The sequence below is a fragment of the Salvelinus sp. IW2-2015 genome, unplaced genomic scaffold (assembly GCF_002910315.2).
Source record: "Salvelinus sp. IW2-2015 unplaced genomic scaffold, ASM291031v2 Un_scaffold16326, whole genome shotgun sequence".
Lineage (NCBI taxonomy): Eukaryota > Metazoa > Chordata > Actinopteri > Salmoniformes > Salmonidae > Salvelinus > Salvelinus sp. IW2-2015.
The window spans coordinates 84,375-334,944 of NW_019957535.1; the positions used below are offsets into that span (position 1 = coordinate 84,375).

At 43.5% G+C, this 250,570-nt stretch overlaps 4 protein-coding genes across 9 annotated transcripts in view; 2 read left to right on the forward strand and 2 right to left on the reverse strand.

Annotated features, from left to right (window-relative positions):
• asap3 (ArfGAP with SH3 domain, ankyrin repeat and PH domain 3) overlaps positions 1-40,155 on the forward strand; it is a 53,428-nt gene extending 13,273 nt beyond the window's left edge. Inside the window, exons 3-26 of one of the 3 annotated variants that reach the window (XM_024146218.2) lie at positions 5,088-5,233; positions 10,325-10,399; positions 11,230-11,279; positions 13,666-13,789; positions 15,098-15,183; positions 15,650-15,725; positions 18,255-18,341; positions 18,581-18,690; positions 19,460-19,529; positions 20,038-20,125; positions 21,440-21,488; positions 22,370-22,536; positions 22,940-23,073; positions 23,343-23,434; positions 23,539-23,725; positions 24,517-24,602; positions 25,387-25,502; positions 33,277-33,344; positions 34,162-34,269; positions 34,990-35,200; positions 35,480-35,765; positions 36,314-36,530; positions 37,394-37,521; positions 37,862-40,155. In XM_024146218.2, the coding sequence (XP_024001986.1) occupies positions 5,088-5,233; positions 10,325-10,399; positions 11,230-11,279; positions 13,666-13,789; positions 15,098-15,183; positions 15,650-15,725; positions 18,255-18,341; positions 18,581-18,690; positions 19,460-19,529; positions 20,038-20,125; positions 21,440-21,488; positions 22,370-22,536; positions 22,940-23,073; positions 23,343-23,434; positions 23,539-23,725; positions 24,517-24,602; positions 25,387-25,502; positions 33,277-33,344; positions 34,162-34,269; positions 34,990-35,200; positions 35,480-35,765; positions 36,314-36,530; positions 37,394-37,521; positions 37,862-37,910 (2,810 nt within the window). In that variant the 3' untranslated portion in view covers positions 37,911-40,155. Of the gene's footprint in view, positions 1-5,087; positions 5,234-10,324; positions 10,400-11,229; positions 11,280-13,665; positions 13,790-15,097; positions 15,184-15,649; positions 15,726-18,254; positions 18,342-18,580; positions 18,691-19,459; positions 19,530-20,037; positions 20,126-21,439; positions 21,489-22,369; positions 22,537-22,939; positions 23,074-23,342; positions 23,435-23,538; positions 23,726-24,516; positions 24,603-25,386; positions 25,503-33,276; positions 33,345-34,161; positions 34,270-34,989; positions 35,201-35,479; positions 35,766-36,313; positions 36,531-37,393; positions 37,526-37,861 lie in introns of all 3 variants that reach the window. The other 2 variants (XM_024146217.2, XM_024146216.2) reach the window with 2 other exon arrangements.
• Positions 40,156-50,366: 10,211 nt separating this feature from the next.
• LOC112080444 (TMF1 regulated nuclear protein 1) lies at positions 50,367-57,935 on the reverse strand. The gene has a single exon (XM_070442585.1). It carries the CDS (start codon positions 57,583-57,585, stop codon positions 57,040-57,042), a length of 546 nt encoding a protein of 181 aa, XP_070298686.1. The 5' UTR covers positions 57,586-57,935; the 3' UTR covers positions 50,367-57,039.
• A 9,877-nt stretch (positions 57,936-67,812) lies between these two features.
• On the reverse strand, positions 67,813-187,992 carry rps6ka1 (ribosomal protein S6 kinase a, polypeptide 1). 3 transcript variants are annotated; one of them, XM_024146220.2, is made up of 22 exons: positions 187,573-187,992; positions 176,839-176,886; positions 102,954-103,070; positions 99,764-99,845; positions 95,120-95,200; positions 94,810-94,889; positions 94,214-94,320; positions 93,199-93,236; positions 92,474-92,616; positions 88,137-88,207; positions 87,142-87,230; positions 86,895-86,959; positions 86,009-86,111; positions 85,645-85,775; positions 76,928-77,053; positions 76,435-76,524; positions 76,143-76,301; positions 75,623-75,784; positions 74,092-74,168; positions 73,819-73,936; positions 73,068-73,205; positions 67,813-68,584 (listed from the first exon to the last, which is right to left on the reverse strand). In XM_024146220.2, the coding sequence occupies exons 1-22, from the start codon at positions 187,633-187,635 to the stop codon at positions 68,462-68,464; spliced, it is 2,211 nt and encodes a 736-aa protein (XP_024001988.1). In that variant the 5' UTR covers positions 187,636-187,992; the 3' UTR covers positions 67,813-68,461. The 3 variants fall into 3 exon arrangements, with proteins under 3 accessions (XP_024001988.1, XP_024001989.1, XP_024001987.1); XM_024146221.2 differs by lacking the exons at positions 176,839-176,886; positions 187,573-187,992 and adding exons at positions 108,934-108,987; positions 110,480-110,588; XM_024146219.2 differs by lacking the exons at positions 176,839-176,886; positions 187,573-187,992 and adding an exon at positions 107,264-107,557.
• Positions 187,993-229,065: 41,073 nt separating this feature from the next.
• cnksr1 (connector enhancer of kinase suppressor of Ras 1) overlaps positions 229,066-250,570 on the forward strand; it is a 79,207-nt gene continuing 57,702 nt past the window's right edge. For both annotated transcript variants that reach the window (XM_024146222.2, XM_024146223.2), the window contains exons 1-4: positions 229,066-229,326; positions 237,953-238,110; positions 243,039-243,241; positions 244,185-244,269. In XM_024146222.2, coding sequence (XP_024001990.1) covers positions 229,275-229,326; positions 237,953-238,110; positions 243,039-243,241; positions 244,185-244,269 — 498 coding nt within the window. In that variant the 5' untranslated portion in view covers positions 229,066-229,274. The remainder of the gene's footprint in view (positions 229,327-237,952; positions 238,111-243,038; positions 243,242-244,184; positions 244,270-250,570) is intronic.

A 250,570-nucleotide genomic window follows, 5' to 3' on the forward strand; every position in this document is an offset into this window, starting at 1 on the left:
ATGCCGTTCTGTACCATCACTCATTCATATATCTTTATGTACATATTCTTTATCCCTTTACACTTGTGTATAAGGTAGTAGTTGTGGAATTGTTAGGTTAGATTACTTGTTGGTTATTACTGCATTGTCGGAACTAGAAGCACAAGCATTTCGCTACACTCGCATTAACATCTGCTAACCATGTGTATGTGACAAATAAAATTTGATTTGATTCAAATACCATTCCAGTGTTTAATTGCTATATTGTAATTACTTTGCCACCATGGCCTATGTATTGCCGTATCTCCCTTTTCCTACCTCATTTGCACACACTGTATATAGTCAATAATACAGTGGAAAAAGTCTGTTTGTTTATTCCATGTGTAACTCTGTATGTGTCGACTGCTTTGCTTTATCTTTAACCAGCCTACCTGGTTAAATAAAGGTGAAATAAATAAACTGTATGTAAAGACACACGATTTAAATTGAGAATAGTCTGATGGGTGAGAATATTGTCACTTGTGATTGATGCTCAGTGTGTGCAGTCTAAGGCAAGAAACAGCGACAGCCACTATTTAAGAGGATCCCAGCTTTTTCGTGCTGCGATATTTATTGCTGAATTCTTCAAATTAGGCACAGATATTCMCTTTACAACCCGTGTAGCCTACCTGGCAAATTAAAACGTAACCCCACATAACCTTCATTCGCTATTCAAGTGGAGACTACTGATTAGTTTTTTTTTTAAATAACAATAATTCCACACATTAATAGGCTATATGTAAAGACGATATTCAATTTCGAATAGTTTGACAGGTGAGAATCTTGTGCTTGTCAAAATGTGAAGTGTGCAGCCTTCAGCAAGGAACAGAGCAGATCGCAATTCCTTTCATGCTACTTTTTTCAAATCATTAGTCGCATCATGCAGCCTAGAATGTTTTAGAAATCAAAACATATAGCCTAACATTTGTATCACAACTAAAGTTGCATAAATACATGTAAWTGAAGCATATAGGAGGACCTTTTTCTTTGTTAACCGCTCAATACCACTCAAAGTTTGGCAACGTGTCTCTGCTAAGGCCGCCTGAGGCCCTGCCTTTTTTACTGACGCTGCTGGGAAATGACAGACAACACAGCTCTTAGCTCCATCTGTAGATGCCTACGGGACAACTTTATTTGTATTTCTTTTAAGTCTTTTTAATACATTTTTATCGTGTTAATAACACTTTTTCCCCCTAGCTAGCTATTTGTGTAGGTAATTTAAAAGAATTGGGAAAAATATATTGTTTCTATTTTATTCAGCTATGTTCAATTATCCTTCTTACTATAAAGTAATGCCACGGGAATTACAAGATAATCTAGCGTAGCCCACAGCCATAGGCTCTGATCTGGCTAGGCCATATAAGGTCTACTTATACTATTCCGTTCTTCTGAAATAGGCTACATATCCTTCATATCATGTGTTTTCTTGTTGTTGACCTGCCTAAAATATATATAATGGATTTACTGTGGTGGTGTAGGTTTATTAGACTTTATTAAATTGTGTGGAAGCTTGGCGCTCTTAATTAAATCCATAGTGAAAGTTCTCGGACCGAAGTGAGATCAGGAGACTAGATTTTTGTGGAAGGAAGCAGTGTGAAGAACACTACAGAAATTGGAGCACAGCGATAGCAGACAGCCTCTTGTGAGCTAGGAGTATAAACGCACTTCAGAGGATAACCTTGAGTCATTCCATCTCAAAGTGCAATAAAGAGGATTTCGACACACACTATCTCAGATTGTTCTGACATAGTTTGATTAGAAACAGAAAATATTAGCATTCCTGAAACAATTTGTTGAAATAATATTTGATATCTGAGAAATGTATCTGAAATTTGATCTCTCTGATTGCACCCAAATTGGAAAAATWGTATTTATAGGATTCATAACTTCAATAAAATCGTACTTCTGATTTGGACCATAGTTGTTCCTAACAATTAGTAAGACATGAGGAATCCAATAAAATGATTAATAGCCACACACCCCATGCCAAGTTTTGCCAACCATATGCCGCTGTTCCTGCTACTGCCACCTCACCCTTTAATCTATTTTGCTGGTCTTTTGCTCCTGAAGAAAATAATTTGTATGGTCATCCTTACAATTCAAGCCAGTCCTCCATTTTTAAATAAATTCAGTTTGTCCTTCTCTTAGGCTTAAGGCCTCTGCAGATTGTATGTCGTATTCAGTCTTTTTTTATGATTGTCACGCTGTTAACAAATTTAAAAATCTTTATCAACCTGGCCAGATTGTAGTATTTACTTCAGTTCTGTAGTGACATTCTGCGTTTGGCTTAAGAGGCTACGTCAACTGACACAGGCTACGTCAACTGACACAGGCTACGTCAACTGACACAGGCTACGTCAACTGCAGCGGTGTATTCGATCTGTGCATGTGCCAGCACAGATGCTTGTGTGAGTGAAGTGAGCTCGGAAAAACTTTTTTTCACATCTTTTTTATATGCCTGAATTTAGAATTAAATAGGTTTCCCCAAAATAACATGGTGGCTTAGGTAGAACGTTTAATTGATTGCCGATTTTTGTACGTTTATCATAATCCCATCAGCCTGATTTCCGATGTATGTAGCCTAAACACGATTTAAGGAAATTGTTCTTCTTACACAGCATGTACATGTTTAAATCTAACCTATTGTATTAATCTGGCTAGTCACAATAATCATAATTGTGTGCATTACTCCGTGCCAGCTGCGTTACTATTGGTCAGTTACCGGGTCGACTCGTAACACCAGCCACGCTATACGATAAAGGCAAAGAAAATCTGACACTGACAACTTTGTCAGAGCCTATGACCACACGTAGCAGCAGACCTAGACCCTGTCACATTGAAAGAGCCAAGACGTCTGACAATCATTTACGACCTAAGATTTTTCCTACGACGTGGAAATGTTGTCTTGGGCAGTAAAATCGTGGCATATGACGGCTAATATCATACAGTCTGCAAAGGCCTTTAATTCGTGTCCAGGAAATGGCCCCTCTGTGATTTATATTCCCTTAAAGGGTATGGATTAGTTAGACCAGGGTTTCTTAAACCTTTTGACGGTGTAGAGAAATGTACATTTCCTGCAATTCTACATATTTTGCCGTGTGACCCGAAGGAAATGCGCAACATTTTTCAAGAAAAAGCCACAATTTTACTCATTTTGCCATGAGGGGGGGGGATTTTTCTCCAGTTTTAGTTTGACTAGTAGAGAAATGTACATTTCCTGCAATTCTACACATTTTGTCATGATTTATGCCATGTTAATATATCCGAGTGAGAGCGACTAATCAATCAATGGGGGCACCCTGGAGGTCAGGGCCCCTGGGCATGTGCCCTGTATGCCTGGTTGGAATTCTGGCCTTGATAGCTGACTAGACCAACTTAACCATTTATAAAAATAATAATAATTCTGACATGGCTAATTGAATGACTGTCAGTGAGTGAGTGGGGGAAGGACCCAAACACACACAGAGCAGTGTTTTGCAATGTTTTTGGGTTGGGTTTAATGGTAAATTTCATTCTACGAATAGAGATGTTTTAGAATAATTGTATTGAAAATCATACGACTGGATTGCAATGGTTCATAATTGTATTTTATTAGGATTGTTACATTTTTAGTCACTGGCCCATTTCTCCATCAAAGTTTTGGGCTTGTAGAAAAATCTTTAAATGACAATTGCACCATACGGATAGCCCTCTCGAAGAACTGCTGGACTTTGTTGGACTATTTTAAGGTGATTTGGGTTGAAGCATTAGGTTGCTAAGAGAAGGAATTGCTTTTATGGAGGACTGGCTTGACCACAATTTACTTTCATCATGAGCAAAAGCAATTGGTTTTCTACCCAAAGTTGCAAAGAAAATATTGTGATCCATTTTAATAAACGGAGACCAGCAAAATTGATAAAATGTATTTATGGTAAATAATGCAATGTCTAATTTCTCTGAACGGGGGGAAAAAACATCCAGATTCACAGTTAATGCATTAGGGTTGAAGAAGCAATACTCCAAGCTGCAGCTCCATACAACTTGTCAAAAATAGAGAACCGATACTGCATACTGGTTGTTGGGGTGGGATTGCTGTAGAGTGTTGACAATTTTACTGGAATCCTCATGTCTTACTCAATCTTTGGAAGAAATTTGGTCCAATTTGGATTTTAGGTACTATATTTGTTAAATTTGTGAATCCTATAAAATGAACGGGGTCAATTTGGGTGCAATCAATTAGCTGAATTTCTCAGCTCTAATTACATTTAAACAAAATAAAGTTTCAGGGCCTCCCGAGTGGCGCAGCGGTGCTAGCTGCGTTACCAAAGATCCTGGTGCGATACCGGGCTGTGTCGTGACCGGGAGACCCATGAGGCAACGCACAACTGGCCCAGCGTTGTCTGGATTTTATTATTCATTTTACATTTATTTAACTTTTTCTTTAACTAGGCGAGTCAGTTAAGAACAAAGGGTATTTATTTACAATGACGGCCTACACCGGCCAAACCCTAACCCGGTTGACGCTGGGCCAATTGTGCGCCGTCCTATGGGACTCCCAATTATGGCCGGTTGTGATGCAGCCTGGAATCGAACCAGGGTCTGTAGTGACACCTCTAGCCCTGAGCAGCAGTGCCTTAGACCGCTGCGCCACTCGGGAAGGGTTTGACCGGCCGGGATGTCCTTATCCCATCGCACGCTAGCAACTTTGGCGGGCTGGGCGCATGCACTCTGACACGGCCGGCAGGTTTACGGTGTTTCATCTGACACATTGGTGCGGCTGGCTTCCGGGTTAAGCGTGCATTGTGTCAAGAAGCAGTGCTGCTTGGCAGGGTTGTGTTTCGGAGGAAGCACGGCTCTTGACCTTCGCCTCTCCCGAGTCCGTACGGGAGTTACAGCGATGGGACAAGACTGTAATTACCAATTTGGCTATGATGAAAAAGGGGTAAAAAAACAACAAAAAACGAATAAATCAGTTCCAGGAATGCTAATCGTGTCAGTTTCTAACTACCGAAAAGATTTCCGAACAATCTGAGATGGTGGGTGTCATGGCTGATGGAAACAACAATTTAAGTGTGTGTTTGTGGTTCTAGGTCACGCAGAGAACAAGGAGCAGTACATCGACGTGCTGGAGAACCTGGGGAACAGTCACCTGACCCAGGACAACAACGAGGTGTCCACTGGGTTCCTGAACCTGGCTGTCTTCACCAGGGAGGTCACCGCACTCTTCAAGAACCTGGTGAGAGTAGTGGAGAGACTTAGGAGGGATAGGGTGTAAGTTTGAGGGAAGACTTTTGGGAGGTGGAGGAGAGAAGAAATAGGTGCAAGACGTCAAGAGTTTTGAGTGGTAATAGAGGGGAGACATTTTTAGGGGATAAGAGGATTGGGCTAAGAGTCTGGGAGAGGTAAGGCACTTTGGAAACAGGGATGAGAGAAACTTTGGGGGAAGGGGTAGGAAATGAGTGGGGTGAATAGGGTAGGGAGAGGTGCGGGAATAACCTTTTTGTATCTGGGGGAGGGGCAATGGCTGCAGAGTTTGGAGTGATAGGTGTTGATGTAGTGATGGTGTTGAGAGGGGGAAGAGGAGTGTATAGTTAAGAAGAAACAGTTATTTTGAGAATAGACAGATTAGATTTTTTTATTGGATGTGGGTGGTGACAGAACAGATGTGTTCAAGTTAGGCCGTATTCATTAGTTGGCCACTGTTGCAAAACTATTATTCCAAACGGAAAACATGTTTCAACGAAAACAGTTTCTATTGGACAAATTCGGGTATGTACCTCACCGTTTCTTCCGTTTGGTTCCTAGTGAGTACACCCCTGGGTGACGTCTTAAGAGAGGTGCTAGAGGTGACAATAGGCTGTTGCTAACACCGATGCCGATTCAGTCAGATCATAAACATTTGAAGTTGAGCGCCAATGACCTAAGGTAGATGTACAAATATACACTGAGTGTACAAAACATTAGGAACACCTTCCTAATATTGAGTTGCACCCCCCGTTTGCCCTCAGAACAGCCTCAATTCGTCAGGGCATGGACTCTACAAGGTGTCAAATCACATTTTCAGTGGTGACATACACATATTTAGCAGATGTTATTGCGGGGTGTAGCGAAATGGTTGTGTTCCGAGCTCCAACAGTGGAGTAGTATCTAACAATACACTCATCTAAAAGTAATATTACTAAATATTAGGACGAACAATGTCGGAGTGGTATTGACTAAAGTATAGTAGAATACAGTATATAGATATGAGATCAGTAAAGCAGTAGGTAAACATTAATAATCGAACACTTGTCACTTTAATAAAGTGGCCAGTGATTCCGTAAACGTTTGGAGTTGAGCGCCATCAATGATCTAAGGTAGATGTACAAATATGCACTGAGTGTACAAAAGCGTTCCACACGGATGCTGGCCCATGTTGACTCCTTTGTGTGGTGGACTGTTCTTGATACACACAAACTGACTGTTGAGCGTGAAAAGCCCATCAAGCCACCAGCGTTGTAGTTCTTGACACAGCCAAACCGGTGCACCTGGTACCCTTTTCAAAGGCACTTAAATATTTTGTCTTGCCCATTCACCGTCTGAATGGCAATTCATACACAATCAATGTCTCAAGGCTTAAAAATCCTCCTTTAACCTGTTTCCTCCCCTTCATCTACACTGATTTTGAAGTGGATTTAACAGGTGACATCAATAAGGGATCTTAGCTCTCACCTGGATTCACCTGGTCAGTGTGTCATGGAAAGAACAGGTGTTTTGTACACTCAGTGTAGAATAGTCCTAATCCGTCTGGTTATGTGAACTCATTCTATTTCTGATGTAAATCTTCTCCATCACACACATATAGTACTTCATGTCTGCAGCTCTACACATGAATAGTGCTGAGTGGTCCTACCGCCATCCCTAAGCTGTGACTTAACCAAGCCATGAGCTCATTAATCGTGTGCCTGCGCTCGTGCGTGGTCGGAGGGGTTATTTCTGAATGAGTTGCAGTGTGGTTACAGCTGGAGGGTCAAAGGGCCCCTGTTTAGGGAGAGGGGTGAGGAAAGACCCCGTTCATGTCGCAGCAGTATGTGTGTGCATATGCTTGAAGTAGTGAGTCGTGTGTGTGTGTGCATGCATTGTGTTGGGGGGGATACAACAGCTGCAGGAGAGCACCTCGCCCCTCCGAGAACTGGAACCCCCCCTACTGATAGTCGATTTATAATTCATCCCAGACCTCCGTGTGTTGCGAGTGGACAAGGCAACTCCTCCTTTCTCCCCTCCAGCTGTCAAAGTCCCCCTCAGGACCTTGAGGAAGTGCTTGAGGAAACTGAGGAAACTAATCCAAAACACTACCACTGCTTGTTTTAGGGGCTTTTACAGTAAACTGTGTGTGTGGGGGCTGTGTGTGTGTGGGGGGGGGGGGCTGTGTGTCTTGAGTGCGTGCTCTGAAGAGGGTTGTTTCACTGTTACACAGAACACAGGGCCGCCTTTCCATTTCTTCAATTCTCGGAAGGAAATCAAAACAAAGACAGCTTTTAAAAAGTTCAAGTTTGCATCAATCTCTCAAGGTGAACCCAAGTGTGAACTCCGAAGGGGGAAATGGTTGTCTTTTTATTTACCTACAGAGCTGCTTCAGTACAGGAGATGTTTTCGCACTGAACTAGGGTTGCAAAATTCTAGTAACCTTCCCAAAAGTCCCAGATTTTGCTAAAAGATTGGTTGGCGGTTTCCAGATTTCCTTCTTCCAACCGGGATTTCTACAAAACCTGTGCATTTTGGGAAGGTTCCTGGGATTTTGCCACCCTACACTGAGCAGTCAGTTAATCAGTACATCTACAAAAATGGGTCTGTTTTGATTATCCATTTGAGTGTCACTTCATCAGCATGTGAGGTACATCAAACTGTGAATGTGTTACACTGACCCAAAATTTAACCACAACAATTTCAAAGAGTTAATCATATTTTTTTTTATCCCGTGTTTTACAAGGTAAGTTGACTGAGAACATTCTCATTTACAGCAACGACCTGGGGAATAGTTCCAGGGGAGGATGAATGAGCCAATTGTAAGCTGGGGATGATTAGGTGACCATATGAAGGCCAGAATGGGAATTTAGCCCCGGACATCGGGGTTAACACCCTTACTCTTACGATACATAGAGTTGATCAGGCTGTTGATTGCGGAATGTTGTACCACTCCTCTTCAATGACTGTGCAAACTTGCTGGATATTGGCGGGAACTGCAACCCGCTGTCAATCCAGAGCATCCCAAACATGCTCTCCCAAACAAACTCTTTGGGTGACATGTCTGGTGATTATGCAGGCAATGGAAGAAATGGGACATTTTCCAGGAATTCGGTACAGATCATTGCGACATGGGGCTGTGCATTATCATGCTGAAACATGAGGTGATGGCAGTGGATGAATGGCACGACAATGGGCCTCAGGATCTCGTCACAGTATTTCTGTGTATTCAAATTGAGATTTGATCAAATACAATTGTGTTCATTTTCCTMAGTTTATGCCTGCCCATACCATAACCCCGTCACCATGGGGCACACATTGACATCAGCAAACCGCTTGCCCACACAACGTCATAAACACTGTCTGCTAGTTGAAACCGGTATTGATCCGTGAAGTGCACACTTCAGCGTGCCAGTGGCATAGAAGTTGAGCATTTGCCTACTGAAGTCAGTTACGACGCCGAACTGCAGTCACGTCAAGACCTTGGTGAGGACAACGAGCACGCAGATAAGCTTCCCTGAGACTGTTTGTGACAGAAATTCAATGGTTGTGCAAACCCACAGTTTCATCAGCTGTCTGGGTGGCTGATCTCAGACGATCCAGCAGGTGAAGAAGCCGGATGTGGTCCTGGGCKGGGGGGSGGGGGGGGGTTACATGTTTAAGGCCAGTTGGACGAACTGCCAAATTCGACGGAGGCAGCTTATGGTAGAGAAATTAACATTAAATTCTCTGGCAACAGCTCTGGTGGACATTCCTGCAGTCTGCATGCCAATTGCACGATCCCTCAACTTGAGACATCTGTGGCATTGTGTGACACAACGGCACATTTTAGTGGCCTTTTGTCACTAGCACATGGTGCACCTGTATAATGATCACGCTGTTTAATCAGCTTCTTGATACGCCACACGTGGTGGATGGATTATCTTGGCAAGGGAAAAATGCTCACGAACATGGCCGTAAATACATTTGTGCACAACATTGGAGAGAAATAAGCTTTCGAACATTTGGAACAACAGATCTTTTATTTCAGCTCATGAAACATGGGACCGACACTTTACATGTTGCCTTTCTATTTGGTTCAATGTAGTTTTGCAAGAGGAGCGTAAATGGACACAGACCTCTATAAATTCATAAACTGTTTTGAGGTCTTCCTATTAAACAATGGTTGCTTGTTTTCCGCCAGAGTAGGATAGAAAACAGCATTTGAATCGCTCTATTTTCAGGATACTATGGTGCAGTTGCCTTTGTCTTTAATATGCATCGTTTTTATTTTATTTTATCGTGTGTTGGTCATTGTTGCGTGTCCTGCCCTTGTAAGTCATTGATGCATGCTGTGATAAAACAATTTCCCAAATTGGGATTAATAAAGTAATACTCTCTACTCCTATAGAGGTACTGTATTATGATGCCAGAAGTGGACGGGGTAGAAAATTGTGTGAGAGAACAAGAATAAACCTAAATAGACCGTGGCGCTAATCATTCAGCAGGTCACCACCCTGCTTTGGTCCCGAGCCAAGTCTGCACCATGATAAGAGTGAGGGAGGGGATTGCAGGGCGCCATGTTGGTGGTGTTTATATTATGTTTCACCCCTTTAAAGAGCAGAGCGTTCATGTGTATGGTGTACATTTTAGGACATGTCCTTGTTCCTGGGTTAGGGTTCAGGTGGTAGTGTATCATGTATCGGCCTGTAAGAGCAGAGGTGGATGAGGACTGGACTGACAGACTTTTTACGACAACTTCTATCTGTATGGCGTATATCTTTTAGGACATTCATGTGTTGTGGGTGTCCTAAAATGTGCACCGTTCATCTGTAGTCCAATTCGATGCGCGACGGGAAGGATCTCGGCATAAGTAACCAGAATACAGTATGCAATGCACTTATTCCATCTGTATCTCATTTGATTTGGTCGTGTACAAATTCTGGTACGTTGTGGTGCACCCGGAGCCGTCCCATCCCGCAAGCCGTCCCCTGAAATGTGACTCAATAAAAAAACGAACAACATATGACCCAAAGGAACCGATACAGGTTTTTGTTATTTCATCATTGTAAATCAAAAATGGGGGGTTTGTGTAGCTATGTGACTCGTTGTTTCTGTCTTCCAGGTCCAGAACCTGAACAACATCATCTCCTTCCCCCTGGAGAACGTCCTGAAGAGTGAGCTCAGAGACAGCAGACTGGTGAGTAACTAGGGTTGTAAGATTCCAGTAACTTTCCCAATATTGCCTGGTTGTCCAGAAAGCCCGGTTGGTAGGGTTCCCGAGTATCCTTCATATCCCCTCCTTATTCCAGGAATCTTCCAACTGGGAATTTTGGGGAAAGTTCCTGGAATTTTGCAACCCTACGATTTAGCTCTACTGTAGTGTACAAAACTGTAAGTCTTCTGTGTAACCTACTGTGCACTAACTCTCCCTGCCTCCCACAGTCTGTGTCTGTAAAGTCAGCTAGAGATGCACCTCGTCTAAGAGTAAACCACAACCCTGTAAAACATCAGCTCTGTGTACTTACTACTGTCTAGTGCCATTTTATGACCAACACTCATATTGTGTTGGGTGTCGCAAATTAGTGAAAGCTTTTTAAACTGTTGCATCCCATCGGATGAGCGATTCTTCATTCAATATGTCAGTCTGTTTGTATCTGTACCATTAAAAAAAACATACGTAAATATGGTCGGGAGTTTTTCCTGACCATATGACTCCACCAGGAGAAACTGGGCCACTGTTTTAAATAGGCTTAGACTATTACTAATAGGACCTGGAGTTTTACCTGGTCAGGTCACATGGTCAGGAAAACCCCTGGCCCTACATAATGAGTCATTCACCGGCAGTAGATCTTATTGTAAAACCCCTTTGTTGAAGCGTTATACAAGGGGAGTGACTGGGGCCTCCTGTGCAGTGTCCTGTGAATGTCCACAGTTTAGATGATATACAGTAGACTAGATATACAGTAGACTTGATTTGTCTGGAGCGGATGCCAAGCTGGTCATCACCATCTTTTTCATATTCTTTAGGAGCTGAAGAAACAGTTGGAGAAGAGCTGGAAGGACTATGACATCAAAGTGTAAGTTGATAGTGATTATAAGGATTTTAGTCCTATTCTTTGTGTGGTCCATCTCTCAGAAGGATATATACAGTACCAGTCAGAAGTTTGGACACACCTACTCATTCAAGGGTTTTCCTTTATTTGTATTATTGTAGAATAGTAGTGAAGACATCAAAACTATGAAATAAAACATGGAATCATGTAGTAACCAAAAAGTGTTAACAAATCAACATATATTTTTAGATTCTTCAAAGTAGCCACCCATTGCTTGATGCCAGCTTTGCACAATCTTGGTATTCTCTCAACCAGCTTCATGAGGAATGCTTTCCGAACAGTCTTGAAGGAGTTCCCACATATGCTGAGCACTTGTTGTTAATTTATTTTAACCCTTTTTTCTCCCCAATTTCGTGGTATACAATTGGTAGTAGTTACAGTCTTGTCTCATCGCTGCAACTCCCGCACGGACTCAGGAGAGATGAAGGTCGAGAGCCATGCGTCCTCCGAAACCCAACCTAGCCGCACTGCTTCTTGACACAATGCACATCCAACCCGGAAGCCAGCCGCACCAATGTGTCGGAGGAAACACCGTACACCTGGCGACCGTGTCAGCGTGCACTGCGCCCGGCCCGACGCAGGAGTCGCTAGTGCGCGATGAGACAAGAATATCCCTGCCGTCCAAACCCTCCCTAACCCGGACGACGCTGGGCCAATTGTGCGCCGCCCAATGGACCTCCCGGTCGCGGCCGGCTGCGACAGAGCCTGGGCTCGAACCCAGAATCTCTGGTGGCACAGCTAGCACTGCGATGCAGTGCCTTAGACCACTGCGCCACCCGGTGCGCACTTGTTGGCTGCTTTTCCTTCACTCCGCGGTCCAACTCATCCCAAACCATCTCAATTGGGTTGAGGTCGGGTGATTGTGGAGGCCAGGTCATCTGATGCAGCACTCCATCACTCTTCTTCTTGGTCAAATAGCCCTTACACAGCCTGGAGGTCTGTTTTGGGTCCTTGTCCTGTTGAAAAACAAATGATAGTCCTAAGCAAAAACCAGATGGGATGGTGTATCGCTGCGGAATGCTGTGGTAGCCATGCTGGTTAAGTGTGCCTTGAATTCTAAATAAATCAGTGTCACCAGCAAAGCACCCCCACACAGTAACACCACCTATATTTTTCACAGTGGGAACCACACATGCGGAGACCATCCGTTCACCTACTCTGCGTCTCACAAAGACATGGCGGTTGTAACCAAAAATCTCTAATTTGCACTCATCAGACCAAAGGACAGATTTCCACCAGTCTAATGTCCATTGCTCGTGTTTCTTGGCCCAAGCAAGCCATGAAGGCCTGATTCACGCATTCTCTGAACTGTTGATGTTGAGATGTGTCTGTTGTTTGGGCTGCAATTTCTGAGGATGGTAACTCTCATGAACTTATCCTCTGCAGCAGAGGTAACTCTGGGTCTTCCTTTCCTGTGGCGGTCCTCATGAGAGCCAGTTTCATCATAGCGCTTGATGGTTTTTGCCACTTCACTTGAAGAAACTTTTTTAAAGTTCTTGAAATTCTGTATTGACTGACCTTCATATCCTAAAGTAATGATGGACTGTTTCTCTTTGCTCGTTTGAGCTGTTCTTGCCATAATTCGGACTTGGTCTTTTACCAAATAATCTTCTGTATACCCACCCCTACCTTGTCACAACACAACTGAAACGCATGCTCAAACGCATTAAGAAGGAAAGAAATTCCACAAATTTACTTTGAACAAGGCACACCTGTTAATTGAAATACATTCCAGGTGACTACCTCATGAAGCTGGTTGAGAGAATGCCAAGAGTGTGCAAAGCTGTCAAGGCAAAGGGTGGCTACTTTGAAGAATATAAAATATATTTTGATTTGTTTAAGTTTTTTGGTTTCTACATGATTCCATGTGTTATTTCATAGTTGATGTCTTCACTATTATTCTACAATGTAGAAAATAGTAAAAATAAAGAAAAACCCTGGAATGAGTAGGTGTATCCAAACTTGTGTGAGTGGTATTTATCCAATAATGCTGAGGCATGGCACTTTCCAATCTAAATTTGAGCTCAGACATTACACTATTGGTCTAAATTGCATGTTGGCTAATATAAGCTCAAAATATATGAAGGTGGCTTCACCTCCACAAAAAAGGGAGTGTGTTACAGGAATAGGATGTGTAACAGGGCAAAGATTAGGAGAGGAAATACCTGCTGACTGTATCATGTAAATCCACCCAGATCTCTTTCTCTCACAAACATGCACACACTTTCTCATGCGCTGTCCCCGGTCTCCTCAGCAGCTGTTTTGTCTGCCCTGCTACATTTTCTACCGCTATTTGTTTTCATTAAGGGTATCCATACATTTCTCTCAAACTCTTATCTCTCTCTCTCAGTGGGAAACTGGAGAAGGAGAGGAGGGAGAAGAGTCGGCAGCTGGGCCTGATCAAGACTGAGGGATACAACGTGACGGAGGACATGGCGCGAGAGAGGAGGACCTTCCAGCTGCAGATGTGTGAGGTGGGGGCATGGAGCTGAGACTAGACAGGAAACGCGCGCGCATACAYACACACACACGGGATGGGCACGGCTAATCAGATATCCGAACGGACCTTAGTACTCGATTACTTGAGTGTGTGGTGTGCATTTTTTTGTAGGCCGATTTTTGACAATTTAAAAAGCTTTACTATACATTTTATCCTTGTGATGTTGTTACCTACAAGGATATACCATGGCTTTTGAAATACTTAATTCAATAAATATGCTATTTTGTCCACTTCAAATAGCAATTACAGGCGCGCACCTAACGGACTTTCACAATACCTGACACAGACCAATGCAAAACACTCACCAGAAAACCTTTTTGTATTTGTATCAGAATCAGTTTTATCATGGTGAAAATGACTTATTTTGAGTTGATTAGGATCCTAGATCTGTGCATAAGGACAACTTCTCCCCTGAACAGCACAGCTTGGATCAAGGTGGGGGTGGCAGACTATGTAAAATGTGGAGCACAGATTGGAATCGGTACCATTGGACTCCTAAGCTCAGTCAAGGTTGTAGCTCACAGTTACACTTTACGAGCGTAGGGGAATTTGTTCTTTAGTTGCACTCTCTCTGTGAGGTCAGCTGCTGAGATGGATGGAGGAGAAGAAGAGGGGAATTATTCCCCTTCCTCCAAGGCTCTCGCCTGGGTCCTATTCATCAGGGCACGCAACAGAAAAAATATTTCTTATAGGATAAATCAAGGTTGTACGTCGCTGTTTCTGTCTTAAAAATAAATAAATCCTCTCTCGTTTGTTGCCTAATGAAGCCGCAGACAGATGGCTTTAAACAAGTCTTTATGGAGCAGAGACGAAGCAGACTGCAGTCATTCCTTCCACAAGCAGCAGCGAGTTCCTACAGCTGGCTCCAAATGCTTTTTCCTACCTTTAATTTATTTTTTWATTTTTTAAAATCTTTTTTATAAAGCAACAGAGTTCAAACAGTTAAAATGGATCAGGGAGAAAACACACCCTGAAATGGTTCTGTTATTTCATGTTTGGGCTAAGTCCTGAAAACCATACCGTCTTCAACAGAGGAAAGACTTGTTTATATTAAGGTCCAGCATTTTTGCTGACCATGACGTGACCACGAATACCTGGACTTTTTCCTAGTCAGGTCAGGAAAAACTCCAGGCCCTATTCAAATATACACTAAACCAGGATTAAAGAGTGACTGATTTGAATCAGTAAAATGATGCACAACTTAATTGTGGTCTATAACCACTGACTGAAACCTAAGCTCTGTAACCATGGTTACTAACGCTACATCCTCTGGTTTGTCCAGTACTTGCTAAAGATCCAGGAACTGAAGGTGCGCCAGGGTCCAGACCTGCTCCAGAGTCTCATCAAGTACTTCCAGGCCCAGCTCAAGTAAGTTCTCCTTCTATGCTGCATTCATGCCCTTTTTCATGCCAAACCAAGTTGAGCTGGACTGCATTGGCCCGGTTATAGTCTATTATATAGTTAGTGGAACTGTGCTTGAGAGGATAATGTGTAAAAGAAAATATCAGAGCCAGTTTGGCATGGAAGTATCAAAGGGACTTATGGTAAAGCATATGGCTTTCATATGCAACCTACTGTTGAGTTTCCCAGCTACTACACAGAGTAGCACCACAAAGGGTTTACGCCAGGAATGTTACTTTGGCTTCTGGTGTAAAATGTTGTGGCTGTTCAGTTTTGTCTTCCTGTTACTAGCTATTGCCACGGTACTTAACTATTTGTTGCATATGTAGTGTTTGTTCGACTTGGTATGCTAGGAGCTCTTAAAACCTGTGTGCCTGCGTGCGTGTTTGGGGGTCATGTACCTGAGTGTTAAGGCGTTGTTGTCTCGTCTCAGTTTCTTCCAGGACGGCTTAAAAGCTGCCGAGAACCTTAGTCCTTTTGTGGAGAAGCTGGCTTCGTCTGTCCACACGGTAATAAGTATTTTATGTGTTTTGTCTACTTGTCTGTTTGTCAGTCAGTTTCGCCTTCCCGTACGAGAGGATTTAAGTGGAATGTTACTACCTTTTGTCTACTTCAGTCAGTCTCTCAGTCCACAAGAGAGGATTTAACTGGAATGTCCACAAGCCTATCGAGGGCCAGTCGTAAAAAAATAACTGCTGGCACATTTCCCAGTATGTTGACTAGTAAATCTATTTCTATGCATTTCCCTCACCTTTGTTTTGAATGTGCTATCTTATCTAGAATGCAAGTCAGTCACCACAGATTTTCTGTCTGGGTCAAAGGTCAGATTCTATTCTAACTGCTGACCTGCTTTCTGAAACTATGATACGAACCATGTCTTCTCTACCACGTGACTACCTTAGACATGTAATCTAGATGACATTTCTATGGCGACTACCATTTATACTACAGCTTGTACAGGTGGTTGTTTTGGCAGTTACGCTGTCTGAAGGTTGAAATATTTCAAACTTAGTCATAGCCATGGAACTGTATCAATCTGAAACGGTGAGACCCTTGTCTGTTTCGAATGGGGTTAGTGGAAGGTTAGGTTTTAGGGCTAATCTCCGTGTGTGTCTAGCAGGCTGTCTGATGCTCACGCAAGCACGTACATAAACAACCCCCCCCCCCCCCCCACAGATTTCCAACTGCCTACGGAAGCCCAGACACAATAACAGAACACATCGCTAGCAGGCAACTAAATCTCATAGACAGACAACAGTTGCGTAAGCTACAGTCAAATTCCTCTAACAACCAACCCTCTTAACCCTCGACCTCCTCTCTCTCCTCCCAGACTTTCCCAACCCACAGGCTGCTATTTGATGCAATTCCCAATTTCAATGGAAGCACACTCCCCTTCCACTATAACCACCCAGACAGGTTTCCAAATCCTTTACCCCCTCCCCCAACAACCAAACTAGGTTACCTGACAGTAATGTGGAAATGATAGCTGAATATGTACGGTGGAGAGCCTGGTAGGCCTAATGACCTAGATTTGCTTATCTAAGCTAAGGTTAACTCTCTCGCATGTGTGTTGGCTGTCTCTTTCTCCCTCTCGGTCTCCCTCTCTCTGCCATAGGGTTGCAAAGCTACCGGTAATTTACCAAAGTTACCGGAATCCTCATTCATTTTGGTAATTAACAGTAAATCTATGGCAGTCTATCATAACTTTGGTAATTTATACTTGAATAACTTTTTAAAAATGTATTCATATAGTATTACTTTATCTGTGTTCTTATTTCTATGTCTAGTAGATAGACCATATGGTTCAAGAGAAAATGGCCTAATTAATGAAAAAATTATCTATTCAACAATTACATAATTTTCAATTAAAGATGCACTATGCAGAAATCGCGCTGCCATTTCCTGGTTGCTAAAATTATAATAGTTTGCCTAATTTCAGTTTGACAAAACAAGCAAATATATTGTAGAGAATCATTGTACCATCAAACCGCTGTGAAATCTATTTTCCATAACCAAAAATATTGTATTTTCAGCTGGTGTACAAAACCGAAAGTTAAACTTAAGAACGGGAATCATAGAAATGGCGCTTCTTAGACTTGCTTTCAATGATAATGACAGATCTATAACACATTTCTAAGTGAATTTGGTCAGGTCGCCCAAAAAGTTACATATTGCAGCTCTGCAACTCTTCCAACTTTTGGCTTTTTTCACAACTGCCACCATTGACCATTGACAACTAATACATTTTGACATAGTAAAATAAATCGGTGTGTAAATATAAAGGATATTTCTTGCTGAAACACTCATATTAAACACACATTGTATTCACTAAGTTGGTTTATATTTAGGATGTTTTAAAGCTGTTATTCTATTTTAATTTTTTTTTAAATGATCTTATTTAATTGTCATATATTTTACACGTGATAATCTCTGGCCCTCTGTGAGTTTATTACAGACACCTGTGATAATCTGAAGTACTCAAAAGGGCCACTAGATGTTTTGTCTAGTGGCCCATCAGGCACAGTATTAGTAACGGACACTTGACTTTAATGAGTATCGGTGATTCTTGTTCTGAAAGGGGCCAAGCTCAGGCTCGCTATTTCTCATGTTCAAGGAAGTATTATGAAAATATACTGGTTTGGCCTTTTTCATGATTCATTAATGCGACAGGCAGATAGGGGTGATACTAGGCTAGCCTGGTGGTTTGTGCGGTGTAGGAGTTGGCAAGGCGGCACAAACGGATCTGGGATCAGACTAAGATGGGGCCCCAGAAACCAAAGAGTGTTCTATTGTTCTAGCACCGTTACACTTTATTTTGCAACGTTATGCAAAACTTGGTTTTATAGCTGTCCACACCCATTGCTTGAGGCCATGTCAACAAAACATCCCATCCCACAGCCACTATTTTCTGGGAAAAAGTTGGTTTTGTGTCCAAAGCTGCAATCAACGCCAGAAATCAATGTGTTTTGTATTCGATACAGTAGATTGTATTTAGCTAACACTCTGATCTGTCCTTTGTATGCGTCTGTGTGCTGTAGGTACGACAGGACCAGGATGAGGAAGTGAGACAGCTCTCTCAGCTACGAGACTCCCTTAGGCTGCTGCTACAGGTGGAGGGGAAAGAAGTATGGTTTACACCCCTACAGAACTCAAACACCTCTACACATTCTGTGCTGGGCCATGTTCATTAGGCACCAAACGGAAGAAAATGGACTGAAACAGAGAGGGACTACCTCTGCTTGTTCAATAGGAATGTGCTACCTATTTGTTGTTCCAGTGTCATTCAATAAACAGTAGTCTATCTTGCTTTTAATATTGTTCTAAAACAATTTTCTGGGACTAAGTCACTACTGTTTTGTGATAGGAATACCTGAACAGAAAGAACTCGGGCAACGGATACAGCATACACCAACCGCAAGGCAACAAGAAGTACGGCACAGAGAAGTCAGGCTTCCTACAGAAGAGGAGTGACGGGTGAGTCTGTGTGGAAAAGGTCAAGTCACTGATAAATATACTGACAATGTATATACACTGACAACGAGGCTCCAAGTCCACGTACCATGTCTTAAAGAAATGATGGACTGTCGTTTCTTTTTTGCTTATTTGAGCTGTTCTTGCCATATTATGGACTTGGTCTTTTACCAAATAGGGCTGTCTTCTGATTGGCATTAAGAAGGAAAGAAATTCCACAAATTAACTTTTAAGCACACCTGTTAATTGAAATGCATTCCAGGTGACTACCTCATGAAGCTGGTTGAGAGGATGCCAAGCTGTCATTTAATAAGGGGTATGTAGCCGTGTGGAGCGTGACATTGAGATGGAGAGGCTGGGAATCACCGTGCCATGTCAGCCTCAGCTGGTCTCCATTATTCTGGGGTTTGGATCTAGGCTGAGAGGCCTGGCCGGATGAGTGGATCCAGCTCCTCGAGCTAAGCCATGTCGTGCAGAGAGAGAAAGGGGGGGGAGCGATAGAGGAGGGAGAGCAAGGAAGTCTGGAAGTCCAAAAGCAGGCCTATGTCTCTATTCTTGCCCCTCTCTCCCCTGTTCTCTCCTTGTTCTCAGAGCGTTAGATTAGTGTAATAACATTGGGGGGGGGGGGGGATGAATCAGTTGGGAAACTTGTATTCCAACAGATGAGTGAGCTTGATGGTAGATATACAGTAAGTTATGCCTGACTAAGACTGTGGTCTGTGTCTCTCGCTCTCTCCCTCCTCCTCGCTCTCCTTCTCTGCATCTCCTACAGGATTCGGAAGGTGTGGCAGAAGAGGAAGTGCGGAGTCAAGTACGGCTGTCTGACCATCTCCCACAGCACGGTGAGACTCGACAATGGCTACGTCTCAAATGGCACCATATTCCCTATATAATGCACTACTTTTGACCAGGGCACCATATAGGGTACCATTTGGGACGCAACCAACATCTCTCACCGTCTCATTTCCTGTACCCCATAAACCATACAGTAAAGCTCACTGCCAAAAGTAATCCTCCAACTACTGTATACCTGACCACCTGTAACTTTTTAAATCATGTAACAGATTTCTGATGCCCTCGAAATATACCCCTCAATAGCTTTTCAGTCTGGTATCAAGTAGGACTCTTCTCTGGACTTTTTCACGTCCCCTTTCTTGTGGATTTCTCAAGGAATTCTATCTCGATGGCATTTTTATGTAGAGGGCCAAGCTGAGTTAAGCCAAGCTGTACTGGGCTGCCCTGCATGTACCATAGGTGTTGGAACCATGCTGGAAAATACCATATCTGAGCCGGTACGGTTCTGGTCGACCCTAGAGTGAGAAATTGACCCCAGTGTCGTTGGTTCCACAGATAAACCGACCACCGGCTAAGCTCAACCTTCTGACCTGTCAGGTGCGCCCCAACCCCGAGGAGAGAAGGACCTTTGACCTGGTCACACGTAGGTTCACCCCTCCCTGACCTCTCACCCCTGACCCCTCACCTCTGTCCACATACCTATGGGCTGAGCTGTACACGTGTAAAAAAAACTTTTGTTGCTGAAGTTGCTAAACAAAAAATGTAATTCCATGCAACTGGATGGACCTTAACCCAATGTTTATAGTTATAAGTTATCACCAGTTATGTTTTATACCCTTGGAACGAATTGCAGTAATGCCTAATGGGATTAATTTGTAATGTTGCAGTTTGTGCGTGTGCATATGTACCTGTGTGTGTGTGTTTGCATATAGGTGTGCGTTTCTTTGTCGAAACCCGTGTGTATTAGAGGTCGACCGATTTATTGGAAGGGACGATTTAATTAGGGCCGATTTTCAAGTTTTCATAAGAATCGGTAATCGGCATTTTGGACACCGATTATGGCCGATTACATTGCACTCCACGAGGAGACTGCGTGGCAGGCTGACTACCTGTTTATGCGACTTCAGCAAGGAGCCACGGTAAGGTGCTAGCTAGCATTAAACTTATCTTATAAAAAAACAATCGATCTTAACATAATCACTAGTTAACTACACATGGTTGATATTACTAGTTTATCTAGCTTGTCCTGCGTTGCATATAATCAATGCGGTGCCTGTTAATTTATCATTGAATCACAGCCTACTTCGCCAAAACAGGTGATTTAACAAGCGCATTCGCGAAAAAAGCCCTGTCGTTGCACTAATGTGTACCTAACCATAAACATCAATGCCTTTCTTAAAATCAATACACAAGTATATATTTTTAAACCTGTATATTTAGTTAATATTGCCTGCTGACATATAGTTTTTTTTAAATAGGGAAATTGTGTCACTTGGGCCCAATTTGGACATTTTCACTTAGGGGTGTACTCACTTTTGTTGCCAGAGGTTTAGACATTAATGGCTGTGTGTTGAGTTATTTTGAGGGGACAGCAAATTTACACTGTTATACAAGCTGTACACTCACTACTTTACATTGTAGCAAAGTGTCATTTCTTCAGTGTTGTCACATGAAAAGATATACTCAAATATATATACAAAAATGTGAGGGGTGTACTCACTTTTGTGAGCATCGGCTTTTTTTGGCCCTCCAATAATCGGTATCGGCGTTGGAAAGCAGGTGCAGCGAGGCGGGTCTCCCTCCACGGTTTCTCTCTCTCTCTCTGTGGATCAGGTTTTCCCCCTGTAATATATCCCTTGGTATGTAGCCTCCTGCACTCTCTCTAGCTCTAGCTCTCCTTTCATCTCTCCTCTCCCTCTACGTTCACACCCATCTTTCCTCTGTCTCTCCTCTCCAGGCAATCGGACCTACCATTTCCAAGCCGAGGACGAGCAGGAATGCATGATGTAAGCACAGCACTGGAGTCCCTCATATTCTAGACGAGCATTGTTCCATGATTGAGCCATTCAAACAAAAAAAAAAGAGTGAGAGATGGATAGATATATATTATTTCTTTTAGAGAGACAGATACAACGTAGAAGGATACAGTTACATTAGAGGGACATTGAGAGAAACGGATACAATGTTTCTTTCAGAAAGAGAAAAATGAGTTAAATTGAGAGGGGGAAAGAAACGGATAGTGAAGTTACAGAAAGCAGATGACAGAAACCTTCAGAAAGAGAGAGTGTAATTTGAGACACACAGAATCCAAGTGAGAGGGAGGGGCAATGTATCGAGAGAATAGGGCTGTCAGAGAGCGATAAAAAGAGAAGGATAAAGAAAGAGCGAGCCCAGCTGGTTTGGGGTGGGGACCTCTGGAGCCCGAAGAGCCAGTAGGGGGGTTTCTCTCCACTCCTCTGTGTGGGCTTCAGATTCTGCCTTTCATCTGGAGGGAGGTTTGGCTGAAACGAAAGCAAGAAAAAGGAGGGGGGGGAGATGAGAAAGAAGAGCCCCGAATGGGGTTTACTGCTGTGTAAACGTGCCAAGCTTATAGCTGTGGTACAGTATAATTCTATACTTGTGTTAGACACGCAGCTGATGTGGGCAGGTGGGTGCTTTTGAAGTGCATTTGGTTACATTAAAGTACTTCCATTAAATAAACATTTCAAATGTAGATGTAGTTCCATAAAAACAAAAAGATGTATCCAAAAATAACAACTTGTATGACAATACATATTGTATAAATCTACATTGCATTGTTTAACCCCTTCCGTCTGTCTCCCTCTGTCTGCACGTGTCTCTGTGCATCTGTGTGTGTGTCTGTCTTCCTCTCTCCCTCCCCCTACAGTTGGGTGTCAGTGCTGCAGAACAGTAAGGAGGAAGCCCTGAACACAGCGTTGGGCGGCGACCAGCTGCAGTTTCAGGACTCCGGGCTGCAAGAGCTGGCCAGGGCCGTCATCACCGAACTCAGACGCATGCCCGGCAACGAGGCCTGCGCCGACTGTGGAGCCCACGGTGAGACTGGAGGAGAAGAAAGGCCAGGGTACAGGCCATGGCCAGAGAGAGACTTAAAAAGAGGGTATAGTGCCAGAGGTTTTGGGTCCAATTAGAGACTATACCAAGGGCCAAGAGTTATTTTCTGGTCAGGCCTCATGATCAGGAAAAACTCCTGGACCTAAATAGTATACAGTCCACTGTATATTATCTTCTCCTACTTTTAATACAGAGACACATTTGTGCACGCTAATGCCTATGCCGTCCCTGACAAAAATGTGAAGCTTTACTAAATGTTTTACTAAATGTGGGCGGCCATTTTAAACACAGTTTTGCTCGTAGCATCAGAGTTTCTGTGTGCATTGAGTAACAGCATGACAATCCCAGTATTTGAATGCACTGACTCCATTCCTCGTGTTCACAGATCCTACCTGGCTCTCCACTAACCTGGGCATCCTGACGTGCATAGAGTGTTCTGGGATCCACAGGGAGTTGGGAGTCCATTACTCCAGGATCCAGTCCCTCACACTGGACATGCTAAGCACCTCAGAACTACTGGTAACACACACACAAACACACACACACACACACACACACACACACACATGAGTTCTAGACTTCAACGAGAGCTTCTGTCGTGGAGGTAGTTCTGTGACCTCTAGAGATCATCTAAGCTCAGCCGGCTAACACAGTCTTAAGTTGTGACGACAACCCAGGTTCGCTAGCTGGTCAGTTGTACTTCTGAACCCGCCATGCGTATAAATGACACGTATGCATACCTCTAACTCCTCCCTTCTCGGTCTGTCTGCTTCTGTCTCTGTCCACAGCTGGCGGTCAGTATAGGCAACACACGGTTCAATGACATCATGGAGGCCAGTCTTCCCAATGATTCCATCAAACCTCTACCCCAGAGTGACATGTGAGTTCGTTATAAGGCCTTGTGCTGCAGTCATGTTCTCATTGGAGAGTGTGCCAGTTTCTGAATACCTATGGCTCTGTGTGTGTGTCCCATGGTGAAACTAGGAATGCCAGGAAGGAGTACATTGTGGCTAAGTATGCCGAGCGGCGCTACGTGCTGCGCAGGGACAGGGAGGAGGGTGAGCCGTGGCGTGTGTATGATGCCGTGAGGAGCCGGGACCTCACCGCCCTGCTGCAGTTATACGCCCATGGAGAGGACCTGGCCAAACCGCTAGCACAGCCTGAAGGACAGGTACTGTTATAGGAGACGTAGGAGGATAGGAAGTTGGACAGACAGGTAGACACACAGAGTATAAACATAAACACCGCATATAACATGTAGGATCAAGTACGAAGTTCTGAAGATGACTTCCCAGTGGATGCTTTGAAGTGTGTGCCCTGGCGGGCATCATTAGGATGCTGTTTCTAATGTAAAGAGCTGTGAAATAACTCAAAAGGCAGCTGGTCTTCCTCCTATATGATTTAAACAACTAGCTTACGCTGGAAGGCTCCATTTAACAACATTCCTCTATGGGCTTGATTCACCCAGTTGACTCTTACGGTGTTCTATGGCTGGCTGGTTTTCTCAGAAGACTGCTGTGGAGGCAATGTCCCAAAATAGACTCCAATTATTCTACACGTAATAGCATTAATGTCCCTATGTTTTTGTGGTAAATGCCTCTGTTTCTGTATGAAGTATCTGAGTGGGTGGTTAGTCTACCACTCCCTTTTCTCTCTGTAATCAATCTATCGCTCTCCGATCTTTCACCCCTTCATCTTGTCATCTCCTCTCTTCTCTTGTTACAATGTTACGTTCCCTATCCTGTCTTTTATCAAATTTGCCCATCTGCTGTTTTCCACTCAGGAAAGGTGTGCAATAGCACTGACATCCACACATTTTGCGTGTGTGTGTTGGCAGGGTCTAATTTATTATTTCTGCTTTTTGGTTCAGAGTGCTGAGCGGAGCACCACACCCTGTCTTACGCTCATTGTCACACATACACACAGTGGGTGGACAGTGCCTAATGAGTTTGTCTCGTCTAGGATCTGAGAGAGACGGCTCTTCACTTGGCTGTCAGGCTGGAGGACAGGAGTTCTCTATCCCTGGTGGACTTCCTCATTCAGAACAGGTGAGCGAGTCCCCCAGGGCTCTCAATACATATGGAACTGACGTCAGTGTGCTAGCGTAGCAGTCTCTGTTTCCTCCCCCTCAGGGGAACCTGTCCGTACCACGGCTCGAACCCGGGGCCCTCTGCCTTGCTAGCACGCGCGATTGCCCACTTGACAACGTAGAAACCAATTGAGCTATAGAAAAGGATCCCAATTCGATAGCGCCATTGGTGGAGTAAACCACTTACGGCACGTTTTCATCTCAGTTATACATAGTAGCACGAGGGCTGTATCGGAAAACGTTACCTGCCGTCACATCTGCGCTTCGTCCGTTTTCTCCTCTCAAAGTGCATTGGTTTGGAGGAGAGGATCCAAGGTCACTCCTTCAGACCTTCAACAGCTTTTAAAAGGAGTTTGGAGAACAAGGAAGGGGGAAGCAAGTATTTGACGGCAAATAACATGCTCAGAAACAACCCAGGGGTGTATTCAGTAAGGTGAAATGTTTAGAACGTTGCAGATAGAAATTCAGATATAGAGCAGATCTGGTCACATTTCTACCTGAATATTCTGTAACATTGCACCCTCCTGAACAGAACTTGGTTGGAGGATTCTGGATTTCCTGCTTATTCCCGCCTGATTACTGAGATTTACAACCAGGATTTCTAGAAAACCTGGGAATTATTGGAAAATTTTGCGACCCCTAGTCACCAGCACTCTGACCATTAGTAGTGTTTTACCTACACCAGCCACCAAAGCCATAGGCCTACAAGCATGTCATTGACTCCAACTATCCCCGCATAACAGTGGCTGTCTAGAGAAGAGGACTCGAGAGGGGAACACTGCTCTACACTACAGCGCCCAGCACCACAGAACAGAGTGCCTCAAACTGCTGCTCAAAGGAAAGGCTGTTCTCCACACAGGTACCTGGTACACACACACTCTATCAGTTCCTTCAGAAAGTATTCATACCCCTTGACTTATTCCACATTTCGTTGTGTTATAGCCTAAATTCAAAATGTATTAAATGTTCTCACTCCTCTACACACAATACCCCATAATGACAGTGAAAACATGTTTTATTGAAAATGAAATACATAAATCTCTCATTTACATAACTATTCACATCCCTGAGTCAATACGTTGTAGGCACCTTTGGCAGTGATTACAGTCTTTCTGGGTAAGTCTCTAAGAGCTTTCCACACCTGTATTGTGCAACATTTGCCCATTTGTTAAGTTCAAAATTCTTCAAATTGGTTGTTGATCATTGCAAGACAACCATTTTCAAGTCTTTCCATAGATTTTCAAGCAGATTTAAGTCAAAACTGTAACTCTGCCCCTCAGGAAGATTCAATGTCTTCTTGTTAAGCAACTCCAGTGTAGATTTGGCCTTGTGTTTTAGGTTATTGTCCTGCTGAAAGGTGAATTAATCTCCCAGTGTCTGGTGGAAAGCAGACTGAACCAGGTTTTCCTCAAGGATTTTGCCATACTGTAGATATTTTTTATCCTGAACTCCCTAGTCCTTAATGATTACAAGCATGCCCATAACATGATGCAGCCACCAATATGCTTGAAAACATGGAGAGTGGTACTCAGTAATGTGTTGTATTGGATTTGCCCCAAACACAACACTTTGTATTCAGGTCAAAAAGTGAATTGCTTTGCCATATTTTTTACAGTATTACTTTAGTGTCTTGTTGCAAACAGGATCCAGGATTTATAATACTTTTATTCTGTACATGCTTCCTTTTCACCCTGTCAATTAGGTTAGTAGGTTAGCCATTAAACTCTGTAACTGTTTTAAAGTCACCATTGGCCTCATGGTGAAATCCCTCAGTGGTTTCCTTCCTTTCCAGCAACTGAGTTAGGAAGGACGCCTGTATCTTTGTAGTGACTGGGTGTATTGATACATCCTAAGTGTTGTTAATAACTTCACCAGGTTCAAAGGGATATTCAATGTCTGTTTTTAGAATTTTTACCCATCTACCAATAGGTGCTCTTCTTTGTTAGGCATTGGAAAACCTCCCTGGTCTTTGTTGAATCTGTGTTTGAAGTTCACTGCTCGACTGAGGGACCTTACAGATAATAGTATGTGTGGGGTACAGAGAAGGTAGTCATTAAAAAATCAAGTCCCTGCAACTTGCAAATATATATATATTACACACACACACACACACACACACACACACACACACACACACACACACACACACACACACACACACACACACACACACACACACACAGTGTAAGTCAGATGTTTACATACACTTAGGTTGGAGCCATTAACCTGTTTTTCAACCACTCCACAAATTTCTTGTTAACAAACTATAGTTTTGGCAAGTCGGTTAGGACATCTACTTTGTGCATGACACAAGTAATTTTTCCAACAATTGTTTACAGACAGATTATTACACTTATAATTCACTGTATCACAATTCCAGTGGGTCAGAAGTTTACATACACTACGTTGACTGTGCCTTTAAACAGCTTGGAAAATTCCATAATATGATTTCATGGCTTTAGAAGCTTCTGATTTACTCAAATGTCGTCAATTAGCCTATTGGAGGTGTACCTTCAAACTCCGTGCCTCTTTGCTTGACATCATGGGAAAATCAAAAGAAATCAGCCAAGACCTCAGCAAAAAAACTTGTAGACCTCCACAAGTCTGGTTCATCCTTGGGAGCAATTTCCAAACACCTGAAGGTACCACATTCATCTGTACAAACAATAGTACGCAAGTATAAACACCATGGGACCACGCAGCCTTCATACCGCTCAGGAAGGAGACGCGTTCTGTCTCCTAGAGATGCATGTACTTTGGTGCGAAAAGTGCAAATCAATCCCAGAACAACAGCAAAGGACCTTGTGAAGATGCTGGAGGAAACGGGTACAAAAGTATCTAATATCCACAGTAAAATGAGTCCTATAGCGACATAACCTGAAAGGCCGCTCAGCAAGGAAGAAGCCACTGCTCCAAAACCGCCATAAAAAAGCCAGACTACGGTTTGCAACTGCACATGGGGACAAAGATCATACTTTTTGGAGAAATGTCCTGTGGTCTGATGAAACAAAAATAGAATTGTTTGGCCATAATGACCATTGTTATGTTTGGAGGAAAAAGGGGGAGGCTTGCAAGCCGAAGAACACCATCCCAACCGTGAAGCACGGGGATGGCAGCATCATGTTTTGGGGGTGCTTTGCTGCAGGTGGGACTGGTGCACTTCACAAAATAGATGGCATCATGAGGAAGGAAAATGATGTGGATATATTGAAGCAACATCTCAAGACATCAGTCAGGAAGTTAAAGCTTGGTCGCAAATGGGTCTTCCAAATGAACAATGACCCTAAGCATACTTTCAAAGTTGTGGCAAAATGCCTTAAGGACAACAAAGTCAAGGTATTGGAGTGGCCATCACAAAGGCCTGACCTCAATCCTATAGAAGATTTTGTGGGCAGAACTGAAAAGGTGTGTGCAAGCAAGGAGGCTTACAAACCTGACTCGGTTACACCAGCTTTGTCAGGAGGAATGGGCCAAAATTCACCCAACTTAGTGGGAAGCTTGTGGAAGGGTACCTGACACGTTTGACCCAAGTAAAACGATTTAAAGGCAATGCTACCAAATACTAATTGAGTGTATGTAAACTTCTGACTCACTTGGAATGTGATGAAAGATATAAAAGCTGAAATAAATCATTCTCTCTGCTATTATTCTGACATTTCACATTCTTAAAATAAAGTGGTGATTCTAACTGACCTAAGACGGGGAATTTTTACTAGGATTAAGTGTCAGGAATTGTGAAAAACTGAGTTGAAATGTATTTGGCTAAGGTGTATGTAAACTTCCGACTTCAACTGTATGTATTTGTCACTGGCCTACACGCAATACCCCATTAATGTCAAAGTGGATTTACATTTTTTTTTATGTTTACAAATTAATGATAAATGAAAAGCTAAAATGTCTCGCCTCAATAAATATGCAACCCATTTGTTATTGCAAACCTAAATAAGTTCAGGAGTAAGAATTTGCTTAAGTCATATAACACTGTGTGAAATTGTTGCATTTCAAATCAAATCAATCTACACACGCTACCACATAATGACGAAGCGGAAACGTTTTTTTAGAAATGTTTGTTTGCAAATGTATTAAGTAAAACACATCTTATTTACATAAGTATTCAGCAGACCATTTGCTATGAGACTCAAAATGGAGCTCCTGTTTCCGTTGATCATCATTGATGTTTCTCCAACTTGATTGGAGTCCACCTGTGGTAAATTCAATTGATTTGGACATCATTTGGAAAGGCACACACCTGTGTATATACACTGCTCAAAAAAATAAAGGAACACTTAAACAACACAATGTAACTCCAAGTCAATCACACTTCTGTGAAATCAAACTGTCCACTTAGGAAGCAACACTGATTGACAATAAATTGCACATGCTGTTGTGCAAATGGAATAGACAACAGGTGGAAATTATAGGCAATTAGCAAGACACCCCCAATAAAGGAGTGGTTCTGCAGGTTGGGGACTACAGACCACTTCTCAGTTCCTATGCTTCCTGGCTGATGTTTTGGTCACTTTTGAATGCTGGCGGTGCTTTCACTCTAGTGGTAGCATGAGACGGAGTCTACAACCCACACAAGTTGCTCAGGTAGTGCAGCTCATCCAGGATGGCACATCAATGCGAGCTGTGGCAAGAAGGTTTGCTGTGTCTGTCAGCGTAGTCTCCAGAGCATGGAGGCGCTACCAGGAGACAGGCCAATACATCAGGAGACGTGGAGGAGGCCGTAGGAGGGCAACAACCCAGCAGCAGGACCGCTACCTCCGCCTTGTGCAAGGAGGAGCACTGCCAGAGCCCTGCAAAATGACCTCCAGCAGGCACAAATGTGCATGTGTCTGCTAAACGGTCAGAAACAGACTCCATGAGGTGGTGATGAGGGTCCGACGTCCACAGGTGGGGGTTGTGCTTACAGCCAACACCGTGCAGGACGTTTGGCATTTGCCAGAGAACACCAAGATTGGAAATTCGCCACTGGCGCCCGTGCTCTTCACAGATGAAAGCAGGTTCACACTGAGCACATGTGACAGAGTCTGGAGACGCTGTGGAGAACGTTCTGCTGCCTGCAACATCCTCCAGCATGACCGGTTTGGCGGTGGGTCAGTCATGGTGTGGGTGGCATTTCTTTGGGGGGGCCGCACAGCCTCCATGTGCTCGCCAGAGGTAGCCTGACTGCCATTAGGTACTGAGATGAGATCCTCAGACCCCTTGTGAGACCATATGCTGTGCGGTGGCCCTGGGTTCCTCCTAATGCAAGACAATGCTAGACCTCATGTGGCTGGAGTGTGTCAGCAGTTCCTGCAAGAGGAAGGCATTGATGCTATGGACTGGCCTGCCCGTTCCCCAGACCTGAATCCAATTGAGCACATCTGGGACATCATGTCTCGCTCCATCCACCAAAGCCACGTTGCACCACAGACTGTCCAGGAGTTGGCGGATGCTTTAGTCAAGGTCTGGAGGAGATCCCTCAGGAGACCATCCGCCACCTCATCAGGAGCATGCCCAGGCGTTGTAGGGAGGTCATACAGGCACGTGGAGGCCACACACACTACTGAGCCTCATTTTGACTGTTTTAAGGACATTACATCAAAGTTGGATCAGCCTGTAGTGTGGTTTTCCACTTTAATTTTGAGTGTGACTCCAAATCCAGACCTCCATGGGTTGATAAATTTGATTTCCATTGATCATTTTTGTTGTGATTTTGTTGTCAACTATGTAAAGAAAAAAGTATTTAATAAGAATATTTCATTCATTCAGATCTAGGATGTGTTATTTTAGTGTTCCCTTTATTTTTTTGAGCAGTGTATAAAGTCCCTCACTTGACAGTGCAGGGACCTTTTTTATCTTATTTTTTTACTACTTTCTAAATTGTAGAATAATAGGGAAGACAACAAAACTATGAAATATCACATATGGAATCATGTAGTAACCAAAAAATTACTGAACAAATTTAAATGTATTTGAGATTCTTCTTGTCCTTGAGGACAACTTTGCACACTCCTGACATTCTCTCAACCAGCTTCACCTGAAACATTTTTCCAACAGTCTTGAAGGAGTTCCCACATGCTGAGTACTTGTTGGCTGCTTTTCCTTCACTCTGCAGTCCAACTCATCCCAAAAACCACTCAATTGGGTAGAGGTTGGGTGATTGTGGAGGCCAGGTCATCTGATGTAGCACTCCGATGCAGCACTCCATCACTCCTTCTTGGTCAAATAGCCCTTACACAGCTTGGAGGTGTGTTGGGTCATTGTCATGTTGAAAAACAAATTATAGTCCCACTAAGTGCAAACCAGATGGGATGTCGTATCGCTGCAGAATGCTTTGGTAGCCATGCTGGTTAAGTGTCCCTTGAATTCTAAATGAATCACTGACAGTGTCACCTGCAAAGCACCATCACACCTTCTCTATGTTTCACGGTGGGAACCACACATGCGGAGATCACCAGTTCACCTACTCTGCATCTCACAAAGACACGGCGGTTGGAACCAAAAATCAAAAATTTAGACTCATCAGACCAAAGGACAGATTCCCACCAGTCTAATGTCCATTGCTCGTGTTTCTTGGCCCAAGAAAGTCTCTTCTTCTTATTGGTGTCCCTTAGTAGTGGTTTCTTTGCAGTAATTTGACCATGAAGGCCTGATTCACGCAGTCTCCTCTGAACAATTGATGTGCCTGCTCCTCAGAGTTCAAGTAACAGTCTGAGGGGCAGTTAATTGACGATTTCTGAGGCTGGTAACTAATGAACTTATCCTCTGCAGCAGAGGTAAGAGTCTGGGTCTTCCTTTCCTGTGGCGGTCCTCATGAGAGCCAATTTCTCATCACAGTGCTTGATGTTTCTTTTTAGAAGATTTTACTGACTTTCATATGAGGAAATCAGTCAATTGAAATAAATAAATTAAGCCTCTTGAGTGATGCAGCGGTCTAAGGCATTGCAATCCAATGCTAGCTCCGTCACTACAGATCCTGGTTCGATACTGGGCTGTGTCTCAGTCGGCCGCGACCGGGAGACCCATGAGGCGGTGCACAATTGGCCCAGCGTCATACGGGTTAGGGGAGGGTTTGGCCGGCCGGGATGTCCTCGTCCCATTGCGCTCTAGCGACTCCTGTGGCTCATGCATGCTGACATGTTCTCCAGGTGTACTGTTTCCTCTGACACATTGGTACGGCTGGCTTCTGGGTTAAGCAATCATAGTGTCAAGAAGCAGTGCGGCTTGGCGGGGTTGTGTTTCGCAGGGCACAAGCTCTCGACCTTCACTTCTCCCGAGTCCGTACGGGAGTTGCAACGAGACTGTTACTACCAATTGGGGACACAAAATATCATAATTAGGCCCTATTCTATGGATTTCACATGATTAGGAATACAGATAGTGTGAATCAGAAAACCAGTCAGTTTCTGGTGTAACCATTTGCCTCATGCAGCGTGACACATCTCTTTTGCAAAGTTGATCAGGCTGATGATTGTGGCCTGTGGAATGTTGTCCCTCTCTTCAATGGCTGTGCAAAGTTTCTGGACATTTGTGGGAACTGCAACACGCTGTCGTACACGTTGATCCAGAGCATCCCAAACATGCTCAATGGGTGACATGTCTGGTGACTACGCAGGCATTTAAAGAACTGGGACATTTTCAGCTATTGGGAATTGCGTACAGATCCTTGCGACATGGGGCTGTGCATTATCATGCTAAAACGTGGTGATGCTGGCTGATGATTGTCATGACAATGGGCCTCAGGATCTCGTCACGGGATCTCTATGCATTCAAATTGCGATCGATAAAATGCAATTGTGTTTGTTGTCCGTAGCGTATGCCTGCCCATACCATAACCAAACCCCGCCACCATAGGGCATGCATTAACATCAGAAAACCGCTTGCCCACACAACGCCATACACGCCGGTACAGTTGAAACAGATTAATCTGTGAAGAGCACCATTCTCCAGCGTGCCAGTGGCCATCTAAGGTGAGCAGACCCTGGTGAGGACAACGAGCACGCAGATGAACTTCCCTGAGAGGGTTTCTTACAGTTTGTACTGAAATTCTTCAGTTGTGCAATCCCACAGTTTCATCAGCTGTCCAGGTAGCTGGTCTCAGACATTCCCGCTTGTGAATAAGCTGGCTGTGGAGGTCCTAGGGCTGGCGTGGTTACACATGGTTTGCGGTTGTGAGGCCGGTTAGAGAATTTGCCAGTATGTCCAAAACGACGGATGCAGCTTATGGTAGATAAATAAACATTACATTCTCTGGCAACCGCTCTGGTGGACATTCCTGCAGTCAGCATACCAATTGCACGATCCCTCAACTTGAGACATCTGTGGCATTTTGTTGTGACTGAACTGCACATTTTAATGGCCTTTTGTCCCCAGCACAAGGTGCACCTCTGTAATTATCATGCTGTTTAATCAGCTTCTTGGAATGCCACACCTGTCAGGTGGATGGATTATCTTGGCAAAGGAGAAATGCTCACTAACAGGGAGGTAGACAAATTTGTGCACCAAATTTGAGAGAAATAAGCTTTGTGCGTCTGGAACGTTTTTGGGATCTTTTTATTTCAGCTTGCTGTTTATATTTGTGTGTGTGTGTGTGTGAGAGACGAAACAAACTGTGGTATATCTGCTCTCTCTCTCTCGTTATCCAGTGAACTCATCAGGAGAGACAGCCCTGGACATCGCCAGGAGACTGCAGCACTCCCAGTGTGTAGAACTGGTAAGACATGACTGACACTAGCTGTGACTGAAGTGGCACCCTATTCCACATAGGACTCAGGTCAAAAGTCGTGTACTATGGGCCCTGGTCAAAATTAGTGCACTACATCGGGAAATGGGTCTAATTTGGGACACATTCACTGACCCTTAGTTTACAGTCAACTCCCAGTGCTAATACAGGCTCCCTGCTAAACCTGCTCAGACCCTGTTCAATTTCCTGCCTTCCTTCCTATCATTACGGAACAATAAACAACATGCTCGGTCTCAGATTATTTGTCACAAGTAGCTCGTCGCTTAATCCTCATAGTAAAGTCCATGATGAACGAAATGGACAGTGTGTGTCTGTTTTCAGTTCCTGTCCTCTTATCCTTGGGTGTGTAACCGGGCAACTGTATCTAATATTTCCTGTTGAAAAAGGGATCAGCCAAGTTACCTGATACTTAAGTTGCTGTTTCAGTCAAGGTTGGGGTCAATTTTTTCTTCTTCAGTCAATTCAGCCAAGTTACAATTCCAAATACACATTTTCCAAAGTGAAAAGAGTTGGAGTTGGAATTTATTGAACTTGACCCTCTTTTGTGACAGATTTAAGTAGATGGCCAGCACACGTGAGATTGGTTCTGGGTTCCGAGACTACAGTTTCAGTGGTTTTAACAGTTGCCCCAAAGCTTGAATATGTTAATTCAATTTCTGGATGATATTCAAGTATTTCATGCATTTAATCACTACTGATGGGAGCATACCATGACTTGTATGTTTGTACTCTGAGTGAAATATGGATTTGTAGCTGGATGATTGACGTGTGTCTGTGTGTATTTTAGCTGGAGCTGGCCCAGAGTGGGAAGTTCAACAGTCAAATCCATGTGGAGTACATGTGGGAGACACAGAGCCAGGACCTGTACGACAGTGAAGATGAACTGGATGAGAGGGTACACACACACACACATGCGAACACACACCCAGCAAACACGACCTGGGCGAGCGGGTAAGCACACACATTGTACCACGAAACACTACAACCAATACACTGGGGTAGGAAACCCTGCGGCACTTCATGTTTTTTTTTTTCTTTCTGGAAGACCAGGTGTGTTGAATTTTAGGCAATTACTGAACTGATTTATGAGCTCAGTTGGTCAGGTGTAGTGCGTAGTTGGAGCAAATCCTGCAGCATTCCAGGAACAGTGTTGCCTACCCCCGCACTAGGGTTTAGCATTTCCCTCTGAGTCACTCTGCTCCTATCGCTCACTATTACGCTTGACTTAGTCATGGGGAGATGCAAGAGCAGGTGAGTGAGAGCCAGATGCCCTGTTGCGTTACTTTAGAAATACATCCTTCATTCATAGTTTCCCTGAAGTAATTATTCATCTAAAGTGGTTGGATTGGTGGAAGTAACGCGGTGGTCACTTTGCTTTCACCTATCCAATCACTTGTAGATCTGTCCTTACCTCGAGGAAACAATGACGGAAGGTTGTGTCTTTGACGTATTCGAACCGGGCCAGATACTTTGCCATAAAGGAAGCCTCAGGTAGGCGAGGTGAAGTTTTCACCATATTGCTCACACCTTTCAGATCCAAGTGTCTAGGGGTAAGGGCTGGGCACTAGGCTTTTATGGTCATTAAACAATGAATGTCTCCCCCTCTTCCCCCAAGGTGAGCCTCTTACCCAGGAACCTGCGCTCGTCTCTGCCCTATAACGTGGGCGTGGGCGCCTCGCCCTCCCGCTGGAGCTTCGCCAACGCCCCTGTGGCGTGTAAGACCTACGAAAATGTGGACTTCTTGTACCGTAACCCCCCCGCCAACAGTGCCCCATCTGGCGTCCTTAAGCCCCCACCGCCGCTGCCCGCTAAAGCCATCATGAGAGGTGAGTCTCTGAAACACACACACCTTATCTGTTTCCATTTGATCTCCAAACACTGAAATGAGGGCTCGATTGCAATTTCTCTTTCCATGATTCCTCGCATCTACTTCTCAACTGTATTTGAGGAGCTTCCTTCGTATCTTCCTCACCTTTTGAAAAGGAGGCAAGGATGCGAGGAATCAAGGAAGAACTTATTGAGAAAGAGACTGCCATACAAAACAAAGTCGGTTCCTGTGCCTCTCTTGCTCACCTGCTACCGTCTCCCCCTCTCCCCACCTCCAGGCCGCTCGGACCCCCAGATATCCGTGTCCACCCAGGACGGGGGCCGCAAATCCCCCCGGCGCTGCTGCTCTAACCCTGCCCCCCAGTCCAGCCCCCCGTCCCCCATGTTGGAGGGTCAGGCCCAGGGGGGGCGGCCACCAAGATCACCCCACGGCCAGGGGGGTCAGGTGAGGGGACAGAGACCGACCGCAGCATGGGAGGGTCAGGCTAATAGTGGCTCCTGGTCTGGGGCCTTAGACAGCAGCACCAAGTCCAGCTCCCCTCAGAACCACATAGGACCCGTCAGGTAATAAATAGCAAGACGTTTTTTACTTTAAAAGCCCTTTTCCTGATAGAAGCATCAAACATTTTGTTTTGTCACAACACCCATTTAAGAAAGATAATTCCCATCCTAAGAACTGTTTTGGGGAATACAGCTTTTGTTTTGCTGTGCGCTTTTGGACAGCACGCCACAGGGCACAGTTACTTTATCTAACAGCGCCCTCTATTGGCACCTAGTGAGTTTCCTCAGAGGTAGTCAGTAAACAATTCAAATCCAGCCTACTCTCTAACAGTAATGTCCCCAACGAACCCCTGCTTTCTCAATGTCAAATGCTAAGGAATGTGATTGATGATAAAAATAACATAGCATTTTGCGTAACATGCATACATGTACAGCACACTTGACATTTCATGTATTCAATGTGTCCTATCCCAGTGAGCACAAGACGTTGAAAAGCAGTCAACCAAAAATACTTATTTTCAACCAACGTATTTTGCTCATAGGGATGAATCTGTGTGTAGGGGAAGTCCTTATGAGTGTTTTACCAACATGTCCCCTCTTCCGCCACCTAGCTCAGAGAAGACGACATCGTACAGGAGGACCAATAGTGGAGGACATGGGAAGTCTTCTACAGCCGGGACCTCTCCCAGCTGTGTGGCACTTGGCAGTCAGGAGGAGCTCTACTGCAGCTTCGTGACTAACGACTCCGCCCCCGGCTCCACCCCTTCAGCCACACCCACCACCTCGCCCATCACTGTGCCCGCCCCGCGCCCTCGCAGAAATGCCATGGTACATATAATAGGCTACCGCTAGCATGCACGCAGAGACATAAAAAAAAAATTGTTCATGAGTTCACCTGGATATATAGAAAAACTGCTTAATTTCCAGAATCACTTAAACATTACTGTCTAATCTGTGTATATCTCATATGGTTTGTATAAGTATGTGTTCTAACATCGTATAACTGCTGTACAATGTTTTTGTATGAGAAAATAGTAATCAATCAAATTGATTGATTGATTTATAAAGCTTTTTACATCAGCAGATGTCATAAAGTGCTTATACAGTGATGCGCGGGTTGACTCATAACCCGCAGTCACCGCTGTTATATCTGCGGTGCGGGCGGGTTTATGGTCACTAAATATTGTGTGGATGAAGGGCGGGTGGGTGGTGAGCGGGTTGGATAAAGAGAGAACCCCAAAATGTATAAATCTTGTCAAGTTCAGATCTATAGGCTACGTAAAGGTTTTTCTTGTATTTCTTAGGCCATTAGGGCCTAAATGTACGCGCTCCAAATAAATGTTGAAGAAAACGTCACTGTTCAATAAATCTTCAAGAGATAAAAAGGGAACTGTACAGTGCATTTTCTATATTTATGGGTTAAGGTTGGGTGCGGGCCTCAGATTTTATCACATATTATCAGGCTGTTGAGGACGGCTTATTAGCAATTGCGAGTTGGTGCGAGTAAACAAACAGCTGACCCGCGCATCACTATAACACAATGTGAAAATATGAGCAATAGAATATAACCGAAAAAGACTAACATGGATATCATTGGCTGCTTATACTCCACATGCAGCAAGTAGGCATTTTGGTACATACTTGTATGCCTGTATAAGATTGTGTCTGTAAAGTGCGTCTGTGTGTGTGAGGTATCTAAGAGCCGGCCGACACAGAAGAAGGTAAAGGCGCTGGTGGACTGCAGAGCTGTCAGCTCGGACCAGCTGGCCTTCTTCAAGGATGAGGTCATCGTAGTCACAGCCACCGAGGACCCCCACTGGTGGGTGAGTAGAAATAAACCTCTTATTTACCGTTATGCGTTTGTTTTATATTTTCATTCATTTTTTAACGAGAGGTTTAACACAAAGTTCAGCTGGTTAATTGTCTTCCAACCTAGCTCTTTTTTTTCTTTTTTTTAACCTAGTCTCATTGAGATAAATCTCTTGCTATATCTTATCACGGAAGAAAACTGTTTTTTTCTTTGTATCACGTTCAGCATAAAGACAAAAAATACCTAGGCATAGAGAGAGGCCTTACATTAATTTCCCTGTATCTTCAATATATCCCTCCGTGTTCTCCATCTATCTGGGCATTGATCTTGATTGTTTCTACGCCTACAGGTTGGCCACATCGAGGGCTATCCATCCAGAAGTGGGACATTCCCAGTGAACTATGTCCATAAACTAGAGGACTGACTAGCCATGGAATAACCCTACGCCCTTACGCCCTACGCACTACCCTAACGCTTACTGCGCCACTTACCTGGGAAACCAAAAGGCTCTAACGATATTCTCAACTTTGATGTGTTGTGATCCAAGGGCTATATAATCTGCATACACTCAATTGTATATACAGACGGTGCACTTAAGGAAGTCACTATAAAATGAAAGAGTGTAATCTAGGCTTTAACTGATCAAAGCACAGGGAGGAATGCCACCCTAAAAGAAAAGCGGGATGAGAAAAGCCTCCCTCCACCTTCGACCGCTCCAGTTGTAAAACATACAAGTATTAAATGGTATTTACCACAACTCACGGCTCGGGGAAAATGATAACTACAGTCCCAGCCACATAACTGTTGGAGCTAGAATTGCTGCGTGTGTTTGTGTGTGCGTCGGCCTATGCGTGTGAGCGTAACTGTTGGATTACTTGTCAATGGCATACATACTGTACTATACTGGAGTCTGGAGAAGAGAGAACATGTACTCTATAAGAGAGGATGAATAGCCTACGTTGTCCACTGCCTTCCTGGAAACTAAAGAGACTAGGAGATTCATGCCATGTCATTCACAGTTGTCGGGACTCTGAGCCAGATGCAATGAATACCTGCTCAGTGACCGGTGGCGTTGATGTCTGGGGCTGGAACGACCTGGAACTGAAAGCCAGACAAAGTGCCTTTGTGGCTGCCAGCCTGTCTCCCTGGGCCTCCGGGGCTCTCAGGCTGACGCTCTAAAATGGAACCCCAGCCCCTAAGCTGGTTTTGGGCCAGACTCCAGCACTGACTGGAGGTCTGGCTGGAGCGTGTGATTCAGTTTCCTCCAGTCTCCAGATGCAGAGGAGTCTCTACACAGTATGCATGGTTTGGCAGGGGACAGGAAGAGACTGTCACTGCAGTGAAATACACAGAGCTGGATATTCAGTAGGCACCAAATGGACTGAAACAGGAGAAGACTAAATGAACTGATCGAATAAGAAATGTTCGTATGCGTTGCAAAATGTTGTCTGTTACTTACTCTAATGCACCAGGAATCTGGCAGAATGCTGTCAATACAATTTCATAAGCGCTTTTAATGCCACTAATAGGGAACAAAAGCTCAGTATGAGATCTGACTGTTAAACCAGTTGTACAAGACACTTATCTGTCCACAAGTGAAACTATGCCTGCTATGGGGATGATGGGCTCTCGTAGGACAGACCACAATACAACCCTTATAGAGACGGGGATCTGTAGCTTTTTGGCTGTGCAGGTGATTCTACGCCTGTTTGCATTCCTGTAGTTCAACAGGGGGTTATTGAAGGTTTGCTTAGCGTTCTATAGATCGAGTCACTGCCAATAAATATACAAGCAGAGAACTGCGTGATCGCTTGAATGTGCATGGATCCAGGGACGGACTGTAAAATGAGGGCAAACCATTGAGTGCACGTTGCACTCTGTTGTACAAATGTAAAAAACCACATCTGTTGCATGTTGTTGGAAACATTTTATATACAACATTTATATCACCCAGTGTTGTAAAATTGCTGAGTATCAGATTCGATGCATTATCTTTACATACTGTATCAAACTTTCTCATCTTCCCGCTACTCACGCGCTCTCATGTAAATGATGCTTGTTAGTTGTGAACATCAATTCGATTCTATAAACTCTTATCTGTGCCAGTGGAGCAACGAGGCATGGGGTTTGGACTAGGTGGTAGCCCAAAGGGCCCAGTCAGTCTACAGTGCACTCTACTGACTCTACCCAACTGAGACAGAGGAATGAGAGGTGTGTTGGAGCCCCCCCGGGCCCTATATACACTTTAATTTGGACCGTGAGCTTGAATAGGGCTGCGTCTTCTGTCATTTTTCTTTTATAGGTACTATCGGATCAGGGGTTGTGAGGGCGAGGAAGCAAGGGAAGAAAGCGATTTGACATTACTGGACTAATGGAATGTATGGCGAGCTAAGTGAAGGCACTTGTTGTTCTTCCATGCCTTCGTATCGTTGACCATCTATAGATCCCGAATCGATCTCGACGGTTGAGACATTATCACATGGTTTCTGTGAAGTTCTATCTTACATTATCAATATAATGGAATATTTCTGTCATTTCATTATTAGCAACTATTTGTAATATAGTATGTTTTGCACTCTTTGTCCTTTCCACGCGTGATTTTTAAGCTCCACTAGCAATCATTAAAGAAGACTGTTAACATCTGATAGTTTTATGCTGTGTTCCATATTTGTATTATGGAGAGTTTGGTCACTTTCAGAATGGATTTACATTATATACAGTGGGGCAAAAAAGGATTTAGTCAGCCACCAATTGTGCAAGTTCTCCCACTTAAAAAGATGAGAGAGGCCTGTAATTTTCATCATAGGTACACTTCAACTATGACAGACAAAATGAGGGGGAAAAATCCAGAAAATCACATTGTAGGATTTTTAATGAATTTATTTGCAAATTATGGTGGAAAATAAGTATTTGGTCAATAACAAAAGTTTATCTCAATACTTTGTTATATACCCTTTGTTGGCAATGACAGAGGTCAAACATTTTCTGTAAGTCTTCACAAGGTTTTCACACACTGTTGCTGGTATTTTGGCCCTGAAGTTACAGGTCTGTGAGAGCCAGAAATCTTGCTTGTTTGTAGGTGACCAAATACTTATTTTCCACCATAATTTGCAAATAAATTCATAAAAAATCCTACAATGTGATTTTCTGGATTTTTTTTCTTCATTTTGTCTGTCATAGTTKAAGTGTACCTATGATGAAAATTACAGGCCTCTCATCTTTTTAAGTGGGAGAACTTGCACAATTGGTGGCTGACTAAATACTTTTTTGCCCCACTACAACTACATGTATTGATGCATGAAACTTTTGTCATAAATAACACATGAGAGGGAATTATGTAAAATATTCATGCCTTCAGTATCCAAAAATAGTGTAGAGCAGAATGCCTGAGATGGATTGCATGTGATAGATACTGGAACTAAAAATAGTTCAATTGTTTTTCTGATTTGCTTAGAAATCTCATCCTCATGACGCACACTCTTATAAATCGAAATACTGACGGTATAAGACTGTAGTTTTATGGAAAACATCCAATAGACAAATATTTGCTCTGACGTTAGATGAGAGTAACAAGCTAAATAGCTTGCATGTATTCATAAAGCTCTCACTAAAACATGTTGACCATTACAATCACTAAAAAGGTATTTAAAACGGAACACTCAATTAAATTTGTATAACATTCCTCAACCTACCCCTAACAAAAACACAAATATCCTCCACCCCTACTTTACCTTCCAACCACTCTGTCATCCACTCAAACATCAGCCAAAACCCCTAGGATTAATACAGTACAGCTCCGGTCACCTAGTACAGGGATTACCATTATACACAGCCTGTGTAGGGATACAACCTTTTGAGTGCTCTAACTGCGTGTGCACAGGTTCGTATGTGCACACACACACACACACACACACAACACACACCACACACACACCACACACACACACACCACACACACACACACACACAGGCATAATGGGACCAGAGAGCATGGGATGGACTGGTCCTCAGAGTGGAAAGTAGAACTGTTTGGATCATTATCCCGGGGCGGGCGTCAGTGAGGCGGCTGGTTGCAAGATGGTCGCCTCGCTTCAGGTCCTTAGAAAACTATGCAGTTATTTGTTTTTTTATGTACTATTTCTTACATTGTTAGCCCAGAAAATCTCTAGTGTTATTACATACAGCCGGGAAGAACTATTGGATATAAAAGCGACGCCAACTTACCATCATTATGACCAGGAATACGCCTTTCCCGAAGCGGATCCTTTGTTCGAACCTCCACCCTGGACATGCGATCTTATCCCAGAGGCCGTCCCAAAACAACGCGGTCGCCGCAGGAGAGGCTGACGGAGCGGCCTACTGGTCAGACTCAGAAGGCGAGCACACCATCCACCGCTTCTGAGTATATTACTCGCCAATGTCCAATCCCTAGATAACAAGGTGGACGAAATTAGGGCACGAGTTGCCTTCCAGAGAGTCATCAGAGATGGTAACATTCTCTGTTTCACGGAAACATGGCTCACTCGGGATATGTTGTCAGTTGATACAGCCACCTGGTTTCTTCATGCATCGTGCAGACAGAAACAAACATCTCTCTGGTAAGAAGAAGGGTGGGGCTGTATGCCTTGTGATTAAACCATGAATCGTTAATCATAACAACATACAGGAACTCAAGTATTTTTGTTCACCCGACCTAGAATTCCTTATAATCAAATGCCGACCGCATTATCTTCCAAGAGAATTCACTTAGATTATAGTCACAGCCGTGTATATTCCCCCCCAAGCAGATCCCTCGTCGGCTCTGAAAGAACTTCACTGGACTTAATGTAAACTGGAAACCATACATCCTGAGGCTGCATTTATTGTAGCTGGGGATTTTAACAAAGCTAACCTAAGAACCATAGTTCTAAATTCTATCAGCATATCAAATGCGACGAGCTGGTAGCTTTCTGGATAGTTGCTACTCGAACTTCCGGCAATGCATACAAAGCCTGCCCTGCCTTTTGGCATATCTGACCATGACTCCATTTTTTGTTGCTCCCAGCCTATAGACAGAAACTAAAACAAGAAACACCGTGCTCAGGTCAATACAACGCTGGTCCGACCAATCGGATTCCACGCTTCAAGATTGCTTCGATCACGTGGACTGGGATATGCTCCGGAGGGCCTCAGACAACAACATTGATGTATACGCTGACTGTGAGCGAGTTTATTAGCAAGTGCATCGGCGATGTCGTACCCTCTGTGGCCATTAAAACATTCCCTAACCAGAAACCGTTGATTGATGGAAGCATTCACGTGAAACTGAAAGCGTGAACCACCGCTTTTAATCATGGCAAGGCGACCGGAAACGCAACTGAATACAAAGAGTGCAGCTATTCCCTCCAAGGCAATCGAACAAGCTAAGCGTCAGTGTAGAGTCGCAATTCAACGGCTCAGACACGAGACGTATGCGGCAGGGTCTACAGTCAATCACGGATTACAAAAAGAAAACCAGCCCTGTCGCAGACACACCGTCTTGCGCCCAGACAAATTAAACAACTTCTTTGCTCGCTTTGAGGACAAAACAGTGCCACTGACACGGCCTGCTACCAAAGCCTGTGGGCTCTCCTTCTCCGTGGCCAACATGCGTTAAACGTGTTAACCATCACAATGCTGCTGGCCCAGACGGCATCCCTAGCCGCATCCTCAGCGCATGCGCAGACCAGCTGGCTGGTGTGTTTAGGGACATATTCAACCAATCTCTATCCCAGTCTGTTGTCCCCACATGCTTCAAGCTGGCCACCATTGTTCCTGTCCCCACATGCTTCAAGATGGCCACCATTGTTCCTGTCCCCACATGCTTCAAGATGGCCACCATTGTTCCTGTCCCCACATGCTTCAAGATGGCCCCCATTGTTCCTGTTCCCAAGAAAGCTAACGTAACTGACCTGAAAGACTATCGCCCCGAAGCACTCACTTCTGTCATCATGAAGTGCTTTGAGACTAGTCAAGGACCATATCACCTCCACCCTACCTGATACCCTAGACCCACTCCAATTTGTTTACCGCCCCCATAGGTCCACTGACGATGCAATCGCCATCACACTGTTCCTAGGCCGTCATTGTAAATACGAATTTGTTCTTAACTAACTTGCCTCGTTAAATAAAATAAAAATCAACACTGGGGCCCCACAAGGGTGCGTTCTCAGCCCTCTCCTGTACTCCCTGTTCACCCATGACTGCGTGGCCATGCACGCTTCCAACTCTATCATCAAGTTTGCAGACGACACTACAGTGGTAGGCCTGGTTACCAACAACGACGAGACAGCATACAGGGAGGAGGTGAGGGCCCTCGGAGTGTGGTGTCAGGAAAATAACCTCTCACTCAACGTCAACAAAACAAAGGAGATGATTGTGGACTTCAGGAAACAGCAGAAGGAGCTCCCCCCTATCCACATCGATGGGACAGTAGTGGAGAAAGGGGAAAATTTTACACGTACACATCACGGACAAACTGAAAGGGTCCACCCACACACATAGCATAGTGAAGAAGGCGCAACAGCGCCTCTTCAACCTCAGGAGGCTGAAGAAATGTGGCTTGTCATCTAAAACACTCACAACCTTTTTACAGATGCACAATCGAGAGCATCCTGTTGGGTTGTATCACCGCCTCGTACGGCAATTGCACCACCCTCAACCGCAAGGCTCTCCAGAGGGTAGTGCAGTCTGCACAACGCATCACCGGTGGCAAACTACCTGCCCTCCAGGACACCTACAGCACCCGATGTCACAGGAAGGCAAAAAAGATCAAGGACAACAACCACCGAGCCACTGCCTGTTCACCCCGCTATCATCCAGAAGGCGAGGTCAGTAACAGGTGCATCAAAGCTGGGAGCCCGAGAGGCTGAAAAACAGCTTCTATCTCAAGGCCATCATACTATTAAACAGCCATCCCTAATATAGAGTGGCTGCTGCCAACATACTCAAATCTCTGGCCACTTAAATAAACAGACTTAATAAAGGTATCACTAGTCATTTTAAATAAAGCCACTTTGTTTACATATCCTACATTACTCATCTCATGTGTATATACTGTATTCTACACCATCTACTGCATCTTGCCTATTCCTGATCACTCAATCGCTCATTCATATATTTATATGTACATATTCTCAATCATCCCTTTACATTTGTTGTGTATAAGGTAGTTGTTGTGAATTTGTTAGATTTAACTGCATAGTCAGAACTAGCTTTTCGCTACACTCGCATTAACATCTGCTAACCATGTGTATGTGACCAATAAAATGTGATTTGTCTAAGGGGCTCTATTCAATCAGATCCGCTTCAGCCGACGTCCACATAGCGGTTATTTTGGCGGCGTCGGAGCTGGAACTGTGTAAGAGCTTTCAAATCCACAAGCGGCTCCCGGAAAGTATACCTAAAGGTCTGAATCTAGGCCCAAGTGACGGGTATTAGACCATTACTGGCTCAGGCGACAGACAGGAAAAGAGGGTCAGGATTGTGTTGAGTCAAGAATTAGGCCAGGGCCCATATTGTGCTGATCCCTGTCCATGTACTCTTATTAATTATGCTCTAGAAGGCTAAACTGATCCTGGACCAGTGATAAGTGTGTGTGTGTGTACGTTTAACTGGGTGAACCACACACAGGACCCACGACGGCAACAGACGTTAGCCACATGGCTTAGCCTTGGATGTGCTGTACAGTGTTATTAGATACAGTATTTCAGGTTAGCGTCTTAACTGTCATGCTGTATGTAATACTGTACATTCATAAATGGCATCCTGTATCATAAATCATCCTATCATATAGGACATTAAAAATGATGTCATATATACAGTACCAGCTCATAATAAAATCCAGCACAGGCTCTGTATTACTCAGATCAGTATTAGAATAGGTAAGTCTAGTTTTTCATTAAAATATATGTATAAATATATACTGGTGTCATGGATAAATTTCCAAACTGGCCCAATTCCATCATGCCCACCAAATCATCAACCTCATCCCTAGTTGGCATATACCTCTCTAGCTGGTGAGTGTTCTGGCACAAAATGGCTCCCGTGCATCACCCAGGTGGGTGGTGTACGAGTTGAGTTCCCCTCTACTATGTAAAGGCTTTGAGTACCTTTAGTTGGTAGAAACGCACTTTGGGTGCTTTTCCGATTCCATCTTAGGAATGTATGCTTTTCCTACACGCTTCTCAGTATTTGGTATTCAGACTTAACTTATTCAGTAGCCAACATGCTCTGCAGGTCTGGCTACCTTGCGCGCTCTGAATACATTTCATTAAACTGCTGAAAACCCTCCCACTTGCTGGCCAATATTTTCCCTTGGAGTATTCATTCAATTAACAACTAACTTTCAGCAAGCTGAAAGGGCACTCAACATTGACACAAATTAACGATAAGTGGCAGAAATAAATTGAAGATTGTGGAAGCTGTTTTTCTGTTAGACTTCAATGCCACTTTAGACATTATCGATCATAATCCGCTGCTTAAAAAACATGTTATTGCTTTACATCCTTTGCCATGTCGTGGATCGAGTGTTACACAGAGGGTGTTCTTTAATGGATACCTATCTAAAGTAAACCAGGTAGAGTTAGGCATACTTCAAAGTATTTTTCAATTTTTATCTTCCACTAGACTTGAGTAAAGTCAGTCTTATTTTTTATTTTTTATTACCCCATTTTCATGGTATCCAATTGGGAGTTAGTCTTGTCTCATCGGTGCAACTCCCGTACGGACTCGGGAGAGGCGAAGGTCGAGAGCCGTACAACGGTGTCAGCGTGCACTGCCTGCCACAGGAGTCACTTGTGTGCGATGGGACAAGGACATCCCTGCCGGCCAAACCTGGACAACACTGGACCAATTGTGAGCTGCCTCATGGGCCTGGACTCAAACCCACAAACTCTAGTGGCACAGCTCCTTAGACCACTATGCCACTCGGGAGGCCAAAGCCAGTGTGTCTTTGTACACTGATGACTCAACATTATACACAGCAGCTACCACTGCCAATTTTATTTTACCTTTATTTAACTAGGCAAGACAGTTAAGAACAAATTCTTATTTACAATGACAGCCTAGGAACAGTGGGTTAACTGCCTTGTTCAGGGGCAGAACGACAGATTTTTACCCTGTCGGCGCAGTGATTTGATCTAGCAACCTTTCGGTTACTGGCCCAAAGCTTTAACTACTAGGCTACCTGCCGCCCTGGGAGCCACTTGTGGATTTTAAAGCTCTTACACAGTTCCAGCTCCGCCGCCGCCAAAACAACCGCTATGTGAATGTCGGCTGAAGCGGATCTGATTTGAATAGAGCCCCTTAGACAAATCAAATCAAAAGTTATTGGCCACATACACATGGTTAGCAGATGTTAATGCGAGTGTAGCGATACTTAAACATATGCAGTCAGTTTTAGAATGGGTGGCTACTAATAAGCTAGTTTTAAATATATAAAAAATGTAATTCGCTAAACCTCATGTCAATCCTGTAGGGCCCGATTCTGACCCGAGTTAGGCGCAAGTAAATAGAATGGAATTACTTTTTTATGTACTTTTCTCTCTATGCGTATTCTGACCATGATCTTAAGCATGAGAATAGCATGCTATTCATTAGGTTGGAAATAGATTAAGGTGTGGTGGAGTTGTCTACAGATGCACAGTGTTCTGACTTAATTCCCTAATAATTCCACAACCTTTACATGTGAGGAAACCATGAACAAGGTCTAGTGAACCTACCGGTTTCAAGTGGAAAAAGCATCTACTTTTATTTTTTCCGATAGAAATAACACCATTCTCGATGCATTGTAATTTACAACTTGATAAATGCTAGGTAAATGAGTAATCTGTTTGGAGAAGGGGATTGTAAATATAAATGACACTTGTTTTAGACCTTATAATCACTGGAGACAAATGTGAAACCATTCATGAAAGATTAGTGGAATCTGTGTGGGTAGCTGGACAGGTAGGAAGACTGACAGTGAAGGGGGTCAGAGGTCAGAGGACAAAGGAATGGATGAGACTGAGGCAGGAGTTACTTTAACCATAAAGTGGTATATTTACTGGGTAGTCTGTACTGCATAACGAAGGAAACTGAATAACATGTATCCAATCAAATTCATAATCACAAAGATCAAATCATAACAATCATTCATTATTAACATAATTAGGTAATTCAGTTCAATAAGAAGTCAATAGGAATCATCCTTGAGTCATTTAGGCTCGTAACTATTCATCATAATAATGAGAAGAATAATACAAATCAGTGGTCGGTTATTCAATCTATAACCCCCATTAGTTTGATATCAGAATCGATCAGTTCAGCAAACAATGACGTTTCATATTTCACCCTTTCAAGTTTGTCTTCATATGTACATGTAATTGTATTACATATTAACCATATATCGATGGCATAATTGACCTGTGATGATCTGTAGGGCCGTGATCATTGACCATTTACGTTACATAATAGGTTTGAAACGTGCGCTCCAAGACACGGTCCGCGGTAATAACTATAAACAATAACTGATGGCCCGCTCTCCCGATCGCAACAGATAGTTCAGATGAAAGGTAACAGATTCGGTGGATTCATGGACGCCCAGAACGTCTCGATTAGACGGAGTTAATGAAGAGAAAGCAGCGATTTCCTACTTTTAATGAGTTGAGATCTGTCGGACATTTCCACCTGACCTAATTAAAGCGCCCCTGGTCCAGCTGAGCAAGTGGCCATGAATTAAAGGATTCTTCCACCAACTCCATGGGCCTTTTCTACAATTCACATGAAAGCAAACGGAAGCATATCAACTTTCCCACAGTAAAGCTTAAGAAACGCTGTGCCGTTATGTCAGATTTGAAACTGTACGGCCTTTTAACTTGCAAGGATGGGCACTCTCGCATGTCTTAATTATAGGCTACCCTGTCTTCCTCTCTCCTATTTCAATCACGTTAAATATTATCCACTATCAGTATCGACTGTCAGTCGACCTAACAACCACACGTTTTCAACTGCCTATTTACTGTTAGTTCCCTTCATTTGGTATAGCCTACATTATCTTTCCATTTAATTATATTGTTTTGTTAACCTTAATTTGCTTCCTCTGTAAACGCTGTCACTGCCGTGTGGTTTTGCTGAGGATCATTAACATTTTATAATATAAAAATATATATATACATTGTAGGCTAATTAAATCGTTATGGAGCGGTGAGCAGACCAAGCTGTAAATTTGAACCGACGCATGGCGCAACACTTGGAACTGTGATGACACGGCCATGGTTAGTGTAGGCAATAGATGAGGGTATAGCCTACTATTGTACACTACACAAACCACCGTTTTTCTTTATTTTGTGCGTAAAGGCTCTCCAAACCTGTTTTTATTTTTTTTATGATTCATAAATACTTTACTAAACCTAAATAATCTACAAAATCCAAGTATTTTTTTGTCTAGCAATTGGTGCTGAAACGGAGACGAATATACATATATTTAGATGGCTTTCTTTCATTGATCCCTGATATTCTGAACCTGTTCTCTCGAGTCGGTCAACAAAATTCGAACTAAAAGGTACACCGTATTTAAAGGGAACGCTTAAGATACATGTATTGAAAACCCTATTGAATGAAAACTCCATGAGAATCTGTTGGCCAGCAAGTGGGAGGGTTTTCAGCAGTTGAATGAAATGTATTTAGAGCGTGCAAGGTAGCCACGCCTGCAGAGCACTTTACATGACTGAATACGTTAATTCTGAATTCCAAATACTGAGAAGTGTGTAGGAAATCTGGTGTAGGAAAGGCATAAATTCCTAAATTGGGATCGGCCTGTAATTAATAATGTGGCAATTGAGCAAGTTGAGACTAATCTGCTTATTGTAAACCAAAATAGACAAAACCTATTGATGCAACGGTAGCTAAGATGGGGAGAGGTCTTTCCATGATAACGTGCTGCTCTGCTTTCTTGACATCACAATCAACCAAACAAGTCCTACAGGCCCTAGTTGTATCACACCTGGTTTATTGCCCAGTTATATAGTCAAGTGCTACAAAGGAGGACATGGGTATATTACAGTTAGCTCAGAACAGAGCAGCACGGCTGGCCCTTAAATGTACACGGAAGTCTAATATCAATAACATACATGTCAATCTCTACTGGCTCAAAGTAGAAGAGAGACTGACTGCATCACTACTTGTCTTTTTGAGAAGGTGTTGATGTGTCGAAAGCACAGAACACGCAGCTCAGACACCCATACATACCCCACAAGACGTGCCACCAGGGGTCTCTTCACAGTCCGCAAGTCCAGAACAGACTCTGGGAAACAGAAAACTATATACATGACTACATGGAACTCTTCCTCATCAATAACTCAAGCGAGCAGTAAAATCAGATTTAAAACATCAATAAAACCCCTCACGGCACAACGGGAACTGTGAAGAGACACGCTTAAGCACGCACACTCTAACACACGCAGTCTACACACACACATTGTAATATTGTAAATGTTTTTGTATTTTTTTTATATATTAGAGTAATAATGTCTTGTATGATTTATTGCAGGGGTATTCAACTCTTACCCTACGAGGTCTGGAGCCTGCTGATTTTCTGTTCTACCTGATACTTAATTGCTCCCACGTGGTGGGGGGTGGGGGCAGTGGAACTGGCTTCGAGGTCCAGAGTTGAGGGACGTATTGTTTTATTTACGATGTAGGCTGTTGTGATGCAATTGTTTTATTCCTCTTTGAAACCCAGAAAGAGTCTTGGCACTAGCCAATGGGAATCCTAATAAATACTAAATCACTATAATTCTACACCATTTATTAGTGTCTGACTGTCATTGGTGGGCAATGAGGGCCCAACACAGTGATGACATTTAATGTCAAAGTTTATTGTACAGTACATCACAGGCTCTCTGTACATTCAGACCAGTTAGAGAAGGTACGGATCACTCATTCAGCTCATAACCAATACAAATATTCTTCAGCATGAACAGTACAGGCAAAGTGAGGCGTACCAAAGAACTAAAAGCCTTCACTTTAGGACAGATTAAGAACCAGAACACAAGATATCAGACAATCTATTGAATACACAAGTGAAAGATCTTACATCCAATTGGTCAATGTGGTCACTCAACTCCCATAATACCAGTCACGTTCATCACCGTGACACCTACTCAAGTTCAATATGGCGTACATCTTATATCACGTCACGTTTGCTTATTACACCTCACATTCTGCTGATGGTCCCAGCGGTGTTCTGGCATATGGTGGTGTCTCATGTTATCAATTACCCTTCCTCTCTGCTAGTTGCAGTGTCTCATTACATCAAGAACCGTTACAATTACGCTGAGCAGGCTTCACTGCTCTGCTGCGCCGATGTGACTTGCATGACCACCCACTCTCTTTCCCAGTCATGACAGGACAACTGCGTCACTTCTCCAGAGAGAATGAGAGAGAGAAATGCGCCCTGGCGTTCGACACATTCCCAACATAATGTAAAATCTGACTTAAACTTGATCATTTCTATAACCGTTACTGTGGCTATTCCCAGCAGAAGAGGACATGTGGAATGTGTGCATGGGTAAGCAATAAGCATTCTCACACTGTCTCCAGGAAAAAGTACCATATTCTACCACATTTCAGACTCGGCCTCAATTGATATTTTTTCTCTTCAAACCAGCTGTATGCAAGTCCCATTCTCTCCGTCAGAACAGAGTACATACAAAACATCCTGAACAATGTCAAAATGTTAGCTCTGCGCTAGGGAATTCATGTCAAATTTGATGTAAATACAAGCAATTTTTCACATGAGCAAAATTCATGAATCCCGTTACGTAATGCAAAACCCTTATACAAAGCAACGAGCACGTTGCATTATTTCAAATCAACGCAAGGAGAGAACACATTTTATCAGTAGAGCTTCAAATATACCTAAACTTATTTTCAAGGTCAACATGGTAATTTAATAGTAAAGGATATCGATCTATATAATTGTAATTAAACAGATTAAACCCTGTTAGGGAAAAAAAATACATTTTGAAAAAAAAAGAATACATTTCGCTTATTTTAACAGAACAAAACACTTTAACATCACAAATGAATTATTAAACACAGTAGAGAAGTACATTCATATAAAGAATTCTACATTGTTGGAAGCTTGTTTTGGACCTGTGGTTGATTCAGTACTCTGTCCATAAAAGCCTGATATTGTATAATTATCTTAAACAAGTTAGGACAATTTTGGTTGGCTTAGAAGGTCCAGGGTTGGAACTCAGGCCGTGCCATTAATCCACTGAGCTAAAGCTTAGACATTTGCTCGGAAGCTTGCACAAGTCTTCAGGTCTCCAAGTCTTTTGTCATTAAGTTGTTTGTCCCTGCAACTCACTTGTGAAGCAAGACGAGGTTGCAACAAGAGACGAGGGAAGAACATTTTGATAATCCTGAAGGAAGATTGTTTTGAAAAAGTTTAGTGAGAAGACAGACAGAGAAGGCTATTTTCAACCACAGGCATTAAACAGGTGAAGGGAACAATATTTAGTGAGAAAAGTATTTTAACATTACATTCATTCTGCAAGTGGGCCCAGAGCTCTTTGGGAAACGTTGTTTTTCATAGCAAAAAAAAGGTGCTATGCCAAAGAGAGGGCATTAGGTTTAAAGTGATCCAAGCTGAAGACTGATCTGCTTGAGGTTGTCATCGATAGAACAATGGTCATGAATTCATCATCACACTATTATATACACACATACATTGCATAAGGCATTTATGAAGAACCATTTTTAGGGTTCCAGTATATTCAGTATAATGTAATAGCCTAATATGTACATAAAACACAATATATGCAACCTACTATAATAGGTATTTTGCTCGTCTCTGTTTGGTATGATAGATACATAAGCAGGCAGGCAGTAACTGACCCTAATATATCAAGATGTACGCCTATGCTATGGACTATGATTCACGAACTAAGCAAATATGTCCTATGCGTAGGTCGACCATAAAAAGTAGAGAATGCATATAGACTGCTCCATCGGTTCATTGTCTGTTGTAATTCAACACCCTTGCTTAAAAAAAGCTAAATAGCCCTTGTAATCAACAGACTAATAAATATTCGTAAATAAAGCGATAAATACTTTCCAATCACCATCACCTGTGCACTTTGCCTCAACCTGGACTCAGGGGTAGACGTAACATAGCAAATGTAAATCCAGATATGAATACATACCATACGAAATGTAACATATCATACTAATTGGAATGTCCCGGATGTCCATCATCCATTTTGTATGATGTTACGAATTACAATTTTTGTGGTATGTTACGAATTGCAATTCGTACAATATTATTAGGAATTTGCTAAACTCATATTTTACGAATTCCAATTTGTTGTGGCTAATGTTAGCTATTTTAGGGGTTAGGCTTAGGGTTAGGATTTAGGTCAAAGGATTGGGGTTAGGGAAAGGGTTAGCTAACATGCTACGTAGTTGCAAAGTAGCAAAAAAAAGTAGTAAGTAGTTGCAAAGTTGCTAATTAGCTAAAATGCTAAAGTTGCCCGTGATGAGATTCAACCACACAATCTTTGGGTTGCTAGACGTTCGTGTTATACGCCCACCCATTCAGTCACATATATCACCAACGCTGTGAGGAGGACAGAAAGGACCAATATGCTAAGCAAGTATCCTATGTGCATCACATGTCAACTCAACCTATATAACCTGAAAGTGAGGTATTGTGTCCTGTAAACTACAATGGCGAGGTGTACATGTGATCATATTTCGTGCACTAGGTCGACTCATCTGAAGACATGATAGAAAATGTACCTATGCGAGATGTCCCTAACACTCCATTTGTGTTCTTTTAGGTTACATTATGAATGGAAGAACGGTCGTACAATATAAGAATTGAGAGACATATAGTTTCATACGTCTTACCCAGTTGTGCATTAGCATACGAGTTGGATGACGTAACTTATTACACATCTTTTTCTGAGACCAGATTGCTTTTTGGGTCACCATAACAAGAAAGGAGAATTACTGGGAGAACTAACGTTGGTGGATCATTTATGTAAAAGGTTAGGGGAACTAAATCGACAAAGGCTAGGTGAATTGACATACCAGGTTAGGTGAATTGGGTTAAGTTTAGATTGAGCTAAAATGCTACAGTTGTCACCGACCAGACTCGAACACGCAACCTTTGGATTCTTAGACGGTCGCGGATTACGCCTACCCATCCTCCCTGACCAACCTCCTTTCTTTGTTTCTGTATAAAGTAACTAAACCATTAGTAGGTACAATACACTATATATACAAAAGTATGTGGACACCCCTTGAAGTTAGTGGATTTGGCTATTTCAGTCACACCCGTTGCTGACAGGTGTATAAAATCGAGCACACAGCCATGCAATCTCCATAGACAAACATTGGCAGTAGAATGGCCCGTACTTAAGCTCGTCGTCATAGGATGTCGCCTTTCCAACAAGTCAGTTCATCAAATTTCTGCCCTGCTAGAGCTGCCCCAGTCAGCTGTGCTGTTATTGTGATGTGGTAGGCCATATGCTTACAGAACGGGACCACTGTTGCGTGTAAAAATTGGCTGTCACTCACTACCGAGTTCAAAACTGTCTCTGGAAGCAAGTCAGCACAATAACTGTTCGTCAGGAGCTTCATGAAATGAGTTTCCATGGCCGAGCAGCCCGCACACAATTCTAAGATCACCATGCGCAATGCCAAGCATCGGCTGGAGTGGTGTAAAGCTCGACGCCATTGGACTCTGGAGCAGTGGAAACGCGTTCTCTGGATTGAGGAATCACGCTTTACCATCTGGCAGTCTGACAGACAAATCTGGGTTTGACGGAATCAAGGAGAATGCTACCTGCCCTAATGCATAGTGCCAACTGTAAAGTTTGGTGGAGGGGGAATAAAGGCCTGGGGTTGTTTTTCTAGGTTCGGACTAGGCCCCTTAGTTCCAGTGAAGGGAAATCTTAACGCTACAGCATACAAAGAATAGATGATTCTGTGCTTCCAACTTTGTGGAAACAGTTTGTGGAAGCATGACAATGCCTGTTTCAGCATGACAATGCCCCCGTGCACAAAGCGAGGCCCATACAGAAATGGTTTGTCGAGAGCGGTGTGGAAGAACTTGACTGGCCTGCACAGAACCCTGACCTCAACCCCCTTGAGCGCCTTTGGGATGAATTGGAACGCCGACTGCGAGCCTGGCCTAATCGCCCAACATCAGTGGCCAACCTCACTAATGCTCTTGTGGCTGAATGGAAGCAAGTCCCCCCAGCAATGTTCAACATCTAGTGGAATGTTCAACATCTAGTGGAAAGCCTTCTCAGAAGAGTGGAGGCTGTTATAGCAGCAAACGTAGGACCAACTCCATATTAATGCCCATGATTTTGGAATGAGATGTTTGACGAGCAGGTGTCCACATACTTTTGGTCATATAGTGTACGTCTTGGAGGTGCTCAGAAATACATACAGTATGTTTCGTCTGGCACTGAGACCAGGCTGCTCAAGCAATCCCAAGCTATTCTAACATTAAACAGCAACCTGGAAGCAGCAGAAATCCTAATACCACCAAAACAAAACATTGATTTAAAACGTCAACAATTTATGCTCCAACAAGAGCAAGAGTTTGTTGCCAAATGTCTTAACAATTTAAACTAGCCTATCGAATTGTACCAGAAACACTTCCCTTCTTGCCTACTAAGAACCTTGATGGAGCTTTTGAACAGAATGATAACGGGAAACAATTACCGTGCTGTGAAGAAGCCAATTACCTTGAAGTGTTTTCTCTGCCCACCTATGACAGGTTAGTTCTTATGAAATATGGTTAGCTAAAAAGGGTCCTCACCATTTCCTGTTTCCAGCCAACATGTCATACATCAAATGACTGAGCATTGAAACAGTATCAGCTACAACTTTACCTTACCCCAACATCAGTACTCCTTGAATTTGATGTAATATTTGCTCTGTAGCATCAGTTTCAACAATACCTGGAGAGCAGAAGATGTCGTAGATACTGCACACACACTTCCAATTTATGTAGCACAGAGATTGTCTGTCTGCCATAACCTACGATTGCCATAAATAGATCCCCCTAGTGAATTGGCTGTGCTTTCGACGCACACACACTGCCGCTAAAGCAAAGGGGTGGGGAAATGGTTACCTAAGACGAATGGAACGAGGAGAGGAAGGAGAAGAAATAGGACAAATAATCATGCGAGTGTGTTCTGTTCTAGGCCTATCTCTGTAGAACCAGGTCACCTACATGGAACACAGATAAAGTGCCGTGCACGAGAAACATCTTTCAAAAAGATTACTACATGTACCTTCAAAGACACTGTCACACAAACCCATCCTTGAACCATCCTCAGTTTTTTCCCTATGAAAAGGGGCATTAATTGCAATGGGTACCAATGCGATTACGTCAATAACGTTAAATTGCTATATTTGCTAATTTGTCTCCTCTCTGGCTGCCTCTTTGAACCCTCCATCTTTCACAGAACTGACTCGGCCATCCTTTTGCCATGACAACAACACAGAGAGCTAGAAACATTAGACGTCAGCACAAACATCCACCCCCTGGCTCAGCTAGTCTGTAACCTTGGTGTATATAACCTACCTTTGCTTGTCTCTCTGGCCATGGCATGGCTATTGCAACCCTAAAACATTCCGTCAACCTCTAAAGCATTGAGAGCCCAGCTCTATTGTTATCAAAATAACATAGTTTTGCATCAGCGCCATTGTCCATCGCTCAGGTCCGACTGAAATAAATGCAGCAGAAAAGCAAGTTGTTCTTGATTCCTCGGTCTCCGAGGACACAATGTTTGTCGAATACATTCTGGAAGGTTTTAAGGAGAGAGAGAGCTAGAAGAGGCCACAGGTGGAAGCATCTGAGAAGGAACTACTTTCTCTCTCGCCCCGAGAGAGCCGACGATTACTCTACTGGGGACTTGGCTTTCAAATCTCAGAAGATTACTGGGCTGAGAGATATAGTGAGTTTGCTGGGGAATGCCAAGGCACATTTCCCTTCTTGAGCATGGCCCTCTACCACCCACGCTCGATCCTCAACTGCCCTTCGCTCCCCTTTTCTCAATTCAGTAGGTTGGAAAGGGAGATTGTTCAACGCTCTCCCCCATCCCATAAGCCCCGCTTTGTCTCTCTTTGCATATCATAAGAGGCACAGAGAAAATGAATTGTTTCCATGTTACCTCACAGTCCAATGCCTGCTCCCTCTCGTAGCCTCTTCAGAGACTTGCACCTTGAATCTTTTCCCTTCTTCCAACACATAAAGCACAGAAAATAAGAATCTACCAACCACATCAAGCAATGCCATCTTTGCATTTGTACAATAACCTTTTGGGTTCACAGATGTACCATGTGAGTCCAATGGCTGCCAAACTAACTCAGATGTTTAGAAGGCGGTTTTTAGTCCATAGAGGGCCAGCCTCCAGGAACAAACAAGAGCTCAAGCGGGGATTGTACATCAATAAGGGGTAATGGTCTGAAGAGGTGGTGGTCTGTAGTTGATGGGGGTCATTTGAGCTTGACGGGCCAGGGCAGGCACGTGCGGAGTCCTAGCATGGATGAGAAAACGATCGTGGGCCGGTGCTTCTTGAAGCGCAGGCCCTTCTTGAGCCGCTGGCTGTTCTCAGCCGTGTACATCTCCCCCTGCTGGGCAGCGCAGGCGATGCGGGTAACCACCTCGCCATGCTCCACTGCCTCCTGCTCCGAGCGCACGAAGACCTCCCGGAGCTCCTCCAGGCGCCGCTCCATCTCCTGGATGACACGCTGGCGCTCCTCCATCTCCAGCAGGCGCCGGCGGGCTGCCTCAAACTCCATGCTGGAGCTGGGGGTCACCATCTTGGAGGAGGGGGCCGTGGTGGCTGTTGAGGGGGGCTCCGAGCCGTACAAGGCCATCGTCACCCGCCGGAAGTCGCCCATGGAGATGGAGCGTCGTGTGGCGGGCGATGGAAGAGGGAGGGCCAGCGTGCCGAGGGGGGAAGGGGACATGGCTGAGAAAGGGAGGGAAGGGACGGCGAGAGGGGGTGCTGAGGCCTCAGGGTGAAGGTGAGAATCCATGTCGTCCGTGGTAGGCGCTTGTCTGAGGTTTTTCTTCACGGCTGGGTGCGTGCGGCAGTCTATGCTGCTGTTGTTGATTCTAGTATTCTGTGGGAGCACAGTGAGTGGCGTGCTGCCTCAGAGCATCTTCATTCATTAATAAGAGATCGGAGCTCAGTAAAGCGTTTCATGGGGAGGAGTCCACTCGCCCCTCATTGGTTGCTTGCTTCATGTTGAATGCCGATTGGCTGCTTGCCCCTCTGCTGGCTCTGCCCCCTCGATGTCCTTTGTGTTGCTATCTCCGGTGCTCTTAGCCTACTTCAACAGGAAAAGGAAGAGAGGGATAAAGGAAGAGAGGGATAACGATTCTATCCTAGCTCCTCTCCTGTCTGTGGTTGGCTTAGTGTGTGTGTTGTATGAGTCGGTCTCTCCTCTCCTCTCTGCCCTCCCTCCCTCCATCCTCCTCTATCCCGCTCGGCTCGTTGCCCATAGCAACACAGTCTCAGCATCAGATGGCAAGTGGAGGAGGGTGGGGTGTCGTTCACATTTGAGTTTCTCTCTCCCTCACCTTCCCGAACTGATTTATCGCTCTTTCCCACTATTCCTCCTCCCCCGTCCTATCATTCACCGCCTGTCGCTGAATTATTATTATTATTTTTTTTTTTTTTTTTAACTAGCTCTTCCAAGATGACAAACTTCACTCAGTGCGTCTCAGACCCTTATCCAATGATAATTTGTCCCCCCCCCTCCACACACACACACCTGAAATGATCAGACACCCCTGTACCATCGGTTTGGTCCATTCCCCTGCTAGCTAGCTGATCGAGCCAGCTGCTCTAACCCAAGGTTGAACTATTTTCTCTCTCTCTCATTTATATATGTTTGGACACACCTACTCATTCCAGTGTTTTTCTTTATTTTTATATTTTCTAGATTGTATAATAATAATAGTGAAGACATCAAAACTATGAAATAACACATATGGAATCATGTAGTAACCTAAAAAGTGTTATACAAATATATTTTTTATTTGAGATTCTTCTAAGTAGCCAACCCTTTGCCTTGACAACTTTGCACACTCTTGGCATTCTTTCAACCAGCTTCATGAGGTAGTCACCTGGAATGCATCTCAATTAACAGGTGTGCCTTGTTCAAAGTTAATTTGTGGAATTTCTTTCCTTCTTAATGCGTTTGAGCCAATCAGTTGTGTTGTGACAAGGTAGGGGTGGTATAGAGAACACAGCTCTATTTGGTAAGAAACTTGCTTGGGCCAAGAAACACAAGCAATGGACATTCTTGGTCTGATGAGTACACATTTGAGATTTTGGTTCCAACCGCCATGTCTTTGTGAGACGCAGAGTAGGTGAATGGATGATCTCCGCATGCGTGTTTCCTAATGTGAAGCATGGAGGAGGAGGTGTGATGGTGTGGTGGTGCTTTGCTGGTGACACTGATTTATTTAGAATTCAAGGTACGCTTAACCACCACAGCATTCTGCAGCAATACGCCATCCCATCTGTTTTGCGCTTAGTGGGACTATAATTTGTTTTTCAACAGGACAATGACCCAACACACCTCCAGGCTGTGTAAGGGCTATTTGACCAAGATGAAGAGTGATGTATCAGATTACCTGGCTTCCACAAACTTTTGACTGGTACTATACGTATATATGAGAGAGTGCAAGAGATTGGTGGGGTTTTCCAGTGTGCATGCTGCAGGGTTGGGGTCAATTCCAATTTCCCTTACCCCAACCCTGGCGTGCTGTAGCTAGTTTAGTGTTTGGGATGCTGCCACTGTTTGGTCGCACAACATAGTTCCAAGAAGGGTTCCTCATATAACCCACGGACAGGTTGCCAAGAGTTCAAAAGCACGCATACACAGACACACTGCTACCAACAACTGTGTCCATCCGTGACTTGTGAGCCAAGTAAGCCAGAGGGATACGTAATGCAAACCCTGTCCTGTTATGAAAGACTGGCGCACGCTCTCACACACACGCAAAACAAGGCTCTTGATATGATAATTCAGGATGCATTACAGTATTACAGGGTTTCTCTCCCATCTCAGATATCATCTCTCCCCCTCCCTACCTTCGCCCCACTAAAACACAGAAAGCCTGTCCTCAATCCCTTATGAAACTACCCATCCCTCCATATACCCTTTCCTCCCTCCATCATTCCCTCCCTGTGCGTACACAGACCCTCTGTCCCAGATTAGTTTAATCTCCTCTGCCTATGTTGTGTTTGTGCTAGGGGGAGGGAGTGATTTGTCAGTTGCTGGATAAAGGGAATTGACCCTTGCACAGAATTTTGGGCAACCAATCGCAGTGTTCCAATGGATAGCAACTGTCGTCGAGTCCAACATCTCGGACAAGCTCACGTTTGAAACACATGAAAGCCATTATGAAAACAGAGTTTATCCCCATTTTTTAAATGGCTCAATAATTTAAACAGTGCACCAAGAGAACTTGCTACTGCGATTCCTGAAATGCTGAGTCTTGGATTATTTTTCAAATCCCAAATTATAATTTGAGAGAACACTAGTTAGCTCTTAAAGTGGTTAGTAACTTTGGCTGCATGGTGACAGCGCAATCAGAGCCATCCAGTGGCTACAACCTTCATTTCACCAGGTTCAAATTAAGCAATTGTAATGACAGTCCACCACAACATACCCGAGAGTCTCCTGATTAGTAAGGGGTAGTGTGTGTTTAATTTCATTGAGTATTAAAAACACAGTTTGAGATCATTGTGAGGGGATTTCACCAGTGGTTAGAATGGGGGAATTGGGCTTCCCGTGAAAATGTTGTCCAAGCTTGCAACAGTACCCAAGGGTGGCGGGGCTTAGCGAAAGGTCAATTACATCATCATGAGGTCTGACTGGGGATTGGGGGGGAGAGAGCCACGGGTAAGGTAGGAACAGGGGACTCATTTGCAGGGTGCAACCAAAAATAAGTCTTCTGCTCATAGGCATAGCATAGTTTCAGAGAGAATATGGTCTACTTTTACTTTAGTGGGCTGGGCTGTAGAGGAGCTGTAAACTGAGATACCCACTGAAAGAGAATAGTCAATCTTCAGTTTTTTTGTGCTCGTGTGCGCAGTACCACAGCTCTAACAAAATCTTTCCAGAGGCACAATCAGAATTGAGCTCACATCAGCCATAATGAGAACTACCCTTACAATAAAAAGATTGCAGTTTTAAATGTGCAGTAACTGCAGTCGATTGTGGTATTTTGGACGCAGTATTTGCAGCATACTGCAGTTATACTGCCTTCAGTTATACTACAGTGAACTGCAGTTATACTGCACTCTGACTGCAATCTTTTTTCATAAGGGTAAAAACCAACTGCATAAAACACCCATTACATCAGGTTGTTCAGTCGATGTTCACACTATTATCAAATTATCAAATCCCAGTGAACACAACATGTTGAAAATACATATTTTCAACCAAAAAGACAGTCTTGCGCTCATAGGTTCAACTCCACTGTTTTGGAGTGAGAGGTGTTAACACGCTCTGCCTCTTTCTTATCAGAGCATCTCCAAGGTCTGCCACCCACGCAGAGACAGAGGAAGAGTCAGAGGCAGCCTTCACTCTGCGTTTTCACGACTATCAGACACATTGCCGCTCCTGCTTCTATCTAGTGCTACCTCTAAATCAAACAGACTTGTGTCCAGTAGGCACAAACGAAAGAAAATGTTAAGAAATGGAGTGAAACAGGGAAGTACTATCTATACTGGCCCAATAAGAAATGCTTGTTTCTATTTCTGTTTAAAACGTGTCGCTACGGTTTGCCCTAATGAACAGACCTGCCCGCCATTACAACCGCAGATGAAATGAGGCAATGCAGCATCTTCCAGCGTTTGTCCCAAATGGCACCATATTCCCTATATAGTGCACTACTTTTGACTAGATGCTTTCAGATGGAGGAGACCAGGGTAATGTAATGAAAGCCAGATGGAAAGATGCGTGTACAGTGCTGTAATTAATACCGGGAACCTAGAAAAGTCTGTGTTAGTATGGGTGCGGTTGGACAGGGTTAATTTACTGCAGTGTGAATTGCCTGTACACGGACATCAAGGTAAGAGCACAGAGCCCCCTGGTATGTGAGTGAGAGAGAGAAAGACGAACAGAGGAAGAGAGAGTGTTTGTTTATTTGCTTATTTACTGGTTTTGCAGAAGCAGTAGCCACACAAAACACAAACAAGTAACATAACACTGATAGACTAATGGACAAGGACAATCACACACACTTAAAATACAATGATATACAAACAGTACAACAAAAATTGTGTGCGTGTCCCCTCACAGTCCCCACCATTCAATGAGTTGTATAATCATTTTCTTAAAAAAGGTCATTTTTCTGTTTGCTTGAGGATTTGGAGATGGAAGGGAGTTCCATACGATCATGGCTCTGTATAAAATTGTGCGTTGCCGTGAATTTGAGAGAGTTGGAGACAGAGGCCTCTGGTGGCATGTCTTATGGGGTATATACAGTGGGGCAAAAAAGTATTTAGTCAGCCACCAATTGTGCAAGTTCTCCCACTTAAAAAGATGAGAGGCCTGTAATTTTCATCATAGGTACACTTCAACTATGACAGACAAAATGAGAAAAAAAAAATCCAGAAAATCACATTGTAGGATTTCTAATGAATTTATTTGCAAATTATGGTGGAAAAYAAGTATTTGGTCACCTACAAACAAGCAAGATTTCTGGCTCTCACAGACCTGTAAGAGGCTTCTTTAAGAGGCTCCTCTGTCCTCCACTCGTTACCTGTGTATTAATGGCACCTGTTTGAACTTGTTATCAGTATAAAAGACACCTGTCCACAACCTCAAACAGTCACACTCCAAACTCCACTATGGCCAAGACCAAAGAGCTGTCAAAGGACACCAGAAACAAAATTGTAGACCTGCACCAGGCTGGGAAGACTGAATCTGCAATAGGTAAGCAGCTTGGTTTGAAGAAATCAACTGTGGGAGCAATTATTGGAAATGGAAGACATACAAGACCACTGATAATCTCCCTCGATCTGGGGCTCCACGCAAGATCTCACCCCGTGGGGTCAAAATGATCACAAGAACGGTGAGCAAAAATCCCAGAACCACACGGGGGGACCTAGTGAATGACCTGCAGAGCTGGGACCAAAGTAACAAAGCCTACCATCAGTAACACACTACGGGACTCAAATAAGGGACTCAAATCCTGCAGTGCCAGACGTGTCCCCCTGCTTAAGCCAGTACATGTCCAGGCCCGTCTGAAGTTTGCTAGAGAGCATTTGGATGATCCAGAAGAAGATTGGGAGAATGTCATATGGTCAGATGAAACCAAAATATAACTTTTTGGTAAAGACTCAAATCGTCGTGTTTGGAGGACAAAGAATGCTGAGTTGCATCCAAAGAACACCATACCTACTGTGAAGCATGGGGGTGGAAACATCATGCTTTGGGGCTGTTTTTTCTGCAAAGGTAACAGGACTACTGATCCGTGTAAAGGAAAGAATGAATGGGGCCATGTATCGTGAGATTTTGAGTGAAAACCTCCTTCCATCAACAAGGTCATTGAAGATGAAACGTGGCTGGGTCTTTGAGCATGACAATGATCCCAAACACACCGCCCGGCAACGAAGGAGTGGCTTCGTAAGAAGCATTTCAAGGTCCTGGAGTGGCCTAGCCAGTCTCCAGATCTCAACCCCATAGAACATCTTTGGAGGGAGTTGAAAGTCCGTGTTGCCCAGCAACAGCCCCAAAACATCACTGCTCTAGAGGAGATCTGCATGGAGGAATGGGCCAAAATACCAGCAACAGTGTGTGAAAACCTTGTGAAGACTTACAGAAATATTTGACCTCTGTATCTGCCAACAAAGGGTATATAACAAAGTATTGAGAAACTTTTGTTATTGACCAAATATTTGTTTTCCAACCATAATTTGCAAATAAATTCATTAAAAATCCTACAATGTGATTTTCTGGATTTTTTTCCCTCATTTTGTCTGTCATAGTTGAAGTGTACCTATGATGAAAATTACAGGCCTCTCTCATCTTTTTAAGTGGGAGAACTTGCAYAATTGGTGGCTGACTAAATACTTTTTTGCCCCACTGTATGGGTGTCTGAGCTGAATGTTATTTAATTATGCAGATAATCTGGAATTTATCATCACAGTAATATTTCTCATAACTCGAAGAGAAGCAGTTAATGTCTCGTCAACTCTTAACCAGGAAAGACTGGCATGCATGTTTGTTAGTTACGTTCATTTAAGGGCAAGGTGTGCTGCTCTGTTTTAAGCCGGCTGCAGCTTAATTACCAGACAGTAATCAAAATGGGACAAGACCAGAGCCTGAACTAGTACAGTTAATTTGTGTCAAAAATCAGACATTCCCCCTCCCCGTCTTCACAACTTTGCCAATGTGACTTGACCATCGATTCCTCAATGGTCACATCCTTTATGTCCAACTCCAGCTGAGGTTTAAGTCTTAGAGAATGTTTAGAACCAAATACAATGCTTTTAGTTTTAGATGTATTTAAGACAAGTTTATTATTAAATCACCCATTCTGATACTAACTCATAAAAAATGTCAGTGAGCTCACTTGCTTCGGGTGCTGACATGTAGAGTTTGGAATCATCCACATACATAGTCATTCTAGCTTTGTGTAAGACCAGACGCAAATCATTTGTAAAATAGAGAAGAGTAACGGCCCAAGGCAACTGCCCTGAGGGACACCGCACTGTAGATAGCGCCTTCGGAAAGTATTCAGACCTTCACTTTTTCCACATTTTGTTAGTTTACACAGCCTTATTCTAAAATTGATTAAAATGTTGTTTTTCCTCAATCTACACACGATACAATTTTTTTGTGCAAATTTATAAAATATTAGATTTACATAAGTATTCAGACCCTTTACTCTGTACTTTGTTGAAGCAACTTTGTCAACAATTACAGCCTCGAGTCTTCTTAGGTATGACGCTACAATCTTGGCACACCTGTATTTGGAGATTTTCTCCCTTTCTTCTCTGCAGATCCTCTCAAGCTCTGTCACGTTGCTGCACAGCTATTTTCAGGTCTCTCCAGACGTTCGATCGGGTTCAAGTCCGTGCTCTGGCTGGGCCACTCAAGGACATTCAGAGACTTGTCCCGAAGCCACTCCTGCGTTGTCTTAGCTGTGTGCTTAGGGTTGTTGTCCTGTTGGAAGATGAACCTTCGCCCCAGTCTGAGGTCCTCAGTGCTCTGGAGCCGGTTTCCATCAAGGATCTCTCTGTACTTTGCTACATTCATCTTTGCATCGATCCTGACTAGTCTCCCAGTCCCTGCCGCTGAAAAACACCCCCACAGCATGATGTTGCCACCACCATGCTTCACCGTAAGGATGGTGCCAGGTTCCCTCCAGACGTGACGCTTGGCATTCAGGCCAAAGAGTTCAATCTCGGTTTCATCAGACCAGAGAATCTTGTTTCTCATGATCTGGGTCTTTAGGGTGCCTTTTGGCAAACTCCAAGCGGGCTGTCGTGCCTTTTACTGAGGAGTGGCTTCTGTTTGGCCACTCTACCATAAAGGCCTGATTGGTGGAGTGCTGCAGAGATGGGAGAACATTTCAGAAGGACAACCATCTCCACAGAGGAACTCTAGAGCTCTGTCAGTGATTATCGGGTTAATGGTCACCTCCCTGACCAAGGCCCTTCTTCCCCGATTGTTCAGTTTGGCCGGGAGGCCAACTCTAGGAAGAGTCTTGGTGGTTCCAAACTTCTTCCATTTAAGAATGATGGAGAACACTGTATTCTTGGGGACCTTCAATGCTGCAGAAATGTTTTGGTACCCTTTCCCAGATCTGTGCCTCGACACAATCCTGTCTCGGAGCTCTACGGACAATTATTTCGACCTCATGGCTTGGTTTTTGCTCTGACATGCACTGTCAACTGTGGGACCTTATATAGACAGGTGTGTGCCTTTCCAAATCATGTCCAATCAATTGAGTTTACCACAGGTGGACTCCAATCAAGTTTTAGAAACATTAAGGATGATCAATGGAAATAGGATGCACCTGAGCTCAATGTCGAGTCTCATAGCAAACAGTCTGAATACTTAGAAATACCTTAATTACATGTTTTTTTAAAAACCTTTGTCATTATAGGGTATTGTGTGTAGATTGCTGAGGCAGTAACGTAACGAAATGTGGAAAAAGTCGAGGGGTCTGAATACTTTCCGAATGCACCGTATATGTTAGAGTAGCTTCCATTGAACACTCTCTGGGTTTTATAGGATAAATAATTCTCCAACCATGTGATATAAAGCCATATAGCAAGTTCGTTGTTTCCAATAACAATTCATGTTCAACAATACAGCTCCAACTATCATATTATCCATTTATATGAACCAATCATGAGTCCGTGAAGTACAATACGAGTACCCTTCTCTATACGCATGCTAAAAGTCAGTTAACTCCTCTGAAAAATAGCATTGTGTTTAGAATGAATTAGCTTTTCTATTTGATGTTGAACAGAATATTGCAGGGTTTGTATGCCATTGTGAAGGAGGTAGGAATTAGGCAAGTATGTGGCGGTACTGTATGCAAGTAAGAGTTTGCGTATTTTAATGAGCGGAGGGTAGTCTGTTTTCAGGGAGCGTGTGGTCAAGTACACAAATGTGTTATAGAAGAGGAAAGTGTTACTATGTTAAAAGCTGCCTAAGAGTGCATGTGTGTGCCTGCAGCAGAGGTCCATCACACATCGAGCTAGTCAGCGCATTGGAGGACGTTTGGGAAGTACATGAAAGTGTACCCCCTACATGTGCTGCAGACAGGCAGTGAGATAGTGTTTTTCTGCTTGCGTAACACACTGTTCCCTAGGTGTTTTAAAGGAACACTCACATCCATCACTACAGCACAGGGTCTAAGGACACACTACACTTAAAAGGTGGTCCATAAAGTGTATGAAAATAAAGACACTGACAGACTAATATAGGAACATGTTCAATTCCTGAATTGAGTGCAACCCTGTTATTTGTATTATATAATTATTAATGTACGCATACATGCAGACAATAAGAGACAAAGCAGTCTGATCAGCGCAGATACTTTTTTTAATAGAAAGGAATCTCATTTTAACCCCCTATAGGCCCGAATCCCCCACTGCTGAAATGGCAGAAATACCCCCTGTACCCCATCCTGACCCACCAACCTCCTTTGGACAGATATGCTTCAGATATCTAAGGGTCAAGGGTCAAGCCTAAAGAAGCTTACAGGATCTAAAGTATGCTGTAGGTCAAGTTACCTTACAAGCTACTTAAACTTAGCCACAAATGTGTACTATTCCAATACAGCAAATAATACAATGATCATTTTGTCCAGAAGCTATTATGATTATTTACTTGATGGAAGTCCAGGACTTTTCACACTGCCAAGCCAAACCAAGCTGTACTGAGCTGGCCTGGTTAAAATAGAGCCGGCGCAGCTTGGTTCAGGTTGGCACAATAGTGTTTAAAGACCATTACCCTTGTAGTAGAGTCAAACTGAACAGGAGACCAAAAAATAACCTGTGGCCATTCACTTATAAGGCCTGATTAAAACCAGCAGACAGGCAATTTCAAATCAGAAAAGCCCAAACAATATTGTTTGAGTAGAAGATGAAAACCAATGCTTTACAGTGACTTTAAGAGAGTGCATTTGAGTGCTCAGTACAATCGCTTCGACAATCAATCTCACCATACTTAACATTGAAACAGAGGAGGATTGTGGGAAAGAGTCCATCGTGGACGCTCCAACAGCGTGCGCTCGACATACCTTTTACAAAATGTAATCACCACTTTCTTTGGACCGAACAACAAAACATAACAGGCAACAACAAAAGTGAACACAAGACAGACAAGCATTCAAAATATGCATATCCAAGAAGAAAACACAATGGGGTGAAAAACGGAATATAGATTTCAACATGCCAACTTGTTTAGGGCATTACAGATACTCTTATTCATTTTACTTTTTTTTTTACAATAAAAATATTTGGACATATCTCCAATCTTATTATTTTTTTCTTCTCAGAATCGGCAAGGTCACCAAGAAAAGTGTAGATAAGAGAAGGACAAAGCGACATGACGCCACACTGGACCATACCATGCAAACAACTTCCTGCAACTTTCCCTAGGACTGGACTCACTGTAAGTCATGCAAATGGACAGTGAGACACTCAGCTTGGAAAAAAACATTAGCGGCGACTACATTACCCAGAATTGCTACTTCTGGTATAGTCTCATTTATGGCAAAATATTTTTTAATTTTAATGGTCATTACAAAATAGGAGAATGATAGCAATGAACTGATCTCATTTTGTGCCATAGTCCCTTCAAGCTTTCCCAATGGAAAAACAAGAAACAAATCAATTTGGCAGTAGCCTACTACTACGTAAAGCTAATCAACTGGAGCGAGAACGACACACCAAACAGACATACAGAAAGACGGACGTGCAGAGAGCTGAGCGGCAGCCAATCACAGTGATGCTGAGGGGAGAGCCAATCAAAACGACAGCAGAACAGAAACACTACCAAAACATCAACAGCGGTCATCCACGTCCTCTGTGGTAGCAGGTTGTCTCGCAAACTCAAGACTCGCACACAACTCTTATCCAAAATATACTGCGAACACATTTGTCAAAACCTGCCGCTACCCCACTGCCTCCTTATCCCCAGTCATGTCCTGTCACTAGTCCAGGTGTGATTGACAGCCAGTGACCACACCTATCGAGGAGGAAACTGAGACGACTGATATCACAGGCAGGGGGAGGTGACTACAGCAGAGTACAGTCAGTGGTCCTTAGCTGGTTAAACTGAGGTTGTCTCTTCAGTCCCGTGACTTACTGCTGTACTGACTGACTGGGGGTGTTCTAGCTAGAGTCTGGGGGTCTACATGGTTCTACAGAGAGGTGGAGGGGAGCTTCTTGACACGTCGCTGGGCCAGGAACGAAGACTCGATGGGCTTCAGCTCCGGCGTGGGCTGGGAGCTCTTCAAGGCCAAGTAGGTGGCCGCCATCGCCCCCTGTCAGAAGAGAAGAGGTAGTGCAATGTCAAGATATCAGTTTGGAGGACAAACAGTTCCAGTTGCATTCACACACAGGATCTGGCACCTCTTTAACTTCTTATGGCTGAAGGGGCAGTATTGACTAGCTTGGATGAAAGGTGCACAGAGGTGCCCAGAGTAAACGGCCTGCTCCTATGTCATAGTTGCTAATATATGCATATTATTATTAGTATTGGATAGAACACACTCTGAAGTTTCTAAAACTGTTTGAATTATGTCTGTGAGTATAACAGAACTCATATGGCCGGCAAAAATCTGAGAAGTTCCACTTCCTGTTTGGATATTTTCTGGGGGTGCCAGATTTTCAACCAAGAGCTCATTGAAAATACAGAGAGATATGGATGGGTTTTCACTTCCTACGGGTTCCACTAGATGTCAACAGTCAATAGAACTTCGTCTGATGACTAATGTGAAGGGGGGCCGAAGGAGACATGAATGAGTAATCACTTCCATGAGGTGCCCACGCATTGAACTGGCGCGTTCACGTGAGAGTGAGCTCCGTTCCATCGGTCAATTGAAGTCGATGTAATTCTCCGGTTGGAACGTTATTCAAGATGTATGTTAACAACATTCTAAAGATTGATTCAGTACATCGTTTGACATGTTTCTACTGACTGTAACGGAACTTTTGGACATTGTCACGTTATAGTGGACGCGCTTTGAGACTTTGGTTAGGGCGTTTGGTAAACAATTCGAAAGTAGCTAATTGGACATAAATAACGGACATTATCTAACAAATCAAGCATTTATTGTGGACCTGGGATTCCTAGGACTGCATTCTGATGAAGTTCATCAAAGGTAAGGAAACATTTATCATGTATTTTCTGGTTTCTGTTGAGTCCAACATGGCGGCTAATTTGGCTATTGTTCTGAGCTCCGTCTCAGAATATTGCATGGTTTATTTTTCTGTAAAGTTTTTTGGAAATCTGACACAGCGGTTGCATTAAGGAGAGGTGTATCTATAATTCCATGTGTATAACTTGTATTATCATCTACATTTATGAAACGATGTGGCTATGCAAAATCACTTGATGTTTTTGTAACTAGTGAATCTAACGCGCCAATGTAAACTCAGATTTTTTGATATAAATATGAACTTTATCAAACAAAACATGCATGTATTGTGTAACATGAAGTCCTATGAGTGTCATCTGATGAAGATAATCAAAGGTTAGTGATTCATTTTATCTCTATTTCTGCTTTTTGTGACTGCTATATTTCGCTTGAAAAATGGCTGTGCTTATTGTGGTTTTGTGGTGACCTAACATATTTGTTTGTAGTGCTTTCGCTGAAAAGCCTATTTGAAATCGGACACTTTGGTGGGATTAACAACAAGATTACCTTTAAAATGATATAAGACACATGAATGTCTGAGGAATTTTAATTATGAGATTTCTGTTTTTTGAATTTGGCGCCCTGCACTGTCACTGGCTGCTGTCATATCGATCCCGGTGACGGGATTGCAGCCATAAGAAGGTCCAGTTGCATTCACACACAGGATCTGGCACCTCTTTAAGACAGTTGCATTCCGGAACCTATTTGACCGGATCCGGTACATCTTGTGGCATGAAAGATAATTTAGGTGCACTATGCAGAAATCGCTCTGCCATTTCCTGGCTTCTAAAATTCTAGTACAGCGTAGAGAATCATTTTGCCATCTAAACCGATGTGAAATGTATTTTTAGCTGTTTGAAGCTGGTGTTCAAAACTGAAAATAAAGACACAAAAAACGAAATGTAATATTGGGAAGCATAGAAATAGCCCACATAGAATATGTCTCGCTTTAAATGAGAATGACAAATCTACAACTCACATTTCTGTGTGAATTTGGTCAGGTCTCCCAAAAAGTTACATATTGCAGCTTTAACTTGAAAGAGAAGGCAATTTGAATAAAAGCAATCAGAGTGTATTAAGATGCCTCCTCGTTAATTATCCTGCCCAAATGTCATGTGAAAACATATTTCCAGCCCGCGCCTGATATTCTGAGAAATGATTACGGTTGGGCCAGGCCAGGGATTAGGTTTGTGCAACATTGAAGTCTAGAGACCAATGCGTGGCCGTTGGTTTGGTGAGAGAGAAACGAGCTTGTATATCTCATTGAACTAGAATGAAATTACATTTCTATGATCCCTCCCTCTGCTCTGATAGACATTGCTAGAAATAAATAGCTGTGGATTGTATAATGTAGCCCAATCACAAGGCATAGCCTACAGTTGGTAACACGCTGCAAATAGGCTATCAATCAACTGATTGTTGAGTTGTGGCCGTCTGAACAGCTGCCAAAACAGGCCTTTCGCAATATTTTGAATACAATTGTGGGAAAAGCATGGGTTGGAAAGCAAATGGCTCCTGCTGAAAATTAGACGTGTATGTTTGTAGGCTCCCAACATATTTTATAAATTCCCAAATACAGTTGAAGTCGGAAGTTTACATACACCTTAGCCAAATACATTTAAACTCAGTTTTTAACAATTCCTGACATTTAAATCCCTGTAAAAATTCCCTGTCTTAGGTCAGTTAGGATCACTACTATTTTAAGAATGTGAAATGTCAGAATAATAGCAGAGAGAATGATTTATTTCATCACATTCCCAGTGGGTCAGAAATTTACATACAGTCAATTAGTATTTGGTAACATTGCCTTTAAATAGTTTTACTTGGATCAAACGTTTCGGGTAGCCTTCCACAAGCTTCCCACAATAAGTTGGGTGAATTTTGGCCCAGTCCTCCTGACAGAGCTGGTGTAACAGTCAGGTTTGTAGGCCTCCTTGATCGCACATGCTTTTTCAGTTCTGCCCACACATTTTCTATAGGATTGAAGGCAGGGCTTTGTATGATCTTTGTCCCCATGTGCAGTTGCAAACCGTAGTCTGACTTTTTTTTATGCCGGTTTTGGAGCAGTGGCTTCTTCCTTGCTGAGCGGCCTTTCAGGTTATGTCGATATAGGACTCGTTTTACTGTGGATATAGATACTTTTGTACCTGTTTCCTCCAGCATCTTCACAAGGTTCTTTACTGTTGTTCTGGGATTGATTTGCACTTTTTGCACCAACGTAAGTTCATCTCTAGGAGACAGAACGCGTCTCCATTCTGAGCGGTATGACGGCTGAGTGGTCCCATTGTGTTTATACTTGCGTACTATTGTTTGTACAGATGAACGTGGTACCTTCAGGCGTTTGGAAATTGCTCCCAAGGATGAAACAGACTTGGAGTTTTTTTTCTGAGGTCTTGGCTGATTTCTTTTGATTTTCCCATGATGTCAAGCAAAGAGGCACTGAGTTTGAAGGTAGCCTTGAAATACATCCACAGGCACAATTGACTCAAATGATGTCAATTAGCCAATCAGAAGCTTCTAAAGCCATGACATCGTTTTCTGGAATTTTCCAAGCTGTTTAAAGGCACAGTCAACTTAATAAACTTCTGACCCACAGGAATTGTGATACAGTGAGTTATAAGTGAAATAATCTGTCTGTAAACTATTGTTGGAAAAATGACTTGTGTCATGCACAAAGTAGATGTCCTAACCGACTTGCCAAAACTATAGTTTGTGAACAAGAAATTTGTGGAGTGGTTGAAAAACGGGTCAATGACTCCAACCTAAGTGTATGTAAACTTCCGACTTCAACTGTAGGCCTATTGAGCGAACAGCATCACTGGTGAGTGACACTTGAACTTGATTAGGACTATAATTTCCTCCTCATATTGTACAATATTTTGTCTCCGCTATTTGTTGCATTCAAGACAAGGCTGTTTTGTATTTCTCCGTCAGTGTCAAAGTAGCCTGTCATTTCGATCATTTGTGTGGTATTAAAAAATATTTCACTAAAGTCTCCAGTTAAGTAAAATGACATGAAATGTTTTTATAAAAGGCTACAATATATTTTTGACCCATGTGTGCAAATTCTGTAAGTGCCTCTATTCTACTCAATGTCACCACGCAAATGCCATGACATGCATGCAATGCTGTATCATAAAGGTAATTTTTTTCTTCTCGTGTTCCGGTACCTCAGAGCTCCCCAGGTCACGACCCCCTCGTGCCCACTTTTTGTTCCGTCACCTCCCGATTTCCAAATAAAGCGCTGCAGGCACTACAAAGTTATACACATGGAATTATACAAAGTAACGGACTAAACCGCTGCCTCCGGATCACATATACCGCTGCAGCATGCGTCCGAATCCGGCCCACGACCACTTCAGCACACTCTCTATCCATCTTTCCCATTGTCTCTCCTCTATCCAATAAAGCATAAAATATACCTTTAAAATAAAAAGTTTGGTCACATTGCTTTATTCCGGAATATACTTTTCGGGACTGTAATGGCATTGTCAGCTGTGTCCAATAGAAATAGAAATTCACCATGTGAACAAGAACGGAGTTGACTCCCAACCCTGGATTTCCCAGTGGGCACAGCATAGTGTACATTATAGTATCAATCCAGTACCTTGACCAGCTTGGCGTCCTGGTGCTGCAGCTGGCTGTTGGGCAGCTTGTCCCTCTGGACGATCCAGGGGTGCTTGAGGACCTGCATGGCCGTCAGCCGCTGGTGGGGGTCCACGTGGAGCATCTTAGACACCAGGTCCTATAGAGAAAGAACACACAGCAGGAAGGAAGAAATTAATAGTTTGATGTTTTTGTTGTACTTTTACCCGTTTTTCTCCACAATTTCGTGATCCAATTGGTAGTTAGTCTTGTCCCATCGCTGCAAATCCCCTACGGACTCGGGAAGGTCGTGAGCCATGCGTCCTCCGAAACACGACCCTGCCAAGCCGCACTGCTTCTTGAAACACTGCTCGCTATTCCGGAAGCCAGCCACACCAATGTGTCGGAGAAAACACCATCCAGCTTGCGACCAAAGTCAGCTAGCAGGCGCCCGGCACGCCACTACCGCTAGAGCGCGATGGGACAAGGAAATCGCGGAAGGCCAAACGCTCGCCTAACCAGGACGACGCTGGGCCAATTGTGCACCGCCTTATGGGTCTCCCGGTCACGGCCAGCTATGACACAGTCTGGGATCAAATCTGGGTCAGTAGTGACGCCTCAAGCACTGCAATGCAGCACTGCGCCACTCGAGAGGCCGGTTTGATGGGTTTGTGTCATATTATATACTGTACACCTCTATCCTTGAAATCCAAACTAAACCACTATTGTTTCACTTCAAGTCTCCCAGCAAGTCCCAGTCAGTCCTACTGTACCTTGGCTGCGTCCGACACGGCGTCCCAGTTGCCTCCGGTCAGGGTGAAGTGACCGCTTCCTATCCTGCTCAGGATCTCATCTGGAGTGTCCTCGGGCCCATTGGCAAACGGAGTGAAGCTGAAGAGGGAGGGAGGGAGCACATGGGACAAGTCAAATGAGAGAGTGTATGCACGCGAGTGACACGATTACATTTTGTTGGATGTAGATGCCCTGCGGAGTGGAATATAGTGCACAGATGTATGAGTGGTACGTAGTGTGTGTGTGTTCCTCACCCAGCCAGCATGGTGTACAGCAAGACACCCAGACTCCAAACATCACAGCCCTCGTCATAGCCCTGACGCTTCAACACCTGGAACACACAGATAGAGCAATACGTCGCAATGTTGGCTATCGTGCATCACCGGGGTAAAGCTATGCGCCCAAAAGCTATACGCTCTAGAATTTGACAAGGACGCTACACTGAGCATACAAAACATTAAGAACACCTGCTCTTTCCAGGTGGATCCAGGTGAAAGCTATGATCCCTTATTGATGTCAATTGTTAAATCCACTTCAATCAGTGTAGATGAAGGGGAGGAGACAGGTTAAAGGAGGATGTTTAAGCCTAGAGACAATTGAGGCATGGATTGTGTATGTGTGCCATTCAGAGGGGCTGTCCCGTTCTGTGAGTTTGTGTGGCCTACCACTTCGCAACTGAGCCATTGCTGCTCCTAGACATTTCCACTTCACAGTAACAGCACTTACAGTTGACCGGGGCAGCTCTAGCACGGGAGAAATTTGACGAACTGACTTGTTGGAAAGGTGGCATCCTATGACGGTCCCACATTGAAAGTCACTGAGCTCTTCAGTAAGGCCATTCTACTGCCAATGTTTGTCTATGGAAATTGCATGGCTGTGTGATACATTTTTATACACCTGTCAGCAACAGGTATGGCTGAAATAGCCAAATTCACTAATTTGGCCACATACTTTTGTATATATAGTGTATATTTTGATTTCTATGGTTTGTATCATTCACAACTAAAGTTGCCAAGCAACTCTAAATCTAGCGTCGGCTATAGGACCCGTTTCAAATTATTACTCTTACGCTCAACATAGCCACTTCATATGTGCATTCTCACTCCGAAATGGGAAAAATATCCTTTCTATTTTATTCAGCTAAGTTCAATTATATTCTTCTTAATAGAAAATCATATAATATAAAATAATGGCATATCTTGTCTGCTAAAATAACAAGCCTTACAGCCTGATAACATACAGTTGGCCGACTCCTAAGCTCTTCGAATAAAATACATTTTCTTAATAATGTTTCTTTAGACCTGCCTAAAATAAATAATGGATTTATTGTAGGTTCAATTGATTTATTATACTTTTAAAAAATGTAGATGCACCAGCGGCTTGTATGCGTGGAGACCTGGAGACGTTAAAGGTGTTTATGTTCATTAACGGTAAATTACCGTAACCCGGCAGATGTTTGCATGACAATAACCGGCTGACAAAATATCATGACCGCCACAGCCAGGCGCACTGGTTTGTGTCAAGAACTACAACACTGCTGGGTTTTTCACACAACAGTTTCCTGTGTATATCAAGAATGGTCCACCACCCAAAGGACATCCAGCCAAATCGACAACTGTGGGAAGCATTGGAGTTAACAAGGCCAGCATCCATGCCCCGACGAATTGAGGCTGTTCTGAGGGCAAAAGGGGGGTGCAACTCAATATTAGGAAGGTGTTCCTAATGTGTGGTATACAGGTATTAATCATAATCGTCATCACACACACACACAGTCCCGGGCCTTACCTCCGGGGCTACGAAGTTAGCGGTATAGCAGGGGGTCATGAGCAGGCCGTTGTCAGCTCTCAGCTGCTTGGCGAAACCAAAGTCACAGATCCTGATTGACTCGGGGTTCCCCAACTCATCTACATACAGGATGTTACTGGGCTTCAGGTCCCTGTGGACCACCTGGAGAGAAGGGAGGTGGAGAAATGAGGAACGGAGGGGGAGGAGAGGTAGAGGTGAAGCGGGAGAAGGAGAGAGGGGATTGAAAGACAACTTAGTAAGGGTCAAATGTTAACACAAAAATACATCTTCAACTGTTACTTCAACATTTGACTTCCAATGGACTTTTTGGAGATACGATATTGGTTGTACATTATTTGCCTCGAGTGATAATACTGTGACATAAATATTTGTTTAAAGTAAGAATATTACAACATAGGAAAAAGGATAAAGGAATATCTAGAAACTCTTGTTAAGACAAAGTTCATTCAAGCCCATATTCAGCAGTATGTTACAGTATGTGTGTAGAGCGTTGTCTCACCCCCTGTGCGTGGAGGTATTCGACAGTCTTGGTGATGGTGTGGAGCACGGAGCTGGCCTCGCGCTCTGAGAAGAACTTCTGTTTGAGGATCCGGTCCAGCAGCTCCCCGCCTCGCATCAGCTCTGTCACCAGATACACCTGCTTCCCATTGTCATACACCTGACGGATGGAAGGAACACATGAAGGATGATTCAGTCTGTGCTGGTGTGTGTGCGTGTACTCACTTCCTTCCGTGTGATGGTGTGTGTGTGTGTGTGTGTGTGTGTGTGTGTGTGTGTCAGTGTACACTCACATCCTTCAGGGTGATGATGTTGGGGTGCTGGCCGTATCGCAGCAGGATCTCGATCTCCTCTGAGGGGTCCGTCATGGTCTTGTCAATCACCTGGTAGTGCACAATAATACAACAGGCGCCTTTATAAAACACCCCATTATGAAACCATCGTGATTGAGACGGTGCGAGACAAGAGATATGAAAGGATTAGAACAGCACTCTTCAAAAAGACAGATCTGAATAACTTACTCAACATAAACTGTTCAAAATGCATCTTTTAGAGAGTTATGTCCAATTACTGTATTCACAATGATTCAGCACCCCACAAGATGGACGAATAAAACGTGTGGGACTGGGGAGAGTGATTTGCTTGATATTTCAGGATATACACCCAGAGAGAGGGAGGCTACAGCGTATGTTTTGGTACCTTGGCGGGTTACTCTGTGTCGGTGGCTTTGGGGACGCGGGTCTTGCAGACAGAGAAGTGTGTGTGTGTGTGTGCGCGTGTTCTGACCTTGGCGGCGTACTCGGTGTTGGTGGCTTTGTGGACGCAGCGCTTGCAGACAGAGAAGGAGCCCATGCCGATGTCTTCCTTCAGCACGTAGCCATCGCTGAACAACAGGTTCTTCCCATGGAGTTGCTGCAGCAAACAGAAAACATAGGGAAATGAGTGCTACTGTATCGGTTACAGCATCTCACACACACAGTTTATTTTTTTATATATTCTTTTATTTCACCTTTATTTAAACAGGTAGGCTAGTTGAGAACAAGTTCTCATTTACAACTGCGACCTGGCCAAGATAAAGCAAAGCAGTGCGACACAAACAACAGAGTTACACATGGAATAAACATACAGTCAATAATACAATAGAAAAAGTCTATATACAGTGTTGCAAATGAGATAGGATAAGGGATGTAAGGCAATAAATAGGCCATATTGGCAAATTAATTACAATATAGCAATTAAACACTGGAGTGATAGATGCACACTCAACTTCTGCACAAGTAGAGATACTGAGGTGCAAAGGAGCAAAATAAATCAAATAAATAACAGTATGGGGATGAGGTAGTTGGATGGGCTATTTACAGATGAGCTATGTACAGGTGCAGTGATCTGTGAGCTGCTCTGACAGCTGGTGCTTAAAGCTAGTGAGGGAGAATAGAGTCTCCAGCTTCAGTGATTTTTGCAGTTCGTTACAGTCATTGGCAGCAGAGAACTGGAAGGAAAGGCGGCCAAAGTAGGAATTGGCTTTGGGGGTGACCAGTGAAATATACCTGCTGGAGCGCGTACTACGGGTGGGTGCTGCTGGTGACCAGTGAGCTGAGATAAGGCGTGGCTTTACCTAGCAAAGACGTATAGATGACCTGGAGTCAGTGGGTTTGGCGACGAATATGAAGTGAGGGCCAGCCAACGAGAGCATACAGGTCGCAGTGGTGGGTGGTATATGGGGCTTTGGTGACAAAACGGATGGCACTGTGATAGACTGCATCCAATTTGCTGAGTAGAGTGTTGGGAGGCTATTTTGTAAATGACATCGCCGAAGTCAAGGATCGATAGGACAGTCAGTTTTACGAGGGTATGTTTGGCAGCATGAGTGAAGGATGCTTTGTTGCGAAATAGGAAGCTGATTCTAGATTTAGTTTTGGATTGGAGATGCTTAATGTGAGTCTGGAAGAAGAGTTTACAGTCTAACCAGACACCTAGGTATTTGTAGTTGTCCACATATTCTAAGTCAGAACCGTCCAGAGTAGTGATGCTGGACGGGCGGGCAGGTGCAGGCAGCGATCGGTTGAAGAGCATGCATTTAGTTTTACTTGCATTTAAGAGCAGTTGGCCACGGAAGAAGAGTTGTATGGCATTGAAGCTCGTCTGGAGGTTAGTTAACACAGTGTGCAAAGATGGGCCAGAAGTATACAGAATGGTGTCGTCTGCGTAGAGGTGGATCAGAAAATCACCAGCAGCAAGAGCGACATCATTGATAAATACAGAGAAAAGAGGCGGCCCTCCGATTGAACCCTGTGGCACCCCCATAGAGACTGCCAGAGGTATGGACAACAGGCCCTCCGATTTGATACACTGAACACTATCTGAGAAGTGGTTGGTGAACCAGGCGAGGCTGTCATTTGAGAAACCAAGGCTGTTGAGTTTGCCGATAAGAATGTGGTGATTGACAGAGTCGAAAGCCTTGGCCAGGTCGATGAATACAGCTGCACAGTATTGTCTCTTATCGATGGCGGTTATGATATTGTTTAGGACCTTGAGCGTGGCTGAGGTGCACCCATGACCAGCTCGGAAACCAGATTGAATGGCGGAGAAGGTACGGTGGGATTCGAAATGGTCGGTGATCTGTTCGTTAACTTGACTTTCGAAGACCTTAGAAAGGCAGGGTAGGATAGATATAGGTCTGTAGCAGTTTGGGTCTAGAATGTCTCCCCCTTTGAAGAGAGGGATGACCGCGGCACCTTTCCAATCTTTGGGGATCTCAGACGATACGAAAGAGGGTGAACAGGCTAGTAATAGGGGTTGTAACAATTTTGGCGTACAATTTTAGAAAGAGACGGTCCAGATTGTCTAGCCCTGTTGATTTGTAGGGGTCCAGATTTTGCTGGTCTTTCAGAACATCAGCTATCTGGATTTGGTTGAAGGAGAAACGGGGAGGCTTGGGCAAGTTGCTGGGGGGGGGGGGGGGGGCGCAGGGCTGTTGACGGGGGTAGAGGTAGACAGGTGGAAAGCATGGCCAGCCGTAGAAAAATGCTTATTGAAATTCTCAATTATCGCGGATTTATTGGTGGTGACAGTATTTCCTAGCCTCATTGCAGTGTGCAGCTGGGAGGGGGTGCTCTTGTTCTCCATGGACTTTACAGCGTCCCAGAACTTTTTGGAGTTTGTGCTACATGATGCAAATTTCTCTTTGAAAAACCTAGCCTTTGCTTTCCTAACTGCCTGTGTATATTGGTTCCTAACTTCCCTGAAAAGTTGCATATCACGGGGGCTATTCGATGCTAATGCAGTACGCCACAGCATGTTTTGTGCTGGTCAAGAGCAGTCAGCTCTGGAGTGAACCAAGGGCTATATCTGTTCCTGGTTCTAAATTTTGAGAATGGGGCATGCTTATTTAAGATGGTGAGGAAAGCACTTTTAAAGAATAACCAGGCATCCTCTACTGACGGAATGAGGTCAATATTGTTCCAGGATACCCGGGCCAGGTCGATTAGAAAGGCCTGCTCGCTGAAGTGTTTTAGGGAGCGTTTGACAGTGATGGGGGTGGTCGTTTGACCGCAGACCGATTACGGACACAGGCAATGAGGCAGTGATCGCTGAGATCCTGGATGAAGACAGCAGAGGAGTATTTGGAGGGCAAGTTGGTTAGGATGATATCTATGAGGGTGCCCGTGTTTACAGCTTTGGGGTGGTACCTGGTAGGTTCATTGATAATTTGTGTGAGATTGAGGGCATCAAGCTTAGATTGTAGGATGGCCGGGGTGTTAAGCATGTTCCAGTTTAGGTCGCCTAGCAGCACGAGCTCTGAAGATAGATGGGGGGCAATCAGTTCACATATGGTGTCCAGGGCACAGCTGGGGGCAGAAGGTGGTCTATAGCAAGCGGCAACGGTGAGAGACTTCTTTCTGGAAAGGTGGATTTTTAAAAGTAGAAGCTCAAATTGTTTGGGCACAGACCTGAATAATAAGACAGAACTCTGCAGGCTGTCTCTGCAGTAGATTGCAACTCCGCCCCCTTTGCCAGTTCTATCTTGTCGGAAAATGTTATAGTTAGGGATGGACATTTTTGGAGGTCTTCCTAAGCCAGGATTCAGACACGGCTAGGACATCCGGGTTGGCAGAGTGTGCTAAAGCAGTGAATAAAACAAACTTAGGGAGGAGGCTTCTAATGTTAACATGCATGAAACCAAGGCTTTTACGGTTACAGAAGTCCACTAATGAGAGCGCCTGGGGAATGGGAGTGGAGCTAGGCACTGCAGGGCCTGGATTAACCTCTACATCACCAGAGGAACAGAGGAGGAGTAGGATAAGGGTACGACTAAAGGCTATAAGAACTGGTCGTCTAGTACGTTCGGAACAGAGAGTAAAAGGAGCAGGTTTCTGGGCACGGCAGAATAGATTCAAGGCATAATGTACAGACAAAGGTATGGTAGGATGTGAATAGAGTTGAGGTAAACCTAGGTATTGAGTGACGATGAGAGAGATATTGTCTCTAGAAACATTTAACCCAGGTGCAGTCACCAGGTGCAGTGTGGGAGATGGAACTAAAGGGTTAACAAAGGCGTATTGAGCAGGGCTAGAGGCTCTACAGTGAAATAAGGCAATAATTACTAACCAAAACAGCAATGGACAAGGCATATTGACATTAGGGAGAGGCATGCATATCAGAGTGATCATAGGGGTCCAGTGAGTGGCTCGGCGGGCCAGAGACACGGCGATTCAGGCAGCTAGCGGGCTGGGGCTAGCAAGCTAGCAGAAAGGCCTTAGAGGGACGTCGCGACAGAAGAAGTCAGTTATAGCTCCCTCGTGCTGTTACGTCGGCAGACCAGTCGTCGTGGATCATCAGGGCTCCGTGTGGTAAAAGGGTCCAGGCCAATTGGCAAAATAGGTATAGTGGGCTAAGAAATTGTCCGATGGGCCTCTTAAGCTAACAGACAGATATGCTCTAGACAGCTAGCGTGCCACGGCTAGCAGATGGGCATTCAGGGGACGTCGCGACAGAGGAGCCAGTTGGAAAAAAAAACTCGGGCGAATTACGTCAGTAGTCCAGTCATGATGGGTAGGCGGGGGTCCAGGCCAATTGGCAAAATAGGTATTGTAGCCCAAGGAGTGGCTGATGGACCTCTTCGGCTAGCCGGGAGATAGGCCTAGCAAATGCTAGCTCCAGGCTAGTTGGTTCTTGCGTCGGGACAGAGGCGTTAGCCAGGAGTGGCCACGCGGATAGCAGCTAGCTAGCTGCGATGATCCAGGTGAAAAGGTTCAGAGCTTGCGGTAGGAATCCGGAGAAAAATATGTCCGATTTGCTCTGGTTTGAGTCGCGCTGTGCAGACTGGCTCGAGTTGTCCGGGCTAAAAGGTAGCTGATGACCGCTAGCAGTGGCTAGGTGACTATTAGCTAGTAGCTACTTAGCTGGCTAGCTTCTGTTGGGGGTTTTGGTTCAAAAGTGAAGAAAATAGCAGATCCATACCACATTCGGTGAGGCGGATTGCAGGAGAGTATGTTGAGGTTAAGAAAAAATATATAAAAAGATATACACGATTTATACACGGGACATGACAAGACGAGGATAAAAGACGTCTGACTGCTACGCCATCATGGCGTAGCAAGGCTACAACTGCTTTACAAACACAACAATCAATGTGTTTATTATTTTTTTAATATTCGTCCAGACACCCACACCCCATTCCATTAAGGACCTCAGTCAACCGAGCTACGGACTGTTCACTCGGCTAGCGTCTGGCAGACAGAGACAACGCAGGTGCGTCAGTGCCAAGACCGAGAGAAAAAAAACCCCAGCTTCTATTACCAGGCATCAGACGGTTGAACAGCCATCTACCAGGTGATGAACTCACAACTCACACACACATAGACACACATAGCCAACGCTGCTGTCCCACGTCATAGAGACATTGAACCACTGGACACTTCCCATTTCAGTATTTTACTGTAAACTGCATTCCAGACATAACTCATTTTAATATTTCTTCTTTGTATTTAGTTATACTGTTTCAGTGGCGTGTATTCATAGATGCCAAGGGAAGCCAGGCTTGCCCCAAAAATGGACAAATAAATAAAATGTATCTCTCGTCTATCCGTTTCATAATTTTCCTTCAGTTTGTATATCAAAAAGCATCAGAACGAGCGAAACAGCACCCCTCTATCTCAGTATGTGTAGCCCATCTATCTAATGCTGTCTGGTCAAAACGAGTATGATATTGTTGCCGCCCGCAGCATTGAATGCCATCAAGCATATGGCCTCCCTTGATAATTCTTTTTATAAAATAGTAGCCAATCAGCGTTGAGCTAAACTGAGTGAGCGCAACTGTGAATGGTCCTGGCGCACAAGATATGGATGAAAATACCCTCAAGTTAAAGCTGACAGTCTGCACTTTAACTTCATAGTCATTGTATCATTTCAAATCCAAACTGCTGGAGTACAGAGCCAAAAAAACAAAAAAATGTGTCGCTGTCCCAATACTTTGGAGCTCACTATTTATCTTATGTTGATTGGACTAAATCATTTTTGGTATCTTTTAGTTGACTAAGCATTGATGATGATGAAATCTTAAAGTTGAAATGGTGCTGGTTGGAATAGTGGCAGCAGCTCCTGTTTTCTTTGCGACTTGCGGTAAAACTCTCCGTGGTTCTACATCAATAGTTGTTTAGCAGTCCGAAAACGTTGAAAACTTTAACTTGCTTGACCATGCTGTAGGTCATGTAACTGTTTGTTACATGCAATATGCTTTGTGGACTACACTGGATAGAGGTTGCTCTCCGGTTTTGTGATGAAACAAAGGTGTGGTTGTATTTATTACTACCACTGTTTCTTCTTGTCTCGGCCTTTAGGCCTATATATCACGGTGGCAAGGTATATGACTGAACAGATTGCAGTGCAAACAACGCAATTATCACAACACATGGTTTGTAATATGGCAATTTTTTCCTGGCTTGGCTTCCCCAGTGATTTTACCCACGCACCACTACTGTTTATACACACCGCATATTTATACACACACAAATATACACTTGACATAGCTCAATGTAATATCTACTGCTGTACATATCATTCTTAGTATATCTTGTCTAAATTCTTCCAGTGTATATGCGTATAGATTGCATTTTGATTACTGTTACAGTGCTATTTAGGTGAATTGGATTCATCCTGAACACATTTGAATACCTACTCATTCCAGGGTTTTTATTTATTTTTTACATTGTAGAATAGTAGTGAAGGAGTATACCACCTCAGTCATCGGCTTGATCAATAAGTGCATCGACTTCGTCGTCCCCAAAGTGACCGTACGGACTTCGGATTTCCCAACCAGAAGCCATGGATTACAGGCAACTTCCACACTGAGCTAAAGGCTAGAGCATGCCGCTTTCAAGGGGCGGGACATTAATCCGGTTGAATATAAGAAATCCCGCTATGCCCTCCGACGAACCATCAAACAGGCAAAGTGTCAATACAGGACTAAGAATGAATCCTACTACACCGGCTCTGACAGTGGCAGGGCTTGAAAACTATTAGACTACAAAGGGAAACCCACCCGCGAGCTGCCCAGTGACACGAGCCTACCAGACGAGCTAAATGCTTTTTACGCTCGCTTATAGGCAAGCAACACCGAAGCATGCATGAGAGCACCAGCGGTTCCGGACGACTGTGTGATCACGCTCTCTGTAGCCAATGTGAGCAAGACCTTTAAACAGGTTAACAAGCCGCAGAGCCAGACAGATTACCAGGACGTGTACTCAAAGCATGCACAGACCAACTGGCAAGTGTTTTCACTGACTTTGTCAATCTCTCTATGGCCGAGTCTAATACCAACATGTTTCAAACAGACCACTATAATCCCTGTACCCAAGAAAGCAAAGGTAAACTGCCTGAATGATTACCGCCCCGTAGCACTCACGTCAGTAGCCATGAAGTGCTTTGAAAGGCTGGTCATGGCTCACATCAACACCATCATGCCAAAATCCCTAGACCCACTCCAATTCGCATTCCACTCCAACAGATCCACAGATGACGCAATCTCTATTGCACTCCACACGGCCCTTTCCCACCTGGACAAAAGGAACACTATTCATTGACTACAACTCAGCGTTCAACACCATAATGCCCACAAAGCTCATCACTAAGCTAAAGACCCTTGGACTAAACACCTCCCTCTGCAACTGGATCCTGGACTTCCTTACTTGCCGCCCCCAGTTGATAAGGGTAGGTAACAACACATCTGCCACGCTGATACTTAACACTGAGGCCCCTCAGGGGTGTGTGCTCAGTCCCCTCCTGTACTTCCCGTTCACCCATGACTGCGTGGCCAAGCACAACTCCAACACCAAAATTAAGTTTGCTGCGACTCAACAACGATGAGACAGCCTAGAGGGAGGAGGTCAGAGACCTGGCAACCCCCCTCTCTCAATGTGAGCAAGACAAAGGAGCTGATCGTGGACTACACGAAAAGGAGTGCCGAACAAACCCCCATTAACATCAACTTGTGTCCACATCAACAAACTATCATAGCCCGAACACAACAAGACAGTCGTGAAGAGGGCGCGACACCTTTTCCCCCTCAGGAGACTGAAAAGATTTGGCATTGGTCCCCAGATCCTCAAAAAGATATACAGCTGCAACATCGAGAGCATCCTGACCGGTTGCATCACTGCCTGGTATGGCAACTGCTCTGCATCTGACCGCAAGGCGCTACAGAGGGTAGGGCGTACGGCCCAGTACATCACCGGGGACAAACTTCCTGCCATCCAGGCGGTGTCAGAGCAAGGCCCCAAAAATTGTCAAAGACTCCAGCCACACAAGTCATAGACTGTTCTCTCTGCTACCGCACAGCAAGCCGTACCGGAGTGCCTAGTCTAGGTCCAAGAGGCTTCTAAACAGCTCCCTACCCCCAAGCCATAAGACTGCTGAACAACTAAACTAATCTAATGGCCACCCAGACTATTTATATTGACCCCCCCCACCACCACCTTACACTGCTACTACTTGCTGTTTATTATCTATGCATAGTCACTTTACAAATTACCTCAACTGACCTGTACCCCAACATATTGACTCGGTACCGGTACCCCCTGTATATAGTCTCGTTATTGTTACTTTTTGATTGATTAGATTTTTAAAAACTTTTGTTTATTTAGTGAATATTTTATTAACTCTTTTTTTAAACTGTTTTGTTGGTTAAGGGCTTGTAAGTAAGCATTTCACGGGTAAGATCTACACCTGTTGTACTCGGCGCATGTGACAAATAAAACTTGATTTGAAAAGCTTGCCCAACGGAAAAACTCTGTTGACATAGCTTTTTAGTCCAGTGTAAGGCTCTATCTGAACCAGGTAACTGGCCCCAAAACCTGGCTGTGTGTGGGAGAGCTCTCTGGATTCTTTCTTGTATTTGGTTTGAAACAAATGGTCCCTTGTGGAAATATATGTAACCTTCTATTATTCTTATAGGAGATATGGGAGGGGCTTGAGTGGCTTTGTCCCATCTGTGACTGACAGCTGACCTGAACCACTGGGTGTGGTGCAGGCTTGGCAGGCTCCAATGATCCCTCCTCTTCCAGCATGGCCGGGGCGACAAAGCTGAAGCCCCGGAAGAGCTGGTGAGCTCCGGCACTGGGTGGAACGCCTGGGGAGTCTGGGGAGAGGTCAGAGAGAGAGCACAAGGTCATATACACAGGCGCACACATACACACTTCACGATAGACTGCCTTGCTCCAAGGCGATGTAAGCAACATACAAACAGCAACCATTTTAGGATTGCTACAGCTTTCATATTTCATTATCATTGATATGATAGAGTGTGGTCTGATTCAGTCAGACCTGTTGTCATGCTAGGACAAGTTACTCTTGTCAACTTTAACCTCTTACCTTTGGGTGTGCGGGAGGTGAACTCTGAGTCAAAGTAGAAGGTGTCGTCCGGTCGGGCCACCGCCGGTTTGAACGGGGGAYGGATTTCTCGCCGGAACAGTTTCTGAAAGGGTTAAAATAGTTTCTGAAGGGGTTAAAACCAAGGGTGAAAGTCCTGTAGACTTAAATTTCTAACTGGTACGAGACCTTTGTGTGCACAAGCTATTTTATGGGCCTAATAGGATAAATGTCCCTTTTAACTGTAAAAATTTACAGCATTACCTAATGTGGTATAAACCCAACCAGTCATGATGCTTTTCATCTGATTGTCAAACAAATCACAACAAAAAGTAGGCTCCCTGTGCATGTTCCTCCACTCTAAACTAATCCCAGCATTCAAACAGTGCACTGTGCACCTGCCATGTACAGAATAGAAAGAGACATCGGTTACAAAACACCAAAACGTGTAATGACATTCGGCAATTGTCATAATAGGCTTATTCTTGTGGCCTGATTGATGCGTCTTGCTGCTCGTGCACGTCTTGGTGAGTCATCTCTGCCTTTGCAAAATTCATTCAGTGTTCACGTCGAACCACCCGTTTCAACTCCATTTGCTAATTTCTCATTGAACTGACAGGCGGTAATAATAAATGGTGTAATAGCCTACAGGTTTCTTGCCACTTTTGTGGAAATTATTGTGATTGACTCATGTTTTATCGGTACAGCGTACCCCCACTATTTATTTTGCCGGTACTCCGTAGCTGACCGGTTTACTTTCACCCCTGGCTAAAGCAATGGTGACTTGGGAACTACTGAAGAACATGGCTTCTTTTAAAATGCTCATTGAATGATAATCTGATTCCCTGATAGAAATGTAGTACAAGGTGTCAGAAGAGGTGCCACTCACATTCCAGTCTATGGTGGAGAAGAAAGCGTGGCGTTTGATCTCCTCTGCACCGTCCGCCCCCGACCCTGTCAAACCAATCACACCGTTTGTATGGATTACTGCATACAACCTATGCAAAAGCTCTATGCTTAACATAAAATAGGCCTTATTATACCAAAGTAATTACTTTACTAGTGGAACAACCATTGTAATTAGCTTGTCATTAGCTAGTGGGTAAGTACATACTGTATAGTTACGGACTACTCACCCAGTCTGTTGGTGGGGTTCCTCTTGAACAGAGCTCTGAGGAGACTTTGGGCCTCTGAACTCAGGAACTGGGGCATTCCCAATCTTGCCCTGCAGGGGGAGACATTGTTATATCCAAAAGGCTAATAAATAGTAGCCTGGTTTATCCAGATTCAACGCTGCGGGAACGTTCACCATTGTTTTCCTGAACGCAGCTTTCAGTCTGGTTCAACCAGGCTAAATAAATATACTGAACAAAAATATAAAATGCAGTCTGCAACAATTTCACATTTCAATCTCTGGCAAGAGCTCTGGTGGAAATTCCTGCAGTCAGCATGCCAATTGCACACTCCATCAAAACTTGAGACATCTGTGGCATTGTGTTGTTTGACAAAACTGCACGTTTTAGTGGCCTTGTATTGTCCCCAGCAGAAGGGGCACCTGTGTAATGATCATGCTGTTTAATCAGCTTCTTGAAATGCCACACCCGTCAGGTGGATGGATTATCCTGGCAAAGGAGAAACGCTCAGTAACATGGATGTAAACAAAGTCGTGCAAACATTTTGAGAGAAATACACTTCGTGTGTACGTAACATTTCTGGGATTTTTTATTTCAGCTCACACAACCAACACTTTACATATTGCGTTTATATTTTTGTTTAGTGTAGTAGAGCTCTGGGCCCATATCCACAACGTCTCAGAGTAGGAGTGCTGACCTAGGCTGGATTTGTATTTTAGATCATAATGAATAAGATTATATGGACAGATTCTAGATCAGCACTCCGACTCAGACGCTTAGTGGATACGGGCCCTGATAATTAAGGAATAGGGAAAGGGGGATACCTAGTCAGTTGTACAACAATGCACTCAACTGAAATGTGTCTTCCTCATTTAACTCAACCCCTCTGAATCAAAGAGGTAAGGGGGGGCTGCCTTAATCGACATCCACGTCATCGGCGTCTGGGGAAGAGTGGGTTAACTGCATACAGACACTAGCCTGTGATTGTGTCTACTTACTTGAGGATCAGGTTCATGGTCTCTTTGCGGTCCTTTCCTTGGAACGGTAGCGATCCAGTCAGCATCTCAAACTGTGAAACAAATACAACCACCATATTTTTAAAACCACCATGCCTTCGACATTCAATTCTATTCTAGGGCTCTGACGCAAACACACACATCATATTCATGTTTGTTTGATTGTCTGCATTACAAGGGTTGTGTTCAAATGGAAGAAAACAGACAAACAGGAACTACCTGAACAGCTAATGATCATTTTCATTTGCAAAGTGTTTTACTATGTTGTGGACTAATGAATATGACCCAAGAGACTACGTCGTGTGGTGCCAGGACAACCTCTCCCTCAACATGATCAAGACAAAGGTGATGATTGTGGACTACAGGAAAAGGAGGACCGAGCACGCCCCCATTCTCATCGACAGGGCTGTAGTGGAGGAGATTGAGAGCTTCAAGTTTCCTTGGTGTCCACATCAACAACAAACGAACATGGTCCAAGCACAACAAGACAGTCGTGAAGAGGGCACAACAAAAACTATTCCCCCTCAGGAGAGTGAAAAGATTTGACATGGGTCCTCAGATCCTCAAAAAGGTTCTACAGCTGCACCATCGAGAGTATCCTGACTGGTTGCATCACTGCCTGGTATGGCAACTGCTCGGCCTCCGACCGCAAGGCCTTACAGAGGGTAGTGCGAACGGCCCAGTACATCACTGGGGCCAAGCTTCCTGCCATCCAGGACCTCTATACCAGGCGGTGTCAGAGGAAGGCCCTAAAAATAGTCAAAGACTCCAGCCACCCTAGTCATAGTTCTCTCTGCTACCGCACGGCAAGCGGTACCGGAGCGCCAAGTCTAGGTCCAAGAGCCTTCTAAACAGCTTCTACCACCAAGCCATAATACTATCCAGGTCTGTGCACAAACAATTCAAGCTTCTATTTTTAAAAATCCATCTTTCCAGAAACAAGTCTGTCACCGTTGCCGCTTATTATAGACCCCCTTCAGCCCCCAGCAGTGCCCTGGACACCATACGTGAATTGATCCCCCCCCCCATCTATCTTCAGAGTTCGTACTGTTAGGTGACCTAAACCGGGACATGCTTAACACCCCGGCCGTCCTACAATCTAAGCTAGATGCCCTCAATCTCACACAAATTATCAAGGAAACTACCAGGTACAACCCTAAATCCGTAACCAACGGCACACTCTTAGATATCATCCTGACCAACTTGCCCTCCAAATACACCTCTGCTGTCTTCAACCAGGATCTCAGCGATCACTGCCTCATTGCCTGCGCGCGTAATGGGTCTGCGGTCAAACCTTCACCCCTCATCACTGTCAAACGCTCTCTAAAACACTTCAGCGAGCAGGCCTTTCTAATCAACCTGGCCCGGGTATCCTGGAAGGATATTGACCTCATCTCGTCAGTAGAGGATGCCTGGTTGCTCTTTAAAAAGTGCTTTCCTGACCATCTTAAAAGTAGAACTAAGAACAGATATAGCCCTTGGTTCACTCCAGACTTGACTGCCCTTGACCAGCACAAAAACATCCTGCGGCGTTTTGCATTTGCATCGAATAGCTCCCGCAATATGCAACTTTTCAGGGAAGTCAGGAACCAATACACTCAGTCAGTTAGGAAAGCAAAGGCTAACTTTTTCAAACAGAAATTTGCATCCTGTAGCACTAATTCCAAAAAGTTTTGGGACACCGTAAAGTCCATGGAGAATAAGAGCACCTATCCTAAGGATAGGAAACAGTCACCACCGATAAATCTACGATAATCGATAATTTAAATAAGCATTTCTCTACGGCTGGCCATGCTTTCCTCCTGGCTACACCTACTCCGGCCAACATCTCAGCACCCCCTGCAGCAACTTTCCCAAGCCGCCCACGCTTCTCCACCCAAATTCAGACAGATGATGTTCTGCAAGAGCTGCAAAATCTAGATCCCTACAAATCAGCTGGATTAGACAATCTGGACCCTCTCTAAAATTATCCGCCAAAATTGTTGCAACCCCTATTACTAGCCTATTCTCTTTCGTATCGTCTGAGATCCCCAAAGATTGGAAAGCTGCCGCAGTCATCCCCCTCTTCAAAGGGGGAGACACTCTAGACCTAAACTGTTATAGATCTATATCCATCCTGCCCTGCCTTTCTAAAATCTTCGAAAGCCAAGTTAACAAACAGATCACAGACCATTTCGAATCCCACCATACCTTCTCCACCATGCAATCTGGTTTCAGAGCTGGTCATAGGTGCATAGCAGCCACGCTCAAGGTCCTAAACAATATCATAACCGCCATCGAAAAAAGACAGTACTGTGCAGCCATCTTCATCGACCTGGCCAAGGCTTTCGACTGTCACAACCCATTCTTATCGACAGACTCAACAGCCGTGGCTTCTCAAATGACTGCCTCGCCTGGTTCACCAACTACTTCTCAGATAGAGTTCAGTATGTCAAATCGGAGGGCCTGTTGTCTGGACCTCTGGCAGTCTCTATGGGGGTGCCACAGGGTTCAATCCTCGGGCCGCCTCTTTTCTCTGTATTTATCAATGATGTCGCTCATGCTGCTGGTGATTCTCTGATCCACCTCTACGCAGACGACACCATTCTGTATATATCTGGCCCATATTTGGACACTGTGCTAACAAACCTCCAGACGAGCTTCAATGCCATACAACTCTCCTTCCGTGGCCTCCAACTGCTCTTAAATGCAAGTAAAACTAAATGCATGCTCTTCAACCGATCGCTGCCCACACCTGCCCGCCCGTCCAGCATCACTACCCTGGACGGTTCCTGACTTAGAATATGTGGACAACTACAAATACCTAGGTGTCTGGTTAGACTGTAAACTCTTCTTCCAGACTCACATTAAGCATCTCCAATCCAAAACTAAATCTAGAATCGGCTTCCTACTTCGCAACAAAGCCTCCTTCACTCATGCTGCCAAACATACCCTCGTAAAACTGATTATGTTACCGATCCTTGACTTCGGCGATGTCATTCACAAAATAGCCTCCCAACACTCTACTCAGCAAATTGGATGCAGTCTATCACAGTGACATCGATTTTGTCACCAAAGCCCCATATACTACCCACCACTGCAACCTCTATGCTCTCGTTGGCTGGCCTTCACTACATATTCGTCGCCAAACCCACTGGCTCCAGGTCATCTATAAGTCTTTGCTAAGTAAAGCCAGCCTTATCTCAGCTCACTGGTCACCATAGCAACACCCACCCGTAGCACGCACTCCAGCAGGTATATTTCACTGGTCACCCCCAAAGCCAACACCTCCTTTGGCTGCCTTTCCTTCCAGTTCTCTGCTGCCAATGACTGGAACGAATAGCAAAAATCACTGAAGCTGGAGTCTTACTCAAATGATGTCAATTAGCCTATCAGAAGCTTCTAAAGCCATGACATCATTTTGTGGAATTTTCCAAGCTGTTTAAAGGCCCAGTCAACTTACTGTATGTAAACTTCTGACCCACTGGAATTGTGATACAGTGAATTATACGTGAAATAATCTGTCTGTAAACAATTGTTGGAAAGACTACTTGTGTCATGCACAAAGTAGATGTCCTAACCGACTTGCCAAACCAAAGTTATTTAACAAGAAATTTGTGGAGTGGTTGAAAATCGAGTTAATGACTCCAACCTAAGTGTATGTAAACTTCCGACTTCAACTGGAGGCTTATTGAAGATCAGTGATACAATCAAGAGCAGTGTGCGGTTTCCTTTTTCCCCTCATCTTGTCCAACTGTTACCATGCATCTGCAAAAGGATTGCTCAGATGTGCGAGTGCCTTTTGAATTTTCTATTGTGTTATTGACTGTACGTTTGTTTATTCCATGTGTAACTCTGTGTTGTTGTTTTTGTCGCACTGCTTCGCTTTATCTTGGCCAGGTCGCAGTTATAAATGAGAACTTGTTCGCAACTGGCCTACCTGGTTAAATAAAGGTGAAATAAAAATAACTCCTGAACATCTAATCAAATGCCTACCCAGACTATTTGCATCCCCCCCTCTTTTACGCCGCTGCTACTCTCTGTTATATCTATGCATCTTCACTTTAATAACTCTACCAACATATACAACTTACCTCGACTAACCGGTCGATACTGGTACATTGACTCTGTACCGGTATCCCCTGTATATAGTCTCGCTATTGTTATTTTACTGCTGCTCTTTAACAACTTGATACTTTTATTTCTTATTCGTATTTCTAAAACTGCATTGTTGGCTAGGGGCTTGTAAGTAAGCATTTCACTGTACGGTCTACACCTGTTGTATATGTACGTGCATGTGACTAATAACATTTGATTTGAAATGAGATACGATGACTCACCATCAGTACCCCAAACGACCACCAGTCTGCACTGTGGATGTGGCCCTGCCTGTTCACCACCTCTGGTGCCATGTACTCCACCGTACCGCAGAAGGAGTAGGCTTTCTTCTCATGGTCAACGGCCTCTTTACACAGGCCAAAATCTGGGGTGTAAACACCACAAGTCAGTCACTATTCAACTACCGGTACTATTATAAACACACATCATGAATACACAGTGGACAGGCAGGCATACAGGTGTAGGAGTTGTTCCTGACCATATGACCTGACCTATAACTAGTCTATAGCCTACAACTAGGGCCCAGGGTGCGTATATAGTGGGGGATTATATCGGGCCACTATCAGGGGAAACTTTCTGTAACACTTCCTGATGCCTCCATGACTCGTGCGGGTATTCAAAGGCCTCATAATTCATATTCGTTAATACATCGCACCGTGACATATATTCAAGGTCACCGTTGATGCTTGTGTACGTGTGTGAACTCCCAAAAGGTAAACAGCCGACAGAGGAGGGAGCGATTATAGGGTTGATAAGATGCAGGAGAAACATAATTAACCTCTAGGTAATGATATATAGGCTCACACACGGAGAAGTTATCTACACGGGGACAGATAAGGCTTTGGCGACTCACTGACTAATGGGGGAAGGTCAACAGGAGGAGGGAAGTGTGTGGGGGGAGGGAAGTGCGTGTGTGTGTGTGTGTGTGTGTGTGTGGGGGGGGTACCTGTGAGTTTGATATGGCCTTCTTCATCCAGTAGAATGCTAGAAAATATAATGAGAAGAGGTGTTAGTGGGAGGTGTGTAGGACTATCATATTGGGATAAAGAGGTAGACAAACATTTTTTTGTCACAACCACAGACTGGTACAAATAACCTGGCATTAAGAGTCTAGAATACCGAGAGAGTTCAAAAAACACTCTGTAGACAAAACAAAAAGCATTTAGTAGCACATCTTCACAATTTTTAAAAATGTAATGGCAAAAGGGCTGGCCAAAGCAACATGTCCCCTCTCAGTGTATCAGAATTGTATATGCCACAAGAGATAAAACGTGTGTAATCTGTCTGTGCATACTAGCTTTCTCATCCTCATCCTCTCATATGTCATGTTAAGATCCCATTGCTCAAGACCAGATGTGATGATCACTCTTGTTGCGCATTCAGTCCTCTCAGTTCTGATGGGGGTTCATTCATGTTATCACTATGGGGCTAAATTACACTGCAGTGACATTTCCTGGTTTCTATATAATGGATATAGCGACGTCCATAAGAGACAACAGAGAAGCACTCTGCATCGCAATTTCCCTCTCATTATAGAAAAGAACACCAAAACCCAGACATTTGTGGGTCGGGGCTACAATAGCATAGCATATAAGGGGCGTAATCTTTAGTCCAAACAGTTGCAATCGGTTGTGTTTTGCTATGAAAACAAGAGTTTCTATTGGACAAATTGAATTAGTTCTATTTGCTTCCGTTTGGTTCCTAGTGAATACACCCCAGGTCTCAGGAAGTCGTCCTCTCCAGCTCAGTTGGTAGAGCATGGCACTTTCATCACAATGATACTGGGTCCACCCACATGTAAAATATATGCTCAGTTTGCACACATATGGTTAAGTCGCTTTGGATAAAAATCGTCTGCTAAATGGCATTTATTATTATAATAGGAAGGCAATGCTAGGATGTGTGATGCTGCTACGCTAAGCTAGCCAGGACTAGCTGCCCTTCGCTGAGGCTCCACCTACTTCTCAGGTTTGAGGTCTCTGTAGATGATGCCCAGGCCATGCAGGTGGTCCAGGCCCAGGGCCAACTCTGCTAGGTAGAACTTCACATCCTCCTCTGTGAACATCACCTGGAAACGATACAAGACACAGACAGAGCGAGCGACAGAGGAGAGAGAGACAGAGGAGAGGGAGCGACAGAGGAGAGGGAGCGAGAGAGACAGGAGAGAGAGCGAGAGAGACAGAGGAGAGAGAGAGCGACAGCGAGAGAGACAGAGGAGAGAGAGAGCGACAGAGGAGAGAGAAGCGAGAGAGACAGGAGAGAGAGAGAGACAGAGGAGAGAGAGAGAGACAGAGGAGAGAGAGAGCGACAGAGGAGAGAGAGCGAAGAGAGACGAGAGGAGAGGAGAGCGAGAGAGACAGAGGAGAGAGAGCGAGAAGAGACAGAGGAGAGAGAGCGAGAGAGACAGAGGAGAGAGAGCGAGAGAGACAGAGGAGAGAGAGCGAGAGAGACAGAGGAGAGAGAGCGAGAGAGAAAAAAAACGTATGAGTCCAGACAGGATTATGATTAGAGAGAACGAGACATAAAATGTCCATCAGGAACAAGACTAAGAACACACCTCTTTCGACAGCCTGGTGAAGAGATCGCCTCCTCTCAGAAAGTCCAGGATCAGATAGAGCTTTCCCTCCGTCTGAAATGCTGGATGCACACACACACAAACATGTGGTTAGGAGTAGTGCTAAAAATCCATTTGTCTGACAAACCTAGAACAACCAAAGTTGTTGCCCTTCAATGAAACAATGACTGCCCTTGATGAGCGCTGACACCGAGCGAAGTTAATAGCTGTAGGGTGTCATGGCGTTATCACCAGACCTGCTTTTCTTTCTCATATACTTTACGTTTTGAACCTAGCTCTGGTTGTTACTCACCATAGTGGAGTTTGACCACAAAGGGGTGGTTGACATCTGCCAGGATGTCTCTCTCCATCTTGGTCCTCACCCGGTCTCTCACTGTGGGAGGTGAGGGGCACACCGTGTCAGCACTGTCATGAGGTTAGCTCAAAACCTTACTATAGCCTTGGCTCAGTAACAGATGGGTTTGGAACCGGGGGCCTAAGGCTGAGACATGACCTGAATCAACGCCAACAGGCCACCATTGGTATTTTAATGGGATATATTCAATACAAAACACCAAATAATCAATGCTTGTCTGAAGGCCATAAAATGGTTCAATCAATTCATCTAACAAACAGAAATAATGAAAATATCCTTTGTCGAGTGCCATGTGAAACCAAAGTTTGACCAATTTTCACCACGCAATTACATTGGAACGCTAATCTATGAAACTGTCAGGGTGTTGACGTCTAGTGTGGAGTAGATCCCACAGCAGCAGACCACAGCACACAACAGCTACACACCAACTGAAAAATGGTTGATTTCTTCTCACTCTCAAAGCCTTGAAACAAGATCAAAACAAACAGTGGGGGGAGGGGGGGGGGGGCGCAAAGTGTAAAGCAAACGGACACGTGGAGTAGCAAGTGCAAAACGACCCGTCTGCAAATGAAAGAGGTGAGAACGAGCCCTCGCTAAGAACACAACCACTCGTGTTTGCGCCAGAGCAGGGTCCGTTTGATGTGGGAGGCCTCTGAGTTCACAACATGTTTTCAATCCCGTGAATGTGTAGCCTCAGTGTCGTTTCCCGTGATAGGAGAAAAACAAATAAAATGTTAAGTCACGTGCGTCAAATACAACAGGTGAAATGTTTACATACAGAGCCCTTAACCAACAACGCAGTTGAGAAAAATAAGTGTAAAGAAAGTATTTACTAAAATAAACTGAAGGGAAAAAAGGAAGAAAAAATAAAAACAAAATAAAAACTGTCATCAAGGCAAAGGGTGGCTACTTTGAAGAATCTAAAATATTAAATACATTTTGATTTGTCAAACACTTCTGGTTACTACATGATTCTGTGTGTGTTATTTCAAAGTTTTGATGTCTTCACTATTAATCTACAATGTAGGAAATAGTAAAAATATAGAAAACCCTGGAATGAGTAGGTGTGTCCAAACTTTTGACTGGTACGGTACATGTCAAATGCTTACTTACATGCCCTTAACCAACAAGGCAGTTAAGAAAAAGAAAAAAAAAATAATAATAAAAGTAACAAATAATTCAAGAGCAGCACTAAAATTACAATAGCGAGGCTATATACAGGGGGTACCGGTACAGTCAATGTGCAGACCTTAAAAATAATTAAAAAAGGTTGACCCAATTTTTTTACTTTAATCGTCATTCTGTCCCTCGCCCAGCAACTCCACTTCCACTTGTCTCCAATTCCACATCCCAACCCTCAGCTTCCCTCTGCCCTTATAGACTTGGTATTTTACCAAATTGGGCTAAAGTATGACCGGTTAGTCGAGATAATTGAGGTAATGTGTACATGTAGAGTTATTACAGTGACTATGCATAGATAACAGAGTAGCAGCAGCGTAAAAGAGGGGGGGTGGGGTGGGTAATGCAAATAGTCTGGGTAGCCATTTGATTAGCTGTTCAGGAGTCTTATGGCTTGGCGGTAGATGATGTTTAGAAGGCTCTTGGACCTAGACTTGGCGCTCCGGTACCGCTTGCCGTGCGGAAGCAGAGAGAACAGTCTATGACTAGGGTGGCTGGAGTCTCACAATTTTTAGGGCCTTCCTCTGACACCGCCTGGTATAGAGGTCCTGGATGGCAGGAAGCTTGGCCCCATTGATGTACTTGGCCGCACGCACTACCTTCAGTAGTGCCTTACGGTCCGAGGCCGAGCAGTTGCCATAGCAGGCAGTGATGCAACCAGTCAGGATGCTCTCGATGATGGTGCAGCTGTAGAACCTTTTGAGAATCTGAGGACCCATGCCAAATCTTTTCACTCTCCTGAGGGGGAATAGGTTTTGTTGTGCCCTCTTCACAACTGTCTAGGTGTGCTTGGACCATGTTCATTTGTTGATGATGTGGACACCAAGGAACTTGGTCTCAAACTCCTCCACTACAGCCCTGTGGATGAGAATGGGGGCGTGCTCGGCCCTCCTTTTCCTGTAGTCCACAATCATCTCCTTTGTCTTGATCACGTTGAGGGAGAGGTTGTTGTCCAGGTCTCTGACCTCCCTATAGGCTGTCTCATCGCTGTCGGTGATCAGGCCTACCACTGTTGTGTCATCTGCAAACTTAATGATGGCGTTGGAGCAGTGGTGTAAAGTACTTAAGTAAAAATACTTTAAAGTACTACTTAAGTAGTTTTTTGGTGTATCTGTACTTTAATATTTTTTACTACCTTAACTTCACTACATTCCTAAAGAAAATGTACTTTTTACTCCAGACATTTTCCCCTGACACCCAAAAGTACTAGTTACAATTTGAATGCTTAGCAGTAAAGGAAAAAGGTCAAATTCACACACATATCAAGAGAACATCCCGGGTCATCCCTACTGCCTCTGATCTGGTGGACTCACTAAACATAAATGCTTATTTTGTAAATGATGTCTGAGTGTTGGAGTGTGCCCATGGCTGTCAAAAAAAGTAATAAAAAAGGAAATTGTTCCATCTAAGTCTAACTAAGGTATCTTTACTTGTACTCAAGTATGAAATTGGAGTACTTTTTCCACCTCTGTGTTGGAGTCGTGCAGTCATGAGTGAACAGGGAGTACATGAGGGGACTGAGCACACATCCCTGAGGGGCCCCTGTGTTGAGGATCAGCGTGGCAGATGTGTTGTTACCTACCCTTACCAACTGGGGGCAGCCCGTCAGGAAGTCCAGGATCCAGTTGCAGAGGGAGCCGTTTTAATCCCAGGGTCCTTAGCTTAGTGATGAGCTTTGAGGGCACTATGGTGTTGAACGCTGAGCTGTGTTCAATGAAAATCATTCTCACATAGGTGTTCCTGGGAAAGGGCAGTGTGGAGTGCAATAGAGATTGCATTATCTGTGGATCTGTTGGGGCGGTATGCAAATTGGAGTGGGTCTAGGGTTTCTGGGATAATGGTGTTGATGTGAGCCATGACCAGCCTTTCAATGCACTTCATGGCTATAGATATGACTGCACGGGTCGGTAGTCATTTAGGCAGGTTTTCTTGGTGTTCTTGGGCACAGGGACTATGGTGGTATTACAGAGTTGAGCGAATCACTGCTACTTCCTGCTTTAGTTTTTGCTTGTAAGCAGGAATCAGGAGGATAGAGTTATTGTCAGATTTGCCAAATGGATGGCGAGGGAGAGCTTTGTACACGTCTCTGTGGGTGTATTAAAGGTGGTCTAGAGTTTTTTCCCCCCTCTGGTTGCACATGTAACATGCAGGTAGAAATGAGGTAAAATGGATTTCAGTTTCCCTGCATTAAAGTCCCCGGCCACTAGGAGTGTCGCCTCTGAATGAGCATTTTTCTTGTTTGCTAATGGCCTTATACAGCTCGTTGAGTGCAGTCTTAGTGCCAGTATCGGTTTGTGGTGGTAAATAGACAGCTCCGAAAACTTTCTTGTTAAATCCCACTTCTGACATCTACTTTGGGGCGGCAGGAAGCCTAGTGGTTAGAGCATTGTGCCAGTAACCGAAAGGTTGCGGAATCGAATCCCTGAGCTGACGAGGTAAAAATCTGTCGTTCTGCCCACTGTTTCCCGGTAGGCCGTCATTGTAAATAAGAATTTGTTCTTAACTGACTTGCCTATAAATAAAGGTTAAATTATTATTTAAAAAATTTATTTATTATTTTTTTTTTTTTTAAATAGAGAGTCATGAGGTTATCATGAGATACTCTACCTCAGGCGAGACTTACTTAATATTTGATTTCGTGCACCAGCTGTTATTTACAAATAGACACAGACCGCCACCCATTGTCTTACCGGAGGCAGCTGTTCTATCTTGCCGATGTAGGGAAAAACCCCACCAGCTTATCCATGTCGTCGTTCAGCCACGACTTGATGAAACACAAGATATTACAGTTATTAATGTCCTGTTGGTAGGACAGTCTTGAACGGAGCTCATCCAGTTTATTATCCAATCACGTTGGCTAATAGGACGGATGGTAGAGACGGATTAACCACTTGCCGTCGGTTCCTTACAAGGCACCCCGACCTACGTCCCCTATATCTCTGTCTTCTTCATGCGAATGACAGGGATTTGGGCCTTATCCGGTGTGTGAAGTAAATCCTTTGCGTCCGACTCGTTAAAGAAATAATCTTCGTCCAGTACGAGGTAAATAAATCGCTGTTCTGAAATCCAGAAGCTCCTTTCGGTCATAAGAGACGGTGGCAGAAACATTACGTACAAAATAAGTTACAAATAACGCAAAAAAACCACACAATAGCACAATTGGTTAGGAGCCCATAAAACATCAGCCATCTCCTCCGACGCCATTCTAACCAGAAGTCCTCACAAGGATAGTAAAATAAAAAGAACATTCGAACAGGTGGGAACATTTTACCGGTCCCCACAAGGAAAATAGCAATTTTAGGGTTAGGTTTAGGGGTTTGGGGTTAAGGGTTAGCTTTAGGGGTTAGGGAAAACAGGATTTTTAATGGGAATCAAGGATAGTAAAAACAAACGTGTGTGTACCTTTGAGGGTGGCCTTTCTCAGGACCTTCATGGCGTACAGCTCGTTGTTGTCGGGAGGCGTTACCTTCCGCACCAAGAAAACCTGCAGGCAACACAAGACAACATCCAACTCTCAATCCCATAGATAATGAAGAACTAGAAGGGACATTCCAACTCAAGTCTATGCTCTGTGACGGAGGGACCGGCAGCCATATTGAATGTATACATAGGTATTTCTATTTCTATGGTCAATCCAGTGCATTAGGCTACAAACCTATGGGACTGACAAGGGGAATGTTCATTGGTAGAACTACTTCTCAATAAACAAAATACTTTGGTCTTTGATTTTCCATGGGGATTTTCTTGAACTGCAAATGACATGCAAATACCATAAAATGATAGACAATGTTCCATAAACTGCTAGGTAAACATCTATTATACTGTGCTAGTTAGTGAACAATATGGAAGTTAAACCTATCTATACATTTATTACATTCACAATCCATTTTGAAACGACCAGACATCAAGAGCAATGAGCTCAACCAGAAATTATGTTTTGCTATTTCTGATCTTGCAGTCTGATGGGAGATTGGGAGATTAAATGGAACGAATACGAGTTAACATGGAGTTGGTTTGTCTATATACAGTACCAGTCAAAAGTTGACACACCTACTCATTCAAGGGTTTTTCTTTATTTTGACTATTTTCTACATTGTAGAATAATAGTGAAGACGTCAAAACTAAGAAATAACACATATGGAATCATGTAGTAACCAAAATAAGTGTTAAACAAATCAAAATATATTTGAGATTTGAGATTCTTCAAAAAGTTGCCATCCTTTGCCTTGACAGCTTTGCACACTCTTGGCATTCTCTCAACCAGCTTCATGAGGTAGACACATGCGATACATTTCAATTAACAGGTGTGCCTTGTTAAAAGTTAATTTGTGGAATTTCTATTCCTTTTTAATGCGTTTGAGCCAATCAGGCCCTATTATGGTAAGAACAGCTCAAATAAGCAAAGAGAAACGACAGTCCATCGTTACTTTAAGACATGAAGGTCAGTCAATGAGGGAAATTTCAAGAACTTTGAAAGTTTCTTCAAGTGCAGTCGCAAAAACCATCAAGCGCTATGATGAAACTGGTTCCCATGAGGACCGTCACAGGAAAGGAAGACCCAGAGGTACCTCTGCTGCAGAGGATAAGTTGATTAGAGTTACCAGACGCAGAAATTTCAGCCCAAATAAATGCTTCACAGAGTTCAAGTAACAGACACATCTCAACATCAACTGTTCAGAGGAGACTGCGTGAATCAGGCCTCCATGGTCGAATGGCCGCAAAAAAACACTACTAAAGGACACCAATAAGAAGAAGAGACTTGCTTGGGCCAAGAAACATGAGTAATGGACATTAGACTGGTGTAAATCTGTCCTTTGGTCTGATAAGTCCAAATTTGAGATTTTTGGTTCCAACCGCCATGTCTTTGTATGACACAGAGTTGGTGAACGGATGATCGTCTCATGTGTGGTTCCCACCGTGAAGCATGGAGGAGGTGGTGTGATGGTGCTTTGCTGGTGACACTGTCTGTGATTTATTTATAATTCAAGGCACACTTAACCAGCATGGCTACCACAGCATTCTGCAGCGATACGCCATCCCATCTGGTTTGCGCTTAATGGGACTATCATTTGTTTTTCAACAGGACAATGAACCAACACACCTCCAGGCTGTGTAAGGGCTATTTGACCAAGAAGGAGAGTGATGGAGTGCTGCATCAGATGACCTGGCCTCCACAATCACCCAACCTCAACCCAATTTATTTATTTTACCTTTATTTAACTAGGCAAGTCAGTTTAGAACAAATTCTTATTTTCAATGACGGCCTAGGAACAATGGGTTAACTGCCTTGTTCAGGGGCAAAACGACAAATTATTTACCTTGTCAGCTAGGGGGATTCGACCTTCTAGTTACAAGTCCAACGCTCTAACCACTAGGCTCCCTGCCGCCCCAATTGAGATGGTTTGGGATGAGTTGGACTGCAAAGTGAAGGAAAAAAAGCCAACAAGTGCTCAGCTTATGTGGGAACTCCTTCAAGACTGTTGGAAAAGCATTCCAGGTGAAGTTGGTTGAGAGACTGCCAAGAGTGTGCAAAGCTGTCATCAAGGCCAAGGGTGGGTACTTTGAAGAATATAAAATACATTTTGATTTGTTTAACCCCTTTTTGGTTACTACATAATTCCATGTGTTATTTCATAGTTTTGATATCTTCACTATTATTCTATAATGTAGAAAATAGTAAAAATAAAGATAAACCCTTGAATGAGTAGGTGTGTCCAAACTTTTGACTGGTCCTGTACATACTAACTGAACTAATTACAATGAACATTGAATGGATTTGTCAATAATGTGTTTCACGTGGTCTAAATAAAGTTAATCTAGACCACCTCCTGTGCCACAATGCTAGAGGAGTGGGTGAAGCAGTGAGCTGAATGACAGGTGTGTGTGTCTGTGTCTAACAGTGTTGCTTCCGTCCCTCTTCTTACCCCAACCTGGGCTCAAACCAAAGACCCTCTGAACACATCGTCTGTCACACAAGAAGCATCGTTACCCATCGCGTCACAAAAACTCCGCAAGGGAAACAACCATTTTAAGGTCTCCGAGCGATTGACGTCACCGATTGAACCCCACTAGCACGCACCGCTAACTAGCTTGTCATTTTTCACATCGGTTACATGTTTGTGTGCGTCTCAGGCTAATCCAGGTGTGGATTACTAACATAGTGGCACCAGAGCACGCCTGAACAATCTCAAACCATACAAATGTAAATGGATTCTTGCATCCTACAGGCTTTAAAACCCTCTTAATTATGGTGCATACGCTTTTTTTGATCTGTCCACAAACACAATAAGAAGCAATACTTTGGGGAGATTGAACACTGCATTTTGGAAACTGTTTCCTAGGAAACCGGGTTTTTTTGCACGCTTATTTAGAGGCAAATTATTATGTATTTTGACTGTAGTGCTAAGCTTTCAACGGTCAAGTGCTGTCATCAGCAACATGAGTTGTTCCGTTCAAAACACGAGACATGAGATGACCGTTCAAAACAAAAGGTATACTTGTGTATATTGCAATGTGAACCACGTCTCAGATCTGTCATGAGGGGGGTATTTGATAGAAGGCCATGTGCTACCTTAGAGGGGTGACGTCTTACCTTGCCGAAGGAGCCCTGGCCCAGCACTTTGAGCAGCTCAAACTGGCGAGCGTCGGCCTTCTCCGAACCTTCCTTGACCACGTGGGTGATGTTAATCTCCTTGATGATGTCATCCTCCTAGAGAGAGAGAGACAGAGGGGGAGAACGTCCATTATCCATGATACTCGCAGCATAGTGGGCGGAGGGAACCTTTCCGAGCTCGATTATAATCTACACAATGCGAAAACATTTCAACCCGTCTGCTCATCAGACTGATCTTAACCATGATACAATACGCGTGTTTTCAAGTGACTGTGTATTTTGAGGTTGAATACACCGATTTGAACTTCGGCTGCCTGTCCTTTAGTACAAAGCGGTCTCTCTTGGATCTCTCCAAATGGACCAGTGAGGAAACTAGCAGACGTTTTAGCACATAAAGATGAAGAGTATTTCAGAATGGAAAAGAAGGAGGCCACTAGAAAGTTGCCGGGAGGTCACGCTTTTCTCACACAAGGGTGTGTCCTGATTAAAGTGTGTGTACATTCGAAGCGACGATGCAGAGAAGCCAACCGAAAAGAGGAAGAGGGTTGAAAACAATAGGTGTAGCCAAGAGAGCATAGAAAGCGAGAGAGCTTAGTTGAGAGAAAGGAAATGGCTTGGTGCAACAGTGCTATCCAATGCTAGTGTGTTTCCTTCGAAGGATACAGAGCAGTAACACACGCAGGGTTCATCCTAAGACGAGTTCAACGTTCTCAACTGCTGAAGAAAACATCTGGGCACAGACTGATGGAGAGGGGAAACAAGAGAGTAGACAGAAAACCCTGTGAAAATTAACCACGGGAAGTTCACAACCCCGATGTATGTGTTTGTGTTATGAGTCTCCCTGGAAACAAACTGATAGCACTGTCAATGACATTGAGAATGGTAACCATAGCCACAGCTTGAAATAGTTATATTTTTACACCAGCGTTGTAGCAAAGAGGCTGCTTTTGAGCTGAGGCCTACTTCACCTTACCCAAAACATCTTAAATAGCTGTATCGTACCGCAATTACAACGGAACATTCACACAATAGGCTCGGGCGATATATCGTTCATACTGTCCACTGGAGTATTAAAAATATCAACGGGGGCGTTGTGCTACGCCACTGCTTATAACTATAACAAATCGAAGATATGTCGAACTAATTAGATCCAGCATTTGGTTGGCTAACTTACTAGCTAAGTGGATAGAAGTCAAGATCAAGTGTCTTGGTTACAGCAGAGACTTTTTTTTCTTCATTGTGTGCACTTCCGCTAATACCATATACCCCCAGTATGGTACAGAAACGGTATGAGAATCTGGATACCACCCAACCCGAGTACACACAGACCAACTTTTGTTTTGTTGAACTGCATCTGCAGTCTGTGTCCTTGAGCAAATACATTGCCTTCATACAGTACTTTTTACCCACGTTTGCTTAGAGTTAGACATTAGTCAAGAAAATTAACCAACCCCAGGCCCGTTATGGGACCGTATGCAGAATTAAAGCATGGCAGGGTAGTAACCATGTGAAGTGAACAAAACAAGACCACCTTGAGTGGACAGAAGTCCTACTACTGAGGGTGGAACTCTAACACTAGACACTAACACTCAGTGGTGTAAAGTACTTAAGTAAAAACACTTGACAGTACTTAAGTCGTTTTTTGGGGTATCTGTACTTTACGATTTATATGTTTGACTACTTTTACTTCACTACATTCCTAAATACAATTCTGTACTTTTTACTCCATACATTTTCCCTGACACCCAAAAGTACTCGTTACATTTTGAATGCTTAGCAGGAAAGGAAAATTGTCTAATTCACACACTCGTCAGGAAAACATCCCTGGTCATCCCCACTGCCTCTGATCTGGCAGACTCACTAAACACATGCTTTGTAAATTCTGTCTGTGTTGGAGCATGCCTCTGGCTATCCATACATTAAAAAAAAAAAAAATGGTGCCACCTGGTTTGCTTTATATAAGGAATTTGAAGAGATGTATACTTTGATACTTAAGTATATATTTTAGCAATTACATTTACTTTTGATACTTAAGTATATTTAAAACCAAATACTTTGACTTTTACTCAAGTAGTATTTTACTGGGTGACTCACTTTTACTTGAGTCATTTTCTGTTGAGGTAAAGATACCTGAACTATGACAATTGGTTAAATATTTCCACCACTGCTAACACTTGACCAAACACTTCTACCACACTGCTAAACCACTTAAACTGACAACACCTATTTTTTCATGTAACCTTTATTTAACGAGGCAAGTCATTTAAGAACAAATACTTATTTACAATGATGGCTTACACCCCCTGCCAAACCCTCCCCTAACCCGGACGACGCTGGGCCAATTGTGCGCCGCCAAATAGGACTCCCGATCACGGCCGGTTGTGAGACAGCCTGGGAACGAACCAGGGTCTATAGTGACACCTCTAGCACTGCAATAGACTGCTGTGCCACTCGGGAGGCCTAACTTGTGTCAAGTTAATCTCTTTAAAGTAAAAACCCTCACAAACCCACTGTATATAACGTCTCATAACGCTAGCATGGTTTATTGCAATAAATATAAAATAATGTACCTTAGTAACAAATCAAGACAAAGAACCATACGTTAATATTGTTCCATTTTCCTACTATCAATATTTATCTTTGTTTAGGTTGCAAATAACCAAACATGCTGTGAAGCAGTTAGCATGGCGAACACCTGTGAAGGTAACAATGATAAACACCCGCAATTAACATTTAAGTGAGATTTTCACTGGGCAGTTACTTTAAAGCTAATTTCCTGCAATTCTACACATTTCGTCATAAACTCAGCAAAGAAAAGAAACGTCCCTTTTTCAGGACCCGGTTTTTCAAAGAATTCGTAATAATCCAAATAACTTCACCAAAAGAAAGATGCCCAGGGTCCCTGCTCATCTGCGTGAATGTGCCTTAGGCATGCTGCAAGGAAGCATGAGGACTGCAGATGTGGCCAGGGCAATAAATGGCAATGTCCGTACTGTGAGACGCCTAAGACAGCCAGACAGGGAGATAAAACGGACAGCTGATCGTCCTCGCAGTGGCAGACCACGTGTAACACCTGTACAGGATCGGTACATCCGAACATCACACCTGCGGGACAGGTACAGGATGGCAACAACAACTCCCCGAGTTACACCAAGAACGCACAATCCCTCCCATCAGTGCTCAGACTGTCCGCAATAGGCTGAGAGAGGCTGGACTGAGGGCTTGTAGGCCTGTTGTAAGGCAGGTCCTCACCAGACATCACCGGCAACAATGTCGCCTATGGGCACAAACCCACCGTCGCTGGACCAGACAGGACTGGCAAGAACACCAGTACTCTGGAGCGGGATTGATTTGGAGGTGGAGGGTCCGTTATGGTCTGGGGCGGTGTGTCTCAGCATCATCAGACTGAGCTTGTTGTCATTGCAGGCATTTTCAACACTGTGCGTTACAGGGAAGACATCCTCCTCCCTCATGTGGTACCCTTCCTGCAGGCTCATCCTGACATGACCACCAGACATACTGCTCGTTCTGTGCGTGATTTCCTGCAAGACAGGAATGTCAGCGTTCTGCCATGGCCAGCGAAGAGCCCGGATCTCAATCCCATTGAGCACGTCTGGGACCTGTTGGATCGGAGGGTGAGGGCTAGGGCCATTCCCCCCAGAAATGTCCGGGAACTTGCAGGTGCCTTGGTGGAAGAGTGGGGTAACATCTCACAGCAAGAACTGGCAAATCTGGTACAGTCCATGAGGAGGAGATGCACTGCAGTACTTAATGCAGCTGGTGGCCACACCAGATACTGACTGTTACTTTTGATTTTGACCCCCCCCACCCTTTGTTCAGGGTCACATTATTCAATTTATGTTAGTCACATGTTTGTGGAACTTGTTCAGTTTATGTCTCAGTTGTTGAATCTTGTTATGTTCATACAAATATTTACACATGTTAAGTTTACTGAAAATAAACGCAGTTGACAGTGAGAAGACATTTATTTTTTATACTGAGTAGCTCCATTAACCTTTCTACATACTTTATATTGTTTGTCATTCACCATCCCAAAAATTATTTTGTAAAAAAAAGCAGCACCCCGCCACTGCTAAATTAATATAGGAGAAACACTGACAACACATCCTGACTAACACACACCTTTTGCACATTTCCTGTGCCATAGTCCACACACAATCATATGACAATAAGCGAAGATCTAATTCTGTATGGTGCAAAGCCTTCATCTTAAGTCGAAAATTCACTTAATTGCATGACCATTCTCCCCAGTGTGAAGACCACATTACCTTCCACTGGGTCCTGTTGAGACTGTCTGCATGGAAGGCGTCTGTCTCATAGCCTGTCTCTTTCTCTGTAGAGGTGCCATGGCCAATCTGTGTCTGTGGTGCGCTGATGCTGGCCAAAGCCTTGTTATGGTGCTTCCTGAAGAGGTAGAGGGTCAGCAAGCGGCTCACTTTAAACTTCCTCCTGTCCTTTTCCATCTCAACATCGCCTTGCCAGCCTAGACCCCATCCCAGTCCCAACCTCCCTACCTCTGGACAGAGTCCCCACTCTCATACCAGACTGGTAGACTGCATGGTAAGATGGGGTGAAAGTTGTACTCTCTGTATGTAAGCAAACTGTTAGTTCTGTGTGTCCTGTCCTCTGAAAGCACAGAGCTCTGACTACTGCTGAACACAGAGAGAGAGAGAGCGAGAGAGGCAGGAAGGAACAAAGAGTCTGCACTGAGACCTGTATGCAGAAACCACACAACTAGTGTGTGAATGAGAGAGAGAGAGAGAGAGAGAGACAGTTCATCCTCAGCCCTCCTCGCTGAAGTTGATGTCACAGATGATAAATCTCCTCCTTCCTGCTGGAACTGACAGGTCAGCGGCCCCTCCCGTCCCATCATGCGCCGCTCTGCCCCCGTTTCCCTTTGGCTATGGTCACAGAGCGGGTAGAGTGACGAGGTGTCGCCTCCCTAACTGCCAACACCATGACCCAGACAGCAAGAGAGACAGGGGGAAAAAAGTGAGAGAGCGGAGACCGGGACACTTTTACAGCCTGATGACAAGCATCTCTTACAGCCTCTTTCCTGCCATCCTCGTCTTTACCCCTGTCTTTGTGTGAGAAGAGGGCCTTGCACATCCCTACAAAACACACTGTCACTGTGTGTCTATATGAGTCAATACACACTTCCTCTTAGCTTCACAGAACACTTTCACTCAAAGTCTCCATCTACTTGCTAAGTCACTTTCTTTTGCAGGCTCCTAAGACTGCATATTAGATACTATAACCCGATCAAGACATCTTGTATAGTGTTTCACTGCTACTGTAATGCAGATCAACTGTCTTCATAACAGTAATAAATCAGCTCGCGAGGAGATAAAGACAACTCATTTTGGGCAGGTTTCCCCACACACAGAGCCTAGTCCTGGACTAAGAGACACTTTAAAAGGAGAGTCAATAAAGCTTGAGGTATCTGCCTTTTTACTGAAGTTGCTGGGAAATGACCGACGACACAGCTCTTAGCTCCCTCTGTAGATGCCTACGGGACAACTGATTTGTATTGCTTTGAAATCTTTTTAGTTAATTTTTTTATTTTTTATCTTAACACTTTGTTCTAGCTAGCCATTTGTGTTGGTAGCTATCAAGTACACACAGCTATGCGACGATAGCCTTAGAAAATCCACAGGGATTTTAAACTGATGTTGAAGAGTGCATTTCTAGAGCCAAGATGCGAGCAAGGTGCCAATTCTTCTAAAGAAATACATTCTCTTCTCAGACAGCCACACCGAGGCGGATGGACTACCGAGCGAAATGCAATAGCTCTCCAGTCATTTGAGACAGACAGTAATTTAGTCGCGGAAAATGCTAGCATTGTTGACAGTATTGATTTAGCCCAGCAAAGCAATAGAGGAATAGAGTGTACTGACTTGGCAGTGAGCTAAAGCCAATGAATGAGGAATAATCTTACCTTGGCATTGAAATTGGCAAAGTCCTTCTCTACCCAGGTAATATGGGACCGGTCCTGATTGGAAGGTGTCACAGGGAAAAGGATTTCAGGTTTGTATGTCACAGAGTGTTGCATCGGGTCAGATATCCGTGGTTCCGCACAGTTGACCCGCAAAGAAATCGGCTGGCGAGTGGAACGGTTCGTTACTATGTTAATTCAGGCTTTCGTTCATTTAGACCAAAGGCAGGCCATATCAATTTTAAACCGGTGGCTGGTAAACGTTTGAGTAGAGCCTACTAAATAAAGATTTTTTTTTGCAGCCTATATGCGACTCTTGGAATAGTTTAATTGAAAAGTTTCAAGTAAACTATTTGATTATCTAAACAATACTGAGTGTAAAGGTCTTGTTTTATTTGGTCGGCTATAGTCTTTCAATGTGCCGCATCTCATTGTGTTAATAAGATAGCCATATCACCCTTAATTCACGGAATAGTTTCCTTCTATCCAAACGTTGAAAAGACATGCAGACAAATTAACAGGGAGGAGAATAATAGCCTACTCCTCTGGAGTCATAAAAAACATGAAATAAATTGATGTTATTTGTCGTGTTACGGATCGGCTCTCGAAACAGTTCTATGCGGGTGGGTCGGGTTGGGCTCGGAATTGACGTGACCCATATAGGACTCGTCACATGCAGCGTTTACAGCAAAGGTTGGTTGTCGAGGCGATGGAAGGAGAAAAACAAGATATGTTTTTGTATGATGTTACCACATGACATTGGGTTAGCCACCAATAAAGGCATTATTTTAGGCTAGGAGTTGTGGGCTCTATAAATAAGTGACACACACATGGACACAGTGGAGGGGCAGTGAGTGTGCGTCCTGTCCACCCACTTTCTCCGTTAACACACACAAAATACATACATACACACAAAGCCAACAGCGAATATATACAATTGTTTCACAGTCTCTTGCTCTTCCCGAGAAGGCTACAACCCATTTCCTAAGCCAAGTTGTAAATTAGTTCATTTCACCTGACAGAACACTCAATAGGCTTTTGCACACTGTGCTGACTAGAAGTAATTTAAGTTCTTTGTAGAGAGATGGAACAAGTAAAATTCCCCAGAGACAAGGCAAATCTGCTCAAAGTGGTGCTGGGTACCTCACCCCCAAAAAACAAGATATCAAACCAGTGACTCTAGAATGGTATAACTACTAAAACATTTAGCGACAACGATAGCATTTATAGTTCCTCAGTCATCATGTTCATGTATTTTAGAAAGTCTCAGACACAAGTGATGAATAACAAAATGTCAACTTATTTGAAGTCAGAGGTTCTAGGAGAGTCTATTTTGACTGTACTCTGGCCTTTGCCTTTCCACTGTGACAGTCAGGAAGAATACGTCGTTCGGTCAAGGTCAGAGGCTACTGCCAGATGCGTTTCCTACGCCTACCTCTCAGGTCACTGAAACCCCCTTTTTAGCTCCTAAAATACACCACACACACACAGCCAAGCAATACACACAGCCAAGCAATACACACACACACACACACGGTGTGATACTTGCCAGGGGCACACGAAAACCCTGTTTGGTGCGAAATATGTGCCTCCACATCTTGTCAACCGGAGTTTCCCATGTCACACGGTCTAGGACTTCGACACGTACTGTGAGACACGTACTGTGAGACACTCAGAATGGGGCAATAAGCTAATCTTACACACACACACATGTAAAATGGGGAAATGCAAAGAGCATGTCACCCCGGTAGAAGACTGATTTATTGCAGATAATCTGAGGAGGAAACAAAGTGACTTCCTAAGGAAGCCACAGCAAACTAAACTCAGTCATGACCAGAAAGAGACAAACACATACCATGTAATAAGCACGCATGCACACACACACACGTATAAAAGTACCCACAAACCACTTATCAAATAGCACTGCAGAGCACTGCAGACACTTCTTTCTACATCGTGTTGGACCATGACGGCCTCGACTTGAGAAAGCCATGGTGAAAAAGAGGAAGGGATGGATTCTTTAGAGTCACTGTTGCTGTGCTGTGTTGCTAAGCAGCAGGCAGGGACAACAGACATGTACTAACTGATTGAGGACCTTTACCACATAATTGTATCTTAGAACTCAGTGCCATTTATTGGCACTCTATGATCTTTACTCAGAGTTTTTGTCTGTTCCCTGTACAAAATAATTGAGATAATAAAGTCAGCCCCACAGTGCAGCCAGGGCGGAAACACTGAATATCTGCAGGAGAAGCAAGATATCACCCACTTTTTTTGTAAGCGAAAAGTGCTGAGCGAATAGCGCTTTAAAAAAAAAGAAAAAGTGGTATCCAATTGGTAGTTACAGTCTTGTCCCATTGCTGCAACTCCCATACAGACTCGGGAGAGGCGAAGGTCGAGAGCCATGTGTCCTCAGAAACACAACCCAGCCGAGCCGCACTGCTTCTTGACACAATGCCCGCTTAACCCGGAAGCCAGCTGCACCAATGTGTCGGAGGAAACACCGTACACCTAGCGACCGTGTCAGCGTGCACTGCTAGAGCGAGATGGGTCAAAAACATCCATGCCGGCCAAACCCTCCCCTAACCCGGACGACGCTGGGCCAATTGTGCGCCACCCCACGATTTGTGCTTTTTAAGGTCAGTCCGGTTAGATTATAAAAAAAGGATATCACAGTTTTCGATTTCGATTATTTTCTTGACATTAAATGCACTATGCAATATGTGGGTTGAATGCTGTAACACTGAATAAAACAATTAATACAAGTACTGCTTATCACTTACTAACAATCATTTATTCACATTACTTGAATAAAAATGTTATTTTACTCGATGGCTTTATTATTTCATTCCAAACCAACATCTCATCTCTATAGAGCTGCTGCCTATGCTGTCTGACAAAATCACTATTTTAATAGCTCTTTCAAGTAAATAAGGCATACCAACTATCAATCAGATCAACTGCTTTCTATCCCTTTCGATCATGTGTGCTTTCTTCTCGTTACGCCAATTTATGCTTGATCGGGAAATGCTGACCAAAGGCTCTGTAGGGAGAGTGTGATGCCGTGAGCCTCGCATTTTTTTTTTTAACAATGCGGAGGGCTCCGTATAGCTCCGCATTGACATGATTGGTCGACGTAAGTGGGGGGACGGTACACCCTGTATAAACACAAACTCAGTTGCAGTACTTTGACGAAAGGCTATCAGAACAATTCACAAATAAAACATCTTTATGATGTGTAGGGATTTCAAAAGACACGAAAATGAGTTTGACCTCCTGGAAAGAGATCGGGGCGGTAACGGGGATAGATGCGGTAGAGAGGTCAATGGAATGCAGACCGTGGGGGATAGAAGGACGCTAGATGATTGGCACACATTCAACAAATCTGATCTAACAAAGTGGATATTTGTCAAATCTGTCATGATTGATGTATTGTAAAATCTGATATTGACTGAAAACCAGTCAGCATCTGGTGACCGCCATGCGAAGTTGCTGGATATCGGCGAGAGCTGGAAAAACGCTGTCGAACACGTCGATCCAGTGCATCCCAAACATGCTCAATGGGTGACATGTCTGGTGAGTATGCAGGCCATGGAAGAACTGGGACATTTTCAGCTTCCAGGAATTGTGTAGAGATCCTTGCGACATGGGGCCGTGCATTATCATGCGGAAACATGAGGTGATGGCGGCGGATGAATGGCACAACAATGGGCCTCGGGATCTCGTCACGGTATCTCTATGCATTCAAGTTGCCATCAATAACATGCAATTGTGTTCATTATCCGTAGCTTATGCCTGCCTGCCCATACCATAACCCCACCATGTGGCACTCTTGATCACAACGTTGATATCAGAAAACCGCTCGCCCACATGTGGTCTGTCATCTGCCCAGTACAGTTGAAACCAAGATTCATGCGAAGGTTCGGAGGTTCGGGGCTGCCGTGGTTACACGTGGTCTGCGGTTGAGGCAGGCTGAACGTCCGGCCAAATTCTCTAAAACGATTATTATGATAGAGAAATTAACATTAAATTCTCTGGCAACAGGTCTGGTGGACATTCCTGCAGTCAGCATGCAATTGCACACTCCCTCAACTTGACATCTGTGGCACTGTGTTGTGTGACAAAACTGCACATTTTAGAGAGGCCTTTGATTTTCCCCAGCACAAGGTGCACCTGTGTAATGATCATGCTGTTTAATCAGGTTCTTGATATGCCACACCTGTCAGGTGGCTGGATTATCTTGGCAAAGGTGGTCTTTTTACGTCATGCTATCTTGGCTGAGCTCCTATGTCAAGCACCGGGAAACGGACTCCAAAATCTCAAGAAGAGGTAAGGTCTTGTCTTTTGATTTAGCCTGTGGCTTGTAATTAAGATGGATGGCTATAGAGATTAGCACTGAAACACTACGAGTGGAGGCCTCATCGCAGTAAATGCTGCACGGCCACTGTAGACGTCAGATTGAAAGGCTCTGCATGGTAAGTCTCCGTGTCTGGTCTACACAGACGGGACAAGTTTAAGCAGACGCGCAATGGAGTGTGGTCATTGTAGTCCATTACTATGTTTTCTGCACTAAACTATGTCGAATATTGGCCTGTTGAAAACTACAACTCTTTACTGTATCGCACAGTTCAGGCTTGATCTGATTTATCTCTACAGAAATTGCACATCGAGCCCACAGAAAAAAAACTGAATGAAATGGAATTCAAATAATTGAACCGACATTGGTAAATTAGTTGTCGAAAAACCGTGAACAAGAGAAACATGCATGTGCATAGTGTTGTTGTATCACTGAACAAGTCAGTGTGCTCCGTTTTGGTTAGTTCTCATTCAATATCTGTACTGAAAGGTCATGATCCATTGCACTAAACTCTGTTTGCTTCTGCAACGAATCAGCAAAGAAAGGAAGGAGAGGAAATGACTTGCATGTCGACAGGCTGGATGAAATATTTTGGTGCTGAAATTTTATTTGCCTTCCATTAAGACCTGAAGTTGCGTGAAGCTAAGCATTTCTTTCTGAATACAGAATCCCTGGCGGCTTACATTACCTTGAATTAGTGTGAGATGGAATTGGTTGAAATACAATGACAAGAAGAGGTAAGAATACAACTCAATAGGTGTGTGAGTCCTAAATGAGTCTGGTACAAATTCACTTAACACCCACACCAGTAGAAATTCACTTTTTTGAGCTGAAAGATGGTCAGAGCCTAACCATGATGTTTCGCAACAATGTAAATCAATTCTTATTCAAAGTCTAATAGATTTTAGGGTTGAAGGGTTAAATCTGAATTTGTGACTTCAGATTTATTAATTAGAAACATCTGATGCAAAGTTCCTCCAATTCGCGAGTCATCGACAAGAGCCAAACAGCTTTTCTCTGTGGCCTTTGGGTCAAAAGTGGCTATATCAAATTCATGAAAACAAAAATTTGCTTTTTGGTCTTAATTTAAGGTGAAGTTGAGTTTGGTTTAAAATCAGATTTTAAGAAGGAAAAAGTTAAAATTAACAGGGTTTATGACTTTGTGGCTGTGACGACCCTACACTTCTCATGGAGCAAATTAAAATAGGGGGTGCAAACTAATGTTTTTGCACTTCCCCTTTACCAGCAAATTTTCGTAAGCCATTAGATAATTTGTCAAATTGCACTTATTTTTGAACTAGTCTACATAAAAAAAAATGGCCTTTTTAGAAATGGTAAAATTGCACGATATAATTGATTTTTAGAACCCCGCTTCCCCCATCGCCCCAAGATTAATGGTTTTGACTACTAAAGTTATGCAAATTCATTTTTGCATGGCCTGGTGCCCCAGGTTTAGAGTATTTGCACATTTTTCCACCATTCCATTGATCCTAAAGAGAAATCTCCACCCACTCGGGGGAACCGGGCCATGCAAAACAAAACTGCTTCAATACAAGCTCCAAACAGTTCAATAGTTAGGCTATCCATATTACCGGAGTTTATATTCTTTCTATGGCGGATTAGCGACCGCAATTTAGATAAAGCATTGTGATATATAGCTAGCTAGCGTGCTGAAATGACAACAGAGAGAACAAAAAATATAGCGATTTGATCATGTCCGTGTGCATGTCCAAATATTAATGAAGTCTGGAATCCAATAGTTTCACTTGAATTTTCAAACGGCAAGAGTCAGAAAAAACGTCAACCATCAGCATGTCAACAGCCCATATAGGCACCGCTGAGACTCATAACAGGTAGGCTGGTACTCTTTTTCTGGAATTATTATTTTCACCTGACTTACAGTATGCCACTTAACTGAAATGGTGCTAATAACTTCCATTAGCTGGCTAAGGTTAGCATGCTAGCTACTTACACTGACAGCTGTCAGTCAGTGCCCTATTTGTTGTTATTTGTCTGCTACACGTGGAAATCAACACATTCCCACCCCCAATTCCTGAATATGTAGTGCATTCGGAAAGTATTCAGACCCCTTCACTTTTCCCACATTTTGTTACGTTACAGCCTTATTCTAAAATTGATTAAATAAAAATGTTCCTCAATCTACAGACAATACCCCATAATGTCAAAGTGAAAACAGGTGTTTAGAAATTTTTGCTAAACTATTAAAAATAAAAACAGTACAGCTTATTTACATAAGTATTCAGACCCTTTGCTATGAGACTCAAAAAATTCTGCAACATTGATGGTCCCAAAGAACACAGTGGCCTCCATCATTCTTAAAATGCAAGAAGTTTGGAACCACCAAGACTCTTCATAGAGCTGGCCGCCCAGCCAAACTGAGCAATCGGGGGAGAAGGGCCTTGGTCAGGGAGGTGACCAATAACCCGATGGTGTGTTAGCAGGATTACAAGATTGTTATATTTATGCACCAAATGATTGTCATATTTAATAGAGTGAGGTTATTAGGACTCTCGCTCTTCTTTTCTGAGAGACGTCTTTATGGAGCTTGGGCTGGCAACTGATTAAGTGATGGCTTGGTGATTAAAAAAAACCTACAGCTGGCATTCCATAGATCAGATGTGGTGGGTGTCACCGAGAGAGATAGCCTGGAGGAACAGAACAAAGGCCTCAGTATTCCTGATTATCCTGGCATCTGGGAGACAACACCAGAAGCATGTGACCACAGGATGAATGGTGCCCCCAATTATGGTGCCTCCAATCTATATGGGAGGGGTTGAACCAGCTATGACTGAGAAGTCTTGGTATCGGGTATATAAGGAACAGCATGGTCTTTAAAGGGTAGGATCTCGGCCCAACAGTCAAGACTGTTGTGTCATAATTGCAATAATTAAATCGCTATTGAATAAAGACGATTGTTTGAAGAAATGACCAAGTCTCTCTCACTTGAATAGAATATTCCACCACAACGGTCACTCTGACAGAGCTCCAGAGATCGATCCTCTTTGGAGATGGGAGAAACATCCAGAAGGACAACAATCTCTGCAGCACTCCACCAATCAGGCCTTTATGGTAGAGTGGCCAGATGGTAACCACTCCTCAGTAAAAGGCACATGACAGCCCGCTTGGAGTTTGCCAAAAGGCACCTAAAGGACTCAGACCATGAGAAACAAGATTCTCGGGTCTGATGAAACCAAGATTGAACTCTTTGGCCTGAATGCCAAGCTTCAGGTCTGGAGGAAACCAGGCAACGCTCATTACTTGGCCAATACCATCCCTACGGTGAAGCATGGCGGTGGCCACATGCTGTGGGGATAATTTTCAGTGGCAGAGACTGGGAGACTAGTCAGGATCGAGGGAAAGATGACTAGAGCAAAGTACAGAGAGATCCTTTGTGAAAACTTGCACCAGAGCGCTCAGGACCTCAGACTGGGGCGAAGGTTCATCTTCCAACAGGACAATGACTCTAAGCACACAGTCAAGACAACGCAGGAGTGACTTCGGGACAAGTCTCTGAATATCCTTTAGCGGCCCAGCCAGAGTCCGGACATCTCTGGAGAGACCTGAAAATTGCTGTGCAGCGACGCTCCCCATCCAACCTGTCTTGAGAGAATCTGCAGAGAGGAATGGGAGAAACTCCCCAAATACAGGTGTGCCAAGCTTGTAGCGTCATACCCAAAAAGCCTCGAGGCTGTAATCGCTGCCAAAGATGCTTCAAAGTAGAGTAAAGGGTCTGAATGCATATGTAAATTTGCCCAAAATTCTAAAAACCTGTTTTTGCTTTGTCATCATGGTGTGTAGATTGATGAGGGTAAAAAAAAAAAAAATGGAACAGCCTTATTTATATAAAAAAAAAATAAAAAAAAAAAGGATTTTAAGTGAAGGGTTCTGAATACTTTCCGAATGCACTGTATTAGCAGCCTGCGTCAGTCTTCAAGGTGGAACCTAAACAAGAATTTCTGCTCTAGGACAGGAATTACTCGAAATAGGTGCGGCAATTCCTCTGATGTGGCCCTTTAATGTGTTTTTAACAGACACTACACCCTTCGAAATCACTTCCACATTCAGTAATAAAACACTTTCACATCAAAACCACAGTGAAAGTATCACTGTTTAGCGGTAGTGAAATGATTCGCTTGAAAGGTAGTGGCATAGCATTTGTCCGAGTCCCAAAGCAGCAAAGAAACCATTTGTGAATCAATGTCGACCGATTGATGTATTGCACAGTAGTGACCACACGAGGGCAGTGTAGGTCTATTCTCTGTCCTACTGTTCCAGCTCAACAAAGTCCCCTTCCTGAGTATCATATATATCTATGACATAACTACTTCAGTGTGGTGGGGCAATACGAGAGAGAGAGAAGAGAGAGGACAGAGCCAAGGGCAGAGATCACACAAGGGAGGAAAAGTGATAGGGAGAGAGTGCGAGACAGTGAGAGACAGTGAAATGTGAAAGTGAGATTTCGGTGAGTGAGGCTGTGTCAGATGAGAAGCTGTTTAAAAGACACCAGGGCCCGTATCCACAAAGCCTCTCAGAGTAGTAGTGATGATCCAGGTTCTGTTTGGCCTTTTAGACCATAATGAATCAAATGACATGGACAGGGATCTGATCCCAGCTCTCCGTCTCAAGAGGCTTTGTGGATACAGGCCCTGGCCAGGTAAAGGAGAGAAGATCACATAAAAACAGAGAGAAGATTTGGGAGGATACAAAAAGCAGCCTGGTAGAGAAGAAGAGAGGGACGAGAGAGACAAAGAAAGGAGTCTAGTGGAGGAGAAGAGAAGGGAGGATGAGACGGTTCACTTGGGCCGGGTGCCAGATTGTCTGATAGACACTGTCCTTTGTCTCCCCTTTCTCTGTGCAATGCCTCTTTTCTCTCTCTCTCCCCTTCTCCTTTTTTCTGGCCTCCGGAGTGTGTAACATCTGTAGAGCCTCACACACACACAGCGTACACTCTGGACCTAATAGTCTAAACAAACACTGGAGCCCAGCCCAGGTGTGGGGGGGGAGATAACAGCCAAACTCCAGCCATGTGGCCTGTGGAATGTTGTCCCACTCCTCAATGGCTGTGCGAAGTTGCTGGATTGTGGCGGGACCTGGAACACTCTGTAGTACACGTCGATCCAGAGCATCCCAAACATGTCTGGTGAGTATGCGGGCCATGGAAGAACTGGGATATTTTCAGCTTTCGGGAATTGTGTATAGATCCTTGCGACATGGGGCCGTGCAATATCATGCTGAAACGAGGTGATGGCGGCGGATGAATGGCACAACAATGGGCTTCAGGATCTCCTCACAGTATCTCTGTGCATTCAAATTGCCATCAATAAAATGCAATTATGTTCGTTGTCCGTAGCTTATGCCTGTTCATACCATATCCCCAACGCCACCATGGGGCACTGTTCACAACGTTGACATCAGGAAGCAGCTCGCCCACAGGACGCCATACATGCAGTCAGCATGCCAATTGCACGCTCCCTCAAAACTTGAGACATCAGTGGCATTGTGTTGAGACATAACTGCACATTTTAAAGAGGCCTTTTGTCCCCAGCACAAGGTGCACCTGTGTAATGATTATGCTGTTTAATGAGCTTCTTGATATGCCACACCTATCAGGTGGATGGGTTATCTTGGCAAAGGAGAAATGCTCACTAACAGGGATGTAAACAAATTTGTGCACAAAATTTGAGAGAAATAAGCTTTTTGTGCGTATGGAACATTTCTGGGATTTATTATTTCAGCTCATGAAACATGGGACCAACATTTTACATGTTACGTTTCTCTTTTTGTTCAGTGTAATACTGCCTGACATTGATACACATGTTTATGCATGCACACGCAACAGAGTAAATTATACCATACACATACTTCAAAGTAATGCTTTCACAGTTATCACAGCAGCTTCTGATGCCTGTGTGATAATTCTGTGATCATACAGCAATAAATGCATGGGACTGCTACTGAATTAAAATGCCAAAACCACAGTCGTTACCACATCAATACGAACTCCCTCACCCCTCGGAAACGCTGAGTTCACTTCGTTTGGTTCAGACGAGAGCAGTAAAACTTGCGAACACACGCAATTCAGTGCTTACAACCCAGTTGACTCAGTAATGTTGAAAATGAATCAAACTGATCCTGATTCCCGCCCACACACACACACACAGTAAGCCTACTTTACCTTAAGGTGTGTGGCCTCGTGATTTCATCGTTTGGGTTCAAAACACCCTAGATGAGTGTAGCATCACTACAGAGGTGGTGTGCAGTGCTCTGTGCTGACATTTTTTTACAAGGAGCACATGTGTCTGGAGGACCAAAACTGCCATAATTACAAATAAATAAATGCACACAAATAGATAAATGAAAACACAAATAAATAAATGAGCAGGCAAATTCATACATTTCCCTCCACATATCTATGTTTAAAATGTGGTATTTAATTATTCACACATTCATTTACAGTAGCAGTCAAACGTTTGGACACACCTACTCATTTATTTTCAAATCAAAATATATTTTAGATACGTAAAGTAGCCACCCTTTGCCTTGATGACAGCTTTGCACACTTGGCATTCTCTCAACCAGCATCATGAGGTAGTCACCTGGAATGGGTTTCAATTAACAGGTGTGCCTTGTTAAAAGTGCATTGTAGAATTTCTTTCCTTCTTAATGAGTTTGAGCCAGTTGTGTTGTGACAAGGTAGGGGTGATATACAGAAGATAGCCCTATTTGGTAAAAGACCAAGTCCATATTATGGCAAAAACAGCTCAAATAAGCAAAGAGAAACAGTCCATATTTTCTTTAAAACATGAAGGTCATCCAATCCGAAAGGTGCAGTTGCAAAAACCATCAAGCGCTGATAAAGCTGTCTCTCACAAGGACCGCCACAGGAAAGGAAGACCCAGAGTTACCTCTGCTGCAGAGGATAAGTTCATTAGTTATTAGCCTCAGAAATCGGCAGTTAACTGCCCCTCAGATTGCAGCCCGAATAAATGCTTGAGAGTACAAGTAACAAACACATCTCAACATCAACTGTTCAGAGGAGACTGCGTGAATCAGGCCTTCTTGGTCAAATTGCTGCAAAGAAACCACTACTAAAGGACACCAATAATAAGAAGAGACTTGCTTGGGCCAAGAAACACGAGCAATGGATATTAGACAGGTGGAAATCTGTCCTTTGGTCTGATAAGTCCACATTTGAGATTTTTGGTTCCAACCGCCGTGTCTTGTGAGACGCAGAGTAGGTGAACGGATGATCTCCGCATGTGGTTCCCACCGTGAAGCACGGAGGAGGAGGTGTGATGGTGCTTTGCTGGTGACACTGTCAGTGATTTATTTAGAATTCAAGGCACACTTAACCCACATGGCTACCAAAGCATTCTACAGTGATACGCCATCCCATCTGGTTAGCACTTAGTGGGACTATCAATTGTTTTTCAACATGACAATGACCTAACAAACACCTCCAGGCTGTGTAAGGGCTATTTGACCAAGAGGGAGAGTGATGGAGTGCTGCATCAGATAACCTGGCCTCAACAATCACACAACCTCAACCCAATTGAGATGGTTTGGGATGAGTTGGACTGCAGAGTGAAGGAAAAGCAGCCAACAAGTGCTCTGCATATGTGGGAACTCCTTCAAGACTGTTGTTAAAACATTCCAGATGACTACCTCATGAAGCTGGTTGAGAGAATGCCAAGAGTGTGCAAAGCTGTCATCAAGGCAAAGGGTAGCTACTTTGAAGAATGTAAAATATATTTTGATTTGTTTAACACTTTTTTGGTTACTACATGATCCATTTTGATGTCTTCACTATTATTCTACAATGCAGAAAATAGTGAAAATAACACAAAACCCTTGAATGAGTAGGTGTGTCCAAACTTTTGCCTGGTACTGTATATATTTATTAGTTCATTTCTGTATTTTTTCCGCCAATATGATAATGGGGGGGGGGTGTCCGTAAAATGTCTGTGGGTTTTTTCAAACACACCATTATTAGATCAATATCACACACTTGAGGGATTTAGAACCGGTAGGTAGCTTACAGTAACCCAGCTCTCCTGGCAAGTAGTATGGCTGCAATCAGGCGAGCGGTAGCCAGACATTTGGCAGTGCTGGCTAACGCTGCTGAAAACGATGACTCTCCTTCCGTGTGGAGGCATGCATCGAAAACTTGGTTCAGCTAGATACTACAAATGGACACAGAGGTGGGCCCATTAGTTCTTAGCAATTTGGAGGAAGTTGCCCGACCACATAACCAGAGTTCAGGTGATAACAGAATCCTGATGCAGCACACCATAGACAATCACCCTCTGGGCAACCATAATCAACAAGTCATTCAGTACAGTACCTATTCGGTTTAATTAAACGTTGAACACCGTTCGGTAGTACTGAATGCACAATGAAAAATATTTGAGGTATTAAAGGTAAGAATTGCCAGCAATTACAACATAAAGGGTTAAGTGGCAATAGAAAAACAGATATTTATGATTGAGATAGCCTACACTAGGCCTATCTGAATCCTATAGCACGAATATCTGCACTCAATGTATTCCCTATGGCATTCAGAGGCTGCTGTACCACAAAGTAATCACTAGAACAATTATCTGGGTGATTTTTCTAGGGGCACTGGTGCTCACAAATAAAAATTCCAGGTAGCATAGAAAAATATTTAGGAAGGGAAGGGGGAGCATACTGTATGTCCCCAAAATGGTAGCAGTGTAGAGCCCTGGTGGTTGTATGTACAGTGGGGAGAACAAGTATTTGATACACTGCCGATTTTGCAGGTTTTCCTACTTACAAAGCATGTAGAGGTCTGTCATTTTTATCATAGGTACACTTCAACTGTGAGAGATGGAGGTTGGAGTCTGTTTGATTGAGTGTGTGGACAGGTGTCTTTTATACAGGTAACGAGTTCAAACAGGTGCAGTTAATACAGGTAATGAGTGGAGAACAGGGCTTCTTAAAGAAAAACTAACAGTTCTGTGAGAGCCGGAATTCTTACTGGTTGGTAGGTGATCAAATACTTATGTCATGCAATAAAATGCAAATTAATTACTTTAAAAAAATCATACAATGTGATTTTCTGGATTTTTGTTTTAGATTCCGTCTCACAGTTGAAGTGTACCTATGATAAAAATGACAGACCTCTACATGCTTTGTAAGTAGGAAAACCTGCAAAATCGGCAGTGTATCAAATACTTGTTCTCCCCACTGTATGTGTGTACAGTATAATTCCTGGATAGCCTGGGCTGTGGCGGCAGGCCAGAGCCCCATCACTCAGGTGACGAACGATGAACAGGGGACTCAGTCTCCCACTCAGTCGCTCTTTTTTTGTTCCCTCCCTTCGTTCTCCCTCCTGTTCTCTTCCTCCCAATCTTCCGCTCTCTCTACCGCCCTCCCGATCTCTCTCTCCCTCCCTCCCTCCCGCTCTTCAGGAAAGTGGAGCACTGTTCAAGCAGAGTGTTTCTTTCCCTCTTTTTCCCGTCTTTGTTTCCATCATCTCTACCTCTTGCCAGGCCCAGCAGTGAGAGACATGATTGACGGGGGTGTAAAGTAGCAGAGAAAGGAGAGAGGGAGAGGCTCTGACATCACCTGTGTGTTTAGCACAGATTTGAATGAAATCCATTGGTGGTGCTGGGTGAGGCATCGTCAGGTCCCGAGTTAACATGGCCTGCTGTTTCAGGTGTATTGCACAAAGGCTAACTGTGGAGAGGTGAGCAATGGTGGGAAGGATGAAAGAGAGAGGTAAAATCGTAGAGGGGGGAGGTTTTGGCTGAGGCGAGAGTGCCTACAGTAGGCGTACAGGAAGAAGAGTCTTCAGTCCCGTACATAATACAAACACTTTTTAAATGACTGAGGAAAAAAATGGCACACTTCAACCACCCACTACACCTCCATGGAATAACAGCACTACTACTGTATAACCTTTATTGTCAAGTTATTTACCACACTAATACCTAGTGCTTTCCACCATCTCGAACTTTCCAAGTCTTGTTTATCCCATAGACAGAACTGGAACATATCTGATTATAGTGGCCAACACAGAGAGACAGACAAAAGCAACAAAGACTGATAGGGTTATGGAGACAACAATAGATAGGTGAAAATATAGGGGCTTTATGCTGTTGCACTGTGACCTCAGAGTTTGGCACTCGCGTGGTTAATGCCCATCGTGGGAGTTCATATCCCACAGCATGTCCTCACACAAATCAGCCGCCAGCAGAGGAAGACACACACAAATGTCAGTTGTACCTACCATAAATGACAACAGAGCAATGCTATGCGAATGCTAGCAACAGTAGCTTCAGTTAGCTAGGGCTAACTGCTAGTAGGTTCATTTCAAATGGTGACAACGCAAAAACTGCAAAAAGCAGCAATTCAGCTACTAGCCATTAACGTTAGCTCCTTAGGTTACAGGAAATGCTGATTTGGCTAGTAGTAGGCTATTAGCGTTAGCGGAAGTAGTAGCATCGGTGACATTAATAATAGTAGCAGCGGTAGCAGGAATAGAGCTGTAACATTAGACCAGAGGAAGGGATGGTTAAGAGGGGGCATTAGGAGGGTGTAATGTCTGGAGTGGCGGGATAGGACAGGTCGATAGGAGAGGAGGATGTCAGTAATGTAAACAATGAGATTATCACAAAGCTAGGGGCTGAATGCTGCAGAAATGTAGTATTATGCAGAGCACAAGGACTACTACGGAATATGCATACAAACAGCAGCCTGCTATTCTCATCACACATGTCCCTCAGCCACATCATATGCACAGTTTACGCATACACACAATTTCCCCTCCCATAGCCCAAGTCTCACACACACACACACACACCTATCCAAGAAACACTATTTCACATCTCCACTGTCCGAAAGATTCCAGACCAGCTGCTTTATACCAGAGTCAAATCCCTACTCCCCTAATACCGTGCCTCTCCTCCCCACTCTCCAAATCCCCACCTGGCCCCACCTCCATATACAGTCCAGTACAACCCGAAGTTACAGTGCATTCAGAAATGATTCACACTCCTTTACTTTTTCAAAAAAAAGTGTTCCTGGCTCAAGTTAAAATGGATTCAATTGAGATGTGTCACTGGCCTACACACAATACCCCATAATGTCAAACTGGAATTATGTTTTTCACATGTTTTACAAATGAATAGAAAAATAAATATTAAAGGTCTTGAGTCAATAAGTATTCAACCCCCTTCTTATGGAAGCTTAAATAAGTTCAGGAATAAAAATGTGCTTAACAAGTGAGTCACATAATAAATTGCATGGACTCAGTGTGTGCAATAATAGTGTTTAACATGATTTTTGAACGACTACCTCATCTCTGTACCCCGCACATACTATCTGTAAGGTCTCTCAGACGAGTAGGGAATTTCATACACAGATTCAACCACAAAAACCAGGGAGGTTTTCCAATGCCTCGCACCTATTGGTAGATATATATATTTTTTTTAAAGCAGACTTTGAATATCCCTTTGAGCATGGTAAAGTTATTAATTACACTTTGGATGGTGTATCAATACACGCCGTCACTACAAAGATATAGGCGTCCTTCCCAACTCAGTCGCCGGAGAGGAAGGAAATTACACATGGATTTCATCACGAGGCCAATGGTGACTTTAAAACAGTTAAAGTTTAATGGCTGTAAGGGGAAAACTGAAGATGGATCAGCATTGTAGTTTCACCACAATACTAACCTAATTAACAGAGTGAAAAGGAAGCCTGTACAGAATAAAAAAATATTCCAAAACATGCATCCTGTTCGCAACTGGGCACAAAAGTAATACTGCAAATAATGTGACAAAGCAATTCACTTTTTGTCGTGAATAAAAAGTGTTGTATTGGATTTGCCTCAAACAACACATTACTGAGTACCACTCTCCTATTTTCAAGCATGGTGGTGGCTGCATCATGTTATGGGTATGCTTGTAATCGTTAAGGACTGGGGAGTTTTTCAGGATAAAAAATAAACAGAATTGAGCTAAGCCCAGGGAAAATCCTAAAGGAAAACCTGGTTCAGTCTGCTTTCCACCAGACACTGGGAGATTAATTCACCTTTCAGCAGGACACACAACCTAAAACACAAGAACATATCTACGCTGTAGTTGCTTACCACGAAGACAGTGAATGTTCCTGTGGCCGAGTTTCGGTTTTGACTTAAATCTGCTTGAAAATCTAAGACAAGACCTGACAATGGTTGCCTAGCAATGATCAACCAATTTGACAGAGCATGAAGAATATATAAAATATTCCTGGGGAAATGTTGCACAATCCAGGTGTAGAAAGCACTTAAACTTACACAGAAAGACTGCAATCACTGCCAAAGGTGATTCTAGTCAGTATCTGGTGTGACCACCACTTGCCTCATGCAGCGTGACATCTCCTTCGCAGGCTGTTGATTGTGGCCTGTGGAATGTTGTCCCACTCCTCTTCAATGGCTATGCGAAGTTGCTGGATATTGGCGGGAACTGGAACACGCTGTTGTACACGTCGATCCAGTGCATCCCAAACATGCTCAATGGGTGACATGTCTGGTGAGTATGCAGGCCATGGAAGAACTGGGACATTTTCAGCTTCCAGGAATTGTGTAGAGATCCTTGCGACATGGGGCCGTGCATTATCATGCGGAAACATGAGGTGATGGCGGCGGATGAATGGCACAACAATGGGCCTCGGGATCTCGTCACGGTATCTCTATGCATTCAAGTTGCCATTGATAAAATCCAAATTGTGTTTATTGTTCGTAGCTTATGCCTGCCCATACCATAACCCCACTGCCACCATGGGGCACTCTGTTCAAACGTTGACATCAGCAAACCGCTCGCCCACATGGTGCAATCTCCTCGAAATGGTTGAAACTGGGATTCATCCATGAAGAGCACACTTATCCAGCATGTCAGTGGTCATTGAAGGTGTGCATTTTCCCACGGAAGTCGGTTATAATGCCGAACTGCAGTCAGGACAAGACCCTGGTGAGGACAACAAGCACACAGATGAGCTTCCCTGAGACCGTTTCTGACAGTTTGTGCAGAAATTCTTTGGTTGTGCAAACTCACAGTTTCATCAGCTGTCTGGGTGGCTGGTCTCAGACGATCCCGCAGGTGAAGAAGCCGGATGTGGGGGTCCTGGGCTTGTGTGGTTACACGTGGTCTGCAGTTGTGAGGCCGGTTGAATGTACTGCCAAATACTCAAAAACGATGTTGGAGGCAGCTTATGGTCGAGAAATGAACATTAAATTACCTGGCAACAGTTCTGGTGGACATTCCTGCAGTCAGCATGTCAATTGCATGCTCCGCCAAAACTTGAGACATCTGTGGCAGTGTTGCGTGACAAAACAGCACATTTTAGAGTAGCCCTTTATTGTCCCCAGCACAAGGTGCACCTGCGCAATGATCATGCTGTTTAATCAGCTTCTTGATATGTCACACCTGGATGGTGGATGGATTATCTTGGCAAAGGAGAAATGCTCACTAACATGGATGTAAACAAATTTGTCCACAACATTTTAGAGAAATACACTTTTTGTGTGTATGAAACATGGGACTAACACTTTACATGTTGCGTTTATAATTTTGTTCAGTATATATAGACAAAGTGAGCGATTTCACACTAGTGGCAGTGGATTTTTTGTATATCAAATTGTTCTGGAAATTCTCACGGGGAGGAAGGATGTTTGACATGCTTTTTACATTTGTATCACAACATTTTTTGGGAAAAGTGGACATTTTAGGCAATTTTTAGACATATACCTGCCTCCTCTAAGACCTTATGATCCGTGAACTGTACATGATATAAACATCTTGATGTCATTATACTCCTTATAGTGTGGAGTATGTCTAGATTCTGAAACACATTTGTACTTTAAATTTATTCAACATAAAAAATATGAATCTCAACTACCCTTTTCAATGTAGCTTATTTTTTATAGATATTGTTTAGAACATTATACTCTACAATTACATCACATTTCAAGAGTGGGCTCTTAATTATATGACCCATTTTATACACGTAAATTGACATGGGTCATTAACCAATCACAGCCTTCCTTTAGGATTGCATATTCAGCAATTCACCAGCAGAGGGAGTTCCCTTTGAATCCATTTACCATACACTGTGTTGGTGGTGTTCATGAAATTGATCAGAAATTCAGACTTTGCAGAGAGCCCATCCTGTAAATTGTACGTACTGTAGATTATTTTGTTTCAAACAACGTCTTAAAATAAAACAAGGTTCATTTTTGATATTTTTTTATTTTTATGTTGTATAAATGTATCTGAAAAATGTTTATCTAGACATACTCCATATGTTAGAGCACACTATAAGGAGTATAATGACATCAAGATGTTGTCTGTATCATGTAGAGTTCACAGAACAGTCTCACAGTAGGCATGCATAGGTCTAAAAAAAAGGGCCTAAAATGGCCACTCAGGATTTTCTCAATAAACGGGTTGTGATACATGTAAAAAGCATGTCAAACATCCTTCCTCTCAGTGAAGTTTCCATGTGAGAACTGACAGAACAAATCTGAGATACCAAAAACATTTGTGCTCCCGCTAGCGTGGAATCGCCCAGTGACTGATCTGTACATTGACCCAATAAAGACCCATTATGGATACTACAGTTGGTTGTAGATAAAGTGTCTAGACTTAGTTAGTGCTTCTCTGCCTACGATAGTGCTGCTGCCACAGCAACCTGGGTCAAAGGTCAGTGTAGTGTGCTCTTGGGCACGCCCTGGCGTATAAATCTATGACAGTTGAAAGAAAACACACCAGCATGTACACATGGGAAAATCGGAATTGGCTGAGGACAGCATAGACTAGAGGACGATAGCTGAAGGGAAGAAAGCTTCGGCCAAGTCTGATTTCAAATGCAGTCGGCCTCCGTTAAAAAAAGCAGCCACAACATAACCAAATGTGAAGACTTGAAACAGAGGCCAGCTGAGCCAGACCACACTGTAGGAGCTAAAATAGAAGTGGGCATTGTGACCATGGTCTCCAGGCTCCGGCCTAAACCAGGTTGTCTGTCACTCAGAGCGAGCTGCACATTGCCTTCAGCTCAAGGCCATGCACACAGACCACCACCTGATGCCCAGAGAAGCCAAGAGACACTTGAAGCTTTTCACACTACTGAGCCGAACCAAAACAAAATCAAGCTGTACTGAGCTGGCCTCCGTTCCACCATTGTTCTTTTCAGCACGCACGATTGAAGCAACTATGTGAAAAGAAATGAGCCAGCAGCTTGGTTCTGGTCTGCACCGCAGTATGAAATGCTCAGATATATTGTCCTCTCCTGTTCCACCAACCAACAGAACTGTACAGATCAGCTAGGTTGGGCTCAGTGGTGTGAAAGAGGTCACTCTCAGAAAAAAATACAATATACATCACATGATACTAGGGATCAGAGGGGAAACATCTAACAGAGGAGGAAGTCTGAAATGGCACCCTATTCCCTACATAATGCACACTACTTTTGACCAGAGCTCTATGGGGCAAGCCTAAAAGTAGTGCACTATATTAGGGAACATAATGCAATTTCAGACGCAGCCAGAGACTGCAGAGAGTAAATGCCCCCAAATAGATGAGATGTATGGAAGACCTCAATGGGAGAAAAAAAAAAATCAAAGGAAAGATTCTGGCCTGTATCTCTTCAGAAAGAAACTATGGCAACTGCTGGCTCTCACAGAACATTTCTCTTTGTAACAGAGAAGGTTACAGTCAGTTACTTTGTCACGACAGACTACAGTAGTAAAACGTTGGATGCGTTGGTTGGTGTTGATATGAGGAAGTGTATCTCAAATAGTGACAAGTGTTATAATTAGCCTCCTTTGGCTGGGCAGCGCTACATCATTACAGCGTGTGTGTGACTAAATGACGGTGATATATGAATGAAGTAGGAAAGCCCTATGAAACAGACTAGGGGAGGATTTATGTGAATGGGTATTGTAGGAGAGAGGGGCAGGACGGCGTTTCTGTGTTTCAAATCAAATCACATTTTATTGGTCACATACACATATTTAGCAGATGTTATTGCGGGTGTAGCGAAATACTTGTGTTCCTAGCTCCAACAGTGCAGTAATATCTAACACACAACAATAGACAAATCTAAATGTAAAAGAATGGAATTAAGAAATATAGAAATGCTAGGACGAGCAATGTCGGAGCGGCATTGACTAAGATACAGTATATACATACGAAATGAGTAAAGCAGTATGTAAACATTAAAGTGACTAGTGTTCCATTATTAAAGTGGCCAGGGATTCCATGTCTATGTATATAGGGCAGCAGCCTCTAAGGTGCAGGGTTGAGTAACCGGGTGGTAGCACGCTAGTGATGGCTATTTAACAGTCTGATGGCCTTGAGATAGAAGCTGTGTTTGTCTCTCTGTCCCAGCTTTGATGCACCTGTACTGACCTCGCCTTCTGGATGGTAGCGGGGTGAACAGGCCGTGGCTCAGGTGGTTGATGTCCTTGATGATCTTTTTGGCCTTCCTGTGACATCGGGTGCTGTAGATGTCCTGGAGGGCAGGCAGTTTGCCCCCAGTGATGCGTTGGGCAGAGTGCACCACCCTCTGGAGAGCCCTGTGGTTGCGGGCAATGGAGTTGCCGCTCTCAATTATGCATCTGTAAAAGTTTGTGAGGGTCTTCGGGGCAAAGCCGGATTTCTTCAGGCTCCTGAGGTTGAAGAGCCACTGTTGCACCTTCTTCACCACACTGTTTGTGTTAATTATGAGCATGGAGGGTACTATGGTATTGAAGGCTGAGGGATGGGATAGTCCAGATGGGATAGGGCAGTGTGCAGTGCGATGGCGATTGCATCGTCTGTTGATCTATTGGGCGGTATGCAAATTGATGTGGGTCTAGGGTGTCAGGTAAGGTAGAGGTGATATGATCCTTAACAAGCCTCAAAACACTTCATGATGACAAGAGTGCTACAGGGCGATAGTCATGGAGTTCAGTTATCATTGCTTACCTTGGGTACAGGAACAATGGTGGACTTCTTGAAGCAATTGGGGACAGCCGACTGGCATAGGGAGATATTGAATATGTCCGTAAACACTCCAGCCCGCTGGTCTGCGTATGCTGAGTACGCTGCTTGGGATGTCGTCTGGGCCGGCAGCCTTGCAAGTTTTAACATGCTTAAAATGTTTTACTCACGTCAGCCACGGAGAACGAGAGCACACAGTCCTTTGGAGCGGGCCGCGTCGGTGGCACTGTGTTACCCTCAAAGCTGGCGAAGAAAGTGTTTAGCTTGTCCGGGAGCAAGATGTCGGTGTCCGCAACATGGCTGGTTTTCCCTTTGTAATCCGTGATTGTCAGTAGACCCTGCCACATACATCGTGTCTTAGCCGTTGAATTGCGACTCCACTTCAACTCTGTACTGACATTTTGCCTGTTTGATTGCCTTACGGAGGGAATAACTCCAGTTTGTATTTGACAATATTCCCCGTCACCTTGCCATGGTTAAATGCGGTGGTTCGCGCTTTCAGTTTTGCGTGAATGCCCCCGTCTATCTACGGTTTCTGGTTTGGGTAGGTTTTAATATAGTCACAGTGGGAACAACATCGCCTATACACCTCCTGACAAACTCAGTCACCATGTCCGTGTATATATCAATGTTATTTTAGAAGGCTAGCGGGAACACATCCCAGTCCGCGTAATCAAAACAAATCTTGAAGCATGGATTCCGATTGGTCAGATCAGCGTTGAATAGACCTTAGCACGGGTACTTCCTGTTAGTTTCTGCCTATAGGAAGGGAGGATCAAAATGGAGTCGTGATCTGATTTGCCGGAAGGGAGGGCAGGGAATGGCCTTGTAGCCACCCCGGCCGAGTAGCAGTGATCAAGTGTTTTAGCAGCGCAAGTACTACAGTCAATGTGTTGATAAAGCATATTTGAGGAAAATGAAGTTCTGTTAAAGTCACCAGCTACAATAAATGTGGCTTCAGGATATGTGGTTTCCAGTTTGTCAAGTGTAGTTCCTTTAGGGCCGTCTTGGTATCGGCTTGAGGGGGAATACACACGGCTGTGACTACAACAGAAGAGAATTCTCTTGGGATGGTTATACGGTCGGCATTTGATTGTGAGGTATTCTAGGTCGGGTGAACAAAAGGATTTGAGTTTCTGTATGTTATCACAAAAACACCATGAGTAGTTAATCATGAAACATGCACCCCCGCCTTCTTTCAAGAGAGTTCTTTATTCCTGTCTGCGCGATGTCCTGAGAACCCAGCTGGCTGTATGGACGGGGACAGTATATCCGGAGAGAGCCATGATTTCGTGAAACAGAGTATGTTACAGTCCCCGATATCTCTCTGGAAGGATATCCTCGCCCTGAGATTGGACAATAAAGTAGACAGAGGCGAAACGTTCTCAAGTAATATACTCGGAAGCGGTGGACGGTGTGCACGCCTCCTGAGTCGGACTAGAAGTCCACTACGAATACCTCTTCTACACTGGCGGCGTCTTGGAGAAGCCTATGGAATAAGTTCAGTTGCCCTGGGGGGTACGAACAAAGGATCCCTGGTCGTAATGCTGGTGAGTTACTGCCGCTCTGATATCCAAAAGTTATTTCCAGCTGTATATAATAACACAAAATATTTTGGGCTAATAATGTAACAAATAACAACCCCCAAAAAATACTGCCAAGTTGCTTAGGAGCTAGAAGCAGAGCTTCCATGTCTGTCGGTGTGATCTTGCATGTATGCCCCCTGGTTTGTGTGCGCACGAGTGTGTGAGAAAGCGCCTTTACCTTGCAGCGCAAGTGTAGCCATCTAAGCCCCCGACTCCGGCAAACATATGCCCCCTGGCGACGGGGGTTATAGACCCCCGTCGCCTCTGCCACCCTCTGTCTATGGCACCCTCTGTCACCCTCTGTCTATGGCCCCACTATCGGTCTCCCCCTCTACATTTCCAGCTGTTCTGTCAAAAATAATAAAAACACTTAAGGGTACTGTGGTGCTGAGAAATAGACTCGGTAACCATGACAACCATCACTCGGCAGCAGATGGATGGAGAGTGGAGAGAGAGTGGGTGAAGCCTATGGGTGGTTTGGGGTTATTTATTTAGAATTACTGAGATGATGGAACCAGCTGATATCTCCATCTAACCTCATATACAGTGCCTTCAGAAAGTATTCACACACCTTGACTTTTTCCACATTGTTTGTGTTGCAGCCTGAAATTAAAATTGATTACATTTAGATTTGTCACTGGCCTCCACACAATACCTTATAATGTCAAAGTGGAATTATGTTTGTTGAAATGCTTAAAAATGTATAAGAAATGAAAAGCTGAAAGTATATTCACCCCTTTGTTATGGCAAGCCTAAAGTAAAAATGTGCTTAACAAGTCACATAAGTTTCATGGACTCACTGTGTGTGCAATAGTGTTAAATATTTTTTTTTGAATGACTACCGCATCTCTGTACCCCACCCATATAATTATCTGTAAGGTCCCTAAGTCGAGCAGTGAATTTCAAACAGAGTCAACCACAAAGACCAGGGAGGTTTTCAATTGCCTCGCAATAAGCACCTATTGGATGGTGTATCAACACACCCAGTCACTACAAAGATGTCCTTCCTAACGCAGTTGCCGAAGAGGAAGGAAACCGCTCAGGGATTTCACCATGAGGCCAATGGTGACTTTTAAACAGTTAGAGTTTAATTGCTGTGATAGGAAAATACTGAGGATGGATCAACAGCATTGTAGTTAATCCACAATACTAACATAATTGACAGAGTAAAAAGGAAGCCTGTACAGAATACAAATATTCCAAAACATGCATCCTTTTTGCAACAAGGCACTAAAGTAATACTGCAGAAAATGTGTCAAAGCAATTAACTTTTTGTCCTGAATACAAAGTGTTGTGTTTGGGGCAAATCCAAGACAACACATTACTGAGTACCAATCTCCATATTTTCAAGCATAGTGGTGGCTGCATCATGTTGTGGATATGTTTGTAATCATTAAGGACTGGGGAGTTCTTCAAGTTAAAATTAAATGGAGCTTAGCACAGGCAAAATACTAGAGAAAAACCTGGTTAAGTCTGCTTTCCACCAGACAATGGGACAATAACCTAAAACACAAGGAGTTGCTTACCAAGAAGACAGTGAATGTTCCTGAGTGGCCGAGTTACAGTTGACTTAAATCAGCTTGAAAATCTATGGAAAGAACTGAACATGGTTGTCTAGCAATGATCAACAACCATTTTGACTGAGCTTGAAGAATTTTGAAAATAATAATAGGCAAATGTTGCACAATCTAGGTGTGGAAAAATCTTAGAGACATACCCAGAAAGACAGTTGTAGTCACTGCCAAAGGAACTTCTACAAAGTAATGACGCAGGGGTGAATACTTACGTAAATCTGATATTTCTGAATTGAATACATTCGCAAACATTTCTAAAAACATGTTTTCACTTTGTCATTATGGATTATTGCGTGTAGATGGGCAAGAGACAAATGCCTTCACAACAATGTGGAATAAGTCGAGGGGTATGAATACTTTGAAGTCACTGTACACAACAGAAAACATCAGGCTTGTGTAAGCATCAAACCTAATGCTACATCTCACATCCACTGAATGAAGACGTAGCCTACTGAATACTGATAACATGATGATGATGCCATTCTTACCTTCCTTAACATGGTCTATAGACTTCTAGAGGGTGCCAAATCCCATGTCAGGGTTCTGTTTGACTTTTCTTCTGCCTTCAACACAATCCAGCCTTACATTCTGGCACAGAGACTCATTCGGGACATCTCCTTAGATGGGGAGCTGGTTTTGTGGCTGTTGGACTTTCTGAGCCACAGCGAGTCAAAATAGGTCCCCACGTGTCGGATATACGCAATACCAACACAGGCTCTCCTCAGGGATGTGTTTTGTCCCCACTCCTGTACATCTTGTACACTAATAGTTGTACTAGTTCCCATACTGACAGACACCTCGTTAAGTTCGCTGATGACACTGCCTTGATCAGCCTGTTTGGCATTGGGGAATAACAACATATTTTTCGGAATACATTTGTACTGTAGTGAAGCCGTCTCTAGAGTAATGCAAGGTCTCTTTCATGATCATGTGAAACGTCAATTGCTATGGAAATGCTGGGATGTATTTTTCAATTATGTTAAAGGTAATTATGATGTAACTATGATGGTGATACGATATGGATTACAATTATGAATATTAAGGCTATACGCGTTACATGTTACACACACACAAATTGGCAGAGTTATTATTTATTTGGACATCACACATTATATAGTCTTACTCTTATACAGACATCGTACACACTCACTATATCACACACATCAACCTACTCAGATTTGTTACACACATAATTTGTCTCAATCTTCTAAACATCTGTGGCATTGACTCACTGGCAAACAGGCAAGGGAATAAAACAAATATTGCTAGAACCTATTTCCTGAATTCTAAATATCAGACATTTGAAAGCTCTAGTTTTGACCGTCATAATACCTCTGATGGCAGTAACTTTACAAGCACTAATTATGGTCAATTTAGCCTGAGAATAGTATCTAGTTATGGTAAGGGGTGAAGTAAGTATAGCTAGTAATAATTCTAAAGGTTTGGCAAATTATATAAAATGAAGATCAGTCTTTACATGGCTAAAAGAAAAGGAATATAACATATACTGTTTACAGGAAACTCACTCTACATCCTTAGATGAAGTTGGGTGGAAAAAGGAATGGGGTGGTGAAATAATTTTCTGTCATGGACAAAGGAACTCAAAGGGTGTGATGATATTAATTAACAAAAATGTCGATCTGAATGTGCAAATAATCAGGAATGATTCGCAAGGAAAGTGGATACTTTTGAATATGAAAGTGGACGAAAAAGAGATTTGTCTCAATAACATCTCACTACATGGTCCAAATCAGGATGATCCACACTTCTTCAAAAACATTTATACCAATTTATTGAACTTACAGTCAACAAATGATCTAATCATTATGGTAGGAGACTATAAAACAGTGCTAAGTACCTCAATGGACCGTAAAGGTAATCACTCTACAAACTATCATCACCGTGCCCTTAAGGAAATCTCAAATATTATGGACACAATAGAAATAGTGGATATTTGGAGACTAAAAAACCCCGACCTAGTGAGATATACATGGAGGAGACTTAATCAAGCTAGTCGTCTTGACTACGTTCTTGTCTCTTTCATCAAAGGTTTAAAAAGTTTTAATAGGAGACAGAATGCAATCAGATCATCATCATCATCTAATTGGCATTCACATAACTCYAGTAGATTTTTCACATGGACGGGGATATTGGAAATTTCATCAAAGTTTACTGGAGGACAACTTATTTTTTAACTAAGCCCAAAAAAATTATAACTGAATTTGTCCAGTATAATATAGGTTCAGCAAATGCCCTTTTTGTTTGGGATACCTTTAAAATGTACCTTCTGTGGTCATTCAATTCAATATTCATCAATAATAAAAAGCAGTTTCTGGCTAAAGAGACAAGACTAACAAGGGAAATCCATGAATTAATAGTACAGGTAGATAGCAATAAAAACGATACTACAGAGATACAAAATAAGTAAAATAACTTGAGGAACTTATTCAAGAACGATCTAACGTAATCTATTACAAAAATAAAGCAAACTGGATGGAATATGGAGAAAAATGCACAAAATTCTTCCTGAATCTCCAATACAGGAACTCTAACAAAAAGAATTTGCAGAAACTCGTTACTGAAGACGGAGTCATCTATGATTCTCCGAATTATATTTTAAAAGAGGTAGCTAATTATTTTATGCAGATGTTCTCTTTTCCGTCTCATCCTCTCCCATTGAACGTAGATTACGGTAAGGAATTCTTTCCAAATAATATAAAATGGAAAATTAACAAAATGTACAGAAAGATCAGTGTGAAGGCCAAATTACAGAGGAATAACTTTTTGAGGCTATTAAATCCTTTCAGTCTGGAAAATCCCCAGGGCTTGATGGCATACTGGTAGAGGTATATCAAGTATTTTTTKATATATTGAAAGCTCCATTGTTAGACTGTTTTAAATACTCCTATAGAAATGGTAGTCTGTCAGGTACTCAGCAGGAAGGTCTGATTTCTCTATTATTAAAACAATACCCAGATGGCAAATATAAAGGCCCAGTCTATCTAAAAAAATGGAGGCCCCTTACACTTCAATGTTGTGATGCAAAAATACTAGCAAAATGCATAGCACTCAGAATTAAAAGGGTTTTACCAGGTATTGTTCAGCCTGATCAGACAGGTTTTTTACATGGATGATACATTGTAGATAATATACGACAACTACTAGAAATAATAGAACATCATGAAACATAAGAAGCCAGGAATGGTATTTATTGCAGATTTCGAAAAGGCATTTGATAAAGTAAGACTGGATTTTATTTATAAATGCCTGGATTTTTCAATTTMGGTAATTCTCTTATTAAATGGGTAAAAATAATGTATAGCAACTCCAGGTGTAAAATAGTAAATAACGGCTACTTCTCAGAGAGTTTTGAATTGTCAAGAGGAGTTAAACAAGAGTGTCCGCTGTCACCATATCTATTCGTTATGGACATCGAAATGCTAGCTATTAAAATCAGATCCAATAACAACATTAGAGGATTAGAAATCCAAGGCTTAAAAACAAAAGGTGTCCATGTGTGCCGATGACTCAAGTTTTATATTAAGTCCGCAAGCTAGATCCTTGCAATGTCTCATTGAAGATCTAGACAACTTTTCTGTACTCTCTGGACTAAAACCTAATTATGACAAGTGTACAATATTACGTATTGGATCCTTTACCTTGCAGCTTATCTATAAAATGGGCTGATGGTGAAGTAGACATACTCGGTATTCATATCACAAAAGATATAATAAGCTCTCCACAATGAATTTCAATAGAAAACTTGTAAAAAATAGACAAGATCCTGCAACCATGGAGAGGTAAATACCTGTCTATTTATGGAAAAATTGCCCTGATTAACTCCTTAGTCTTATCTCAGTTTACTCACTTACTTATGGCACTGCCTACTCCTGATGATTCATTTTTCAAATCATATGAGCAAAAAATATTTTGCTTCATCTGGGACACTAAACCAGACAAAATAAGACAAGCCTATCTATATAATGAATAGGGTGGGTTGAGATTACGAAATATAAAAGCACTAAACCTCTCTAAAAGCTTCCCTCATTTAAAAGTTTGATTTGAACCTTAAATGGTTCTCAAGTAGATTAATAAGAAAAGCTCATCCATTGTTTAAAAATGGCCTTGTTGCAGATTGCCATGTCTCATTTTCGATTAATTGAAAATTATACTTTTTTTCCAAAGTATCTCTCTTTTTCAAACAAGCATTGCAGAGCTGGCTACAATATCAATTTCATCCCCCTGAAAAGACAGAACAAATATTACAACAAATATTATGGCTGAACTCAAATGTGCTCGTTGATAAAATACCTGTATTTATGGGAAAAATGTTTGGGAAGTGTATTTTGTTCTTAAATTATATTGTAAATTGCAAAGGTAGAGTTATGTCCTTCATGGAGTTATCAGAATTCTACGGAAAGGTCTGCTCAATCCAAGAGTACAACCAGTTGATTACAGCATTACCCAAAAATGGAGGAGGCAGGTGGCAGCGGGAGCTGGTAGGGAACTAGTCTGTCTGCCCAATATAAAGGATCAAAACTGGCAGAGGAATAAAAATAGCATAAATAGGAAAGTATAGCATAAATAGGAAAGTATATCAGTTTCATTTGAGGACCAGGATGTTGACCACAGTGCCATACAGATTGCAAAATAGTTGAAGAGATTTTTGATGTACCGATTCCAACTGGTACAGGGTGTTGAGTTGATATACACTGCTCAAAAAAATAAAGGGAACACTTAAACAACACAATGTAACTCCAAGTCAATCACACTTCTGTGAAATCAAACTGTCCACTTAGGAAGCAACACTGATTGACAATACATTTCACATGCTGTTGTGCAAATGGAATAGACAACAGGTGGAAATTATAGGCAATTAGCAAGACACCCCCAATAAAGGAGTGATTCTGCAGGTGGTGACCACAGACCACTTCTCAGTTCCTATGCTTCCGGCTGATGTTTTGGTCACTTTTGAATGCTGGCGGTGCTTTCACTCTAGTGGTAGCATGAGACGGAGTCCCTACAACCCACACATCAAGTGGCTCAGGTAGTGCAGCTCATCCAGGATGGCACATCAATGCGAGCTGTGGCAAGAAGGTTTGCTGTGTCTGTCAGCGTAGTGCCCAGAGCATGGAGGCGCTACCAGGAGACAGGCCAGTACATCAGGAGACGTGGAGGAGGCCGTAGGAGGGCAACAACCCAGCAGCAGGACCGCTACCTCCGCCTTTGTGCAAGGAGGAGCACTGCCAGAGCCCTGCAAAATGACCTCCAGCAGGCCACAAATAGCATTGATATAAAATTGACCCKAGAAATAGTACTGTTAGGAGATCTGGAGACCGGGTCAGTCAAGTCAATTACTGACCCAAATATTTATCTTCAACACGCAATCTGTAGATTCTATTCGATTAGATAGATTGAAATTGTACGTTAAACATCATAGCATAGTTGAAAGATATGCGTTGKGTAGAAACACGAAGTGGGTGGCCAGCAGAGATATATGGGATGGGCTGAGGGAAGCTGAGGGTTGGTATGTGTAATTGGAGACAAGTGGGAGTGGAGTTGCTGTGTGAGAGAGAGAATGATGGTCAAAAGATAAAGGGGAAAAAGGCAAAATAAAACATAATAAAAGGTACATTTGAATGACACTAAGTGGCAGTGTTTTTACAACTAATGCCGGTTTGCCTGAGGCTGATGCCGTGCAGGTGTTTGTACACATGCATATACACACACACACACACACTTCTTCAAATAAACACATACATGTAATAGTGCCAGACATGCACACAAACATATAAAGTAGGCATTGCTGTTATGATTTCAGTTGTCTTTTACAGTGGGGCAAAAAAGTATTTAGTCAGCCACCAATTGTGCAAGTTCTCCCACTTAAAAAGATGAGGCCTGTAATTTTCATCATAGGTACACTTCAACTATGACAGACAAAATGAGAAAATAAAATCCAGAAAATCACATTCTAGGATTTTTTATGAATTTATTTGCAAATTATGGTGGAAAATAAGTATTTGGTCAATAACAAAAGTTTCTCAATACTTTGTTATATACCCTCTGTTGGCAATGAAAGAGGTCAAACGTTTTCTGTAAGTCTTCACAAGGTTTTTCACACTGTTACTGGTATTTTGGCCCATTCCTCCATGCAGATTTCCTCTAGAGCAGTGTTGTTTTGGGGCTGTTGCTGGGCAACACGGACTTTCAACTCCCTCCAAAGATTATCTATGGGGTTGAGATCTGGAGACTGGCTAGGCCACTCCAGGACCTTGAAATGCTTCTTACGAAGCCACTCCTTCGTTGCCCGGGCGGTGTGTTTGGGATCATTGTCATGCTGAAAGACCCAGCCACGTTTCATCTTCAATGCCCTTGCTGATGGAAGGAGGTTTTCACTCAAAATCTCACGATACATGGCCCCATTCATTCTTTCCTTTACACGGATCAGTCGTCCTGGTCCCTTTGCAGAAAAACAGCCCCAAAGCATGATGTTTCCACCCCCATGCTTCACATGGTTGAGGGACAGCTATTGGGGAACTTTGGGGGGTTCGGGTTTCACAAGATTGTGATCATGAAAAAGGAAACAATTACATATTTTATATCACTATCATGCAAAAGCACTTTCACACAAGGATGGCTCTGTTGCGGAAAGACCGATACATGTTTGATAATGTCGTGATGCTGTATAAATAAATAATAAAAATAATAAAAAAGTTACAAGTATAGGCTAGCGAATTTGATTTTAATTTTGAAATACAATAGGACCCATTTGTATAATTAGTATGCTGATTCATTAATACTTTTCATAACATACAGTGCCTTCAAAGTATTCAGACCCCTTGACTTTTTCCTACTTTGTTAGTTACAGCCCAATTCTAAAATGGATTACATTTTTTTTTAAATCCTCAGCAATGACAAAGTGAAAACAGGTTTTTCGAAACGTTTGCAAAAAAACAAAAAAAAAACATGTCGATGGTCACACTGACCGAGCTCTAGAGTTCCTCTGGGAGAACCTTCCAGAAGGACAACCATCTCTGCAGCACTCCACCAAATCAGGCCTTTATGGTAGAGTGGCCAGATGGAACCTCTCCTCAGTAAAAGGCACGACAACCCACTTGGAGTTTGCCAAAAGGCTCTCAGACCATGAGAAACAAGATTCTCTCGTCTGATGAAACCGAGATTGCTCTTTGGACTGAATGCCAAGCGTCACATCTGGAGGAAACCTGACACCATCCCTACGGTGAAGCATTACGGCAGCATCATGCTGTGGGGATGTTTTTCAGCGTCAGGGAGACTAGTCAGGATCGAGGCAAAAATGAACGGAGCAAAGTACAGAGAGATCCTTGATGAAAACCTGCTCCAGAGCACTCAGGACCTCAGACTGGGGCAAAGGTTCACCTTCCAACAGGACAACCCTAAGCACACAGCCAAGACAATGCAGGATTGGCTTCGGGACAAGTCTCTGAATGTCCTTGAGTGGCCCAGTCAGAGCCTCGACTTGAACCTGTTCTAACATCTCTGGAGAGACCTGAAAACGCTGTGCAGCACTGCTCCCCATCCAACCTGACAGATTGACAACCTGCAGAGAAAAATGGGAGAAACTCCGCTAATACAGGTGTGCCATGCTTGTAGCGTCATACTCAAGACTCAAGGCTGTAATCGCTGCCAAAGGTACTTCAACAAAGTACTGAGTAAAAGATATGAATATATGCAAAACCTGTTTTTGCTTTGTCATTATGGGGTATTGTGTGAAGATTAATAAGGGAAAAAAACAATTTAATCAATTTTAGAATAAGGCTGTAACCTAACAAAATGTGGATAACGTCTAGGGGTCTGAATACTTTCCGAAGGCACTGTATCCCCTAATGTTAATTACCCTACATCCTCTTTTGCTCTCTATTGTTGCTTCATTCCTTCCTCGCTTTCAAACGCGAAAGGAAATATGTTTCGTTGTCCTTATCTTCCTCATTCTAATACCATCCTTGAATACTATAGAACTAGAAATTAGACACAGAAGGCTTTCACTTCTCTTCCCGAAAATTGAACGGCTATGGGTCTGAATGAATAAATAACTGCTAGCCTATCGCCGTCGCGCGTTCGCTGTTCTTTCAAACTACCCGTGAGTTTTATTGACTTTAGTATTTCACTTTCAGCAACAAAAAAAAGAGCTTGCGTCCCTCTTCAAATAGTCTATTGGTATAAGAAATGCTAAAAAAAATAATGCCCAGCAAGCTATTATAGTCTAGCTTTTCCTGCATGGGAGTCCAAGACTTAAGGAGCATTTTTTAAGGAGGCGCCAGCGGAGCACATGCGTTTGCGTATTGCACAAGCGAGAGGCTATAAGTTAAAAGCTTATTATGAATAACCCATCCTTAATTAGCTAAATATAAGGCTAATACTGCAATGAATGTATTGCTTGAAAATGAGGTAGACTCGTACATCTATATATAGGGCTATTGATTATAAATATATATATTTATAAACTCAGCAAAAAAAGAAACGTCCTTTCACTGTCAACTGCGTTTATTTTCAGCAAACTGAACACGTGTAAATATTTGTATGAACATAACAAGATTCAACTACTGAGACAAACTGAACAAGTTCCACAGACATGTGACTAACAGACATGGAATAATGTGTCACTGAACAAAGGGGGGGTGGGTCAAAATCAAAATTAACAGTCAGTATCTGGCAGAGGTGTGGACTCTAGTGACTCGAGTCACAAATACGATGACTTTACAACTCAACTTTCACCAATGACTCCTGAACCTTTTGACACGAACTGACTTGATACCCTCCAAGCCCAAATATTAAAAATGATGCTATTTAAAAAAAGTGTGCAGCACATCAACTCTTCATTTAACGGATTACTGTTTGAATCAGACAGCAGCCAATCAAATTGTGCCAGCTGAGAAAAAGTTACGCGTGGCAGTGCAGAGGAACATCGGCGGGTGAATTCAGATGGAGCCCTTGGAAAGATGATACCAAAAATGATTATTTTCAGATATAAAGACTACGCTGTATCAAAAACAAAAAAATGATTGCAACTTGCAAAACGAAAATGACAGACGGAGGCGCAACAACTTCCAACTTTGTTCGACATTTGAAGCTGCACAAAGAACAGTAAGTTGCGGATAATATAGCCGACAGCTATATAATTTATAACTTTGCTAGTGTAGCATGTAGGTTAACGTAACATCGATGAGCCTCCACACAGTCAGTCAGCGCGAGAACGTGATCATTGCACCCAAGATTGAGCTACAACTGGCTAGGCAGTTGGTAGCCTAAATCCTGCCTGATGTTACTGCTGTTCCTAAAACCATTGACATACGTTAGCCTACTGTAACCACAAACAGAGAGGGTGTGTGTGTGTGTTAAGGTTGGGTGATTGTGTACAAGCCTACGTTGCCCGATTGCGCCCCATAGCGATAGTCGATCGTTATTGGGGGGGGGGCGGTCTTTCTCATGGCTACCCATGTATTTCCATGGAAATATAACGTTTATTTGGAAAGTAATAGATATATATATATTTTTAAAAGCATTCATGATTTGCGCAAATGTAATATACTAACTATTACTCTTGTTAAAAATATGAAATAGTATTACATTTGGTGAAGAGTACATTATGACTTGTTTAGGAATCGAAACTCAAAGTTTAGGACTTGAGACTTGCTTGTCTTGACTTGGGACTTGAGTGCTAAGACTTGAGACTTACTTGTGACTTAAAACATAAACAATGACTTGGTCCCACCTCCGGTATCTGGTGTGGCCACCAGCTGCATTAAGTTCTGCAGTGCAGCTCMWCCTCATGGACTGCACCAGATTTGCCCGTTCTTGCTGTGAGATGTTACCCCACCTTTCCACCAAGGCACCTGCAAGTTCCCAGACATTTCTGGGGGGAATGTCCCTATCCCTCACCCTCCAATCCAACAGTTCCCAGACGTGCTCAATGGGATTGAGATCCGGGCTCTTCGCTGGCCATGGCAGAACACTGACATTCCTGTCTTGAAGGAAATCACACACAGAACAGTATGGCTGGTGGCATTGTCATGCTGGAGGGTCATGTCAGGATGAGCCTGCAGGAAGGGTACCACATGAGGGAGGAGGATGTCGCCCCTGTAACGCACAGCGTTGAGATTGCCTGCAATGACAACAAGCTCAGTCTGATGATGCTGTGACACACCGCCCCAGACCATGACGGACCCTCCACCTCCAAATTGATCCCGCTCCAGAGTACAGGCCTCGGTATAACGCTCATTCCTTCGACGATAAACGCAAATCCAACCATCACCCCTGGTGAGACAAAACCGCGACTCGTCAGTGAAGAGCACTTCTTGCCAGTCCTGTCTGGTCCAGCAACAGTGGGTTTGTGCCCATAGGCGACATTGTTGCTGGTGATGTCTGGTGAGGACCTGCCTTTCAACAGGCCTACAAGCCACCAGTCCAGCCCCTCTCAGCCTATTGTGAACTGCGCTCCATACTGAGATGGGCTGTCTGTGCCCACCCTGAGAGTTGATTCATCATGCAAAGCCTGTAGAAAAGCCAGATTTAGACATTGCATATAATTTAACAGTTCAATTTCACACCATGCTGTTCATATAAATAATTTAATTATATTTTACCGGGTTTCTCAGTTATTTATCCCTAACAAAGGGATCGGTTTAGGGCGGTAAATCCCGGTATAGCTCGGCAACTGGGTTCCCGCCATTCAACCCTACTTTAGACTAAAGTGCAGACATATTTTCCGTGACAAGTGTATGTTTAAAGACTGCCAGAGGGAAAAGCTCAAGAGCAAAGGTTTTTGCCATAACAGGAGCCACCCAAGAATAATTAGTTATTTTATCAGCATTCTAGTTCAATCTGGTTCTTCCATCAGCAATGCAATTCTCCACATTCTGTAAGCCATTGTATCGTCAAGGCTTACACTGCATTGTCAAGGTTTTTAAAGGGGTTCACTTGGCCTAGCTAAAAGTGAAAAAAAAGTATTATGTGTCTCTGCTAGCAAACTATTTTCAAAGCCAAGTCGATGTTGCCTGACGACTCATACTGAATTTAATTCCGCTGTTCTATCTATCGCTACATACAGTATTATTCATTCATTGCATCGAGTCAGTCTCTGGCCCAGTCTGAATACTTTAAAAAGTCACCTTTCTTTCATTATTTCCTTGAGTAAAGCCACTGATCTAACATGGTAAGATTGATGAAAGCAAGGGAGTTGTAAGCATGTCTTCACCTGTCCACTCACTTACAGATCCCTCAAGGAAGGGAGGACAGAAGGATGCATTTATTTGGAATATCGCAGTCCCCAGTGGTAGCCCTGGCAGTTGTGGTGGTGCAGTCATTAATGCCTTCCCCTGCTGACTTCCTGGGGGTTTGAAGTCCTATGAATCCTGATGAGCTTCACTGTGGGATAACATCCACAGTTAAAACATAAAAGGGAATTGCACTGCTCTTGATGTCCACAGTGGTGGTAGTGCATAGCCATCATGGCTGCAAATGAGTGTAAGTGCACACAAACACACAGTCACTTTGTGGTTGATGCTCTATATTTCAGTCCACAGTTTGAGTGTTCACACACTAATACATCTCTCATTGATGTCTCAGGAGAGCATGTAAGGCTTAAACAGTGCCTTTTCCCTTTGTATAATATTACAATTTTAGACACTGTGTGTCCCTGCTGAGCATCAAAGACATTCAAGATACAGTAGGACGCAAGAATACATTTTTTTGATGGATTACGTGAACCCTTGACAAATGTCAACTTCCTAGTAAAAATGTATGCGATTTGCTGAGGCCAATTTAAATTCCTCTCGACCCTGCTGAAGTCTCCAGATTGAGCACTCCACTTCAATTCCTCAGTATGCGTGAATATTCTCATAGAACTAGTGGATGAGGAAAATAATTCGCTAATGCACTAGTTGGAAAAAGGAGTAGAAGGCACCTATAAACCCTGAAAGAGCCCTGTGTGGTGCACGCGTGTGCTTACTCGGCAGAGGAGATTTATATTCCTCAGGGCAGGCTGGGACATGAGGTTCCCTTATTGTCGTAATTGAGTTCCCGCAACGGCGCTTGGCTGACGTTCACACATTACTTGAGTTATGCTCCATAAACTCTCCTAATACTGCATTTCATTTTGGAGATCCGAAAAGCGGGCGTAAACACCCCCMAAAAATTACAAAAGCCACCGTGTGTGAGAGAAACAGAGAGAGAGACGTGGGATTAGGGCATGCGCATGCCCGCTCATGTGCTTACCTGCAACAATTTAATTTGTTTGCACATTGCACCTGCCTGCATGTATGTGTGTTCGCGTCTGAATACAWTTACATTTAAGTCATTTAGCAGACGCTCTTATCCAGAGCGACTTACAGGCCTATTGGTTTGGTTAATATGCTTTTGTTTAGGGATTCAGCTCCTCACCTGTGGCACAGGTTAATTGGCCCATCGGCACTCTTTCCTCCTGAGGGACTCTTGATCATTTAGAATGGCTAAATATTATGAATGATGTTGGCAGTGAATACACTGGAGACAATGAGCTTGTTGTGTCACAATTGCTGCTGTGAGAGCCCTATACAGTGGTTAGCTAGACATGGAAAACCATAAACAGTTTGACCACATGGGTTGTGTTCATTAGGGAACAATAGGCAATAACATGTTTTGTGTTTCTTATTGGACAAGTTCAGGTAGTCCCTTCTTGTTTCAGTCCGTTTTCTTCAATTTGGTGCTAAATAACCCTGCATTTGGTTTCAGAACAGAACAGTTGTGTTTGTTTTTTTCTGTATCAATCTTTGCTCTGATAATTTAATTTGCCTGTCAACTCCTGTTACGTTTCTTGGAAAAAAAGCTACATGCTCAGTTTATGGCCACATCCTTTTATTGGCTCTTAATTCATATAAAGTCTAGCCAAACTCGGGGCGGCAGGTATCCTAGTGGTTAGAGCGTTGGACTAGTAACCGAAAGGTAGCAAGATCGAATCCCTGAGCTGGTAAAAATCTCTCGTTCTGCCCCTCAACAAGGCAGTTAAACCCACTGTTCTTAGGCCGTCATTGAAAATAAGAATTTGTTAACTGACTTGCCTAGTAAAAAAATTAAAATAAATAAAAATAAAACTGAGTTTCTCTCTACTTAATTCAGGCCTTCGCAGTAACTGTCCATAAACCTAGCACTCTCTCCCACCGCCAATCCCTCCCTGTATGCCTTGCCTGTACATACAGCCATGGCTACACAAGCAAATGTCGGACTTGCTACACAAGCAAATGTCAGACATTTGAAGAGAAATCTTGACATTAACATTTTTACAGTGATGAGGAGCTGTCAAATAAACACGGTTTTGAAAAGCAAATCGCTTTCAGCTAATTGTCTCGCACATACCCGACTCGTGTCGAGTGTTTCCGTAAAGGCAACGATCGTGCACACAGAATGATACCATCTCCCGTGGCACTGGACTCAAATGGAAAAAGGTGACTAGAATGCATGCCCATGAGATAATATTATATTCATGATTATTTCCSCATGTGTATATCGCTTTCAACATCATCTGTTGCTAGACTAGACAGTTGTTTAAACAATGCTCATTTATTTTGTTATAACATGACACTCAAATTAGTGGCTACAGTAGCTAGCATTAGCAGTTACTGTAGCAAAGTAACTTCACGAACACTGGATGTGTCCACTGTCCAAACAGTCCAAAAGACCTTCCTGGTCTCCTATCCTTTAGAATCATTGAGAAGTCACAGCCTGAATAGGCCCACAACTATTATTATAACTCATCCACCTGCCAAGTTGTCCTTTATTAGTTACATCATGCATTAACTTTGTTGTCCTTGTGCTATAGGAGCATATGATGCAAGGCAAAGTTCTGTGCAAGCAGACGATAAAGTATCATGTCATTGCCATATCTCCTTTCCATTCATGGCCAGTCTGATACTACAGCAGCCTCGCTGCAGAGGTGGAAATCTCATGTCGTGACTCAGGAATGACCAGTTGCGTCACTGAAGGCCATTGGTCAAATTTCTAAGTATCATTATCATCATTGGATACAGGATGTCATCCTACAGCTGTGGAACAGTCTGTGATACCTCCCCACCCCCACTGCAGAGGGAAACCTTGTGTCGTGACACAGGAATGCAACACCGCTGTTGCTACGTCACTAAAAGGCCATTGGTTCGTCCTGCAGCACCGTGCTGCAGGCTATTAATCATATCAGGACCATGTTATCAATCTAACTCAGCGCTCTTGCCAAGCGCCATCCGTCAGGCCGCAGTGGACGTACAACAAATGAGAAAAGGCACCGGTGCTTGACGATGCCCTTGCGCTAGCCCTTTTTAGTTACCTCTCACATTCCAGTCTACCACTTTCCCTCCTCCTCTCTTTGTCCGCCCACTCTCTACATCTCTTCCTCCCCTGTTCCAGCCTGGCTGTGTAATTCATCACAATGTCTTTACGAAGGGCAGATAATGAAGGAGTTATTTAGTGGTGGAAGGAGGAGGACAATTGTCCTCGACGAGAAGGCGCTAGCATTGTCGCTGCGGTGAACATCTCAGCTCAAGGAGTTCTCTGCGACAAGGGCAGAGACTTTTGCCTGGCTACTCGCCCACATCGCTCCGGGCCAAACGCCACGCCCACTAACGTTTCGCGTCTGGATTTGATCTCCTCCCCGACGACGACTTGAATGCAAACACATTCAATCTAGGGCTATGACGATACCAGTACCACCATTTTTTCTATCCATGGCAAAAATAAACACACAAAGCAACTCTTTGGTCCTTAAAAAACCTGCTGTATGTAAATATTGTGTGCTATAGCTTGGAAAATAAATAAATGCGCCTCTGGATGACAACATACTGTTTGTTTCCAACATTAGGGCTGTTTTCCTAAAGAAGTTCATCCGCTTCGTGTTTTGTTTCCTTACCACGATACTGGTATCATCCCGGCCCTAATTCATATTGGTCCCAGAAACAAATGGGTTGGTTAGAGCCTGTACACGTGGATAAAGCATGTGGTTTCGGGAAATAGTCATTGGCTTTAAAACTCTGATTGGTTAAATACGATCCAAATCACTAACTTGTTTTGTACAACGCCGCTTGATTGCAGAAAATACTTATACAGGGCCTCCCGAGTGGCGTTGTGGTCTAAGGCACTGCATCGCAGTGCTAGCTGTGCCACTATAGATTCTGGGTTCAAGTCCAGGCTCTGTCGCAGCCGGCCGCGACCGGGAGACCCATGGCGTAGCGCACAATTGGCMCAGCATCACCCGAGTTAGGGGAGGGTTTGGCCGGCAGGGATGTCCTTGTCCCATCGCACACTAGCGACTCCTGTGGCAGGCCGGGTGCAGTGCACGCCGACACCGTCGCCAGGTGTACGGTGTTTCCTCCAACACATTGGTGCGGCTGGCTTCTGGGTTAAGTGGGCATTGTGTCAAGAAGCAGTGTGGCATGGTTGGGTTGTGTTTCAGAGGATGCACGGCTCTCGACCTTCGCCTCTCCCGAGTCCGCATGGGAGTTGCAGCGATGAGACAATTGGATACCACGAAATTGGGGAGAAAAAGGAGTAACAAATAAATAGAAAATACTTATACCATGGCGGTCTCAGACTGAATACACAGTACATCACATCGGATGGATAGAACTACAATGAAAAGCCATTTTCAACCACATAAGGTCAGAGTGYACGGCCCAGAGCATGTCAGACCAAGGCGAAAAGTTCACGATCTGAGCAAAGAACATTTACATCCGCTTTGCGGCTCTTCAAAATGAAACACTGAACGGGGAGTTTATGGAGCATAACTCAAGTAACGGGTGAACGTCAGCCAAGAGTGCATAGCTGTTGCAATGACGACATGGGAACGTCATGACCCAGCTTGAAGAATATAAATCTGTTCTGCTGAGTAAGCACAGATGCATGCACGCGACTCACTCACACGACAGAGACACACACTGATAAGCATATTCAGGTTCAATGTCCAATCTCAGCCAACCCGATCTCAGGTTTATCCCAGACTTAGGCAGAGGTCTCTAACACCCTTAGTCTGTCCTTAACGGAACATCCCCTTACTAGCTTTAGGAATGTTCTGATATTCCGGAACACTGGCCACCTAGGCCCGCTCTCTTTAGCTCCTTCCGCTTCCCCTTTCTAAAATGTGCGTCTGTGTGCATGCTTTTAAAGTGCAGCGTGAGCGGGAACCCCAAAGCCCCAGCCCTCTTGGTCCTGGCAGCAAGCTCGGTTAATCACAGGAAATGAAATGAAACGCTATGTAATGCGATGCCTGCTGAGACAAGCCTGTAGAGGGGCTTAGCACCTGTTTATAAATGGGAGGAGAGAGGGATGAGAGAAGGAGAGAGATGAGGTTATTCATGAGGTAATTGGGGTCATATGAATATAGGATGAATGATAAAAGCAGTGATAGAGAGAGGTCTAGTTCATGGGTTGAGATGTTGCAGTGTGTTGACTGCTGGGGCTCTTCCTCTGTAATAGACTCCAGTTTGAGATATTAAACATTTAGGAGACCAAAGCTCCAGGAGACACAGACCAAGCAGAGTGGAGAAGGGTTATCCTATCACACATTATCTGTGAGTCATCTGCTTAGCTGAGGCAGGCAGAGCGCTCTCGCACAAATACACACAGACTCCATTCAGGCACTACTGTACACACACACATTTACTCAAGACAGAGCAGAATAGTACATGAGGGTCTGACGCATGTGTGAGTATTAAAGCCTGTGGCGGTGCATCCATCCCTCATGGCCCTGTTGCAAACACTCGACCCCATCTGTTTTGAGACAACGCTCTGTGAATAGGACTAACAGTCAACTCACAGCTCTCCTGAATAAAGAACAGCCAGAGGCTTATCACAAGACTGATCGTGTCCCTCAATTTTGGTTTGCCAGTCTGTCTGGCTGGCAGTGCCACCTAAGGAGTATTGGGAACACACAAAGTCACATTAAGAGTTCGCTGCATTTGCTGCCATAAGGATGGAAAAATAAGAATTTGTTATTAACTGACTTGCCTAGTTAAATAAAAGGTMAAATAAAAGCTAAAATAGCGGGGATGAAAATAATTAATTTAGGCTGTAAAATGCAAAAATTTGACATATTTGGTCATAACATCCTTTGCTATATCAATGGTGTGAATAGTTTATCGAATCGCATTGTGATGCAGGCGGGGACACTGTCTGGGGGACATTATTTGGCATGACAAACCCTATAATCTTTGGCTACATGGAATGTTCTCTTAGCAACTTCATGTAGCTAATACATTTGAGAGAGACCTGAACGCAAGCGTCCCCTGGTTGAGGAACAACAAAATGTGCTCCTTGAGTGACGGGGCAGAACAAGGTCTGTGTGGAAAACGGTATGTGGGGGGGAGATCGAGAGAGAGGGCGAGAGAGAGCGAGAGAGCTCAAGTAGCGGAGTAAACTATTAAACAAGTGGGATGCTACACATGGCATATCACATTTAACAAACCAAACATTTAAATACGTATCACATTTAAATACCGTTATAAAAGGTCAAGTAAAAACCCAAACCAGTCCATGCATCAATACCGCTATATCGTAAAATATGGTACACAGCCCAGCATCAAAGCATGTGCACACACAGACGCAGTGAAAAATACAAAGTGTGTGATCAGTGACATAATTCAAGTCGTTGGATGAAAGACTATGATTCAAATGCAATGTTAATTTAAATGAGTGGAGCATCATCATTAGTTTAACCTTTTTAGTGTGCCATCTGAGATATAGCATGCAATTATATTAAATATTTTTTATTTTGGATGAAATTGAACTTCTGACCTACAATGCGTCTCAACAATGTGATTGTAAGGCACTAAAACCAGGCCATAAATGAGAAGCAGTGACCATACAATGTCATGTTTGACTAATGTGTGCATTAGCATTGTAAACATCAAAGTCTAATTCTGTCTGACTGCGTGGAAAAAGAATGTTAAACTTTGTGCTAGCTAGCTACAGTGGTTCCTCCTTTAAAAGTAGAGAGCTTACGCCGCGGGACTTAGAGGTAATTTGTGGTTTAGTACGGTACACTGCGTCACCACTTCATTGCTCCAGACCAGCGCAAGAGAGAGTTAGAGCAGTGATTATGCTTTTGGGTCCTACTGTGTCTCTGACAATGAACGGGCGACATAAACCTAAATAGAAACTGATTATTGTGCACGACTTCAGTGTTACTTACTAAAACTTGTTACACTAAGGTTTTTATTAGGAATATTTTCCTCTTACTGTAGTACTGTAGGCCACTCCCGACCAGTCACGTTTTACAGTGTCTGAGTGGCGCAATGGTCTAAGACACTGCATGGCAGAGCAAGCTGTGTTACTACAGATGCTGGTTCAATACCCGTGCCGACCTCGACTGGGAGACCCATGAGATGACTGCGGGTTTTTCCTCAGAAATAAATAATTCTAAATAACAAACTGGCTTTATTTACAATTTAGTAACAATGTCTCACCCCATGCTCAAGAATGGCCTTTTTCCTTGCTCATTTTATGTTATTTGAAAACGAAATCTCCAAAATATTTAAGGGACATTGCACTAAATGGTGCTGACTAGGGAAACGTTCCCGCTGCTCTGTTCTCAGTGCCAGTCTGCACATTCAAACCAAAACAACGTAACTAATAATGGCATTATGCTTTCATTAATAAAATAATGATAAAAATACTCTTTCAATATGCCGATTTTATTTAGTTATGGATCCATTACAATTACTGTGGGAATAAATATCACTGAACTACAGAAATATCCTCTATATGTAATTATTGGTAGAGAGTCAAGTCATATTTTTCAATATACTGTAGGCCTACCGTAGGCGACATGAGTCTCACTAGTGTTGAGTAATGTACTGTTAAAAGTGGTGTAGATCTTATTTATTTAAAGAGCATATTGAAGTTAGAAGCAATAGACTTCAACTATTTTAGCACCGTTTCGCGCTGCTCTGAGACAAGCATTTGGACTGGTCTTGATAAATCAATGAGATTTTCCCCCCACTGTATCTCCGTTTGGGTATTGGTTAGACTAGAATTAGAAAATTAGGGTGTAGAAATATTATGCTCTTAGTGTAACCTTTATTTAACTAGGCAAGTCAGTTAAGAACAAATTCTTATTTACAAGGACAGCCTACTCCTTCCTCCCCGTCTGGGAATTGAACCCCGGTACCCGCGTGCCCTGCCCACACAACACGGGGATTCTTTAGCTAAATAGACCAGTACTGTCGACCGTCACGTTGTACAGCGCCATATTTTCCGTTCCAGCCTAACGGAAACCCAGAGGGTTTTTTCATTTTCTTGTTAAACACCATAATATTAATCAAATGAACTMAGCAAGTAACAATCAAAAGTTTAGACACCTACTCATTCCAGGATTTCTTTATTTTCACTATTTTCTACATTGTAGAATAATAGTGAAGACATCACAACTATGAAATAATACATATGGAATCAGTTGAGAACAAATTCTTATTTACAAGGACAGCCTACTCCTTTCTCCCCKTCGGGGAATTGAACCCCGTGTCCCGCGTGCCCGCAATCTCTAGTACAGCCATTAATGAAGGTACTTGAGGTTACCGAGAAAGCCTGGACATGGCCTGCTCTCCCTTATGTAAGGAATTAGGCACTTTCCCATGTTTACTACAGTATATATTGTAGGCTATGTTTACTTGTCAGATTGCACAATAGCCTAATAAACAAACAAATGCAGGTGGCTTACATCTTCAAAACGCTTTATTATCCAAATGTAAAAGCATTACTGTACAGTACTGTATTTCATCAGCATCGTTATGCTTTCGTTAATAAAATAATGATAAAACTACTCTTTCAAAATGCAGATGTTGATTTAGTTATGGATCCATAACGAATTACTATGGGAATAAATATCACTGAATTACAGAAATATTGGATCACAGTTGTCCAGTAAGGCAAACTAATTGTTGCTTACTGGAAAATACTCTTTCAACCACACTGTGACATTGTACAGCGCCATTATGGCTATTAGCAGGGCTATATTTTTGCCTTTATTCAGATTTTCTTCTTAAAAAAAATAATTTAAATTTAGAAAAAGAAGAAAAAAATTCGCTCACTGTTGTTTTCTTGAAAACAAAATAACCTCAAAAATATCGTTAAATGTGTTCAATAGGGGCTGTGTTGAAAATCTACCCTCAGAATTCCCACTTCCTGTTTGGATTTTTTCTCTGGTTTTTGCCTGCAATATGAGTTCTGTTATACTCACAGACATCATTCAAACAGTTTTAGAAACTTCAGAGTGTTTTCTATCCAATACGAATAATAATATGCATATATTAGCAACTGGGACTGAGGAGCAGGCAGTTTATTATGGGCACCTCTGTGCACCTTTCATCCAAGCTACTCAATACTGCCCATGCAGCCATAAGAAGTTAAGGAGAAGTACATCAAATTCCATGCATAACAGTTGCATCTTTTAGCAATGTTTATTATGAGTATTCCTGTCAATTGATGTGGCTCTCTGCAAAATCAAAGGATGTTTTGTGACTTCTGACTAAGGCGCCAATGTAAACTCAGATTTTTGGATATAAATATGAACTTTACCGAACAAAACATACATTTGTGTAACATGAAGTCATATGAGTGTCATCTGATGAAGATCAAAGGTTAGTGATTAATTTTATCTATATTTCTGATTTTTGTGAATCCTCTCTTTGGCTGGAAAAATGGCTGTGTTATTTTGTGAATAGGCACTCACCTAACAATCGTTTGGTTTGCTTTCGTCGTAAAGCTTTTTCTTTTTTWAAAATCGGACACTGTGGCTGGACTTACAAGTGCATCTTTAAAATGGTGTAAAATACATGTATGTTTGAGGAATTTTAATTATGGGAGTTCTGTTGTTTTGAATTTGGCGCCCTGCAGTTTCACTGGCTGTTGAAGAGGTGGGACGCTAACGTCTCAAGTACCCTAGAGAGGTTAAGCCACATTTCTTAAAATCAATCCCATGTACTATGTTATTACAAAAAAGGTTTTAAATTCTCTAGTAATGCCAATTATGGGAGACTATCAAATGCTTCTCAAAGTTGCCCTCTGTTGGTCAAACTAGCACTAACTTGCATTAACGTAAAAAAATGCCTGACAATTAAATAACGTGCCATAGAATGCTGTGACGCAACTTTTAAAGGAGGAACCACTGTAGCTAGAGAGCTTACTCACTGCTCTGTTTACACTGAAGATGTTAGCATGTGTATTTCTGTGGCTGGGTGTGTGTGCCAGACAAATGAGTCTCCAGGCTTTGTAAAAAATATCCTACAGTCTCTAGAAGGTGATAAAAATTGTATTATGATCTTGTAATCTGTGCAGTCCTGTAAAGAATAAGCATATTTGGAACACAACCTAGGTCTTGGCCAGGTTGGGATTTGGCTAGGCTAGTTTTTGGCTAGGCCAGGTCATGGTCAGTGCAGAAAGCTGGAGCCCAGTCCGTGTTGGCCTTGGACTTCAAAAAGAGTGGAGTCAGCCCGTCTCATCACTATGTATGAGGGACTATGAGAAACTAACCACTGCAAAAAAATGACTGACTACAGCCTTACAGGCCACCGAATCTCTGCCAAGATCCACCAGTAGAGATGTAGCTACACTCCAAAAACACACTACTGTATCCTGAGTAGCTGCATTGGAATGTAGCCATGTCTTTATTCCCTGCAGTACTAGGTAATGCAAACACCCATGGGGTGCTAAACACAAGTGGATGAGGTGTGCTCCATCCCAATGACAAGCACTTTGGATTTACAGTGCTTTTCCAAGGACTCCAACTGTGGCGGTCATGAAATTTTGTCAAGCAAATAACTGCCGGTATCATGGTAAATGACCGTTAATTAACAAACACATTTAGCATCTCCTGGCTTCCACGCATAGCCTACAAGCCACTGATGCAGACCTTTGGAACATCTACATTTTGAAAAGTCTAATAAATCCATGTAATAGCCTACACCATCACAATAAATCCATTATTTATTTTAGGCAGGTCTAAAGAAACATGATATGAAGAAAATTTAGTCTATTTCAGAAGAACAGAATAGCATAGTATGTGTTGTCCTTATGTTAGGCCCTGATCTGGCAATGCCATATGGCTGTGGGCTACACTAGTTCATTTAGCAGACAAGATTTGCTTCTGTGGCATTATTTTATAGTATGAAGCATATAATGAAACATAGCTGAATGAAATAGAAAGGATATTTTCTCCAAATTATTTGAGGGAGTGCCACATGCATCTATTCTGTGTTGAGTGGTTAACAAAGAAGCAGGTACTCCTATATGCTTAAATTTAGAGTTATTTATGTAACTTTAGTTGTGATTCAAATGTTGGGCTATATGTTTAGATTTTTTAATATACATTCTAAGGCTGCATGATCGACTTTGATTTGAAAAAAGTTGCATGAAAAGGCATTAGCTCCGGTTTGTTTTTTTGCGCAGGATGTACACACTTCAGTCTCTCTTTCACAATTTGACAAGCACTTGATAATGCCTCGAATTTCCCCGCTGCATCCCCTTTGTGTGGCCATAATCCCCTCACAAAGAATCCATGCCTTTCGTGCCCAGTGGACATTGTGCCCTTGGGCTGCCGTGATCGCATCTTTCTCACAGGCTACATGCCACAGACACATCGGGGACGCAACTGTGCAGGTCCTTATCCAATTCCGAGGTGCATATTGAAGATATTGGAAGAACTGTCCACATTTACTTGATCAGTAGACCTAACGAACAGCAAAAGCACTAGGCTATGTCAATCTACTATTCCCCATAGTACAAACGTTGACCCATTCTATGCAAGAAATACATATTCCAAATATAGTCCAGGACAGGTGTGGGATGTGATAGATCCCAAATTAATACAACCACGAGCATAAAAAAAAAAAAACGTTTTAACCAATGAGCCTGATGCAACAGAACGTTTAGCTTAAAATGTTGATAAACTATTAGGTTATTTCTTCACATTTTAAGGGCAGCAATGCGCACAGGGCAGTAGGCTATAAGCGCAAATGTTCCATTAGCAGGAAAACACCATTCTCAAAAGTGACCACAAAATGCAATTATGCATGTAATGCTTTTATTAAAAAAGGTGCATTTTTAAGGTGAAAATGATCTTCCCCAAACTTCAAACGCACACAAACCTTATCAAAACATTTGGTCTAGGCTGCATGAGGTGTGCAACTATGATTTGAAACAGTCACAATAAAAAGCATACACTGTTACTTGCCTTGAGCTGGGCATCATTCACAAGTAATAATATAATCCTTCACAAGGAATAGGTTAATACTGTCACCCATCCCACTATTATTGATTTCATCTCTTAAAGTCTAAATAAAATATATATGTATGAAATTTGTCTCGAAACAGGGGCAGCGAAAGAAAAACATGTCATCTGTGCACTTAAATAGCAAATGGAGGACGCTTTTCCTGTGGTTCATTTTCATGCCAGCCAGGTGGGCTATACTCCTATTGTAAAGAGTAGCAATGTGCTTAATATTAGGAAAGTTGAGAAATAAATATAGTAGGCCTAGCCTATAGAAAGCTGATGGTATCTTCCTCTTTTTAATAGAGGCCATCACTTTGTTTTCTCATGCAACTGTATAGCCTATAGAAGTGTTGTGCAACGTGAGGCCTCATGAAGCGTTTGATTACAGTTTCGATTACATTTGCATCGATGTCAGAATGATTAGAGAGACAATAGAGTGCGGAGTACCAGGCAGTTAGCACCAGGCAGCTGGCTACTAATGACCATCAGCAGCATAAGAGCTGCGAAGCCTAATTACCGTGACTAAACGGTCAGATGGAATTTGACTGCCATCATGACTCGTGATCGCCGGTATGGCGGTAATATGGTCACCCTAACAGCCCTAAATCCAAACTGATGTGAAATACCAGCATTCCAGCCAAGGCCATGCGTACCTACAGTGCAGGCCTATTTAATGGATTGACTCTCCAACTGGAATGCTGGTATTTCACATCAGTTTAGTGTGTTGTTTGAAAACTGAGGAAGATAGGTCAGAAGGTCAGCCAAGCTGCCCAATTCCCAGCTGTCCATAGGCTACGTTCAAGCCTAGTGTTTATACTAGAGCATGCGAGCACAGCCAAAAGAAACCTAGTCAAATATTCTGAAAAACAGTGAGCAGTAACAGAGCTAAAGCTAAGATTAGGAAAGTTCGTATTTGTCATGTGGTATTTCAGTTTCAGGGCAAAATATTCTGTGGAATGATTTATTTGTCCTGACATGGCCCTCAAGGCTGATTCAACTTCCTAGAATTCCACAAGGATATTCCTTGGAATTCCAATCTAGATACGCAATGTCACACAATCACTATCCTGACCTCCACTCTAAACTGCCGTGAAAACATCTGCATGATAAAGTGTTTGTGTTCACAGCTAAAGATGACACCAAGATGGGGAGCGCCCAGCAATCTCATTCTGGTTTCACTCCTCAATCTCTTTTTTTGGAGAGAATCCCATTCTGTACCCCCACCACTCCCCTCAACTATGAAGGAATGGAAGTGGTTGGCTCTGCTCTTGCGCCCAAAGGCGTGTTCCCAAAGGCGTGTTCACACCTAATCTGGGGTCGTATTCACTAGGAACCAAACAAAAGAAAACGGGCTGAGTCAGGGAGGGACTACCTGGACTTGACAAATAATAGAATTTGTTTTATTTCTTTTGCCAAATATGTTGCTACGGTGTGCCATAATGAATACAACCCAGGCCTCAGAGGAATAGCTCTTGACCGCAGCACATGGTGGCAAGGCAGATTTCCGGTCCATTGCCAACTTGACTAGCTAAACATCGCTGAAAGGGGTGCAAATACTTGGTGAAATCTGCCAACTAACAGAGCAGAGTTGATATGAACAGAGCAGACAGAACGTTAAACATAAACAGCACCTCTGGCAAGACCATTTAGGCTGAGGGAGCTCAGCAGGGGGTGAGAGCAGAGATTCTACATTTCTCACTCTTCTAACTGCCCTCTAGCTATCGTAACCATCAGGCAAAGGTTCGCTGAACCTAAAAAGCTTTTTAAAAAACACTCATGCACGCTTTCTCAAATAAAGTGTTGCTCTCAGTGCAAAGCAGGAGTCGTAGATCCTGGAGAAGAGCAGCAAGTTACTCATAGTGACACACAAAAATACACCCACATAGACACTCCACAGACGCCTCCTGAAGCAGCCGTAGTGGAGATCTTGGAGACAGCATAACCAGAGGACAGCCTAGCTGGAGAGGCTGTGCATCCCCAGCTGATCCTAGACCAGAAAATGTCTATCCCTCCCTCTCTCTCCTCCTGAGGTTTGCCGACGCCGACTCGTGGGCCACATAGCTTTGGCTCACAGTTACGCCGCGTGACAGACACGCCACGTGACCAGGGGAGAGAAAAACCCACGTTTCAATGTCCAAAGCAGAGTGCAGTGCACTCTCCACATAGTAATCATATCAGCGCAGGCCAATTTGATCACCTTAAGTTGATCACTATAACAGCACTCACTATAAGCGGCGTGCACATGTGTGTAATGCTTTTGAGCCTCTGTGACAATAAATGTTCCCACGGAGGGTCGATTCAATTCAATTAAATTCTATTCTACAAGGTTAAAGCAGCAGGGAGTGCTTGTCTTGACCGATCTAGGCACTGCAGTCCCTTAAGACTTGAGCAGTTACTGGTTGCTTTCCTATAGAGTGCAAGGGGTTTCATAGGGACAGATGTGCTTTGTTGATAAACTACAGTGGCCCTCTTAATGTCCTCTACTGTCCCTTAGTTACTAGTGTATTAGAGGAGCACCAAAAGGTTGGACACATGAGAAGACTTTGAAGATGTGAGAGAGTCAAACCAAGAGGTTGGACTTCATCTTGAGACCAAAATGTAACAAAGTTCAATTAATTGGAGGAGAAACTATTGATTAAACATCAAGAAGCAGATGTTTGGGAGGTTTCGTTTCCATTGAAAAGAGTGAGGTGAAATCCAGGTGCAATTTACAGGTCCAGCTTTCAAAATGGCACTCAAGCCAGTTGCTGGCCAGGGGAAAAGCCTGAGCTAAAAATCAGGCAGCCAATGCAAAAAACATACACAAAACACGCTAGACAAAACAGACACTGTGCAAAATGCAGGGATTTACCATCCGATTAGAGAGAGAGAGATGTGATGGAGGAAGATTGAGCGAAGAGAGGAGAGAAGTATGCTGTTCTTCTCCAGAGAAATATTCTGTGTTGTGCATGCATTGGACGGTTTTCCTTAGATACACATTGTGTTCTATTTAATAGTGCGTGTTTTTTCTTCACTGCTGGGTTTTCATTGATGGTCGGGGTTAAGAAAGGTCCGCCCCGTATCAGAATAGAAAGAGGAGTGGGAGGTCCCGGTGCACAACTGAGCAAGAGGACAAGTACATTAGAGTGTCTAGTTTGAGAAACAGACGCCTCACAAGTCCTCAACTGGCAGCTTCATTAAATAGTGCCTGCAAAACACCAGTCTCAACGTCAACAGTGAAGAGGTGACTCCAGGATGCTGGCCTTCTAGGCAGAGTTGCAAAGAAAAAGCCATATCTGACTGGCCAATAAAAATAAAAATACATTTTTTTTTAAAGGGCAAAAGAACAGACACCGGACAGAGGAACTCTGCCTAGAAGGCAAGCATCCCAGAGTTGCCTCTTCACTGTATAAATTAATTTGATTGATTGTTTCTGGCTATTTTGAGCCTGTAATCGAACTCACAAATGCTGATGCTCCAGATACTCAACTACTCAAAGGCCAGTTTTATTGCTTCTTTATAACCAGCACTACAGTTTTCAGCTGTGCTAACAAACTCAGAAAAAAAAGCAACGTCCCTTTTTCAGGACCCTGTCTTTCAAAGATAATTCGTAARAATCCAAATAACTTCACAGATCTTCATTGTCAAGGGTTTCCCCTTGCTTGTTTCCCATGCTTGTTCAATGAACCATAAACAATTCATGAACATGCACCTACGGAAAGGTCGTTAAGACACTAACAGCTTACAGACGGTAGGCAATTAAGGTCAGTTATGAAAACTTAGGACACTAAAAGAGACCTTTCCACTGACTCTGAAAAACACCAAAAGAAAGATGCCCGGGGTCCCTGCTCATCTGCGTAAATGTGGCTTAGGCATGCTGCAAGGAGGCCTGAGGACTGCAGATGTGGCCAGGGCAATAAATGGCAATGTCCGTACAGTGAGACGCCTAAGACAGCRCTACAGGGAGACAGGACGGACAGCAGTGGCAGACCACGTGTAACAACACCTGCACAGGATCGGTACATCCGAACATCACACCGGCGGGACAGGTACAGGATGGCAACAACAACAACTGCCCGAGTTACACCAGGAATGCACAATCCCTCCATCAGTGCTCAGACTGTCCGCAATAGGCTGAGAGGCTGGACTGAGGGCTTGTAAGGCAGGTCCTAACAAGACATCACTGGCAACAACGTCGCCTATGGGCACAAACCCACCGTCGCTGGACCAGACAGGACTGGCAAAAAGTGCTCTTCACTGACGAGTTGCGGTTTTGTCTCACCGGGGGTGATGGTCGGAGTTCCGTTTAACGTCGAAGGAATGAGCATTACACCAAGGCCTGTACTCTGGAGCGGGATCGATTTGAAGGTGGAGGGTCCGTCATGGTCTGGGGCGGTGTGTCACAGCATCATCGGACTGAGCTTGTTGTCATTGCAGGCAATCGCAACGCTGTGCGTTACAGGGACGACATCCTCCTCCCTCATGTGGTACCCTTCCTGCAGGCTCATCCTGACATGACCCTCCAGCAATGCCACCAGCCATACTGCTCGTTCTGTGCGTGATTTCCTGCAAGACAGGAATGTCAGTGTTCTGCCATGGCCAGCGAAGAGCCCAGATCTCAATCCCATTGAGCACGTCTGGGACCTGTTGGATCGGAGGGCTAGGGCCATTCCCCCCAGAAATGTCTGGGAACTTGCAGGTGCCTTGGTGGAAGAATGGGGTAACATCTCACAGCAAGAACTGGCAAATCTGGTGCAGCGCATGAGGAGGAGATGCACTGCAGTACTTAATGCAGCTTGTGCCACACCAGATACTGACTGTCTTTTGATTTTGACCCCCTCCCCCCCTTTGTTCAGGTCACATTTATCAATTCTGTTAGTCAAATGTTTGTGAACTTGTTCAGTTTATCTCAGTTGTTGAATCTTGTTATGTTCATACAAATATTTACACGTTAAGTTTGCTGAAAATAAACGCAGTTGACAGTGAGAGGTTGTTTCCTTTTTAGCTGAGTTTAATTGCAAAAGGGTTTTCTAATGATCAATTAGCTAATCCAGTTAATCATTTTAAAAGGCTAACACAACATGCCATTGGAAGACAGGAGTGATGGTTGCTGATAAATGGGCCTCTGTACGCCCATGTAGATATTCCATAAAAAAAAAAATGTTGGGCCATTTCCATGCAACAAAAGTAATTGACAACATTAACAATGTCCACACTATTTCTGATAAATGTTGTGTTTAAGGACAAAAGAATGTGTTTTCTTTCCAAAAACAAGGACATTTCTAAATGACACCAAACTTTTGAACGTAGTGTATAATATCCACGTCCTTGTTCAACCACGACTCTGAGAAACGTAGGATATTACAGTTCCTCAGATCACATTGATAGGATGGTCTCGAACGGAGCTCGTCCAGTTTATTCTCCAGTGATTACACTTTCGACAATAGAACGGAGGGTAGCTCCGGTTTATCCACTCGCCCATGTAGTCTTGTCAGGGCATCCCACACGACAGCCTCCATGTCTTTCGCCACCGACTCAAAGTAGAAATCCTCATCCAAATCGAGGTTAACGATCGCTGTTCTGATGTCCAGAGGCGCTTTTCGTTCATAGGAAACGTTGGCAGAAACATTATGTACAGAAAAAGTTCAGATCAAAGAAAAAAAAAAAAAAAAAAAACAGCTCATAAACCAGCTGTTATTCCCTTCAGCGCCACAAAGTCATAGACTGTTCTCTCTGCTACCGCACGGCAAGCGGTACCGCAGTGCCAAGTCTGGGACCAAAAGGCTCCTGAACAGCTTCTACCCGCAAGCCATAAGACTGCTGAACAGTTAATCAAATGGCTACACAGACTATCTGCATTGACTCACTGGACTCCACTCACACATACTACACTGACACTCAAAACACATGCATATTGACGCCACCCACACACTTTCACATACGCTGCTGTTACTCTGTTCATTATTTTTTCTGATTGCCTAGTCACTTTTACCCCTACCTACATGTACATATTACCTCATCCCCCTGCATATTGACTCATTACAGGTACTCTTTGTATATAGTATATGGCTTCGTTATTGTGTTACTATTTCCTTTTTTTAATTTAGCAAATTTCTTACTTTTTAACTCTGCATTGTCAGGAAAGGGCTCTTAAGTAAGCGTTTCACAGTCAAGTCTACACCTGTTGTATTCTGCGCATGCGAAAAAAATTGATTTGATTTAGTGTCACACAATGGGCTGCTAACTGGGGACTAACATTATGAATGCAGGCCTGGATTATTCCCAGAGTTAACATCCAACCACATGGCCCCCACAGGAGACCCAGAGGTCAGTGAGAAAATCATATAATCTCCAATCCCCCACCTACACACACAATCAATCCATCATACTTGTAAATATTTAAATCACCAACAGAATGTCTCAATGCAAAAACACCCATATGGGGAGTGCTTTCCGGAGCCTTCAAATTGTAAAGACTTTCATACATGCCAGGAAGACACACAGACGCGAGGACACACAGACGCGAAGCTAATCCTGATGGAGACAATTCAGTGGAAATTCTGTGGAACGTGGGATCACAACCTGCTCGGTTTTGTATACTCTAATCCCAATGTGGAGAGGCAGGCACTCCAGAGGCCCCCGTTGACTCTGCTGACAAACTACCACAAAATGGGCCAGGCTGCTGAAAAAATGTATGGCACTGCGCCCCGGCCCACATGCATTTCTAAATGCTGTGTGACCTCAAAGGGCTCTCACTTGACTGGAGGAAAGTGATATCAAAAAAGGCCCGGCTCTCACTAAACTGCAGCAGGCAGTCAAGCCTTAAAACACAGCCAGGGTCCGGCTAGCAGAGCCAATCGAAACTAAAAGGCCCATTACACAACATTAGGAACTTTACTAATCTAATTGTCACCAATGGAAAAATCATTACCACGCCAAAGCCCCCTCCACGCCTGAAAGCTATGACTGAAAGTCAGAGACGCACATGCACCCACACACAGACAAAACACGTTGGTGGGGATGGCATTTTCCCCCACCTCTTACTAAGCAACTAAGGGCTCCCGAGTGGCGCAGCGGTCTAAGGCACTGTATCGCTGTGCTAGAGGCATCACTACAGACCCTGGTTTGATCCCGGGCTGTATCAAATCAAATTTTATTCGTCACATGCGTCGAATACAACCTTACAGTGAAATGCTTGCTTACGAGCCCCTAACCAACAATGCAGTTAAAAAAAAAAAATACAGATAAGAATAAGAGAAAAGTAACAAGTAATTAAAGAGCAGCAGTGAAATAACAATAGCGAGACTATATACAGGGGGGTATTGATACAGAGTCAATGTGCGGGAGCACCGGTTAGTTGAGGTAGTATGTACATGTAGGTAGAGGTATTAAAGTGACTATGCATAGATGACAACAGAGAGTAGCAGTGGTGTAAAGAGGGGGTGAGGGCACTGCAAATAGTCTGGGTAGCCATTTGACTAGATGTTCATGAGTCTTATGGCTTGGGGGTAGAAGCTGTTTTAGAAGCCTCTTGGACATAGACTTGGCGCTCTGGTACCGCTTGCCGTGCGGTAGCAGAGAGAACAGTCTATGACTAGGGTGGCTGGAGTCTTTGACCATTTTTAAGGCCTTCCTCTGACACCGCCTGGTATAGAGGTCCTGGATGGCAGGAAGCTTGGCACCAGTGATGTACTGGGCCGTTCACACTACCCTCTGTAGTGCATTGCGGTCGGAGGCYRAGCAGTTGCCATACCAGGCAGTGATGCAACCAGTCAGGATGCTCTCGATGATGGTGCAGCTGTAGAACATTTTGAAGATCTGAGGACCCATGCCAAATATTTTCAGTCTCCTGTGGTGTAATAGGTTTTGTCGTGCCCTCGTCACGACTGTCTTGGTGTGCTTGGACCATGTTAGTTTGTTGGAGATATGGACACCAAGGAACTTGAAGCTCTCAAACTGCTCCACTGAAGCCCCGTTGATGAGAATGGGGTCGTGCTCGGTCCTCTTTTTCCTGTAGTCCACAACAGTCTCAATGTCAACAGTGAAGAGATGACTCCGGGATGCTGGCCTTCTAGGCAGAGTTCCTCTGTCCATTGTCTGTGTTCTTTTGCCCATCTTAATCTTTTATTTTTATTGGCCAGTCAGATATGGCTTTTTCTTTGCAACTCTGCCTAGAAGGCCAGCATCCTGGAGTCACCTCTTCACTGTTGACATTGAGACTGGTGTTTTTCAGGTACTATTTAATGAAGTTGCCAGTTGAGAACTTGTGAGGCGTCTGTTTCTCAAACTAGACACTCTAATGTACTTGTCCTCTTTCTCAGTTGTGCACCGGGGCTTTCCACTCTTTCTATTCTGGTAAGAGCCAGTTTGCACTGTTCTGTGAAGGGAGTAGTACACAGCATTGTACGAGATCTTCGGTTTCTTGGCAATATCTCGCATGRAATAKYCTTCATTTCTCAGAACAAGAATAGACTGATGAGTTTCAGAAGAAAGTTCTTTGTTCCTAGCCATTTTGAGCCTGTAAACGAACCCACAAATGCTGATGCTCCAGATACTCAACTGGTCTAAAGAAGGCCTAAACTTGGATTAGCTAACACAACGTGCCATTGGAACACAGGAGTGACGGTTGCTGATAATGGGCCTCTGTAGATATTCCATAAATAAAATCAGCCTTTCCAGCTACAATAGTAATTTACAACATTAACAATGTCTACACTGTATTTCTGATCAATTTGATGCTCTTTTAAAATGGACCAAAAAAAACAAAGTAATTCTTAGTGACCCCAAACTTTTGAACGGTATTGTAGGTGTTTTTGTCCAGGTGGGAAAGGGCAGTGTGAAGTGCAATGGAGATTGCATCATCTGTGGATCTGTTGCGGCGGTATGMAAATTGAAGTGGGTCTAGGGTTTCTAGGATAATGTTGTTGATGTGAGCCATGACCAGCCTTTCAAGGCACTTCATGGCTACAGACATGAGTGCTACGTGTCGTTAGTCATTTAGGCAGGTTACCTTAGTGTTCTTGGGCACAGGGACTATGGTGGTCTGCTTAAAACATGTTGGTACTACAGCCTCGGACAGGGAGAGGTTGAAAATGTCAGTGAAGACACTTGCCAGTTGGTCAGGGCATGCTCGCAGTACACGTCCTGGTAATCTGTCTGGCCCTGTGGCCTTGTGAATGTTGACCTATTTAAAAGGTCTTACTCACATTGGCTGCRGAGAGCGTGATCACACAGTCTTCCGGAAGAGCTGGTGCTCTCATGCACTTTTCAGTATTATTTGCCTCGAAGCGAGCATAGAAGTAGTTTAGCTTGTCTGGTAGGCTTGTGTCATTGGGCAGTTCTCGGCTGTGCTTCCCTTCGTAGTCTAAATGGTTTGCAAGCCCTGACACATCCGATGAGCATCAGAGCCGGTGTAGTACGATTTGATCTTAGCCCTGTATTGACGCTTTGCCTGTTTGATTCGTCGGAGGGCATAGCAGGATTTCTTATAAGCTTCCAGGTTAGAGTCCCRCTCCTTGAAAGCGGCAGCTCTAGCCTTTAGCTCAGTGTGGATGCTGCCTGTAATCCATGGCTTCTGGTTGGGGTATACACGTACAGTCATTGTGGGGACGACGTCATCAATGCACTTATTGACGAAGCCAATGACTGATGGTGTACTCCTCAATGCCATCGGAGGAATCCTGGAACATATTCCAGTCTGTGCTAGCAAAACAGTCCTGTAGTTTAGCATCTGCTTCATCTGACCACTTTTGTATTGATCTAGTCACTGATGCTTCCTGCTTTAATTTTTGCTTGTAAGCAGGAATCAGGAGGATAGAATTATGGTCAGATTTGCCAAATGGAGGGCTAGGAAGAGCTTTGTATGAGTCTCTGTGTGTGGAGTATAGCTGGTCCAGAGTTATTTTTCCTCTGCTTGCACATTTAACATGCTGCTAGAAATGTAGTAAAACGGATTTAAGTTTCCTTGCATTAAAGTCCCCGGCTACTAGGAGCCTCACCCACCTTTGGGTGAGCGTTTTCTTGTTTGCCTATGGCGGAATACAGCTCATTAAATGCTGTCTTAGTGCCAGCCTCTGACTGTGGTGGTATGTAAACAGCTACAAAGAATACAGATGAAAACTCTCTCGGTAGGTAGTGTGGTCTACAGCTTATCATGAGATCCTCAGGCGAGCAATTGCTCGAGACTTACTTAGATATCGTGCACCGCCGCCCCTTGTCTTACCAGATGCTGCTGTTCTATCCTGCCAGTACATCGTATAACCAGCCAGCTGTATGTTGATGTTGTCGTCATTCAGCCACGACTCYGTGAAGCATAAGATGTTRGTTTATAATGTCTTGTTGGTAGTTTAATCTTCCGCGTAACTTGTCGATTCTATTGTCCAAAGATTGCACGTTTGCTAGCAGAATGGAGGTAAGTGGGAGTTTGTTCGATCTCCTACGAATTCTCAGAAGGCAGCCCGACCTTCGCCCCCTCTTTCTCCGCCTCTTAACGCAGATCACGGGGATCGGGGCCTGTTCCCGAGGAAGCAGTGTATCCTCCGCGTCGGGCTCGTCAGAGTCGTGAAAGGAAAAAGAGGATTCTGCTAGTCCGTGGTGAGTAATCGCAGTCCTGATGTCTAGAAGTTATTTTCGGTCATAAGAGACCCCATAAGGTGGCACACAATTGGCCCAGCGTCGTCCTGGTTAGGATATGGCCGGTGTAGGCCGTCATTGTAAATAAGAATTTGTTCTTAACTGACTTGCCTAGTTAAATAAAGGTTAAACAACAAATAAAATAAACTGCTTGGTATATTTGTCCTTAGATTCTACCAACAAGGTGGTAAGCAATTCGCCTATAACAACTTGTGTCTTATACGAGTTGAACAGCCTTGAAGTAAAGTACAGCCCGTTGCTCGTTTTCCTTTGACAATAGAACAGGATGCTAGTGTTCCTGAGCCACAATATCAGCTACATTGCATTATTCAATTGAGAAAGAAACTTTTCCCATCTTCTTGACCCCTTATAGACCTGATCAAATATTAATACAACCGCATCGATACAAAAGAGATTTCCTGTTCTCTCGGGTTCATCCACTGTAAAGATAACCCGAGACAGAAACCTTAGGGGTGAGATAAACTTTAGTGAGACAAATCTTAGGGGAAACCCCACAGGTCACCTTGACACAGATTAAGTTTAGTGCTGAATTTTAAAAGCATGCACTCTGGTGCTTTGTAGTTCAGGACTAGGATTAATCTGTGTCTGGGAAACTGGCCCTAGATAAAAAATAAAAATATAAAGATTTTTTTAAATTTGTATAATTTTTTAAAAATCTAGCAATACCTAATCCCAAATCCAAACACATTCCAGTCGATGGGTTCATTTTGAACCCACAAGACGACAGTTCTTTATAGCACCTTAGGACCACCTTTATTGCACCAGCCAAACATGGTGACATATTTAAAACTGCCTTGTCACAGAAGTATTTCCTCTCGACTCTCTCAGAGGGCGTGTGTGTTTTCGTTTTACTATACTTGTGAAGACCAGAAGTCTTCAAAATATACTAAGCCACGGAGCCAAGTGAGGACGTTTGGCTGGTCCTAAAAAATGAAAAAGGATATTTTAGGCTTAGGGTTATAACTAGGAGTTAAAGTTAGGGTTTAGGGAAAATAGGATTTTGAATGGGAATCAATTGTCGGTCGCCAAAAAGTATAGTAATACACAAGTGTGTGTGTGCGCTCGTTTTACAGGAAGGTCCCTGGTTTGAATCCCTGAGCCAACTAGATGAAAAATACGTTGATGTGCCCTTGAGCAGGGAACTTAACCCCAATTKSTCCTGTAAGTCGCTCTGGATAACAGTGTCTGCTAAACAACTAAATCAAATAAAATCCTGAATAATTCAATTATGAGCCTATTTCAGCACAGCCTGGGTTGTCATTGGCACCATCTTTTATTGAATACCATGAAAACAAAGCCAGCCAGCTGTACCAAGCAACAGACCAGCCCTGCAGCTAAACACACGGTGCAGCTGTGTTAAGATTTATTTTCTCAAAACAATGATATTGTTGCCATTACATATTGTTGCAATCACACTTCATTGTAAAAAAAAAAATATTTTTACGAACACGAAATTATATATATATATATTTTTAAAGCTTTTTTTTAATCTGTAGTAAATATCCCCTAAAATATTGCTCGATATGCCAACATTACATCAAATTACACAATCAACACTTCTAAGCCATTGTCATAACAGAACGCTGTCTCTTCATGCAGAAAAATACATGACTCAAGCTTATTTCACACCCCTTCAGTCCTGCTACAGAGAAAATTACTAGGTAATATAATTTGCTGCTCAGATAGGGCTTTTCACTTGAGTAGCCCAGACCTCAGACTGCTCATTTCCCAATCTCCCATCAGATGTCATGTCTTAATTGCCTCTATTGCACTAGAATAAAAGCTCCTTAAATCTTTAAGTTACAGGAGAGACATTTTAAATCCTTCCAAAGCTTCTTCGGCGCAATTCGCATAGAGAGAAAAGGACTAGGCCAGGAGTTTTTCCTGACCCATTGTCCAGACCAGGAGTTTTTCCTGACCCATTGTCCAGACCAGGAGTTTTTCCTGGTCACAATATATGGTCAGTAAAGAACCCTTGCTCTAATTGTGCCCTAAGTTATATGCCCATCATTAGCCAACCAACAAATTGGCAACATGGGCGCGAGGCAGCACAGATCTAGAGAGGAGTTATTTTAGAACAATGCATCTCTACTGTCCACTGCCTTGGACACCATGAGAAACATATCCTCCTCACCAACCTCTCATGGCTGGGCATCTCAGGGTCTGCACTCTCTTGGATTACTGCTCGCCTTGGCAGGACTCTCCTACCAGGTGGTGGAGAGGTTCCCCGTCTGCAACATGTGGTCTCATTACTGGTGTCCCTCAGGGCTCGGTGCTCGGTTCTCTCTTGATCCGTTTTGGACATAGTCTCTTGATTCTGTCATGTCCTCACATGGATAATTGTGTCTGTTAAATGACAAAACTAACACCTAAAATGGTAGCTTTGCATGTTTCCATGCATTTCACGTTCAGCTATCAAAGAGCTCTATATCCATGTTAACATGCCACCAACGACTCCTTACCATAGTGTAGGCCACCAACAGGAATCAAGCTTAAGCCCAGCTTTCCTGTGTGCCCTTTGTTCCAATAACAGGCTGGGGAGGCGTGGGAGAGACAACGGAGGGCCAATTAGTTATGAAAATGGGACGGCGTGGCTAAGTGTGATGGTGTGAAAGAGTGTAGACGAGTCATTATAGACCTTTCACTTACCACTACTCTAGGCCTAGGGATAATTACCCAGTCTTCCTTTCCCGAGCCTAATTCGCACTAGGGCCAACCGCAACAATACTGGGCTGTCTTGGATCATTTCTTTTCATATTGTCTTTTGAGGGCATGGTTCTAGCAACCATGGTGGGTGCGTAACCAGGCCAGCCCAGTAGAGCTAAGCTTGGCTCAGTATTGTAAAAAGTATAGCTGCCTGGGATTCCTGGATCTAGAGCTATTTATTCCCTATGTTGTCCCTGGGGAGGGCCAGGCAAGAGGGAGCCAGGTATGCTTAACGGGATGCATTATCGGACTAGTTCATTCTAACAGGTTTCCCATTGATCTCGCCCACGCTCCCGTTACAGGATGGTGCCTTTAGTCTGGATGATTATCTGTCCCCGACATCAAGATTGGATTTTTCATCCATGTGTCTTGATATGGGCAATTCCATGGTAACGGAATTGTGCTGAGACCAGACATTAAAGTGTGCCATATTTCTGAATGGGACCAACAAAAACAAAAAAAATCACGAAGGATCATAGTGAAAGATGCCGTAACTAGCAAAGTATCATGGTCGATGTAGTCATTTTCATCCTGCCGTAGAGAGTCAACCTTAATATGGAGCCCCCTCTTTTTTGGTTATTGAACTACACTAAGTGAATTGGATTTACAACCATTTACAGAATTGCAGTAACAGAATTTCATCATGGGTCCCTGATCTGTACTAAAAAGAAAGGCATAATGATGGATATTACTCTTCATGGTGACGTATCCTAAATTAGTAAACAAAAAAAGGTATGAATAGACAATATCCTCCTTTGCAAACTTGGGTATTATTCTACAAACTGGCTATTATTTTAATGAGCTCTGCCCCGAAACAAGACCAAATTTGATAGGTTCAGATTTAGTCCGGTCCTGGCCAATCATAGACGTATATGTTTCGCAGGTTTGGACAGCACAGTAGTGCTTAGTAAAGTACAATAGAATATAGTTCACTACAGTAGAGTTCAGTACAGTATACTTAACTCACCTGTGCTCTGCACATAGACGTCAAAGATTGGTTCAGATCTGGTTCGGTCTAGAACAAATCTGAACCAATCATAGACGTCTATGTTTGGGCCAAATCAAGGCCAGTCAAATCAACATCTGTGAACCTTGCAATTAAAGCTGGTCCGGACCGTACCAAATAATTATGTCTGTGGACGGTTAAAATTGAGGCCAGTGCAGACTGACCAAATTCCCACTACTTTTGAACGTCCACGGAGGTCCGGGATCGGTCTGCGCACAGAGGGTAGGATGCTGGTTACAGTAAATGGAAAGCGAGGGGGCTCATGGGTAGATGTCAGTAAGAGCCGGGARAGGTGACATTAACTGGAAAGAGAGAGAAAGGGAGAAGAGAGAGCGGGAGGGAGGGGTTGTCCAGAATGTTTTAACACTTGCTTTGACCACCAAATAAAAGAGTATGAAAACTGTAATGGGCTAAACATAACAGTATGGAGGTGGAAGGGAGGACTGTAGGAGGTGACCCAACTGTGGTTTGCGACTACTATTTCCCATTGTAGTTCATTCAACTTCAGCAATAGTTMGTTTTTTCTGAAATTCTGTTAAATATGGTAACAGAATTGAGTTTTAAATCACTTAATTCAAACCAAATAGATCTCAGTAAAAACACAAACTAATTGGTAGGTCTACCTACTTGTTACTTCTGAACTTTCATTATCCTCCCTCTTCAAGATACACTACATGACCAAAAGGATGGGGATACCTGCTCGTCGAACATCTCAATCCAAAATCATGGGCAATAATATGGTGCTGGTCCCCCCTTTGCTTCTATAACAGCCTCCACTCTTCTGGCAAGGCATTCCACTAGATGTTGTGGAACATTGCTGCAGGGACCTGCTTCCATTCAGCCACAAGAGCATTACGGAGGTTGGGCACTGATGCTGGCTGATTAGGCCTGGCTTGCAGTCAGCGTTCCAATTCATCCCAAAGGTGTTCGATGGGGTTGAGGTCAGGGCTCTGTGCAGGCCAGTCAAGATCTTCCACACTGTTCAACAAACCATTTCCGTGTGGACCTCGCTTTGTGCACGGGGGCGTTGTCATGCTAAAACAGGAAAGGGCCTTCCTCGAACAGTTGCCACAAAGTTGGAAGAACACAGTCACCTATAAGGTATGCTGTAGCGTCATTGTATGGTGTAGCGTTAATGTCATTGTATGCTGTAGTGTCAAGCCCGTACCATGGAAAACAGCCCCAGACCACTATTCCTCAACCACCAAACTTCACAGTTGGCATTACGCATCGGGGCAGGTAGCATTCTCCAGGCTGTATCACATTCGGCCATGATTGGGAGTCCCATAGAGCGGCACACAATTGTCCCAGCGTCGTTCGGGTTTGGCCGSGGTAGGCCATCATTGTAAATTAGAATTTGTTCTTAACCGACTTGAGTTTATAAAAAAAAAGTTATTTGAAAAATAAACTATCCTAGCATCCGCCAAACCAAGGTTTGTCCGTCGGACTGCCAGATAGTGAAGCGTGATTCATCACTCCAAAGAACGCATTTTCCCTGCTCCAGAGTCCAATGGCGGCGAGCTTTAAACCACTCCAGCCGACGCACGGCATTGTGCATGGTGATCTTAAGCTTGTGTGTGGCTACGGAAACCCATTTCATGAAGCTCCCGACAAACAGTTATTGTGCTGACGTGGCTTCCAGAGGCAGTTTGGAACTCGGTAGTGAATGTTGCAACTGAGGATATTTTATTTTTTTGTGGTGTGAGCTTGAGCACTATGCTGTCCCATTCTGAGAGTTTGTGTGGCCTACCACTTCGCTGGTGAGCCGTTGCTGCGCCTAGACATTTCCATATCACAATAACAGCACTTATAGTTGACCGGGGCAGCTCTAGCAGGGCAGAAATTTGTAGAACTGACTTGTTGGAAAGGTGGCATCCTATGACGGTGCCACATTGAAACTCACTGAACTCTTCAGTAAGGCCATTCTACTGCCAACAACGGGTGTGGCYAAAATAGCTGAAGGCGAGTCCACATACTATACTGCGCATTCGGAAAGTATTCAGACCCCTTGACCTTTGCCACATTTTGTTACGTTACAGCCTTATCCTAAACTTTATTAAATAGTTTTTTTCTCCTCATCAATCTACAAACAATACCACAATGACATTTTTTAATTTTTTTATTACATTTACATTAGTAGTCAGACCGTTTTCTCTGTACTTTGTTGAAGCACGATTCGCAGCAATTACAGCCTCAAGTCATCTTGGGTATGACGCTACAAGCTTGGCACACCTGTATTTGGGGAGTTTCACCCTTTCTTCTCCGCAGATCCTCTCAAACTATCAGGTTGGATGGAGAGCGTTGCTGCAGTTATTTTCAGGTCTCTCCAGAGATGTTCGATCGGGTTCAAGTCAGGGCTCTGGCTGGGCCACTCAAGGACATTCAGAGACATGTCCCGAAACCACTCCTGCATTGTCTTGGCTGTGTGCGTAGGGTCACTGTCCTGTTGGAAGGTGAACCTTCACCCCAAGTCTGAGTCCTCTGGAGCAGGTTTTCATCAAGGATCTCTGTACTTTGCTCCGTTCATCTTTCCTTCGATCTTGACTAGACTCCCAGTCCCTGAAAAACATCCCCACAGCATGATGCTGCCAGCACCATGCTTCACCGTAGGGATGGTGCCAGGTTTCCTCCAGATTGAACTCTTTGGCCTGAAGGCCAAGCGTCACATCTCGGTTTCATCAGACCATTGAATCTTGTTTCTCATGGTCTGAGAGTCTTTAGGTACTTTTTGGCAAACTCCAAGCCTGATTAGTATAGTGCTGCAGAGATGGTTGTCCTTCTGGAAGGTATTCCCATCGCCACAGAGGATCTCTGTCAGAGTGACCATCGGGTCTTGGTCAACTCCCTGACCAAGAACCTTCTCCCCCGATTGCTCAGTTTGGCCAGGCAGACAGCTCTAGGAAGAGTCTTGGTGGTTCCAAACGTCTTCCATTTAAGAATGATGGAACACCACTGTGTTCTTGGGGAACTTCAATGCTGCAGACATTTTTTGGTAGCTTTCCCCAGATCTGTGCATCGACACAATCCTGTCTCGGAGCTCTACGGAGAATTCCTTCGACCTTATGGCTTGGTTTTTGCGCCGACATGCACTGTCAACTGTGGGAACTTATATAGACAGGTGTGTGCCTTTCCAAACATGTCAAATCGATTGAATTTACCACAGGTGGCTTTCAATCACGTTGCAGAAGCATCAAGGATGATCAATGGAAACAGGATGCATCTGAGCTCTCATGTAAATAAAGTTTTTTATTTTTAATACATTTGCAAACATTTCTAAAAACCTGTTGTTGCTTTGTCATTACGGGGTATTGTGTGCAGATTGATGAGGAACATTTATTTAATGCATTTTAGAACAAGGCTGTGACGCAACAAAATGTGGAATAAGGGGTCATTGGGTTTCCAGTAACGGAATTTCACGGCACAGGGAAATGTTTCTTGAACTTACACAAGGCAAATCATTTCTCCAAATGTAAGTGTTGATGTTAGTTGGCAGGGGTCTTTACTTCAACATTAGTGCGTTGATGTATTTCTAACACCTTTTAAGACCCATTTCCATCTGTTCGATCAGAAACGAAAGCCTTTGCTTATTCTATATATGCCTTGATTTCTCGAAACATAAAATAAGCTTTCATTTGACACCAAATTTGACATACACCTACCTATGAACTTCACATTCGTGCTCATGGTTCCTTGTGCATGGAAATAGCCATATCCATCAATACTATTCTACCTGTATGTCAATTGATACTCCATAAAAATAAAAATAAATTGTTTATTTTTTTATTATTTATTTTTTTAATCGCTCAATTCTATTGACTGCCCAATCTACCAATGTACACTACCGTTCAAAAGTTTGGGGTCATTTAGAAATGTCCTTGTTTTTGAAAAAAAAGCAAATTCTTTGTACATTAAAATAATATCAAATTGATCAGAAACACATTGTCGATATTGTTAATGTTGTAAATGACTATTGTAGCTGGAAACGGCAGATTTTTTATGGAATATCTACATAGGCGTACAGAGGCCCATTATCAGCAACCATCACTCCTGTGTTCCAATGGCACGTTGTGTTAGCTAATCCAAGTTTATCATTTTAAAAGGCTAATTGATCATTAGAAAACCCTTTTGCAATTATGTTAGCACAGCTGAAAACTGTTGTCCTGATGAAAGAAGCAATAAAACTGGCCTTCTTTAGACTAGTTGAGTATCTGGAGCATCAGCATTTGTGGTTTCGATTACAGGCTCAAAATGGCCAGAAATAAATAAATTTCTTCTGAAATTCATCAGTCTACTCTTGTTCTGAGAAATGAAGACTATTCCATGCGAGATATTTCCAAGAAACAGAAGATCTCATACAACACTGTGTACTACTCCCTTCACAGAACAGCGCAAACTGTCTCTAACCAGAATAGAAAGAGGAGTGGGAGGCACTGGTGCACAACTGAGCAAGGGGACAAGTACATTAGAGTGTCTAGTTTGACATTAGAGACGTCCGATAGGGTTCCTCAACTGGCAGCTTMGTCAAATAATACCCGCAAAACACCAGTCTCAACGTCAACAGTGAAGAGGCAACTCCGGGATGCTGGCCTTCTAGGCAGAGTTCCTCTGTCCAGTGTCTGTGGGCTTTTGCCAATCTTAAACTGGTATTTTTATTGGCCAGTCAGATATGGCTTTTTCTTTGCAACTCTGCCTGGAAGCCCAGCATCCTGGAGTCACCTCTTCACTGTTGACGTTGAGACTGGTGTTTTGCGGGTACTATTTAATGAAGCTGCCAGTTGAGGACTTGTGAGGCGTCTGCATCCTTATTAGCATACTGCACACACAGCACTGATTTTCACAATACAACTGGCAATGACTGAAAACCACTGGTGCATGACATCTTGGCAGGCTGTCATAGTCAGCCATGAAATCCATGCTGTTAGAAGAACGCTAAATTAATTTCATAATGTCAATATTAAGATTCCTTGCAATCAATTAAATCCACTATTTCATGCAGCATGTTTCGTACGTAATAGGACTGCTCAGATTATCTGCACGTTTTCCCRTCGATAAACAGTAGAATTTGAACAATAGATTGCCGTCCGTCAATCCACAGGAGTTCTGTTGAACGTCACAAAAACACATTGAGAAGTTCAGCTCAATCACGAGTGCCATCATATTCTTCTGAGATGAAAGAAAAATGCTTGGTTCTCTGCATGAAAAAAGAAATGGGGGAACGACTCAAAGAAACCAGAGCGCTACATTTTCCCCTAGTACAGGACTGGAGAAGAATGGTGTGCTTCAGAGTGAGTAATCACATTTCAGTGAGAAAATAAAATGTGCAGGAAAGTAGAAAAGGGTTTATTCATCAAGCAGTGGGCTGACATGTAAAGAATATGGAATGTGCAATGTTCCATTTCCCTGAGAGCCCCTATTATATAGACCTCAACAAAATATTGTCAACCCACCCAGCCTCATTCTGACTTAGTCTTCAGCACATTGTCAATTGGTCCTCTTTTAGGATTTCCAATGCCACATACAACGTACACATGCATGCATGTTGACGCAAAACATTTTCCCAGTGGGGAAAGWAGACAAATAAAATGACCAAAATACTAAAACAAAGTGGTCTTCAAGAGTTGTCTCTTCTTTACTGGTTTCGTTGAATCGGCAGATTGGTTATTATTTGAGAGAGGCGTTAGTTCGCACTTCCCATCTTTTCAGCACTGCATAGTTTATTTGGTGGGCATGTGCGAGAGTGTGTGCGCGAGTACAAGATGTGATCAGAAGATCCCCTCTTACCTTGTGCCCAGCAGGTGTGACCCCATCCTCGGTGACGCTTTGTCCATTCTGAAAAGAAACAAGACAAAACACAGTTTCAGTGCCAAGATAGTTGCTGTGTGTGAGACAAATAGCAACCTGGAGCAYCCATAGTCATTACTGCTACTTTGTTCCTAAGCGGACAAACCCAATAATCTATTRCAAACACACTTTCCCAGTGGGTTTCGCCTGTTGAAAAGGCCAACCAMTGTTATCGTCCAACAATGCATCTAGCGGAACCATTGCTAAGAGCCSTTTAAAAAAGAAAACATCCATGTGTTACCAGCCATAGTATTATCAGTCTGCACATTATTATTTCCCACAATGCACAGGATGGACCAGAGGATAAAACACCAGATGAGATAATTGCTGTGTAGTTTCACAAGAGCAGACAATCTTCAAATGTCATGACGAGAAGAGAATCAGGGCATTTGAAGACCATTACTTAAGCCTCGCCACTTTCTAGTGAAATCACACTGTCATTAAGGCTAATAGCCAATAAACAATAGTAGCCGTGTTTAAAAACTTCAGGTAGCTGGGGTTGACGTGTATTTGACTAAATGTTTTGCCCTTAGCGGAATATATGGTGCAACAGTACGGAGTTGTGCAAGATCCAACTGCCACAGGTGATTAAAAGAGTATCTCTGGAGAAGTTCAATCTAAAAACAAAATAAAGAGGATTCTGTTTCTTCTGAAGCTAAACAACCTCGCTCTTACCATAGCAGTCAGAATTGACTTTGCTATACAGTATATTGTGTTGGGAAAAACAGAACAGTCAAACACACAGAGAGGGGTTTGGACTAGCACTAACAGATCCCCCCCCACACCTCCTTCCTCCCGGTCATGTCACAATGGAGAGCGAGGCGATGCTGAAGTCAGACTTCCTCTCCTACTCTTTTCCCTTGACGACAAAACACAGTTATTTTCTTTTAACACTCACAAAACGGCAGGCAGGCAGCAGAGCCAGCCAGGACATCGATTGGCCTTGAGTGGTGATAAAGAGGTTGGGAAGAAAGAGGGGGGAAATGGAAAACGGCTTTTCCGAGGCACTGCCCTTGGTCTCAGGGAAGAAAAAGATCTTTACTTGTCCACGATAGTCATCTCCTCACAGATTGATTGGTGTGTTGGGCTACACAATAAATGAAAATGCCATGGAAATGTTTTGTTGAGTCAGTCTCAAAGGCTGCGTTTACACAGGCAGCCCGATTCTGATATATTCCATGAATTGGTATTTGACAAATCAAATTAGCTCTTTTGCCAATAATTGGGCAAAAKACCAGAATTGGGCTGCATGTGTAATGGCAGCCAAAAGGACCAAGAGTGAGACATTATTGCTGTGGCTGCTGCTACAAATCAGGAGCTCAAGATAGAAGTAGGATTACAGTAACATGAAAACCTGTTAGGCTATCAAGTCTAGGAAACACAATAATGAGCTTCTCAAAACCAGCCTGAGGTTTTATGAGTGCAGAAGGCAGATCAGTATTTTGAATCAGACTTTAAAAAAACACTGAGTGCAGTTCAACTCCAAATGTATTTTATCTAGACAATGAGATTCTAGGATGTGACAATTTCACCTGGTTAATATTGCCTGCTAACCTGGATTTCTTTTAGCTAAATATGCAGGTTTAAAAATATATACTTGTGTATTGATTTTAAGAAAGGCATTGATGTTTATGGTTAGGTACACGTTGGAGCAACGACAGTCCTTTTTCGCGAATGCGCACCGCATCGATTATATGCAACGCAGGACATGCTAGATAAACTAGTAATATCAACCATGTGTAGTTACCTAGTGATTAGGATTGATTGATTGTTTATAAGATAAGTTTAATGCTAGCTAGCAACTTACCTTGGCTTCTTACTGCATTTGCGTAACAGGCAGGCTCCTCGTGGAGTGCAATGTAAGGCAGGTGGTTAGAGCGTTGGACTAGTTAACCGTAAGGTTGCAAGACTGAATCCCTGAGCTGACAAGGTAAAAATCTGTCGTTCTGCCCCTAAACAAGGCAGTTAGCCTAGGAACGGTGGGTTGTCATTGAAAATAAGAACGTGTTCTTAACTGACTTGCCTAGTTAAATAAAGGTGTAAACTTTTTTTAATTTTTTTAAATAAATTTAAAAATCGGCCAAATTGGTGTCCAAAAATACCGATTTCCGATTGTTATGAAAAATTGAAATCGGCCCTAATTAAAAATCGGCCATTCCGATTAAATCAGTCGACCTCTAGTCTTTACGGGTGCGCCTGCCTGTGTCTGCGTGTGTGCGCCCCCCCTCGCCTGCGTGCCTTTCTACCTGCGCATGCGCCCGCCTGCCTGTGCCAGCCCGCTCCCATCAGAGCGCACGCCTGCCTGTCGGTCTGTGAGCCTGCCTGTCTGTGAGTCACACTGTATGGGTGTCTGTGAGAAAGGCGTTGGTCAAGGAGATGACCAAGAACCCGATAGTCACTGACAGAGCTCTGTGGAGATGGTTGTCCTTCTGGAAGGTTCTCCCATCTCTGCAGCACTCCACCCATCAGGCCTTTATGGCAGAATGTCCAGACRGAAGACACTCCTCAGTAAAAAAGGCACATGACAGCCCACTTGGAGTTTGCCAAAAGGCACCTAAAGACCCTCAGACAAATGAGAAACAAAATTCTCTGGTCTGAAGAAACCAAGATTTAACTCTTTGGCCTGAATGCCAAGCCTGGAGGAAACCTGGCACCATCCCTACCGTGAAGAATGGTGGTGGCAGCATTATGCTGTGGGGGTGTTTTTCAGCAGCAGGGACTGGGAGACTAGTCAGGATCGAGGCAAAGATTAACAGGGCATAGTACAGAGAGATCCTTGATGAAAACCTGCTCCAGAGCGCTCAGGACCTCAGACTGGGACGAAGGTTCACTTTCCAACAGGACAATGACCCTAAGCACACAGCCAGGTCTATGAATGTCCTTGAGTGGCCCAGCCAGAGTCCGGACTTGAACCCGATCTAACGTCTCTGGAGACACCTAAAAACAGCTGTGCAGCAACGCTCCCCATCCAACCTGAGAGGATCTGCTGAGAAAAAAAAAAAAAAAAAAATGGGACAAAATCCCCAAATACAGGTGTGCCAAGCTTGTAGCGTCATAAAAAGACTTGAGACTGACTGTTTAAGCACCTTTGGCAGCAATTACGAAGTACTGAGTAAAGGGTCTGAATACTTATGTAAATGTGATATGTTTTTTAATTTTAATAAATTAGGAAAAATGTCAGTGTTTTTACAACTAATACCGGTTTGCCTGAGGCTGATGCCGTGCAGGTGTTTGTACACATGTATATACAGACACTCTCATTCAAATAAACGCATACAAGAACACACATACATGTAATAGTGCCAGACATGCACACGAACATATTCAGTTGGCATTACTGTTATGATTTTAGTTGTACTTTGTGTCCTTTGTTTTTGTTTAATTTTGTTTGTTTATTTTTTTGCATTGTTGTTTGCTGTTTTGTCTTTAGTTCATTCTCTTGGTTGTTTGTGCATTGGGGGGGGTTCTTGGGGGTGGGGAATGGAATTAATTGTAATTTTTATTTATATTATTTTTATTCTTTCGGGGAGACTGTGGGAGGGATCTCGAATGGTTGAGGGACAGTTATTGGGGAACTGTGGGGGGGGGGATATTGGAGAGTTCGGGTACACGTTTTTTGGCCTGGTGGGAGATCTGTCAACGTGCCCTTGAGCCGGGCATTGAACCTGGATGCTTCCGTGTGTCGCTCTGAATGGGAGTCTGTTGGATGACTGGTACGATGTAGTTTTTGAGCGGCTTCACTGCAAGTATATTATATGTTTCGGATATTCAATCAAAAAAAATAAGTMAAAAAAAATATTTTTGCTTTATCATTGTGGTATTGTGTGTAGAGTAATGAGGGGGGAAAAACAATTTAAGCAAATTTAGAATAAGGCTGTAACCTAACAAAATTTGTAAAAGGTCTAGGGGTCTGAGTACAGTACATTATATGGACTCTAGTGTTCTCTACTGTGCGTTACTTTTCTTTACTGTTCAAAACGGTGCTGTCCAAACTTGTGAAACAGATGTCTATGGTTGGTTCAGATTTGAACGTACAAGTCAGTGTTCAGTGGGTGAGGATGCTTGTTACAGTAAATGGAAAGAGGGTAGGTGTCATGGTAGGCGTCATAACGAGCCTGGAGAGGCAACATTAACTGRAGAGAGAGAGCGGCAGAGAGAGCGAGAGGTTGTCCAAAAATGGTTCAGCCTTGCTATGACCATCAGACAACAGAAAGACAAATAAAAATGATGAGCTGAACATAACAGTATGCCAGTGAAAGGAAGGACACCAGCAGGGGACCCAACTGTGGGTTGTGACAAGGGCTGGGCGATATGGCCTAAAAAAATCATATACATTTTTTCAAATGTATGGGCGATTCACACCTGTAAATCGAACCCACATATGCTGATGCTCCACATACTCAACTAGCCTAAAGGAGGCCAATTTTATTGCTTATTTAATCAGCACAATTCAAAATCTGCCRTTTCCAACTACAGTAGTCATTTACAACATTAACAATGTCTACACTGTATTTCTGATCAATTTTATGTTATTTTAAAATGGACAAAAAAAAAATGTTGCTTTTCTTTCAGAAACAAGGACATTTCTAAGTGACCCCAAACTTTTGGACGGTAGTGTACATATTCCATCTCCTTAGATTTGTGTGTATTAGATAACTGTTGTGGAATTGTTAGATTACTTGTACTGTCGGAACTAGAAGCACAAGCATTTCGCTACACTCGCATTAACATCTGCTAACCAATAACATTTGATATTACGGTAAAATGACTCAATGCGTTTCGGTTTCCTTATGATCGATTGTTGTTGTGAGTGGCAGGGAGAGTGGCWTGGTGTTGGTAAACCAGAGGAAGAGGCGAAGGGCTAAAATCTGCCCAAAATAAGACCAAATGCATTTCTATGGGCTCATTTTGGACCTAAGCTTGTCTCCTGCATTCCCGCCTTCGGGACAACGACTCCCATTGTTAGGGTGGAAACATGTGCATCTCTGGGAGATATAGATCTCCGGTATAAAACGTGAAGTTGCACACGGCACAGAAGGAGCGAAGAAGACGAGACCAAAAAGACATGAGAATAAGCGGACAAACGATATGGCATTTGGAATATCGTGCAAAAACATACATTCAAATTAATATGATATCGCCCAGCCTACTATGGTTTCCCATTGCAGCCAATTCAATTGCAGTAATTCCCTTACCGATTTGGCAACAGTTTTAAATCAGTTGATAATTCATAAACAAACTTGGAGCCCAAAAGAAACCTATCTGAACAGATACAGGTAGAGGACAAGAATGCACAGCTTCCCCTTGAGAAACCAAATCAAATCTGTACCAGGAGCTCAAAAAGGTACATAATATAAGCACTTGGCCCCTCTTGAGGACCATACAATTAGGCTACCCAATTGGTAATTATAACCAATAAACTTTTTTCAATGTAAAAGGCAAATTTCCACATCCGTTGTTACAGGTCTTAAAATCAGACGTAATGATTATATTTCATCACCATTCATACATGGCACAATAATACTCTCTTATTCAACATACTGATACCAAAGCTACCATATTTCTACACGCACCGAGGTGCGTGCGCTCTGATTACGCACCACCAGAATGACAGACATGTCAAAGACACACGGAACTCSAACATAACCGGGAAATACGAACAAAAGGAAACCAGACATTGAATTAGATAAACAGAACTTCTACCTCTTGAGTGTTGCTAACGTTTATGTGCACAATAAACATGACGCCCAATCAGAGGGTAAGAAAATGGGAAATGAAAATGTATCGTATCGAACATGAAACAGAAATGCCTAAGTGTTGCAATACGGTACAGAGATTGAATAATCGAACACTAGCATTTACCACAAACATGTCAACAAAAGAACAGAGCTCTCCACTCGGGGGAGTTTGGAGAGTGCGAGTGGAGAAACGTGCCTATGATGAGTCTGCGCCACAGTAATCATTTATTTTAACAAAAGAATTCTAAATGCAAGCTTCATAAGTAAATTATCAATTTCAAGCAATTTTGACATACCAAAAGACCAGTAGGCCTATTTGCTGGTCCAATCGGAAAGCCAAGTGTGCATTTCACTMACCAATCTGTTGGACATTGTTTTGCAAGCGACATCAAAAAGCTTAGCTTTCACCTGGTCAGTCTACATCATGGAAAGTTTTTTTTAAATTTTATACTCARTGTAAGTCCATATGGCTAGTAATGAGTTGACCACCTGTAATTTGTAAAATAGTTTTGATTGCTAAAGTATAAAGATGTTTGGTATTAGCTCACATGTAATATATTGATGTATTTATTTCATGTTTCAAATGCAGGTTGACGTTGTGTTTTAGTTTAGCCACATGTCCAAATGTACTTTTTCCACCAATGACAGACATGGCTGATAGAGGCATGGGACAGCCCGGGCTGCCACAATTGAAAGCAGTTTTGACCAAAGTTAAACTATCTTCGGTTTCCTAGCCAATGTACATGAAATGTCCATTTCCATTAATGAACTACGCATTTCCCTATGTCATGTTAGCTGTGTACTGCAGTGGATGTGAGGAGCTTGTTGCTAGCGCTAATGTTTAAATGACTCCGCAGCAACAACAAAAAATACAAGTTGTTGGGAAAGTGTGAACACAGATACAGCATATTGAGATGAAATTATACTGTAAATATACAGTACATGTTTTGCATTGCTCCAAAAGATGAGAAGGGAGCAAACTGGGACCTAAAGAAGCCTGGTGGTGATCCAGTGACGGCACATGGAACGGGAGACGAGCGGAGGGATGGGAATGGAGAGACAGGAAGGGAGGGAGATAGGAATTGAGGGGGTAACATACAGTAAGCGCTATGTGACAACCCTGGGCTGAATCAGTAGCTGTCGCACAGTCTCTGGTTTCAAAACACTGATTGACAGGAAACAAGCAGCTCATCAGCTGTTATCTGATAGAGAGTACCTCCTCTCACCGAGTGGATGTATTCAGTGTATGTTGTGATTATCACGTTTCTATTCTGATTAGACATTCATAACAATAGGCTTGCAGATTTAACATCCTACTATTTAGAACTGCAGTGGTATAGTGTACACATCCGTAGTAAACAACAGACATCGTCGTCAGCTATAGTATAGCAAAGGACCAATGGTAGAATCTGAACAGAGTTCGTACTTTGACAGTCAGTGCCGTGACAACTCTGCCATAAAGCTGTTCATGAATCTGACCTTGGCTTGTSCCATCGGAAAGTAACCCGAGCACAACTGTTCAATCAATAAACCCCCAGCTCTCCAAACCCAGCCGTGACCGTCTATCAGGGGCAGAGCTCTCCCTTTACATCTCAATCAATCTACCATGGCCTCGTCTGTCTGTCGGTGCAAGGTTGGAGTGGAGCCAGGTGCCAATGAGAGCTGTGCTGTGACAGCAGTGACTTACAGCCTCAAGCTAAGATGAGAAAGTTCCCGGTGTGACGCATTCAAAAGGCATTAGTCATCTAGCTCTACATTACCAATTCCTGCTCCTCTCAAACGAACTGTATACAAACATGTTTTGTTGGAGAAACAGAACAGACATTTCAGCTTTGTCAAGGGAGCAGACTTTTTCTGAATGATCTCTAGCCGTGGAAGCCTCCTTGGGAGGAGGTTCATCTGTAAACAAATGGATTAGGCGAGGTGCATTAATTAAAGCAGAATTTTGTTATGTTCATAACCACATCTCTATTTCTGCTGTTAGACTGGATGGAGAGGTATCGCTCAAGTCGCAACCAAATAGAATATAACACTGCGGATAAAGTTCGGAATGACAATTTCATGTGTACAACATACCTGCAACACTATACTGAGAGCTTTTTAAAATTAGTTCTAAAAAGGACATATTTTAGGTGGGGGGTTTTTCCACAATGTATCATGTTTTTTGCCCGAGTCCCCGTACTGCACAAAGAGGATTAAGTGAATCACAGGTTGGGGTAAATTTGTCAAAGACCAGTAAAATAGCAAAAAGTGTCTGGACCATTCCATTTACATCGCAAATAGAGATTTAATTGTAAAGAAGCAAAACTCGAATTTAAATTGCCCTGATCCGTGGTGCAGGGAAGACATGCTGTGGTGGTATAGTACATAATTACATTCAGGTGCCGAGTGGCACAGTGGCGTCACTACAGATCCAGGTTCGATCCCGGGTCGTGTCGCAGCCGGCCGCAACGGAGAACCATGAGGCAGTGCACAATTGGCACATCGTCGTCCTGGTTAGGGGAGGATTTGCCCGGCCGGGATGTCCTTSTCCCATTGCGCTCTAGCAACTCCTTGTGGCAGGTCAGGCGCAGTGCACGCTGACACGGTCGCCAGTTGGACGCGTTTCCTCCGACACATTGGTGCGACTGGCTTCCGGTTTAAGCCAGCAGTGTGTCAAGAAGCAGTGTGGCTTGGCAGGGTCGTGTTTCGAAGGACGCGCGGCTCTCGACCGTCGCCTCTCCCGAGTCCATACGGGAGTTGCAGCGATGGGCTGACAAGACTAACTAATTGGATATCACRAAATTAAGGMGAAAAAGGGGTAAAAAAWTTTGTAATTTGAAAATACYATGCACTCAAAAGCCAGGACATGCAACGAGGAAAGATGGCCAGACTCTCACCCRCCCATAAACTGCTAGTTGGAACACTTTTAAAAGTTAAAATGGGACACAAACTGATCCATGATACAACATTGTAATCAGTTACACAAAATTATAAGCTACTCAGCACATCCCACTTCAGCTACGTATCATTCACATGGCTACATTGAAAGAGTTCGAATAAGTGCGCCGGGCTATGGCCTGTGACGTGAATGCGCAAAAGAGATGAGGGAGGAGCGCAATCTCAAGTTGAACAGTAATCTGCACCGCTCGRCCACGACGTCAACAAAGCAGCATTACACGGGACCCAAACCGGCTGTGCACGTGCGCAATCGTGCATAAATGTATTATGTCCCCCATCACCAAACGCGATCACGACMCCCAGGTTAAAATATCAAAACAAACTAAACCAATTATATTAATTTGGGGACAGGTCAAAAAGCATTAAACATTTATGGCAATTTAGCTAGCTAGCTTGCACTTGCTATCTAATGTCTCCTATTTAGCTAGCTCGCTGTTGCTAGCTAATTTGTCCTGGGATATAAACATAGAGTTATTTTACCTGAAATGCACAAGGTCCTCTACTCTGACAATTAATCCACACATAAAACAGTCAACCGAATTGTTTCTAGTCATCTCTCTTCCTTCCAGGCTTTTTCTTCTCTTGACTTTATATTGCGATTGGCAACGTTCATAAATTAGGCGCATTACCGCCACTGACCTCGTTCGTCTTTCAGTCACCCAAGTGGGTATAACCAATGAGGAGATGGCACGTGGGCACCTGCTTCTATAAACCAATGAGGAGATGGGAGAGGCAGGTCTTGCAGCGCGATCTGCGTCAGAAATATAACTATTTTAGCCCTTGGCAACGCAGACGCTCGTTGGCACGCGCGAGCAGTGGGTGCAATAATTGAATAACAGATTTCTAAATGTATTTTTGCAACGCTCGCGTTGTGTGGTCAGCCTGTTACGCATTGTTTAGAAATGTACAACATTTATTTTACCTAAAATATATGTTTGAATGTTCTAACTAATTTTCATTGGAAGGCAGATAATGCCTTTATCAAAAGCAACCACTTTTGCATGTGAAAACAGAACCCTATTACTCCACGTGCTTAACCTACGTCACATTTCGTTTTGAGCGACTCAGAGACGGAAGAGAGACATGTTTTCTGGTTCATATACACAGTCAATAAACTAAGCAGATGAGACCCAGCTGTTATGGCATTGGTGCCTATGGGAGAGCCACCCATTTTTTTAAACGATTRAAGTCCTGAGTGAGACATCTATTTACCACCTTTAGCCAACTGCGCCCTCGGCCAAAACGGGGCACCTGGCTCACACCCAGAAAGGCAAACCGGTTCCAGAGCGAATGCAATAAAGGCGCCCACATACTAGTGAACGTCCGTGCCTCGCGCATACGCCCTTAAAATATAWTCACTTGAAACTAGAGAAAAGGAGCAATATTACTGTTTGTCCCTCTTGAGACATAACAATAACACAGCCAGTATACACTTCCTCAAAAGTCTGAATTAATCGAAGATAACATTACAGATTTCTTGATTTGACGTTTTTGGTCTTCAGCAATGTTTGGTGCAGTAGTTCAAGTGTTTTTTTTAGTTTTTTTTGCATATCAACTAGTCATCACGTTTAATGACAAACACTTAATTGAAGAGTCCCATCCATAGTTCCCACTCCTAACAATGTTAACCAATCACCGACGACGGGACACTACAGAACTTCGACTTGTCTCAACAAAAAATGTAGTGTGCAAACTCACAGGAAAAAAAACCTTGCCGAACACCAAAACGTCGTCATAATATATGCGCTAACTGTTTATACTACGAAGCATGCGACAGGCTTTGCAAGCAATTACACCATCCCCAATTTAACAACCAGATTAAAGAACAACCGGTTTTGCATTGCCTGTCAAACCTATTGCATTTTGGGAATTCATTTGGCAAATGTATTTACACGAGCAACAATAATCAGAATGGAAAAGTTTAGCCGACGGATATTTTTGGCACGCGGAATGAAAATAATAGTAATTTTAACAAACTGTTCAATGGTGTCCTTACCTCTGAGTCCAGTGTAACTAGCTCCATTTGGGGCCAGGGTTCCGCAAGGTGTGCAAGAGGCATTCTGCAGGTTTTTAGTTTCTCCCTCTGCGGCCGAAATACAAGTTGAGTTTGCCCAGATTTATTGGGTTTTAGATTGAGGTTGCGTTGACCTGGACAAGGTCTTGTTTATTCACAATTTGAAGTCCGGTCCGTTGAGATGGAGCCTATCACTTCAATCCCCGATGCAAGACGTGCATCCAGTCGCACTCCGCAGCCGTTGACTACAAACTAATATAATCCCTTCAAAATGACGTCGTATAATGACCACCTCTTCAGAAACATGCAATTCCAACAGCAATAAGCACGATAACACAATTGACAATAACAACTTGAGGCTTTGAGCAAAAACGAACCCCTTTACACGGGTAGYCTACGTTCAGATTTGACGAGAAGAGAGGTGCTGGCTGCGACTGTGCGCTTCCAAGCCGCTTAATAGGCTATCGCTATGCAATTATATTCCTCCGCCGAAATAATTAGCCTTCTCTTGTGTCCATGTAACCTAATTAATCGACGATGCAGCCTATTATATTATAGGCATACAGCTTCTCTGTATTTCTGAGAGATTCCTCGGAGCGGGACTTCGTTCTGTCCGCTGGTTCATCCTCCAGAATGTAGCGTATCAACTCGACCAATTATTGTCAGACTCCAGACGGATTTCATCCAGCCCCTTCTTGGTCGGTCCGCCCAACCGTATTTTCGCCATCCCCTGGAGGCTGGTTGAACTGCAAATTATGCATAGGCCTACGTAATGCGCCAAAAGCCCACCATTTRCGCTTGTATACGTTATTTAATCAAATAAAATGTTGGTAGACTTTGAAGATAATTTTGTTCAGTATGATGCTAAAAAAAGAAGGGAAATAGTAGAAAGAGAACAAGAAGAAGAGGGCGATGATGGTGATACATTTTTATGCACAGAGGTATCATGCCAAAAAGTTAACCCCAAAACCTAACCTTAATCCTAAACCTAACCCTAATTCTAAATAATCTACAATATCAGATCATTTTTTGATCGAACAAAAAGAGACGAATATGCATATTTTTATGGCTTTCTTTCATATTAATAATAATATTCAGAACCTGCTCTCTCGATATACTGTAGGCTATTCTTGTGAATCTGTCAAGAAAATTCCAAATTAAGGTACACYGTATTTAAAGGGATGGTTTAAGATGTACTGAAACCCCTATTGAATGAAAACTCCATGAGGAACTCTGTTGGCCAACAAGTGGGAAGGTTTTCTTTGTGTGAATCRGCCCCATAGTCCCTTATGGCTACCACTGTACACAGATATGCTGCTTTAAAACGAACCATGACCTTCATCGAGCTGTGATACAAAAATTTATAATTAGACAGAATTGAATCGAGAAAATGAATTGCATTTTTTTATTAGGATTAGCTCTGAGATTGAAAGTCTCTGCTGGTTCATACTGTAACGACTGATAGTCCTTCTCTATACATACAGTAGCATGCAGCATCAAAGAATCAAACCTACTTCTTTTTCGTTACAAAGTGTGCTTCTCAATGCACAACCACACTGACACTTTATTTGATTAGATTAGTGGGTGTTAACTGGCATGTTGTCATAGAGCAAGACATGACATTCAGCTTCACATCGCTTTAGGCAGGTGTGTGCGCGTGTGTTGCACTTTGGATGCCAGACCAGGGGGAAATAAAGACGGATACAGTAACCGTTTCAACAGAGTTGTGTAGTGAGGGAAAKGTAGACCACTGAGGGAGTGCCTGTGGGATTCCCTTGGCGTCTGTTTCTGCTCTGTATCAATAATCACTGGGACAAATTGGTTCATTCGAGTTTGGGGAAAAAATTGAATGCGACACAGCCTGTGTGATGGATGACACCCCCTAAGTGGCGTTAGTGTGTCCTAATCCAGCTAAGAGCAATTTGTAATGGATCTGTCTTGTTGGAAGAAAAACAATCACCAAAGATGTTGGATAAATGAAGATGTCTTACTTATTGAAAGAAATGGTCACAGTTCCGGTCTACTAACTGTAAGGGGTAGCTCTCCCACAGACACCAATGCGACAGCAGCTGGGTCTGATCCACTTAGTTAATTGACTGTATATGAACCAGAAAAAGGGGGCCAGTGAGATGTCTTGCTACCTTTTCCATCTCTGATGTGCACCCCTTTGGGGTCCCAAGGACCAAGTTTGGGAAACCCTGGAGGGGATTGTCATATTTAGGAGGCCTTGACAAATGATTGAATAATTCGTACCATGCTGTATCAATTGTTGTGATTTTTTTTCTTCCAAAGCTCTCCGACACATCTTGGAGGAAAAAGAGTTGAATATAATAAAATCCTTTGGAAACTATAGTTCAATGGTTTTGTACATTTAGGCTGCCACTTGAGACATAACAGAACTGTACAATCTGCACTAAATAGGTGTTTGTGGTCAGMGATGCAGGAACATGCCATACAATATACAGCATATTGTAATTTTATTTTAACTAGGCAAGTCGGTTAAGAACAAATTCTTATTTTCAATTACGGCCTAGGGACAGTGAGTTAACGGCCTTGTTCAGGGGCAGAACGACAGATTTTTACYTTGGGGATTCGATCTTGCAACCTTTCGTTTACTAGTCCAACACTCTAACCACTAGGCTACTTGCCGCCCCAATTTGGTGTGATACTTGAGGGTTTCGCTTCCATGGTAGTTATGCTATGAAAGCTTAATATGCAATTACAGCAGACCGATATCTTGATACAGCACATTCAGTACATGTAATAATTTGTCCTTTGTCCTGTCTTGTATCAGTGTAAAGAACTCAATGCATATACAGCCACATTGCGTAGCAACAGTTGAGCATGAGAATAATTATTTCAGCTCAAGGCTGGTACAACGTTTTATTACATAATGGCTAGTGTGTGTGTGTACGTGCGTGGACATGTTTAATTATACTTGTAAATTCCCCRCAAGAATAGTAAACAAACAAAAATGTAACCAACTGGGGATAAAAAAGGCTATTTCTAGAGGGTTTAGGGTTAGGGGTTAAAGGTTAGGTTTATGGTTAGGTTTAGGATTAAGGTTAKGTTTTGGGGTTAACTTTTTGGGCGACCCAACCAAATTCACATAGAAATGTGATTTATAGATCTCTCATTGAAAGCAAGTCTAAGAAGCGATAGATCTGTTCTATGTGTGAAATGTCTATGCTTCCTGTTTTATAAGATTTGTTTTTGTGTCTTTTACTTTCGGTTTTGTACACCAGCTTCAAACTGCTGAAAATACTATATTTTTGGTTATGGTAAATATATTTCACAGCGGTTTAGATGGTTCAATTATTCTCTACACTATACTTCCTTGTTTTTTCACATAAACTTTAATTTAATTAGGCAAGCTAGCATTTTAATTAGGCAAGCTAGCATTTTAGGATTTTGAATGGGAATTCATTGTGTGTACCCACAAGGTTAGTTAAACAAGACTGTGTGCGTGAATGGCTTAAATTGAGAATACATTAATAGTGAAAGTATCCATCCTAATTTCTGTCATACTGTAGATCTAGCCAGCACCTGCCTCTATGGTGGATGCTGTCTTATTGCCAATAGTAATCAAATTCGACCTGGAACAATGTCCACTCAGCCCAGTCAATGGAGTAGATGGTGAGGGAAACAAAGCAGAGCACTATTCTCTCCAACCTGCACTCTGTATGAAAACACTTTGTGGCAAATGTTGGTGGTTTCCAAAGAACCCACTGGGCACAGACGTCAAGTCAACATCTATTCCACGTTGGTTCAACGTAATTTCATTGAATTGACGTGGAAACAACATTGATTCAACCAGTGTGCCCAGTGGGAAACAAAGACCTAAACAAATGCACATAGGCCTATACATTAACACAATGGCCCTCGACTATGCACAGATCAATTGATACACCACACTCAAAGAAATTGTATTGAATTCTTATGTTTAAACGTAAAGTATCAATCTGGTTTCCTTCAAACCCAAATGCAACATGTACCATGTCTTTTTGAAGGGACATTGATAGACAAATTCAATATCTTTAAAGTCATTATATGACGCTATAAATGAGTAAAATTGAGGGGCAACGTTTAGGGTTAGGGTTAGGAAAGTATTTGTGAACCTACATAATAAAAAAACAGGTTTGGAGAGCCATTACGCATGAAATATATTGGTAAATAATAAATAAAGTGGTTTAATTCATCCTGAAAGTTGCCATATTCAGCTGTTCAAAAAATAAAAATAAAAAATAAATTAAAAAAATTGACTAGGGCACTGCATCGCAGTTCTAGCTGCGCCACCAGAGTCTCTGGGTTCGCGCCCAGGCTCTGTCGCAGCCGGCCGCGACCGGGGGTCCGTGGGGCGATGCAATTGGCCTAGCGTCGCCCGGGTTAGGGAGGGTTTGGCCGGTAGGGATATCCTTGTCTCATCGCGCTCCAGCGACTCCTGTGGCGGGCCGGGCGCAGTGCGCGCTAACCAAGGGGGCCAGGTGCACGGTGTTTCCTCCGACACATTGGTGCGGCTGGCTTCCGGGTTGGAGGCGCGCTGTGTTAAGAAGCAGTGCGGCTTGGTTGGGTTGTGCTTCGGAGGACGCATGGCTTTCGACCTTCGTCTCTCCCGAGCCCGTACGTGAGTTGTAGCGATGAGACAAGATTGTAATTACTAGCGATTGGATATCACGAAAATTGGGGAGAAAAGGGGATCAAATTTAAAAATAATAATAATAATTAAAAAAAGTGTACAATAGTGGTTGAACAATAGTCCTATAAATCTACCCTAATCTGGTCTGATTATGGAACTGTGATGACAACAGTCCAGTCGTAGCGAGCGGTGCGCCAGGCTCCAGTTTTAAACTGCCGGGTTTGGTCTGTGTTCCATAGTTCAACAAACAATGAAATGGAAGGATGCAAAATGTAGGCTACAAATTGAAAGAAACCAACACTAAAGTGACAGTTATAAATGTGTGTGGGTATTTCTGAGGGTGGCTACCAATAGTGGCTAATATTAAACATGATACAAATTGTAAAAAACAGAGAAAAGTCCGGGCATATACAGTTGAAGTCGGAAGTTTACATACACTTAGGTTGGAGTCATTAAAACTCGTTTTTCAACCACTCCACAAATTTCTTGTTAACAAACTATAGGTTTTGGCAAGTCGGTTAGGACATCTACTTTGTGCATGACACAAGTAATTTTTCCAACAATTGTTTACAGACAGATTATTTTACTTATAATTCACTGTATCACAACTCCAGTGGGTCAGAAGTTTACATACACTAAGTTGACTGTGCCTTTAAACAGCTTGGAAAATTCCAGAAAATTGTGTCATGGCTTTAGAAGCTTCTGATAGGCTAATTGACATCATTTGAGTCAATTGGAGTTGTACCTGTGGATGTATTTCAAGGCCTACCTTAAAACAGTGCCTCTTTGCTTGACATCATGGGAAAATCAAAAGAAATCAACCAAGACCTCAGAAAAAAGTCTGGTTCATCCTTGGGAGCAATTTCCAAACGCCTGAAGGTACCACGTTCATCTGTACAAACAATAGTACGCAAGTTTTAACACCATGGGCTCACGCAGCCGATATACCGCTCAGGAAGGAGATGAGTTCTTTGGTGCGAAAAGTGCAAATCAATCCCAGAACAACAACAAAGGACCTCGTGAAGATGCTGGAGGAAACAGGTACAAAAGTATCTATTTCCACAGTAAAACAAGTCCTATATCGATATAACCTGAAAGGCTGCTCAGCAAGGAAGAAGCCACTGCTCCAAAACCGCCATAAAAAAGCCAGACTACGGTTTGCTACTGTACATGGGGACAAAGATTGTACTATTTGGAGAAATATCCTCTGGTCTGATGAAACAAAAATAGAACTGTTTGGCCATAATGACCATCCTTATGTTTGGAGGAAAAAGGGGGAGGCTTGCAAGCAGAAGAACACCATCCCACGGGGGTGGCAGCATCATGTTGTGGGGGTGCTTTGCTGCAGGAGGGACTGGTGCACTTCACAAAATAGATGGCATCATGAGGCTGGAAAATTATGTGGATATATTAAAGCAACATCTCAAGACATCAGTCAGGAAGTTAAAGCTTGGTCGCAAATGGGTCTTCCAAATGGACAATGACCCTCAGCATACTTCCAAAGTTGTGACAAAATGGCTTAGGGACAACAAAGGTACTGGAGTGGCCATCACAAAGCCCTGACCTCAATCTATAGAAAATGTGTGGGCAGAACTGAAAAAGCGTGTGAAGCAAGGTGGCCTACAAACCTGACTCAGTTACACCAGCTCTGTCAGGAGGAATGGGCCAAAATTAACCCAACTTACTGTGGGAAGCTTGTGGAAGGCTACCCGAAACATTTGACCCAAGTTAAACAATTTAAAGGCAATGCTACCAAATACTAATTGAGTGTATGTAAACTTCTGACCCACTGGGAATGTGATGAAAGAAATAAAAGCTTAAATAAATCATTCTCTCTATTATTCTGACATTTCACATTCTTAAAATAAAGTGGTGATCCTAACTGACCTAAGACAGGGAATTTGGCTAAGGTGTATGTAAACTTCCGACTTCAACTGTATATAATTAAAACCTTCTAGAGCGCACAAATCAACTCAGTAGGTTCGGATGATCATTGCGCAAGGCTTTCCACAGTAGCAAATTTAGCTTGGGTCTCCAAATTCCATCCCCTCAAATTTAGAAGGCCATACAATTACAATTCAGATTAACGGCACAGCTATTTATAGCCTACTTCACTGTGGAAGAGAGGCCGAAATATTTACCTGTCATGTTTTGATAAAATGTTCAGTTTGCTTCCATATGACTGGTTTCACATTCATCTCCATGAATGCGAAAGATAAAGGTAAAAAAAAGTGATCATAAAATAAAATAATCTAAAGCAATCGCCAACCTTTCTCAGCGTTTGAGTATCATCATCCCCGTCGCCAAACTGATTAGAACTAACCATTTACCTAATAGCTCTTATCAAATTATAAATTCTAGTGCATGAATAATGGTGTCATTCTTATCGGAGAAAATAGGTAGCTCAACCTTATTCATAGTTCCCTCGTGTGTAAAGGTGGCGGAATTAAGTCTGGGTCAGAATACAGCGTATCTGTAGACACCTCTGCCTCACCTCGATTTCTGTGATCTCCACCCCAAACGTCTTCCCCATGCTTAAGTTCAAGGTCAGAATACGCATAGAAAGAAAACTGCAAAAAAAGGGAATTAAGTTCCATTTACTCACACAACTCAGGTCTGAATTCCCCCCCGTTGGGATTTCTGTCTCTGCATAGCGGTGGTGACATCACAAGGTGAAGGCCAGTTGTGGCAACTCAGGGGAAACCCTGGTAGGAGGGAGCGGGGGTTGTGTGCGTGTGTGTGCGCCTGTGTGTGTTGCTGTGTATGTGTGTGTGAAACAGCGAGAGAGTGTGTGTGTGTGTGTGTGTGTGTGTGTGTGTGTGTGTGTGTGTGTGTGTGTGTGTGTGTGTGTGTGTGTGGCTGCCTTAAGCCCAGATTCTCTGAGACAGGGGACTAGTGCGTGATGTCTGGACTGAGTACTGAGACAGACTAAGTGGCAGGTTTGAGTCTAAAAACAGCAGTCTGCAAATTAGATAGAATGGTAACTGGAAAAAAGCTGACATTGTTATTTAACTTCATTTTCAATTGGAGTTGACATTGATGAAAAGCATGGTGGATAGAGACACAGTGATGGGTAGAATAGCAAGAGAAAGGAGGAGAGAGGGGCAATTCCATGGTAACGGAATTTTYACTTAAAATTAATGCCAAAAAACCCCATTGATTTCAAAGTTTAACGAACCATACAACTCTATGCACAATAACTACTTTTAACAATTTGCACTGACAATTTTTCTGGAAGAACTGTTCAGATGCAAAGTTTGGTAACAGAATTTCACTAAAATCTCCCTAAATGTTTTGTGTCCACATTTTCCAAAAGCTCTGTTAAATATCTGCTCCAAATTAAGATTCAATGATGTATACAGAAAGAATGGAGTGACTTCTACGACATGACACATTGACTTTGACAAAAAACAAAACACTTTTGGTTATTAAACTACAGTAAGTGAAGTTCTTTTTACACCTGGTAACGGAATTGCGGTAACCGAATTTCATCATGGGTCCCTGATCTATACTACACAGAAATGCATAATTATGGATATGAACGTTATTCTCTTCATAGTGATGTATCCTAAATAAGTACATAAAGGTATAAATATGCAATATCCTCCTTTGCATACTTGGGTATTATTCTACACACTGGGTATTATTTGAATGACCAAATCTGAACCAATCATAGACGTCTATGTTTCACGTTTGGACATCAATGTACAGCACAATAGAGCGAGCTCAGTACAGTACATTATCCCCAGCTTCCAACTGGCTCATTCATCCCCCATCCTCACCCCTGTAACTATTCCCAAGGTTGTTGCTGTAAATGAGAAAGTGTTCTCAGTCAACTTACCTAGTAAAATAAAAATACATTGTGCTGTGCAGCACAGCACAGTATAGTTTAGTACATACATTACAGTAGAGTTCAGTACAGTATAGCCGTGGCCAAAAGTTTTGAGAATGACACAAATATTAATTTCCACAAAGTGTGCTGCTTCAGTGTCTTTAGATATTTTTTGTCAGATGTTACTGTAACAGTTTAACTTTAGTCCGTCCCCTCGCCCCGACCCGGGCGCGAACCAGGGACCTTCTGCACACATCAACAACAGTCACCCACGAAGCATCGTTACCCATCGCTCCATAAAAGCCGCGACCCTTGCAGAGCAAGGGGAACCACTACTTCAAGGTCTCAGAGCAAGTGATGTCACCGATTGAAAGGCCATTAGCGCGCACCACCGCTAACTAGCTAGCCATTTCACATCCGTTACACTCACCGCCCTTTCGACGTCCTCCTTTTCCGCAGCAACCAGTGATCCGGGTCAACAGCATCAATTTAACAGTTAACTTTACGTCCGGTCCCCTCGCCCCGACCCGGGCGCGAACCAGGGACCCTCTGCACACATCAACAACAGTCACCACGAAGCATCATTACCCATCGCTCCACAAAAGCCGCGCCCTTGCAGAGCAAGGGGAACCACTACTCAAGGTCTCAGAGCAAGTGACGTCACCGATTGAAAGGCCATTAGCGCGCACCACCACTAACTAGCTAGCCATTTCACATCTGTTACATTACTAATTGAACACACAAATGAAGAATAATTACCAAGCATTTCATAAGTGTCAAAGGCTTTTATTGACAATTACATGAAGTTTGATGCAAAGAGTCATATTTGCAGTGTTGACCCTTCTTTTTCAAGACCTCTGCAATCCGCCCTGGCATGCTGTTCAATTAATAACTTTCTGAACCACAAGTTCTCAATGGGATTAAGGTCTGGGGGTGTCCTGGCCATGGACCCAAATATACGATGTTTTGTTCCCCGAGCCACTTAGTTATCACTTTTGCCTTATGGCAAGGTGCTCCAACATGCTGAAAAGGCATTGTTCGTTACCAAACTGTTTCCTGGATGGTTAGGAGAAGTTGCTCTCGGAGGATGTGTTTGTACCATTCTTTATTCATGGCTGTGTTTCTTAGGCAAAATTGTGAGTGAGCTTTTTCCGGATGCCCCAAACAATCGGAAAGGGGATTCATCAGAGAAATGAACTTTACCCCAGTCCTCAGCAGTCCAATCCCTGTACCTTTGCAGCAATATCCGTCTGTCCCTGATGTTTTCCTGGAGAGAAGTGGCTTCCTTGCTGCCCTTCTTGACACCAGGCCATTCTCCAAAAGTCTTCGCCTCACTGTGCGTGCAGATGCACTCACACCTGCCTGCTGCCATTCCTGAGCAAGCTCTGTACTGGTGGTGCCCCGATCACGCAGCTGAATCAACTTTAGGAGACGGTCCTGGCGCTTGCTGGACTTTCTTGGCGCCCTGAAGCATTCTTCACAACAATTGAACCGCTCTCCTTGAAGTTCTTGATGATCCGATAAATGGCAAATCCTTGCCTGTGAAGCCCTTTTGTGCAAAGCAATGATGACGGCACGTGTTTCCTTGCAGGTAACCATGGTTGACAGAGAAGAACAAGATTCCAAGCACCACCCTCCTTTTGAAGCTTCCAGTCTGTTATTCGAACTCAATCAGCATGACAGAGTGATCTCCAGCCTTGTCCTCGTCAACACTCACACCTGTGTTAACGAGAGAATCACTGACATGATGTCAGCTGGTCCTTTTGTGGCATGGCTGAAATGCAGTGGAAATGTTTTGGGGGGATTCAGTTCCTTGCATGGCAAAGAGGGACTTTGGAATTAATTGCAATTCATCTGATCACTCTTCAAAACATTCTGGAGTATATGCAAATTGCCATCATACAAACTGAGGCAGCAGACTTTGTGAAAATGTATATTTGTGTCATTCTCAAAACTTTTGGCCACGACTGTACAGTACAGTCAAGTACAGTAAAGTAGAGTATAGTTCAGTACAGTAGAGTTCAGTACAGTACATTAGTGTACTCAACTATAGTGTGCTCTACTCTACATTACTGTACTATACTCTACTTTTCTGTACTGTACTGTACTGTACTCTGCTGTCCAAACTTGTGGACCCAACTGTGGTTTGTGACCACTGTGATTTCCCATTGTAGCCAAATTCAATTGCAGAAATTCCATTACTGATTTTTGGGAAATTACGTTACAGAGGACAACTTGTTGAATAAAATAGAATGATCAACAGTATTAAATGCTTTTGAGAGGTTCACAAACAAGGCAGCACAATTCATTTTAGCATCTAAAGCATTGACAATATCATTAACAAGTAATGTGGTTGCTGTGATAGTGCTGTGCCCTGGCCTAAACCCAGATTGTTTTATAAAGAAAAATACCATACTCAAATAAAAAATAAATAAGAGTGAAGTTGCTTATTTACCAAAGATTTGAGAATCATAGCAAGACATGGAATCCTGGAGATGGGACGATAATTATCAAGCTCACTATCAGTGGTGACACCAGCACCCCCACAACATCACACCTCCTCCTCCATGCTACACAGTGGGAACTACACATGCAGAGATCACCCGTTCACCTACTCTGCGTCTCACAAAGACAGCGGTTGGAACCAAAAATCTCAAATTTAGACTCATCAGACCAAAGGACAGATTTCCACCGGTCTAATGTCCATTGCTTGTGTTTCTTGGCCCAAGCAAGTCTCGTCTTGTTATTGGTGTCCTTTAGTGGTTTCTTTGCAGCAATTTGACCATGAAGGCCTGATTCACGCAGTCTCCTCTGAACAGTTGATATTGAGATGTGTTTGTTACTTGAACTCTGTGAAGCATTTATTTGGGCTGCAATTTCTCAGGTGCAGTTAACTTTAATGAACGTATCCTCTGAAGCAGAGGTAACTCTGGGTCTTCCTTTCCTGTTGCGGTCCTCATGAGAGCCAGTTTCATCATAGCGCTTGATGATTTTTGCGACTGCACTTGAAGAAACTTCAAAGTTCTTGAAATTTCTGGATTGACTGACCTTCATGTCTTTAAGTAATTATGGACTGTTTCTCTTTGCTTATTTGAGCTGTTCTTGCCATAATATGGACTTGGTCTTTTACCAAATAGGGCTATGTTCTGTATACCACCCCTACCTTGTCACTGATTGGCTCAATTCCACTATTTGACTTTTAACAAGGCACACCTGTCAATTGAAATGCATTCCAGGTGACTCCCTCATTATTATACTTTTATTTCAACAAGGAACACAGACTGAGACCAAGGTCTCTTTTACAGCTGGGTCCTGCGTATACATGTTTACACATACAGTTTAGGTACAATGATTGAGAAATTACACAAGACGAACAAAACGATCACAGATAACACCCACAAAAAAACAGCAGCAGATTGTTACATTTACACACAGGTTATTCCCCTAATTGCACAATAACTTGCATTACCCGAAACAGTTACAAGCAATACAAAAATAAAAATCCTCCAATAAAGGTTTAAAATGGGCAAGGGGGACAAGAGTCTCAAGTTTAAGTTTGGTCTGCAGGCTATTCCATAAGCATGGAGCGTAACAGGAAAAGGCAACCATACCCAAGTCTGTGGAGATCGCAGGGGCCTCAAGTGTAATCCGTGCTTGAGACCTGGTTTTATGAATTATAATTATAATGTTGATGAGTGAGGATAAATAAGAAGGTTGTTTATTCAGAAGTGCTTTATAGACAAACACGAGAGCATGTTGTTCTCGTCTCATAGACAGTAAAGTCCAACCCACATTTTGATATAAAACACAGTGGTGAGTTCTGTAGCTAGCACCCGTAATAAACTTAAGTGCGCAAGTAGCATCCAGCAATTGAAATGTGGCTGCCGTAGCGTGCATGTAGATAATATCCCCATAATCTATAACAGATACAAAAGTAGCTTGCACAATTTGTCTTTTTGTAGAGGACAAACATGTCCTGTTTCTATAGAGGAAGCCTAGCTTGATATTTAGCCGTTTACAAAGTTCATCAACATGCATTTTAAAAGGCAGTTTATCATCCAACCACATCCCTAAGTATTTATACGCAGAGACATGATTAATTTGAGAGCCATCTAAGCTTGTAAGTGCAAGTGTATTTTCAACCAACTTTTTGGACCTGTTAAAAATCATAAAAATGTATTTTCTTTGCATTTAAAACTAGTCTCCGCTGTAAAAAAAGAGGCCCTTGTAGTATCTTAAAATCTGTCTCCAACTGTGATGATGCCGTTGAAGCAATAGTGTACATGACCGTGTCATCAGCATATAGATGAGCTTTACACTTTCTTACCTCATCAACAATATTGTTTATGTAGAGTGAACAGTAATGGGCCAAGTATAGAACCTTGTGGGACTCCTTTAACCAACTCCAACTGGATGCCGTCGACTCTAACAGCCTGACTTCTATCCTTCAGATGGTTTCATGACTAACGACAGGCATCCGATCCCAGTCCTATTAACGACAGCTTACCCAAAAGTATCGCATGGTCTACAGTGTCAAAAGCTTTCGACAAATCTATGAACAAGGCGGCACAGTACTTTCTATTATCTGGGGCATTAGTAATATAATTTACAACACGTACAGTGGTCGTAGTGGTACTGTGTTTAGGTCTGGAGCCAGATTGATTGCCAGAAAGAGTATTGTTAACAGTTAAAAATGATTGTAGTTGCCTATTCACCAATGACTCTAGAATTTTAGCCAAAAAGGAGAGCTTAGAGATGGGCCGATAATTATCCAATTCACTACCATCACCTCCCTTGAGGAGTGGTAAAACAAAGCTGTTTTTCAAGCTTTAAGAATCTTTCCTTCGACTAATGCTTGATTGAAGATGTGCATCACTGCACTAGTAATGATAGGTGCCGCACACTTGAGTAAATATGGATCCAGTTTGTCAGCACCTAACGATTTCTTAGAATCTATAGCAGATAGTGCAGATAAGATATCTTCTGTGACTTTTTGGAAATTAAAAACCGGCTTACTGTTTTCCACATCAGCTGGGGGCCGAGGGGCTGAAACAATAGACCTGTCAGGATCATGTTGGCCATTTTTTCTTTCAAAAAGAAAACCAGCAGAAATAAAGTGCTTATTAAAAACATCACAAATTTCAGTTCGGTCCCTGATGATCCCAGATTCTGATGTAATTTGCATCGGCAGGGATGTCGAGGAGTGTCCTCATTTAAGTGAGTTAACAGTTTTCCAGAATTTAGAGGGTACACCAGCAGACTCTGTCATAGCGCTAAGAAAATACCTAGACTTTGCCTTTTTTGTTCCTCCGGTCCATTTATTTCTCAATTGCCTAAAAAACAGCCAATCAGCTGTTTCACCAGTTTTCCTCACCAAGGCCCATGCTTGATTCTTTAGCAAGAAAAGGATTTTCAAATCAGAGGAGAACCAAGGATTAGTTCGATTTTTCTTTAGCCTAAGTCGCTTTAAACGGGGCGTGTTTATCAGCCGTGGAGGTAAAAATGTATGAAAAGAAAGAACGCTAAAACTGGGTCCATTATGCAGTTTATGGATAAAAGCTCTGAGTAATAAAGGTCATGGATAAAGGCTTTGAATAATAAAGGTCATGGGGAAAGGCTCTGAATAATAAAGGTCATGGGGAAAGGCTCTGAATAATAAAGGTCATGGGGAAAGGCTGTGATATAATAAATGGTAATTGGAGTGAAAGGTCTGAATAAAAAAGGTCATGGATAAAGGCTCTGAAAATAAAGATCATGGGGAAAGGCTTGAATAATAAAGGTCATGGGAAAGGCTCTGAATAATAAGGGTCATGGGGAAAGGCTCTGAATATAAAGGTCATGGGGAGGCTCTGAATAATAAAGGTCATGGATAAGGCTCTGAATAATAAAGGTCATGGATAAAGGCTCTGAATAATAAAGGTCATGGGAAAGGCTCTGAATAATAAGGTCATGGGGAAAGGCTCTGAATAATAAAGGTCATGGGAAATGGCCTGAATAATAAAGATCATGGGAAAGGCTGAATAATAAAGGTCATGGGAAAGGCTCTGAGTAATAAAGGTCTTGGATAAAGGCTCTGAATAATAAAGGTCATGGATAAAGGCTCTGAGTAATAAAGGTCATGGATAAAGGCTCGAATAATAAAGGTAGATAAAGGCTCTGAATAATAAAGGTCATGGATAAAGGCTCTGAATAATAAAGGTGATGGGGAAAGGCTCTGAATAATAAAGGTCATGATAAAGGCTCTGAATAATAAAGGTCAGGATAAAGGCTCTGAATAATAAAGGTCATGGATAAAGGTCTGAATATAAAGGTATGGATAAGGCTTGCTCTGAGAAGTGTTTATAGTTTTCTTTAGAATTATACAGGGGTCAGGGTTTTTAGCCTAGTGTCTCTGATACATGCAATAGGGAGTGGTCATGATATCATTTCAAATAACCCACTAGCTATATATTTGTGAGGTGATTGTTAAGATAAGGTCTATTAATGTAGATTTTTTCGTATCTTTTGGATTAGGACGGGTAGGTATAAAGAGGGTGAGCGATAAACTCCCGCTATCGTTAATAGTGCATTATGACCAAAGACCACATTTAGAACTAAGCATTCATACTGTTTCGGAACAGAAGTTGAACTGGGCACAGTGACATCTAGGTTGCATTTAACATACAGTGGGAGAACAAGTATTTGATACACTGACAATTTGCAGGTTTTCCTACTTACAAAGCATGTAGAGGTCTGTAATTTTACTAATGGTACACTTCAACTGTGAGGAAGGAATCTAAAACAAAAATCCAGAAAATCACATTGTATGATTTTTAATTAATTATTTGCATTTTATTGCATGACATAAGTATTTGATACATCAGAAAAGCAGAACTGAATATTTGGTACAGAAACCTTAGTTTGCAATTACAGAGATCATACGTTTCCTGTAGTTCTTGACCAGGTTTGCACACACTGCAGCAGGGGTTTTGGCCCACTCCTCCATACAGACCTTCTCCAGATCTTCAGGTTTCGGGGCTGTCGCTGGGCAATACGGACTTTCGGCTCCCTCCAAAGATTTTCTATTGGGTTCAGGTCTGGAGACTGGCTAGGCCACTCCAGGACCTTGAGATGCTTCTTACGGCCACTCCTTAGTTGCCTGGCTGTGTGTTTCGGGTCGTTGTCATGCTGGAAGACCCAGCCACGACCCATCTTCAATGCTCTTACTGAGGGAAGGAGGTTGTTGGTCAAGATCTCGCGATACATGGCCCATCCATCCTCCCTTCAATACGGTGCAGTCGTCTGTCCCTTTGCAGAAAAGCATCCCAAAGAATGTTGTTTCCACCTCCATGCTTCACGGTTGGGATGGTGTTCTTGGGGTTGTACTCATCCTTCTATTCCTCCAAACACGGCGAGTGGAGTTTAGAGCAAAAAGCTCTATTTTTGTTCATCAGACCACATGACCTTCTCCATTCCTCCTCTGGATATCCAATGGTTCATTGGCAAACTTCAGACGGGCCTGGACATGCGCTGGCTTGAGCAGGGGGCTTGCGTGCGCTGCAGGATTTTAATCCATGACGGCGTAGTGTGTTACTAATGGTTTTCTTTGAGACTGTGGTCCCAGCTCTCTTCAGGTCATTGACCAGGTCTGCCGTGTAGTTCTGGGCTGATCCCTCACATTCCTCTATGATCATTGATGCCCCACGAGGTGAAGATCTTGCATGGAGCCCAGACCGAGGGTGATTGACCGTCATCTTGAACTTCTTCCATTTTCTATAATTGTGCCAACAGTTGTTGCCTTCTCACCAAGCTGCTTGGCTATTGTCCTGTAGCCCATCCCAGCCTTGTACAGGTCTACAATTTATCCCTGATGTCCTTACACGTCTCTGGTCTTGGCCATTGTGGAGAGGTTGGAGTCTGTTTTGATTGAGTGTGTGGACAGGTGTCTTTTATACAGGTAACGAGTTCAAACAGGTGCAGTTAATACAGGTAATGAGTGGAGAACAGGAGGGCTCTTAAAGAAAACTAACAGGTCTGTGAGAGCCGGAATTCTTACTGGTTTGGTAGGTGATCAAATACTTATGTCATGCAATAAAATGCAAATTAATTACTTAAAAATCATACAATGTGATTTTCTGGATTTTTGTTTTAGATTCCGTTTCTCACAGTTGAAGTGTACCTATGATAAAAATGACAGACCTCTACATGCTTTGTAAGTAGGAAAACCTGCAAAATCGGCAGTGTATCAAATACTTGTTCTCCCCACTGTATATGGCAATACCTCCATGTCTACCCACTCTGTCTGCTCTGTAGATATTGTACCCAGCTAACAGAACATCTGAGTCTGGAACAGAGACACAGAGCCAAGATTCAGATATAATCAATATGTCTGTCAGCATGTGATTGTGAGACCAGTATTTCAATCAAATCTAACTTTTGGATCAAGCTTCTAGCACTCAAATGAATAATTCCAAGGCCACTGTTGAGAGCTCATATCAGATGGAGCATTCAATATAATATTAGATGAGCGACGCTTCCTCGTGTAGCTACTGACAGGCCTGAGTTGGATGGAAACGAGATTACTTCTAACAATACCCCTCTGCCTGTGCGAGGAAGTGGCAACACGGTACCTTGACAGTAGTGTAACAATAACAAAGTCCATCAAAAGTTTCATCCATGTTAGCAGCACCTGTAGACCTATTTAAAACTGGGGGGGAGCAATGAGTATAGTCTAATGGGGAATCGACCAATTCCGAGTATTAACCACCATGGCTATATATTGTCAGTTCACAAATGCTCTTTATGAGGATATAGTGAGAGCCAGGTTTGAGGAGAGAATGCTTGTACCATACCTATTCAGATGTAATCCATCCCGGAGAAATAAATTTGGTCGATGTAGGAAAGCTGTAAAATTGTACACATATTGTATGCTTATTGAACAACAATAACCTTTAAGCCAGATGTGTAGCTGGCGTATACGACTGAAATTATTATCCGTAGAGCGCGGAGACGGGAGTGGACCTGAAATAATGCATTGTTTACCTGATTTAAGTAGAGTATGAATCAATGATTTAAAGTCCTTCTTAAATCGCTCAGATTCCTGTAGTTTAATATCATTTGACCCTACATGGACAGTGATAGCAGAAGCAGTCGGGTGTTCACTAATGAGTACCGGTAACATACAGTCAATATCCTGGATCCGGGCACCCGGCTAACAGATGGTCTCTACTTTCCTAATAGAAACATTTTGGATCATGGATGAGCCCACAATAAGGACAGTGGGACTGCTGCTTGGTAAATTTAAGTTGTGTCTCTCTTGAGTGATCTTCCTCCTAGAAAGTTGTTTGGGGCTAGTTGTAGGGCTGTTTCGTTGTAAATTGTTGAGATGGCAGGGGTCCACTTGCTTCCGGGCAGAGTTGTTTGTTCTTTTGGGGCCAGCAGCAGAAACCTCAGACTTTTCCAATACCCAGTATCGGTTTCCCAGTTCCAAGGCATCACTTTGCCTTGGCGTTTTCCTGACAAGGTTTTTTGGTTTCCGTACAGTAATCCATGGCTCCTGATGTGAAGCAGAGGGAGTGGAGCTGGTGCTTGAGTATAGCTCCAGATAATGGCCAGGGCTCTTCTAGCGGGATCAAAGTATGTCTCACAGCTGCAGGCTCTACCGAGGCCCCGGTGACAATCCATGGGCAAGTGGCTTCGTTTACCATGTTTTTGGCGGACTCAAGCAAAGAGTCAATTAGCTGTTCATCTTCTTTAATCTGATAAAGAATTGACACTCTACCCTCCAATTCAGTGATTTTCTGGGTCAGTTGTTGGCAATTGGCACATCCAGGGGTGAGTATGGACATAATTCTGAGTCGTTAGCTAGCAACACTAACTAGCTTTGGTGTGGGGGTAGGCCCAAATCGAGCTAATACGCTAGCCAGCGTTACGGCGCTACCGCGAGTCCAATACTGAGGGTAACTGTTATAAAAAAAAACGTAAATGTTTGACATTGAAAATTTTTAAGTTTAATCACCACTGATGTGCAGCGAAGTAGGGGGAGTTTTCAATAATCACTGAATGAATTCTGGCCTCTGATCATTTAGTGTCTACGCTTTTCAGAAGGTTCTCTCGTGAGTCCATTTCAGTCCATTGCTGGTTGAGAGAATGCCAAGAGTGTGCAAAGCTGTCATCAAGGCAAAGAGTGGCTACTTTGAAGAATCTCAAATATAAAATATATTTTGATTTGTTTAACACTTTTTTGGTTACTACATGATTCCATATGTGTTATTTCATAGTTTTGATGTCTTCACTATTAGAAAATATGACAAATAAAGAAAAACCCTTGAATAAGTAGGTGTCCAAACTTTTGACTGGTACTTTGTATATATATTATTTTTCATTTTATTATTTGTGCCTGTTTTGCATGTTATTTTGGCATTAATACGTGTCACATCAGTTTGCAAACAATGTAAAAAATATATAATAATTGCATTAATAAATCCACATACAAACATGGTCTCTTTTGCTTTCTTGAGTTAGGCAGCTCCAAAATGCAGGTGTTTCAGCCTAGCTCAGTGCTTTCGGTGGTGGTGGGGCAGCCAGCAGAAAATATGGAACGTTGGGATTGGTAATGTTCTCTAGTTGCGCCATGATTGCCTCAGTGCTCTGTCACTCATGGGGACACTACGTCACCGCAAAATCTACAGGGAGAGCTCGAAAATTCAAGCCCCTTGGGTGCTGCCATAGAGTTACATTAGAAGTGCCCATCCAAGAGGGCTCAAGGTCATTGGCCACAGATAAAATGACGTCAAATCACGAAAGTAGCTTTGAATGGACTGATCATCTCAACATCATACTTTCAAAATCTTAGCTAGCAATCATCATGAATCATGCCGATAATCTACTGGCAAATCCTTTACAATTTTTGTCATATGAAGAGAAATTATACACTACCGTTCAAAAGTTTGGGGTCACTTAGAAATGTCCTTGTTTTTGAAATAAAAGCACATTTTTTTGTCCATTAAAATAACATCAAATTGATCAGAGATATAGTGTAGACATTGTTAATGTTGTAAATGACTATTGAAGCTGGAAACGGCTGATTTTTAATGGAATATTTACATAGGCGTACAGAGGCACATTATCAGCAACCATCACTCCTGTGTTCCAATGGCACGTTGAGTTAGCTAATCCAAGTTTATCATTTTAAAAGGCTAATTGATCATTAGAAAACCCTTTTGCAATTATGTTAGCACAGCTGAAAACTGTTGTCCTGATTAAATAAGCAATAAAACTGGCCATCTTTAGACTAGTTGTCACGACTTCTGCCGAGGTCGGTCCCTCTTCTTGTTCGTGCGGCGTTCGACGTCACCGGTCTTCTATCCATCGCCGATCCACCTTCCATTTTCCATTTGTCTTGTTTTCCCGCACACCTGGTTTGCATTCCCTCATTACTCGTCTTGCATATAACCCTCTGTTTCCCCCCCATGTCTGTGTGTGGAATTGTTTTGTGTCACGATCGTCTATGGGTGAGAGAGAGGACCAAGGCGCAGCGTGTGCAAAATACATTCTCCTTTATTTAGAGAAAAGGAAAAAAACACGAAACGAACACTGAAAACAAACAAAACAAAACAACAAACGACCGTGAAGCTAACGACGTAGGTGCATACACAAGCAACAAACGTTCAACATAGACAATTACCCACAAAACCCCAATGCCTATGACTGCCTTAAATATGGCTCTCAATCAGAGACAATGAACCACAGCTGCCTCTAATTGAGAACCAATCTAGGCAGCCATAGACATACAAACACCTAGACAAGTCACTGACCCATATACCATACAAAACCCCTAGACAATACAAAAACACATACATTCCCCATGTCACCCCCTGACCTAACTAAAATATTTAAGAAAACAAAGAATACTAAGGCCAGGGAGTGACAGTACCCCCCCCCCAAAGGTGCGGACTCCGGCCGCACAACCTGACATTGAAGGGGAGGGTCCGGGGTGGGCCTTATTATGGCGGCGGCTCGGGTGCGGGACGTGGCCCCCACTCCACCATAGTTAATACCCGCTTTGGTGGCGCCTCTGGAGCGGCGACCCTTGTAGCAAGTCCCGGACTGAAGACCATCCCAGAGGGCGCCACCGGACGGATGGGTAGCTCCGGACTGAGGGGTAGCTCCGGACTGAGGGGTAGCTCCGGACTGAGGGTAAGCTCCGGACTGAGGGAGCTCAATGACTGGAGGGCAGCTCATGACTGGAGGGCAGCTCATGACTGGAGGGCAGCTCATGACTGGAGGGCAGCTCATGACTGGAGGGCAGCTCATGACTGGAGGCAGCTAGACTGGAAGGCAGCTCCGGACCGAGGACGGCAGCTCCGGACCGAGGGACGGCAGCTCCGGACCGAGGGACGGCAGCTCCGGACCGAGGGACGGCAGCTCATGACTGGCTGACGATCTGGCAGCTCATGGCTGGCTGACGGATCTGGCTGCTCATGGCTGGCTGACGGATTGGCTGCTCATGGCTGGCTGACGGATCTGGCTGCTCATGGCTGGCTGAGGATCTGGCTGCTCATGGCTGGCTGACGGATCTGGCTGTTCATGGCTGGCTGACGGATATGGCGGCTCATGGCTGACTGGCGGCTCATGGCTGACTGGCAGCTCTGGCTGCTCATGGCTGGCTGACGGATCTGGCTTCTCATGGTTGGCTGACGGATTGGCTCTCAGGGCTGGCTGACGGATCTGGCTGCTCATGGCTGACTGGCGGCTCATGGCTGACTGGCGGCTCTGGCTGCTCATGGCTGACTGGCGCTCTGGCAGATCCTGGCTGACTGGCGGCTCTGGCAGATCCTGGCTGACTGGCGGCTCTGGCAGATCCTGGCTGACTGGCGGCTCTGGCAGATCCTGGCTGACTGGCGGCTCTGGCAGATCCTGGCTGGTTGGCGGCTCTGGCAGATCCTGGCTGGTTGGCGGCTCTGGCAGATCCTGGCTGGTTGGCGGCTCTGGCAGATCCTGGCTGTTGGCGCTCTGGCAGATCCTGGCTGGTTGGGGCTCTGGCAGATCCTGGCTGACTGGCGGCTCTGGCAGATCCTGGCTGACTGGCGGCTCTGGCAGATCTCTGGCTGACTGGCGGCTCTGGCAGATCCTGGCTGTTGGCGGCTCTGGCAGATCCTGGCTGGTTGGGGCTCTGGCAGATCCTGGCTGTTGGCGGCTCTGGCAGATCCTGGCTGGTTGGCGGCTCTGGCAGATCCTGGCTGGTTGGCGCTCTGGCAGATCCTGGCTGTTGGCGGCTCTGGCAGATCCTGGCTGGTTGCGGCTTGGCAGATCCTGGCTGGTTGGCGGCTCTGGCAGTCCTGGCTGACTGGCGGCTCTGGCAGATCCTGGCTGACTGGCGGCTCTAGCGGCTCCTGACTGACGAACGGCTCTGACTGCTCGGGACAGACGGGCGGCTCTAATGGCGCTGGGCAGGCGGATGGCTCAGATGGCGCTGGCAGACGGATGGTCAGATGGCGCTGGGCAGACGGATGGCTCAGATGGCGCTGGGCAGACGGATGGCTCAGATGGCGCTGGCAGACGGATGGCTCAGATGGCGCTGGGCAGACGGATGCTCAGATGGCGCTGGGCAGACGGATGGCTCAGATGGCGCTGGGCAGACGGATGGCTCAGATGGCGCTGGGCAGATGGATGGCTCAGATGGCGCTGGGCAGATGGATGGCTCAGATGGCGCTGGGCAGACGGCATACTCTGGCCGGCTGAGGCGCACTTTAGGCCTGGTGCGTGGTACCGGAACTGGAGGTACCGGGCTAAGGACACGCACCTTCAGGCTAGTGCGGGGAGAAGGAACAGGGCATACTGGACCCTGGAGACGCACATTAGGCCTAGTGCGTGTGCCGCACTGGTGGTACCGGGCTGGGGCATGCATCTCAGGGCTAGTGCGGGGAGCAGCAACAGGACGCACAGGATTCTGGAGACGCACAGGAGGCGTGGTGCGTGGTGTAGGCACTGGTGGTAATGGGCTGGAGACACGCACCATAGGGCTAGTGCGTGGAGGAGGAACAGGGCTCTGGAGACGCACAGGAAGCCTGGTGCGTGGTGTAGGCACTGGTGGTACTGGGTTGGGGTGGGGAGGTGGCGCCGGAAATACCGGACCGTGCAGGCGTACTGGCTCCCTTGAGCACTGAGCCTGCCCAACCTTACCTGGTTGTATGCTCCCCGTCGCCCGACCAGTGGGGGAGGTGGAATAACCCGCACCGGGTATGAAAACGTACAGGAGACACCATGCGCTCTACTGCGTAACACGGTGTCTGCCCGTACTCTCGCTCTCCACGGTAAGTACAGGGAGTATGCGCAGGTCTCCTACCTGACTTCGTCCCACTCCCTAAGAATTTTTTGGGTGACTCACAGGCTTCCTACCGCGTCTTCGTGCGCCTCCATTCGCCGGTATCCTCCTCGCACTGCGCCAGAGAATCCCAGGCGGCTCCGGCACTCGCCCTGGGTCGATCGCCACCTGTCGATCTCCTCCCACGTAGTGTATCAGATCCTGCTCCCATTGCCATAAATCCTGTGTGTATTGCTCCTGTTGCGCTTGACACGCTGCTTGTCCCGTTTAGGTGGGTAATTCTGTCACGATCGTCTATGGGTGAGAGAGAGGACCAAGGCGCAGCGTGTGCAAAATACATTCTCCTTTATTTAGAGAAAAGGAAAAAAACACGAAACGAACACTGAAAACAAACAAAACAAAACAACAAACGACCGTGAAGCTAACGACGTAGGTGCATACACAAGCAACAAACGTTCAACATAGACAATTACCCACAAAACCCCAATGCCTATGACTGCCTTAAATATGGCTCTCAATCAGAGACAATGAACCACAGCTGCCTCTAATTGAGAACCAATCTAGGCAGCCATAGACATACAAACACCTAGACAAGACACTGACCCATATACCATACAAAACCCCTAGACAATACAAAAACACATACATTCCCCATGTCACCCCCTGACCTAACTAAAATAATCAAGAAAACAAAAAATACTAAGGCCAGGGCGTGACATTATGTGTAAATGTATGTGTACTCCAGGCTGGTTTGCGCCGGGTTATTGTAACCCGTGTGTGTTTAGTTTTCTGAGTGCCGTGTTTTTGTTCGCCTCAATAAAGGGCTCCGTTTGCTACCCATTTCTGCTCTCCTGCGCCTGACTTCCCTGCAGCCAGTTACGCACTCCTTTACACTAGTTGAGTATCTGGAGCATCAGCATTTGTGGGTTCAATTACAGGCTCAAAATGGCCAGAAACAAAGCAGTTTCTTCTGAAACTCGTCAGTCTATTCTTGTTCTGAGAAATGAAGGCTATTCCATGCGAGAAATTGCCAAGAAACGGAAGATCTCGTACAACGCTGTGTACTACTCCCTTCACAGAACAGCGCAAACTGGCTCTAACCAAAATAGGAATGAGAGGCCCCGGTGCACAACCGAGCAAGAGGACACATACATTAAAGTGTCTAGTTTGAGAAACAGACGCCTCACAAGTCCTCAACTGGAAGCTTCATTAAATAGTACCCGCAAAACACCAGTCTCAACGTTAACAGTGAAGAGGTGACTCCGGGATGCTGGCCTTCTAGGCAGAGTTGCAAAGAAAAAGCAATATCTCAGACTGTGTTATTTTTTATCTTTTATTTTTATTTGCCAGACACTGGACAGAGGAACTCTGCCTAGAAGGCCAGCATCCCGGAGTCGCCTCTTCACTGTTGACGTTGAGACTAGTGTAGCTCGCTCATTAATGTCTTAATCGAAATTAAGGATTGCCTCTTATCTGCCCTTTTGCCATAGTTTGCACATCTTAATTATTACTAGAAACCACATTTGTTAAAGCAAGTCAGCCATATCAGCTATGTTTTTTTAAAGGCAGTAAATGAGGCTGAATGAACTGTTTCGCTGCCAGACAAGGCTCTGCTGATAGCCAGGTGTAACAGCGGTAAGGTGTTGGGACTGCTGTTGGGACAGCTTTATGTAGACCCTAACAGTTTGTGGGCACCGTTTGTCACCGTTATAGTCCAATTAATGTATTGTGTAGTGTTGTGTAGTGGCTTTGCTGGCATGCATAATTTTTATTTATTCATAAATAAATAAAAATATATATGTTTACCCCACCAAGATTTACATGCTAAAATCACCACTATCCCTGACCTTATGGAGTGGCGGCATATAAACTGTTTTTCATACTTTAGGAATATTTCCTGATAACAATGTTAGATTTAAGATATAGGTTACTGAGCCAGCAATGAGGGGGCAGCAGACTTTAGCATAACCAGCTCCAATTGGTCAGCCCCTACGCATTTCTTGGTATCTACAGTGGGGCAAAAAAGTATTTAGTCAGCCACCAATTGTGCAAGTTCTCCCACTTAAAAAGATGAGAGAGCCCTGTAATTTACATCATAGGTACACTTCAACTATGACAGACAAAATGAGAAAAAAAAATCCAGAAAATCACATTGTAGGATTTTTAATGAATTTATGGTGGAAAATAAGTATTGAGAAAAAATATTGAGAAAAAAAAGTAATTTCAAGCCTTATTCATAGTTTTGTTGAATAGGAAATACATCATAAAATATTTCATATTTGTACTGTGTACTTGAGCTTGTCCTCAAAAGTGACTACATCTCAGAAATACATCTCTATTTTTTACCAGAAAGGTGAGATTTTAATCTGTCTTGCAGTAAGTAGCATTACTAGTTATTGTTTATGGCACTCTCATGATAAATAATTCCTTTTGGGGATTATGTAGATTACATTTAAGAGGGTTTCAGCAGAGAGAAAATTCATGAGCTGCTCAATGATGGAGAAAGTGCAATCAGCCAACCACCAATGGACTCTATGGCAGAGGAGCAGAGCACTAATTCCCTATGGCTGGATGCCAATCAATGCTAAAAACCATGAATGTAAACACCAATACAGTTAATGATTTGTTTATTAAGGTATAGTGAAGCAGAGATTGAATGAGTGATGTTGAATTGGGAAATGTCATTAAAAGGGAGAGTGGAGAGAGTGAGGGAAGCATGGTGATAAGCAATGTTTTTTTATTTTACGGTGTTCTCTGTCATTGACTTTCAGCAAGAGAATATTGCCATTAACTTCCACTGAGGCCTGTGGCTGTACTGTAGCGCTTGCTGTGCTTTGCAGCAGAAACAGCGTGTTGAGACTTGATGTGGTGTCATACGCTCGGTAATGGGCGGTCCAATTGGATTGAGACGTACAGTGAGCTCCAAAAGTATTGTTTTGCCACTGTACTCCAGTACTTTGGATTTTAAATGATATGACTATGGGGTTAAAGTGCAAACTGGCAGTTTCATTTGAGGGTATTTTCATCCATATCGGGTGAACTGTTTAGAAATCACAGAACCCATATTTATTGCACTCAATGACTACATCAAGCTTGTGACTACAACTTTGTTGGATGCATTTGCTGTTTGTTTTGTTTGTCTTTCAGATTATTTTGTGCCCAATARAAATGAATGGTAAATAATGTATTGTGTAATTTTGGAGTCACTTTTATTGTAAATAAGAATATATTTCTAAACACTTTTAAATTCATGTGGATGCGACCATGATTACAGGCAATCCTGAATGAATCGTGAATAATGATGAGTGAGAAAGTTAGACGCACAAATATCAAACCCCCACCCCAAAAATCCAAACCGCCCCTGTTATTGTAATGGTGAAAGGTTAGCATGTCTTGGGGGTATGATATTTGTGTGCCACTGTCCCAATACYTTTGGAGCTCATTGTACATGTACTAGCAGAAAGAAGAGGGTTTGTAGCAGCATTACATGAGCCAATCAATTTTTATTGGATGCTGAACTGTGCTGGTGCCTGATGACATTTCCAAATCAATAATAGTAAATGAATAGTGCCTGCATGCATTTATCTATCATAAGCGGATGCTAACCTCCTGTGTGCCAATGACGGTTGCAGACAAACCCAGGCCAATATATGTTGTGTAACAACATGATGGACAACATTACATTCTTTCGCAACAAAACAGTTCTACAAGGTTGCCCTTCTGTGTGCAAAAATATGACTTACATCATAGGTATTGCAAATTGGGCAGAAGGACAAATAATACCCAGGTCTGAATGACCAAAGCTCCAACTAGACTAGAGCATCTTGAAAGTTCTTGGTAGCTAGCTAGCTTCTTAGTTTGGATCCCGCGACGCAGTTCGCATCGGTTGCTGCGACTGCTTGTCTCTTTCCAGTGATCCTGCCGACCAAGGACGGGTCTGAGGAGCTATTTGGCGTCGCAGCTAGCCTAGCTGCATATCAAGCTAGCGGGGTTTTCTTGAATGCAGCCCGCGACGCGGTTAGCCATTGTGGCTGGGAGCGCAGATTGTCCTGGGTTTGTGGCTGTCTAGATGTTGTTGTTTTCAATTTCCCCGTGACCTGCCCTGTCTGGAACTGTGAGGAGTAACAGCGTAACCTACGTTGCTAGCTACCATGACAACAACCCAAGCCGGCGGGAGTACCGTTGAGGACAGTGGTGTCTCTCTATCACATGTGAAAGATCTTTTAAACAAACAAATAGCTTCAAGTGTTTTGTCCAAATACTCGTGGATTCTATTCTAAAGAATGGACGACCTGACCAAAGAGGTCCAGGACCTGAAGAACAGTTTGCAGTTCTCCCAGGGTGAGCTCGATGAGTAGAAACAGGAGAACGGCAAGATGACAGCAATCTGTAAGTCATTGAGAGAGGACATCAGTTCTGTGTGTGAATCCATGATAACAAAGATCAATCAGACTGTCAATCTTGTGGGACAATCAAGGCGGAACAACATGGTTGTGGACGGAATTGCAGAATCTCCACGAGACATGGACAGAGTCTGAGGACAAAGTGAGGGAAATGATCTCTGAGAAATTGAAGATGGACCACAGGAAGATTGAGGTGGAGCGAGCCCACAGGACTGGAAAACCCACCACCGGCCCAGGTGATAGGCCCAGGCCGATAGTGGTCAAGTTCCTGAGGTTCAAGGACAAGGTAGCTGTTCTGGAAAGAGCCAAGAACTTGAGAGGAACATATAYCTTCCTCAACGGGGACTATCCTGAAGCTGTGCGCCAGAAGAGGAAAGAACTGATCCCAGCCATGAAAGCTGCCAGGGCGCATGGGGACATTGCTTACATCGCTATGACAGGCTCATTGTCCACCCTCCCTCCCAGAAGCCTGGAAGGGATGAGAGAGCCGAGCCTATGGGTTGGTACAGTAGCTTCAACACGCAGCACACACACACACACAAAACAATTGATTAACGGACTGCTGAATGTATATATTTTTTCTCTTGCTTTGTTTGCTCTTTTCAAAATGATGTCTATCTATGATAAGCTACCCAGGAAAGGGCTGAAAATATCCCATATTAATATATGTAGCCTTAGAAATAAGGTTCATGAAATCAATAACTTGCTAACTTCAGAAAACATTCATATATTAGCCATTTCTGAGACTCACTTAGACAATTATTTTGATGATACATCAGTAGCAAATACAAGGATATAACATCTATAGAAGAGACAGAAATTATCACGTTCTGACGTGTTCTGTTTTTTTGTTATTTCTTTGTTTTAGTATGGACAGGGCGTGAGTTGGGTGGGTTATCTATGTTCGTTTTTCTATGTTGGTTTTTGCGTTTGGCCTGGTATGATTCTCAATCAGAGGCAGGTGTCATTAGTTGTCTCTGATTGAGAATCATAGGTAGCCTTTTTCCACCTGTGTTTCGTGGGTGTTTATTTTCTGTCTTTGTGTATGTCACCAGACAGGACTGTTTCGTTTTGTGTCATTCTCGTTTATCGTTAGTTTTGTTCGAGTTTCGTTTTCATTAAAAGGCATAATGAATACTTACCACGCTGCACCTTGGTCCTCCTCTCTTTCTCCCTACGACGAACGTTACAGAAATGCTTATGGGGGAGGTGTTGCTGAATATATTCAGAGCCATATCCCTGTAATGCTTAGAGATGATCTTATGTCAATTATTATTGAAGTGTTGTGGTTGCAGGTTCACTTGGCACATCTGAAGCCTTTTCTTTTAGGGTGTTGCTATAGGCCACCAAGTGCTAACAGTCAGTATCTAAATAATGTGTGTGAAATGCCTGATAGCATATGTGATGTAAACAGAGAGGTCTACTTTCTTGGGGACCGGAATATTGACTAGTTTTCATCAAGCTGTCCGCTCAAGAGGAAGCTTCTTACTGTAACCAGTGCCTGTAATCTGGTTCAGGTTATTAATCAACCTACCAGGGTGTTTAAAACACTACAGGAACAAGATCATCCACATGAATCGATCACATTTTTTACTAATGCTATAGAACTTTGTTCTAAAGCTGTATCCGTACCCATTGGCGGCAGGGTAGCCTAGTGGTTAGAGGGATGGTGTAGTGGTCTGGGTGTAGCTGGTGCAGAGGAGTCAGGCGCAGGACAGCAAAGATGAGTAACACAAGTAACTTTACTCAAATATTCCAATAACATGTCGTAATACCGAGCCCACAATAACGGACCGAACATACATAAAACAATCACGCGCAAAAGACCATGGGGAAAACAGAGGGTTAAATAATGAACATGTAATTGGAGAATTGAAACCAGGTGTGTAAAACAAAGACAAAACAAATGGAAAATGAAAAGTGGATTGGCGATGGCTAGAAGGCCGGTGACATCGACTGCCGAACGCCGCCCGAACAAGGAGAGGGACCGACTTCGGCGGAAGTCGTGACAGTTGGACTAATAACCGAAAGGTTGCAAGATCGAATCACCGAGCTGACAAGGTAAAAATCTGTTGTTCTGCCCCTGAACAAGGCAGTTAACCCACTGGTCCTCAGCCGTCATTGAAAATAAGAATTTGTTCTTAACTGACTTGCCTAGTTAAATAAAGGTAAAATTAAAAAATTWAAAATTGCATGCAGTGATCACAATATAGAGGCTATATCCAGGAAAGCCAAATTCCAAATGTGCCATGGTTTTTCAGCCTCTGCCATATCGTGGATTCAGAGCTATCCATCTAATAGAACTCAGAGGGTTTTCTTTAATGGAAGCTTCTCATGTCAAATATGTAACGTGTGGTGTACCGCAGGGCAGCTCTCTACTCTCTTCTATTTTTACTAATGACCTGCCACTGGCATTAAACAAAGCATGTCTGTCCATGTATGCTGATGATTCAACCATATACGCATCAGCAACCACAGCTAATGAAGTCACTGAAACCCTTAACAAAGAGTTGCAGTCTGTTTTGGAATGGGTGGCCAGTGATAAACTGGTCCTGAACATCTCTAAAACTAMGASCATTGAATKTTGTACAAATCATTCCTTAAGTGGTAGACCTCATCTGAATCTGGTAATGAATGGTGTGGCTGTTGAACAAGTTGAGGAGACTAAATTACTTGGTGTTGCCTTAGATTGTCAGGTGTCATGGTCAAAACATATAGATACAATGGTTKTAAAGATGGGGAGAGGTCTAGCCGTAATAAAGAGATGCTTTGCTTTTTTGACACCACACTCCAAAAAGMAAGTTCTGCAGGCTCTAGTTTTGTCTAATCTTGATTATTGTCCAGTCGTGAGGTCCAGTGCTGCAAGGAAAGACCTAGTTAATTTTTTAAAAACTATTTTTAAATGTAACCTTTATTTTTGGTTTGTTAAAATGTGATACGCCATGTGTCATGTCAATTTGTATAGTTTACTTCTATACTTGAATCATCTTTCTCCGCTCTTTCTCTCCGTGCCACATTCCACACAGACCTAGCCCCGCCCCCTGTCACTCAAGGAGCGCATTGGATGTTCCTCAACCACGAGACACTTGCGTTCAGTCTGCATGGTCAATGCAGCACATCAAATCTAATTTTATTGGTCACATACACATAGTAAGCAGATGTTMATGCGAGTGTAGCGAAATGCTTGTGCTTCTAGTTCTGACCGTGCAGTAATATCTAGCAAGTAATCTAACCATGTCACAACCACTACCTTATACACACACAAGTGTAAAGGAATGAATAAGAATATGTACGTGTAAATATTTTGTTGAGCGATGGCCGTTCGGCATAGGCAAGATGCAGTAGATGGTATAGAGTACAGTATATACATATGAGATGAGTAATGTAGGGTATGTAAACATTATATAAAGTGGCATTGTTTAAAGTGACTAGTGATACATTTATTACATCCAWTTTTTTATTATTAAAGTGGCCAGAGATTTGAGTCAGTATGTTGGCAGCAGCCACTCAGTGTTAGTGATGGCTKTTTAACAGCTTGATGGCCTTGAGATAGAAGCTGTTTTTCAGTCTCTCGGTCCCAGCTTCAATGCACCTGTACTGACCTCGCATTTGGCGTTAGCGGTGAACAGGCAGTGGCTCGGGTGGTTGTTGTCCTTGATGATCTTTTGGCCTTCCTGTAACATTGGGTGGTGTAGTTAGAGGTCGACCGATTATGATATTTCAACGCCAATACCGATTATTGGAGGACCAAAAAGCCGATGCCGTTTTTTATATATTATATATTATATAATTATATATATATTTGTAATAATGACAATTAAACAATACTGAATGAACACTTTTTATTTAACTTAATATAATCATCAATAAAATCAATTTAGTCTCAAATAAATAATGAAACATGTTCAATTTGGTTTAAATATATGCAAAAACAAAAAGTGTTGGAGAAGAAAGTAAAAAGTGCAGTATGTGCCATGTAAAAAAGCTAACGTTTAAGTTCCTTGCTCAGAACATGAGAACATTGAAAGCTGGTGGTTCCTTTTAACATGAGTCTTCAATATTCCCAGGTAAGAAGTTTTAGGTTGTAGTTATTATAGGACATTTCTCTCTATACAGTTTGTATTTCATATACCTTTGACTATTGGATGTTCTAATAGGTACTTAAGTATTACCAGCCTAATCTTGGGAGTTGATAGGCTTGAAGTCATAAACAGCGCAATGCTTGAAGCATTGCGAAGAGCTGCTGCAAACGCAAGAAAGTGCTGTTTGAATGAACGCAGTCAGACTGCGCTATCAAATCATAGACTTAATTATAATATAATAACACACAGAAATACGAGCCTTAGGTCATTAATATGGTCAAATCCGGAACTATCATTTCGAAAACAAAACGTTTATTCTTTCAGTGAGAATACGGAACCGTTCCGTATTTTATCTAACGGGTGGCATCCATACGTCTAAATATTCCTGTTACATTGCACAACCTTCAATGTTATGTCATAATTATGTACAATTCTGGCAAATTAGTTCACCAGGCGGCCCAAACTGTTGCATATACCTTGCTCTGCGTGCAATGAACGCAAGAGAAGTGACACAATTTGCCTAGTTAATTCTTGTCAATACGGGGGCGCTGTTTTTCACTTTGGAAAAAATCGTGCCCAAATGAAACGGCCTCGTACTCTGTTCTAGATCATACAAATGCATATTATTATTACTATTGGATAAGAAAACCTCATAGTTTCTAAAAGTGTTTGAATATATCTGTGAGTAAAACAAAACTCATTTGGCAGCAAACTTCCATACAGGAAGTGAAAATCGGAAAACGAGGCTCTGTTTCAGGGCCTGCCATTTCAACTGGCTTTTATTTATCGATATGTATGCATTCATACGCTTTCACTAGATGTCAACAGGCAGTGGAAGGTTGAATGGGGTGTCTAGCTTGATCAGGCCGAATAAGAGCTTTTGGAGTGACAGGTCGGTATTTTCTTTTGTCTTCGACGGCGCGCGAGGACCTCGACATTGTCTCTTGAAAAGCGTTCGGTATACACGGCGAATATCTCCAGCTCTGATTTTATTTGATACATATGATAATAACATCATAAAGTAGGTTTTTTCAACCGAGTTTTATCAGTTTATTCAACGTTTATTGGGACTTTTGGAGTTTTCCTTCTTTGCGCCAAAGAGGATGGGATGTTAGCAACCTTGGCTAGCATTGTGGCGCGAATTCGACAGAAGAAATGGATATTCTAAAATCAAACAACGATTTATTCTGGAAATAGGACTCCTTGTACAACATTCTGATGGAAGCTCAGCAAAAGTAAGAAAACATTTATGATGTTATTTCGTATTTCTGTGTAATTGTTGATGCTATCTCCGCTGTGTTGGTGAGCGCTGTCTCACAATAACCCAAGCTGTATGTTGTGGTAAAGTTATTTTTAAAAATCTAACACAGCGGTTGCATTAAGAACCAGTGTATCTTTCATTTGCCTACAACAAGTATTTTTATGTAAAGTTTATGATGAGTTCTTTGGTCAGATTAGGTGAGTGTCCAAAATATCTCCGGACATTCTGGGGAAATGTTGCTACGTATTCACAATGTATAACCACGATTTGCAGCTCTAAATATGCACATTTCGAACAAAACATAAATGTATTGTATAACATGATGGTTATAAGACTGTCATCTGATGAAGTTGTCCAAAGGTTAGTGGATATATTTTATATCTAATGCTGGTTTTTGCGAAAGCTACCTTGCGGTGAATAAATGCTTTTGTGTGTTTTGGCTATTGTGGTAAGCTAATATAATTCTTTGTGTTTTCGCTGTAAACACTTTAAAAATCTGAAATATTGGCTTGGATTACAAGATGTTTATCTTCATTTTCTGTACACCATGTATATTTTCATAAATTTGTATGATGAGTATTTATGTTTCACGTTGCTCTCTGTAATTTATTCTGGCTGCTTTGGTGTATTTTTGATGGTGGCTGCAATGTAAAACTATGATTTATACCTCAAATATGCACATTTTCGAACAAAACATAAATGTATTGTATAACATGTTATAAGACTGTCATCTGATGAGAGTTGTTCAAGGTTAGTGATTCATTTTATTCTTTGTTTTGTGAAAGCTACCTATGCGGTGGAAACATGGTGAAAATATGCGGTTGTGTGTTGGCTATTGTGTTAGCTAATAGAAATACATATTGTGTTTTCGCTGTAAAACATTTAAAAAATCGTAAATGATGGCTGGATTCACAAGATGTTTATTTTTCATTTGCTGTATTGGACTTGTTGATTTCATGAAAATTATATTATTGATATCCCTGCCCGTTAGGGCTAGCTATGCTAGTCAGCTTTTTTGATGAGGAGGATCCCGGATCCGGAGGGGTGATGAGTAGGTGTTAAGTTTGCCTGCTAACATGAGATTATTTTAACTAAATATGCAGGTTTTAAAAAAATATACTTCTGTGTATGATTTTAAGAAAGGCATTGATGTTTATGGTTAGGTACAGTCGTGCAACGATTGTGCTTTTTTCGCAAATTCACTTTTGCTAATCATCCCCATTTGGCGAGGTTGGCTGTCTTTGTTAGGAAGAAATGGTCTTCACACAGTTCGCAACGAGCCAGGTGGCCCATACTGCTGCATATACCCTGACTCTGTTGCACAGAACGCAAGAGAGTGACAGAATTTCCCGGTTAATTCATGTTAGCAGGCAATATTAACTATATGCAGGTTTAGAAATATATACTTATGATTTGATTTTAAGAAAACGTTGATGTTTATGGTAGTTACACATTGTGCAACGATAGTGCTTTTTCGCGCGACTGCGCTTGTTAAATCATCACCCATTTGGCGAAGTAGGCTGTGATTCGATAGAAAATGAACAGGCACACATCGATTATATGCAACGCAGGACAAGCTAGTAAACTAGTAATCATCAACCATGTGTAGTTAACTAGTGATTATGTTAAGATTGATTGTTTTTATAAGATACGTTTAATGCTAGCTAGCACCTTACTTGGCTCCTTGCTGCACTTGCATAACGGTAGTCAGCCTGCCACGCAGTCTCCTCGTGGAGTGCAATGTAATCGGCCATAATCGGTGTCAAAAATGACGATTACCGAATGTTATGAAAACTTGAAATCGGCACTAATTGGCCATTCCGATTAATCGGTCGACCTCTAGTGTTGGTGCACTGAGGGCAGGTAGTTTGCCGCCGGTGATGCGTTGTGCAGACTCACTACCTCTGGAGAGTCTTACGGTTTGGGCGGAGCAGTTGCCGTACCAGGCGGGGACCGACAGGTCTGCTCTCAATTGTGCATCTGTAAAAGTTTGTGAGTGTTTTTGGTGACAAGCCAAATTTCTTCAGCCTCCTGAGGTTGAAGAGGCGCTGTTGCGCCTCCTTCACCACGCCGTCTGTGTGGGTGGACCATTTCAGTTTGTCCGTGATGTGTACGCCGAGGAACTTAAAACTTTCCCCCTTCTCCACTACTGTCCCGTCGATGTGGACAGCTCCCTCTGCTGTTTCCTGAAGTCCACGATCATCTCCTTTGTTTTGTTGACGTTGAGTGTGAAGTTATTTTCCTGACACCACAATCCGAGGGCCCTCACCTCCTCCCTGTTGGCCGTCTCGTCGTTGTTGGTAATCAAGCCTACCACTGTAGTGTCGTCTGCAAACTTAATGATTGAGTTGGAGGAGTACATGGCCACGCAGTCATGGGTGAACAGGGAGTACAAGAGAGGGCTGAGAACGCACCCTTGTGGGKCCCAAGTGTTGAGGATCAGCGGGGTGGAGATGTTGTTACCTACCCTCACCACCTGGGGGCGACCCGTCAGGAAGTCCAGTACCCAGTTGCACAGGGCGGGGTCGAGACCCAGGGTCTCGAGCTTAATGACGAGTTTGGAGGGTACTATGGTGTTAAATGCTGAGCTGTARTCGATRAACAKCATTCTTACATAGGTATTCCTCTTGTCCAGATGGGTTAGGGCAGTGTGATTGCGATTGCGTCGTCTGTGGACCTATTGGGGTGGTAAGCAAATTGGAGTGGGTCTAGGGTGTCAGGTAGGGTGGAGGTCATATGATCCTTGACTAGTCTCTCAAAGCACTTAATGAGTGCTACGGGGCAATAGTCGTTTAGCTCAGTTACCTTAGCTTTCTTGGGAACAGGAACAATGGCGGCCCTCTTGAAGCATGTGGGAACAGCAGACTGGGATAGGGATTAATTGAATATGTCCGTAAACACCAGTCAGCTGGTCTGCGCATGCTCTGAGGAAGCGGCTAGGAATGCCATGCGGGCCAGCAGCCTGGCAAGGGTTAACACATTTAAATGTTTAACTCACATTGCCTGCGGTGCAGGAGAGCTCACAAGTTTTGGTAGCGGGCMGTGTCAGTGGCACTGTATTGTCCTCAAAGCGAGCAAAGAAGTTGTCTAGTTTGTCTGGGAGCAAGACGTCGGTGTCCACGACGGGTCTCGTTTTCTTTTTGTAATCCGTGATTGACTGTAAACCCTGCCACATACCTCTCGTGTCTGAGCCGTTGAATTGCAACTCTACTTTGTCTCTATACTGACGCTTAGCTTGTTTGATTGCCTTGCGGAGGGAATAGCTACACTGTTTGTATTTGGTCATGTTTCCGGTCGCCTTGCCATGATTAAAAGCAGTGGTTCGCGGTTTCAGTTTCGCGCGAATGCTGCCAACAATCCACGGTTTCTGGTTGGGGAAGGTTTTAATAGTCACTGTGGGTACMACATCACCGATGCACTTCTCGCTCACCGAATCAGCGTATACCTCAATGTTGTTGTCTGAGGCTATCCGAAACATATCCCAGTCCATGTGATCGAAGCAATCTTGAAGCGTGGAATCAGATTGGTTGGACCAGCGTTGAACAGACCTGAGCACGGGCGTTTCCTATTTTAGTTTCTGTCTATAGGCTGGGAGCAATAAAATGGAGTCGTGGTCAGATTTGCCGAAAGGAGGGCGAGGGAAGACTTTTTCTTTGTCGCGGAAGTTAGAGTAGCAATGATCCAGAATGCTACCAGGCCGGGTCACGCATTCGATACACTGATAAAATKTAGGGAGCCTTGTTTTCAGATTAGCTTTGTTAACCTCTCTGGGGCAGGTGGGACGCAATCGTCCCACCGGCCAATAACCAGGGAAAATACAGCGCGCCATATTCAAATAAAATGATATAAAAATCTAACTTTCATTAAATCACACATGTAAGATACCAAATTAAAGCTACACTCGTTGTGAATCCAGCCAACATGTCAGATTTCAAAAATGCTTTTCGGCGAAAGCATAAGATGCTATTATCTGATGATAGCACAACAGTAAACAAACAGAGTAGCATATTTCAACACTGTAAGCACGACACAAAACGCAGAAATAAAATATAAATCATGCCTTACCTTTGACGAAATTCTTTTGTTGGCACTCCAATATGTCCCATAAACATCACAAATGGTCCTTTTGTTCGATTAATTCTGTCGCTTTATATCACATAAAATGTCAATTTATTTGGACCGTTTCATCCAGAAAAACACAGCTTCCAACTTTCGCCACTTCACTACAAAATATATCAAAAGTTCATGTAAACTTTACTAAAACATTTCAAACTACTTTTGTAATACAACGTTAGGTATTTTTAAACGTTAATAATCGATCAATTTGAAGACGGGATGATCTGTGTTCAATACAAAAAGAAAACAAACTGACGCAACCTTTTTCGTAACGTGCCTCTCTCAAAAATGTACCTCATGTGACCCTCATTGATAGCCCTACTTTTTCATAACACAAAGGAATAACCTCAACCGATTTCCAAGGACTGGTGACATCCAGTGGAAGCGGTAGGAACTGCAAGCAAGTCCATTAGAAATCTGGTGTCTCTAAGAAACCTCATTGAAAAGACAGTGTTCTTCTGAATGGTTTGTCCTCAGGGTTTTGCCTGCTACATAAGTTCTGTTATTCTCACAGACATGATTCAAACAGTTTTAGAAACTTCAGAGTGTTTTCTATCCAAATCTACTAATAACATGCATATTTTATATTCTGGGGATGAGTAGCAGGCAGTTGAATTTTGGCATGCTATTTATCCGAAAGTGAAAATGCTGCCCCCTGCCCACAAGAAGTTAAAATCCCCAGCTACAGTAAATGCGAATAGTATACTTGGGAGCGGTGAGCCCGTCTACGGGGCCTGACCAGAAGACCGCTCTGTCTGCGGCGCCGTTTTTTTGGGTCGCCTACTGGGATCCGATCCATTGTTCTGGGTGGTGGTCCAAACAGAGGACCTGCTTCGGTAAAGTCGTATTCCTGGTCGTAATGTTGGTAAGTTGACGTTGCTCTTATATCCAATAGTTCTTCCCGGCTGTATGTAATAAGACTTAAGATTTCCTGGGGTAACAGTGTAAGAAGTAATTATAAAAAAAAAWAAAATACTGCATAGTTTCCTAAGAACGCGAAGCGAGGCAACCATCTCTGTCAGCGCCATACTGTCCATGCAACAATGTTGATGACACCAATGCTGTTTTCACTTTGCTTCTTAATATAAATCCACTAGCGTTCTATAATGACACTATTAGTTTGTGTTTCTTACATCAGCAAACAGCTAGTTTGTCTTTTCTTTGCAAGTTGCCCTAAATCCTGTGAGACGCTAATTGTTAGCTGCTAATGCTAATAGCTAGCTAATAAATGTACTAGGTAAGAGCAATCGTAGCTAGCTAATACAGCCTGATAATACCAGTGATGGTGTAGATCTAAATCAGCATGTTGTTTGTGCAACAGTATCTTCTAAATCAAAGAGGAATATGCAAAGCAAGAATATGTTAACTACATGAACTAGCTAAGAGAAAACATGCAATTATAGGGTCCCCTAGGAAACACAACACTTTAGTTCCTACTCTGTCACAATAACTCCTCCCTGGCAATTTTATTAGTTGTCATCTCAAACAACACTGTATTCAAAGTGCCCACTATTATATTCTAACTATAGAATTAGAATAGTAATTCTATTTCCATGATTCCAACAGTTTTGCTTTTTTTCGCAAGTCAAATCGCAATTGCAACATTTGGTTAAAAATAAGTCCTAGATGATTTGCCCATATCGTGCAGCCCTACGTGTGTCACGATGTTCGTAATAATGAATGTCGGACCAAGGTACGTTGAGTTCCACATAATTTAATAAAGAATAAAGTGAAACTTCATCAAAGACAAAACAAATAAAGAATAAATGAACCGTGACGACAATGCAGTGCTAACAGGCAACTAAACATAAACAATATCCCATAACCCACAGGTGGAAAAAATGCTACTTAAGTATGATCCCCAATTAGAGACAACGATAACCAGCTGCCTCTAATTGGGAATCATACAAATCACCAACATAGAAAATGAACCTAGAACCCCACATAGAAAATATAAACTAGAACAACCCCCCAGTCACGCCCTGACCTACTCTACCATAGAAAATAAAAGCTTTCTATGGTCAGGACGTGACAACGTGGCAGTGCGGAAATGATCTCAATTGAGCAGAGGTGTAAAGCACTTAAGTAAAAATACTTTAAAGTACTACTTAAGTATTTTTTTTGGTATCTGTACTTTACTATTTTTAACAACATCCCTAAAAGAAAATACTGTACTTTTTACTCCATACATTTTCCCTGACACCTAAAAGTACTCATTACATTTGGAATGCTTAGCAGGACAGGAAAATGATCCAATACACGCACTTGTCAAGAGAACATCCCTGGTCATCTACTACCTCTGATCTGGAGGACTCACTAAACACAAATGCATTGTTTGTAAATTATGTCTAAGTGTTGGAGTGTGCCCCTGACTATCTGTAAATTWAAAAAAATTAACAAGAAAATGGTGCCATCTGGTTTGCTTAATATAAGAAATATGAAATTATTTTACTTTTGATACTTAAGTACATTTTATCAATTACATTTACTTTTGATACTTAAGTATATTTAAAACCAAATACTTTTAGACTTTTACTCAAGTAGTATTTTACTGGGTGACTTTCACTTTTACTTGAGTCATTTTCTATTAACGTATCTTCATTTTTACTCAAGTATGACAATTTGGTACTTTTTCCACCACTGCAATTGAGTGCAGGAAGTGCAGAAATGATAAAAGTGCTGAAATGTGTTTTGGTTGAAGTTGAATTGAACGGTATAAAACAATCAGAATGGAGAAAGACATCACTTMGAATGTATGTGTTGCCACTAGGATCACTCACTACTCATAAAGCACATGTAGAACTTGTATTATTCAACAACTAAAAATACCGTCAAATACCGTCCAATTTAAAAAAAATATACCGTGATATAATATTTTGGCCATATCGCCCAGCCCTAAGCTGGCCCAGAACAGAGCGGCACGTTTTGCTCTTAATTGTAATCAGAAGACTGATATAAATACCATGCATGCCAGTCTCACTTGGCTAAGAGTTGAGGAGAGTCTGACTGCATCACTTATTTTTTATAAGAAACATGAATGTGTTGAAAATCCCAAATTGTTTACATGGCCCTGACACAAACACTTATCCCACCAGACATGCCACCAGGGGTCTTTTCACAGTCCCCAAATCCAGAACAAATTCAAGATAGCGTACAGTATTATATAGAACCCTTATTGCATGGAACTTCCTTCCACCTCATATTGCTCAAATAAACAGCAAACCTGGTTTCAAAAAACAGATAAAGCAACACATCGCGGCACAACGTCTCTCCCCACAACGTCTCTCCCCTATTAGTTTGTGTGTATGCATTGATATGTAGGCTACGTGTGCCTTTTTAAAAATGTATGTAGTTCTGTCCTTGAGCTGTTCTCGTCTATAGATGTTCTGTACTATGTCATTCTGTATTATGTTTCATGTTTTGTGTAGACGCCAGGAAGAGTAGCTGCTGCTTTTGCAACAGCTAATGGGGATCCTAATAAAATACCAAATCCAATGCAGGCCACGGCGACCTGGTCTGTGCTCTGTTACAATCTTAAATCAAACAGAAGCAATCACTATAGTCTGTCCTTTGAGTAGCCTCTATGCAGACATGAAAGGAAATGTTATTAGGTAAATCAATGTCTTACATCAAATAGTGCGACAAATCCCTCTGCACTGTCGGTTGAGGGACGATAGTCACCTAGGTGTGACGCCACCCGTCGGAAGACAATGAGGGCAAATAGCATGAATGGATCGATGAAAGCCTAACGTGAACATATTAGTGTGATGCTAATCCACTCTCTTTTTGATACAATACAAATATAAGAACACCTTGGCATTTACTGTATATGGCAAAGGGGCGTTATGGCATTGGGCTTGAAAGGGGAAGGCTCTCTCTAGTTCCTCTCTCCCTCTATCGTCATGCCTCACTTGAAAGAAACACCAGGGGGTGCCAAATATCAGAGGGAAGTCTTTGATGCCTTGGCCTTTTATCCAGCTTTGATTTCTGAGGTTCATTCAGTACTGTACTTGTTTTGTAATGGTTCCCCAACACATTTCACAACTGTTTCCTTACTATTCCAATTCAAACTGAGTCCAACTATGAACTGACAGGCACCAATAATAAAGTCTATAATACCAGTAAGTTATTTTCTACAGAAAATGTTCATTACATTTGACGTTGTATTTATTTAGGAGACGCACTTATCATTATTGGATATGATGGGTACATTTTTTGATGTGTTGATCATGTGCATGTTCCCAACTGAAGCGTGTCAGTTACGTTATGCATGATTATAAACTGGGTGGTTCGAGCCCGGAATGCTGATTGGCTGACAAAACATTTATTTTTACTGCTCTAATTACGTTGGAAAACAGTTTATAATAACAATAAGGCACCTCGGGGGGTTGTGGTATATGGCCAATATACCACGGCTAAGTGCTGTGTCCAGGCACCATATACCACACCGCCTCGTACCTTATTGCTTAAATAGCCTATGTTAGTACATAAATAATTAAACAAAACAACTCACATACAATGGTAAACTATATTACAGAGCATGCCTAATAACTAGTAGTATAGTTACAGTAGAGTTGCTGCATTACACTTAGCACCAAGGCTAAAATAGAAAAAACTCCTCACTCCACTCTTGACAAACAAAGCCAATTCCCGAAAGCAACGCACTGTTTTGGGAAAGATTAAGGAATAAGGATTAAGTCGACAAATAAAGACCAGCCTTCACTACTCGTTCCCGTGCTTTCGTTTAATCCTTCATCAAATTATAGTCTAAAGTTTGAAGGATTTTTTTTCTTTTAGACTAATATTATTTAATTCGACCACTCCCACCGCTCCAAACTGAGTGTGAAGAAAATATGAGCATCTGAATCACGGGCAGACAGCTTCATGCTATTGGTTCCCTGGGGATTTACCTGTAAATGGGAGTGCCCATCATCATCATCATCATCATCGTTGTTGTCGAGATGAATTGTTCCTTCCTCTGATCCCTTGTAGAATCCGTTGAGGAATTCGATTGGGAATAACTGAATCAACGTTCCCAGGACTCCAAGCATGGAGCCTATAACGTCGTGGAGCAAGGAGAGAGTAAGCGACTGGCTCAAAGGTAGGCTATTAACGGCGCTTTTTGTGTTTGCCAGGTGCGTTTAATTCGGTTTGCACGCAGGTAGTCTTAAGTAAAACCGACACAAATCCGCTTGGAAGGGGAGGTGTAGGTGGAATGAGGAAGTGAAGTTGATAATGGCCATTTCATAAAGTGATCGTATGTTTTGTACTGTGTCGACAAGGAGGACAAGTTGACCAAAGCGCGAATAGGCCGACAATAGTTCACTTCCTACATGTATCAGTTATTGATTATGTATAACTATTGGAGTGTGCTGTTTTATTAAAGCAGCCAAACGAGTCTAAATTACACCAAATGCTGAGTTGTCATTTGCAGCGAGTAGAAAACCGGACTGGCTACTCAAATGTTTCTGACATTCTTAGAAACTACCACCAATTATGTTATTACAGTTCAAGCCTGTAAAGTTACACAGCTTCAAAGTTTCTTTCATTTGCTTGTAGGCTAATGTTTTTTGTCATAAGAGCATTTTTCCATATATGATTAACATGTTGGGCCTACTGCTGCATATGTCATGGCAGAATTTGCAGAACAATCGCCACCTAATTGATGCAAATAATCGTGCTATAGAACTGTCAGGTTAACGTACTTTACTGTTAACATTTAATTTAGKTTTTTGGGGAAAGTCTTTGTCTACCCACGAGCGGTTATCATTAGTATCGCGAACTGGCTACATACAGAGTGATAGACATGCGTGCATTTAACAGACAAACTGTCAATAAAACTGGAAATTTGTTTGCAGATATTGTGTAACGTTTGGCTTTTTAATCCAATAGTATAGTCGCTAACCAGGGGTGGGATATTGTCAATGTGGCTTTAAATGGATAGTAGCTGGGAAGCTTTATGTTAATGGGAGTTTTCGAAGGAACACATAGAAAATGTATGTACTGTAATGACCCGGCTGGGTCATAAAGGGAAAAGAGACGGACTCTAGGTGTGCAGGTCAGAACACAGGTTTATTCATAAACTGGGCTATTGTTCCGGCCACAACCCACGCCGCTAAATGCCGAACRTACACAATGTTACCCTGTCGGGTYAAGAGTCACTCTCWTAGGAACAGATCAAGGCMCGAACAGAAGAGAGAGAACAATGAGACAGTAATCCCTATTTATGCATTTCCAAATCCCGCGGTATTACCCATCATACCCCMCCAACCTTTCCATCTGTCCTGACATATTTAACCCCTGCTAGTAGCCATGAGAACCATAACACACCCACAAACACAGAACACAATACCGGGTCGTTACATAGCCCCCCCCCTTTCTAAACCCTAGCCCCTAGGGTTACACAACAAAATCCTTAAAATGACCCGGAGGTCGCATCAGTCTCTTGGGCCTCCCCGTGACTCTCAGCGGTGGCCCCCCAGAACGCTCCTCTGCCTCAATGTCATTTCCAGCGCCCTCCGAAGAAGCAGCCCCCTCCCCAGGCTCAGGTTGTGCTAGAGTCTCCTCGTTAGACTGTTCCCGTGGGCTCACATCAGAGCCCTCACTCCCATTCCCTACCGTTTTCCTCCCTCTGTAGGGTGCCAATCGATCCCGGTGGACCACCACCTTCCTGCTCCGTGGGGGAACCTCCACCCGGTACGTCACCTCCCCCACTCTCTCTATCACCAGACACGGCCCCACCCATGCACTGTCCAGCTTTGGGCACCGCCCCTTCTTGCGCGTGGGGTTGTGAAGCCACACACATTCTCCCGCTCCAAAGTGCCTCCCCCTAGCGCGCGAGTCGTAGTGGCGCTTTTGGCGCACCCCTGCGTTTTCGAGTTGCTCTCTTGCGAAGGTGTGAGCCGCTTCTAACCGGTTCTGCAGACGACACACATAGTTCGGGCCAGGCAAAACCCCGTCGTCATTATCAGGAGGTGGCCAAACGTCAGTTCGGCTGGGTGCGCAACTCACGACCTAACATTAGTAGTTGCTGGGAGCACGCAGTCGATTCTTGAACAGCCGACCTACACGCCATAAGAATAAACGGTAAGTGGGTGTCCCAATCTCTCTGGTGTTTTGAGGTAACGATGGCCAGCTGCTGTGCTAATGTTCGTTAAATCTTTCCACCAGCCCATCACTCTGGGGTGAAGCGAGTAGTGCGCGTCTTCTCCGCGCCTAACCGTCTACACAACTCTGAGAACACCCGTGACTCGAAGTTTCTTCCCTGGTCGCTGTGAATAGACTGTGGCACCCCAAACCGACTGATATTCCCCCGACCAACGCATCAGCTATTGTCCCCGCCTCCTGGTCTGGGAGAGCGTAAGCCTCCGGCCACTTGGTGAAGTAGTCCATGGCGGTTAGAATCCACCTGTTACCGCTGTCTGTGGTTGGAAACGGCCCTACTATGTCTACCCCCAGTCTCTCCATGGGCTCCCCTACTGGGAATTGTTGTAGGAGGGCGTGTGACTGACCTGGAGGTCCTTTTTTAGCAGCACACTCGTCGCACTGCCTACAAAAGTCCTCAACATCCCTCCTGTGCCTTGCCCAATAGAAGCCTTTACGCATGCGCTTTAACGTTTGGAGACCCCAAAATGCCCTGCGCCTACTCCCCCATGAAGCTGCGTAACACGCTCCCCTGCAGCCTTTTGGGCACCACTACCTGCCACGTAATTTCTCCAGTCGCTGGCTTTTTCCACCCCCTCTGGAGCACTCCCTCAGCCACTCTAAGGACTGTGAATTTACCCACAGTCCTTTGGTGACTGGTGATAGAGGGGCTACTTCCCCCCACGGCGGTCGTCTTCTCTCTTCCACCCACCGCAGCACAGGACGCAGCTCTGCGTCCTCCTCCTGGCGACGCCTCCACTCCCAACGTCCACAGCCTCAAGCTCCCGGCACTCTGTCACACTCAGCTGACTCACCGTGGCGGTGACTCCCTCCTCCCTGCACAGTTCTCTCTCTCGCTCCACCCGTTTGGCGCAGTACCCACAGCCATCCTCAGCACAGGGCGGCGGGACAAGGCGTCTGCATTGCTGTGGCGAAGGCCGGCTCTGTGCTCCACCTGGAAGTCGTAGGGTTGCAGCTCCTCCAGCCAGCGGGCAATCTGACCCTCTGGCTCCTTGAAGGAGAGAAGCCACTGCAGGCGGAGTGATCCGTCCGGACCACAAACGGCAGGCCCCCCAGGTAGTACTTGAAATGGCGTACTGCTGCCACGACAGCCAAAAGCTCTCTCCTTGTCACGCAGTAGCGTTTTTCAGCCTTATCAAAAGTTCTGCTGTAATAAGCTACTACGTGTTCCCATCAGGGCCACGCTGAGCCAGCACAGCCCCAAGCCCTCATTGCTTGCGTCGGTGTCCAGGATGAACGGACGGTTCGGGTCTGGTGAGGCCAGGACAGGGGCCTCCATCAGGGCACGTTTGAGGGCCTCAAACGCCCGCTGGTGCCTCTTCGGTCCACTGAAAAACAGTGTCCTCCTTGAGAAGGTGGTTCAAAGGAGCCGCTACCCCCGCAAACCCCTTCACAAACCTACGATAGTAGGATGCCAGCCCCAGGAAGCTCTTAACCTCTTTTTTCCCCCCTGGAACTGGCCACCCCCTCACAGCCTCTACTTTGTCTGGCATCGTGCTGATGCCCTCACCACCCAGCTGATGCCCCAGGAACGCCACCTCCCTTTGCATGAAATGGCACTTTCCCGGGTGTAATTTTAGCCCCGCCCCCGAGATCCTCTCCAACACTCGCCTAATTGCCCCCAGTGCCCCTCAAACGATGTGCCGTGCACCAATATGTCGTCTAGGTACACAACACACTCGTCTCTCGGAACCCCGCCAGCACTCTGTCCATGAGCCTCTCAAAGGTGGCAGGAGCATTACAGAGCCCGAAGCACAGCACCTTGAACTGCCAATGGCCCCTATCCGTGGAGAAGGCCGTTTTTTCACGTGCCCCTGGCGAGAGGGGCACCTGCCATAGCCACTGCGCAGATCAAGGGAGGAGAACCACGAGGACCCTCTCACGTGGTCTAGCGACTCATCAATCCTCGGTAGGGGATAAGAGTCTTTAGTGGTGACAGAATTTAGGCCCCTGTAGTCAACACAAAACCTAAGTTTACCCCTTTCTTAGCACCATGACGACCGGCGCGGACCATGGCTATCTGATGGCTCAATGAAATCAGCCCGCAACATGTCTACAATAGCTGTGTCTGCTGCTTCCCTCCTGGCAAGGGAATACGACGGGGCCGAATTTTAATGGTCGGGCGTCCCCAGTGTCTATTTCGTGCTGGACTAGGTGCGTTTGTCCTACCTCATCTTCCCCCCAAGCGAAGCTATCTTTAAAGTCCAACAGCAGCTGCTTTAACTGTCTCTGTTGTCCTCATCCAGACCCTGACAGTTCTTCAGCCACACAGCCTCGACGGCGTCGATAGCTTCTCCTTCCCCCCGTCGCGGCTGATGGGTGAAGGAGCCAGTGTATTTTGGGCTACTGGCTGCCTGTGCTTGCACCATGATGGGGAGTGAAGGCCGTCGCCGCCGGAGACAGCTGCTGGGAGGCACAACGACCAAGGGAGCAGCCGGATGACCGGTGGAGTCTCTGCAAGCTTGGAGGAAGACGGAGGGACAGCCCTGCCCCCTGCTGGCCCTGCCGAAGGCGACATTCCCACTGTGGGCCCCCCCGACAGCCTCAAAGTGCCGACGCTAAGTCCAACAGACCCCACAGTTTTTTCAAAAAGTCCATTCCCAGTATACAGGGGTCCTGCACCGCTGCTACCCACACCGGACACCCACAGTTCTCCCCCCACGGTCACAGATAGCTGACACTTCCCTAACATGGGGGCTAGCTCCCCCGTGACAGTCCGTAGCTGGACAAGGGTCGGCTCCACCCGCACCCCAACAGGTAGTATGTCTGGTCTCACCAGGGTTACTGTAGAGCCCGTGTCGACCAGGGCCAAACATTCCACCCCCTTACCTTGACGATGACATTGCAGAAGTCCCCAACGGTGGTACGTCCCACCACAACTACAGGACTAGGAAACCCGGCGGCAGCTACACCCTGGGGGAGCAGGTCCCCACCCTCTGTCGGCGCTGCTGGGTACCTTCTTTGCTTACAGTGGGTTCGGGGGGGGGGGTGGGCCCACGCAGCCCCCTGCGCGCGAAACCGCTGTCGTTTCCCTGGTGACGGGGGAATCTGTCACACTCTCGCTGAATGTGGCCAGGCTGGCCACAACCCCAGCAGACAATAGGAGCTGAGCTGACACTGCGATGTTGCTGGAGCCCCTCTCCATGACAAGCGAAGCAGTCTTGACTAGCCCGCCCAACTCGTCACCCACTCCGGTTTTGTGACCCCTGGCACCCCAGCCACCGCTGCTCTCACCTCTGGTTGACTGGCGACTTCCACTCTCACTCCCTCACCCCAGATCAGCTCCCTCTTCCTGGCTATCTCCACTGCAGCCCGCAGAGATGGTGGGTCCGCCATCTGAACATGCTACCCAGTTCGGTGGAAGAGAGCGCTCTAATAAAACTGTCCCGGTGCCAGCTCGTCCTGCACCCCAATCGCATAGTTGCATAAGCCCGCCTGGTCAGGCTCAGAATATCACTTGCCAACGCCTTTAATGATCCCCTGAAGTCTCTTTTTGTTACTCAGTCAATCCGCAGCATGTTTGGCTGCGCGTCGCCGCCGAAACGGCCCCCCAATGCCTCCACTAGCGCACCATAGTCGTCCCTTTCGTCCGGGGCTAGCGTTAGCAGGCATTCCGACGCCGCTCTGCCAGGCTCAGGAAGCTGTAACGCTTTCGTCTCGTCAGACCACCTCCCGGCTCTAGCCAACAACTCAAATTGAGTGAAAAAAACTTTCCATTTACCTTGTCCATTGAACTTTGGTAGTTTAGCCGCTACCGTGGCTAATGGCAATAGGTCGCCGCCATCTCTGTTTACCTTAGCAGGCCCAGCCATTTCCGCACCCGGTGACGTCGATATCCCGTCGCCGTGACGTCTGCTCTCGAGCGTTGTGAAGGAAAACCCGCCAGTTCTGCCATCTTGCTGACTGACAATTTAACTCCCCCATGTGACTCTCCAGCCTTCCTACGGCAGTCGCCGCCTGACCCTCCCGACCGGGTACCCCCGAGCCCACCACGGACACTTTGTCCGACTCTCCTTAATTTTCTGCCTCGCCCCAAGCATCAGACCGTAGATGCGAGTCACGCTAACGCCACCCGGCCTATACTGAACAGCTAACTCGCCTAGTCTCTATCCCGTAGTTCGAAAGCACTTCTGACACCAATGTAATGACCCGGCTGGGTCATAAAGGGAAAAGAGACGGACTCTAGTGTGCAGGTCAGAACACAGGTTTATCATAAACTGGGCTATTGTTCGGCACAACCCACGCCGCTAAATGCCGAACGTACACAATGTTACCCTGTCGGGTCAAGAGTCACTCTCATAGGAACAGATCAAGGCACGAACAGAAGAGAGAGAACAATGAGACAGTAATCCCTATTTATGCATTTCCAAATCCCGCGGTATTACCCATCATACCCCCCCAACCTTTCCATCTGTCCTGACATATTTAACCCCTGCTAGTAGCCATGAGAACCATAACACACCCACAAACACAGAACACAATACCGGGTCGTTACAGTACTTTCAGAATTGATAGGTGGGCTGCAAGCTACTGGTAGCTCGCGATCTACCTGTTCGAGACCCCTGGTGTATAACATGTGAACATTGTGATTATATGCTTTTTGTTGTACCAGGGAACAGAGAGAAATCTTTAAAACACTCCAGATAGTCTTTGACATTTGAAAGCAACTCACCCTCCAGTGTATGTTATGTGATTTGTATATCAAACATGTTTGGCCTTTGGCTTAACCTCTTTGTCTGCATGGTAAATTAATGCCACCCTATTTTTTTCAAATTTTGGTTCAGATTAGACATTTGTTCAGTGTCCTTTGACTTAATTTACCCGCTCTCACCTTACCATTATGGCACCTGAGAATGCTATGCTAATGCTTATTACAATGTAGCATAAGGATAGCTAGCTGCCCCCAGAGCTTGCATCCATCCACTTAATTAGCACTAATTAGCATTAGACCGAAGCAAGCGAGTGCTGATTGGCGTAAACAACCTGATGTACGACCAGTCATTATGATGGAGTCCCAGGCTGTTTTGAAGGGCTGTCCGCCGACCTTTAAGTGACCCTACAGTCTTTTCATTTGTTTAGCATTAGCACACCAATTAGCCACTGACGGAGTAAACAGTTCCTGTTTTACCATGCGTGGAACAGGTAATTATTATATCTGGGTAACTATCGCAATACTGGATTAAGTAAATCATGAGGCATCCTCTCCTCTGTGTTGAAAATAATGCAATGCTGATGGCCATGACGATAATGGTGATCAGTTCCGGCMCTAGCCTTTTGGTGGCCCTAAGCAAAATGTTGTTTGGAGGCCCCCACCTCCAAACATTTTAAATGGACCCCCTCTTGACGGCAGAGAGGAAAGTTGAATTTGTAGAGTTCATTTCCTGCAATTCTACATATTTTGCCATGGGTCGCAGAACATTTTTGCAGTTTTAAAGCAAGTTTGCAGACCTTCTAAAAAAGTTGTCATGGGGCGGGAAGAAGATATAGCAATTTTAGAATCAATTTCATGCAATTCTACTCATTTTTCCATGGGGCGGTGTGGAAAATGTGCAGTTTTACAGCTAATTTCCTGCAATTGTACACATTTTGTCATGCAATATGCCATGTTAATATGATATCTGAGTGAGAATGACTAATAAAATCAATGGGGGCCCCCTGGAGGTCAGGGCCCCTAGCGGCCGCTTATGACCAGGGCTGGCCCTGACGGTGATGATGAGGATACAGATAATGACCCCGGTAATGCTGTTGTGATATGGACAAATATGATGAGAGAGATGGTTAACACTTTATTGGAGGGTCTGCTTGCTCATTATAAACGAGTTTAGGGCATTTCCATGTAAACAGACCTATGAGCACCAACATTTTAAAGTTCATCAGAGCATGTCAACTTGGGTGTCAAATGAAAGCAAAGAGTCTATATTTTTGAGAAACTAAGGCATATATATATAATTCATTTTTCAACCATTTGATTTCTGATCGAACAGATGGAAAAGGGGTCTTAGAAAACATCAACCAGAAAAAGTCTTAAAGTGTATTAGAAATGGATCAAAACAATAATGTTGATTGTAAAGACCCCTGGCAACTAATATCAAACACTTATTTTTCGTTTTTGACACATTATTTGCCTTGTTTAAGAAACCAATCATAGATGTCTGTTTCATAAGTTTGGACAGCAAAGTACAGTAGGCCTACATTAGAAAACAGAGTAAAGCACAGTTGAGTACAGTGAAGTTTAAACAAGTTGATTAGAGTTTAGTACAGAAAAGTAGAGCACACTAGAGTTGAGTATAATGTACTGAACTCTACTGTACTTTACTGAAACTGAACTTTATCCACTCTACTGTTCTGTGCTGTACTCTACTGAGCTGTAATGCGCTCTACTTTGATATTCAAGCTCGTGAAACATAGACTTGTTCAGATTTGGTCCGGACCAACCAAAATTGGTTGATTAGTCGAATCAAGTGTGTTAGTGCTAGGGCAAAAACTAAAATGTACACATTTGTCACTTATGTTAATAAAAGCTTGAAAAATGCTATGATTATCCATGTGTGGTCTCTCTCCAGGTCTGGACGTCCCTCTCCAGCAGTATCCCTTCACAGAGTGGCAGGTGACTGGTTTGGAACTGCTTCAGCTCTCCTCCGAGGACCTGGAGCGTCTGGGCGTCCAGAAGATTGGCCACCAGGAGCTGATCCTCGAGGCCGTGGAGAAGCTGTGCTCCCTGGTGAGGCCTGGGCTGTTGCTTTCTAGGGGCTGGGTGTCTCATAGTGGTCCTCTATAGCCTAGTTGTTACTGTAGAGCATGGTGCGTGCAACACCACGACAGTGGCTTCGATCCCCAGGACCACCCCAAACATAAAATGTATGCATGCGTGATTAAGTCGCTTTGGGTCAAAGCGGCTGCTAAATGGTATAATATTATTGTTTTTATATATTGATAGAGRGCCCAAGACTAACTTGAGATGTGCATAGAGTTGATAACTTGGTCTAAACTAATTCCAGGAGATAATCAAATAATTTTGACATTCTTTGCATTTCATGTCATTTTAATCCGGCACTAAAATAATCTCCCATTACAGCGCCACTGCTTTCCAGGTGGTAATGGCTATTTGTGGAAGGAGGAGATTGGCAATAAAGTCCAGAACCCTCCCAATCTGCCATTGACATCCATGCATTGATGTTTCTTAAGTTAGGATTCAGCCTAGAAAGGCCATTTGCCATAGGGGACACTACTATACATTCTTCTTGGGTTCTATAGTAGGCTAGGGCTGGTGGTACAGTGTGTGCATTGTATGGCTATATGGAATGGCGCCGGGATGTATAGCGGACGGTTTATTCGCTCTTGACCATTTTTGTGTCCTTTTTGCGCTGATCGTTCCTTTTTTTTCTTCCGTACGTTGAAATCACTAACCTTGACATACTGCTCACCTGGGAACCAGGCCCTAATCCCCAACACTCGGAGGAGGAAAAGATGACGATTTAGCGGGCGACGTGGGGAACCCTGATGAAACTCCGATATAGAGGGCAACGTGGGGCACCCTGATGAAACTATGGTGGCGAGTGAGTAAACCGCCTCTGCCCTCTGTTCTATTGGCAAATGTACAATCACTGGAGAACAAACTAGACAAACTCTGTTTGAGACTATCCTATCAACGGACCTGAAGAACTGGAATATCCTATGATTTACCGAGTCGTGGCTGGACGAGGACACGGTTAAAATAAATCTAGACTGGTTTTTCTCTGCATCGGCAGGATAGAGCGGCAGCAATGCTAGCAACTACTAATTGAGTGTATGTAAACTTCTGACCCACTGGGAATGCGATGAAAGAAATAAAAGCTGGAATAAATCATTTTCTCCACTATTATTCTGACATTTCACATTCYTAAAATAAAGTGGTAATCCTAACTGACCTAAGACAGGGAATTTTTACTAGGATTAAATGTCAGGAATTGTGAAAAACTGAGTTTAAATGTATTTGGCTTAGGTGTATGTAAACTTCCGAGTTCAACTGTAGCCTTGTTAATTTCTACTCCCTATATATAGCCATTTTATTGTTATTCGTTACTCACTGTGCGACTATTTAAATCTGATCTTTAGCTCTGCATTGTTGGAAAAGGACCCCTAAGTAAGCATTTCCCTGTTAGTCTATACCTGTTGTCTATGAAGCATGTGACGATTAAAATTTGATATGATGGGAAGCGCTAGAGAGACCTTGAGCTGAGTGGAGGAGAGCAACACCCGAGTGCTTCACTCTACAGCTCATCTTTCTACTCCTGTACTGTATTTGCTTCAAGGGTCCTAAACCGGATCATGAACATGAAGTATCCATGTGAGGCTGTTAGTTAGGTAAAGCCTTATAGGTTGTATTCATTATGGAACATCGTAGCTGAATGCTTTACACTGGAAAACGAAAACAAGCTCTTAATGAACACAACCGTGGCTTTACCTAACAAACGGCCTCATATGGATGTTCAATTTAATTGGACAATTTTAGGTAGTACCTCCCCCCATTTTGGACCATTTTCTTACACTTCGTGCCTACTGAACACCATTCTTCCACGTATGGCATGCAGTGGGGTATTTACAGCGGTACGGCACCATTTTCATTTGGGCAAAAGAAACAGAGCTGTAGCAGCAGCAGAAACACAACTCTGGGCCTGTACCAGACAAAATAAGCAACTGGTTTTATTTTAACCTTACAAGTACTCCTCTGACATTCACCAACTATTTCTAGATTGCATCAGAGAGTTGAGTTAAGTTCATGCTCCCTCTGGGGTTTTAATATCCTTTCATTATTCTCTCACTTTGCTTGCAGTGAAGTGTGAGCACTGGTGTGTGAGCGCTGTGTGTGAGCGCTGTGTGTGGTGTGAGCGCTGTGTGTGGGTGGTGAGCGCTGTGTGTGTGTGAGCGCTGGGTTGTGTGTGAGCGCTGTGTGTGTGAGCGCTGTGTGTGAGCGCTGTGTGTGAGCGCTGTGTGAGCACTGTGTGTGAGCACTGTGTGTGTGTGTTGAGATGTGTATGTGCAGCCAGGTCACCCGTGATACAAGTCAGTATTCAACGTCCGTCCATGTCTGAGGATGTCGGGAGATGATGTGGAAGCTGGCCACTAGGGGCAACAGTAAGCGCTGTTACCTTCAAGTAGGTTTTCGGTTTTGCTATGGTGTTGTGTATGGGGATGGAGGATGGGCGTAAGCACCTGCCTCTGGTGCCAACGGTTCGATCTTCGAATCCAGTGATAGAAAGTTGTTTTTTATGTTTTAGTTTGAAGCCTATCCCAAGCCTTAACCCTTATTTTAACCATTCAGAGTTAATGCCTAAACTTAACCTGAAGTACTTTGACATTTGAAGTTTGGAACGACTTCGAAATGTGATGTTTGAGAAACATGCGTGAATGTCTAATTCTGACGTGAGACTGTGAGAGCGTGTGTGTTTGTGTAGACACGCTTCGCCTGCCATCAAAAGCGATTATTCCCCGAACACAAAAGAAGCTACCGCTTAATACTTCTCATGCAAATGACTGTATGGGGGATAGTTTGTTGTCACTGGCAAACGCTCACTTCCTCCTCTTCTCTCTCTTTTTAAGATGCCCTTCATTCTCTTGCTCCTCAAATGTTGGTATAATGAATTTGGCATTCTGTCTTCTTCCTTTCTCCATTACTTGCTTTTTCTCTCCGAATACTTTCTGGGGAGTCACTCTCAGGACACTAATGTAAACAGAGGACTCTGTTGCACCACTTCCAAGTTTCAGCATGCTTTTGTTTCCCCTGGGAGGATTAATTGACAGACGGTGCCAGGGCCTGTGGGTTTGAGTGGCGTAACCGCCGATGTCACGGCTAAGCTGTTGATCCGCTTGTAAAAGTGTGTTGCAGAAAGAACAGAAACCTAACAGGGTTTCTGGCCTTCATGAGTTAATGAAGTGGTCTCCGAGAAGGAGTGCTGATCTAGGATCAAGTCCCCCCTGTGACCTTGTACATTATTAACTAAAAGGCAAAACTGATCCGAGATCAGCACTCTAGATTCACAGGCCCAGGGGCTGTGTGTATCAAGCATCTCCGAATAAGAGTGCTCATCTAGCATTGTGTCTCCTCTGTCGTTGTAACGCTATTCATTATTAYCTAAAAGGCCAAACTCATCCTAGATCAGCATTCCTTCTCATTATGAATACAGACCCTGGTCTTTCCTGTGGTCTGAATAAATGGACCCAGCATTTAGTGACTGGGTAAGGTCTGACCAGCTCTTGGCTGGTATTTACTGTAATACTGTTATGGCTTATGGTTAGCCTAATGGAGGTAAAGTTTATGAACTACAAAGGACTCATATTGAGATGAAGGGCTACTATGTTAACATGTAGTGTTTGTGCGCGCTTCCTTGCTCTCCACTTTTAGTCTGCGTTGGGAGTCTGGGCTGCATAATGTTAGCTCCTCGCTCATGCTGCACAGAAGTTAACACACTTGACAAATGCGGCAAGGCATGTAGAAATGTTTAAACTGTTCATTACTGTTTGTAGAACACTGTAAAGCGAAGAGATGCCGGTAGYTTCCAGCTTTTGCTAGCTTACAGCTATCATCAATTCATTACACTGGTACTTTGTGATAATATGCAAACCGTAATGCAAAATAATACTGATTTCAAAGCTGATTGCCACAAACGTTATTCATTACCTTAATCGGTCTCTCTCACACACCTCTCCCGAACATTATCTATTGCAGTGGTTTCCAAACTAGGGGTCGCAACCCCATACGGGGTCGTCTGATATGAAAATGGGGTCGTGGGAGAATTCCTAAAATCCTGAAGAAAAATAGTTAAACAAAAGTTTGAAATAATACTGTACCTACTCATTCGTGTAAAAAAAAATATATATATATATATATACATTGTAGAATAATAGTGAAAACAAACTATGAAATAACATATGGAATCATGTAGTAACCAAAAAAGTGTTAAACAAATTCTAAAATAAAAATATTCTTCAAAGTAGCCGCCCTTTGCCTTGATGACTGCCAAGAGTGTGCAAAGCGTTCTCTCAACCAGCTTCATGAGGTAGTCACCTGGAATGCATTTCAATTAACAGGTGTGCCTTGTTAATTGTGTAATTTCTTTCCTTTTGAGCCAATCAGTTTGTGTCATGACAAGGTAGGGGTGGTATACAGACCAAGTCCATATTATGGCAAGAACAGCTCAAATAAGCAAACCCCCTTTTGCCCTCACAACAGCGCGTGCGTGCGTGCAGTGCATTCGGAAAGTAGTCAGACCCCTTCCCTTTTACCATATTTTGTTTCGTTACAGCCCTATTCTAAAATGGATTAAATAAATAATCTATATCAAGCTACACACAGTACCCCATAATTACAAAGCGAAAACAGGTTTTTTGAATTCTTTGCAAATGTAATCACAATAAAAAACACACCTTATTTACATGTATTCAGACCCTTTGCGATGACACTCRAAATTGAGCTCAGGTGCATCTTGTTTCCATTGATCATCCTTGAGAAGTTTCTACAACTTGACTGGTGTCCACCTGTGGTAAATTCAATTGATTGGACATGATTTGGAAAGGCACACACCTGTCTGTGAACTCCCAGCAAACTTGGCCCCTGGTTGTCTCAATCTCAACAGCCTCACACTGTGTTCCCCTCCCGGTCTCCCTCCCCAGACATACGGTATGGGTGGGGAGAGCCTGCGCTGCCTGACAGAGAAGCTGCGCATTGTGGTCCACTCCCTGACCATGGGCATTCAGGTCCGCTGGAGGGTGAACCCCTACGACGGGCAGACTGCCACCAGGCTGCCGGCTAGCGTACTGCAGGTGGTGCTGGAGCTCATCACCTCCGCCAAGGGCCTCTTCTCTCTGCTCAACAGGTACATTAAACAACCCTGTTTTACATCACTTCTGTGATGATTTAGGCTGTGTTTTATACAGGCAGCCCAATTCTGATATTTTGGCCAATTATTGGCAAAAGAGCTGATCTGATTGGTCAAAACACCAATTAGTGGAAAAAATATCAGAATTGGGCTGCCTGAGCACTGGACTGAGTTTCACCCCAGTCTTGGGGTGTAATGTATGTAGTAGTTTATAACTTCAATGTATAATATTAAGGGTTAGGGTTAATATATGCTCTTAGGCTGTAACCAATCACTATGATGCCATACCATCATGTAAGGTATTACATTTGCGTAGAAGCACAACATGTTGCCTACTACGTTTTGTAGTGTGGCTTCGATTTTGTACGGACATGGGTTGGGTAACAGCCGTTACTAGGGTGACAGCACAGTGGTTCTCCCTTTGGGTAAGGGGATTGGACAGCCTTTAGAGGCCGCGAGATAATGATACGTTGAGAGTCATCCTACTTCTCGTGCTGGGACTTGGGAGGGCTAAAGTTGTTGTTAGGCCTTTTTGCTTTGGGTGTACACATAGTGGAAGTTCTTAGCGTATTTGTCACGCCTTGTTGGGTACTCAATGGAGGTCTTTGGAATGCTGATATTAATCTCTTACTTTGCAGCCCCCTCTCTCTCTCTACCTCCTTTCCTTTMATTCGTACCCACCTCTATCCTAAAGTTATGTAGCTATGATATTTCCCATGGTTTGTGTTCCAACCCTGTCATTATACTGTACCTGATTTGCTTATCCTCCCTCATGAATGCGTCATTCAGTTGAGCCATTGCTTTGATTTCCAGATTCATTCATTTATCTCTTTCCCCGTTCATTTTGTCCACCCTATGTTGAAAATACGTGTTTTTGGTTGAAAAGACCATTAAAGAGACATATATCTTTCGTCGTCTTGTGCTCACTGTCTGTGTCCAGGTACCAGTTTGCCCAGCTGAGTGCTTACACGACCAGTAGGAACATCATCACCCACTGTAAAGAGCTGGGGACCACAGTACACAAGGTACGTCTACTGCTCCAATAGGAATCAAACAAAACAGACGGAAACCAGGAGAAACACTTGTTTTTATGAAATAAGAAATACTTTGTTTTTAGGTAGGAGTAACCTAACCAGGAAAAACTCTAGGCCTTATAAACAACATTTTGAAAAAGTACACATTGAATGAGTGGCCTAAATATTCTGGTTTGACCAAACAATACATACCAGAACATTTTTGTTTTTAGAGGAAGCGTACACGAGGCAGGCCAGCTGCTTGTGGGTTAAAACGCCTTCCAAAGAGGAACCACCACTGTGTTTTTTTGGTTTGCTCGTTTAATCGGCCACTGAACACAGCACAACAACAGTAATCTCACTCCTCTGCTATTGTGGAATGCTTGTATAAGCGCCGACCATGCATGCATTCTTTATCTCCAGCATACTTTGAATAGTTTAGGTTTAGGCACCCTGAAGAAGCACAGGTTGACTGCCGAAGGAGTTTTTGCTGTTGTTGATATTCTGTGTTTGTATTTTTGTGATGGGGAAATTTTGTAAGAGTGAGGCAGATGGATGAATGTTTTTAATGGATGGTTAAACTGGTTACTTGTGACTCGTGAGGAAGACGAGCCCTGGATTTTTCCGTAGATCGTGCCTGGGGGAGGAGAGAGAGCTAGCTAACGGGGGAGGGAGAGAGCTGATTCAAGGGTTTACTGAAACTCAACTTGTAATTCCCTGTAGTTCACCTGCTGTGACCTGCAGTGCAGTCGTGAGACACAGATAGACAGACAGACAGACAGAGGGAGAGAAAGAGGACCCAGGGTTTTATATGTAGTGCTCTTACTTACAGCCCTATTTGCAACTCTGGATTGTCTCCAGCCAAAGTAGGTAATTACACCTCTTAGCTGCTTTGTTTCTTTCTGTACTGCGCTGCAGTAGCTAACTGGTTTGTCTGCTTGCACAGTTTGCGTCAATTTGGACGTAGTCTTCCATCATTTTAAGTTTGTTTTCTTGTTCGAAAATTGCTTTGCTTTTTGTTTGCTCTCTTGCTTTTTTTTGTGGTCCTCTTTTAGTTGTTCGCACAAAACACAAGAGGCATGACAATAGACGTTACCTCTTCTTCACAGATCAATACAAAGCTCTTTGAAACGGACTCAAAAGTGTTGCAGCGATGCACACTCATTCAGCACATTCACTGTGTTCCAACGGTAATACTAGCACGTTGTTGACGCCAATTCATGAATATGATGGACTTTCTCTGAGTAAAGCGGCATAGAAATATAATCTACGGTCTACTCATACTATTTCTATGGTAAGAACCCACTACCCCTCAGAAGGGAAGGAAGGTGGGAAGTGAGTGTGTGATGGGCTCTGCGTTAGTACAATGAAGGCCCTTGAGGGATGTTGATGATTTCTAAGGTTATTTTGTCCAGCCAAATTCTGGCTTGTTGTTTTTGTCTGAAGTCTGTCCAAACATGAGACTTAAAAGTAATTAGTAAGTGAAACTTTGTCAGACTTCGTCATTACGCCAGATTGTTTTGACGGTGTATTGTTCTACGCTGAAGTCATTGTTTGGTTGGTTCCTGTTTTTGGACCCGGTGAGCAACCACTGCCCGCTTCTATTGTGTGCTTAGGGGTAAATTGAGCCATCCTTGTTTCTAGGAAACCGTACACAAAATGCATAATTTAATTTTAAAAGTACAAAGTGTTGGTTAGGTGTTAAGCCCGTGTTAAAAGATGCTTAATATGATTCAAAGACAAAAAAACGATTTGTGTTGAATTTTGTTTGGGAAATGAAGACGCTTTATTAGACATGGGTTTAAAAGTTACTGGGAATATTTCATTCAGTACAGAAATGTGTAGGCAGCTTAACTTACCCTGTCCCTCGGCTCTAATTACCCCATACCCGGGGTAAGTTGTGCCAAGAGACAGCTTGTCCGACAAAAGCAATGTTTCAAAAAATTTCACATGAATTCTGATTATTTCCAGGGATGCACAACCTGCTCAAATATATGTAATCAAATCAAATCAMATTTTATTTGTCACATACACATGGTTAGCAGATGTTAATGCGAGTGTAGCGAAATGCTTGTGCTTCTAGTTCTGACAATGCAGTAATAACATAAAGATAAAGATGGCAAGATGCAGTAGATGATATAGAGTACAGTATATACATATACATATGAGATGAGTAATGTATATGTATATACTGTACTCTATATCATCTGCTGCATCTTGCCATCTTTATGTAATACATGTATCACTAGCCACTTTAAACTATGCCACTTTATGTTTATATACCCTACATTACTCATCTCATATGTATATACTGTACTCTATACCATCTACTGCATCTTGCCTATGCCGTTCTGTACCATCACTCATTCATATATCTTTATGTACATATTCTTTATCCCTTTACACTTGTGTGTATAAGGTAGTAGTTGYGGAATTGTTAGGTAGGACTATAGCTACCTAACAATTGTAGACATTGTTAGAAAGAATACTATATTTCCCTTGACGGAGGGATGCTAAATGTACAAAAAAATCGCTCTACTTACCCCACTCTCCCCTAATAATAAATATATAGGCAATTTAGCAAACGCTTAAATCCAAAGTGACTTACTGTACACGCGTGCATACATTCTAGGTACCGGTGGTACCGGGAATGAAACCAACTGAGCTACAGAGGACCTTTAGTATAGGCCTATAGTCATACCTATAGTCATAGGCCTCTATCATAAGTAGGAATATGTGTATCATTGAGAGATGCTGGATATTAGGGGACAGGATAAAAGACTCGGGTGCTTGCAGAAGGCAGATTTGTCAGTACAATCACTCGAGTCTCAAGGCAAGGTAGCTGAGAGTTATAAGACAGAAAGGACGGAGTGATGTCCTTCACAGCAGTTTTGTACGGCGGTTTTGTCGTTGAAAAAAAAGCGTACAGTATATGTCTGAAGTTTTATAAGAATTTCTATTACACTCAATCAAAATAACTTAGGACATCCACACAGGTGGGTTTGGTCCTCTCTGCCCATCTCTCAAAGCATCATTTATCAAGTTGATAGCTCTAAGGTCAGCAGAATACACGGACCCCCCCCATCCCCCTCCTCTACGTACAACAAATTAGCTCTTGGCAACAAAACGCAAATGTCAAATCTCATGTGACCTTGTTTCAGAGACTGATGCTTTCAATGATTATTACGTTGCTTGTTTCTAGAGAATTGGTTAATCTGTGACAAGGGCCAGACAGATCATGTGTCGTCCCAGAAGACACCCAATTCCTATATAGTGCACTACTTTTGACCAGAGCCCTATGGGTCATCCTTGTTTCCTTGCTACGTAGGGAATAGGGGTGCCATTTGGGACGTAAACCATGTCTCTCAGGGTCCTCAKAGAAAATAAAGGACTCGCTTTCATTTCCGGCATGTATGAAAACAGAGGTTTGTGCATGTGTGGTGCATTCATGTGTCTTTGTGTGTGTGTTTTATGTGTGTGTGCGCACGCTCTCTCTCTCTCTATCGCTCTCTCTGTAAGTGCATGTTCGCCCGCCTCCCTCCCTCCCCACTCACRGGGTTTATTTTCTTTGGTGCCCTGAAGGATTTTGTTGGGCCGGGAGTAAGCTGCTGTGATCCTATAGTGCTCCACTGACTAGTGGCTCTGTAGGAATGCAGTGGATAGGCTCACTCGGTACACTTCTAACTCTGTAGGACTGGAGAGTACAGGACAAGATCGGACCGGAACCGGTTAGGGCAACAGCAAGCAAAGTCCGCTACAGAGAGAGGTACAAACTGGACAGTGTGTGTGGGGGGGGGGGGGGGGAGAGAGGGGGGGGAGAGAGAAAGAGAACAGAAATTCTGAACTCAGCTAATTTAAACGTGGAAAGAGGATCAAGCAAGAGTTGCTTGAAGGAGTCGTATTGAGGTATGTGAGAAGGAGATGGCTAACATAATGCAAAGCTGTTAGTTTTTACATCTGATACGTTTCCAAATGGCCCGATAGTAATAATACAGAAGCTTGACAGTATATAGGCTATTGTAGTTTAGAATATTGAGCATGGCTTCTCTAAGATGTTATGCAGCTTGGAGCTTCTTACTACRGGGAAAGGGGGGGATACCTAGTCAGTTRCACAACTGCATTCAACTGAAATGTGTCTTCTGCGTTCAACCCGACCCCTCTACATCAGGGAGGTCTGGTTAGTGGTCTGGTCGACATACTACGGTGCATTCGGAAAGTATTCAGACCCCATGACTTCCTCCACATTTTGTTACGTTACAGCCTTATTCTAAAATTGATTATATATATWTTTTTTWATCAATCTACACGCAATACCTCATAATGACAGTGAAAACAGGTTTCTAGAAATTTTAAACGGATACCGTAATTACATAATTATTCAGACCCTCGAAATTGAGCTCAAGTGCATCCTGTTTCCATTGATCATCCTTTATGTTTCTACAACTTGATTGTAGTCCACCTTGTGGTAAATTCAATTGATTGGACATGATTTGGAAAGGCACACAACCTGTCTATGCAAGGTCCCGTAGTTGACAGTGCATGTCAGAGCAAAAACCGAGCCATGAGGTCAAAGGAATTGTCTGTAGAGTGCTGAGACAGGATTGTGTCGAGGCCCAGATCTGGGGAAGAGTAGCAAAAAATGTCTGCAGCATTGAAGGTCCCCAAGAACCCAGTGGCTTCCATCATTCTTAAATGGAAGATGTTTGGAACCACTAAGAATTTTCCTAGAGCTGTCTGCCTGGAAATCGGGGGAGAAGGGCCTTGGTCAGGGAGGTGACTAGAGTTCCTCTGTGGAGATGRGAGAACCGTCCAGAAGGACAATCATCTCTGCAGCACTCCACCAATCAGGCCTTTATGGTAGAGTGGCCAGACGGAAGCCACGGCTCAGTAAAAAGCACATGACAGCCCGCTTGGAGTTTTCCAAAAGGCACCTAAAGGACTCTCAGACCATGAGAAACAAGATTCTCTGGTCTGATGATACCAAGATTGAACTCTTCGGCCTGAATGCCAAGCGTCACGTCTCGAGGAAACCAGGCACCATCCCTACAGTGAAGCATGGTGGTGGCAACATCATGCTGTGGGGATGTTTTTCAGCAGCAGGGACTGGGAGACTWGTCAGGATCGAGGGAAAGATGAACGAAGCAAGGTACAGAGAGATCAGGACCTCAGACTGGGGTGAAGGTTCACTTTACAACACGACAATGACCCTAAGCATACAACCAAGACAACTCAGGATTGGCTTCGGGATAAGTCTCTGAATGTCCTTGAGGGGCCCAGCCAGAGCGCGGACTTGAACCCGATCGAACAGGACTGTGGGCTCTCCTCCGTGGCCTCCGTAAGACATTTAAACATGTTAACCCTCGCAAGGCTGCCGGCCCAGACACCATTTTTTTTAAATTTGTTTTATTTATTTCACCTTTATTTAACCAGGTAGGCTAGTTGAGAACAAGTTCTCATTTGCAACTGCGACCTGGCCAAGATAAAGAATAGCAGTGTGAACAGACAACAACACAGAGTTACACATGGAGTAAACAATAAACAAGTCAATAACATAGTAGGAAAAAAAGAAAAAAAAAGAGAATAAAGGAGAAGCTGGGGAGGCTTGGGCGAGTAGCAGCGGGAGGGGCGGAGCTGTGTCCAGGGTTGGAGTAGCCAGGAGGAAGGCATGGCCAGCCGTTGAGAAATGCTGTGAAGTCTTCGATTATCACGGATTATCGGTGGTGACCGTGTTACCTAGCCTCAGTGCAGTGGGCAGCTGGGAGGAGTGCTCTTGTTCTCCATGGACTTTACAGTGTCCCAGAACTTTTGGAGTTACAGGATGCAAATTTCTGCTTGAAAAAGCTGGCCTTTGCTTTCCTGACTGACTGCGTGTATTGGTTCCTGACTTCCCTGAACAGTTGCATATCGCGGGACTATTCGATGCTATTGCAGTTCGCCACAGGATGTTTTTGTGCTGGTCGAGGCAGTCGGGTCTGGAGTGAACCAAGGGCTATATCTGTTCTTAGTTCTTGCATTTTTGAACGGAGCATGCTTGTCTAAGATGGTGAGGAAGTACTTTTAAGAATGACAGGCATCCTCAACTGACGGGATGAGGTCAATATCCTTCCAGGATACCCGGCCAGGTGATTAGAAAGGCCTGCTCGCAGAAGTGTTTTAGGGAGCGTTTGACAGTGATGAGGGGGTCGTTTGACCCGAACCCGTAGCGGATACAGGCAATGAGGCAGTGATCGCTGAGATCCTGATTGAAGACAGCAGAGGTGTATTTGGAGGGCAAGTTGGTCAGGATAATGTCTATTAGGGTGCCCATGTTTAC

Coding starts and splice junctions, on each gene's coding strand:
- LOC112080444 (XM_070442585.1), bottom strand. CDS start 57,585: ATGGATTCTCACCTTCACCCTGAGGCCTCAGCACCCCCTCTCGCCGTC.